This window comes from Dendropsophus ebraccatus, chromosome 12 (genome assembly GCF_027789765.1).
Source record: "Dendropsophus ebraccatus isolate aDenEbr1 chromosome 12, aDenEbr1.pat, whole genome shotgun sequence".
NCBI lineage: Eukaryota > Metazoa > Chordata > Amphibia > Anura > Hylidae > Dendropsophus > Dendropsophus ebraccatus.
Genome location: NC_091465.1, coordinates 59,946,015 through 60,207,530, shown reverse-complemented (window position 1 = coordinate 60,207,530; position 261,516 = coordinate 59,946,015). Strand labels below are relative to the sequence as shown.

At 42.1% G+C, this 261,516-nt stretch overlaps 2 protein-coding genes and 1 long non-coding RNA gene across 10 annotated transcripts; 1 reads left to right on the top strand and 2 right to left on the bottom strand.

The window, feature by feature from the left end:
* Window positions 1-38,211: 38,211 nt before the first annotated feature.
* On the bottom strand, window positions 38,212-150,308 carry ARHGEF12 (Rho guanine nucleotide exchange factor 12). Of its 2 annotated transcripts, XM_069946485.1 has the most exons (41): window positions 150,027-150,308; window positions 127,392-127,415; window positions 126,624-126,730; window positions 119,283-119,339; window positions 115,401-115,499; window positions 110,202-110,251; window positions 108,993-109,050; window positions 108,688-108,842; window positions 106,820-106,897; window positions 106,619-106,738; window positions 105,354-105,443; window positions 102,345-102,416; window positions 101,795-101,887; window positions 100,204-100,317; window positions 98,963-99,061; window positions 98,215-98,257; window positions 97,084-97,189; window positions 96,847-96,984; window positions 94,641-94,673; window positions 86,635-86,749; window positions 83,949-84,054; window positions 82,712-82,912; window positions 82,381-82,513; window positions 81,935-81,970; window positions 81,074-81,228; window positions 76,380-76,526; window positions 74,355-74,440; window positions 74,138-74,263; window positions 70,525-70,639; window positions 68,090-68,190; window positions 67,471-67,548; window positions 61,580-61,655; window positions 59,270-59,437; window positions 57,662-57,749; window positions 54,372-54,467; window positions 52,646-52,725; window positions 49,500-49,673; window positions 48,079-48,441; window positions 47,749-47,990; window positions 47,146-47,215; window positions 38,212-40,295 (listed from the first exon to the last, which is right to left on the bottom strand). In XM_069946485.1, exons 1-41 carry the CDS (start codon window positions 150,056-150,058, stop codon window positions 40,264-40,266), a joined length of 4,356 nt encoding a protein of 1,451 aa, XP_069802586.1. In that variant the 5' UTR covers window positions 150,059-150,308; the 3' UTR covers window positions 38,212-40,263. The 2 variants fall into 2 exon arrangements, with proteins under 2 accessions (XP_069802586.1, XP_069802587.1); XM_069946486.1 differs by lacking the exon at window positions 119,283-119,339.
* Window positions 150,309-150,560: 252 nt separating this feature from the next.
* LOC138769858 (uncharacterized) lies at window positions 150,561-204,734 on the top strand. Of its 4 annotated transcripts, none has more exons than XR_011359336.1 (5): window positions 150,561-150,880; window positions 165,283-165,342; window positions 167,379-167,475; window positions 189,754-189,855; window positions 204,483-204,734. It is a non-coding gene; the product is annotated as an uncharacterized lncRNA (long non-coding RNA). The 4 variants fall into 4 exon arrangements; XR_011359333.1 differs by lacking the exons at window positions 189,754-189,855; window positions 204,483-204,734 and adding exons at window positions 181,235-181,363; window positions 182,974-183,314; XR_011359334.1 differs by lacking the exon at window positions 189,754-189,855.
* POU2F3 (POU class 2 homeobox 3) lies at window positions 166,209-260,373 on the bottom strand. 4 transcript variants are annotated; one of them, XM_069948556.1, is made up of 13 exons: window positions 260,253-260,373; window positions 245,482-245,550; window positions 206,250-206,284; window positions 195,965-196,066; window positions 193,642-193,744; window positions 183,063-183,139; window positions 181,178-181,354; window positions 180,854-180,995; window positions 175,658-175,794; window positions 175,412-175,573; window positions 169,786-169,852; window positions 167,329-167,461; window positions 166,209-166,564 (listed from the first exon to the last, which is right to left on the bottom strand). In XM_069948556.1, exons 1-13 carry the CDS (start codon window positions 260,278-260,280, stop codon window positions 166,525-166,527), a joined length of 1,272 nt encoding a protein of 423 aa, XP_069804657.1. In that variant the 5' UTR covers window positions 260,281-260,373; the 3' UTR covers window positions 166,209-166,524. The 4 variants fall into 4 exon arrangements, with proteins under 4 accessions (XP_069804657.1, XP_069804659.1, XP_069804658.1 ...); XM_069948558.1 differs by lacking the exon at window positions 260,253-260,373 and adding an exon at window positions 260,050-260,070; XM_069948557.1 differs by lacking the exon at window positions 260,253-260,373 and adding an exon at window positions 245,959-245,999.
* Window positions 260,374-261,516: the final 1,143 nt, after the last annotated feature.

The following is a 261,516-nucleotide window of genomic DNA, read 5'->3' as shown; positions in this document are numbered from 1 at the left end:
GGGACATAGCCTAAATGTGTTTCATTGGCTGTACAATTTATATATTTTGAGCAAAAGTTGTAGCACAAAAGTCGTTGGAAAGGTATTCATACATTTGGTCAGTTGTTTACCTAGGCAACAGTTATCTCTCCTGGCTTCTCTATACACAAGAACATTTAGCAATACCAAACATTCACGTGTTTTCTGTAAGGAGGAGAGAGCACCCTGGTGGTGACTTATCTCTCCCAGAACAATAGGGTTAGGGGTTAAAAAGTTTCCACGCCCAACCCTGTACTCTATCAACTTTAGTCTAAGATGTATGGGCACCTTAACCGGGTCCCAGTTCTGTCACAATACTGTATGGCCCATAAAAGCTACACTGAAGTTAAAGTCCCATGAAAATTAAAAATCACCAGCAGACATAGGGTGGGGAAACAGAAAGAATGCATACTTACCCATCTCCGTACCCCTACAGCAATGCCTTACTAATCTCTAACAATGTCACATACTTTGCTGATAAATTGCCTGCTCAGCCAATCAGTGACAGGGGCGGGACACCGCTGCAGTCATTAACTGGCTGAGCAGGCAATTCATCAGCAGGGCCGTGCCATTGCAGCAGCAGGAGTCGGGTCTGTGATGTGCCAGGAAGCCTGGATAAAATGACATCCGGCATCTGTCCGAGAGGGATGAGAGCAGTGCTATGGGGGTACAAGGACGGGTAAGTAAACATTCTTTATCATGTTCCAGCACCAGCTGCCTACCGGTAATTTTTTATTTTCACAGTACTTCACCTGTAAAGGGGCTTATGCACTTGTCCTATATAGCATAGTTTGTATCTCTGGTGGACCCAAAGTTCTTGTGCTGGACATTAACATTGCAGTGTAATGAGAAGAATACCTACTAACAGAATCTAAAGCTAATAAACTATCGAGGGACATGCAGATGAGCCATCCATTTGCCAGTGTCATACATGTAGTTTTGGTGTTAAAACATCTAGACGGAGCGTATGCTCTAAGGAACCTAGTGCGTCTCCACCAGCCAATGAGTCACACTTCTACGTCTAATCTGTGTAGTTAGTGAAAGCCAGGCAATCAGAGGGGAGCTGTCATTTACAGAAAAGTGAGGTAAATAGGTCAAATAAGCAATCCAGAGAAGAGAGAATGCAGAGGGAGGAAAGATGGAAGGATACGAAGAGTTTTCTGTTACTGCTAAAAATATAACTAGCGCTGATGTTCCCAAATAATCACAGTTACCACTGTGGGGGAGGATACAGTACTCGTGTACATACGTCTGACCATGGATCTGGGATACAAGCAGACATGCCAATAGACTAATCCCAGATACAGGATTGAACACACAGAGACATTACCGCCTTAAAGCTGCAGTCTGCCTCAAACTCAGAAACAAAAATTCAATAGCAGCTCCAGTATATAGGAAACATGGAGTATGTGTAGTTCTTAGCAGCAAATAACATGGATATGTTCAAGAGAAACCCTTTAAAACGCAGTCTAGCTGCACTGTATTTATCAGATGCCACCTATGGAAAAGAGTGGGGCTGCTTCTGGAAAAGAGAAGAAAACCAGTTGACCCGGACAGCCCCTTTAAAGGTTTATTCACACAAAGCAGACAATTACTGTTTTACAGCAATTTTGCAAAAAAAAAAAAAAAAATGATCAGAGATTTTTCAGTAGTCACAGCAATAAGCTGCGACTTCACTGACTGCACTCTGGGAATGATGTTATGCTTGGCGGATCAACATTAACGCCACTATCTCCTGCTTTTTATTTTAGCCCAGATGCTGTATGCAGGTTGGGTTTTATGCTGAGGGATTGGATCCACAATAGATTTTAGTGGTATTTGGCTGTTGATGTGGCTTGTGTTTACCCAATGGTTTTTTACTCTGTGCACCTGCTGGTGATATTGGCTTTGTCCTCTCTATCCTTTTGCTTGATGTGGCCAGCATCTAGTGTGTTACCCTTGTTCTGCAGTTAGCTTTTGCTTTCCTCATATATTTGATATTGACCAGTATATGTGGTTATTGCCTCTTAGCAGTGTGCACAAATACGTTTGTGAGTACTACTACTCCTATCATTTTCATTCTTACTGAGTAAATGTCCACTCATCAAGTTCTCTACTCATGTCTACTGCAGCCACCCTCTGTGAGTGGTTGCTCAATCAACTGCAGCAGTTACTGCTCCTATATGCCATAACCATCCTGGTGAGTAGTTACTCACATACAAGCTTGTGCATATTACCTGGCCTGGTGATTACTGATGAGTCTTATCCTGCTCTATCATTAAGACCTAGGGGCATCTGAGTACAAGTAATTTTTATTACCCTGGGAAAGCAGCTGACTACTAACCTGATAGTATTGTTAAAAATAAGCCCAAAGAACCATAGCGTATGTGTCCCTAAGAATATAGTAAAAAGTAACACACCCCTTGTGAAGGGAAGGAAGAGAGAAATGTTTGCATGCATTGTCCAAATCCTGATATATTACTATTAAAAATGTGTGATACAAGATGTGAGAAAAATAACAAAAGCTAAAAATGTTAGAATGGCAATGTTTCTCCTCTGTTTATGGAGAAGACGATGATTGGACTGTGGTTATGGGTGTTCAGACGGCTGGACTATTAATATTCATACACTTTCTCGGTTGCATAGGGAGAACAGAAAGTGTGATGGAGCATGTCTCTATAAGAAGTAATTTGAGAGTCAGTATGAAGGATAATGGGATGGAGCTTAAACATTATGATGAAGTTTCTACCGCAAAAGCGATTGACAGGATAATTGAGTATGTCAGAAGACCCCCAGTAATCACCGAGAACAGAAGGCAAATGTGGGCCCTATATTGTGATGGTACACTTACTGTTTCCTCCATATTGACGTGTACAAAGTAGACGGCTTATTTAAGCTAAATGATAAATCAAAGTTCTGCAAGAGATTACCGTCTCTCCTCCAGCTCACCTTAGCACAGAATCTTACTTTGGCCAAAAGTCAAACCGCTCATTGCCCTGAACACTCAAACCCTGACCAATAAAAACTTTTCACTAAGTTTAGTCGGCTCACTCATACCTGTTACAAACACACAGTACCCATAGACCTACATTAGTAGTAGCATGGGCCATACTGAAGGACTTTATAGGTGGCACTGTCATTGGACTGCACCTTTGCCCCTTATCAGTTTGTTAAATTTCTAACCTACCATATTTTCCACCATATAAGATGACTGGGCATATAAGACAACCCCAACTTTTCCAGTTAAAATCTAGAGTTTGGCATGTACTCGCTGTATAAGACTACCCCTCTTCCAACACACACCAAATAGATTCTACAGTCTGGTTCCAAAGTTTTTCAGCACTCGCCCTATAAGAAAACACCTGGTGGGAGATTTATGAAAGGGTGTAAATATACACCTGGTGTAAACTGCCCACAGCAACCAATCACAGCTCCTCTTATATTCTACCAGAGCTGAAAGCTGAGCTGTGATTGGCTGTTGCGGGCAGTTTACACCAGGTGTATATTTACACCCTGTCATAAATCTCCCCCCTGTTGTATAAGACGACCCCTGACTAAGAAGATTTTCCTGGGTTAAAAAGTAGTCTTATATGCAGAAAAATACTGTAAATCTGCCCGCTCAGCAGCTGTTTTGTGGTTTTTGCTTTCTGTTAGTGCGACCCAGGGTACTAAGTGGCTAGATGTAAAGTCATTGATGGAGGTCTAAGGGGGCAAGCTGGCATAGGGAACCTTATAGGCCAGAACCGTGCAAAGTATCTCACCTCTAAAAGGAAGAATCCTGGTGCACTATTACAGTTTCTGGTTCTAATTTGGGTAATAACCACAGTCATGACCGAGGATTCTTTTATGGTTTGAGTACTGATTTGCACAGGGCTGCCTCTAAAACAAGAAGATCCGATTTTTTCCTTCTAAAGAAGAGCTGATTTGCATGCTCCTTCCCAGGGAGCTTTTCCAGGCCCATAAGACATCCATAGGACTTGGTGATCTGTTACCCCTTCAGTTGTAAAACCTTCATTAAACTGGTAGCCATAGTTGGGTAATGATACACAAACTTAAAGGGGTTATCCCACCATACATATTGGTTGTATTTCCACAGTATTTGCAGGACACCTTAGACACCTTATTGCTCAGGCAGGAATGAGCAGTGGATCCTATAATAGCATGACATGACAGGGAGGAAGAAGAATTTTAGCACATGTCGGCCCTTTAAGAGGCCGGGAGCCAACATATGCATGCAGAGATAGTGGACAAGACTGTGAAGACAAACAAGGGGCAGAATGTATATTTGAAGGAGAGAAGAGGTGGTGGGGAGAAGAACATGGACCATGAGGACGCATGGTAAAAACTATGCCCATCTGCCCCTATTCTATGAAATGAAAATACATAGTTAATAGAGATGAGCGAACCGGGTTTGGGTTTGAGTCGATCCGAACCCGAACGATCAGCATTTGATTAGCGGTGGCTGCTGACCTTGAATAAAGCCCTAAGGCTATGTGGAAAACACGGATATAGTCATTGGCTGTATCCATGTTTTCCAGACAACCTTAGAGCTTTATCCAAGTTCAGCAGCCCCAGCTAATCAAATGCCGAACGTTCAGGTTCGGCTGGACTCGAACCAGAACCCGGTTCCCTCATCTCTAATAGTTAACCAAACCCTACATAGACATAATGGGAGAAAGGTAGAAGGCCTTTTGTATGACAATGGGGTAGATATTTATAAATGCTTAATACCAGAAAACGTGCAATTTTTTTTCCTAGTAAAAATAAGACTTGCACAATACTTTGCTAGTTTTTTATTTTAGATTTCTGGTATAAATCATTAATAAATTCCCCCAAATTATTTTATATCATTACCTAAATTTATTCAAAAAAATTAAAATGTATTTAAGGGAAGGATTTACTAGTTATATAGCTGGTAAGGCTGACAAGTCTATCAAGTTCAACCAATAATTTTAATCAGTTTCTATCCAGATTTTAAGAAGCATGATGTCCTGAGCTGCTGAATCCCTAGACATAAGACGTTTCTCTGCTCTTCTTAAAGATTTTTATTTGATAGGGAGGGAGATTATTCTAAAACATTAGGTCGATATGTACTCGCTGAGGTTATTGTTAGAACATGGGTAATTTGTTCCTCAGATCACTTTCATTGTACTTACAGACATAGGAACGTATTGGCTAACATCTCTATACATTCCTAGGAGGATCGATGCAGTACACTAAAAAGAAAAACTTCCTACTTTAATACAGCACCAACAAAACCTGTAGCACAGGGCCCATAGGGTTATTATTAAGTAGGTATCTGGTTCCAGAATGACAATCTAAAGTTCCAGAGTATGTTAGATGTATAAATCAATATGCAAAACCCTAGTGGTGGCTCCATACATCTAAAATTATATAGCTCATCATAGAGAAACAGAGCTCCTGTGTACAGATATATAATGAAGTGAATCCATACAGAGTTATGGCTGCATTACTGGAATGGTGGACAGTATGCAGTACACATGTACATAAGTGTTAGTATATTTGGGTCTAAAAGTCCCCATACACTGTCAATAAATGATGACCAAACAATATTCCAACGGTCCTCCAAATATGCAGAAACGTTCAGCACGGCCGAGTGTTCCTGTGTTCACTGTGGGGAGTGGTAAGCCACAGAAAGAGCTCTCTAACTGCAGCTTATCTCTCCCAGAACAAAGGGGTTGGGCAATGATTTGACATACCGCCCAACATCATCTGTCTGTGGATATTCCGGAGAGCTCCATACACCTTAGACTTCTGTAAGCAGCCGGTTTGGCTGTCAAAGGTATAAGGTGTATGTGGACTATATCTATGTATTCTACCATGAGGTCCTGTGATTTCTAAACAGAAATGCTGTGTTTATTAGATTGGTATGGGGGGGGGGGAGAGAGAAACTTGTTCAAGTTTAGGATCTGGAAGGGCTTCAGACCAGACCTATAAATATCATAGCTATAATGGCACAAGTACCTGCATCCCACAGTAGACACTGCAGTTCAATTATTGCTATGTGTATAACTACTGGGAGCCAACCAGCAAAGATTACCTTTGCCTACGCCTACACCTCAGGCTGCCAAACCTTTCTACCTCCTCATCCCAGCTCCCTATGATCCCTCCCCAGTACAAGGTACAAAACTATGCCCTACCGCTACATGACACTTGAGAGTGGGGGTTTCATGTTCCCTTAAAAAGGCAGTGCTCCAATTACTGTGGAAAATTGTTTAATCAAGTAAAATATTGGTACATTTTCATTACTACTAAATTACTTACCAATCACTGAACACATTGAAAAAGTGTGTCCCAGAGGATAGTTTAACACCACCTAATATCTGAGCACCCCTTGGTACTGGGCCAACCTGGAGGAATGTAAGGAAACCAGTGGAATCACTGTGCTATCTGGGTTGGTGACACCTTGTAATATCACTACCTACAGGATCTTTGGTCACAACTCACTTAACCTGCAGGTTAATGCATATACGTTAAAGGGGAACTATCAACAGGTTAGACAACTCTAATCTACTGTCCCTCATGCACAAGAGATGCCAAGGAGAAAGGTATGTCTCTTACATTCATCCTCGGTGCCGTTTGGGTGCAGTTAGTCATGTTACCCATGGTCCGGTAAGATCATTAGGAACACTGGGAGGCCTTTAGGAGCACAGCCCGCCACCATAGCGCCGATCCAGACTGCTTGACAAATTATCATTAGAAAGGGCCGGCCGGGGGGCGGATTGGCACTATGAGGGTGGGCTCACTGATCTCACCGAACCATGCAGCAAACAACTAACTGCATCAGAACAGCGCTGAGGAGGAAAGAAAGAGACATACCTTCATCCTCAGTGTCTTCTGTGCAACAGGAACGTATCAGCTGGTTAGATTAGTCTAACCTGTTATAGATTCCCTTTAAATACTATTAATTCATTATGATTAAAAAGAAAGTAAACTTTGGAATAAGTAATGTTAAAAGGGTCTGTATCTATATGCACAACAAGAATGGCAGAAAAACTGCTCTGAGAGTTTAACATCTGAAAATTGTAAAGCCATGAAACAGCCCATACATGAAATGGTAATAGAGGCTATGAATGCCCTGGCCGTTAATGGGTTACTATCAAATATTCATCTCAAGAGATCACTTTATGTCGCCTTAAGCAATTAACTGCCTGTAATTAATCTCATGGCAAAAGAATCTCCTACCTTTTATGTGATGAAGTGCTTATGCATTATATTTGGTGGAGATTATTCACTTAAACTTTGGGCTACATTATTATTTTGGAGCATGGAGTGATCAAAGAAAATAATCACCAACAAAGGGATGAAAAATCACCTGTGTTGCGGATTTAATAAGTTACCAATGGAATCTAAAGGTGCTCAGAGTAACACCACTTAGACTTTGGCTTTATACTCACATGTCTACCTTAAACACAGGGTTTTTTCATCTAATAAGTCTAAAATTCTATTCTGATAATTTTTTAAATATCATTTTTAGTAGTCAAATCTCAACTCCAAGCCCTTACACCGATGTCAAGTTGAATGATAAACTTTTGCTTACCGACAGCCACCATTAGGGGGAGCTCACAAGCTCACTGCATACACATTGATCTAATGATATAAAATGCAGTAAACTATCTCTAGTGGCGTCTGTTAACATGCTGAAGTCTATGCATTAATTGTATATCCAGGCAGCAGCTTTGGAGCTTTGTATTAAAGAAAAATGGAGTTCTGATGAGAAATCAATCAGCATAGGATATTGGACCAGGACATAGAAGGAGATACACTAAGCCAAATGACCTAGAATTCTATATTGGCGTAAATGGAAAAGTAGAGTAGGCAGAAGGACAAGGCAGGGTAGAAACTGATTGAATTAGACCTTTTTACTGAATTGACTCTCCTTCTTGGAACAGAACCAAATCTCGGAACGTTTTTTTTTTTGTTGTTGTTCTTATTAAACTAACGCTGCTTTCTCTATTACAGTCATGTGTGTAAATATAATACTACTAACAAATATCATTGCAGTAGTGCAATACATAACACCAAACGATATAAACAACAAAAAAACTATGATTTGTAATTGAATATAATAAATCCCAGGCTAAATATAATAAATCTCAGACATTGCCCTATAAGATAGCAATCACTAGGAAAAAGGAAACAATAAAGAGAAAAAGTCACAATGTGTCGTCCTGGTTGGCTCCTGTCGTGTCTGGTGTGCACAGGAGCATACATACACTCAGCCAAAAAAAAAAAATCAGCAAGATGAGTTTAATTTAAAATGTAATCACAGCCTGTGCATCAGCCTCCCTCTCCTCCTCACTATATTGGAAGCACCAGCCGGAGCGTGTCAGGAATAGTAATCCTGCCATGGTTATAACATAACACAGCATCATAGAATATCTGTAAGGGAGCACCACCCCCACCCCATCCCCGACACTTGTGTCAATCACTAAACACCTCTCAGACTCAGTCCCCAGGGTGCGTTATGCAGCCAAGTGACTGATAGGTGCTCCACCAATCAGATCTGCCCTGAGTGACTGCTGTGAATGAGAAGCGAGTGCGTGCAGACAGGGATACCGGGGGGTGACAGATGCTCTATGGCAGTCGTCTAAAAATGTGAAGAGCATTGTTATTGCTCTATTCATATCAATGCTGACAAATTGTTACATCACAAAGCGAGTCGCAGCAAATTCAGTTAAAAGGGATTTGTTTCTGCGATCAGATTGTGATTAGACAATGGAACAGGCCGAGAAATACAACAGGAAGAATCCTAGATTACATTCAATTTATTTTCTCTGAAGCTCTCCCAAATAAGACGGCACCGAGAAGCTTCCAGTGATTGTCAATGAGCTTTTAAGGAATACATCTGCTTTATAAGTACTTAGCATGAAATATTAGGGAAATGCACAGACAGCAATTTCCTCTTGAATTATTATTAAGAGATTCGCTTATATTACTGGCGGAAGTGCAATCCTAATTACTAGCTATAGATCATTGTTTACGCCATTCACAGTCTGTGATTCCCCAGGGGTTAGGCTACTATACGGTAATTCCCCGCATGTATGGAGTTATAATTTCACATCTGCTTGAGAACCACAAGTAACCGATAACTGGTAGAGTGTTTTGTCATTAGCCCTTCACTAGACTGACAGTAGACATGTGTTAGTCTAGCAAGGTGTCTCACACTCCCTGAAGGGGGCGCCACTAATAGGCTGCCATGCAAAGATTAAGTGAGTTAGAATTGTGAATGAACTAAGACCAGTGTTTTACACCCATAAGTAAATCTCATCCAGTCTATGGCCATACTAGATTTGTCAAGAGGTGAATAAGTCTAGGCACTATTCCATAGTGTGAACGGGCCATTGGAGGAAATTTGTCTATTAACGGCTATACCAGGATAGAACACAGGAAGTGGGGGATGAGTTTAGCATGTGCTATGTGCAGAACAAGGGGAGAAGGCCTAAGCTGTGTATCTGCAAACTGAGTCTTTCTGACTGCTCCAGATAATCTAAGCTGTTCCTATAGGAAAATAAAGACTTTCACTTTACCTTTTACCACTCTTAAAGCTCAAGGCAGCAGTCCCTTGTATTAATATCAGTGAAACTACTGTACATATACAGTACCACAGTATGATCTCCCCTCTATGCAGTTCAGTGCTTAGTGTAACCCTTCTGCTGCCGTTTTTTTTTCCATTTCTGCTTACATAGCACTTTACAAAACCAGGGCATCAGCAACCCCTTCTCTCCCCTATCAGTAATGTACCCTGTAAATTATCTCCCAGCACAGTGCAACCGGTCCAGTGCATCTTCAGCAACACTACGCAATTGTATAGCTGAGTGCTGTGCTGTGGTTTGCCAAAAAAGTAAGGGAAAGGAAGTCCTGTGAGTAGTGTGTATAGTAGAGCCAAACATCCAAGCCCTGGCCTTGTCCCACCCCCAGAATTGGAGAGAATGAGAAATAGCCATGGAGGGGGCTGTTTATAATAACAGCATGCATGGCCAGCTTTATACCTATGCAAAACTTTTATCCAAACAAGAGTTTCTAAACCATATGTTACTGTAATCACGAGCCTCATCCAAATCTAAGAGGGATAGTTATGACTCAGGCCCCAATTGAGAAGCACTGATTTAGACCATGGGGAAAGGTAAAAGCGTCCATTGCTGCTGACTGCTTTACAAATGATGTTTACATTCGGGGCTTTGCAGTTTGCACCATAAACAGCGAAATGAAGGTTTATTTTTACAATTAACTCCCAAAATAATATGATTACCAATGTCTAATCAGATTGATCAACGCTGATGAAAAAGTATCCAAGTCGCCATCAATTAGCCGAGTGTTCAATCATGTAATTAAATTACTGAGATTTATTCTGGTTTATATACATAAATACACCGGGCCGGCTGCAATAGACGCATTAGCCTCCATCTATAACTTGGAATTGTCATTGAGAAATATTAATGCACTAAATAAAGGGGCTTTCTGCTTTCCAAAATCTGATATATCATGAATGTGTTCGGAACCAGCGGATTGCTTGCCGACTTTTAATACATCTATAAAGTCTGAGGTGGAAAATTTCTGTAGGCTATGTTCACGCGATTTTCGCCGTTATTTTGCTAACCAAATAATAAATGCTGAGTACAGTGCGTACTCTGTTTTCTCTGTCGCTGCACAGGAATGAATAGAGCCGCGGGTCATGTGCTGACCCGGGGCTCTACTCATAACAGAGCCAGCAGGGTCCGATACAGGAGATCGCCGGGGGTTCAGGGGTCGAACCCCCGCTGATCTCCTACTATTCCTTTATCTTGTGGATAGGGGAAAAGTAATTTTTTCCCGGAATGCCCCCTTAGGTTTAGGTTGCATGAAGAATGCATTCAACGCCTTTTTGGGTGTGGCTATTTTTGACGTTCCATTGAATTTTGTTGAAAAGACGGTGAAAGGACATCCAAAAAAAAAAGTGTGAACAACTTAAAATCACGGCCGTTGTTCACTAAATAACGTCTGCCAATAAATGTCCTAAACATTAATTAGACGGCTGCTGCGAACAAGGGCCGTTATTCTATGCATTGTGTGAACTAATGGGCGTTGTTTCCATAGACTTCAATGGAAATCATCGAAGACTGAAAATAACATCCGTTATTTTGAGTATCACGTAATGGTCAATATTTAACTAAAAAAGACAGTGTGTGAACATGGCCTCACTCTGTTTACAAGACTTGGGCCCCCTTTCCTGCCATCTTTATAGTCAGCAGTAAGTTTAGACATTGCAGGTAATTTCCTCTGTGGAACCTGCATGTCAGTCTGCTGCAAAACCTGCATGTCAGTCTGCTGCAAAACCTGTATGTGGTATATGTGGATTTTGTCAGATTCTTTTCACAGGGGTATCTAGGGGATGGTGCCGGCCATGTCATGCAGACTGTATTTCTGCCCAAGGGGCCTCTTTGGTCACTTCTCCACCTTATCTGCTGCTACAAATAAAACTCCAGCAGTAGTAAATTCAGCTTGCTAGGCAATACACGTTGGAACAGTTTTTAATTCCACTGTGGAAAGCTGACTCATGTCAGTAAATGGATACACACTGAGAATTTAAATCTTGTTGCCAATAACAGCCATAGCATACTGAGTTTACTATCATATGTAATGCCATCAGCAATTGTGTTATTCTGCATCAAGCGGATTTTGTTTTACACCTTTAAAATTCAGCCTGTGTCCAAATGAAACCTGAACTCTTCTTCTTGCTGATAGCACCAGGCACTTACTTGCTTAATTTTTATTGTGTGGAAAAAATACTGCAAAGTATTTTTTTTATTAGCAATAAATAAAATGCGAAGTGGATAAACAGAGAAATGTTTGGAATTACTGCTGTTTGTCCTTAAAAAAAAAAAAAAGGACAGACTCCATGAGGTTGAGATCAGGGCTCCATTGGCTGGATGTTTGGGGATGTTTGGGGATGACTCGAAAGCATACGGGATATGAAGCCACATAGGAAAGATAAGCAAATCCATCATACAGATAAAGCAAAACTTTACATACAAAAATCTGAAATAGCTGCTGGAAGTTAATGGAGTATTCCACTTAAATATAACTTTTAAAATGTTGTTGCCCATGGTGAGACTAACAATTTCTTTCACACTTGTTATTATCTTTTCAGTCTCCTCCCTCTAATTCTCAGCTGCTGCTTTCAGCTGAAAACACAAAAATCTGAGTGTGAGCTTTTCTCTCTGTCTCACCCTCCTTCCCCCCCCCCCCCTCCCTTCTGAGACAGCTGATGTAAACAAGTCCCTGACTGGCTTTAACTGCAACATTCTAGCGTCTTTGTAATGGTGGGAGAGTTAATATGAGGTCAAGTTGCTAATGAACTCCCAGTGATTTATTCTCCCACCATTTCAATGACGCTACAGTGTTGCAGATAAAGCCAGTCAGGGACTTGTTTACATCAGCTGTCTCAGAAGGAAAAAAAGCTCACACACAGATTTTTGAGTTTTTAGCAGAAAGCAGCAGCTGAGAACTGGGGGAAGGAGACTGAATTTATAATAACAAGTATGGAAGGAATTGGTAGTCTCACTATGGGGAGCAACATGTCAGAACTTATGTTTAAGTGGAATACCCCCTTAAATAACCTTCTATGTAGAGGAAAGGGGCTTCTTTATGTCCTGTACAATACACAGAAGAACCGAATGAAGCTGCTTACATCTGGTTTCAAAACTGGAAGCTGATCAACTGGTGCCATTTTTTTAACAATTTCTGAATTACAGAAAAAAAAAGGACAAATTTGGTCAGCTCTCCTAGAACACCATTCACACTAGGCAGGAGCACGTTGCTATGGCTGAAGTTGCAAACGCTCAAAATCACAAAAAAATGCAACAGCTCACCGCAATGGCAAGATACAGACCCACTACAGATATAAAAATAGTTAAAAGCAGCGCCCCCCCCCCAACTGCCAAAAAAAACTTCAACAAAAATATTGAGGCTCTTGGTTACCATTTGAAAATGTGTAAACTGCCCCACCACGTTACGGTGGCCTTATACACTGGGCAGTCCTACATTGTACTATGGCCTCTCAATGGCATGAAATACGCCTTGGAGAGGCCATGGAGAGGCCATAGTACAGTGAAGGACTGCCCCGTGTATGAGGCCACCGTAAAGGGGTGGGGTAGTTTACACCATTTTCAAACTGTAACCAAGAGCCTCATTATTTTTGTGGAAGTCTTTTTTGGCAGTTGGGGGGGGGCGCTGCTTTTAACTATTTTCATGTCTGTAGTGGGTCTGTATCTTGCCATTGTGGTGAGCTGTTGCATTTTTCTGTGTTTTTTGTGTGTTTGCAACTTCAGCCATAGCAACGTGCTCCTGTCTAGTGTGAATGCTGTTCTAGGAGAGCTGACCAAATTTGTCCTTTTTTTTTCTGTGTTCCAGATTGGGGAGTCAAGGGAGAGAGAAAAAAGCCAGGCAGCAGCGCCTCGTGTGATACCGTATAAACAAGTCAGTTAAAAATGCAAGGTGCTGATTATGTGCTCACCTTCAAGCCCCTTGGGCTTTATGCATATCACCCGAATGGGTACCAGGTCTTCAGAAGATGCCAGGATATGGTGCTTCGGTGGAGAGTGCAGGGCTGAAGGCCAACTAGGATAGCCCAAACGGGATGCTCCCAAGTGGGGGCCCGTGGGAATAAGGCTAGTCTAGGTACAAAAATGGTGCGTGGCTAATCCATAAATGTTAGCGCTGCCCAAAAGACTCCAAATAGAGGCTGAATAAAGTAAAAATATTTATTAAAAGTGCACAATATTTACAGTGTTTCGAGGAACAGAGGTCCTCTTCATCAGAATAGCAGTGCACTGCTATTCTGATGAAGAGGACCTCTGTTCTTCGAAACGCGTAAATATTGTGCACTTTTAATAAATATTTTTACTTTTTTCAGCCTCTATTTAGAGTCTTTTGGGCAGCGCTAACATTTATGGATTAGCCACGCACCATTTTTGTACCTAGACTAGCCAGATTGGGGAGTGGCTGCCTCTACTTGGTCGTGCACTCCCCCTACCCCACCCAGGTGGTGTAATTACTTGTGCCAGTATAAGACAGATCTTGCATGCCCAGAGCATAGGCGTATTTCATGCCATGTAGAGGCCATAGTACAGTGTAGGACTGCCCCGTGTATGAGGCCACCGTAACGTGGTGGGGTAGTTTACACCATTTTCAGATGGTAACCAAGAGCCTCATTATTTTTATGGAAGTTTTTTTTTGGCAGTTGGGGGGGGGGCTGCTTTTAACTATTTTCATCTCTGTAGTTGGTCTGTATCTTGCCATTGCGGTGAGCTGTTGCATTTTTTTGTGTTTTTGTGTGTTTGCAATTTCTGAATTACTTCCACTAATAAAACACAAGCCTTTCAGGACTTCCAGCTGCTGTATACCCTGCAGATTGTGGTGTATTCTGTCCAGTCTGACAGAAGGACTGATGGACCAAATGGTTATTTTCTGCTGACAATCTTCTGTGTTTCTATGTTCTCTGTCCTGTTCCAACCTCTGTCCAGAGCAGTAGCAAATCCCCATGGCAATCCCCTCTTGCACTTGTCCGACAGAGGTGGCAGCAGAGAGCACTGTGTCAGACTGGACAGAATACACCACTTCCTGCAGGACATACAGCAGCTTGTGTTTAGTGTTTTTTTTTATAGAACAGATTAAAAAATCTGTACAACTTTCTGACTCCAGTTAGTTTAAAAACAATTGTCTTTTTTCAGAGTGCCCCTTTAACTTGTGCCAGGATCAGTTTCCCCTTTTTACACAAGATGAAAGCAGTTCCATTCTGTTCTTCTGCGACATTGTGTCTACTGTACAGGACCCTGAACAATCTCCTACCTTCTACATATAAGGGGATTTAGAGCTTTCAGCAGCTAATTCAGATTATATTTCTGATTTTTTTTTTCCAGACTACCCCCTTAAGATCAGTATAGTAAGTGTAGTGATGCACTAAACTGTAGTTTATAGCAGATTTATATGCTAAGAATATGAAATTTGTGTAAAAACATTTGGATAACAACATTTTTTTTTAAATTAAAGGGTCACTTCTTGATTCAGAACCATGTCAGTTAGCCTGGGAGGGAATGAACCCCATTGAATGTGGCTAATTTGTATCCTATTCCAGGGCATATAATCCGCAACTCCGCTCCAGAAATCTGCTGATCTGCCTCAGATCTCTGCCATGAATCACTGACAGAAATATCCGGCATCTGAATATAGCCGTGTAGCCGTGCTGTGTGTGTCATGTCAGGTCTTGTTGGCTTGTGTCTGTATTGGATTCTATGAACCCAGCAATTATTGATCTGTCTTGCTGACTGGAGGATCTGTATTCTCCAGCCTCAGCTGCTTGTCACGCCGCACGTGCTTATGGTAATGGGTCACTTTCTATAGGTTTGTTTTTCTGCTGAAGCTAGTAGTAACTTTGGGGATATGTGGCTCCTAAGGGAATTCTTGGGAATGTCAGAGCAAAACTTTGTTTCAAGCAATGATAATGATATTCTAGTTTCGGAGAATAATTTACAGTTTACAGTCCAGGGACAGTCTATTTTAAGGGCTCACACATTTGGTTGTATTATAGCTCCATATAAATTCTGAGATGATAATATGGCACCAACATTTATGGGGCCTACTCAACCTTCATATAATGCAGATTTCAAATAGAGATTTTTTTTTTTTTGAGGCTATGTTCACACTATGTAAAAGTACGGCCGTTGTTGCCATCGGCAACAACAGCCGTACTTTTTGCAGGGTGGAACAATGCACGCTTCATTGTGTGCTATGGGAAGCTCTGATGCGGGTGCGCGCTGTTGCACCCCCATCAGCGCTCTGCAGCCGGAAAGATCACTTAAGTACCGGCCGGGATGATTCCGGGGTCACGGAACGGCCGGTTGTTCACTTTGTGTGAACATAGCCTCAAAGTGGATATCCAGAATTAGAAAATCATAGCTGCTTTCTTTCAAAAACACCCCTGACCCACAACCTAGTGTGTGCTATTGCAGCTGGACCCCATAAACATCAATGGAGCTCAGCTGCAATATCACATATCAACTGAGAACAAGAGTGGTGGTGTTTTTGACAGAAAGCAGGTATGTTTTGTTTTGTGTGTATATATATATATATATATATATATATATATATATATATATATATATATATATATTTATTTATTTATTTATTTAATCCTGATACCCCTTTAAGAACCATTTGCAAAATTATGGCTAAAAACCTTATGGTGTATACTAGAAAATTTGGTGCCCCCACCATACAGGTTAAAGGAGTTGTCCAGCACTGTGTCAGACTGGAAAGAAAACAACATTTCTTGCAGGACATACATCAAGACATACATTGAGAGAAGTAAATTACAAATCTATATAACTTTCTGACACCAGTTGATTTGAAAGAAAAAGATTTTCGCTGGACAACCCCTAAATGAGGTTATATGAGTGAATAATAATGATTAACTAACTAACTAAATGCAATACATAGAATGGTTGTATAAGATTTCTTTACTATAGGCCTATGGATATCTGACCCTATACTTCTTTCCTTTTTTCTTTTACCTTCCTATTTTCTTGCTGGTCACTACGAGGTCACTGCCTAATGTAACATGAATGGAAGTGAATCAGAAATGTGACTCTTTGTTCACAAAATGCACTTTTTCCCTCTTTATGCTTCTGATGTATGTACAAAAAAAACACAGGCTGACAGTTTGGTGTTTTAGTTGTATTTTTCACCAGTCTCTTGAAACCTTGACAAGTCCTGAAGAATTTTGCACAGATGAATAAGTAAAAATTGTGTCGTCCATATGTGCAAAGCTGATATAGAGCTGCCCCTACTGCTGAGGCTACCCGTATGAAATACTAAGTCGAAGGTGAATACTTATGTCTTGGGTAACGCATGTAAATCACTTGGTGGAGATTCCTTTCCGTATTGACGTTTTAGTGCTGATCAGTTCTAAATCTACTGGGAATCAATGCTGTTACTCTATAAATCATGGATATCGCTCAATGTACAGACACGGCATTGATATCAGCCGGTGACCCCGTCTTGCTTATTTCTAATCACAAGCATAGTCTTCTGGATACTTTTGAGGTCAAAGGCTCAGGCTTAGAGACAGTAAGGATTATGATACTGTAAGTACAGGGGATAACAATTCGGCTTTCGTATTCAATTGTGACATTGGATGGGATCACAAGGTGCAGGTAATAGATTTGAAAAAGCCAAGTTCAGCTAATACATGTAAGCCACTTCTTTAAGGTCCATCAGAATTGAACAAAATAATATAAAAGGCAAATCAAAAGGGCAAATTTATTGCATTTACACAACTGTATAGAATGACATATTGATACCACCATTTGTTATATGGTTTTGTGTATATGATCTTAAATTGCCGCTAACTTTTCAACCGAAGCCACACCCCCTTTCCTGTGTTCTGTCTTGGTGTCTCTATTGCTAGAGACAGAAATACCCTAACAACAGGCATTGGACAGCAGTTTGTCGAGAACATCTGCCCCTTGTTTCTGGGGTAAAGAGATTAAACAGCAAAGTACAAAAATTGTTTACGATCACTTGAGCTAAAAATGGAAGAATTGTTTGAAACAACAGGGACTATTTAAACTCATTTCAAATGTACAGTGCCAAGAAATCGATGGCATAATAGAGTGGGTTTTGTTCAGTAGCAGCAGAGAGGCCATTTTAATCAATGTGGAGTGGTAATATTTGGTTGCTATATAACTATTATGTAGAGGTACACTATCATAAATAGATTAGTGCTTGTGAAGAGGCGAATCATTGAAATCTTTTAAGACCCAAGCAATGCTCCCCACTCCTTTACATACGGCTCAGATCACAACGATAATGCTTTCAGAATATTGCAATAAAGAAGTTGGAAAAAATCAATGAAAATACATTTACTGGTTCATTATTTAGCGCTTCATGTGTTGGGATTAGTTTTCCGTCCTTCCTAATAATTATATCAGAAGTTTTATTTCATAAGCAGCTCATGTATACAATGTATTCTGATCATTCCTCATGGCTCAGCTTTGGTCCTAATATTCATATTACACATTCATCATGTTACTTTCTGAAGCTTTTGACACTTGTCAGGCATTGATCCAGAACATTCTCCTGGCATTGGTTGGGCGCCATGTGCCGGGCTTGCCTTGATGGCTTCATTTCCAGTTAGTTAATGAATGTTTAAACTAAGAAATGATAAAAAAAATAGTCAAAAAAGCCAAGAAGAAGATGCAGAGGACAGCCTAAAGGTGAACTCTACATAAAACAACAGTATATAATATTCCCAAGTTAGCGTCTACATAAATTGCTGTTATGAGCTATTTGCAAAAATTTCCTGACAATATATATATATATATATATATATATATATATATATATACACAGTGGTACCTTGTTTTAAGAGTAACTTGGTTTAAGAGCGTTTTGGTTTAAGAGCTCAGAGTTTTTCAAAATTGTGACTTGGTTTAAGAGCATTGCTTTGGTTTAAGAGCTCCCCGTGCTGGGTTGGAGGGCGAGTGGAGGAGGGGCATGGTCTGCATAGTGTGGTCTACAGCACTGTACTCTGACCCAGGAAGTCTCCCTTACCTTCCAAATCATAGCAGATCCACTTCAGGCTGGGGCTTACATCAGGGGACAGGACTGTGGAGGTAATTTCTTCATAGCTGCATGTATGTGCCCACATCTGTCCTGCTTATTCCTTCATGCTCCCTGCAGTCTCTGTCAGTCCTTGTGTTTCCCATCCTCTCCATTACTGTACAGTAACTTATAGTATCACAGATTTTGCTGTTTCTAAATGTTTGTTTCATCTGTCCTACATGTTATTAAGAATAATAAATCATTATTTTGGGGTGTGGAACCAATTGTCTACATATCAATGATTTCTTATGGGAAAATTTGCTTTGGTTTAAGAGTGGATTTGGATTACAAGCACAGCCCCGGAACGAATTATGCTCGTAATCCAAGGCACCACTGTATATACATATACATATATAGTGGCACAGACCCCTTCATTCACTATAGGGGATCTGTGACGCAAAGTTATGGCTCACCAGTATTTTTTTCTGGCAACCTATATCCAGAACACAAATAGATGAGTGTCTAGGGTCATGGAAACGAATGGGTCTGCCAATGTGGAAAAATTTTACTGATGTGTGAAACAGCGCTTGCAGACTGCTGCTGTATCTCTTGTGTTTTCTTTGTGCAGGTGCCGTGGCTGTAAGACACTCATCCAATTTTGTTTGAATGTACTAACGTTGGCTTTCATTGTTAGTATGTTAGCACAGAGTAACTTAAAGGGGTTATCCAGAGCTACAAAAACATGGCCACTTTTCCCCCTCTCTTGTCTCCAGATTGGGTGGGGTTTTGAAACTCAGTTCCATTGAAGTAAATAAAGCTTAATTGCAAACCGCACCTGAACTGGAGACAACAGTAGGGGGGAAAGTGGCCATGTTTTTGTAGCGCTGGATAACCCCTTTAAAGAGGACCTGTAGCCAGTCCCCTCAAAAATGAAATATTACTATTATTACATAGCTTAGTTTCCTCATCATACACCTTTTTAAAGACTCTTGTTACTTCCTCTCGTTTCAGAGATATATGGGTTTATATAGGTTTATAGTTTGTCTGACAATTTTATTAATAGTGAGATGGGTGTGAACTAAAAGGGGTATTCTGTCCAAAGTAAACTTTTAGTATGTTGCTGCCACTGGCTGTCGCCACCAGATGAGTCAGTTTCGGAAATGGAGGTGGGAACGCTCAGCTGGAAACAGAAGATGATGCAGGAGGACACCGGAGGAAGGTAGGAAGGGCCGTTTGTTATGTTTGCCCCAGGGGCAGCAACATAATAGAGGTTTACTTTGGGCGTGAACTAGAGATGAGCGAACCGGGTTCGGGTTCGAGTTCATCCGAACCCGATTGTTCGGCATTTGATTAGCGGTGGCTGCTGAACTTGGTTAAAGCTCTAAGGTTGTCTGGAAAACATGGATACAGCCAATGACTATATCCATGATTTCCACATAGCCTTAGGGCTTTATCCAACTTCAGCAGCCGCCGCTAATCAAATGCCGAAAGTTTGGATTCTGATGGACTCGAGCATGCTCCAGGTTCGCTCATCTCTAGCGTGAACCCTTTCAATTCTAATCAGCCAATGGGTGGGAGTATATGGTTGGGGGGATGTATAAGGAATACAAGCCCTCAGTGTAAAACCCTCGTACCTCCTGACTGTGTAATCACTCCCATCACCTGATAGTCACTCCGATTATTGAAATCAAGTTCACTCCTATCTGGCTCTTAACTTATCAAACTATAATCCCTCATATCTCAGGAATGGGAGGTCGTATCAAGAGACTATATAAAGGTTTGTAACCAGGCCACCCTAAGCTATTTAATGGTAGTAACAACTTATTTTTTGGGTTACGTGAGATTTCTCTGACAGTTCTAAGGGAAATTTAGCTTGGAACGTTTAGGGTAAAGAAAAAACATGACCAGGTTGCATTGCCGCTTTTAATACTGCAGTTAAAGTCTTCCATTACTTACTTTTAGAAAATGACATGATGCAACCCGATTGTGTGTTTTGACCCTTACTAACCTATTTCTGCTTGTTTAGTACAGTGCATCTCGTCCATTTATTTACTGAATCATTGCGTTTATTACATTTGGACTCGGCACAGTATACAACTTGCGGCAGTCTGCTATCCTGCAGAAAGCACCCAGGAAACAATATAGTCACCATCTAAGAATAGTTTCATCCGTCACATCCATCATGGCCGTGTTAATCGGTATCCATTCTCAGCTAAAATGCACACAGGTTCACATGTACTGTAGCAAGCACCAGCTGCCATAGGAAGCACATTGCTTTTCTGGCTTTAGCCAACAGAGGACTCCATGCTGCTATAGCACAGGGTCATCTGGCAACATTGTTAGTCTTCTAACAATGCAGATAGACACTGAATACATTATATACATACATGTCAAATCTAGTTTTACAGTATATTCTGCACGCTATGATGCAATAAAAAATTGGCAGATCCTGTAAAAAGATATACATTATAGCAGTTTTTTGTTATTAGGTAAACCACTAGTCCTAGGGCATTAATGCTCAGCCATCTGTGCAGGTCTGTGTAAGGAGGTATGTATACTAGTCGTGTATAAATGCTTCAGGATTTGCCATATGGGTGGAAAGCCAACTATTATGCACATAGCTACAAGAAGCAAACTGTTCGTACATAAAACATGAAGCTTTTGACATAATATCAAGGTGTGAAATCGCTTGTCAACTCTAGTATACATCTGTGTAGTTGCAGTATACTTCTGTGCCAGATTATAAAACACTCTGGAACACTTTACAGGTTTAGAGAAGTGTATGCATTATATATGAACCCTTAGAAGCAGTACTATAAGAACCCAATAGCCTCATGTATGTATCTCTGGTCCTCTCAGGTTTTATAAGTTTTCTGAGGGTTCTGATGACATGGTTGGGTTAAATTGGTTTCATGAGAAATTGCAATCCATCACAAAACTAAAGGAAGGATGAGGATGGACACATCTATAGAAAGACAAATCTTTATCTTCCCAATTAATATTTGCAAATTAATGATGGCATACAATTTAAGATACATACTCACATCTAAACTCTTGTAAAGGAAACAGGCTCAATGGGGCACATTTATCATTACACGTCTTGGTGTACGCCATGGAAAAGGCTTTATCTGGGAGCCACGTTCCTCTGGTACAGTATGTCATAGTGCCAGTTATGTATTGTGCTCTACTTTCTACCTCCCTGGTTATGTAGTCTGTGTCTTTTAAGTTTACAACTTTTTGCATGTCCATCTCCAATGGCATCACCTCTGGATATACTGTGTGGGCTAGATGCAATTCAAATGTTATATATATATATATATATATATATATATATATATATATATATATATATATTTTATATATACACACACTGCTCACGCTCAGTGGGTAATGTGCAATACATGGACATGGTGAAAACTTTATTGGAGTTCACTGGGGATAGGTGTATCGCTGCTTTAATATCTGAGTACTATGTTATGCATTTGCACTTTGAGAATTTATTGTATGATATTTGTAGTGACTAAGTTTACACGTGTCTGTAAAATTCTATATATCTATCCAGGAATCTTGGCTCCTTTCCTCTGTATTTGTGTGATCCACTTCCTCTTTTCTTTTTAATATTTTAGGATTAAATGAATAAAGGAATATATCTTATTGCACAATTGTTATGACAAATGTTCAGTTTTCTACTTTCTCTTTATAACTCCACATTTTGAAATTGTTTTATATAACTAAAGAAAATGTATTTAAATAAAACTATTAAAAGATGATTATATCTGGATCTGTTGATTCATCTCTTTGGGGGATATTTTTTCAGTTATAGGCAATAATTGTTCTGTTAACAGTCCTCTAGTATGCCATGAAAAAGGTACAGAGATTGGAGATTGGGTTTCATCTGACCATACAGTTCGGACCAAAGGAAACTGGATGGCCGTGCCTGCTTGAATGAGCAGTACACCAGTGGGAACAGATATCCTGCGTTACAGTCTCTAATAAAGGTATATAGGATCTATTAGGATTCACTAGTACCAATTTAAAAACAGATCCAACATAATGGCTAATAATAAATTAAATACATAATGCTACCTTAAACAAAGTCTTAAAGGGGTTATCAAGACTTAGAAAAACATGGCTGCTTTCTTCCATAAACAGCTCTGCTCCTGTCCTCAGTTGTGGGTGTGGGTTTTGCAACTCAGTTTTATTGAAGTGAATGGAGCTGAATTGTAATACCACACACAACCTGAAGACAGGGGTAGTGCTGTTCTTGTGGAAATTAAGCTGTGCTTTTTCTAATCCTGTATATCCTGTGTATCCTGTATATTTAAAAATAACTAAAGCTACGTTCATACTTACAATTGGGTCCATTTGATTCTGCCGTGGTGTCCTTTGTTTTGGTAGGTAGAATTTGGCTGACTGTGGTGCTATTCTTCCAATCACGTATGACAGAATTAACAAAGTTTCCAAAGCTGATGTGAACAGAGCTGAATTGTAATAAATCCTCTATCATTTTCAGTTTATTTTGGATACAAACCGATGACAATGAAGCTCGGTTTGCATCAGTCTTCATTAGTTTAGTTGTTCAATCAATTCCGATCAGTGGCAGAGCAAACGCATCCTGAAAACCCACAAGCCTCAGCCTGGCCTTACTCCTGCTTAGAAAAGTCACTTTTCCATGGCTGGAAATAGAAATTTAAATAACAGGCATAATGAAGCAGCAAGGTGAATTACATCAGCCTGAGTGACACAATGCTGCGAATGCGGTTTTCACTGAAGGCAATCCAAGGTGTCCAACAGCAGAGATCAACTTCACCAGTACTGCAGTTGTCCCATTCTCATTAGGATTAATTTAATATAAAATTGACACATTCATACCAAAGGTTACACAGATGTATTTTTATGGCCCTCGTGTATAGGAATAAACCAAAAATAACCTAAGTCTACATAAAACTCCCTACTAGTTCGATTTTATTTTATTTTTTTGCCAAAAAAGGGAAATAGACAGGTGAGCTACGCAGTTGCCTGGTGTCGGCAAACTGACAATCACTGGCAATCACACCCAACCAGGGGAATTAAGGAAGATGTGCATGAAGGGGAAGGTAACTTTAGAACTTTGTGTACCCCTCCTAATCTAGAGTACCACAATAAAACCTCCAAGACCCAATCTATTGAAAAGGAAAAACTGCCCACTAGATCATGACTGGTCAGATCAACACTTAAACATGAAGAATTTTTCTAATAAATCATCTAAACCTTTTTGATGCTTTTCATTGCTACTGCTGTGACCAGAGTGCTCCAAACAGTCATAGTTAAAGGGGCACTCTAGTTAAGAAAGATTAAACCCTGTTCAATCCCCACCCATAATCTAAGCTTGTTTGTAATAGGTTTCTATTACATGAATTGGCCCACAGCACATCCTGACACACACCCTGAGGCTGGGTTCACACTATGTATATTTGAGGCTGTATTTGTGAGGCTGTATAGCAACCAAAACCAGGAGTGGATTGAAAACACAGAAAGGCTCTGTTCACATAATGTTGTAATTGAGTGGATGGCCGTCATTTAATGGCATATATTTGCTGTTATTTTAAAACAACGGCTGTGGTATTGAAATAATGGCCGTTATTTACTGTTATATGGCGGCCATCCACTCAATTTCAACATTGTGTGAACAGATCCTTTCTGTGTTTTCAATCCACTCCTGGTTTTGGTTGCTATGAGGACCTGACATGAGGACCAAATACAGCCTCAAATATACATAGTGTGAACCCAGCCTGAAGCTGCAGATAATCATCACTTCCTGGTCCACTCTGTCTCCACTCCTCTGTCCTCCTGCTGCTCCTGTCACACAATGTCTGTCTCTTCTGTTGCCAGACTCTGTAACCCCACCCACCACTGACATCCCAGTGATCACCTGGCCAAGGATGGGGAAACAGCTTCTCCTTGGTAGTATAGGGGAAAGGAGAGACTGTTGTTTCCTTCTGTTTCTTTATCTATGTAGATGTAATATATATATATATATATATATATATATATATATATATATATACACACACTGTATAAGCACAGCTGAAAGAAGGAATGGGTTAACTGTTTTATGTCACATGTACTTTATCGGCTTACAGGTGCAGGTTCTCTTCCCTGACATTTCTTCCTATCTTGCCTCTTCTTCCTTATCCACACGCAGCCCGGCCAATCACACACTAGCTAAGCTACCCCTATAAAAAGTTCCTGGTGGGAGAGTGTTCTGAATGAGTCAGTGGAGGTGGAGAGAGACATTAAGAGTGATTTCTTTATGCAAGAAACTACAGCTAGCATGCAGTGCTAGAAAGCTCAGGAGGGAGACACATTCTACAAGACACAGGGCAGTAATCTGGAGCTAGGTACTGACCCCAGTAGGACAAATAGCGTTAAGAAAGCTGACATATTCTACTGCAATGTATGGCTCTTCTGGAAAGTCTGCTCAACCCAGCACAGGGTCCTGGGACCTTGTACTACCCTATTTGGACAGGATGCCGACACTGTAGGACAAAAGCCGTTCAGATTAGAAAATCTATACACAAGTTCGAGTATCTTCTCCTTCTGTTCTCCACTATGCTATCTCGGCAGAGTACATTGCTACATTAGACAGGGTCCTCAAGACGTTCCTCTACTCTACCCTGCAGTTACAACTCTTACTACTACCTCTTGCCTGCACCTGCAGTTACAAAAGTGTACTTAAAGTGTATTGTACTGAGGTTCTTAGCAGTAAACCAAGTTATCCTGGTTAAACTATTGGACTCTGGTCTATTATTTTTGAAACTGCACCTATACACCTGTTCGCACTTGGGTTATCCAAACCTCAAGCGCAGTGCCCCTTTTTCCAGGGGTTGGTTCAAACACCACTCCTGGCCACCGTGACAAGTGCCCAAGTGACCCTACACCCACGCAGCAGCCACAACACTGCATAAGTACCCCAGTGTACGGCATATTAACTTAGCAACTATTAAAAATTAGAGATGCCATCTGCACAAGGGAAAGCCAGTGAAAATGCCATACAATTATGTTACACACAACAGCAGAAAAATTACCTGAAAAGTACACTTTAAAGTGACTCTGTACCCACAATCTGACCCCCCCCCCCCCCCCTAAACTACTTGTACCTTCGGATAGCTGCTTTTAATCTAAGATCTGTCCTGGGGTAAGTTTGGCAGGTGATGCAGATATTGTTCTAAAAAACAACTTTTAAACTGGCACCCCCATACCCAGCGGGCGTGGCCTAAATTGTATATGCCTTAGGCTGGCACACCCTCTCTGTCCCTCCTCTCCTCCCCTCCCTCCTCATCATTAGGAATGCCCCAGGCAGATTGCCTCCTATTCATCACCTGTGTTAGCACGGCACATGGGCTGGATCATTAAGCACCTGTGCAATGTTCAGACAGGAGTAAATGTTCCAATGGCATTCCTAATGATGAAGAGGGTGGGGAGGAGGGATGGTGCAAAGTTAGGGCACAGATACTCCCGTTTGGCACGGGCTGCACGTTTAAAAGTTGTTTTTTCGGACAGGAAAAAACATCACCTGCCGAAAGGATCGCAGGACAGATCTTGGATTAAAAGCAGCTATCCAAAGGTACAAGTGGTTTGGGGGAGGGGGTCAGATTGTGTGTACAGAGTCGCTTTAATTCAGCTTGAACTATATCTACATTAAGTCATTGTTGTTTATTACATGATATATTACCAGCACTGGTCCAATCTGCAATGGAACCGGTAGAAAGTTGTCAGCTCACCCATATAGCCTTGCTTCACCTGATATATGGATCTCCGTGATATAGAAGCTCGCGGGTACTAATGCTGGAGACCGCAGCCCGAATCATCCATGATAAGAAAAAAATTCGTGATCTTCCGCAGCTTCATAAAATTCAGTAGCTTTATTCAACGTCACAAAACATAAAATAACAAGTGATTTAAAAGACACGCCGACGCGTTGCAGGGTGAGAACCCCTTAATCATGGCAATCATAGTAAGGTTACAACTGGTTTAAATACAGATCGGATGTGACGTTAGACTGGAAAGGAACGCCCAACAAGGCGCAACAGGTGCATTCAGCCTTGTTGGGCGTTCCTTTCCAGTCTAACGTCACATCCGATCTGTATTTAAACCAGTTGTAACCTTACTATGATTACCATGATTAAGGGGTTCTCACCCTGCAACGCGTCGGCGTGTCTTTTAAATCACTTGTTATTTTATGTTTTGTGACGTTGAATAAAGCTACTGAATTTTATGAAGCTGCGGAAGATCACGAATTTTTTTCTTACTGGTCCAATCTACATCAGTTACTGAGTCTTCTTTTGTATATATAGAACCCATTTAGTAAGCTGTGATCCCCAGTGACCAGCTGTCCATTACCATTAGCTTAGGGTCCACATGCTCTGACCTTGGTTTCTTTTTTTTTGCATTATGTATTTAAACCCTTTTGGGGGATTTATTTCGATGCCTTTGGCAGCCTGCCTTTCATTTTGTATTGGGGATTTGTTTTACTTTCTCTGGCAACCTACTTTTCATGTAGTATTTTAGCCAATTTTAATACAGTTTCACTGATTTTATTAAGTAGTTTTCTTAGGCTAAAGCCTATAACCATCTACTTTGTATTCTTGCTAATGGAAAGACATAAACCCAATACAAATATGAAAATCACAAAACGCACAACCCCCCCCCCCCCCCAACTGCTAAAGAAGCTCTCCATAAAAATAATGAGACTCTTGTCATACCATAGTGTCATAGTGTGAACCATTCCACCACGGTAAGCTGTCCTCATGTATGGGATGGAACCTACACTAACAATGGCCTCTTCTGAGCTAAGCATTATATATTTTGGCCAGCGTTAGTTGGATTCTGCGTACTCAGAATATAGGCTTATAATTAGCCCAGGTGAGGCCATAGTTAGTGTAGGTTCCATCCCATGCATGAGACAGACTGTGGTGGGATGGTACCATCTGCAAGTGGTATTTTTATGGAGATTTTCTTTAGCAGTTTTTTTCTGTATTGGGTTTGTGTCTTGCCATTAGCATTTTTTGTGTTATGTGTCTGTATTTTCAGCCATAGCAATGTGCCCCTGGCTAGTTTGAATGGTGTCGTAGGAGAGCTGGCCAAAGGTATTGTTGTTTTACATTATGTATAAACATGTGGGGTCTAATTTTAGCCAGTTACACCTGTTTGCTATAGAAATTCATTTGATATGTTAGTCACAATTAAAGTAAGCTTCAAAAATAACTTCAGAAACCTACATGGCTTTTGACTGTTATCACAGTAATTTCTGGCTCTTACTGCTGTTATTAAGCCTCTGAGAGTCTATTTCTCATTCTCTCCATATTAGCAAGTGGGACCAGAGCTGGGCTGTTTGCAGCAGTACTCACACATGGATCGCCTTTCCTTTACTTCTCTGGCTAATGACAGGACAGCACCTACTCCTCAAATCCTTTTTCCTGCCATGGGTGAATAGCTTTGGCACATGGTGTCAAGATGGTGAACACATAGTGCTGGAGAAAAGACACTGGAGTGAACAGGCTAGCACTGTGCTGGAGGAATTACAGTCACAACTATAGATGGTATATGGGGGGTAAAGGAATTTAATAAAGTACTGGGTTTGCAAGATGCTATTTGATGATAAAGGATAAAACAGAAGCAGAGAAGATGCAGAACAAAGCAGCCCTAGTCTAAGCAGTGGACATCTAATGATGATAGCAAGCTGTCAGACTAAGTGTGTGGGGGGGTTATATTCAGGAGGCAATATGCTAAACATAGAACATTAGTATTTTCTCAAGGGATAACTGATCATAATTTAATGCATGGTAAGAAATACAGAAACATAGAAAGAGAAGAAAAACATTTTATTTACCCTTCAGGCACATAGTGGATCTATTAAAGCGAGACACCTAATGACCAATACTTTACAGCTTTTTTTGTATGGGGTAACAGGTCATTTCTGGTGATTGAAGTGATTTAGAAATTACAGATCAAATTAAAAAAACTTGAAAACTTTTTTGAAATGATAGATAGATAGATAGATAGATAGATAAGATAGATAGATAGACAGACAGACATGAGCAAATTTACAGTACGTTCGGATTTACAGAGCTGCAATTGATTTGTTTCATCTGAACAAATAGGCATAGTAATGCTGCATTCAATGTATTCTGATTACACAGAACAGACCAGTATGACACTCTGAGGTCTTCTAGAACTGTATCCATTGGATACTCGGAGGTCTCCTGGGAATATATCCAGTGGAATGTCAGTGTGTCAATACCAGACTATTGTGTGCACTCAGAGCACTTCTGAATTTGCCATTACTTTTTTTTTTTAGATAAAATGAATCGATTGCAGCTCAGTGACGCTTAGATGGATCTGAACTTGCTGTAAATTCACTCATCTGTAGCTGTAATGTTCTAGTGGATGCAGTGGCAATGTCATGCCCTGGCAGATATGCTGGGCAGCAGAGAGCATAATTTCCCCTGCTGCCAGATTGCACAAGGAGATGCCAACCTCTGTATAGGCCCAGGAGAGATCGGACACTGCTCATGACTTATCCACTACTCCTCTGCCATGCAGCAAAATTCTGGATTTTCTTTACCGATGCCTTGAAAGGGGTTAGTCCTTTTACCCTTAAAGTTCAAGTTATAGCATTGTTATCCTAAGAGTTGCACAATTGATTAGATCCTCACTGATTCAAAAATGGGGGGAAAATTGCCCCCAAAATGAATGACACATGAACACCCCTCCAATCAGGGGGAAGCCAACAAGTTTAGTGCATAGTGGGGGGCAGTACAGATAACAGAGAGGAGGAAGAGAGTCAAGTTGTCAAGGCAACAAGAGCACAGGGAAGCTGAGATACGTGATGGCAGGGGCTCTAGGTGAGGAAGAAGATACACAAGCTGAAAATGGCGGTGTGTGGGAAGGCAGAGAAGGTGGCAGGTACATGCAATATATAGCGCACAATGGTTAATGCAATCTCCTGTTGCATCTACACAACCTGTAACTGTGCGAATGTTTGGCACCCTTATTAACCAATGAGGGCTTTCCTCTTTACGAAGACATGGTGGTGGTGCCTGTCACACAGTTACAGCAGTAACAAAGGAGTATTTTCTTTTACCAGGAGGGAAAGTGCTCATCAGTTCTGCACATGCCAGCTCCCACCAGGCACGCATGATCATTAGCCTGTGTGATCGGCTGTATCTGCCTCTAGGTGCAGCCCCCGCCTGCTGATCAGTGCTAGCCGCATGTGGCCTATGAACCGCTGATTGCACTGCTTTAGGCCTAGGGTACTGCCATTTGGCTGCTGTAGCCTGTAAGGAATATTTTACATTGAAGAATGTAAGTTGTTAATATATTCACTCAGAAAAAAAACTTCCTCTAATTAGGCCTAATACACAAAAGGTACACAAGGGGTGAAGTTTGGGATCCCTTTACACTCAATAAAAATGCCATCTGTCCCATCAACCGCAGTATTCCCTATCACTGTGCTGCTGTCGGCACTAAGGAAAAACAGATTTCCATTCTAAATCCCAAACTTTTTGCCAGATTCTTCCTCTAAGGCTCTTATTTGTAAAACTACTAAAACTTGCACAGTGAGATTAGACGTAGAGGTTTAATGAATAACTCCATGCCGAGTGCATGTCAGTATTATAACCGTACGCACTATATGGATTTAGGTTGCTGTCTGAGCAAATAAGCAGTTTTAATAAATTTCTGTGTGTTTTACTTGTGGCAATACAAGTGACTGCGCATCTGTGGGATTAGCTCACTGCTTGGACCACTGTTTTTTGGCTTTCTTTTCTGATATTTCTTGCCTCGGGCTTCCTGGAGCTGTCTCATGAGTTCCTCTGTAGCTAGCAGTTTAGTAATCTGCCATATATAATGTTACAGTCAGGTGCCCACCATAAATTTCTATGAAGGTCTCAGCGCCATGGACAGTAAATCAATCCATTCAAGGAAATAACACGTGCTGAATGAAGACTCGGGGAAATCCTGTAATTCTGAAAATTAAATTCACTCAATAGAAAATACGGATTATTTCACACATTAAAGAAAAATGCTAGGAAATAAAGTGGAATGATTTGCCTCAAAACTTCCATAGCACACAGTGGGGGAGATTTATTATTACAGTCTTAAATTTACACAGCATAAAATTAGACTGGGAAAGCTGAAAATGTGCAAAATTTATCACAGTGGTCAACTTGTGTGTGATAGACTTGGCGCATCATGATAGTCATGTAAGTCATTTACCAATATCCCCTACCCCCCTCAATACTTCAGTGTATATACCAGCTGGACAGTCTCTGAAGACCATATAAGAGATTATAGTGCAGTTACATCCAGTGACTATCTGGATGCATAGTTTTTTCAGCATCTTCTTTACCTTTCCGCCTTCTATAGTGCCCCCAACATTAGAAATTTCTGCAATGTAATGTGGGCTGGGAGGGGAGTGGGAAGAGGGGTAAGTAGATATCCCCCAGAGGTACGTAGGTTACTCCAGTATGTAGTTTTCCCCATTCTGTACTTTTCCCCCTACACAGGTGCCCCAGTGGGTACCTGTGTAGGGGTGCCATAGTAGGTAGCTTGCCCCTGTAGATTGCCCTCAGTACTAACAGATGTAGCCTGTGTTAACTTGATCATAATGACTTGTTAAATTGACTTAAAGGACAACTCCCACGGGACCCCCCCCCCCCCCCAAAAAAAAAAAAAAAAACACACAGACAAACAGACACCATACTCACCATCCTTCCGGTGACGATCGCCACTCGATTTGTCCGCCGTCCGCCTCTCAGTCACCGCTGGCCAGTGATGTCTCTCACTTCCGGGTCCATGGGAGAGAAAAGGCTGCCAGTGCACTTGCGCACGGCAGCCTTTTCATTGGCTGGAGCACATCACATGGCTTCCAGCAAGCTCAGCCAATCTGGTGGGCTGAGCAAGCTGGAAGCCATGTGATGCGCTCCAGCCAATGAAAAGGCTGCTGGTGCGCATGTGCACCAGCAGCCTTTTCTCTCCCATTCACTTTCCATGAAGACGCCTAGGAGGAAGAAGACCCGGACAGCCCCCGACTCGGATGTCGTCGTCACCAGATGGCGCCCAGGAGAAGAGGACCGTGACGGCCGTAATCGGTAATGTATACATTGGTTGGTCAGAAAGGGGGGGAAGGGGGCCAGACCGGTTATTTAACCACATTACAAAGTTATATAACTTTGTAATGTGTGTTAAATAAGCCAAAAAAAATGTTTCCGTGGGAGTTGTCCTCTAAGATACCTCCCTGACACAATTGTTACGTCAGGGACCATGTTAACCCTGACTACATCTGTGGGTTACACTGTTTCCAATAAACTCCCAATACTCACCCCGGCTATCCAGCAGTCATTGCGGAAAAGATGATTGGCAGGGTGCAAAGTGTCAGCAGCCCGAGGTGGATAGCTCATGGGGCTACTTTGGTCTGAAAACTCCTAAAGACTATGTTGTTTGAAATTAAGGGCAATTATTTGCCATTAAAGGGGTACTCTGGGCTGGGGGGCTTTTTCGCCTATGGCTGGGGAGGAGGTTGATGAGGATGAGGGAAACAACGTCCCCCTACCTCCCCTGGTTCCAGCGCTGAGTCCCGGATCGCGCCACTCCAGTCCCCTCAGCAAGTCAGTGCAAAGGCGGGATCCTGGAGTACCCCTTTAAATGAAGGCCATCCACTCAATTTCAACAGTGTGTGAACATAGCCTTTCTGTGTTTTCAAACCACTTCTGGTTTTGGTTGAAAAGTACCAACCAAAATACTAAACAAAAATACTGTGTGTGAACATGGCCTGATTGAAGAGGCCATTAATGGTCAGCAGATTTATTTATTTATTTTAAAGGATTGTGCCAGCCCAACTTCCATATTTGACCCCTACAATCCACAACATTTTAGGAACGGCACTGGTCAAGTCTTTGTGCCACTCTGTCCCGAAGCTTTGAGAACCCTATGCTCAAGCTCATAGGAGGCCAAGCAGTCAGACAGCTTGTGATCATATCCTGCACATGGTGATAAATGTTAATGGTGGCACAATTCCTTTATAAACCCCCCCCCCCCCCCCAAGGTATCTATTACAGGACCTAGGTAAAACAGGTTTTGTAAGGAGAGGTTGTTCCATCAATATGTTTAGATTTGTATTAATGGATTAGAGCCTGGAGGCATCACGTATCGAAGAAGGGAAAGCATTACTTACAAATGCAACATTTTGGCAAGTAGTGAAGCGGTGGCGTAGCTTAAACTCCAAGAAGAGCGCCAGGTTTAACATCTCTCTGACTAAATGAGATGAAAAGCAATGTGACCAAGCCGCTCTTTTGTGCGCATATGACCAACACATTGGGGAAGATTACTAGTAATAAAGCCAATAAAACCTGACTGAAACAGTCATACCGAACTGAAAGAAGATGGATTCTCACATCTATTGTCCTCAATCTATGCTGAATATGTGCAAATCCTGAACATGGCTAATGGATTACTGGATTTTCTATAAAACGCCAACATATTCTGAAGCTTCTTGTTCACAGTGAGACTCACAAAGTACATTCCTGTTATAATGTTTTAATATATATAATTTTTGTGATGTTTGAGTGGGAGGAAACAACAATAAAGAGAACACACCAACTCCATGTAGATGTATTATTCATGTCTACGTCAAGACCACAGTGCTTCAAAGCCGTAGTCATCTTTATAAATTACAGGGGTTCTCCGGAAAAAACTAATTATTTTCAGATCAACTGGTGTGAGAAAGTTATGCAGATTTTTAAATTACTTTAATTTAAAAATCTCAAGACTTCCAGTCTCAGCTGCTGTATGTCCTGAAGGAAGTGGTGTATTCCTTCCAATCTGACACAGTGCTTTCTGCTGCCACCTCTGTCCAAGTTGGAAACTGTCCAAAGCAGTAGTAAATCCCTGTAGAGAACCTCTCCTGCTCTGGACAGTTCCCATCACAGACAGAGGAGGCAGCAGAGAGCACCCTGTCAGACTGGAAAGAATACACCACTTCCTGTGATTTTGAAGGATTTTGTGTGGCTAGATTACAAGATAGTCAGTATTGACGTGGAGAGTCTGTACACGCGCACCCCCTCTGATGCGGCTGTCTGATGTCAACTGTGATACCATTTAAAATCAGTCTTTTGTGAACTATGCCTGTGACATGCCTAGGTTTGTTTTGGATCCTAATGTGTGCCAGTTTGCTGATAGGTGGTACCATTGGCAAGATGGAACCGCAGTGGGAAGAGTCCAGTGGCACCTACTTTCGTGAACCCATTTCTAGTGGAGTTTGAAGTACAGAGGATATTCACAGTTGACAACCCATTTGGCCAGTCTATAGCCTTATTCTTGTGTTATATGGATGACATTGTGTGGAAAGGGTGTGAGGAAGTGGTTTCTTTGTTAGTGGATATGAATGCTAATCAAGTAAATATGAAATTTACATCTAACTTTGGGAATGATCATCTGGAATTTTTAGATGTTGATATTAAAGTTCAGGATAAAGGATTGCTCATAAGTAGCTATCGTAAGCCCACAGCAACCAATGTTTTGCTGTGGTACGATAGCTGCCATCCTCAACATGTAAAACAGTCCCTTATGGATGGTTTATACGACTTAGGCGTATTGATAATAATGAAAAGGTGTTTGTGCCACAGGCAAGGGCTTTGAAGTGCATTGCTTGTGAATGGGGTTGTCCCCAAATGTTAGCAGACCAGGCTAAGGAAAAAGTGAGTGGTCTGAGACAGGAAGACCTTATCAGAAGAAGTAGGAAGGATAAGGCTTGTATTTAATTTTCAGCTCAGCCTTATAGAAAATCAAATATGAGCATTGATTATCAAAGTGGAATTTGATAGAGGAGGATGAAATACTTAGTCCTATAGCAAAGAGACGTCCATTGGTGGCCTTCCAAAGATGCTGCAGCCTCCGAGCTGAATTTGTACGGATGCAGGAAAAGGTGATAAAAAACTGGTTAAAGAAAAATATTCCACAGGATGGATTTAAGAGTGGATCTTGCAATTGGTATGGCCAATTTCTAAGTACACAATCAGTCCAATAAGGGGGCCTCCACTGGTACATGAATCCAGTTTGTTACATTTAGATCCACTGATGTGGGATATATTGTAGTATGTGGGTGCGAGTTCCTCCATATTGTTACATTTAGATCCACTGATGTGGGATATGTTGTAGAATGTGGGTGCGAGTTTCTCCACATTGTTACATTTAGATCCACTGATGTGGGATATGTTGTAGAATGTGGGTGTGAGTTCCTCCATATTGCTAAGACAATACGTCTAAAATATAAAAGAACACGTTAGGTCGATATCCAGTGGGAAAGGCTGCCCGTTAACCATATGCAGACCGTCCATAATGGTAAGACCGACAGTAACCAGCATGTAAACGGATTACAATACACTGACCTTGTAACATTTCTGTGCTGTATTCATATTCTGCTGTTTTTAAATGTCTGTAATAGTTAACACAATTAGTAAATATGTGTCTGTACATCTCTATGTAAGATACATAGTTATGCATGAGTTGGTGCATCTAGAGTAAATGTGCTATGTGTAAAAGGAAGTGAAACAGAGTGATGAAGTAAGGCCATGGACTCTGCGTCCTTAATCACGTCTGGATAAAAAAGTATGCCGTTTTGATCCATCGGTGAGTGTCGCAAGTGATCTTTTTTACAGTACTGCATTCTCTGGACTTGTTTGTGTTCACCATTGACATGCTGAGCAACACCTAGGTCATAGGTGCCAAGTAACTCTCAATGTGCCATCATCCTCCAAGGTCGGAGTAGTGGCGGCCTGTCTTCTTTCTTATGTTATTTTGTATTTTCAATTGTCGCATTGTTTTTCAACTTTTTTTAGGGTATGATGCCATTTTCTGCCATTATTCTCTGCAGATCCTCTAAAGCAGTGAGGTTGGATAAGAACTGTTGGTGGAGAGCCATTTTTAAGGTTTATCCACAGATGTTCAATTGGGTTCATTTCAGGGACCTTCACATAGTTATTTCTCTGCCATAATTTCTTCCTATATTGGCTGAACTGTTGATCCGAGATCATCTAAGCGTAAAACCATCACATTCAGGTGACATTTGTTGAGGATTTTCTTTTAAGACGTTTAAAAGGTTTTTCCTGAAAAATTATGCCATGAATGTATAATCAGCAGGGGGTGGGGGGTTGTCAACCTCCGGGCCTTGCACAGCAGGTTGCCTGTATGTGCACTTAGTGGACTGCTGTATGATAAACAATGGTGTGAAGACGCAGCAATATAGCAGTTAATGACATGCTTATCTTTGTTGGAGCACAATTCAGTTTCTTCTCTTGAATTTGAATGAGTTTGACTAAAGGGTTTACTCATTGTTAAACAACAACCACTTGAATACCTTCTTCACCTTCAACAAAGGAACCATAATCTCTCCTATTCCTTATACAAGGACTTTCACGGATGTGGGGAGGAACATCTTCTATGCTGATGGATCAACTTATCTGGGGCTATGTGTCGCACGTTTATTAAAAAATAAAAAAAAAAATATACATACACAAAGGAAACTAGTTCAGTGTTATGCTAGCCTTAAAAAATATTGCTGCACTAATACTAACAGTTGTGCAAGACAGTGCATAGCTAATGCTACGCCCCCCAGTGTTAGGGATCTGGTCAGCTGAATTAACTAGGGTCTATTTTAGGAGTATAGCTTATATTTTAAGATTATTCAAAAAGGTATGCAAAATGATTCTACGGTGGGTCTTATTTTCAGAGAAACATGGAATTTACAGTGTAAGCAGTAGGGAGCCTAAGGGCCCTATTACACCAACAGATTATCTGACAGATTTTTTTGAGCCAAAGCCAGGAATGGACTATAAACAGAGAACATGTAATAAAGGAAAGACTGAGATTTCTCCTCTTTTCAAATACATTCCTGGCTTTGGCTTAAAAAAAAAATTGTCAGATAATCTGTTGGTGTAATAGGGCCTAAGGCTCGGTTCACACACATCTTTTCGGTCAGTACTTTTAGCCAACAGTGGAAAAGGACAGAAGAGAAAGGAGGAGAGAGTCATACCTGGTCTCAGCTAAAAACACTGACCAAAATACTAAATGTGCACACAGCCTTCATTCATTGGCTTCACCCCACTAAAATCAACAGAAGGCTGAGAGCAAAAAAACTAATACATATAGGCTGTAAAATTCCTTCTCTTTTCTGCGCCAATCCTCTTGCGGTCATATCCTGTATTTTATTTGCTACATAAGTCTTCATTGTTCTTGCATGGTGTCAGATACAGATTTTCCTGCGTATGTTCTGCTGGGATAAGGTTTTTATAGAATAAATACAGATATAGTACAATCTTCAGTATACCATTGGGTAAATACTTACTTTGTACTCATCCTAAGTTACAGCCTGTTTTATGGTCCATATAACTATATTTCTTGTAAGTGGTGTTGGATACTGTTGATAGACTGCTGACAGATGCACCTCTAAAAGCTTAGCCTGACTATCATAGTTCAATCCTCTCTGCTGCGCTGCATTCTGGGAGAGTGGTTGTCGTATATCAGATGATGCATATAACGGATTAATATAGAGACCAAATTTCACATAATACAAATTGGGAGAATTAAACTCTGGGAGAACACAGCTCTGAGGGCTGCAACCCTGTGAATGCAGCCCTGGCTTAAAGGGAACCTGCACAAAACTGGGGTGGGAGTGGGGGGGTGATCTACACGTTCTGTGATTATGGTTTGTGCACGGTACTATGAAATACAGACCTTTCGGCATAATGTATCATTATGATGCCAGGAGTTCTGCAACTCTTTAAATCTTCATGGTACTGTAATGACACTCTGCGATTTCTGTCCACAGGGCATCTTCCGTGCATAGACTGTAATTACGGAACGTGTAACTGCTTCCTTAGTCCAGTCTGCAGGCAGCATTGTATAAAGGACAAGCCGAGCAGATTCCAGGTTAAGTGGGTGGTCTTACTGAGAGAGCAACAGTTCTCTATATTCTATAGAGACAGTTGTCAGGTGCTGAGCAGTACCGCCCACTTGACTACCAGACTGAGCAAATAAATTACAAGTTAAGCGTTTTTTCTTTCATCCCTTTTTGCAAAAAATGAATGCATTTGTGTGTATCCATTCTGATCAGTCTTTCCATTTGCTTCAATTATTAAAAAAAAAAAAAAAACAACAGAAAAAAAACTGATCATAACGCATCAGTTTTTAACGTACACAAAAATGTGGTCAAATATGTTTTTGTGTACGTTTAAAATAAAAAAGTGGATACTTTTTAACCTTTTTTTTTTTTTTTTTTATAATGGAAGTCAATGGAAAAATGGATCAAAACAGATGCACACAATTGCATCAGTTTTTTCATCTGGTTTATTATCGGCACAGCTCCTCCTGCTCTATAACATATGGCCTGCGGACTGAACTGCATTTTTAATATGACGGGTCCCCTTTAAATGGGCATGTTAAACAGTGCTGAAAAATAAGCAAACTTTTTTTCACTCCAATCTGGTTTTTGTAGAAATTCTTTGAGCAAACGATAATGCTGATACTAGTGAGCAATTTTTTTTTTTTTTAACACTATGATCAAAATATAGCGTATTACAAAGAAGTTCTTTTATTGCTTGTTGGGAAAAAAACCTCTAAATACATAACCAATACTTCACACTGAGACTGATGATTCCCTTGAAAGCGTCTGAACAGAGTCATTTTTTACTGATATTTCAAGTCATTTTTTACTGATATTTCAGACAACAGAAGAATGGCCAGGAAATAGCGTGGTCCTCTTTCCATAAGCTTGTTTAATAACAGAATATTACAGAACTTCCTGGTCTCCCACCCCACATTTTAATGCATTCATCTCCAAGAGACATTGCATTCCAGAATCATACAACTTTATCAGCTATAATTCATAAAATAACTATGTCACAAACATACATTTGGATAATTATATAGTTTAGACACCCATCCACAATAATTAAAAACACTGAGTATGAATGTTAATATGGCCTTGCGCAAAAATAATACTCCCACATCTTGTCTTAAGCCAATGTTAAGAGTACATTTCTCATGTACAATAGGAATATATCTGGAAGATTTTTTTTAAATACATATACATACAGAAAGGATGCAGAAAACTCCCTTTAATGGGAAACACAGCTCAATATAGCTGTGAATAACCTGTCCTAAAAGTGCAAAGGCGCGTCCCTAGACTGCTTCCTGATCTCCTAATCCAGCAATATCAGCACGGGAGAGATGGAGAAGGGGGGGGGGGGGGCAACAAACCCAGCAGAATAAGCTTACTACAAACAACTGACATGGTGATCGGCCACTTCCGCTAGTAAATAAGGGATTGGATTCATTGGCTAACAACGCAGAGCAAATGGGCTGGTGGAGATCTCAGTGCCTACATGATAATACATTGAAACTTTGTTCATTTCAGCTGGTGCTAAATCTATGTGATAAAGGAGTCCGAATACAAAAATGAAGTAGTGATTGCAGGCTCGCATATATAGATATATATATATATTGTCTGAACATGCTGCATCTTCGTGCGAGCACCAGATATGAGCGATTGTCTACATGGAATACAAGAGTCCGCGTGGTAGGAGACATGGTTAATAGACAATCTCTGCTGGGACATCTTGTGTGGAGCAGCAACAATCTGTCAGTAAATGGCAACGTAGAATACTGATTTGTGGTGATAGCACAGAGCACACTTTACTGCGGACTAAATGCGCTCTCTTCCCACTCTCCGGCACTTTGGTCATGCAGGAAGATTTAGGACAGCCTTCAGAGGAGCGATCTGGCAGTCTCGCTAAGGTGGCAGTGTAGCTGGGGAACTTGGCAGGAGCAGTTCAAAGCTGCTGAGACTGTGAAGCTCTGGTCCTTTCTTCAAGGTTCAGGATGGGAAGACGTACAGGGACAGGCAGAACGGAGAAGAGGGACAACCTCAGATATAAAGATCTTAGCACTGTCAGTGCAAATACAGAGGCAGGCACACAGGCAACCTTATTACTGGCCCTAAATATTATTTGCTTTACTGGTGCCTGCCTCCAGGGTGCTAGCTCAGTAGTGTTTTGGCAACCTGCACTAATGTTTCTGGAACTTAAGCATCTAAACACCATCTGGTGTTTGCCCATCATTTATTTATGGCGAGTATTCTTTTTCCTTTTGTCGTCTCATAGAGATGAGGAAGAACGAAAGAACCCTTTTTTTTTGGGAGAAAATTTGTCATGGCACAAAACACATCAGGCCCATAATGAACAGGGATCGCTTTCTGGCTTTTCACATCCTATGTACCCATCAGGTCGAGCGATACTGGGAAGAGACTGGGTTAAATTGCATCTCTTGCCATATTAATCAAACGGATATATCACCCTGGTTATAAAGCGACTGTAATTACCACCACTTTGCTTTACATACATCACTTTTCCTTGTCCTGCTCCCTTTCAATAGCCAAATCATTAGGTCTAGCCTACAGTGAGGTGTATCTTGTGTGCTTGATGGTCATGAGACAGGGAAGGCCGGACTGGAAGAGGTCTGCAGGGTTTGCCCAAGGTTTAGGAGAGATTGTGGGATTGTTAGTGGGCTGCAGGCAGATCCCTCCAGTGAGCTGGAATCTCCTGGACCAGAGCTCAGACAGCTTCCATCTCAACCCTTGTCAGTAGGGAGCATTGTAATATCTGCAGATGAAGGAATAAACAGACAATTATTTACAGGCGTGCATCATTACCCCCAGTATGAAGGCAAATCTAATACATATGCTACATGAAAAGTACAACAACAACAGCTGCTAGATGAACACATGATGCTACTTTCCTATGTTCGGTTATGTCATGCAGTCGCATTTCAAACAATGGGACGCAAGGAAGATTAACCTTGTCATTTTTCTGTTTTCCGAGACATGTGAGAAGTATACAGCAGATTCCTGGAGATATGACATAAATAAGGACTCACAGCCGGCAGCAATTTGCTTCGCCAGCCAGAATATGAATGAATACTGGGATTGCTAGTAGTTTCTATGCCGCGTTTATGCTGAAGAATAATTAGAGGTGAGAAAATCTAAAGTCAGGTTTGCCCCATCTGAATCTAAAGAATTGGACATCAAACTATTTAGTCCAATAAGAGTCATTCCGCTCTCCAAGTGACCAATTCCCCAGAGAAGATAAAATTAAGACAGTCCTAATTCCCGAGAGAAGTCTAGTGTGAGACTCTGAACACTTGCAAGGTGGAATCACTTTTAGGCTGTGTTCACACAAAGCATTTCAGTCAGTCTTTCAACCAAATTGAAGAGTGGACTGAAAAGAGAAGCTGTACACATCATTCCATTATAATTTTGCTCTGTCAGTTTCACTCCTTATTTTGGTTGAAAAAGACTGACGGAAATACAATATGTGAACATAGCCTTAAAATGTCACTGTCGTTTCATTTTTTTTTGCAGAAATCAATAGTACCGCCGATTTTAAGAAACGCTGTAATTGGGTTTATTAGCCGAAAAATGTATTTTTATCATGAAAAAGCAGTTTGAAGCTTTCCCCCCTGTCTTCATGATTTTCAGGGGTGGAGGGAGATGAGGCACCAAAACAGGACAACAAAGAGTTAATTTACGGCTAAATCACCGGGCTCTCTCCTCTGACAGTCAGCACTGACCTCTCTGACCTCTGAATACAAGCTTTCACCCAGGTCCTGCTGTGTAATCCTTTGTTCTCTGCTCTCTTCTGGCGACTAGTCTCCCTCCTCCTCCTCCTCCCCCCCTAGGTTACACAGGGCTCGACTGATGTAAAAGTTGAGATTTCCTGATAATGAGCAGTAAATGAGGGGGGGGGGGGGGGGGAAGAGTCTTTTTGAATGCAGATAATGGCATATTTGCCATAAAAACCCAATTACAAAAGTTTCTTAAAATTGCCAGGACTATTGATTTCTGCAAAAAAATAAAATAAATAAAATCACAGTGACACTTTGAAGAATTAACAAATAGACTATTCATTAGCTTCATGTTCGGTAAACATGAACAACTAAAAGCTATACAAATCTAAACAATTATAAATGTTACTTTGAGACTTATGCCGGTTTAATATCACAATTTAACTATTTTTTCCCCCAATTACGTAATCTTTTTCTCCCTCTTCTTTTATAGTCAACAGAAGCTTTTTCATAACAAACTGATGGTGAAATGAAAGTGGATCAGAAATACACTTAGGGAATTGCGCCCTCAATACACCACACTAAATCACAGGAGCCGGTTAGGTAACTGCTGATCACTTGTCATGGTTTTAGTGCAGAGTTGCATCTCTGAACAATCCTATCAAATAACCTTTAGTGTTGGCCAATATCCCTTACTTAACCAATTACGAACACTGAGGGCTAAGTTCTAAGGTGGGGGGGGGGGGGGGTCAGAAAACTACTGTCTTTTTTTTTTTTTTAAATAAAATGCTAGAGTAAATGCTAGAAGTAAATCCAGAAGAAAGCAGCTGTATTACCTTCCTCATATTTATTTTGTATTATGTGGAACTCCACTCCTGGCTTTTGCTTCCAGGGGGTTATCCTGGATTAGAACATAGCTGATTTCTTCTAAAGACAAAGCACCACCACTGTCTTCAGGTTGGGTGTGGTATTACAATTCAGCTCAATGGAACTAGCATGCAATACCACACCCAAACTGAGGACAAGAGTGACTCTGGAAGAATGTAGCCATGTTTTACTAATATTGGATAGCCCCTGAGCTTATCAGTAGGTTGTAGTGTACCTGTCACTTAGAAAGTAGCAGCGGATTGAAGGAATCATTCCTGCTGCTATGCTTGAATAGGGCAGAGGACAGTGATTACCAATTGACCTTAATTTTAATCCGCAGTCTTAATTTTTATTGATATATGGTAATGAGGGAATGTGGTGCACTGGGTTAGGGGGGATATGTTAACCTTTTGATGCACCGATCCACCTGCTAAGTCCTGAAGAATATTTATCTGGTGCTCTGCAGTTATGTAACTCCAGACCAATGCCTGAATATTCATGAAAAGGCAGGTGGGCGGACAGAATTGTGCAGTGAGGTCCACCCCACCCCCCAGTGCACCAAATGCTCTAATCAGCATATCACTAAAAAGTAAGATGTAACAAAAGTGGTGCAGTGGAGGAAGATAATAAAGGCAGCTTAGTATTCAGCATGCCCTGCCCTACAAGAGCACAACAGCAGGACAGATTCTACTAGGTGCTATTATTTTTTCTTTAAGAAACATTTGACAAGTCAGAAGTTTTATTTAGCTGTGGGACTAGGCGTTCAGACCCTGACCAATTGCTTCAATAAGCAGGGAGAATCACAGTTGAGCACTTCTCTCCCTGCTCTCTGTGCACCTAACCCCAGATGGCTGCCTTGTCACATGCAAATTATTGGGTTGGCGCACGCTTCTACCAACGATCAGTTAGGGTCTGACCACCCACACACTGACCAATCAAAACGTATGACAAGTACAAAGTGTTTTTTTTTTTTTTTTTTTAAAGTGGCAGTGGCCATTTGAAGTAATCTTGAGTAATTTAAGTAAGTGTCACTTAGTTAAAGCGTAACTGTCATGTTTTTTTTTTTATTGCAGAAATCAGTAGTATAAGCGATTTTAAGAAACTCTGTAATAGGTTTCATCAGCCAAAAAAGCCTCTTTCTGTACTCAAGAAGCAATCTCCCAGCCTCCCCCCCTGACTTCTTATCTGTGCATTATCAGGCAAACACGTCTTCAATACAGAGAAGCCAGTGAAGACGGGCTCTGCTCTCTCCATTGTAAGCCTATGAAGGGGGGAGGGGCTGAGGGAGATGAGGAAGCAGGAAGAGGTGACATGAAGGTCAGCTGTTTTTAGACTCTCTGGGCACCTAAAACGCTAAATTCAGGGGTCAGAAAGGTCAGTGCTTATCTATGAACTTACTGAGAGAAGATTGCAGGGTGTTGTGCTTTGCAGGACTGCTCCGTGCTCAGTCACTCCTAACAGCCCCTCCCCTCTCCATAGCCACATAATGGAGACAGAAATCCTGCTTCATTTGATGTGAGGGGGGAGGCTGGGAGATTGCTTTTTCAGTCCAGAAGGAAACTCTTTTAGTACATAAAACCTATTACAGAGTTTCTTAAAATCGCTTGTACTGTTGATATTTAATGTTTAAGAAAAATGACCCTGAAATGACAGTTACGCTTTAAGTTAGGAGTAATATTTCCCCTTAACAATAAAGAGATTGTCTGGGATTAAAATGTGGCAATTTTGTTTTGGAAACAGAATCCTGCCTGGTATTGTAGCTCAACTTCATTGATTCAGAAATACCCTATTTTTCTGAATATAGATAATCCCTTTTAACCCCTTAAGGACCGGGCTAATTTTCATTTTGGCGTTTTTGTTTTTTCCTCCTTGTGTATATAAGGCCATAGCAGTTGCATTTTTACACCTACGGACCCACATGAGCCCTTATTTTTTGCGTCACTAATTGTACTTTTGCAATGACAGGATAAATTTTTGCATAAAATATGCTGCGAAAACAGAAAAAAATTATATGCGCAGTGAAATGGGGGGGGGGGGGAACGCAATTCTTTTTCTTTGGGGGGCTTCGTTTTTACACCGTGTCCCCCATGGAAAAACTGAATATGCAAAAGAAGAGCCCATGGAGCCTCATCAAAGAGTCTCGAAACACAGGACTAGCCAGATATCCCTCCGGGAAGGACCCAGCCAAGGGGTGTCTCCTGTAAGGAAACCACCAAAACCACCATATTAAGTGGTCCTATAAGTCAATGTAATGACAAGGGAAAAACCAAGGTCAGGTAACCATCCACATACAGCTGTTTCGGGGTGTTGTCCCTCATCAGTGTGGAGCAGGATTCTGGCTAGGTGGGAGGAATGCCTAGTAGAGCCATAAGAGAAACAGATCGCTGATCTCTATGGAAAAACTGACATGTTATATATGTTCCTCAAGTTGGTACAATTAAAACGATATGTAACATGTATAACTTTTATATTAATTGATTGCTCGTAAAAAAAATAAAACCTTTTACAGAAAATAAACGTTCCTTTAAAAAGGATCTATTCCCATGCTCATAGCGCTTTTATCCTTTGGTCTATGGGGCTGTGTGAGGTGTCATATGTGACTTTTTGATCGCCTTTTATTACAATTTTTCTGGATTTGATGCGACCAAAAATGCACAATTTAGCAATTTTTTTGCGCTTACGCCGTTTACCGTGAGGTATCATGAATTAAATAAATTAATATTCCGAGCGATTATGCACACGGCGATACCAAACATGTTTGTTTATTTTTTTATTTATAAAATGGGAAAAGGGGGTTGATTTGGACTTTTATTAGGGGAGGGGGTTATTTATTAATAAAAACACTTTATTTTCACACACAGTAATTAGAAGCCCCCTGGGGGACTTCTATATACACAGCACTGATCTCCCATTGAGATCAATGCTGTGTATATAACACAGCAACGATCGATCAGATCGGTGCTCTATTATAATGGTCTGCTGCAGACCATCTACATGGATTGCCGAGCCGGGATCAGCGTCATTCCGAAGCTGAGCCCTGGCCGGCTCATTACAACGGATCTCCCCTCCGCGATCGCATAACGGGGGGAGATCCCCCACTAGACACGAGGGACAGGGCACAGTCACTATTCAAATGCTGCTGTCAGCTTTGAAAGCGGCATTTGAATAGTTAATTAGCTGTCCGCGGCGGCTAAGACCTTCGGTCCCTGGCTGCACATTGCAACCGGGGACCGCAGGCTGCAGAGAGGGCTCATGCCAGGAGCCCTCTCTGATCCCCCTTAACGGCCGCATGACGGTTATACCTGTCATGCGTCGTTAAGGCTAGATTCAGACGTACCGTGTCTGCAGCGGATTTCACACTGCGAGTTAGCATCGAAATCAGCTGCGGATACCTTCCCTGTCGTTTTCAATGTGATTACATTTTCATCCCACTGTGAGTATGTAAATGCCGGCCCCCTTAACCCCCCTACCCCCGGGAAGATACTTTACCTGGTCCGCGCTCCGGCTACATCTGAGGCTCTCGACTCCTGGAGGTCCCATCGAGCCAATCAATGACTGTGGCAGGGCTGTGCTCTGATTGGCTGAGCGGGACCTAAGGGGACCTGGAGCCTCTGATGCAGCTGGAGTGTGAATTAGGTAAAGTATGTTCCCAGTGGCGGGGGGTTAAGGGGACCAGCACTTACATATTAACAGCGGAATGACACTCAATCATATTCAAAATGACAGGGAAGGTATCCGCAGCGGATAAGGTACGTGTGAACCCACCCGGGGACCCATAATTCGTGGCGGACTTGTCACCAGCAGAATTCCTAAAATTTAATCAGAGGTTGTGAAATTTATTCTTTCCTTATAAAACACAATACAAAAATCTTGTCTCCCAGCAATGCAAGTTATCAGACGCAACCACCTTCACTTGACACGTGCCACTTATCATAACATAAATAAGGGAATTTCTCTGTCGTGCAATTGGCACATCATGTGGACTTGTTTCTGTAATACACATTGTAACACAAGTAATATTCGCAAGTATCTAAACATTCAGTACCCTAGAAGGAGAGTGAATACAGTTTTAGCTAGACGACCATGCAGCTGAAGGTAACCACCCGATTAATTCAGATTCTTACGTATGAGTCACCCGCTGCTTGAGAACAACTAAATATATGTTACACTAGGAAAATCGCCCACAGGACAGATGTGGTCAAGGCAGATCTTTTTAATGGTCTTCGTTTTTTGGTTTATGTCTACAATATCTTTTTCTATGTAGTGGTCTTCTGTTTATAGACTTAGGGGTGAGTGCTGCACGTGGGAGGTAGAAGACGAGCACACAGGTAAGGAGCCATCTGTCATGCATTTGCTTTATTGCCTACTTAGTTTGATGAATATTAACTATATCTTGATAGCACGTATTTAAAAGAAGCAGAGTCTGCAGAGAGTGTATATATATATATATATATATATATATATATATATATATATATATATATGCCCACACACACTTTAGCTCTAATATATATATATATATATATATATATATATATATATATATGCACACACACACTTTAGCTCTAGATTCACTGTAATTTACCAGACACAGGTTGTCATAAAGGAGTTAGGTCTGCACTCCAGTTAGGAAATACTGTGTAATGTGATAAAAGGTGATGATTAGAGATGAGCGAACCGGGTTCGGGTTCGAGTTCGAGTCCATCCGAACCCGATCATTCGGCATTTGATTAGCTGGGGCTGCTGAACTTGGATAAAGCTCTAAGGTTGTCTGGAAAACATGGATACAGCCAATGACTATATCCATGATTTCCACATAGCCTTAGGGCTTTATCCAAGTTCAGCAGCCACCGCTAATCAAATGCCGAAAGTTCGGGTTCGGATGGACTCGAGCATGCTCCAGGTTCGCTCATCTCTAGTGATGATGCAGCATGGAGTACATGTGAACATCCCATAAGGCTGCTTACAGCTCTGAAACCAGACTGGTAGACGACACAGATTTAAGATGCTGTCTTGTTTTACCTGGTTCTTCTTCCAGAAGGCCCGATGCAGCCAGCTTATTCCGGAGTGCACTATAACAGTTTTCAAGTCCCTGTAATATATAAAACCAGAGTGAAAATATAAATGATCTAGACAGAGTCACTACACTAGTTGATAAATATTCATCCCCATGGACAATCAATTTACCATATTTAACCTGTGTGTGCAGAGAACAGACATTATGAGAACACATTATGGTCAATAGATGATGAAAGCTGCAGATATACTACTGGATATTCACAATGGATAGTTTTATGGAAAATGGCTAGAAGGCGCCATAACTTTATGGACTGTAGCGTTTTGATCTCTGAGAGCAGTCCAAGACCCGAGAATAAAGAATCTGAGGTCCCTTTGGCTTTTCTTCAGCACAAGCCCAGCCAATGGGGCAAAGATCTTTGTTTCTGCACACCAATCACTAGTGTTGAGAAAACTGCAACTCACCACTATTCACCATACGAGGATTGTGTTGTTGTGCCCCACGCAAGGACTTGAGGTATAACAATGCAGGAAAATACAGTATAGGTGAACCCCTTCCAGACAGGAGTCGTGCTAGTGAAATGCCTTTATTTATTTCCATTAACTTACCTTGAGCTGTTGCAAGTCAGTTTCAATCTTCTCGATATAATGCAACATCTGTTTGAACATATCTGAAGGTGGCGTGGGCTCAAGGTGCCCAGTGACAGGGGGGTTCAGCCTGTCTGCTGCATATGAGGAACCTGCTTGTTGCTCCGAATATGTGCATTGGGTAGAGGATTCCGAGTAAACAAAGTCTTCATCTGTGGAACTTTCTTGCATGTTCCCATAGCCCTCCAGAATCAGATATCTCCCTGCAATAAAAAGAAGTATTCAAATAGAAGCAACCACTGTCACAAAGACATAAAAAAGGGGGGAAAAAAGCATAAATCAGATACTGACCTGATATCCTGTACTGAATTTCTTCTGAGTCTTTAGTGTGATTCTTTGACTGTTCATCACTGTGAGGTTCATGAGCATCAAAAAACTGCTCTCCGCTATCTTCTGGAGCCTCTTCGGCCAGCTGTGAGCGCACATCTCCATGTTCAGAGTATTGCTTTTCAGTCTTTTGCTGTATAGAGGTTTGTTTATTAACACAAGTTTTCTCAATTCTTTTCCTCTGGTGGTTGTGTCCCACGGGTCTGGACTGTCTATCACTCTCTGTCATCTGCTGGGCACTACGACTGCAAAAACGCTGGAAGTTTTCAGCTTCCTCTTTCTGAAGGAGCTTAACCTGCTGCATTAATAATTCTCGAAGAAGTTCCACTGCGGGAAACAAAGGTCATATAGTAACGAGAAGGCATCACAAATCAGAGAAACATGCATGATACATGGGAAGCTCAGGAAAGCATTCATGTCTATTAGAGAGGATTCTCCACTTAAATTAAGAGTCATCCAAACGTACTTGCTGGGGTCTAGTGACAAATGTCATATACCAGGACTTTTCTATAAACTGTATATAATAGGTAACGTGGTTAAAGAGGGTTTTCCCAACTTACACAGGATAGGGGATAACTACCTGATTGCAGGTGGTCAGGTGGTCTGACCACTAGGACCAACAATCTTAAGAATGTTGCTGGAGCTCTATTTGACAGTATTTGGCTGTCTCTGGAGCTCCCATAAAGAATGGATGGCGTGGTGACATGGGGGATATGACATAGATATATTTTGTTTATTGGTATTGCTTTTGGTGTTGAAAGCACTCATAACAAATATAAAAAAATATGGGGCGCTCACTCCAGCTATAAAACACTCTGTAGTACTTTAGTAAGTCACTTATAACCTTAATGACAAAAGTATGTACTAATAAAAAAAAAAAAATCCACAAATACTGCTCTTCAAGGCTCTCACCAAATCAATAAAACCTAAAGACTTCAGGGATACAGGAGCCTTTAGGAAGTTGTTAGTACATTACACATATAAAAGTACAAAATAAAAAAACAATAACATTTACCTGCATAAGAGCAGTTCCGATGGACCCAGATATGCGCAACGCGTATATCTAAGGCTGTCACAGTTACTCTCTGCCACAGACCAAGGCACATTTATCAGGAGCAGAGAGCAAATCCTGCTGCAGTATGGCATGGGGATTTATGTGTGCATAGTCTAATAGGAACCAAATCTGGTTCCTGTCGATTAAATCTGTCATAGAGCAATATACAGCATATGGTAGAATATATGTGCATGTTAGTGTGTGCGGAACCTGGCACGGGGGTGACAGGTTCCCTTTAACTGCAGCCTGGTTGCTTGTATTAGGTGCTCCTCTGCACTTTTTTTTTATTATTTTTTTTTATTTCTCCTATTGTCATTTGAATCTTACTTACAGTTTCTGAGTGCATCCTGTGCCCATGTGTGCTCTGTGTGCTCTGCAGACGTGTAATACTGCACATGGCTAGGATCTGTAGATGGTGGTGGCAGCAGATTGCTCTGTGCTGGTTGTACAATGCTGTCCCCACTGCCATGGGATAGTGCCGATCCTTCAGGGCCTGGGTTTTTGTCTGAAAGCAAAATAAATCAATCACATCACTTTTTCATCTTTTTTACTTTGTTGAAAGCAATGGTAACACAAAAGAAATAAAACATGATTCATTCACTTGTAATAACACTGCAAAATAGACAAACAGGGTAATTTAATAGAGGGAGTAAAATATAGACTGGTGCAAACTGCACACAGCAACCAATCACAGCTCAGCTTTCATTTTACCAGAGCTAAGAGCCGAGCTGTGACTGGTTGCTGTGGGCAGCTTGCACCAGTCTATATTTTACACCCTTTAATAAATATGGGCCACTTTATGTATCTATCTATATATACACACACTATCCATCATGAATCATAAGACTGAATGCGCAGACTAATATACATTATAAGCTATGCATTTAATCACCAATCCATCTGTACCGTTACAATCCTACAACTATATATACATAGACATCTCTATTATTAAGTAATTTTCAATTAAGGCATGTTTCAGATCAAATGAGAGGTGGTGAGGAGCTATATCCAATATATAAACTCACCATATCAAAAGACCTCTGAACATGACAACTTGCCTGTCAGTTTAACCCCCACAAGAGAATGTATCCCATAAATAATTTATACCAATAACAGAATCATCAGGAGACGGCCCCTGGCAAAACTTGTATTGGGGCAACATGGATTTCAACGTACTGCACAGAACACATTGGGGATTATACTTCTTTAGCTATGGTTTTGCATCTCTGAATCTAGATACAGACTCTGAATATTTCAGTTGCAAAGGGAGATGATGTTGTGTTTTCCTGCAGGATTCTGAATGGTTTATATATAGAAATAATAATGACTACACTTATTTTACAGCCATGTGGACTTCTGTATTTGTTGTACATAAGATATGTATATGTCTAGCTATACTATATCTATATTTATAGATTACCAAATATGCATGATGAATTCAAATGAAAAGAGATCTGTAGCAATGTGGCTGCAATGCTTGGTGGCAGATTAGCTGAACGGAGTCTGGTTATACAGTGGAGCCCTAACATAAAATACCCTAGATTACAAAAGCTATTTAGATCACCAGAAGTCATTTCTAGTAGCCTAGCAACAATATCTTTCAGCAGCAAAAGGATATATATTTACCAGAATCAAATTTATAAGTACCTGACTACGACTACGACTGCTGTGATGCATAGAATTCTGGAAATAGATATGGGTGGGCCAACAACATACCTCAACTAAAGACCCTATTCCATGGAACAATTATCGGGCATATTTGGCCGATAATCTTCCCGTGGAATAGAAGGCAACGATCAGCTGACATCGTTCATGTTGGCTGACCGTTGCGTCGTTTGTCTTTCAAGCATGTTGAAAACAAACGGCACTGATAGCAGCGATCTGCTGCCGTCGCCTTGTGGAGTAGGAGCGGTGGCAGCAGACGGCTGCCTGGACAATCTAGCGATCACCCAGGAAGTCCCCCCCCCCCCGCACCTCCTCCTGCACTCACTTGCTCGCCGCCGCAGCGGCAGCGAGCGGGGAAGGATGAGCAAATGAGCACTAATAGCGCTCGTTTGCTCCTCATAGTCGCCCCGTGGAATAGGGGCTTAAGCCATTTAGCCTTTAAAAAATAAATAAAATATCCTTCTCCTCACTTTGTAGCTGTAAATGGGAGAAAGGGATGAAATGTCAACATAAAGAGTCTCCTGCTGCTGCAGCCAGTATAGTAATTATTATGGAGGCCATCACAGCGATCACTTAACAGACCTGGCACCAACTGCGTCCAGATGCTTAAAACGATCCCAAAAACAGCTAAATATAAATGTGGAAGCGACCGGGACAGTAATAGATTACTTAAAAACTGGTCTACTCAATGAGGAATATCTATCTATCTATCTAAGCAAGCTTAGCTCACACTTAAAAGGGATTGTGTCATTCTCTGTTAAAACGTAAAGAGTGGAGAGGATATAGTAGGGTGGGGCACCTGCTCGGCACTCTACTCTAGAGGTCAGACATAATGAAAGCATGGTTTGTGATCTGAACCCATCAAGTCCTATTTTATCCATACTCTGGTACAGTAAGACATTTTAACAACATGAGTAAAACCAGGTGCATTCGGAGACAAGCTTTATGGTTTATCGATTGGACATATTCAATGTCTTAGCTTATTAGATGTGCCAGGAAAGAATTCCTATCACATCCAATGCACCAAATCAACTTTCTGTGATATAAATAGTATCTATTACTGGAAATGATTTCTCTACAATGCATGTATGCCGCGGTATGAAGGCAGTGAATTAGAACATCGCTTGTTTTATATGAAGTGTATTGACAAATATAATGACTTTTGGAATTAGCAGATCAATTCAGTTGCCATATGTTAACTCCTATCTGGAGCCAAGTTTACCAAGCAAAACCCTATAATAATGTGCAATTCTATACCCATCTCTCACTGACATAATATACAAAGGCACATCTGTTCCTAAATGGAATGAGCAACATGTCTGGTTCTCTATATAATATACAGGTATCAAGCACTGTACGCAGCCGTAATTGGTCGTAACATAAAACAAACACATGGCACCAAATGGAATTTGCAGAGTCACAGATGAAGCCAAGGCTAATGAAAAAGGCCTACTTGTATCCACAAATGAACACCAGGCTGTATGCTTCAGGCTCATTATTCTTCTTACAGCAAACACACTCGAGCTGGCATACACATTACATACTTTGGGGTGAGCATATGAGCAAATCTAATAGTCACACAGGCTGCCTAACCTTTGGTTTGATGAAAATAAATGAATCAAAGTGGATATTTCCTCCCTGGGTGGAGCAGTACACATGTATGGCCATAAAAATCATGGGAAAGTTTGCGACTATATTAGCATATAGAGACTTTGCATTTATATATAGTTATTGGGTTAAGCAGCAAACCATCAGAGAGGACCCCTCAGGTGTATACCAGCCCCCATCTGACAAATTACTCATTTCACCCACCTGAACTTGACCCAATAAGGGCTTCTCCTCCTTTATCTTCATGTTCCACTTTCCGTTTCTCACCATCTTCATGTTCCTCTCTGGGATTGAATAAGACAAAAACTGGTATGTTATATCATATATCATATCATATAACAAGTCCCTGTCATTAAAGGGATATTCTGGGGAGCAGAAGACTGCTCAAGCACTCACTTCCTGTGTTTTCACTTCCCAGAGGTATACAGGAGGAAGCGGAGGTACATCCTGATCATTGTACATGGGTGAAATCATGCCCGCCATGTCTAATAGCTGTATAATATCACTGATGTTGCAGTAACATTCTGCAGCTATTGGTCAACACGTGGGCATTTTTTTTTTTGCCGTCACATGTCTAAAATTTCTACCTGTCATGACATATCTGCCTTATGTATGCTATCCATTTTAATTTTGCTACCTCATCGGCCCTTTTAGTGCTTTATTGTGCTGCTCATTCTTTTGCATTTCACTCGGTGGGCGGAGCCTTTTTTATCAGTTAGTTTACTCATCTGCAGCAGTGCACGGCTGCTGGCCAATCAGCATTCATCTTCACTGGGGCAACTGACATCACTTCCTGCATTTGCCCTCCTTTTTGGGGTTATTAAAGACCAAATGACCTTAGTGTTGGAGCCACGACTGTAGTTTTTCAGTAAGTGAGACACCTAGTGGCTGAATGTATAGTATTGCATTTCATATAGAAAACAGGCAAACAAATAAATTAAGTAAAATTGCAAAGATGTAGTTTATCACCTACCCTGATGAGTTCTATAATAAAATCCTTATAGAATGTGTCCCAGGAGAGTAGGCATATCCACCCTCCTCCACACAATCTGGTGTCTGGCTGTAAGGCAAGTGGCTGCAGAAGGAACCTACGCCCCACTGCTCCGCCAACATTCGGAAGCAAATTATATTAAGTTATAACTACTCAGCACTGTATTCTGACCCACAAAGTCTCCCTCACCTTCCAAATCATAGCAGATCCACTTCTCCACTTCAGGCTGGGGCTTGTATCAGGGGACAGGACTGTGGAGGTAATCTCCTTATAGTTGTAATCCTTATGTTCCCACATATGCCCTGCTCATTCCTTCATACTCCCTGCAGTCTCTGTCAGCCCTGGTGTTTCCCATACTCTCCATTCCTGCTATAATCTGCCTGCACTCACACTCAGCTATACACACTGCTGCTATAATGTGCCTGCACTTACACTTAGCCATTTACACTGCTGTATAGAGAGGTTTCTGCCACTGTTCTCCTGCACAGCTTTGTGATTCTCACTTTCTGATTGGTCCATGCTAACTGCCTCCTTCCCCATTGCAGTCATGTGACCACACAGACCTCTGAGAGCAGCCCTACTTCTCTATTTTAGCCTGTTGTACTACGCTCCTGCATTATGGGGATCTCTAGTTCCCTCGTGAATCTACAAACTGCTGCTGTTTATTTCATTCTTATGCACTTACTGTACATTATACTCCACATGCTGACTGCTATACTGTACAGTATTGTGTAGAGTGTTTATGAGGCAGAAGGATTAAATTAGGGTTCATGCACGGCACTCATTCTGCGAGATCGTAGCAAAGGTTACCCAATCTTCTGGCCGCAGAAACAACTGCGTGCCAATTGAGGAAAAGGAACCTAATGACAAGTACCCTTTGAGAAATTGCTACCGTATGCTTGCATTTTTCAGATCTCAGATCTTGGTTCTTTTACTTACTCATTTGTGATCCCTGATGTAACCTGTAGTGGAATTGCTGGTCTGGGATCCTCTACTTTCGATGCAGCAGCCATTCTTGTAATCAAGTCATGCCAACTAAAGAAGAAAGAGACCACACTGTAACATGACATTTAGAGGAAAACCTTACTACATAGATCAAGATCACTTTGGGTAAATTATTCTTAATTTGTAATCCAATAATCTAAGAATTCTACTCAGACCTTTATTTTCCCAGAAAAGGACTGCAAGATAAAGTTGAGTTCTACAAGCAGGAAAGAGCAGACTGAGCAAGAGACAGAGACAAGCAATTACAAGATTCCTTTGATTACAATACAAAGAGATAGTCTCAGATTTTATGTCAACATTTTATAGTCTCAGGGTGCTTTTATACGTGCTGTTTTGATCAGTTTTATAAGAAAAACTAGGAATATATATATATTATGTAGCGCACGTTAAAGAAGAGGCCCAGCTATTGTAAAAAAAAAAAAAATTGTCAGCCAGCAGGGGCAAAAGGAGGGGGGCAATGGGGCGGAACATAGTAAACAATTACTACTTACCTCTCCCAGTGTCTCTGCAGCGCTGGATTGCTGCACTGGGACTCCTGGCCCTCCTGCTGCTGGAACGTCACGATCTGGTCGATGGATTGCCCGCTCAGCCAATCAGTGACTGGGGTGGGACACTGTTCTAGTCTCCAATTGGCTGAGCGGGCAATACATCAGCCGAATTTAGTATTCCCCAACAGAACGAGTGGCTGGAGTTGTTAGGTTGCCCAAAAAACATGGATACAGCCATAGGCTATTTTTCCTGGTCAGTATTTTGCAACCAAAACCAGGAGAAGATTGAAAACAAAGATTTAAATGAGGGTCATCCACTGAATTTCAACAGTGTGTGAACATAGCCCATGTTCACACACTGTTGAAATTGAGTGGATGACCCTCATTTAATTTATTTTAATGGCCGTTGTTTTGAAACAACAATAATTATTTGCCTCGGTACACTGATCCGCCTTGCCGGCCCATCGCTACTCATGAATACCTATCCAGTGTTCTGCAGTAATAAGTGCCGGAGGGACGTCACTGCAGAGCACTGGATACATATTTAGGCTGCGTTCACACCTACAGGATCCACAGCAGATCTGCAGCAGATTTCATGCTGTGTTCAGCTATTTAAATGAAATCTGCTGCGGATCCGCAGCAGAAAATACGCTGCGGATCCGGTAAGTGTGAACGTACCCTTAAGTGGCGCCAGCGGGAGGAAACCAGTATGGTACTCTGAGTGCTGTAGTTCTACATGGTACACTGAGTGCTGAATTTTTTTTTATTTTTTTTTAATTATAGATGATGTATGTAGAAAATCTATGGTAATGTGAATATCCTCTCTACCACTTCGTCAAAAACACCTCAAATTCTCAAGAGTTCTACTATCAGAACTGCTACATGTTGAAACTATATCTAATGGCAGGTTCAAGGACTTTTCTCTTATTTAACCTGGAATCGAATTATTGATCCAGCGAAACCACAAAGGTCACATTCTCACAAACAGGTTGGGAGACACTTAAAATGCATCTCAGCTTTTAATACAATTAGAAAGACAAGAAACTTGCACTTTTCCTTTTATTCTTCTTTTACTTTGATACTAATCTGAGAGCCATGGGCTGAAGCTCTGAACTTGAATTATTATTTAAAGGTGTTGTCTAGGACTATAAAAAACATGTCTGCTTTGACCTGTCCAGGATTGTGTCTGGTAATGCAGTTTAAGTCCTTTAAAGTAAATGGGGCTCAGATACAAAGCTCACACATGGGGACAGGTGTGATATTCTTTCTAGAAAGGATTTACTCGCAAAGAATATTTGCCAAAACCATATAACCACTGAAATAATCTGTTGGCGGTAATTCGGGAGAGCCCCATACACCCTAGATTGATGGCCGACTAAAGTCTAATGTGATTGTGGGTACAGGGTCGCTTTAAGCCTAGTGGCCACATTGAAAATTGCAAGATTTCAGGATTATTTTATAATAGAGTAAAATATGAAAATAAAAGAAAATCTTTAAATATATGTTTAACATAAAAGCCTAAGCTCATTTCCTGCTTTAATGGAAACCACACATCACTTTCATGCTGCCTGAACCACGAGTCTTCTGGGTAGTCTCAATTCAATCAAGGCTGGTGGGTAGGGATGAAGTCACATGGGACAACCCTGATAACTCGCGGTTAAAGAGGTAGTGCGGCGCTAAGAAATTATTCCCAAAATAACACACATTACAAAGTTATACAACTTTGTAATGTATGTTATGTATGTGAATGGCCCCCTTCCCCATGTTCCCCAACCCCCACCCGTGGACCCCGAAGTGTAGTGCATTATACATACCTGATTCGTGTCGACCCCCATCCGATGTCTTCTGACAGTAATGTAATCTTCGGGAGGCCGGACGACCCGCTCCTGCTGCCCCTCATGCCGGCCCCCCTCTGCCGCGTCATAACTGTGCTCATCGGGTGGGGGTCGACACGAATCAGGTATGCATAATGCACTACACTTCGGGGTCCACGGGCGGGGGTTGGGGAACACTGATAAGGGGGCCATTCACATACATAACATACATTACAAAGTTGTATAACTTTGTAATGTGTGTTATTTTGGGAATAATTTCTTAGCGCCGCACTACCCCTTTAAGGCAGCATGAACGTGATAGATCACCATTAGGGTGCGTTTACACAGAGAGACTTATCTGACAGATTTTTGAAGCCAAAGCCAGGAATGGATTGCAAAAGAGGAGAAATCTCAGGCATTCCTTTATGAGCTGTTCACTGGTTATAGTCTGTTCTTGGCTTCACAAATCTGTCAGATAAATCTGTCTGTGTAAACGCACCATTAAAGATGAGTGAATCGCCAGTCTAAACAGGCGATTGGCTCATCTCTATTTACCACTAATAGCACTTTCATCTATCTCCTATGATGCAATACTCTAAAACAGGAAACTAAGTTTACTGCAACTCTAGCAAAGCGTTTACAGCAATACATCTCACAGCTCAAGTCTGCAGGTAATGTAGTAAAAGTCAAGTGAAATTTGTATGGTAAAATACAGCAGGGACTAAACAATAAGGAAAAAAGGCCTGACTGCACTGCTCTGGGGTTCCTCATGTACAAACACAGGCTGCAACCTTTCCTGAGGCGAGAGAAGGTGCCCTGTATTAAAAGGACTCTCACAGCAAGCAGTTCTATAGTAACCGGCACAAATCATAACTGCAATAACCAAAGCCAATGGCTCAGTATTAAGAGCAGGAAAACTTACACATTTTTCTCCGACACTGTATTCGCGATGAGTTCATAAATTTGTGCTCCATTGTCTGACATGGATATAACAAAGAAAGCCTTGTTGTCTGTGGAGGAAAAAGGAAGACATTAAGGAGGAGAAGAACCAGGAATGAACATCAATATCAATTACATATTGAAAGCACTAAAAGGGGTTAACCTACACTACTACATATCACAAAAATATGCCATCACTGCAGGACCCTGCCAATCCCAGCTACTTCCTTGCAAAAACAGCACCAATTGACCCCAGGATGTGAGGTATTACAGTACAGCCCCATTCACTTCAACGGAACGGAGCTGCAAAACCCACACCCAAACTGAGGCTGTGAGAGATGCTGTTTCTGGTAGAAAGAAGCCATGTTTTTCTAATCCTGGTTACAACTTTAAGTAGTAACGGAGAGTGATGCTGTACAGGGAGTAGGCTGAAGGTATCTCGTTCCCTTCTTTCTCAGAACGTAGGTCCCTAAGGCTGGACTCCAGCCACTTGTGATGTTAGGGCATATCAAAGTGATCCATCCTATTATCTACACAATATGCCATGGTGGATGGTCAGGCTAGACATAATGATATCATTACCCAATTCCATTTTAAGATTCCCTTTTCTTTGGGAAGAGTGAATATGAGTACTGAACTGAGTCCGATATGTATGTGTACTATAGCACATTCTATTAGGCCCAACTAGAAAGTTTACTAGGGAAGGCATTAGAGGGGGAGTTCACCAAAAATGTTTTTCTTTCCAAATAAACTGGTGCCAGATAGTGCCAGAGATTTGTAATAGACTTCTATTAAAAAATCTTGCGTCTTCCAGTACTTTCAGCTGCTGTATGTCCTGCAAGAAGTAGTGTATTCTCTCCAGTGTGAAACAGTGCTCTCTCCCCTTAAGAACAAAATCTTACTATACAAAAAAAAACTGCAATTGCTATGAATAGAAACCAAATCCTCTGCTGCTCCTATGTAGCCTGCAACCGGCATATGATAGCCAGTAAGTAGTTTGTGAATAGGTTTTAAGGCCATCCCCCAGTATAAACACTCTCAGTTATCACATGGCTGAACGTATCACATTTATTAACTCAGATTATAATTCTAACTATGGAGAGGAGATGTATTTCACCATCAGGCTTTGTAATGCACAGAAGATGGTAGAGGAGTAACCAAAACTTAAGACGCCTACAGAATGTATGGGCACTACCATGCAGTAAGTCAGTGGCGTAAAGCAATATAATTTTTCACATTTCCACTAGAGATGAGCGAACCTCGAGCATGCTTGAGTCGATCCGTACCCGAACTTTCGGCATTTGATTAGCGGTGGCTGCTGAACTTGGATAAAGCCCTAAGGCTATGTGGAAAACATGGATATAGTCATTGGCTGTATCCATGTTTTCCAGACAACCTTAGAGCTTTATCCAAGTTCAGCAGCCCCAACTAATCAAATACCGAACGTTCGGGTTCGGGTCGACTCAAACCCGATTCGCTCATCTCTAATTCTCACATATTTTCATCTTACACATTCAAATACAAAGGAACATAAATCTGTAGCACCTTAGAGGGTGTTTAGCCATCAGACACACAGAAAGCATTGACTGACCTGTTGCTACTTGCCGGAACAGCACTGTGTTTAACTTGATGACGGGACTGAAGATGTGTTTGCTGTCTGACGTGGTGGTCAGGATCTTACTGTGGCATCTAAGTATCAATTTGTCATCCTGTCTCTGTAGCAATACCAGAATGTCTTCCAACAGCAGCGTGTACAGATCTGTGAACGAGATTTATGTGACTTTATGTCTTCATGATGTTACCGGATAGCCACAGAATGACCTTTAGCGCACCCCAGGAAACAAGATTAGACAATGTAACTGGGCATTTCTGAATGCCAAAATAACAAAATGCTAGCGATTCTGGGAAAGAGCTCAGGACTGCTCCACACATAATAAAGAACAGGAATAACATTTAAAGAAGTTATCCAGGCTTAGAAAATACATGGCTGCTTTCTTCCAGAAACAGCACCTCTCCTGTCCTCAGACTGGCTGTGGTTTTTGCAGCTCAGTTCCATTTAAGTGAATGGAGCACAGTTGTAATACCACACAGAACCCGAGGACAGGGGTGGTGCTGATTTTCAAAAAAAGTAGCTGTGGTTTTTTTAATCCTAGATAACCTCTTGAAATAACTCTAGTCCATAGACGTGGAGACCTTAAAGATCAGGTTTGGCAAGATAAAGCTGGAAAGTCTGTATCCCAACACTGCGGGATACAGGGGTGTACTGAGTGGTGCACACCATTCACTTTGGAGACAAGTCTGTCCCAATTCTTAGATGTGCCGATGAAGACCCGATCAATATTGTAAACAATCTGCTAGCTTGGTGCTCGTTTACTGAGCCTGTAAGGGTCCATTTGCACAGAAAGATTAACTGGCAAAGATTTGAAGCCAAAGCCAGAAACAGACTATAAACTGAGACCAGGTCATAAAAGAAGGCCTGAGATTTCTTCTCTTTTCAAATCCATTCCTGGCTTTGGCTTCAAATCTTTGCCAGATAATCTTTCTGTGCAAATAGACCCTTACAGGCTCAGTAAATGAGCGCCAATATAGCAGATGGTTTACAATATTGATCGGGTCTTCAATGGACCCTAAAGGCCCTGTTACACAGAACGATTATTGGCCGTATTGGACAATAATTGTCCCGTGTTATTGAAGGCAACGATCAGCCGACATGAACGCCTGATCGTTGCAGTCGTTTGTCTTTCAACATGTTGAAAGACAAACGACAATGATAGCAGCGATTTGCTGCTGTTGCTGTGTGTAATAGGAGCGGCGGCAGCAGACTGCCACTATCCTCTATGGGCTGCCCGGACAATTTAGTGATCACCCAGGCAGCCCCCCGCAGCCTCTCCTGCACTTTGCTCGCTGCCAAGATACTCCTCGTTCCTCGAGGAGCAAACGAGCGTTGACAGCGCTCATTTGCTCCTCCCTTGTAATAGCAACTTTACACAGCATGATATTTGTTTAGCAAGGGCTGCACAGACATCATTAGCGATGTCCATAGAGCCCTTGTCCAAACAGTTAATACTTTACCTGTCCACGCTCCCAGTCTTCTCCTGATTTTAGGTCTGGTCCTAAAAAAATTATCAGCCGATAATCATTTCATCAACTAATTGTTGTCTCTATTACATGGAGCGATAATCAGCTGAATCGAGCCGATTTGGCCAATTATTGCTCCATGTAATAGGGCCCATAGGTTTGGTGGGGGTCCCAGTGGTAAGACTCTGTGAGCTTTGGTATCCCCTATTCTACGGACCTTGTGACACTTTGAGCTGTGGACGAGGGGAGCGTAGCTGTAATTTTTATTGATTGTATGGAGTGATTTTCTCTTATCTTGTTTATTTGAGGGAAAAAAAACTTAAAATAAACTAAAAAGAGTAAAAAAACAAACCAAAAAAACTTTGGAGTTGCAGTCAGGGTTGTAGCTAATCCCCCATGAGACCTGTACATGTTTGTATAAAAGAATAGAAGTATCTAACCTGCTGATGAGTCCTTATAGCACACAGGGCACTGAGGAAGAAGTTTCTTACCTCCAAATCATTTTATCTTCTACACTTATTAAGCAGTAGCCCCATCCCCAGTGCACCAAACTCCCTAACTAGCATAGAAGATAAACCGCTAATATCAAGGAAATGTTGCGGACGATGACGGTAAGAAACCTTCCGTCCTCCTCAGTGCCCCGTGCACTATAGTGAGATACCAGCAGGTTAGATACTTCTCCCTTTACGTGAAGGCAATGAGTTGGATCAGCAACTTCATCTTCTCAGAGAACAAATGCACTAAAAGTAATAAATTACATATAATAAAGACTTCAATTATTATTATTATTACCACCGATCAAAGACTTATTGACTGGACTTACGAATGATCTTGTCTTTATCCACCTTCCAAGCCAAAGGCCCTTCATGGACCATCTTCCTCTTTGTTAAATCCAGATTCTGCACAAGACAAACGATAGATTTAGAAGAGATAAGTAGTATAAGGATCTTATTCATGTTCTTGTGAATCCTAAATGACAGGAGGATTTATGGGTCGATCTATACTAAAGTACAGGTGAAACATTTATGGTAGAGGCAGGCACCAGGAATATTAAACGAGTACCCGTCATTTCAGAACCCTTTTGATAAACGATAGATACATGTTTAAAGTCACACTGTCACCCCCTTTTTGCATTCTGACATCTCTACACAGGTGTAAATGGTAAATTTAGCAGTTTTCATACCTTATTTTATATCATACATCATGGTGCTTGTTACAATAAAAAGTGGTCTTTTATCAACTGCAGATTGAGCTAAGTGGGTGGGGCTTCACGGCAACAGCCCCACTAAGCCCCGTCCACAGCGCCACCATTGGCCCCGCCCCTCTCTCATTGGTGCATAGGCCTTGACCTTTAGGCCAGCCTGTTCCAATGGTCGGCGAGAGGGTGGGGCCTATGTGTCTATGACGTCATGGAGGGGCAGGGCCAATGGTGACAATGTAGGTGGGGCTAAGTGGCGCTGTTGCAGTGAAGCCCCGCCCACTTAGCACAATCTGCAGTTGATAAAAGATCACAAAGAAGCACCATGACGTATGATATAAAATAAGGTATAAAAACTGCTAAATTTACCCTTTACATCTATGAAGAGAAGTCAGAATGCAAAATGGGGGTGACAGTGTCACTTTAAGATTTTAACTGGTTGGGGTCTCAGCCCCCCATTATCAGAAACAGAAGGGAGATGCATGCCCCTGAGCGGTCCGCCTCATTTCTCTCCCTTCTGGCTCTGATGAATGGTGGGGGTCTATATCAAGCCAAAAGGTTTCTGACATAAAAGTTATACTTCCAGTATTCTGACAAGATAGATGGCCATAACAATACATGGTCTGCATGCCAACACTATCCTTATACTACACATACTGCACCTACAGTAAAAACCTCTCCAAAAAATACTAGACCAGATTTTTCTATGTTAGACTTTGATTTCACAAACATCCTATGAGGCAGATTTATCAAACATAATGTAAATTGAAACTGGCTCAGTTGCCCCTAGCAACCAATCAGATTCCACCTTTCATTCCTCACAGACTATTTGGAAAATGAAAGGTGGAATCTGATTGGTTGCTAGGGGCAACTGAGCCAGTTTCAATTTACACCATGTTTGATAAATCTCCCCCAATATGTATACGGACTGCCACCTCCATCTTTGTCCATTTGTTTCCATTGGTTTCTCTGTATATTTTCTCTAAATACCTTTGCTTGTGTTAGCTTGCATTGAACAATCGCTAGCCGCATGACCATGAAAGCGGACGGTTCCCCTTTATCACAAATGACCGTGCATAGAGTCATTATCTTGACAAATGACATCTCATGCAGAAAATAAATAGTCGCCGGCAGAATTCACCTGGTCACTCTGAATGTCACCAGGTTCCCTCCATCAATCTCTTATCAAAGTCACACAGATATATAGGGTGTATAAAGAGCTCATGCTCTAGACCCCCAGGTTTACGGTAAGTGTTCTAATATAAGGTAAACGTTCAATACGGTGGGAAACATTCAGTATATGGAAAATTTGGAACGTACAAATGTAATGTATTCCACTCTAAGTTTAGAGTCAATTGAAAGTGTATGTGTCTAGCTGCCATTACTCTGTAGAGAATGGTGCCGAAGCCGTGCAGTATGAGGTATTGCTAGAATTTTTCTGAACAATAAACATCTTGTTCATCTGTCAATTCCAATCACTTCCTGAATTTACAGGCTGGCATAACTCTTAATCCTGCGCAGTAATAGCGCACAATGTAACCACGCCGGCGCCAGCTTTATTTACCTATCCAGCAATATGAGACGTGGTAAAAACATCTTTACTATAAATTTTGCCTTTGTCAAGCTTCTGATCTGCTCTGCTGGAAATGGCAAACATGAATGTGGAAATGTAAGATTTCATTATCTGTCACAGACCTTGTGCGATAGTATACACCACGGAACCATTACACACGCATAAGTATGAATTCGCTTCCCTGCAATGAATATTAAGATTGCTAACGCACATTAATGAAGCAGATGTTTGCATATTTGTCTTAGAAAATGCAATTAATCATCTCTACATGCCGACAGAACTAACAAGCTACTTCAGGATTGCATCCGACCATTTACTGTGCATGTAGCGTGCCACAATGATTCTTCCTTACAAGCAATGCCTGGAAGATGGCATGTACAGAGGGCACCATATGGAGACTACACAGGCTACCCCAGGTCTATATACAGACTCATGGACACCATCTACACGCCTACTTACCAAACTGCTTCATTATTATATTGTACACGTAGCGTGCTATATAGTGATTCTCCCCTGGAAGCAATGCCTGGAAAACGACATGTACAGATGTGATGGCACACAGCCTTACCCCAGGTCTAAATACAGACTCATGGACACCATCTACATGCCTAACAAACTGCTTCATTACTACATTGTACATGTAGCATGCTACACAGTGATTCTTCCTTGGACGCAATGGGGGAGGGTGGGAGTGGGTGAATATGAGTGGGTGGGGGTTTGTGGGAGTGGGTGGGATTAAGTGGGTGGTAGCGGGAGGGATTGTTTTATTGTAAAATTGCAAAAATGTTCAATAAAAATTCTGATTTAAAAAAAAACCAACAAAAAACACTGCATTGTGCCATTCATTTCTCATAGAACAAAAGGATTGTTACTTCATAGTAATGCCTAGAAGATAGCATCTCGTGAGTCATCATATGTGGACACTTGAATAACTCTTGGGTCTAAACACAGACTCGTGGGCACTCTCCAAAACACTATACAAGCCAAGGCGTACCCACAGAATATGCCATAAACGTCTGATAAATGTGAATTCATCCTCTTCGACCAGCCCTTATCTTAAGGGTAGTCCCCCTTGCCCCGTCAGACTCGCTTGCAGGGTGCGATAAGCCAATGACAGCTGTGAAGAATGCCATGTCATGAGGATATGCCATAAATGTTAAAACATTAGCTAAAATATATTGGCATAATATGCCCGATATTCATTAAACAGGTCAGGCCAGGCCAGGTATTCCAGTTGTGGGACGCCTGCACTCCTTCCACTAAGCCTTATTCCCTGTACTAAAAAATAAAAAAAAATAAAAGAGAAAGTGGGGTTAAATGTTTTTGGGGTAAAAGGGGTTTGTGCGCCTTTTATACACAAACTGGTGTACATGGCTTAATGACACCCTCTCGCCAAAGGATCTGGAGCAGGAAAACAATGGGGCCATGGGCAACTCATCACATCTTATTATATTCTAATCTATGTGACTGGATGCTAGGGGCAATTTTCCCACATCCTGTCTGTATTCATTGCCAGTACAGAGTTTCACCACATTCAGGAGGTCTCCCCAATATTCAGCGCGAACGTTACCCCAAGTGACACCCCGGCTTATTGCATTAGTGGCATGAATTCTACAGATAAAAGGAAATCACCAGATTCTGAGCCGCACAGCATTATACATCTTATCAAAAAGGTATTATACAAAGTCCAAAAACCACGGCACACGCACACAGTGCTTTAAATGGGGTTGCCTGCAGTGAATATTAAGAGGTCTCATTCATTGAAGCAGATGGCTGCAAACTCGTCCTCGAAAATGCAATTAATCTTCTCTGCATTGCTGGATTTTTGAAGGCGGAAATAATCCAGGACAGGGGTTAATTAGCATATTACATTCCCAATCACTTCCCAAAGGTGCTAGGTATCGATGGATCACATAGTGGGGTTAAGCTTAATCTTTACTTTAACACTTACAGAGCTTCCTCGGCATAATCAGGTTATTCTCATTTGCACTCAAACATGTGTATAGGACGGTGTGTGTGGAGAACCGCACGGTTTATATGGCAGGCTACAGCATCACACCTCACAGTGACCTATGTATGCCTTATTATAATGCAGAAAGCCCCCAGAGAAATCTCAAGGCTGTCCTCATATATTACATCTTTGCTTACTCACACAAAACAATAACTGGAATCAATTTAAATGAAGTCTTTGTGTCTAGATTACTGTTACATAGATTTCCTAGGAACCACTTTTACTGCTCAGATCCATATTGGCTGAATAGAAATCACTCCGCCACTTGTGTCCAAGAGGATCTGAGCATGTGTGACCACCTGTACGGAGGTGGACATTTTGGAAAAGAATGAAACAAACAGTAGAGGGCACCATAATAAGTATGTAATCCCTTGTCTGGGTAAAACAATTGAATATCCTCCCAGTATACAGTAATCTCTCTCCACAACTGATATACTTTAAAATTACATTTTATTCCCCACAATAAAGCATGTAGCAAGGATTTTTTTCTATTGTTTTTAGTAGAGATTGAACTTTAAGACCTCTGATCATTCCTCTAACATTCCGCAATATATATTATATTATATCTGTCAGTGCTACACTGTCATATTGCCTAAGGCAGAGGTTATTAATATGCATATGACAGATCTGTAGGCCTTTGTTAGGCACCAAGCTGCTACGGCAACTAATAGACACCAGATTACAGAGATACAGGGGTGCCAAGGTTCCTCCAGGATCTAAGTCATCTCCAACCCCGTCACTAGAGCAGAGTGTCCGCTAAAAAAAATATATCTGGCACCTGTAAATAATGGCGTGGGCGTAGCTCATGTGTCAGCATCAAAGAGCTGTAATAGAACAGTGATCCTCACCACAATGCTCTAATACTGCATAGGCTGGCTCCATAACCGGCATTATGTCTTCAGGGCAATGGGGAAATTTATTAAAGCTACATCTAGGGCAGGCCCGGATGAAAGCAATCATTTCTTTACGGTGCTGTGCTGTACATGAGTGTGGAGACAGTGGAGGGAAGCAGCGCTCAGATGTGCACTTCTTGCTCCAGTAATCAGTGGGAGTCTCAGCACCCAGACTCCAACCAATAAAAAACTTTCACATGTCTCTATGACGGCTAGCTTTAAAGGGGTTATCCAGCAAAAATATTTTTCTTTCAAATCAACTGGTGTCAGAAAGTTATATAGATTTGTAATTTACTTCTATTAAAAAAAATCTCAAGTCTTCCAGTACTTATCAGCTGCTATATGTCCTGCAGGAAGTGTTTTATTTACAGTCTGACACAGTGCTCTCTGCTGACATTTCTGGCCGAGACAGGAACTGTCCAGAGCAGGAGAAGTATTCTATGGGGATTCATAGAAAACCGAGACTCGGCCAGAGATGTCAGCAGAGAGCACTGTGTCAGACTGAAGATAAAACAACATTTCCTGCATGACACACAGCAGCTAACAAGTAAGGGAAGACTTGAGATTGTTTTTTTTTTTAATAGAAGTAAATTACAAATCTATATAACTTTCGGACACCAGTTGATTTGAAAGAAAAACATTTTCGCTGGACAACCCCTTTAACTAACATTCTCCCCACATTCTCTAGAGTTATATCAATGGAACAGAATAAGTTGATGTATTTAAAACAAGACATAGGTTAAAAGAAGAAGTCCCATTACCACATTCTATACAATGTCCTCATGGAGCTCTACATACCAGCATCCGACAACCATGCCAAGCACTCTGTCATTCCCTAACATCTCAAAAGTCAAGTGACTGACTGATCCCAGGTATCGTGGGTGGGCAGCATTATAACTCTAATGGGGTTGTACCTGAGGTGCAGAAACGTATGAGCTGCCCAAGTAGACTCCAAGTAGTAAAGGGGATGTAGTCATTCTATAATTAGGAATTAAAGGATGTATAGTGGTCATAGGTTAAGCAATTAAGAACTACTCACCCTAAGCTCATCAATCATTGGATACTCCCCTGGTTTCAGGTAGGATAGATCAAGTCTTCTCTGGTAGTCTTCAAGTCTCTGAAATCACATACAAATACTTAGTATTAGTAATGACAAAGGAGCTAGTAAGTAAGTTACCAACCTTTTAAAAATCATTTTGCCAAGGTCTTATTAGTTCTCAGATCAATTTATATGTAGAACTTCCCCCAACCCTATTAACACCTCAAAGAGAGAGAGAGTGGTCAGCTATAGACAGTGTGAACTTCGACACTGACATCACTAATCCTTCCGCAGTAACCCCTCCAGTTGTCAGCACCGTACACTCTGTACAGAGTACAGGAGCTGCTTCCAGTGGGCTGTATTCTGCGAACTGAATGACGCTCAAATCAATGGACATCTTAGCAGGACCCAATGGATTGCAAGTCCATAGGGTCCACAGGGCACTGATGGAGTCATGCAAGGAATCTGGCACAGCCTTGTGGTTTCCAATATAAATGTTCATAGTGGATCCAGATGGAAGAAACTATTTTATGTGACTTCACAACAAAATGATTTTGGCACTTCCCTTGCCAGCTTATAACCCATAACTATTACACAGAATGTTTCCGCTAAAGCCCACCTGCTTGTTCTCAGCTTCTCTGACAGCCTGGTTGACATGATTTAGAATCCGCCGGCAATGGTCCGCAGCGTTCTTTACCTTCATTTTCTCCTCTGGTTGGTCTAGAGAGGAAGTAATGGGAACGTAAATAAAGCTGCTACAGCTAAGATTCATCAAAGCACACATGCAGCAGCGCTGTGCTTTCTACCTAACACAATGGCAACATTCCAAAGGTAGGGGAAATGATCCAAAGATGAGAAAATTGTTGAAGAGTATTCACGTGTGACGCTGATGTGACTACTTATAAATGCCAAACGAGGCAATAGTGTAAAAGAAAAAAAAGTGCAAATAATGAAGCTAAATTCAAAAATAAAAAATTGTCACAATGATATTTCCTACAAGCAACAAGACTTAGAAAATAATCAAAAGCAAGCTGAAAAGCTAGAGGTGGCTGCAGTATGGTCATTTAAAGGAGCATACCTCCATCGTAGCAATGATGTGGCCACCTGCTGTCAACACTATGATGCTAGATCCTACATTTGTCAATGTATACAAAGGGCACAGGGGACAATACATTGGAAAACCTATTTATTTATTTTTTCAGTTTTAGGAATGTTTTAGGAACAAAAAAAAATTCATTTATGAAGATCCTTTTATAAGGGTGTTTAACACAGCCCTCAATTTCTCAAAACCTTTATACCAAGGACCCTCAAAAGAAAGAAGGAAAGTGACACAGCTATCCGATTCATTACTTTATTGTAGAAACAGGCTGCATCGACAAGCAAAATGGGGAAAGAAGTGCCTATCCATACTCTGCCCTCACCTCATTCTAAGAACCAGTCGCAGTCTCCAAACAATCAAAGTTTTTAACATGTCTCTTTGAAATGTCAGGAGATTTTTAAGTGACAGGCCACTTTAACATGTAGCACTGAAGCCAATTGTTTGGGGAAAAACTACATATGCATAAAAAAGTCACTAACTTTTCAGAATAAGGTGGTAGTAAGTGTGTGCCCCCATACAAAAGGAGTAGCAAGTTTTTTGTCCATTATATAAATTTAAACATTGTGCAACTAGCTTTCCGTACTGCGAACAACATCTCTTTATTTTCTAACCATGAGCTAGTAATCACACAAAAGGAGGGGATTCTGCTCCCTATACCTCTATAGTATAACTTTTAGACGTAGTAGCAACAGCATGGGCAACAGCAACAGCAGTGTAAGCTGTTAGGTAGCTCTCGTTTAAAGGGGTTAGCCACTTTATAATAAAATTGCTCAGTGTACAGTATAATTAACTGTACTCACAGCCCTTACTGACAGCAGCTCCCTGTGTACTTCATGGAGCTAAAATCAGACTTCCCTCCTCCAGGCTGTGCTGCCCTGCTCTGTGGTGAGTCTGTTCATAAGATGGACGACATATAGGAGCATATGCCCAGGCCCCGCCCCCCAGTGTCCATCAGTGAGCCTGTATATGCCTATGGTGGACACAGGGAGCAGTGGGGGGGGGGCATGGTCACAAGCTCCTCCATTTCAGCCATCTTATGGACAGACTCACCACAGATCAGGACAGCCCAGCCAGGAGGAGGGGAGTCTGATTTTAGCTCTATGAGGTACACAGGGAGCTGCTGTCAGTATATACAGTGAGTACACTAACTAATACTGTACACTGAGCAATTTTACTATAAAGTAGCCAACCCCTTTAAAGTGACACTGTCACCTTTTTGCATTCTGACATCTCTACACAGGTGTAAAGGGTAAATTTAGCGTTTTTCAGACCTTATTTTATATCATACGTCATGGAGCTTGTTCAAGTAAAAAGTCATCTTTTATCAATTGCAGATTGGGTTAAGTGGGCGGGGCCTAGTGGCATTAGCACCAATTAGCCCCACCCACACTGGCACCTTTGGCCCCGCCCCCTCGCCGGCCATTGGAGCAGGCTGGCCAAAAGGTATAGACCCCACCCCTTTACGTCGGCCAACCATTAGGGGCGGGGCTAAGGGGCGCTAATGCCACAAGGCCACACCCACTTAATACAATCTGCAGTTGATAAAAGGCCACTTTTTACTTGGACAAACACCATGACCTATGATATGAATTAAGGTATGAAAAACGCTAAATTTACCCTTTACACCTGTGTAGAGATGTCAGAATGCACAAAGGGGGTGACAGTGTCACTTTAAGGTTACCTGTCACTATGGAACAATAGATACAGTAGAACCACTTGAAAAGACCAACACTTTGTGCAGGAAAGGAGTCGATTGTCTTTTCAGATTTGTAGTTCCCCATATATTATGCATACAGGCAATGTTCTTTGAGAGGATCACCGATCTTGGGGGGGGGGTACTTTTCAATGCAATTCGGGGTGGTCATATTATTATATGAAGGTTCACATCACTAAATAAAAATAAATCAGTCTCTTCAAAACCATGTAAAAGACTAAACTCATTGGACCCCGCTGACCTGAATACTTGGCGATGTTGTCCAGCAGAAGAGGATATTTGGTCAACCTCTGCATCTCTGTTGGAATAATGTCCTTCAGCTGCAAACGCCTGCACAGCGGATTACTCTCAGCATCCTGCAAGGATACATCCATCATGGTTAACAAGACTGATTACACGCACCAACACGCACCAGCAATTTACATCTCAAACATCAAGAACTTCACTTCATTACAAATTACACGAGGAGAACTGCTCCACGCTATGTCCGCTATATTAACCACAGTGCAAGAGGCCAAATACTCTTATTATAACCCCACAAATCTGTCAGTGCCATTCAGCTGCTCCATAGTTAATGTTCCCTCATTTATGCCTTTATTCAATTGTTACTACTTAATGAACATATATGAACATGAATTCTATTGAGGGAATGACACATCACAGCCTCGGGTGCCTTCAATGAAGACACATTTCTCTGCAGAGACCCTGCTGACCTTGACTGAAAGAAATAAAGGTATTAAAAAAAAGACAGACTATTCAACCCGAGCAACTGGCAGCTGCAATAATACACATAAATACATATATTTATATAGAAAATGATAGACACATTGGCACAGAATTATTTCTATGGTTTCCTAAATAACTATGTAGTCTTCATTAGATATTTCCTACCATTTAGCTGCTACTCAGAGAAAGTTAAGTCCATCAGAAAGATGAACTGCTCCCCAGGCTTCACACACAATATTCTGGTCAGTGTTTTTGACCAAAACCAGGAGTGGAACAGACACAGAACATAACTACAATGGAAAGATATGCACCATTTTCTGTTTTGACAAACTCCTTGACTAAAATACTTATAGTAGACAGGGTGTAAAGAATCCTTGTGGGACAGCTTACACAGGCTGTCGAAAGTGAAGATATTAGAGGCAAGGAAATTCGCAATGAAATAACATATGAGGGGAGATTTATCAAATATGGTGTAAAGTGAAACTGGCTCAGTTGCCCCTAGCAACCAATCAGATTTCACTTTTTATTTTCCAAGGAGTCTGTGAGGAATGAAAAGTGGAATCTGATTGGTTGCTAGGGACAACTGAGCCAGTTTCACTTTACACCATGTTTGATAAATCTCCCCCATGGGCTCTGCACAGAGATAATAACCTAGACAAGCAGTATAAGAGAAACTAAGCAAACATTTTTAACAAAGAAATGATTTATATCATAATGAACACGAAGAAAGAATAAAAAAGGGGTTATCCAACATCCATACAATAGGGGGTAACTAGCTGATCAATGGGGGTCTGAATGCTAGGATTCATGGAAGCATCAGAGAAAGAATGAGGGATGCACATGCAAGGTACACATCTCACCCTGGTTACTGAGCTCAGTTGGTCCCAGCAGTTGGACCCTCAACGATCAGCTAGTTATCCCCTATCCTATGGATGCAGGATAACTTTAGATTGTTTGTTAAGCACTTTAAAAGTAGCAATGGTCAGATGGCTGGAGTTTTGTTTGGTTGTTAGGGCCGTATTACACGGCCAGATATTTAGGAGCAAGCAAGCGCCAACCTGTCAGGTCTGCACTCGCTTGCTGCAGATGCCATAACATGCACCGGCAGCAAGCAGGGAGGAGTGGGGAGCTGTGGGAGGGGCCCATCTGGGTGGCCCATAGAAGACAGCAGCGGTTGGGATTTTGGTTCATGCAGAAAGGCAACAATTAGCTGACATAAGCTATTATACTAATCGATTATAAGCCAGAACAGCCAATAATCATCTAAGTACGCCCGATAATCATGTAACAGTACCCTTAGCAACCCCATAGTCCTTTTCTAATCGGCATGTTCACTGCACTCAGACCCCCTGTAAAGTCAAAATACACAGTTGAGTCCCATTATTATGACCTCTTCCTCCTCTTTATGTCTGCAGCACATAGCTATTGAAAGGAAGTCATGTGTTGTGAGCTGACTTGGTGAGTACATAAGGTGTGTGATTGGTACATGTCTCTCGATGCGGTTATAGGTAAAAAAAAAAAATTATAAGAGTTGTATAAACAGATAATAGCGGATTTCGGGCCAAGATCATCAGTGCCGTTTTAGCTTTGGAGTTCCTGCCTTGTGCCAATGCAAGACGCCAACAGAGACCCAAAGAACTGGGATAAGGCAGCTCATGACCCATGCTGAGCAACAGAGCTCGAACAACAAACCCCATCTGCCTGCACTGCCAGGGGTGCTCAGGCAGCTGTTAGATTTCCTAAAGAAACACTCAAATCCCAATATATCTTAGAAGTAAGTCGACATTGCTGCCTCTGGTGTCTTGACTACACATAATACAAATAGTTAAAACCAGAGACGTAAGAAGCTCTGTGCACACTGTATCACTGGTGGCTGGAGGATATTGAGACAGTGTGACGGTGATTGTTTTTATATCCATTGCAGCCGAGTCATTGCACTTTATTTGGGTGGTTGCCGGGGGATAGTACTGTGATGGTAACTTTTATATCAGTCTGTAATTCAGAGACACAAAACATACTAACACCTCTTCCACAATGTGGCACCCATATTGGACTATATTTAGGTAGGTTTTTACAGTCTATATTATGCAGAATATATATAGTTCTGTCATTCAACCTATGAACAGAAGTGATGACTGTTTTAGTTTGGAAAAGTAATATGTATTATGTGTACATGCACATTGCAACTGTACATAGATGGTGTCAGTCTGGTATATATGTGAATCCCCTAGCGCTCGTATGGTGTGGTTATATAAAACATTTTCTCATCGAAAATTAAATTGAATTTTATTCTAAGGCCACACAGGTAACTCTCCTCAAGGATGTCCCTGCCAGAGGCCGAACAATTTCATTACTATCATAAAGAACTTATGTGTATAGATTATAAGGAGATGCTTATGAATCACTGCGCAACTGGGAATTATAGACTGCCCTTCAGTTAATTTCAGAACATGAGAGAGCAAATATATCTATACAAGATGCCAGGTTTACAGGGGCTATGGCTGCAGAGAGTGCTTAGAAAACAATCAATACAATACATAAGGAAATTACTAGCATTCCCCAGGAAAAAGCTACTTATGGTTCCAAGAGTTATAATATAACACTGTATTTGAGGTAATAAAATAAAAATAATCAAAGTTACATTTAATAGATGCACTGTATGGTTCTACAGCAGGACACCGATAAAGCAGGATTTCAATAAAAAGGGTTTACCGGGACTGTGTGGGCAGCCATGAAACTTCCATAGGATACAGATAATTTATTTAATTTATCTTTTATTCATTTTGTGCTTTGGCTTTCCTTTTGTATTTATGGTATTCCTCCGGGAACCCAGAACACTGGTGTGGTCGGTCTTGGGTGTGTGTTTATAGGGAATAAAGATTGTGAGCCCCATTGGAAGCGGGGATGATGTCCATGATGTTTGCAGAATATTTTGGTGATATATAAGCAACAGAAAATAACTAAATCCTAGGATTCAGTAAAAGCTGTACGTTGTCTGTCAGGTTGCCTCCTGTCACAAGCGGTGAATTCATTTGTTCTGCGATGATGAAAATTAACTAGCCTGTGATTACTGATTGGTAGGAGTCATGAGGTTATATACGGAGCGAGTCAAATTAAACGTAACCTACCTGAACAAACATCAGGAACTTGGAGTCCTTCTTCTGCCGGGACTTTATCATCTCCAGGGCGAAGGGCTGATTGCTACAAAAAGTGGCTACTGCTTGCTTTAGTTTCTCTTCCTCGGGTCCACAAAACTACAGAGAGAGACATTTTTAATGAGTTTTTCCCAGGAAGCCCATAAAGATTTTCCCCGCTCATTACCGAGGTGGTGTTCAGAGAACTTACCCAGCTTAAAACATCGTCACCGATTTGTCTAATCACAGAGTTTTCATAACGTTCCTTGACTGCTTTCATCTGCTCCTTCAGCCCCACTGAAAATAATAGAAGCAAATTAGACAAGGCCTCAATTAAAATAACAAACCAACATTTCTGCAGTGCTTAATCTAATGCAAAATACTCATTTTCACAGCTCTGTACATGCACCTATTAACTACCAAGGTTTGCTAGTATATACTACAAAGTTGTAGATATAACCCCTTTCCCAGCACACATTCCCGTCCTTAGAGGGATATTCTAACTAAAAGATTTTTTTTTTTTTTTTAACTTGAAGGGGTGACACGGTCCCTCTGCTATCACCATGGGCTATGTCAGGAACGGCAGGGCAAGAACAGAACTGACAGAACAACATTGCTAGCGATACTAAGCCTGCCAAAATGTCTATTCTAAGGAATATCAGCATTAGAATACACAATTATATTAGACTTATGGGGCATTTACACAGAGATTTATCAGACATATCTTTGAAGCCAAAGCCAGGAACAGACCATAAACAGAAAACAGGTAATAAAGGAAAGACTGAGAGTTCTCCTGGCTTTGGCTTCAAAAATCTGTCAGATAAATCTCTCTGTGTAAACACACAATACGGGAGGCAGCCTGCATAACCTGTCAACTGCACAACAGCCGCACCACAGTGAGCCAGAGCAAGAGGGGGATAAATGTCAATCACTGCTCACTCTTCTCCACTGTGTCACGACTGCCAAACTAGTGAGCCGAGCTGCTTTCTTAATAGACATTAGGGGAGGCTCAGCATGCAGTGTTAGCAACATGTAACTGTGCTGTCACAAGGGATTGTGCAGCCCTGCAGTTCCCAACAAAGAAAAATGGCCCATACTGCTGCCACAGATAGATAGTTTATAGGTCTCATGGTTAGAGACACATAGAACCTTATCTAGGCTTTGAGAATGAAGCATTTTTGCTTTTATCCTTTGATGCAAAAAGTCAAGGAGGCTGTCCTAAGCTCCTGAGGTGCAGTAAGCAGGAATGCCTCCTTGCTCCCCTCCCATCTCTCTTCCTGTGTGACTGACAGTCAACTGGAAGCAGAGTCCTGTGTAAGGTCTGGTACATGAGGGGGTGAGGAGGCGTTCAAGCCCTCAGCAGTTCAGAGACAAAGCGTCCGACTACGCACTGCCGTGTCATCCAGCCCAGTCCTTCTAATGATAAGGGGACGGGCCAGATGACGTGGCATTGCTCATAACAGTGCAATGAAGCCGAATTTACCCCAACAGCGCAGGACCGGCTCAGAGGACGAAGATAATTCACATACCTAGCTCCTCGGCATCCCTGACACTATAGGGGGCTATCAGCAGGTTAGATTCGGCTAACCTGCAGATAGTTCCTTTTTAAACATTGCCAACTTCTAGAGAGCATGGCAAAAATCCAGAATTTTCTCCATTTGTAAAGCATTTCTCTCTGTACTGATGTACAGCTAGGTCTTTAGTAATGCTTTAGTAGCCATTTTCAGCTACATGCATCTCTATCACATATCGTCTGAAAGTCATTTGCATTCAGAAATTGTTCTAACTGACCAATTTTTCTTGACAAGAACAAATTTGTCTGTAACCAGGCTTTGTGTGCATTCATTTAAAGGGCTAAGTTCCTGTGACACCAGCACGTCTAATCTCATTTCCCTAATGAATAACCCTTCCACAATTAGCTCTCCAGGAAATCATTTACACAGAGGTTCACTTACTTTTGCTTCTTGCTCTGTGGTTGTTTACTCAGTGTGCTTCATAAATACATGAACATCACAACTATGGATTTAAAGTTTAGAGTGCATTTGCCTATAACTGTGAAGGTGAATACTAATATATGATCTAATAGTTAAATATGTGAAAATGCAAGAAATTCAAAGGGTCCCCCATTTAACTGTAACAAGGAATAACACAAAGAAAAAACATATTCCTGGTAGTTAGTTACTGGGTTACCACATGTTTCTATATGACTATATATCTCTATATGGTTATTACTCACCATGAAGCTGTAAGATCTCCTCCAGGTTGGAGAACACACTCCGTGTTTCAGCAGGTGTTAGGAGGTTTTCTCGGATCACTCTTTGGTGGAACACATGGTTGAGCACATTAAGAGTGCGGACATGTGCTCTCTCGGTATAGAACAGCTCTGAAAAAGAGGAGGAGAAAAACAGATCAGCAATCTTCACAAATACTAAAAAGATAAGATCTGGAAAGGAAGATGTGCCAAGTAAACGTAAGCCCCTATTACACAGGGCGACGGAGAGGAGCAAAGGAGCGCTGTCAGCGATCACTTGCTCCTCATCCCCCGCTCGCTGCAGACGCTATAAACGCTATAAAATATATCGGCAGCAAGTACGGAGGGGCCGTGGGGGGCCGCCCGGGTGACTGCTAGATTGTCCGGGCAGCCCATAGCAGATAGCAGCGGTCTGCTATATGAGTCATTTGTCTTTTAACATGTTGAAAGACAAACGACTGCAACAATCAGCCGACATAGTACATGGCTGATCCATTAGACAAGATAATTATTTGCTGAATATGGCCGATAATCGTTTCGTGTAATAGGGCCTTTAGGTATCAAGATGGGTGTATACTGGTTCTTGGGGAAGAAGGGAGGGGGCTAAGCATTTAAAAAAGAAAGTCTACACCTAATCTGTTTGAAAACCTTTTCCTCTCGCATGCTTCACCCGCACCCACTATTTTGTTATATACAGCAGCCAGTTCACAGAAATAAATGGCAGAGAACCTGACCTCTGGAAGGTAAGGGGACTGACATTAGATGGCACAATCTCTTCTTGGCTAAACATGTGCCTTTTGCCTGCCATAAGAACTCCCCAACATCCAGCACAGTTTGTTGGTTTCCACAGGTCCATACTACCCATGGCACTACACTCCTATACGCCCTACATCTGTATACACAATTTTATCCTGGTACTTTTTATATCCCCACTCCCAATTTCTTTTAATCTTTCCTTCATGTCCCTATCCTCTTCTCGAGCATCTTATGTTACAGTTTTTGACGGCTGACAGGCCACAATTCTCTATGTATACCCATGAGGGCATTTAATACTGTACATTGCATAGATAAGATACATCACCTAAGATACATAATCAACTAGTTCAGCATAATGATTTGTGGTATTGATCCTTCTTGATTTCTGTGTTATATGGCTCTAATTGGTCTTGCTAGACCTATTTGCATTATCCATGTCTGTTCCCCTTGCTCTACTTTGGCCACTATGTCTTTTTTAAACTCAGATTTAACATTGATCGTCTGTAACCATAGCTGTAGTTTGGAGGTGGAGGCATACATCCTGGGCACTATTAGGAATAAAGGGGTTGTTTGGGGAACATTTCTCACTTCCCAACACTCCACCTATGCCCTATGCTCATCATAGCGCTATAGCTTCAGAGACAAAGGGACAGGAATCGTACTGTGATCATTGCATGGTGGGGAGTGGGGAGCAGGACATCACAGAAGTCTGCATAAACCTGTGCGTGTTCAAAGTGCTCTGGGAGCCTGGAGATTTAAAAGGGTTGTTGAGGCTTAGAAAACAACAACCACTTTCTTTAAGAAACAGCATCTCTCCTGTCCTTGGTTTGGGTGCAATTTTGGACTTAGTCCCTTTGAAGTGAATAAAGCTAAACTGTAATACCAGACACAACCTGGGGACAGGGGTGGTGCTATTTTTGCAAGAAAGTTGCTCTACATCAGATGTGTCAAACTCAGGCCCTCCAGCTGTTTTAAAACTATAATTCCCATCATGCCTGGAAAGCCAAAGCTGAAGCTTTAGCAACAACTGGAGGGCCTGAGTTTGACATCCTTGCTCTACATTTTCTAATCCTTGATAATCACTCGGTACTCCAGCAAAAAAAAAAAAAAAAAAAATTCTTATCAAATTAACTGGTGTTAGAAAGTGGCAGAGATTTGTAATCTACTTTTTAAAAAAAATCTAAAGTCTTCCTGTACTTATCAGCTGCTGTATGTCCTACATATCTATGTCTATGACATACAGCAGCTGATAAGTACTGGAAGACTGAATAGAAGTAAATTACAAATCTCTGCCACTTTCTGACACCAGTTAATTAGAATAAAAAATGTAGCTGGAGTTGCCCTTTAAGACTGTCATCCTAGACTTTTACTGGCAGAAAACATTAGAAGCAGATTTAATTTACGAGACTAAAACAATCACTGGCCGAGCCTTAAAGTTCCGTGGTATTTACTGTAAACTCATTGAACACTACTCCAGACATATACCTCAGAAAAAAGCATACAAATAAGTGTGAACAGAGCCATAGTGACTTCTTTCACTGACACATACATATCAGTATCACCATCTATATGAGCTTATATCTGCAATATTTTCTCAGCTGCCTGGTTTACCCTGCATACTGTCAACATATTGATCTTCTGACCATGAAATATTCACTAGTAGATCTCTTGTGATCATCCTGTGTGGGCCTGAGGGATTTATAGACAATGAGTCACACAATTTCCCAGTTCAGCAAAACTTGAGGACAACATTGGCACACTGCGTTCTCCTGAGAGAGGGGCCATTTGTCGCTCGCTTCAGTCTCTTAGATGTGTATTTAGCTGCAGTGTGAAATTATTTCAGCTGCTTTTAAATCAAGATACTGCATATAATCTGCTCCGGGGAAGCATTATGCGGGAGGGTTTTTTCCAGCTTATTTCATTTTCTGTTCCATATCATGGCTATAACCATATAACTGTTTAATGCAGCATAAAACGACATTTACACATAAAAAAGGAAACATCACATTCTGGTCAAAGAATTTATTGAGTGTATACAGTAGTTTATTGTATGTTAACCCCTTCCTGTATTCAGATGTAAATGTTCTTCAACTTCCAGTCATGATACTTTCCTGTGTGTACAGTCATGTCCAGCGGATGGTGCTGCTGTAATATACACCCTCCCGCTGCAATGGCTGGAATTAATCATAAATCAATAGTCACCATGGCATCTAGGAGGTTAGACAGAGGGAGGAGTCTCCTTCTGTCACCCCATCTGCAAACCACAAACAGATTGCAGGGTATAGATGAGATGCAGTGGTAGCAGAATGCCAACCAAAGCTCCCAACTCCTACATGGCTGTAGACCATGCCACAGGCCCATCCTACTAGATTACATGCAGCAATGTCTTGCTATATTGTGTACACCAAAGCATTATATTAGTAACCAGATAAAAGGCCGCTCGTGTAATACACGGACAGCTTGATTATCCAGAGCAAGTGTCGCTGTGATGTGCAGATATTGCTGGTTTAGCTTCTAATTTCCTCATAATGGGTGTCTAATGTCTCCATTTTTGGCATTCATGCATGTCTGATGTATCTGTCCCGCTGCCTAAATCCTCATGTACATAAGTGGCACTTAAAGAGTAACTGTCATTTAAATGTCATTTTTCAGAAATCAAGAATCAATAGTACAAGCAATTTTAAGAAACTCTGTAATAGGTTTTATTATGCTTTCTCAAAAAGCTGGTTTCCTACCTCCCCCCTCTCACTTCAGAAGAAGCAGGATTTCTGTGTCCATTATGCTCTATGGAGAGGGCAGGGGTCGAGGGGGCTGAGTGAGCATGGAGAAAAGAAAAGGCAGCCCTGCAAAACAATACATCCTGCAATCTTCAAGCACTGACCTTTCTGACCTCTGAATACAGCGTTTTATGTGCCCAGACAGTCTCCAAACTGTAAATCTGCTTGTCTCCTCTTCCTGTTTACTCATCCCCCTCAGCCCCTCCCCTCTCCATAGGTTCTCTGTAATGAAGACATCTTTGCCTGATAATGAGCATATAGGAAGTGAGGGGGAGGGAGGCTGGGAAACAGCTTTTTGAGAACAGAAAGAGGCTTTTTGCCTAATAAAACCTATTACAGAGTTTCTTAAAAATTGCTTGTACTATTCATAAATAAAAATGGCATAATCACCGCATGGCATTTTTTGTGGCTTAAAAAAACGCAGTGGCCAGATGTTATCAGAGAGTCAACAGTGAAATATTATTTGCCATACACATGACATTTTTGTGTTTGGCAGTTTTTCACATTTCAGAGGCATTTTTAGGCTCAATGTCCGTTTTTCTAAATCCCAGCATGCTCTGGCTTTTTTTTGCTTTTCTTTCCCTAAGAAAATGTGTGCCTGAAGTAAGCCAAAAAGTGGCTTCCACTCAGCAGAAATCGACACATTTGGTGGATGTTCCAAGAGGGAAAACAACAAGCACATGTATAACATTTATACACAGAAGCATTTTTTTATACCAATTGCCTAATCTAACAGATAGGTGTAATACGTAACATAAAAGACGTTACACTCCCGCCGGAAATGGTGGCTCAGTATAGACTCTATACTGAGCAGTTGATTCCTATGGGAGTGCAATGTCATCGGATGTTCTAAAAACACAGGCAGCGGTGCAGAGAGGGTGGCCTAGGATCTAGGAGTGGCGGGTGAATGGGACAAGTGTGTATGCATTACCGATATGTCCTCCACAGCCCCGGCAGCCTGGCCAAGTATTCCTATTTCCTATTATTCAAGGGGTGACCTCTTTAAAGGGGTATTACCATGTCACAAAATCAATACTTCCCAGCCACCTCAGGCCTTCATGCACCAGACCATGGTGGTTTTGTGACATATTCCTTTAAGCATGACTACTAGGCTAACCTGGCAACATGTCCCGGAGATATCCTTACCATGTATGACCTCTTGCTGTTTGATCTCATGTGGCTTTAGTCCCTGTAAGATATCTCTACTGACCAGCTGCTGCCAGTTTGGAGGATCCATTTCCAGGTCAAGATCATGGAGCTCATCTTCACTTTGAGTGTCTCCAATGCCTAAGCTGTCCAATCTGAAATGGGACCATAGAGAAATGATTTGCTACTTATTATTATTGTGGTCTAACCTATACATTTGTGTATAGGAAAGATATTCATGGCATAGATACGCAGTGACATTGGTCTTCAAAGTTCAGATAATATTTCAAAAACAATTTTATTGAGAATACAGCTCATCTGCATAAAATAGGATAAAAAAACAAGCTTATGGTGGAATAACCAGACAGCCAAAGGTAATACTGCACATCTTCTGCAGTAGTCACATGGAGCTTCCCTCAGAGGCGAATTCTGCTCAATAAGATTAAAAGGAATAGAAATCCTGATCATTAAGAAGGGGCAACTTTTTTAAAGGAGAACTGTCATTTTAAAAACTTTTGACATGTCAGAAGTTTTAATTGGTCAGGGTTTCCAAATGACTGTTAGATAAAGCTATGGCTAAGCGCATTACTCCCAGCTGGCTGCCTTTTCCATTGCACTGCAGAAGAGGGTCTCCACTGTAAGTCCATGGAGACCGTGTCCTGGAGCACAATGGCGTTGAAACGCTCAGCTGCAAGCTTCTCCCAGCTCTAATAATTGATGTGAGACCCCAACCAATCAAAACTTCTGACATTTTTTAAAGTGACAAGTACATGTTAGTATATGCAGTGTTAGCTGTGCTAATAAAAGTCTAGAGTTGTAAAATAATCACAATCAAGTCAAAAATTAAAAAGAATGACTTACTTTCGTGAACCTTTAGGTGTGCCATGTTCACTGTATCTGGTGATGAATTAAAAGCATTTTTTAATTTTATTTTCACAAAAATAAAAAGTTACATGAGCTACTTACACACATTTATAGCTAGTGCTTAAACCATATAATAAAAAAAATGGTGTTTTATGTTAAGTGTTAATGCAATGAGCTACTGTGACATTTACAGTAGTATAGATCAGCTTTTATTTTGTGAAAATCCATTTTAAAAAAAAATCACCTTTTTCCACAGGCATGATCTTCACTGATCACAAGGACAGGATCCCCAGCCCCTTTGTTTCAATGGGTCAGCAGCAGTTGAGCTCATGCACTGCAACTCCATTGAAAGTGTATGGGACTGGGGAAGATGCCAACAGCCATATATCATAAAGAAGCTTTTTCTCCCCCACAACTAACAACATTTTTGCAACTTTAATTACCGATCAGAATCTTTCATTTCTTCCTGCAAAAGGTCTAACGGAGAAGATGGGAAGTCAAACATAGAACCCGATGTCCGTGAACTTCCATCACAAGAGTCGGTGGAATGAGACCCTTCTGTATTGAATTTCATGCCTAGTAGAAAAAAAAAATATATAAACGGAATAATAAAAACACACACACACACACATATATATATATATATATATATATATATAAATATAAATTTATAGAGAGAGAGAAAAGAAAGAAAAAAAATATATATAATCTTCCAAAAAATAGGATAAATCAGGAAATTAAAATGTTACTGCTGTTATAGAACTGTGCACTCACCTCCCTCCAATTCCCTAGTACCATCTGGGGAATTATAAGCTGAAGCACTATTAGGAGGAGGAGAAAAAGGTGTAAAGGAAGAGTCATGTCCATCCACAGAGCCACCACTAGAACGCAGTCTGCTCTCTGCCGGCTCAGGGCTGCTGGATGAGGACGTTGATAAGTGCTTCGTGTGTTTCTGAATTTGCAAAGCTCTAGAAACTAGAGTAAAAGGAAAAGATTTCAATGGCTGGTAACAATGTGTAAGTTCATCACAATTTCACAATTTCACAGTATCAGGAAATACATAGCGGCTTTCTTATTAAAATGGCATCAAATCTTTTGTCAGTTATGTGTAGTAGTAGTAGTAGTAGTAGTGACTGCACCCTGCTCCAAATGTTGGGTTCTGGGTGGAAGGCATGAGGTAAAGGGGAATAAACCTAGGGCAGTTTTTTTTTTTTTATTCTGACGTCCTTGGTGGTCTAGTGACTGGGTTTCGTCCAAACCTGAATATAGTAAAATCTTACCATATTTGTGGCATGACATTCAGAGGGGAAAAAACAACTAAATGTTAAAAGGGAATTTGTCACTTTGGACATGGCGTCTAGTCTGCTGGCAGCATGGCTTTGAGCAGAAGGAACAGATTGACATATAGGGGTACATGTATCATCGTGCGGTCCGGAGGTTTTCCGCGGAAATTGCCGATTTGCGCAATATTTTATTTGCAAATCGGCACTTTCCGCCGGGGGGCGGGGAGGGGGTGTGAAGGGGGCGGAATGGAGGGCGCGGATTCAGAGTCCGCGCGATTCACCATCCCTTCCGCTAAAAGATACGCCGAAAACCTACCGCAGTCCTCAGCTGGCGTAGGTTTTCGGCGGTGCGCACCAGATTTATGTACAGGCAGTCTGCCTCTACAAAAATCTCCGTAGCGCCGGAGATGCAGGGACATTTATAAGTCCGGCATAAAAAACGCCGGACTTAATAAATGTCCCCCATAGTCTTATGGGCAAATATGCAGTGTACATTGTATTCAGTTCCTTTCTATTGCTGCTTAGGAGCACAGTAGTGCCATTCTATGCTTGGGAGCACAGTAGTTGGTGCTACACAATGAGCAATAGCTATTTTAGTAGACAAGACTGTCAATAGTTTTCCCTACTGAACTATTTATCCTCTCAACCTGTCCCGCTCCATGATGTCAGACAGGACAACACGTACATATATAATATGACAGGTTCCTGTAAAGCAATGACACACTTACTTGCATTACTGTCCTGCCGACTTGGCCGTCGTGGAGGGCCTAAGATGCTGGACAGCCCTCGACGCTTCCACTTTTCCTCTCCTTCCTTATCCTTTTTCATGCTCTGCTGTAGAAGGTACGTTTCCATTCAGTAAGGAGAACTATTTTTTTATTACCTTAATTCATGTTATAGATAATATACTTTGTACTGTTAGATACACTATACAGCGAGTGAACGTTACTCAGCAACATTGCTAAAGGAGATAAAAGTAAAATCACATAAACCTTACAAAGGAGCACTTATTTCCATACTCCATATTTGTCTTGGCAATAAGGAGCCTGGGGAATACACCGAAAACATAAGGTAAAAAAACTGTGCGGATAGCAAGATGTGTGTAAAGAACGACTGAGAAGTGGCCTAATTGTGTTAGCAAATCTAAATCCTCTTATTCGGTTTAATAAAGCATGATAATTGTCTTCCCCTGAGTTGTAGGTGTGAAGTGCTCGGGAATCTGAAAATTTCAATTTGCTGCTCAAAAATAAACATTCAAATCGTTTTTGTAAGAAAAATGCAAATATTAGGCAGTGTTCATGTGCAGTTTTTTTAAGGTGGGTTCTGACACATGTAAACAGCTGATATCTGCTAATGGTTTTTAGTGGAAATCTGCATGAACCACAGGGACCATTTTTGTTTACCGCAGAACTGAAATACGCATTATGGAGGAAAATGAGTGACGTTGCTTCTCTGATGCAGAAACCATTGTGCGTCCCACAGCCTGGATGTGGATTAGTCCTACTAAAGAGGGCTAAATCTCCACCAAAACCACAGCTCAATCAACACAATAAAAAGTCATTGTCATTGAAAAGAAGTTTTGACATGCCTGATCACAGCAGGTCTCACTGCTCTGACCTGCTGTGATCATGATCAGGAGGTATAGCCAGGGAGAGAGCACAGTGGCAGTACTATCCACTCCCCAACTGCTCAGCTATATCTCCTGTTTGCAGGGGTTCTAAGCAGTGATAAGTACAGCAACCAATAACCTTGGATATGCCTGATGTCATGTCAAAAGTTATTTATAATGACAGTGATAAATAGGCCAGGTTCATGTGATGTATGACACAGGCCTTTCTGTGACACGGCCGTGTCACAGAACGGCCAGTGTCAGTGAAGTTCATCCCGGCCGGTAAAGCAATACCAGCAGGATGAACTTCATTTTTTTAGATTTGGGATGTGGGCACATATGGGTGTGCCAGCTTGACAATTAACCATAGCAGACAATGCAAAACGCAGCTGGAGTCGCACTTTACATTGTCTGCTCTGTTAGTCTTGTGTGGACGCTATTCAATGAATAGTGACCAGACAAAACTAAAATGTCAGTTTTGGTTGCGGCCGCGAGGAATCCCGGCCGGAGTGTATACTATGCTATGAGGGAGCACTTCCTGGGTCAGAGTACAGTGCTGTAGACCCCGCTATGCAGACCACGCCCCTTCTTCACTCCCGCTCCCACCCAGTACAGGGAGCTCTTAAACCAAAGCAATGCTCTGAAACAAAGTCACAATTTTGAAAAACTGTGAGCTCTCAAACCAAAACGCTCTTAAACCAAGTTACTCTTAAACCAAGGTACCACTGTATTCACTTTAAGATTTCACACATAAGTGTCCACCAGAAATGAAAGAAGAAAAAAAAAGGACAAAATGCACAATTATACATAAAATTTAGACTGCACGCAGAGAACCAGACACCTTACGGGTGTAGACATGTCAGCTTCCTTAAAGTGAATTGTCAAGTTACCATTACTACTCTACCTGAAGGCTACATAGCATAAAGGGGGAACTTTGAGCTCAGGGATATATAGTTTTCTATGATATGACTTGGTATTTTCACATAAAAGGTCAAGTAAAAGCTGCCAGAAAAGACAGAGAAAGCCTGTGGGTCCTGCGCTTTCCTCCCCCACACAAAGTGATTTACAGCTTTTCCTGCATGGGTCTGTATAACAGAGGAGAGAGCAGTGAAAAGACAGTCCTACAGTGAGAATGAGAAGAAAAAGCCGCATTTACCAGTAATGAAAATGCATTAAAATGAGTTCAAACAGGCAAAAGGACATGGACAGATTATTACAGAAGGATTAGACACTAGAGATGAGCAAACCGGGTTCGGGTGTGAGTCCATCCGAACCTGAACGTTCAGTATTTGATTAGCGGGGGCTGCTGAACTTGGATAAAGCTCTAAGGTTGTCTGGAAAACATGGATACAGCCAATGACTATATCCATGATTTCCACATAGCCTTAAGGCTTTATCCAAGTTAAGCAGCAACCGCTAATCAAATGCCGAAAGTTCAGGTTCGGATGGACTTGAGCATGCTCCAGGTTCGCTCATCTCTATCAGACACCTGTGGGAGAATGTTAGATGAGGATCAGAACAGCATAAAGGAGGAGTGCATGATACACGAAGGATGGCGGGGAGGCTGAACCGTATTTAGATTCTAAGAAGTATCGTAGAAGTAAAGGAGGTTACAATGCGCTCAAGAAGAGAGGTATCAGAATTGTTATTAGGTGGTCATTACAAATGTCATGCTGCAAGGCAATGATCAAGAATATAGGCAAAGCCATCATCTAGAAACACACATGGGGTAGGAACATCAGCAGACAGGAAGATCCCTCTGCAAGGGGAAAACATGGAAGCACAAAGCTTGGCACTTCTTCTACCTTGATTTTTGGTATTAATCCAATGCGTCCACGTCTCTGTTCCAGGAGTCTCGGTTCTTTTACTTTCACACCAAGGTGCTTCATGTAGATCAGGATAACATACTGTATGGTGACACTGTACAGAAAAGCAGGGAATACAATCAGTTTACACTTCTATTATATGCTTTGTTGCGGTGCTAAGGCATAGTGGCACAGGTTACTCAGAATAGAGTTTCTCTAAACAGTCATAGCTGTATACCCTCCATGTCTCCTCTTTACTTCCCCATAGGGCACAGGCCACTTTCCTCACACAGTATTCACACTGTATAGTCCCTATTAAAAAAGGTACCCATACACAGGGGTTAGCCGTTTGTTCAACACTTAGTGGGCCCACACCTATCTCTCCTCAAGGCCCATAGTCCAGATGCTGCAGAAGTAAAACATAAACCAGATCCTCCTATCCTGACCCACCATGGCTCTTTTGCTTTAATGCTGCAATTAGGCGTCACTGCAAGACTGAGGCATCACAGTAAGAAGCAGAGTGCAGTGGGCATCAGATGTCATCGGAGTGGCAATGGTGGGGGGGGGGGGGGGGTAGAGGAGTGGAGATCAGAACAGGAGAGTATGGTTAGTATTGTGGAGCATTATTATTTCTGCTGCACCCAATCTCATTTATTTATGAAATAAAATTTTACTTTTAATGTACACAAAAAAACTGTTTGTTTTTTTTAATGGAAAATGTATCCAAACTGATGCACAGAAATGCATCCATTTTCTACACTAAACAGATATGCTAAAGGGACTGCAAAAACACACTGAGGCCCTACCCGTACCTACACTGATCGGCTATGTTCCCACAACATCATCTTTTGGCTGTTTAAAGGGGAAGTCCAGCAAAAAACTTTTTCTTTCAAATCAACTAATATCAGAAAGTTATATAGATTTGTAATTTACTTCTTTAAAAAAAATCTCAAGTCTTCCCATAGTTATTAGCTGCTGTATGTCATGCAGGAAATGTTTTATTTTTAGTCTGACACAGTGCTCTCTGCTGACATCTCTGGCTGAGACAGGAACTGTCCAGAGCAGGAGAAGTTTTCTATGGGGATTCATAGAAAACCGAGACAGAGTCTCGGCCAGAGATGTCAGCAGAGAGCACTGTGTCAGACTGAAAATAAAACATTTCCTGCAGGACATATAGCAGCTAAGTAGTACTGGAAGACTTGAGATTTTTTAATAGAAGTAAATTACAAATCTATATAACTTTCTGATATCAGTTATTTTGAAAGAAATTTTTTTTCGCTGGACAACCCCTTTAAGTCCAAATAATGGCCATCACTTAACAATAATGATGGCCACTACTGAACCAATAGCAGCCGTCACTATGAAACAACGGTCGGCCATTTTTTGGACTGAAATTGCCAAAAAAAAAAAAAAAAGACATTGTGGGAACATAGCCATACACAGCAACAAGCCCTTGGCTGTGTGAGCAGGACTTGAACAGGTTGGCATTTCAAGTGCTAAACAGAATTTTATAATTTATTTATACAACATTTAACAAATAAAATGGGAGGTACATTTTAGTACCCAGTAAATAAAATAAAAAATCATCATCTTTTTGTAAAACGGTAGACACGATTATTCTAAAAGCCAAAAGCAGAAACCAGGATACAACTTCGGGGCTTTATTTCTACTCTTTTTCTTATATTTCGAGGAGTATAATTTCTCTTCTTTCACAAAAGGGAGATGTCACAAATTTCTCTGTTATAGCAGGGAAGTGGTTTTTCCCGTTCAACAGAAAAAATTACCAATTACACTCAGCAATAGCCCAGTACAAGGCAATATTTCCCTTTTCATCTAAAGGACGGGAAGTTTGAGACCGAGTGAACCTGAAAACAGATAAATAGATACGTTGACCTCTTCATTTCAGAGCGGGGAAGGAAAGACATTGAAGAGAGAAATCCTGGCAGAATCTTCTCGTAATGAATTGTATTTATCAAATATTAGATGATGACCAGAAATATAATAATACTATATACTGTAACACTCAGATACCGCTCATGTTATCCCACCAAAGAGCTGATGTTCGCTGTCACATCTCTGGTTCCAATTAATCTTGAAATGGAGTTTGCGAAATTTCTATTTCCTATGGTTAGGGTGTTCTTGCAGTAACCAGCGTGATCTGAGGAAGGTCACGTCTAAAGGTTGACTTGTGGACTTGGGGAAATCAACAAGATTGGAAACCTTCAGAGGATTCAATTACAAAACAACAGGTCCTCATTTCAAGCCAAAATATGTCATTAGTCATTATTCTTTCAATTGCATTCGGGCTAGTATATAATACTGTACGCTGACAATGTATCACTATTTCAGAACCCTAACCACCTGGAAAGTGTCTACTAGAATATCTATGTACTCTAAGGGTCCCTGTCATTAATGGCATGTTACAGCAGGGGTAGGGAGCCTTGGCTCTCCAGCTCTTGCAAAAGGAGGTTTTTTTTACTCACCGTAAAATCTCTTTCTTGTAGTCTTCATTGGGGGACACAGATACCATGGGTATAGGCTGCTGCCACTAGGAGGCGCTGACACTAAGAGAAACAAAGGAAGTGACTCCTCCTGAGAAGGATATACCCGCCCACAGGCACTGAGCTAAACCAGTTTGTACAAGAGCAGTAGGAGAAGTCAAGAACAGGTAAAGTAGGAATAACACCAAAAACGGAGAAAACTACCATACCGAGGAAAAACCAAAAGAAAATGGGTGGGTGCTGTGTCCCCCAATGAAGACTACGAGAAAGAGATTTTACGGTGAGTAAAAAATCCTCCTTTCTCGTGCGTCTTATTGGGGGACACAGATACCATGGGACGTCCAAAAGCAGTCCATGGGGTGGGAAAGATAACCGCTAGACAAGAGCGCTTGGTGAGAAGGCACAGAATAGCACCAACACAACCATCAACTGGGAAGAGAGCAAGGGTTGATGCTGAATGCATTAGAGAAAACCCCTACAGGTCCGCGGCAAAGGAAAGCGGGTCTAGTCCCTGGAGCAACGTGCCGCACTGCAGACACAGAGGGTTGTGTCCATCCTGGAAGCCAGCAACATGATGTAACATTGAGTCCAACAGAACTAGTAGGCTAGATGTGGGGAAAAAGCAGACACCCAGCCAAGTAGGCGACCACAGGCGGCAGGGACTTACTTTGAGGAAGAACAGAATAAGGAATGAAACGGGCCAAGCAGCGCCCGAAAGGGGGCGGGGCATACCAGGAGGGGGCGGAGGTAGCCCGTGTGTACTCTGGAGAGCCACAATATAGGAAAAAAAGAGCGGGATGTCGCTGCACCCGGTAAGGGGCGGGGCTTAGGGAAAAGGGCGGAGCATCCTTTAGTATGGTCTCTAGAGCCATATGAAAGGAAGAGGAGCATCTGCCTGGGGAGGGCTGCAAGTGACTGGAGAGGGAGAGCTGCCTATGTGGAGTAAAATGGCGGCCTGGGAGGGTGGGCAGGGGGAATATACTCACCATATAGGAGCCCATACTCACCATTGTCGTCTTCAGCCGGTGGGTGCCTCACCTTACGTGCCAAGCTTTGGAGGGCGAGGCTGGAAGGGGCTGTGCGGATACAGAGTCCGCAGAAAGGAGACCAGATAGTCAGACTGATCTGGGGCCATGGTGTCACGTTGCCGGCCGGTGGCGACCGAGGGGTGACAACCCATTTACATTTATGGTCTGTTCCCTGGTCGCATAGTGGGGGGGGATCAGGGTGGGTTTAGATTACCCACCGTGCCCAAGAATCCATAGGACCTAGAAGGAAAAAAGAAATCTAACTAACTAAACATAAAGGAAGAAACTGGTCTGGAGAACCCAGACCTGTGTCTGCCTCCTACTGACACTAAGCTAAACTGGTTTAGCTCAGTGCCTGTGGGCGGGTATATCCTGCTCAGGAGGAGTCACTTCCTTTGTTTCTCTTAGTGTCAGCGCCTCCTAGTGGCAGCAGCCTATACCCATGGTATCTGTGTCCCCCAATAAGAGGCACGAGAAACTCCAACTCCCATCATGCCTGGACAGTCAAATTTTAGTAGTAGTTTTACAACAGATGGAGAGCCAAGGTTCCCTACCCATGAGTTACAGAGACATGTCAAAAGTTTTGATCAGCTGGGGATTGGGTGTTCAGAACTCCATTGATCTCTAAAACAAGAGAAGCACGTGGTTATGCACTTCACTCATTTCTGTCTTGGGGTACGTGCACACTACCGAATCGCGACGGAAAACCTGTCACTGATTCCAAAGCTTGTACCCGCTTGCGGATTCCGCCGTCCGTCCAAAGAACGAACCTGTTCTACAGGTTCTACCTGCTCCACAGACTTATAATAAGGGAGCTTGTCTTATGTAGCCATCTCTACAGAGACTTAAGCGTGCGGCTGCTTACTTCTACTACCTCATTTTAAAGATCCGTGAGATACTGACTTTTGTCATGCGCCTATTCTTGCAAATAGGGTCTGGTTAAGTATATTGTATTTTTCCTAACAGCGCTTGCTGTAAAGCATATTTCTTAATGGGATACTAATAGCAGGTTGCTAAAGAGGCATTTGGTGCACTGGAGATGGGGCTAACGCCCTCAGAGCACCAATCCGCCACAGCCGGCCAGCCCCACCCAATGAATTTTGGGGCTGTGCTCTACTAATATTCTTCAGCATCCTCGTCCCCAGTGCACCAAATTGCTTAATTATCATATAAAATAATCTACAAATATCCAGAAAAAAGCGCTTAGGATCAGGGGGAGACAATTACCTTTATCCTAAGCACCCCGTGCGCTACAGCGACATATCAGCAGGTAATTTCCCTCTGTTGTAAAAAAACAGTTTAGGCAAGACATGCTTCTGGGGGACAAACTCCTGAACATGTCTAACGTCCAAATTAACTCAATTTATACTATTGGTGGCAAGTAGTACTAAAGTCACAAAAATAAGTCCCAAATGAATAAAAAATAAAAAAAAAAGTCAAAAATAAGTCCCAAAATAGCTGTAGATTACAGCTGACAACATGGTCTGTAATATCCAGCCAAAAATTCTGCCTACACATAGCTTACGCCCAATGTTGGGAATTTATCATTGTTTGTGCATTTCAAGGGATTTTTCACACAGTTTTGTCAGACAGACCTGGGCCATATATATCACAATGGCAGCCGTTCATCACAAAAATGTGCGCCCATTTTCAACCGTAGCATTTAATAAATCGGTCACCATGGCAAAAGTCAAAGCCAATTTGACTTCATCCTAGTAGTTATGATAAGATAGCAGTGCGGAAGCCAAAGAGTCACAAATCTTCTATGTAAATTGCCAGTCATGTAAGAATTTTTGACACATCTACACAAGAAAGCCATGTGAATGCAATGATAAATTCCCCCTGGTGTCTATAGGATCTGACTGCTGGACTGGAGAGACACAAGGCTGATGAAGAGATCTTCTTCCAGTGTGAACACTACATCTTGTGATGAGCCCTATCTGAAAAGCTCTATTAATCCAAATCTGTTTGTGTGTATCCCATTACAGGATAATCTCGCCGTCTTGAGGATTTGATAAATGTTTGTTTCTTGAACAGAACGCGCTGCCTGTTGGTTGACGTCTTCTAATCAATTCAGGATAATGAGGCTTTTCTCCCCAGGGATCCTTGTACACACAAGAGGAATTTTTTCTTAAAAGATGAACCCAGCAGATCTTAATTAAAGGCACACACTATGTATGGATTATACCCTTAATGGGTGTGTAGAATGCAGATTTCCTGCTCTGGAATGTTTACAGATATCTATAGCTACAGAGGGAGATGGATCACTTCAAGTGCTGGAATGACAACATACTGCGCCCTTAGATTGCACCTCATCCACCACGTAGCCTTATGTACGTTCATCATAAGCTTCTCAAACACTCGGAGATATCTCATTGACACCTATACTAAAAGGAGAATTTCTGTCTCCGAATCAGAGATCAGTTTAGTTCCCACTAATAAAATGGTAGCATTTAATTGTCAATGCGTCACTCCTGGTCCAGCATAAATGTGGTCTTCAAAGTCTGATGGACCAGTCTGGGCTTGGAGAAAGCCAGAAGAACAAGTCCCATCTAACTGCACTGTGGCAACTCTAAGGGCCCTAATACATGTGTGTGATAAGGGATTATCTGCCAACTCAGGCAGATATCGCATAGTGTAATAGAACCAGTGATAAGCAGAACGCGCAAACCCTCACTCGTCTGCTGTTCACGCACTTTAAACTTATCGAAAAAATAATCCGTTGACAGCACATCTCTCCTTGTAATAGGATTAGCATTTTGGACATTTGCATGCTTTAAATTTTGTGGGAACAGTTTTTGTTTGGCCCTTTCCTACTCAAGCATGACTGTGCACAATTACGCAAAGCAGGGGCGATATGGTGTGGAAGACCAGCATACACAGAGCCCTGACCACAACACCATCAAACACCTTAGGGATGGACTAGAATGGAGACTGTGAGCCAGGCCTTCAAGTATTTAACCTCACTTACACAAAGTCTACGAAAGCTTTGGCTGTCCAGGCATGATGGGAATTGTAGTTTTGCAACAGCTGGAGGGCCGAAGGTTCCCCATCCCCGATATAGAGTACAGATCAGGATAGAGCCAGAGAGAATTGTTTGATCCACTGATAAGCAGCAGCAGCAGCTCCCACAGTTTCCTGGACCACCATCCAGACCAAGGTGGCCACTTCATTACACATCCCTGTCCTTGCCAAGTGCTTAGGTGCAGAAAGCCTGCGCCCATTATGTGTCCTGCAATTGACCGTTGCATCGATGTTATGAATGGCAAAACTGGACTGTTACAGACTGGAACCAAATAGTCATTTAGTGACAATTTTATTCTGTTTGGGATCTCTACCAAACTTCAATACCTTATTGGCCTTCTGGTCACCAAATTTATCACCAGACAAGCATTATGGTGGGCCAGCTGCAGCAATTCATAAGAGTTTAAAGGTCCAGCTGTAACATCTGTGGGCAAATCTGCAGCAGGATACCATATAAAACCAGTATACTGCTCGACCATATCTTCTCTTCTACCAAGACTGCCTCTGGTAGTCTGCAGGCAGTTCTACCCAATAACGCTTTAATATTGTAATAATTTATTTACCATTGCATTCATACATATAGTTTTATTCAATTCCAACAACCTCGAACCGTCATTGGATCCCAAACAGAATGGATTTGTCACTATAGACTATACCGATCCAGTCAATAGCAGTCCAGTTTTCTCATTCATAACATTCCAACAACCCCCTTCTTGGTGCATTTTTTTTTTTCATTGAGTGTACATATACCTGAAAGGCCAGCCTTACTGAAAAGAAAGAAAATCAATCACAAAGACCAGGGAAACCTCAATCTGCCATTTCTGCAATCACAGCTAAGCCGTCAGGCCCTGTTTGATAGATTAATAGACCTCAATTACACTGACTTGTAATATAAAAAAATAAATAAAAAAAAAAATAAATAATGTGACCTCAGACTTCGCCTCTGGAACCACATTAAAAAATGTAATTTTTTTCCAGTATATAATAAGTACATTAAGAAAATAATAACCTTTATTTACATAAAACCTGGAAAATCCTTTCAGTCTTGCACAGTGCCTGGGGGAGGGATATCCCTCCCATCAAATAAGCACTGTGAAAGAGATTCAGAACGAAAGGTTTCCCAGGGCTCGGGGCTGTATAGGATTTACTTCAATCAGACACAACTACCAGTCCTAAAGAGCGGCAATCACCGGTCTAAATTTTTCACCCATCAGGACAGCTGATAATGAAGGCCGGAAATCAGCTTTTCCTTCCTTATTAGAGCACAACTGGAGACAATTTACAGGAGAAAAGCAGCGCAGCACCACTTACACCTAGTAATATCAGTGCCCTTGGTGGCAATACCACACAAAGTATTTCGGGAATCTCTTTTCATAAAACTGTAATTATGCCCCATGCTTTCAAATAAATGTTCCCCCCGCATATAAGTAATGAGAACCAAGGAGAAACCTACCATTTTTCATCTTCAGGGGGCTGCGATGAGAATCTGTAAAGAAAAACAAGAAAAGGCTTATAAATCTACCTTTCACCACATCACATTAAAAATGTATGGAGGACAATGTAAAGAATACAAAAGCTAGAAGCTGCCAGTATCTAAACACCTACAAACTGACAGTACAGGGAATTGCTGTGGATTTCCCTGCAGAACTTGCAGCGCGAAATCCAATGCGATACCGATACGTGTGAACCCACCCTAACGATGGACATGAAAGTCAGCCTCTCACAAAAAAGGTATCCTGCAACTCATGAGAGGTTCCTTCCAAAATGGAGGGGCACAGGAAACAAACTGTTTTAGGCAAATGTGAAAATTAATGCTGCAAAGTTTTAATGCTTTATCAAATAGAAGTGATGATATTGAAGTTGCAAAAATGCAAAGTGAATAAACCATAGAGAAAACTAAAATTAATCAATAGTTGGTGTGACCGGCTTTTGCCTTCAGAACAGCATCAATTATTTTAGGTACACTGGCACAAAGCCAGGGATTTTGCACGGTGAAAGGTCAGAGGGATAGGATTTACAGGCGCAGATTTAACCTGGAATACCAGAGAGGTGATAACAATCGAAATATTCATATATAGGTTGAGGGTATCTTCACGCATACCGGATTCGTAGCGGATTTCACGCAGCAAGTTTGCAGCGAAATCCGCAGCGGCATTTTTATTCCACTGCGGATATGTAAGCCGGCCTCTTTGGGCCGGGGGGCTATGGGCAGCAGGCTGCGGGGGCGGGGGGGGGAAGGGGAGGCGGATGGGCAGTGAAATAAAAATTTTGCTGAGGGTATGTGACCCATTCAACTTCCCACTACCAGGGTCCGCAGTGGATTTCGCTGCAAACTCACAGCGTTAAAATCCGCTGCGGATCCAGTATGTGTGAAGCTACCCTAAAACAGTCATTAACTGACACAAACAGCTGTGTAGGAAACTTTCAACTGGGTGAGGAACAGACAAACTCTGCCACAAGACCGGTGCTCATAATTAGGATTTGCTCAGCAGGTCTAATAGACACCTAACTCTTCCAGCTTTTAGAAGTCTTATGTAGTAGCAATTAAAGGGGTTAGCCAACAAAAATCTTTTTCCTTCAAATCAACTGGTTTGAGAAAGTTATATAGATTTGTAAAATCTCAAGTCTTCCCATACCTATCAGTTGCTATTTGTCCAGCAGGAAATGTTATTTTCTTTTCAGTCTGACACGATGCTCTCTGCTGCCACCTCTGTCTCAGACAGGAACTGTCCAGAGTAGCAGCAATTTCCCATAAAAAAACCTTTCCTGGTTACAGAATATGGATGGTGGGTGTATGTGGTTGTGTTCTGTGTGGATATTTCCGCTAGTCTTTGTCTGTGTGGTAAGGCCTAGGCATTGGGTCGCTACCCTTCATTTTGCTGTTCGTATTATAAGTTGATACCAGAGACAGTGATTGGATCTTGCATAAGATATCCTGATATTAATATGGACAATAACGACTAACTCTGTGCTTCCATATATATTTTGTGTATTATGTTCCATCGCCTGGCCTCCTACTGTATGACTTGTTGCCTGTGGAAGGCTTATTGTCTGTGGCGTTTTCCCTTATTTAGTTGTTCTTATTTCAAGAAATTGCATAAATAAAATCTTTAAAAAAAAAAAATGAAAACCTTTCCTGCTCTGGACAGTTCCTGTCACAGACAGAGATGTCAGACTGAAAAGAAAACACTACTTCCTGCATAGCTGATAAGTATGGGAAGACTGAAGATTTTCGCTGGATAACCCCTTTTAAAGATGGTAGCTGAAAGCCCCACTTAACAGGAGATTTCTAGAAGATCTTCTTTAGTGTTGTATATATGGAGGACCGTATGGAGCAAAGCTTCTTCAACTGTTAGATGATGCTACGCAATAAGGTACCATTAAATTAAGAGTAAGCAGGCCTTTCTATGATTGCACCAATCTCAAGAAACATTATTTATTTTTTTGCATAATTTAATGTTCTCCTGACTAAAGAAGACATTTGGCATGGATTATGTCCAATGATGATGCCCAGACAGTGCCATGTTCTTGTTAGTAGGGCCTCGGTAGAAAGTGATTCAGAAACCCTGCTTTGGAGGACACCAGATATTTTGTTATATGACAGACTACAGCACGTATTTCAGGTAGGGGTTAAAAACAAAAAACAAAAAGACACTTACAAAACCTCCTCAATTTTCTGCAAGATTGGCTCCGCACAGAGTCTCTCTTTCTCAAGGGTGTTCCGTTCTCGTGATCGTTCTGCATCCAATTTGGCTAACTCACTTTCTGCCAACGTCAAACCCATGTTGCGTTTCTGCCTGGAGGGTAGAAGTCAAGGATGGATTGTTTCTGCAAACGTTTTTTCTTTTTTTGAATTTTTTTTTTAATAGTAAATACACAGTAAAAGATGAACTTACCTAAAGTCCTCTAAAAGTTTCTGTACCTCCGGACACATCTTGTCCTGCATGGTGTGGACATACTGCCGTAGTAGTTCTTCTGGTATGAATTCTGGCCGTCTTCTTTCTGTAGTCAATGATAAAACATTAGGTTATCCACACGGCTTATAGTTAATTACTACTGAGGCTGGGTAAAGTCAATGTGGTACCAGAAATAGACTCATTATTTCATATATCCACCTCTCCAAAAGGTCAGGGTTAATATATGCAGATGTATTCCGGTAATCAAGTCAACCCCCCTGAGTGTAGACAACAGATTGCAGAAGGCGACAGGTAATTTACTCTCCTTAATCTGGCCTGTACACAGGGCACTACACTATGGTGACATTAATACGTGCCGAGCACCAAATCTACAGTCAAGTGGTTTCCCAGGTTCAATTATATTGTAATAATGGCTGTAAACTCTAAGACTAATGCAGGTCATTTGTCATATAAAGAATGGAAGGAACTGGTGGCACTACAGGTCAGTTCTGGGTGGGGTCATTTCAATGACAATTTCTTAAGCCGGTTTAACTATTTCCCTGACTTTGATATGAGAAAATGGAAACAATTACAGAAGCAAAAATACCCTTCCTGACATTTGACATATACGTATGTTCAATGTTGGGTCAGAGTGTATAGAGTGGACCGAAGACCAAGCCTGCCCCATACAAGCTGGATGCTGACAGATGCCATCCGAGGCCAAGATAACTCAGATCCCAGCTACCTAACCCAAAAGTTGTTAAGATCAGTGACCATAGTATCTAGGGTAGGGTTCAGATGCTCAAAAACATTAAATAAAAGTAAGCAAGTCAAACCTACCAAAAAATAGCATCAATAAAAAAAAATAAAAGTAAAAAAAGGTACAGATCTCTGCACATCCCTCACTCTATTAAAATAGTTAAAAAAAAAAAAAAAAAAAAAAACTGTATTAAATGTTGTCGCTAACTGTACTGACCCACAGAACAAAGTAACAGGAAAATCTAAACCTGACATAATGAGGTTATTGTCAACAAAATATAATATATGGTACAATGACGGGTGCTATTATAAGCTTCATCTTGACCCCTTTAAAAAAATAACCCTCATAAAGATCTTTCAAAAGGAGTTTACCTAGTTCAAGGGCAAGGTCTTCTGGAACAGACACTCGAAGATGCTGCAAGAAAAACAATGAGAGCCTCACTATGTGCCGTATGCATGAAGTATCACAATGTTATCAGCGTTTATGAAAAGATGGTAACACAAGATATAAAATGCAGCTACACCTTCTGTTGTCACAGGCTCTGGGAAGAGTGCATGCAAGCCTTCTGTTAAGGGTATAAATTGGGAATATTATCCTGTATACCTCCAACAGAAAGCTTTTAAGTAGCCCTTTTAATCCAGTTGTAAAAGAAACACATACGGAGCCATATATTTTTGTGCTTTGCAGTTGGCTGCGCTTTCTGATACATCAGTATAACCTTTTCTTAGCTGCCACAGGCCAAAAGAGCGACGTAATGAAATGCCTTATGTATAGATTTGATATATACACTGGGGGCTTCTCCTGGTGTAAATGAAAATTGTAGGGCTCAAACACAGTCATAGGGGGCTTGTAGGTATCTTCATGGGTCACTGAGCACAATATATGCCATCTGTCCTGTGTAGATTAATGCAACATCCTCTATTCCATAGATTCAGACAAGGACCACTTAAGAGGAAAATTCTGTTCTTGAATACTATTTTAGAGTATTACGCAGTTTAAAGCTTGAGCTGGTAAGATCTAACAATCTGCAGATATGTTACTCACAACTTCTGTATTACACAGACAATATTTTAAATCAACATAATAGTTAGTATAAGTTGTGTTTTCTCTTGCTCTTACTGCTGTCCGCTCTAGGAAGAACTGATACAATTCAAGGAATACTCTTCGTGTCTCCTTTGGGTTGGTTTGCTGATAAAGGTCTCCATACAGGTAGCAGAGCTGTGGGAATATAAGACAAGGGCTCAAAGTTTTTGCATTAAACATATATTTTTTAAAAAATTGTTGGTGTTTTTTTTTTTCTGATTTTCCATTTTACAATCTGTAATATAAAATCTTGCAGTTTTCATTCTCACCACTTGGTAAAAGCCATTGGGCTCAGGCTGGAGTTTCTCTCTCTCAGTCTACAATAGGAGACCAAAAGGTGGTAACCTCAGCCCCTCACCTGCTGGCCAGTCACAAATAGAGGAAATTAAAAGGAAACCTACAATTTTTGCTAACAAAAAAAATAAATAATAATAATTAATCTTAATTATTGAAATAAAAAAAAAAACTAAAAAATACTATAAAACATTAACTGCAATAATTCTAATAGATATTTATAGCATTTTCTACCTAATGTTTAGCAGTGGTGTATGAATAAAACAAATCTCCTGTAGCTTCCTGGAAACGGTCATAAAGCTGGATGGGATGAATACCAGATTTAAGCTGGTAGTATAATTTTAAATAAGCCATTTACACCTTCAATTCTAAACTAAACTCCATAATTCATAAATTCTGGGTCACAAGTGAGCATTCAGCTTTTGGCTAACTTATGCTCCAAATGGTAATTCATGAGCTACTTGGGAAGCAGCATAGGAAATCCTTGAAGTGATGGTAGCATCACACAATGATAACAGAGCGGCACAGTAATAAGCCTCCCAAGAGGTTATACAGCAGATATGATAACTGCCCTGACTGGTGACAAAACACACAAAGTCCCCAACAGCCAGGGAGGCATCTATGCCCCCTGCAGAGGGTCTAAAGGGTAAATGCAAAGCGGCAGGGTGTATAGTATCTTATCGTTATAACATTACAGAAAAGTGGTTTTGCAAATGGATTTACACTTTAATACCCTGTCCGTGCATTAGCTATTCATATGTAAATCAGACTCCTAGAATGCTTAGGTGTTAATGAGCCGGGTTATGCTGGGTATTCACACAAGACGTCCTTCGAATACAAATACTGCCAAAATAAGTTATTTCAACAGCAGCTGTAATGAAGATGTATTACAAAGATTCAAGATTTTACACTTGCTGACTGTAAAGTCAAGGTTAATCAAAGGTGGAACATCACTCTAAAGTTTCATGTCTTGTGTTACGTACCAAAGGTGCAGGGTCAAACTGAGAAACAACATAGAATATGAAAACTGCAAGGTGGGCAGGGTGAGACTTCAGGAGGTCCATACTTTGGAAGCAGCTACACTGGTCAATCACCTGCTGTAAGGAGAAGAGTAAGCTAGGTCAGCAACATGCACCCTAAAGCTATGTTCACACACCGTATATTTTCGTAAAACCAGGGGCGTTGTACAACGGCTGTGATTTATACGGAAATATATGTCCATTGCTGTCTAGGGATCCCGGCCGGAGCGTATACACATAGTATACGCTCCGGCCGGGATCCCTAGCGGTGCTGCAAAGAACTGACAAGTCAGTTTTCTGCGGCCACTACTATTCATTGAATAGCGGCCACAGAAAACCCTGTTCTGCATCAGAACCCTGGGCCCGAAGAATTATCCGGCTGGCACTGCAGTACCGGCCGGGATGATCTTTTCAGAGACCGGCTGTTGCACGACCCGGCCGGTCTAATACTGCATGTGAACATAGCCTAAGGACGTGTTCACAAAAATAACAGTATAATACATATGGTTAGATATTTAAAATGTCCATGCGGAAGGCTTCTACTCCATAAACAACAGACGTCCATCAGACCTTCTAGTCCACACCATGCATGTGTGTGCCCTACAGTCACTGAGGATTTATGTCACTTTGGTAGTGCAGTGTACTATATGAGTGATTAGGGGATCACTAGTGAGAGTGCCCTCATAGGGCTATGTTTCAGTTCCTATAGCAGCAGGTTATGCTCATCCCCTTTCTTGACCTAGTTAAAGTGATTCTGTACCCACAATCTGACTTCCCCCCCCCAAAGCACTTGTACCTTTGGAGAGCTGCTTTTAATCCAAGATCTGTCCTGGGGTCCATTCGGCAGGTGATGCAGTTATTGTCCTAAAAACAACTTTTAAACTTGCAGCCCTGTGCCCAACGGGCGTGGCCTAGATTGTGTATGCATTAGGCTGGCACAACCTCTCCATCCCTCCTCATCATTAGGAATGCCCCAAGCAGATTGTCTACTATTCATCACCTGTGTCAGCATGGCACATGGGCTGGATCGTTAAGGCACGTGTGCAATGTTCAGACAGGAGAAAATGTTCTAGGGGCATTCCTAATGATGAAGAGGGTGGGGAGGAGGGACAGAGGGGGTGGTGCTAGGTTAGGGCACAGATACTGTAAGCCATGCCCGTTGGGCACAGGGCTGCAAGTTTAATGTTTTTTTTAGGACAATAACTGCATTACCTGCCGAACGGACTCCAGGACAGATCTTGGATTAAAAGCAGCTATCCAAAGGTACAAGTGGTTTGGGGGGGACAGATTGTGGGTACAGAGTCGCTATAAGGCTAGGATGTAGTTTCATGGTTTATATTGTTACAATTCATCTTTTTGTATTCTAAGAATCAAACTAAAGTGAAATAATCCAACAACGTGGACATTATAGTGTTAAATTTAGGTTCACGATGAGTTGTGGTAAATGACACACATTCTGAACAGCAGCTTTGGCTGCAATTTAGCTAAAACGTCAAGCACTACACAATATAACTGTAGTGTGTGGACGCCATCTTCCACTATGTGTTATAGTTACCTGCTCTGGTTCAGCATCAAAGTCTTCATCCTCAGCACCAATAATACTATGTGCAAAGCGAGCAGAGGGACTACCCATGCTGGACTGAGAATCCTCAAGGAAAAAAAAAAAAAAAGACAAAAATAAATAAATGGGAAGATTCTCAGCTTCACATATTAGTCAGCAGCTCCTGTATAGAATGCATTTATGTATACACCATACTAATCTAAACGGAAAGCATAGTCCCCATCAGACATGTACAGACCTTTAACAGTATTACATAAGCCTTCAACAAGTGATCTAGATTCTCGCTATTGCATTCATTCTAACAATTGTCAGCATACATGTCAGCTTTGGCAGACGGCTATTGTAATTTGGCAGAGGAGAGCTGGCCTTACATTCTCAGCCTGCTCTCCCACCATCTGCGGTCAAGGGAGAGGACCCCATAGACATCAGATGGTCGACCAATCCTGCCAGAATGGTTTAGGTTGTGGCCAGGTTAGAATACTTGTGACATGTTAAGGAGCACTTAGGATGAGTTGTTGGACAAAGAAGCACTGTGTGTACGTACTGTATCCAGATACTCGCTCTTTTCAGGGCTTTCTTCCAGAAAACTTTTCTCTCTTTGTCCGCTACATGGGCTCTGTAAAGATAGATGCAGGTTAGAAAAAAAGAAATGTCTAGATAACCCACCGCCATCACTACCTTTATACAGGAACAAAGTAGGACAAGAAGAAATATCCATATTTTGTACACTCTATCAAATCTTATTGCTAAATGAAACTATTATATAAAAGAGCGTCATTGCCCTGTGTGGCTAATAATACATTATCAATATATAGGGTTATGACTGTATATTGGATTATTTAGGTGTACCTCAAATCACCCTATAGTTTACACCTGAAAAATTGTATATCATGATAGGAAATTTCGGTTTAAATAACAAGACATTTAATGCATTACAGTAATTTAAAAAACTTGACACAACAATGACTATGGGGATATTGTTGCAGAGACGGCCACTGATCTCTAGATACAACCGGGATAAGTGGATGGCGCTGAATCCGTCCATTATAGATCTATGAAGCCTCTGCAATTAGATGGATTGAGCATGGTGCTTCCCAAGGCTATACCTAGTGATCAGAGGGTGTCTCCGCACTGAGATTCAAGATTTTTTGCAAGTTTGCCTGACACGTCAAAAGCTTTTATAAATGACATTAACACTTTCCACAAAGCAAGTATTTCAGACTGGTGGTCTGAGGTAGTGGATTTTTTTACTACAATTGTTAAAGGAGAAGTCCGACGAAAATTTTTATTAAAGTATTGTATTGCCCCCCAAAAGTTATACAAATCCCCAATATACACTTATTACGGGAAATGCTTATAAAGTACTTTTTTCCCTGCACTTACTGCTGCATCAAGGCTTCACTTCCTGCATAAAATGGTGATGTCACAACCCGACTCCCAGAGCTGTGCGGGCTGTGGCTGCTGGAGAGGATGATGGCAGGAGGATGGGGGATGCTCAGTGTCCCCCTGCCATCATCCTCTCCAGGAGTCACAGCCCAAACAGCTCTGGGAGTCGGGTCGTGACATCACCATTTTATGCAGGAAGTGAAGCCTTGATGCAATAGTAAGTGCAGGGAAAAATCACTTTATATGCATTTCCTGTAATAAGTGTATATTGGTGATTTGTATAACTTTTAGGGGGCAATACAGTACCTAAATAAAAATTTTCACTGGACTTCTCCTTTAAAAGTTGTTATTCAGGGTTAGAAAAGGCACAAAAACTTTCTTGCAAAAATAGCACGACCCCTATTCTTAGGTTATTTTATTGTACCTGAGCTGCAAAACCCACACCAAACCTAAGGACTAACATGGTTTATGGACAAAAGCATTTTTTAGATACCCCCTTTGATGCATGGTCCCTGATGGCCTAGCGTAAATTTATGGGTTAATGCCATCTTTCCTGGTGGTCGAATTTACTATGTCTCAGTGACCCTCTGAAGATGATGTGCTCATGCTGTAGCTTTCTATATCTGCTCTGTACAGAGATCAATGCAGGAAAGACCAGAGAGAGTACTATGCGGCTGTGATTTACCAGATACATAATTTTCTAACTACTACTGGACATAATAATTCATGAGCGCTCTACTCGATCAATAAGAAAGCAATAAGATACCATGATTGTAAATCCTATACTCTTTTTTTTAGCATGAATTCTTACAGTATCCAGAAGGGGACAAAGTGACACAGTTATACAAATTTTAACCACACACAAAACTCATTAAATACAAGGAGCAGACGTCTACACAGGGCAGGAAGGGGGCTGCTTCGTACTTTACAACATGACTCCCTCCTGAAAATAAACATAAAATGATGCTAACATAAAGGGAAGCTATCTCCAATAGGTGGCACTAGATCTACAAAGCAAAGTGAGTCAGGAATCATTCATACTTTTACATCATGATTGTAAAACTGTGTGTGTGTGTGTGTGTGTGTGTGTGTGTGTGTGTGTGTGTGTGTGTGTATGAATGTACAAGGCAGAGGTGCCTTGCATTATGAGCATAATCTGTTCTGGGACCGTGCTAGTAATCCAAATTTACTCTTAAAGCATAGCAAATTTTCTCATAAGAAATCACTGAAATGCCAACAATTGGTTCCACACCCCAAAATAATGTTTTGTTTTTTTTATTCTGAATAACATGTAAAACAAATGAAACAAACATTTAGAAACAGCTGAATCTGTGATATTATAAGTTACTGTACAGTATAGCAATCAGCATATGGTGTATAATGTATAGTAGGTGCATAAACCTGAAGAAAAAGCAGCAGTGTGTATAGCAGAGTGTGAGTGCAGGCACATTATAGCAGCAGTGTGTACAGCTGAGTGTATAGCAGGAATGGAGATAATGGGAAACACAAGGGCTGACAGAGACTGCAGGGAGCATAAAGGAATGAGCAGGACAGATGTAGGCACAGTATAGCAGCACTCTCTGTTCGGGGAGAGAGGGGTTACAGCTATGGAGAGATTACCTCCACAGTCCTGTCCCCTAATGTAAGCCCCAGCCTGGAGTGGATCTCCAAGGTCCCAGGAAGTCTGAGGTCAGACTACAGTGCTGTAGACCACACCCTTCTCCCACTTCCTCTCCCACCCAGTACAGGGAGCTCTTAAACCAAGTCAAGATTTTGAAAAACTGTGAGCTCTACTTGCCAAACGCTCTCAAACTAAGTTACTCTTAAACCAAGTTACCACTAATATATATATATATATATATATATATATATATATATATATATATATATACACACACATATACACACACATATATACACACACACGCGGATCGCACTTTAACTCCTTACATTACACATTTCTGATAGGCACTTATTGAAGGGAATAAGGGAACTAAGGAGACACTGTCAGCCACAAAGTCTGCAGAACTGAAAACCCAGCCTGGAAGTACCCAAAGAATCAGCTAAAAGACCTGACAACTGTAAGCAAAAATAATATTCCAAGCTAGTTAGGAGATAATGGATTCATTCATAAAAAGATGTGTTCATAAGAGGGCGCATTACTCACATCTGTAACATTACTGCTTGGACGTGATCCATCGCTGATGATGTAATCCGATCGTTCTTGGTCAGAGGAATATGTATCAAGCTCATTTATCTGCAAACACAAAATGTACATCAAACTGAATGGCTGGTGACAGGGATAGATGCAGGCTGATAGACCACGGCTTTTTTTATATTGACATACTTGTGATGTATTCTGGGTAATTTTTTTTTCTTTTTTTCCTGCCCATTGTTTAACTCTACGGTACAATAATAATAATATACATACACAATAATAGTTAGAGTGTAAGAGTTTGCTAACATGGCCCTCAGTAATTAGTGTGTAATTGTGTCATGACGTAATGTCTATCTATGTACACTCGGAATTGTAAAGCGCTACGGAATTTGTTAGCGCTATATAAACATTATTATTAGAAAGCTAGGAGACCTTATGCTACCTGTACACATTAGATTAACGTCAGTAGGCCCTGGCAAAAATCTAATGCTTGCTGATCTGAGATGCCAAAGAATCCAGGCTTCATGGCCACCATTCAATTCTGTAGCTTTCATGTAATGCTACAATTCCACTGAGAGAACAAACAAACTTTCACTCTGGTGCTTGTTGGGGGCATAAAGGGGTATTCCCATCCTAGATATTTATGGCACATGCACAGAAAACACCATCTATGTCTGATGTGTGTGGATCCCTGAGGTGAGGCTGGCATCTATGTTTCATTAGTCAGGGATGACAAACTCAGGCCCCCCAGCTGTTACAAAACTACAATTCCCATCATGCCTGGACAGCCAAAGCATTAGCTTTGTCCAGGCATGATGGGAATTGTAGTTTAGTAACAGCCGGAGGGTCCGAGTTTGACACCTATGCCTTAGATGATGTGACCACAGAAGAAACAGGAGGTGGCCACCTCGATATGTGTGACTCTCTTCATTCACATTTATGGATGAAAATACCCCTTTACGGGATACCAGATTCGATATTATAGGCGCAATATTTTGGGTGCTCACAGAATAGTAATCGGCAGGGGTACTATTACGTCCTCCCATATCTTGTCCACGCTGACACAATATTTGCTGTAACAATACTATTACCACAAATGATTTTTACCGTTCTTATCCCACTTTTGTATCATTTTAGGGACATGTCCAGGAAGACTGAAATGTCAAGTATTTTGCTTGTGAATAAAGTGATACTTCTTGTACTGTAATTCTTTATCCACTGTGTACTAGGATGACACTGCGGCCCATTATGGACTTTACAAGGTTTGTACTGACCTGTGTGGGGGATTTGGTTTTACATAGTTGTTCTTGAAGCTGCTGTATGTGTTTCTTGGTGTCTTGAATTTCCTTAAAGAGCCGCGCAGATGGAGAGCTGTTGTACTCCTCCTGGGAAGACTAAAAGGAACAGTAACATTAGACACACCTGACGGAACAATTGGAGCATTCAGCGGCTCCCACACCTTCACCAATACCAACCTGTAACTGTTCTTTTTCCTTCTGCAGCATTTTCTTCAGGATGTCTAATTTCTGGTTGTGCATAATATTGTTCTCCTCCTAATACAAAAGATGCAGAGGTGACAGAAAGGAGAAGGAAAGGTAAATTCTTCCTGACATCACCAGTAACCACCCCTTTTCCCCCACTAAATTATATAGCTTATATCACGGTCAAAAATCTATGAATGACTGGGTTAATGGGTGTGTAAAGGTTTATCGGCTGATCGTAGAAGTCGTTTAGCTTTCAACATGTTGAAAGACAAACGACTTAAATAACAACGATCTGCCGTCACTCTGTGGAATAGGAGCGGCAGCAGACCACTGCTACATACTATGGGCTGCCCTGACGATCAGCGATCACACGGGCAGCCCCCTGCAGCTCCCCCCGGCCTCACTGATCTTGTATCCCTCACATCGAGCTACTTTAATTTCCAACCACAGCATTACTTCTATCTGTAGATGTTTGGACCTTTTTTCCCATTCTGTAAAGGTAGCCACACATTATCTGTAACTGGCGGATGACTATCGGTCTGCTGACAGTTATTTCTCTTGGCTTCATCATACACATAAATATCTGGCACAGCTGAATGTTCCTGTGATCCCAATAGGGAGGGATAGGGGAAGCTGTAGCCGGATGGCTCTGGCACCAGCTTATACCTCTGAGAACAAAAGGGTCAATTGTGGAAAACACATCATGCTTGACTCTTTTTTACAACAATCATCATCTGTCGGTGCAGAGTCAGGAGTCCCCCATACACCTTATAATGTCAGCCAAACCGACTGATGGTGGCAAGTTAGGCCAACCATTGTATAAAAGGTATATGGGCACCTTAAAGAGTAACTGTCATGTTTTTTTATTGCAGAAATCAGTAGTCTAAGCGATTTTAAGAAACTCTGTAATAGGTTTTATCAGCTTTAACGGAGATGTGATTAAAGGGGTTATCCAGCGAATATATTTTTCTTTCAAATCAAGCAAGATCAGAAAGGTATATAGATTAGTAATTGTCTATATAGTCTTCCCATAATTATCAGCTGCTATATGTCATTAAGGAAGTGTTGTTTTATTTTCAGTCTGACACAGTGCTCTCTGCTGTCATCTCTGGCCGAGACAGGAACTGTCCAGAGTAGTAGAGGATTTCTATGGGGATCCCTATAGAAAACCTCTCCTGCCCTGGACAGTTCCTGTCTCGGCCAGAGATGTTAACAGAGAGCACTGTGTCAGACTGAAAATAAAACAGCATTTCCTGCATGACACATAGCAGCTAATAAGTATGGAAAAACTAGAGATTTTTTAATAAAAGTAAATTACAAATCTATATAGCTTTCTGATATCAGTTGAATTAAAAGAGAAAGATTTTCGCTGGACAACCCCTTTAAGGAAATGGTAAACCTTCAACACACCTATCCAATCAGGTCACAATGACTTCTATCAGGCACACATTCACAATCATTCCCTTTGGGAACTTTGTTAAATCTAACACATCACACCCCTGAAACAAAGAGAATTCAATACAAGAGAGAGAATAGAGTTTCTCAACAGCAATATATATAGTTATGAAGCTGTGGCATAGAAGGGGGGACGCAAATTACCAGTCTATAATGCTATTTTCCCTTCAACATACAGATGTTGAACACAGGGGAATAAAAACACAGACAGACTATGACATAAGCCCCGTAGCTCTCTATACAGATGTTTAGATGTGTGAAAGCCACTCTTAGTACAAACTACAATTGTAGCCATAACCAGGTAACCAAAGTTTGCTTATAGCGCAGTATTATTTTTTTATTTTTTAAAGGAATGATAATTCAACAGACATTATAACAGATCTTTGAAAGACCAAAGTACTAACCCCCATTAATATGGGGCTGGTGATTCTTTCTAAGGGTCCATGTCCATGATTCACTGGGGATGTGTGCAATGGAGAGAAAGGATCACTCTCCGATAAAGGGATGTGTGGGGATCCAGGAGGTCGGCCTTGAACTGTAAGAGCCACGTAGGAGCCGGCTGTGGAGAGAAAAGCAAAAGGCACAAAATAACTAAAATATGAGAATACTCTAATCTATATGGTGGCAGTAACAGTGTAAATGCTTCATAAAACTATACCAGCCATAAAAATAAATGGATATTTTTTTTCCTAGTAGAAAATACACTCACACTTGATCAGCTTTACAACTTCAAGGTGATTGGAGTGTGTGACCAGGGTCCCATTAACCTGAAAGAGATAGGTAAATAAAAAATGTAAGTAAACTTAAAATAGAAAAAAACTTTAATAAAAATGCACAATGTTTAAAAGATAACATTTGGGATTCTATTCTTATCTATTAGTTTAGAAAATGACTGCCGTACAGGACATAGGGAACTGTAATAAAAAGTATTGACCACCAGACCCGACTCCTCTTTAAGTATGCCCAGAGATCTTATGGCCTGAAGATGGTCCGGGAGGTGCGAAACGTAACGTCACATTGTCATACAGGATTTATTGTCTCATAACCCTTTCCTTACACATTCTGGTTGAAACAAAGACTCTGTTTTTGCCATGCATTATGAATAATATATGTGTGCTGTGGTTCAACTACATTCTTGACGTTATATGGTTGCAGAACAAATTACCATTGGACACCCACCGTGGTGAGAGAAGTGCAGTTTAGAATACTGTTTTCTAAAGGTCGTGGGGGTCTGGCCACTAAAAACACTGACTGACCAAAAGTTTTGATGCGTTCCTGGGCGGAGACCATTTAGGATCACAGAAAAACTTGATCCGACAGCATGGCACACTATTTGTTCAAGTGATTTGCCAAGAATCTAATTTTTTCCAAAAAAATGTTAGAGCAGTTTTTTCACTTCAAATATCAACATTGGGTGTATGGCAAGTCCTAGCACTTGCAGGTTGCTGTTGAATCTTTCTGGTTTTGTCTGTATTGTAGCCACAGCAGTGTGTAATCTGCACAGTGTGAACAGTGGTAACATGCCAAAAGTTTTTATTTAATGACAGCAACACTTAACCTGTCAGACTTTTGATATATAGATCTCTAAGAATCTTGCCATGTTTGACCATGTCCATAAACAGCAAGCTGGTGGCCGTAAAAATAAAGTGAAGACGACAGAACATATGTGGCCAAACTATGTCTGCACCATTTAGCACATCTGATCCCTTTTTCACCTATGTGCCAGGTACTCTTCATGGCAAGGGACCGCTACCATTCAATATCATCAATGTTGTCTCTGGACATTTATAAAAAGTTGATAAAGGAGAAGAAAAAATGATGCTGGGAGTAGTAAAGGGTAGTGAGATGTATAGTGCACCACGTGCCAAGGGAAGTATCCACTTATTACACAGTATATCCTGATTCAACTCTATTTTACCTTAATGATACGATCTCCCGTCTGCACCCCGGCTCGCATGGCAGCTCCATCTGAGGAAAGGAACAAGGATTTAGGAATAGCTCTTTACCCCAAAATAAATACCAGCTTAGTGCTGCTACATTTTCTTTATATTATCTAGTATCTCAGGGCGACATGCTGTGTGATAACATTAGTGTCAAACGTTAAAGGGGTAATCCATCTTTATAAAACTGATGGCCTCCAAGTGGCCAATCAATATTAGATTGGTGGGGGTCCTACTCCCATGTACATGACTAGGACAGCACTGCAGTACCATACATCGCCACAGGTAACACTACAGCGATTCAGATACAAGCATTACATAATACTGAAGAGACTGCGGCATGAGTGCAAGCGTCATGGCCCCTTCAAATAGCTGACCAGCTAGGAGTCGGCCTTCAGTCAATGTCATATCAATGGCCTTTCTGGAGAATATTCGATCAACTTTATAAAGATGGATAATCCTTTTAACGGCAGCATTCTGACACTAAGAACAGTGTAGTCTGCTGCATTATTAACTTCCAGGAGAAAAAAATAATCTTTGATGGTGCGTTCACACCTACAGGATCTGCAGCTGATTTTCTGCAGCAGATTTTAGTTAAATAACTGAACACAGCATCAGATTTGATGCTGTGTTCAGTTACTTAACTGAAATCTGCTGCAGAAAATCAGCTGCAGATCCTGTAGGTGTAAACGCACCCTGAAGAACAATGTGGACTTTTATATATTTAGGACTAACTAGAATCTAGGGGGGAAAAAAAAAGACTAAACGAGGATCTTTAACACAACCGATTCTTTATGATTGTCATGGTTCTGATAATTACTGTAGCCATGATGCCGGTGTGAATACAACCTTATTAAATATTAATAAGGCACGCTTACTTTGGCTTATTATCTCAGAGAGCGGCACTAAAGCTGCAGGTTGGATACCCGTTCAGTCCATGGTATCACTTAATTATAGACAGTAACCTTATAAATCACAGCGGCTACCAGCTGTATAACCACAGCTGACACCTAGAGAATATCATGTGACAGCAGCAGTGGTCCTGGTCTGTCATCCACTATGATAGCAGGGCCCCACTATGCAACAACATTTACTAGAAATTAGAAAGCTACACCCTGGCGGTCTCTCTGATAAATCCGATAAGGAGTAGAACATTTCAGGATGCATGGTCCTAGGGCTAAGCTCACGTCTGTGTTCTGCCCCAGCAACTTTTTCCAGGTAAGACAATTGACATCAAGGAAGCCAGACAGACCCCATTAATATAAATAGGGCGATATTGAAACTCATGGGTCTGTTTTGTGACAAATCTGTCTTTTTGGTTCTATGAAAAGAACTATTGAAATGGCAAAGCAGATGTGAGCCTACCTAGCTATGGCACAATGGTGAACTAGCTGAACCTAACCCATGGGAAGTTATGGGAGGAGTGCAGAGTTATGCAGCTTTATAATAGATGGAGTATGGCGTTCGGCATTATTTCTTCTATCACTACTTGTCAACAGTTATGTCCTGGCTGGAATTTATCAGCCAAATGAATGAAACAGGGGAAGTGAGTGTGTGTGTAGGTATAATATATATATATATATATATATATTCATATCATACACACACACACACACTATGTTTATAGAACGCTACAGAACTGATTATAGAAATCATCTGACGTGACAGAGACTTGATCACTAAAGTGAGTGCTCAGACTCCCACCGCTCTCTACATACGGCTAGGAGAAGCATGTAGCTGAGCATGAGGGCCCTATTCCCCGGACGATTATCGTATTTGATCAAGTAATCTTGTGATGTATTTACATCATGTGATAGGGTGACATCAGGGAGTCATTTGATGGTCTGGGCTATGAACTATGGTGTCTGATACTGTGATGACAGCATCGCAGTCACGTGAGGTGAACCTATCACGTGACAGGACCAAGTTTCGGCTATTATACTATACTAGCTCTTACTTCCGGTTTGGGCGCCATGTTGGACGCCGGTCACGGTGATACTGATGTTCCACCTGTGAGTACTGCCATAACTGGTTGATGATTGGTACATTAATTATCTTTTGGATATAAAATAGTTTACACTGGAGTTGCAGCACAGACCCCTCATGAAATCAGCACTTTGCTGACGGGGAGTCAGTACCGGGGTCATTCTCATCTTCTAACAGCTTTTTACTTTGGTTTGTATAACAGTGTATGTATTTAGCATTATTTTGTATACATTATTTCATGTAATGTTGTGTTATTTCATTGCAGTTATCTTATGTTATACTTTTAAATCTGTACATTCGTGAGGGATGCTAGATTTTTATGCATGTTATATTTATTCATGTGGAGGATCCCGGTTTGGGGGGGTGACCTATTGTATTCTCTCCTCTTAGAGTTAGGTTTTATCGCTGTATACAGCCTTTTTTTTCTGTTTGTTCTTAACTTTTGCATAATAAAATTTTTATCCTTCTATATAATTTCTGGATGTGCAGTGCGTTCCTTTCCCTCAGACTCTTTTTTTTTTTTTTTTTTTTTCCGTTGCAGCCTACCTAGCTATGGCACAATGGTGAACTAGCTGAACCTAACCCATGGGAAGTTATGGGAGGACTGCAGAGTTAAGCAGCTTTATGATGGATGCAGTATGGCGGACGGAATTATTTCTTCTATCACTACTAGCCAACAGTTATGTCCTGGCTGGAATGTATTAGCCAAATGAATGAAACAGGGGAAGTGAGTGTGTGCGTAGGTATAATATATATTTATTTATTTTACATGTACACACACACACACACACATTATGTTTATAGAATGCTACAGAACTGATTATAGAAATCATCTGACGTGACAGAGACTTATAAAAAGAAGACTTGATCAATGTTCAGACTCCCACTGCTCTCTACATACGGCTAGGAGAAGCATGTAGCTGAGCATGAGGGCCCTATTACACGGGACGATTATCATGTGAAAAATCGTTATATCGTTTGAATTAAAATGCTAATCATTCTGTGTAAGTGCAGGCAACGATTAAAAAATTGTATGTAGCTGATTGTTGCTTCAGATCTGAACCTAAAATTATCGTTAATCCTTCGCTGTAATTCCAAATTCGTTCGCTCAAGTTCCGCATTTGTTCACTAATCGTTCAGTTTAATTGCACATTGTTCATGGTTTTGCTGGGATCAGAAGGAGTAAACGATCATAGTAACTAACGACTATTGTTCTGTGTAATATGGTGAACGATTTCAGGTTAACGATAAACAATCTAGTTCGTTTATCGTAAAAAATCACTCAGTGTAATAGGACCCTTACTCTCCTATGGCTCTCTGCAATCTCCATCTCACTGCGCAAAACAAGCTTTATACACTTATAATAAAGCTGGTATCGCCTCAAATGGACACCTTCAGTCACCTTGAAGGTAGCTATAGAGAAGGTATTATCTCTGCAAAATGCTGTAGGTATGTAATAGCCTATTATAAGTTTCTAACTTAATAAATAATTAATAATAAATAAAAAATTTCCACCCATTTTTTCTGCTGTATGCAGAGAACAAGAACTACTGGGGGGGGGGGGGGAATATATCAAGACCAGCGTACCCATATACCAGTATTAAATAAGGCCCCCACCCCCATGCATCCCGCCAGACACATCAGGAGCAGGCCACGCCTCCTCTCTGCCTTGCCACGCCTCCCTGCCCATCCATCAGACGAGCAGGGTGTAGGTCAGGGAAAAAGGCACAGATTTTTGCCTAATGTACCCATGGGCGTGAATTATAAATTTCCCCCACAGTGTTTACTTACTATGTGCTTCTCCTACTTCCTCAAGTTGTTGCCACATTTTTCACAAAAGTGATTATAAGGTTTTTGTTTAAATCTGTCTCTGAGGTTCCATTAATAGTGTACACCAAACAGACCTCATTGAGTGGATATTACAAATGAATGGGGGTTTCAAAGCTAAAATTGTTGATGTCCTAACAAAACAGGTCACCAATATGTCACCAACCGATAGGTAGGGTGCTGACACCCAGCTCTCCTGCCAATCAGCTGTTTGCCACATCTGCAGCCCCCACATACACAGTGTAACAGAGCAGGAAGAATTACTGCAGCAACCATTGAATAACCAAGCACAACCACTACACACAGAGCAGTCTGCGTATGCAGGCAATGCAGCTCTGCCAAAAAATGATCAGCTGGTCTGATATTAAAAACCTCTTTAACCAAAACCCATCTACACCATGATTGCTGTAAAATAACAACCTGACACCTGAAAACCTGAGAATACCCACCACCACATTGCTCTGGTCAGCCCTGGTGCCTGTGTGTACTCCCTTGATGATCGTCTCTCCCTGCTTTGCTGATGAAGATCTGAATCCACAGCAGCGTCATCAGGGGGAGTACACTCTGAAGCGAGGTGAGTATACTCAGGTTTGTTATGTACACAGGCAGCATGATGTAGATAGCTTTTTTGTTAAATCTAAATACCCCTACTCATTCAATGGAGGCCTTAGCGTCTAGTATAAACGGTTATGAACAACTTATGATAAAGAAAAAAAAATAAAGCTACTGATCCTGATTTAAGTGTAATGGGGCAGTACTGCCATAAAGCATATAAGCTGCTGTAACTGAAAGAATCCTCCTACAACCTGATATCATGTCTACAGAGTAGACATAGCATGTCCAGCATAGAGTTTATAATCACACTCCGTAATTACGATCATCATGAACCAGACCTAAGCAAACAATCCCCGTGGCCCCAGGAATAGCGCTCAGGGAGCAAATTGTAATTGAGTTCATATTAGAATTGATGAACACGTCCTGTGACTCCTGGAGGACCCTTCATACTATGCTTCCAGCATTACACATCAGCTCATCGCCTATTAAGCACATATTAGGATGTGGAACAGAGAGCAATAATGGCAAAGCACACAGTCGCTTTCATTAGTCACATTAAAGTCTTCCTCATCTCCGCGGAGGTCCACATCACAACACGCAACAAAGCAAGATCTTGACAAAAGGTTACTACTTTATACTGATTTATGCGATATTGAATAATAAGCCAACTGGGACATCTTAATAGACCCTACAAAGGAAAGGGCTGTGCGGCCCAGTGACGTGTCTACACAATCTTCTCCTCCACATAAAATAATGATATCCCTAGGCATATGAGGAACAATACAATAAGACTGAGCGGGGAGGCTTACCTTCCTTCACCGACTGAACAAAGACCGGGTTATCACCACTGACCGTCAGCCCAAAGCCATTCTCATCTCTCTGTATGATCACACAGCGCTGAACTAAACCTGCAAGGAGAAGAGCCACCACATTAATAAGAGAACATTTCTATGCATATATTGTGCTTCGTCTCCCTTCAGACAAAACATTACAAGGAATCTGTCTGATCTAGAGTAGGGGGAGAGCTCAAGTGTCAAGGAGGCGGTGCTGATCTGACAAATCCCACCCCTTGCCTTTACTGATTGATTTCCAGCACTGAGCCATGGATGTCAATCAACCAAGGAGGCATGAGACACACTTGGATCTCCCAGACTCATTTACGGCAGGCACATCCTAAGAAACCATATAGATGTCTATGGAGCAACTTGTGTTTTTTATGCATAATTCCCAAAAAAACAGCTGTATAATTGTAATCACATAGTATTTTAACAGATTCTGCTACAGCGCGATGTCTGGCAGCATTTCACCTGCATAGCCAATTCACAGATTACAGACAAATCAACATTTTTCAACCAGAATTTCACTGCACTGTGTGAATAGGATCTTATGACTCTACAGCTCAGATATTGTTCTGCAACCTGCTAAGTTTGTGTTATAAGTGTTCTAGGAGGGCAAGCAGCTTGCAGCACAGAGTGATCAGATGCTAGTGTGATTAGAGGGCAAGAGAAATTTTGAAGAGATTTTTTTTTTTATTTGGAAAAACAAGACAGAACAAGCACGATTATATACAGACATTAGGGAAAGACCTCTGAAGGGGTTGGCCACTTTATAGTAAAATTGTTCAGTTTACAGTATTAGTAAGTGTACTCACTACACTTACTGACAGCAGCTCCCTGTGTACCTCATACAGTTCAAATCAGACTCCCCTCTTCCAGGCTGGGCTGCCCTGCTCTGTCCATAAAATAGAAGACATGAAAAAGCATGTGACCTTGCCCCGCCCCCAGTATCCACCACTGAGTATGCCTATAGAGGACATAGGGGGGCATGGTCACATGATCTTCCATGCTCTGCCATCTTAAAGTGATTGTACCACCAGGCCCAGGCTGAAGCACCGGAGGCGGGCCGACCCACCCCCAGTGGGAAGAAACTCCAGCCCCTCCATGACGTGACTCTATTAGAATCGATGGAACCCTATCATAGAGGGGCGGGAGTTTCCTCCCACTAAGGGTGGGTCGGCCCGCCTCCGGTGCTTCAGCCTGGGCCTGGTGGTACAGTCACTTTAAGGACAGAATCCCTATAAAGCAGGACAGTACAGCCTGGAGGAAGGGAGTGCGATTTTAGCTCTATGGGATACAATTACACAGCGGCTGTCAGTAAGAGCAGTGAGTACAGTACTAATACTGTACACTGATCAATTATACTACAGTGTGGACAACCCCTTTAACTGCCCTACCAAACACCACTAGTACATATTGGATCCGTAGACATCCATTTCGGTCAAACTGTTAACCACCATTGAACTGGAGGATAAGCCACAATATGTTACACCTTCCACAAGAATTGTCACCTAGTTGTATCTGAGAATGCTTATGGTTACACAGAATATTCACTCTCTTCAGCCATACACTTGCTGCAGGGGAAATGCAGTTATATACTGGAGCCAGTTTTTTTAAACACACCTTTCTTCAGTCTATGCCTGGCCACATGCCTCAGCTCTTCCAACAATTCCCTAGGATTAATGCTTAGCATCTTTACTATCAGCCAGATCTAGTTCTAATGTTTCAAACTAACATTGTCCATTTGGGTCATATCTGTGGTTGGGCCTGGACTTGTGGACTAGCGTATTACTCTAGTGTGAAATAAATGCATGTCATACAAAGACACTTTAGCATGATGTGTATGAACACCCTCAGGATCAGGTCTGATCAACTGAACGTATTACTTGTGTAGAAACATCTCGGCAAGACTGGTAAAAATAATATAGGGTATACCAGAGATGACCCGAGATTCACTTGCTAAGGCTAGAACACATTTTTTGCAGCATAATTACAATATGAATAACCTCTCTGCAACATGTTAGCATGTATTAACATTGGCTGAAAGCAGTTTTCTGTAAATGATGTTTTTGCGGCCACTGGTAAGCAGTTCAGACACAACAGGGAACCCTTCTGGTGCGCTACGGTTTGGAAAAAAAAGGGTGTGAGTACTTTCTGACTACCCCCACTGCAGTGATCTCCATCTGATGTAACGTCCCAGCACACACCCTGACATTCACGTGCAGTGAACGACAGGTCGGAGAACACTGCAGCTCTGATATGTAGTAAGCAGTGATCACATCAGTAAATCATTGGCTCCAGGGAAGAGAATCAGGAGATTTCATTATCTGTAAGTTGTGCTAGTCACAATTTCATAATTCAGCTAAAACTGAAATTAGAATAATCTGGAATCCTTTACAAATATGCAAATCCTGTAACTGGATGGACCAAAATAAAAGTCCAATAATAAAATGCTGATCGAGCCACAAAGGGCGACTTTTCTGCATCACAAGAAGAAATGAGATTTTGAACCCATGACTGGAGATTGCTATATTTGGAGCGAGGCACATTAGCCCTCCTCTTGTCACTATGGATTTATCACGCTCAGTATTATGTTCTCGTAGTACTGCTGTTGTAGAAGTTGTATCACAGAATATATATTAATGGTGCGTTCACACCTACAGGATCTGCAGCTGATTTTCTGCAGCAGATTTCATGTAAATAACTGAACACAGCATCAAATCTGCTGCAGATCCTGTAGGTGTGAACGGAGTTTCTGAAAAGAGTTTAGCTGATGCATGCTGCATGGCTAGCCTAAAGCCCTTGGGGACAGCCACATAGTGTGACTGTATTACATGCTGGGAGCAACTCTACATTCTGTCTCATAAAGGAGATCTTGGGCAAGGGACCAAAAATGTCTTAGTCCTAAACCACATAAAGTTGCAAAAAAGCACTTTATAACGCATGCTAACCCCCAGTACTCCTGCCGTGTCACTGCTCAGCTCTATTTCATTACTGCAGCTGGGTCATGTGATCTCCAGTCTGACAACTAGATAAGTTGCTCTAGTGTGTAGACAGGTAGTTATACAACTACCCTGACACTCTCTTCTCTGAGATTTTCTAGTGTGTCATATAAGATGCAGCTTGACACTGCCCTTCTAGTAAGAGACAGGTTGATGCTGCATCTTATATGACACTCTATGTTGTGAGTTAGACAGCACATCTATGTCACTCATCTATCACTTGCTGGGGTTAGAACTAACAAGTGCATTGATGAGACTCCGCCTACTCTACAAAGGATTCCTGTTCTTAAGATCATGTGGGGACACCGCACAAAAATCCAGTCAGCAGAAGTGCAAACCTACTGGATTTCTGTGCAACCACAATCACTATTATTCGCCAAGGTCTCAGTATTGCAACACTGTGCTTATGTTGGTGGACCTTTTGTTTCAAAGGATAAAAGTTGGACCAGAAGAATAAAAGTGAAATTAGTAATGACAATAATTAAGTAATAAAACATATAGTAAGCAGGTTGTCTGGAATATTAATACCACTACTAAACACTACAAGCAACGTCAAAGATCCCATAAAACAAAACGCAGACCCCAAGTGATCCAAAGATTCAAATTGTTGATTCCTTTAGAGCCCAACGAAAGTCCCCCAGCTGCCAAGCTGTAGCAGAGAGCAGGCTGCGTAGCTGTGCTTACACCACACAAAGCAGATTACACAAGGACATGCTTTGAAGTTTCAGGCTAAAGAACAAAGGCACCTAGAGCCGACCCTATAGGTAAGGAATGCCATGCAATGAAAAGAGAATCAGAGAAACAGCAACGGATGTGCAGGTGGCAAAAGGCCACTCAGACAGCTTGGGCTTACCATAGGTCTCTTGTCTACTCTCATCCCAAGTAGACTTTGTCTTCCTGGACGAACTCTCTGCACAACAGTGGAAGAGAGAAGGAGAGATGAAGATGCAAGGAGAACACTGGTAACGTCACAGACAAATAAATCAGTTTTTTTACTCCATGCAGTATAAATTATACAGCCAGTATACGTCTATAGACAGCTTTGTTTTCATCTCACCCAAATGGTGCAGAGTGGCCAAAAACATGGCCTAGAGATAAGTGTTCAGGGAACGGGGGCTTTCTATACTAGTGATCTAGGTGCCGGAGGTGGTTGGACCCTCAATAATCTACCATATATCACATACTGTATGCAGTAGATATCGTCTGGAATACCCTTTATTTGCTATGTATACTTATACTGTACCAAAGGCCAAAAAAAATCTTCATAGTCTTCATACCCAGAACCCCTAACAAAGGGGGAAAAGAAAAAAAAAAAAAAACTCAACTACCACTGACAGAGGGTTTCAATGTCCACATAACGTGCCATAAAGGGATTTAATCACTTAAAAATGGACATATTTTTCCCTCAAACTTAACAAGTGTTTATGAAAGATCTGTTATCAGTAGTTGTTAGTATAGAGTCAAGTAGGTGTGGCCTATTTTCTGTTGTGTCCTAAGGCTTCAATGCTCTGTGCCGAAGATGCTGCCCTCCCCACTTCTTGATGAACAGGCAAGGCTCAGCTTACTGCTCTCCTGCTAACAGCAGCATACTCCTCCTGCAGTTCAGGTACAGTAAGTATACCTGCACTGTAATGCCATTCAAATGGTGTACTTGTGGGTTTCTGGCAGGGCTCTCTGTCTGTCCATCAAGCAGCAGGTAGAGGGGTATTTTCAGCACAGAGGTGTTGCAACCCTAGGGCACAGAAATGCCTGTGCCACTCCTCTTTGACTCCTCTATGACATAAAAGTGCATTCTAAAAATAAACACACAGACAATGTACACAGCTACAGCCCCCCAATATTTGCATTGCAATCTACAGCACATAGCACTGTTATTAGTTTACAGGCTGCAGCCACAATTCACTGCAAAGTTAACAGATTAATATTCATTAGTAGACATTCTGCAGAAGATGGTGGTGAAATCGTAAAAAATCCCCCCCCCCCATTTAAATATCACAAACCATATTGTACCATAACGGCGCCCTGCACAGATATAATCAAAGGTACACTCGGCCTCATTGTCTCACATCCTATTAAAATCAGGTTAGGATCGTCTACCTTCCTGTAAGATTCAATTAAAAAGAGAACTACCAGCAAATGTTAAAACTCGCAGAGGACTGGGGGAGGGGGGATATAACAATCAAGGAATACTTACCAGTCCCCTTGTTCCTGCAGTGCAGCGTTTCCACATGCGACCTCACAACCTGACTCAGAAATGCCCACTCAGCAGTCAGTGAGTGGCTGAGTGGGAAGTTCCTGCCGGGTTATGAGGACACAGTAACTGGGAGAAAAATGAGACTGAAGGTGACCAAAAGTGAGCAGTGGCACTGCAGGGGGACCAGGACAAGTACTGTAAGTATCCCTTGATTGTTATGTTCCCACCACTCCTGCCCTCTGTGATTTTTCACATTTGCCTAGAATACCCCTTTAATCTGCTCATACACCTTAGACAGCAGTTTGAAGGAACTCAGAATGTCACCCACCTCCCCAACACAGGGGAGAACTAACACACCCCTATATCAATTACATGGTTGGGTCTTTTTTGTTAGGTTCAATCGACTAGGGTTGGGGGTATACCAGGTGTAAAAAGAAGATATCGCAAATTGCTGTGCGATTGCAAGTAGCCAGGAATATTGGTATATAAAAATGGTACAAGCAAACCAAAATATTCACTTATCCTTAAAAGAAAAATAGGGGTAAGCCGCAATCAGACAGCTCTGATTGCGGCTCATCTCTACCAGAACAAAGGACCCCTATCACGACTGACAACATCTGTCAGTAGTCATTTGGGAGAACCCCATACAATAATAGCTGATGTCCGGCTGACGGCTTAATAAAGGGTGGTACTCTGACATCACTATATAGATAATAATAAAGATGTTATGCTTTTCTCGCTACGTTCCCCGGAGTCCTCCTGCCATGTCTCTGCATTCTCCACTGACTGCAGTAACACCCTGCTCAGCCAATCACTATTGAAGCCAAGGCCAGGAATGGACTAGAAAGAATGAGAAATCTCAGTCTTTCCTTTATGACCTGTTCTCTGTTTATAGTCTGTTCCTGGCTTTGGCTTCAAGGATCTGTCAGATAATCTGTCAGTGTAAATACACCATAAGACGTTACAGTGCCAACCGAAATCATTGGTTGCGTGAGGTTTGTCTGCAACGATCTGTCAGGCACGCAGAGAGACGGCAGGAAGAAATAAGAGGTAAGCATCATCTTTATTATTTTCTATACACTGATGCCAGGGTAGCTCTTTAATACAAGCCCAACTACACGATTATCAAGCCGTGTAATAGGATCTGTAAGCCACTTTTCATTTGCATCCCAAATCTTTACATTGCAAAAAAGACCCATGACCCCACCTGACCTGTCTCATTTAGTAATTTCTAGTATTCCCTATAAAACAATAATTCTACTCTCAAAGCTCTCTGTTGTGCTGTTCCTCTGTTATTCTCACTGGAAGTGTGGGAACAAACAGACAACAGGGTGTTACCAGATGTGGTGTGTCCCTTTAATTTCTGAGATTATCTAATGTAAGTCCACAGCAACAGATCGTGTAAGGACACAACCCAGGTGGTAAAACCCATTTGGCTATTTACTTATATATTTCTAGTAAGAATACCAGAGAAATTGCACAACACAGAGCGATGAGGGAAATGTTACAGAATTGTTATTTCATGGTTATACAAGGATTTACTAAAACATGAGAGATCAGCAGAGGCCACAGAGAGCATCTCCCTCTACATATATATAATCACCTTATACAGTGGAAGATGTGACCTGACCTACAGGAGAAGATGAGAGGGTAACATACAGAGGACATATGGGAACGGAAGAGCTGTCACCAGAGTAATCTGCTCCGGATAAAGGGTGATATGTTACACTCATCATAAAATGTCTCACTCTACAAGTTCTGGTAACATTGAATGTCAAAGGTCACCAGGAGAATTACGGGTAGGAGAAATGTACATCCCAGTAATGCCGCAGATGGAAAGACAATTCTTTTCCATTAATTATATTTCCCAATTATCCCAACTAGTTTTAGATGAAAGCAACAGGCAGAATCAATGTGATGTTTTGTCGAGCACTGACCTCTGCTCCACGCTGAAGCCAAGGCTGACGGCTTTCATACAGACTAGAAGAACCTTCTTCTGTTATCTGACAAACGTTTAAGACAGACGGATTCTTATTTAAAGTCAATTGAAACCTTTTCTTCCCGTTTCCGAGCTGAAAGGTTGGAGCAGAACGTGTCGGCTCTGCCAATCAATGGCAGAAGAGACGAGCAGCTGAGGACCAGAAGAAGCCGATGGGGACCAGAAAGGTAAAAAGCAAAGTGTAAAACTCATACACCTTAGCCTGGTCGACTGTACTTGCTGTTAACGATGGGTTTGGTCATTGATATAAAAGGTGTATGGGGCTCCCCCCAAACAACCACCAGCAAATGATGATGGTGGTGATAGGGGTCGGACGTGATGGCTTAAACCTCCCCTCCCCATAGAGAAAACAGGAACACTCAGCTGTGCCGAACTCCTGTGTAAGGGGAGGACGGGGATGGACAGGAGGGAGGGCGCCGATGGGAAAGATTACAAAGCCATCAATTATGGAAATTATTAGATTAGATTTAAAAAAAAAAAAAAAAAGAGAATGTTTTAGTATTGGGCTCTAATCAAAGCCTCTACATGCTCTCTAAGAATGGTGAGGTCACTAATCCAACCCTATGGTATTGCTGCATCAGGCGATCACATAACACTGCAGCTAATCTATGTCTGAAGCATCATGTGAATGATATGAAGATCACCACCTCTAGACACCCCGTAGGGAGCACTAAAGCATGGTGCCACTGGAGTTGAGGATAAGTTTTAGGGTGGTATTACACGGGCCGATAGGGGCCCGATAATACCTTTAAACGAGCAGCGATCTGCTAGATCGTTGCTCGTTTACTTGGCCTATTACACGCCCCGATAATCGTTAAACAAGGGCTGCAGGGACATCGTTACCGATGTCCTTGCAGCCTTTGTTTAAACTGTATACATACCTAATCCATGGTCCAGGGTTCCTCTTCTTCTTAAACTTCTCCCCGGGTCCGCGCACTTCAGCTTCACAGCGGCTTGGCTCTGCTGACAGGCCGCTCGGCCAATCATTGGCTGCGGCGGTTCCGGCCTGTGATTGGCCGAGGGGCCTGTCAGCTGACACAGGCCGCTGAGAAGCCGGAGCGCACGGGACCCGGTAAGAAGCTCTGAGGAAGAGGAACCCTGGACCATGGATTAGGTATATATTCTTCCTTGCTAATCGTCAGCGTCGGCCGCCCACCGCTATTACACGTAGCGGTGCACGGTCGGCGCCCGACGATTATAGGTCTGAACTTATATCAACGATCAGCCGATGACAATGATCATCGGCTGATCGTTGTCTTTAGTACACGGAGCAATAATCGGGCAAATCGGGCCGATTCGGCAGATTATCGTTCCGTGTAATAGTACCCTTAGTGTTTTTCTCAGCCATTTTTTTTTTTTTTTTTTAAATCCAGGACACCAACTTAAACTTCTAGTACGATGGTTTCCTTCACTTGACATCTGGGACAGCTTACCTTTAGGTGGTTAACTCATTGAGGCAGCAGAAATGTTACCACCAAGGGTGCAGGTGAAGCACTGTTTGGCACCAGCCCTTGACTCATATAGACATGAGATATAGATAGACATGGGGTATTCCTAGAATACTACGGTCACACGCATTGTAGTTGGATAAGGCTATGTTTAGACATCACAGAGCAAATATGTTAAAACTGGCATATCACACTCTGGTCTTACATTTTCCATCATGCCAGGACAGCCAAAGCTTTAGCTTTGGCTGTCCAGGTATGATGGCAATTGTAGTTTTGCAACAGCCAGAGAGCCAAGGTTCCCTAGCCCTGAACTAGATTATACGTCTGGACAAAGAGAAACAATCCCGACTCTCGCGTCTTGCTGCAACTTGCGATTATTCAAGGAAACAAAAAAAGCATTTGTTTGAAAAAAATCACGAAGTTGCAGCAAGACGTGAGTGTCGGGATTGTTTCTCTTTATCTGGATACTCTCTGACCTTGAGCACCGCGGTTCAAATTGAGTGGAGTGGTGGTATATACAAAAATACTAGAGTATACTTCAAGCATAAATGACGCCAATTTCTATCAAAACTTCTATCAAAACATAACTCGCCTTCACATACATATATATATTAGGGGGGCCTTCACACGTACCGTATCGTAGCGGATTTCCCGCGCAAAATCCGCATAGTACAACGTACAGCGTTCAGCACCTAATACGCTGTTGCGGAAATACTTTGCCATTGAGTTACATACTGTAGTAATCATTTTTGCAGCGGATTTCACTGCGATAAACTCGGAACGGTACGTGTGAAGGCACCCTAAATGCAAACTGTACTGCACTGAAAATCTGTACCTAATCCATCCTTGTAAGTCTATCAGAGTATTTATTGACAGAAATTAAACAAAAAAAAAAAAATGTTTTTTTACATTTAAAAGACATTTAGCTTTTCCATGATGAAAACACAATGAATGTTTTTTTTTCTCTGGGTAAAACAGACTGGTGAATGTGAGCTTAGCTGAAGATATGTATGACCACCAATACACAGTGACAAACTGCTTCCAGCCCCATTCACTGTGTAGTGTGGTGCTTAACAGCATCCTGTGGATAGTTCAGTCTATTTTTACTAGAAAATCCCTTTAATATTATCCCAAAAAAAGTTTTCTGTGTGAAAAATGCAGCCAAATTAGCTTCCTCTGCTCATCATCAGATACGGGTCAAAGAGGTGATCGCCATCTTGACATCCCTTTATAGCAGGCATGTCCAAACTTTTTTCGAAGAGTGCCAAATTTGATGAAGTGAACATGTGCGAGGGCCGACTATTTTACATGCTACATGCTATATGTAGGCAGATAATAGCAAGCTGGATACCTGGGGGGCCGTAAAAGTTTGGAACGCGGGCCGCAAATGGCCCTCCGGCCGGACTTTGGACATGCCTGCTTTATAGTAAAGCTGGCCAGTGATCAGCCGACCTCCCCCAGATCTGACATCAGTAACCCCCCCCCCCCCCACCCAACAATCAGCTACAGCTGGCCATAGTAAAATCTACTGCGATAAAGAGTACCATTAGACCAGTCCATGGCACTCCATTCTCATACCAGATTTACATTCCGCTGCGAGAATGTAGCAACATAACCTTGTAAAAAGATGTGCGGCTGCTATAGTACAGGGGGAAAAAAACCACACACACAACAAAGCAGTCATACTTATCATGCGCTCCCCAGATGCACTCTGACCCATAGCAATCAATCCTCTGTCCTACCGCAGCCAAGGATTGGCTGAACGAGCAGTCACTGAGGGAAACCAGGTACAGAGCCAGAGGACACCGGGGGATTGTGGACAGGTAAGTATGGCTGCTTTATACATTTTTACTATAAAGGTTTTACAAGGCTATGCCACTACATTATCACAGTGGGATTAAAATGTGTGCAAGAATGGAGTGCCATAGACTTTAATATTGCTCAGTATCGTAGCAGATTTCACTGAGAGACTCGCAGTGTGAAATCTGCTGCAGTATGCTATGAAGTCAACTCCTGACCTGTGTTTTAGCAAATAAATGCAATACCCACAATATTAAAATTCTGGAACATGTTTTCTTACAGCACCATGTTGAGCTGTTCCTCTGTTATTTCACTGAATACCCAACTGGGTGTTACCAACTGGAGGTGTGTTCCTACACTGTGAAAGTATCCAATTAGCGCTGACTGTGTAGAGACACACCTCCAATTGGTAACACCCAGTTGGTTATTTACTCATACATTTCTAGTCAGAATACAGAGGAATATCACATCACAGACCTATAGGAAAAGATGCTTAAGTGTTTCATGGGGAGTGTAAGTGTTTACTAAAACAAACAGGTCAGGAGTGGTGACATGTTCTCTTTAAAAGCCACTAAAATTAATGCATGCCCATGTAATAGAATGATGTGCCAGGTGTGACAGAGGGGGGCCTGAGCAAGGGACCCGCATCTGCCCTAATAAGAAGTGCGTTGTAATAAGACGCAATTCTCCTGAAGGGCAAATACCAGACCAACTCAATCAATACAAGCAAATGATTGCAGAGACATGTCCTACCTGTGGGATCAAAATCATGAGATGAGAAGTCATGGGATGAGCTGACGCTCCGCTCAACCTTCTGCTTCCTGTCAGTCGATATGTCACTGCTCAGAATGCTCCCATGCCTAGAAGAATACACAATATGTGTTAACATATGCAAGAACTTTAAACATTAATGCATTAAATTCTGAAGAAAGGATTCCAGTGCCCATTATCCTTAGTTTCTCTGTATGTTTTTTCTATGAAAAAATCTACATGTTGCATAAAATGTATTTTCTTCTACAAAGTCCCATTCACGTCTTGTTGGCGAATAGCAAGTTTAGCTTGTCAGCTAGGACGTTACAATATCATCTTCCACAGTCAGCTTTCTATTGCTCTTATGGAAAAATTCAATCATAAAAGAAGCCATGCTCCAAACTTTAATAAAGTAAAAGGGCCATGCTATATAGAGCCGTGGAACCTATGTCTTCCCTATTGCATAGATTCATCAACCTAGTAAATCAGCTTCTTCAGTAGCAGAGAGGTCAGCAGTATTACTGATCTGCAATACTGATGATATACTGAAGCAATCTTATCTCTAACATGTCTGTACTGCAGACACAGAACAGGCATTTAGTAATACGCTCGTGAAAAAAAAATACATTTTTGAGACAAAAACAGCAAAGAGAACGCCTGGAGGCAAAACAAATCAAGTAAAGGACGGATTAAGAAACAAGAGATGCCAACGCAAGGAGAAGAGCATGAAAAGTCAGGCATCATATATAAAGAAGAAATAAGACTACTCACCTGGTTGGTTTTCTTCCATGAAACCTGAAAGAAGAAGAAAGCAGAAAAGGGATTTTGAGAAATTAACTTTTTTTTTTACAATGTTTATCATCAGAAAAGCATGACATTCTGTATATTACATGCACTAATACAAGTATCCAAGCAGTGAAGAGACCAGGACTGGACCTAAGAGCTTACAGTCCACTTTATTGTCAGGCCATATGCACACATGTGCACCCTTTCTAAAAAGGTAATTTGAACCTTCAAAACACATTGCCGTTTGAGTAAAAAAATGCCTGTTTTTTACCCATATAACCACGGCCAGCACCATCTTGTGCAGGCACACCTTTCTCTAGATTCCGGGCTCCCAATTCACACACAGTATTACGAGACTCATTTTGGAATCAAAACCAAGAAAAAGAAAAAGTTGCACACCTTTCCATTATAGTCTTTCTTGGTTCTACAGCTGGTACTGATAGACATAAGTGGGCAATGCCTTCTTAATGACACAGTTACAGGTACCCTCGGAGTAGTGCCGTTATGGCCACACAACTGGCTGCTGTTTCATGCCAATTCAGCAGATCGCTCATTTCCCTGCACATAAGTAAATGCCCTGGGCCATAAGACCAACTGCAAATTATACGCTCCCAGAGGAGGGCAGACTCTATCAGGATCCTAAATGTGTGAACTCGGCCTTCACCACAGGCAGTCATTTGTTGGGGTGATCCCATGTGTATGACCAGGTCTAGTATTTAGCTGCCAAGAAAGCGATCATGAGATCCTCTCTGGCAGCACAGCGATACCTAAGTCTAGCACAATGCTCCCATCCATAGTCTATAGCAGGGAGGCACGCTTTCTGCACCAGCCACCTGTAGGCCTCAATCACAGCAGTCACTCTTCAGCTCCTCATCCTCGTGTTGTTTTGGAGATTCTTTGGCAGGATGGACAGGACAATACTGATTTCTCACCACATACCCCCCAGCATAGTAAAATTACTGCTCACAGAGCTGCGGATGCTGAGAAGCCTTGAAGTTAATCGCTGCCTTCTCCAAGAACTTCAATACAAATACTGTCATTTATAATTTCCCACTCCAGATGAATGAGACCAAGTCAGGACTTCAGTATACTACGCTGTCCTCAATATCTGGGCTCAATGCCAGATAAAGGGCAGCGTCTCCCTAGCCTGTGAAAGGGGATGACGTCTGCATTTCCTGCCTCTGCACAAGGACACTACTGCCCGAGTTGTGTACAAGACTGGTCTACCCCTATTACATAATCACAGGGACTGTGTAGAAGCCGATATTATATCACCTGGTAAACGATCGGTCCAGTCATATTGTCTCAAAATAATGTGGTTTCCATCATACACAACCTACATGGATGCACAGGGTCATAACTAATTTCACGAGGTCCATGCACTGCCTACAACGCGCATCTCTGCATTCTGTCTGTGATATCGCTGAGCGCCCGCTCCACTGGATGCTACACCACATCATGTTCCAACCACAGCCTGGTTATCCTTAAGTTAGCTCACAGGTTATTGGTTCTCCAGCTGGTTCATGGTCCTTACAGAAAAAGTCATAAATAGAGATAAGTGAACCGGGTTCGGGTTCGAGTCGATCCAAACCCGAACGTTCGGCATTTGATTAGCGGTGGCTGCTGAACTTGGATAAAGCTCTAAGGTTTTCTGGAAAACTTGGATGCAGCCAATGACTATATCCATGATTTCCACATAGCCTTAGGGCTTTATCCAACTTCAGCAGCCCCCGCTAATCAAATGCCGGAAGTTCGGGTTCGGATCGACTCGAACATGCTCAAGGTTCACTCATCTCTAGTCATAAACCTAAGGCCTAAGTTTTTCTAATGGATTTTGATACAAATTCTGAAATTACCACTGAAGTCAATAGGAAGCCACGCCAGAGATTTTATGATGTATCTTAAAGCGTTTTCCAGGGTGAAATAGAGAATAAGCCATCAACAGCTGAGCGTCAGAGCCACGGTGCCTGGATGTTCACAGTGTATGGGGGCTGCATTGATAGCTTATCGTTTAAACAGACAATTAATAATTTTATCCCAGAAACCCCCTTTAAGGGGGACTGTACATTTATTGAGCATTTGGTAGTTCCACCATTATTACCCCAGAACAATTATGAGTAGATAGACAACTTGGCGTGAACAGTTGGGGAGTCTATACAAAACTACATGAAGAGGAACCAGTGTGGTGGCCTAGATCTAACAAGCACCGTTGTCCCCCTGTATGAACAAGCCCTTATATTACATACATAGTTGAATAAAGACATAAATTGGTGTTGGTAGGCTATTGGTTTGCACATTCGAAGCGTCTAAAAAAAAAAAAATAGCCTGGAACAACCGAACGGTTTAAGTTTCTAACAAACAATCATCTGACCTCCATTACGTAGAAAGTTGGCAGATAAGTTCTACCTGAGTGTGGCAGTCTTGATAAACAGAACTACAGTCGTGTAATGTCAACAGCACAGCTTTTTTTTTTCTTCGTGTCGGAGCTAAAAAGGGTGTGTACCTGCTTTGGAAACCGGCCAAAAATATTTATCTGGAACTACAACTGCGATAATACAAGGTACTCGTCTCTGCAGCAGCCCACACTGGTAGGTATGGAGCCTTTCCACAATAGAATGTGGGATTTTCCAATACTCGGCAAAGATGAAGATTTTAAGCACGGTGGATTAGCGAGGCCATAGGTTACAATCCCAGGTAGGATGAGCGTTAATCTCCAAGTATATTAAACAAAACACAATGAGAAATAGAAGCCAACCAAGCCCATAGGTACTGAGAATATCTGCTGACATCACAAGCACAACATGACATTTTTCCCGCTCGAGAGTTCACATGGCCGTCACTGTGGGTCTACACAGTCCCTAAAAAAACCTATGAAACTATGACTGCAAATATCTGCAGGAATCAGACCAATGTAATCCACACAAAGGTGTGTACAGTGATCGCTCGTTGAGAAACCCACCCAAATTTGCAATGAGAAGTGGTCTTTTATGGGGGTGGTCTTCTGAAATAAAATAGCCGCCATTCATAATGCCACACTAAATCCCACTCTAAAAACCTAGTCTGGATGGTGTTCTGGAAGAGGTGGGGAGGTGTCACTGTATACTGCATAAGGCAGTGGCTGACCTATAAGGGAGCAGTCCAACAAGATTCCAACATGCCCGATCACTTGTTCTGGTGGCGATCCCTTTCTTGATTTACCAGTATGGAAATGCTACACATTCCCTTCTGCCCAAGGGTTTAAGAAACTAGATCTTCAGTGATCAGCTGATCGTTTTGCTAACTTCTGGTTAAGGGGATATCCTTGAGAGACACCCCCAGTTAGCCAGCACAGCCAGAGTGGAGCGACAACCAGACTTTTTCTGCTTAAAACAAATTGATTTCCATGGTGAATGTGTCCATGCCTCCGTCCCTACTTATGACATGTCCTACTTTTAAACTAAACGGATTGAAGATCAGTGAGAAAACTGAACATGTGAATAGCCCAATACAAAGCGATAGGCCATAAATTTGTCTGTACGCACAGACAGCTTCACGGAATGTGTAAATGCAGCCTTTACCTGAACAGCAGCACCCAGTCAATTGCAGCTTAGCTCCATTAAAGTGAATGGGGTCGGCTGTGGTACCTTGCAAAACTGGGGGGATGACAAGCTATGAAAAAACGTTGAAGGGGCCCTGATTTATCATAGGCATAAGCTGAGGGCATATACCTGCAATCTGTCATAACTTTAGAAGACAATAAGTAATACACCTTTAACTCAATGTCCGAGAAGCTCAGCCACAAACAAGCTATTGGCACAGATACGAGATCTGAGGTTAGCCTATTACTTGTGGCATTAGTTTCTGTCATCTCACATTTACAGAACACAAATCAGACAGGTTCCGTCCGCACAATACAAACAGAGGATAACATCAGAACATTGCATAATAGTGTGCGTCACAGAAACCAAGACATCATGTGGTGCTCCAGCAGGGAGATGAGCCTGGATGTGATCTCCGGCTGTCCCCGTAACATACAGCAGTACAGTCTTACTACAATAGCACATTGGACCTCAGGGATATCCTCAATGTGAAGAATATGTCAGAACAACTCAAGTGATGGGCTCTCAGGATAGCAGCTTCATGGGGCACACAGAAGAGGTGTATAACTTAAAGGGAACCCATCATCACTTTAATGCTGCCCCAACCACCAGCCTTGACTACTACAACTATTCCTGCTTAAGCCCCTATTCCACGGGTCGTTACCCGTTTGCTGTCGCCGCTATTCAACGCGGCTGCAGCAAGCGGGTGAGTGCGGGAGGGGGCGGCGGGGAGCTGCGGGGGGGGGGGGGGGGGGGGCTGCCCGAGTGATCGCTGATCATCCGGGCAGCCCATAGGATACAGCAGCGTCTGCTGCCGATGCTCCTATTAAACGGAGCGGCGGCAGCAGATCGCCGCTATATCAGTCGCTTGTTTTTCAACATGTTGAAAAACAAACGACTGCAACGATCAGCCGACATGAACGATGTCGGCTGATCGTTGCACTCTATTCCACGGGACGATTATCGTCCGTAGCGGCCGATATCGACTGAATACGGACGATAATCGTTCCGTGGAATAGGGCCTTTAGATATAAGGAGATAGCCATCAATGAATACTGGTAGAGCTGAAAGCAGCAGCCGCCGCCAGGGACCAGCACAATGGTTCGGGCAGCATAACAGCGATTACAGGTTCTCTTTAACCAATCCCTGATAGGACATGCTCAGCAAGCTAAAAACAAACAAACAAAAAAAAAAAAAACTACATGGGGCCTTAGTCCATATCACGCAGATCCCAGGGAATACTGCTCAACACAAGCTTCTGGTTTTCATAGAGTTCTCCTGGATTTCATGTAGATAAAGAATTGTGATATTACAGACTGCAATCCATGTCTCTTGTCTTCATAGCAGAAATAAATCTTACAGGTCCCGAGGTTGATTTGCATCCACTCATAACTAAATAATGTATAACAAGTTTTATAAGATAAGGAACAGATCTACTTTTTCCACAGACCTCCAACACTGCCGCTCAGCCCCTACAATGCCAGATACACACCATGGAGAAAATACTGCTTAAGGCTGGGTTCACACTACGTATATTTCAGTCAGTATTGTGGTCCTCATATTGCAACCAAAACTAGGAGTGGATTAAAAACACAGAAAGGATCTGTTCACACAATGTTGAAATTGAGTGGATGGCCGCCATATAACAGTAAATAACGGCCATTATTTTAATATAACAGCCGTTGTTTTAAAATAACAGCAAATATTTGCCATTATATGGCGGCCATCCACTCAATTTCACCATTGTGTGAACAGATCCTTTCTGTGTTTTTAATCCACTCCTGGTTTTGGTTGCAATATGAGGACCGCAATACTGACTGAAATATACGTAGTGTGAACCCAGCTTAAGGGTGCGTTCACACCTACAGGATCTGCAGCTGATTTTCTGCAGCAGATTTCAGTTAAATAACTGAACACAGCATCAGATTTGATGCTGTGTTCAGTTATTTAACTGAAATCTGCTGCAGAAAATCAGCTGCAGATCCTGTAGGTGTGAACGCACCCTAAAAGGGTACTCTGACGAAAATCTTTTCCTTGCAAATTAACTGGTATCAGAAAGTTATATAGATTTGTAATTTACTTCTATTTAAAAATCTCCAGTCTTCCAGTACTTATCAGCTGCTGTATGTCCCGAACTAAATATTTTCTTTTCAGTCTGACACAGTGCTCTCTGCTGCCACCTCTGTCCGAGACAGAAACTGTCCAGAACAGGAGAGGTTTTCTATGGGAATTTGCAACTGCTCATGTCTGGAAAAGAGATGTCAGCAGAGAGCACTGTGTCAGACTGAAAAGAAAATTACTACATCCTGCAGGACATATAGCAGCTGCTAAGTAGTGGACGACTGGAGATTTGTTTTAAATAGAAGTAAATTACAAATCAATATAACTTTCTGAAACCAGCTGACTTAAAAGAATATGATTGTTGCAGGAGTACCCCTATAACAATCCAATTCTGCCAGATATCAATGAGGACTTTTGTAGCCTGTAATATGAGTTTGTGTTGTTGCATCCACAGGCTTACACTCATGCTCAGGACTATGCATGTCTTCAATATATCCAAGCAAAATGGAGCAACCCCACTGACCACTACATGTAACCCTCTCTACCACATCCCCATGAGATGAGACCTGAGAAGCACACAAGGTTCCCGCTGGAGCCCCTACTCCCAGGGGGGGGGGGGGGGGGAGCGTTATCGGCAGCAATCTGCTCTCTCCCAGGCAGGCAGGCGCTTCCATCCACAGAAACACAACCAAAAATAGCTAGAAGGTCAGGTTCATACAGTGCAGATCCAATGCATTTTTGCCTTTTTAGCCAAAACCAGGAGTGGATCTTCACTGGGACAAAACTATAAAGAAAAGACCTGGGCTGGGATTTGGTTGCAGATCTATTGCATGCACACTAATGCACAGAGACTTCAAGGAGAATAGTAATACAACGGACATCTGTTATAGCTAAAAACATAAAGGTAACGTCTCAATCACAAGTGGAGGGAAACATTTCCTGTTTAAGGGGATTTCCAGGGAAAGTCCATTTTAGGCCATCAATAGGGGATTGGCAGGATGCCGACACAAGGCGACACGAGGATCAGATGTTCTGCACAGACATGTCAAATGGATATGAAAAGAATAGGGAGATGGGAACCGCACTTCATACATTGTATAGCAGTCCTTTAAAGGGGTTATCCAGTGCTACAAAAACATGGCCACTTTCTTTCAGAGACAACACAACTCTTGTCTCCAGTTCAGGTGAGGTTTGCAATTAACCTCCATTCACTTCAATAGAACTGAGCATTAAAACCCCGCCCAAGCTTGAGACAAGAGTGGGGCTGTCTCTGGAAGAAAGTGGCCATGTTTTTTTAGCACTGGATAACCCCTTTAATTCTCCAGTACTGGTGGGAGGGTGACCAATCTGTTTACCCAGGATATAAGAGAGGGTGAGAGATCTGTCACTTAAAGGGGTTATCCAGCGAAAATCTTTTTCTTTCAAATCAACTGATATTAGAAAGTTATATAGATTTGTAATTTACTTCTATTAAAAAAAAATCTCCAGTCTTCCCATACTTACTAGCTCCTATATATCACGCAGGAAGTGTTGGTTTATTTTCAGTCTGACACAGTGCCCTCTGCTGACATCTCTGGCCGAGACAGGAACTCGGCCAGAGATGTCAGCAGAGAGCACTGTGTCAGACTGAAAATAAAACAACATTTCCTGCATGACATACAGCAGCTGATAAGTATGGGAAGACTAGAGATTTTTTTTAATAGAAGTAAATTACAAATCTATATAACTTTCTGATATCAGTTGATTTGAAAGAAAAAGATTTTTGCTGGAAAACCCCTTTAAGGCCAGCAGGGCGGGAAGAAGCTGGCAAAGACCGCCCCTATGACTCAGGGCCCATCTCCAGATGCTTTTATAATGATTCAATTGCAGAGTGACCAATACTGTAATAAGGAGCCTCTCAAGCAGGGTAAAACCTCATAGGTTCCCTTTAAGCTGGTGAAAAAGCATAGACAGATTTTTGCAATCAGTAATGTACAGAGTTACTATACTACGTGAAGCGGTGCATAAAAACATCTAAAACAATAATTATACAACTATACCGATAATTACGTCCCCATATACTACCCCGTGCATTATACTCAGCAAAGAACTGAAGGCCTAAATAGCAGGATTGTGCTACTATAATGGCCTGGAATCAATTGTGCTTTCTAGAAACATAATTATACTCTATGGGTGATCCACAAGTGCGCCTGGATATGAAGAGAGAGCCGCGGGCCCAGAGCACTACTAACCATTTCATGGCCAACATCTCCACTGCTGAAATGTGGAAAGCAAAAGTTTAACATTTATATATTATAATATATATATATATATATATATATATATATATATATATATATATATATATATATACACACACACATATATACACACACACATGTACATACACATATATATACATACACACACATACGTACAAAGGATGATTCTCCCAAGATACATGTCTCAGTAAAAAACTTCAGTTTCCAATAAAGGGGTTATCCAGCGCTACAAAAACGTGGCCACTTTCCCCCCCTCTCTTGTCTCCAGATTGGATGAGGTTTCCAACTCAGTTCCATTGAAGTAAATGGAGCTTAATTGCAAACCACACCTGAACTGAAGACAAGAGAGGGGGAAAGCGCTGTAGCACTGGAAAACCCCTTTAAAGGGGTAGTATGGCGCTAAACATTTATTCACAAAATAACACACATTTCAAAGTTATACAACTTTGTAATGTGTGTTATGTAAGTGAATGGCCCCCTTCCCCGTTTTTCTTCCCTCCCTGGAAGTGTGGTGCATTATACTCACCGCATTACTGTCGATCCCCAGCACAGTTATGCTCAGCCAATTGCGGCTGAGCAGCTGATGACACGGCAGAGCGGGGACGGCTGGAGCGGTTTGCCGGCCTCCTGCAGATGTTGTCATTGTCCCCAGATAGCGGCCGGGGTTCGACAGTAATGCGGTGAGTATAATGCACCACACTTCCGGAGTGGGGGGAACACGGGGAAGGGGGCCATTCACTTACATAACACACATTACAAAGTTGTATAACTTTGTAATGTGTGTTATTTTGTGAATAATTGTTTAGCGCCGCACTACCCCTTTAAAGGAACAAATTCTTCCTGAATATTAAATAAATTGACAACTGGGCATCACCATTTCTAGAGATGAGCGAACTAACAGTAAGGGCCCTATTACACCAACAGATTATCGGACAGATTTTTAAAGCCAAAGCCAGGAATGGATTTGAAAAGAGGAGAAATCTTAGGGACCTATTACACTGAGCGATTTTTAACGATTAATGACTAACGATAAACGATCGCAAACTAAATTGTTTATCGTTAACCTGAAGTCGTTCACCATAATACACAGAACGATAATCGTTAGTTACGATCGTTACTGTGATCATTACTATGATCATTTATTCCTTCTGATCCCAGAAAAACAATGGGCAATGTGCAATTACGCTGAGAAGTTAGCAAAAAAACGCAGAACTTGAGCGAACGAACGTGGAATTACAGCGAACAAATAGCGAACGATTAACAATTATTTTTATCTGAACCTAAAATAAACGATCAACGACATACGAACGATTTTTCGATCATTGACTGCGATTACACAAAACAATTATCGTTTAAATTCGAACGATTTTTTGCACGATAATCGTCCCGTGTAATGGGGCACTTAAGGCCCTATTCCACAGAACGATTATCGCCCGTATTCGGCCAATATCAGCCACTACGGACGATAATCGCCCCGTGGAATAGAGTGCAACGATCAGCCGACATCGTTCATGTTGGCTGATCATTGCAGTCGCTTGTTTTTCAACATGTGTAAAAACAAGCGACTGATACAGCAACGATCTTCTGCCGTCGCTCCGTGGAATAGAAGTATCCTATGGGCTGCCCGGACGATCTAGCAATCACCCGGGCAGCCCCCCACCGCCCCTACCGCACTCAACCGCTCGTCAGATAGCGGCGGCAGCGAGCGGGGAACGAGGAGCAAACGAGCGCTGAGAGCACTTGCGGCTTGAGTCCTTTTTAGGGTGGTTAGAACCCAGGGTGTCAGGATAGGACAAATTCTGGGGGCCAACAAGACTCTTGGGACATTTCGGACATTACGAGAGACCTGCCCGGAGAGGACCTTATCGTGGCTGGAATATGAACAATTAAAAGCCTACCTGCGCTCCTCCTTCCCTCAGAGAATTCTTGTAACCACTCCTACTGAGCTGGAATCACTCCTCTTGGGAGTTCTCCCCACCGCTGAGGGTTCTATCCCAGGTGTACAACATTCTGTTGGCAGAAGACGCCGATCCTGAGCCCTCCTATCTGCGCGCCTGGGAGGTTGAGCTGGGTCTTGCCTTTTCGGACTCGGACAAACAAAAAATGTTTACTCTTACTTACAAGATGCCCATGGCCTGCCTTGCACAAGAGAAAAACTTCAAAATTCTGACCCGGTGGTACAGATACCCACAGCTCTTATACCAATGTTATCTGGCCATGGAAGACTTGTGTTGGCGCTGTGGAGTAGAGGTGGGCACGATGGTGCATGTGTGGTGGAGTTGCCCAGTTATGACCCCTTTCTAGGATGCGGTGTTTGCCATATACAAACAGGTAACGGACAAGTCGGTCACGCCTTCAGCTACCTTAGCCTTGCTCTCTCTGATCCCGGGTCCTTCCTCTGCTGTCAAGAAGGATCTCCTGCGTCATTTCCTTACCAGGCACGAACCGTTATACCTCGACATTGGAGGTCCACGACTCCTCCATGCATTTCTGAATGGGTGACGGAGATGGACCTCCTTTATCGCATGGAGTCTTTGACAGCTGAGAAACACTCGAGGAGTAATAAAGTGGACCGCCTGTGGCTGGCATGGACCACCTAGAAGGAAGGTCCGCTCTTAGCCCAGTGGCTGGCACGCTAGGAGACGCATCTGTAAAGTGCTTTTGCCTTCCGTGCATGTCCTCTCCTCCCCCCCCCCCCCCTCCTGATTCCCCTGATTCAGCAGCTGGATTTCTTTTGTTCCCTTCTGAGACTTTTCTCTTCTTTTAAGTTTCATTACTTGTCTTTCCTCTGTGATTTTGTGTGTTAATTATTTTGGGGTGTGTATTAGCGGAGATGGTGGACAGTAGATTATTTGCTCACGTACACGGTGTTTCACCCTTAGTCTAGGGGACCGTCCACCAATGTATAACCTCTCCCCCCCCACACTTTGGAGTGGGCCTAGTGCATTTGCATGTGTTCTTTTTGGATTGCGATGCCCCACTTCTTGGTTGTTATGAGACATGTTTTGTGGATGCTCTGTGCTTCTGTTAACTGTGATTGTATTCCTTTCCTTGTACACATTGCTTTGTGTTCTATTGTGTTGTTTCTCAGTTAAAAATAAAATCAGATTTGCCAAAAAATAAATAAATAAGCCCATTGCTAGATAGGACTAGTCCTTATTATTCTAGACATATCTATTTTATTTCGTTAGTCCTCTCCAATGTGAGACATAAGCCAATTTATAATGCAAATGAGACGTAAGTGTCCAGGAGGCATTCCCCAGCACAGCAAGGACCCATATTGGTTTAGCCCATGCCCCGCTTGTATCTACCTCCTCAGGTAGACAACCACTTGATAAAGTGGACAGGGGCCAGAGCTAAGCTTTGCGCTGTGTTGGGGGAACGCCCTCTGGGTACTTCAGCCTTATTTGCATAGTAACATAAAGGCTTACATCTCAACAATAGAGAGGAGTATTGCAATAAAAAAGGTATGTCTAGAAACCCTATCTAGCCATGGGCTTATTTACACCCACTGACTTGTTGACAGGTCTGTTTTAAGCAGGTTATCCCGCAAAAAATTGTATTCTTTCAAATAAACTGGTTTCAGAAAGTTATACAGATTTTTAATTTACTTTTTATTTAACAATCTCAAATCTTTCCATACTTATCAGCTGCTGTATGTCATGCAGGAAATGTTTTCTTTTTAGTCTGACACACTGCTCTCTACTACCTCTGTCCAAAACAGGAACGGTACAGAGCAGAACAGATTTTCTATGAGGATTTGCTGCTGCTCTGGACAGTTCCTGTGTCGGACAGAGGTGTCAGCAGAGAGCACTGTGTCAGACTGAAAATAAAACATTTCCTGCATGACATACAACAGCTAATAAGTATGGGAAGATTTAAGATTTTTAAATAGAAGAAAATTACAAATCTATATAACTTTCTCAAACCAGTTGATTGGAAAGAAAAAAAAAAGATTTTCGCTGGATAACCCCTTTAAGTGTAAATTCACACGGGTGGATCTGCCGCGAGTCTCACGCTCAAAATCCGCAGCTAATCCGCAATACACGTAAGTTTGATTGGCGGTAAATCGCATGTAGGTAGATTTAGATGTAGATTTACCCGCAATCAAACACGCACTTACGTGTATTGCGGATTAGCTGCGGATTTTGAGCGTGAGACTTACGGCAGATCCGCCCGTGTGAATTTACCCTAACAAGGACAAGCTATACAATTTGCAGACTCTATACATCTGCTCTATATTTGCTAAAAGATTGGATGTTCTTACATATCCAGGCTGTGTGGGCCACATGCATGAATAAGTCACGAGCGTACACACAGGGGGTAAGGTAGGTGGTTGTAAATGACTGTTCTTCCCTGGCTTTATGCCCTCGCTCATGGAAATGCACAGAATAAACCAGAAGTGTGCATTGTTTTGTAAAGAATTTACAATGATGCCATAGAGAGTCATAGCTACCCCACACAGGATGATGTGCCCATCGGGGCTCCTGGTAACATGCATGTCTGCCGTATGCAGCCATTGTATGCCCTACACACTAATGTCTACCACTGACTGTTACATACAGTTGTATTAAAGTGCATAGATGACTGCACAATACTTCTGAGTGAATCACAGACCCCATTTAAACAAGGCCTAAGAAGCAAGCATTTAAGAAATTACAGATTGAGGATTTTCATTGAAATAGACCTGAGTGATGAAAGTGAGGTATTATATAAGAGACTGCTTCTTACTTCATATGATAAACAGACAGTAATAGAATTGGATTAGAGGGAGCATGAATGGAAAATCCAATGTTTCTAAAGAAAACCGAAGGAACAGTACCTGAGTGTCCCCAGCACCATGGAAAAAGTGATGGGATAATAGCCTGGCTGTAGCATGCAGAGCTGTTTGTACATCGCATAGGCACAGAAGAGCCTTGTGTACGGTGGCCAGAGGGACGAATGTAAATGGATGTGTTTCTTTATAAGCCTCATGAATTACTACACACTATGGTCATACAAAACCATGTAACACACCAGAGGAGGGGGCAGGAACTGGGCATCGTATGCCACCCACACTGGGGACTCCCAGAAATTCAGTGCTCACCTCTCTAAAAAAGAAAAAAAAACAAATGTCTGACCCACATATCACATTTTATTTATAAAGTAGTCTACAATTTTGAACTGGCCAGATCTTTAGGGCACGTTTAGACGCTGTATGACACGGCCGTGTCACAGAATGGCCGCTGTCTGTGAACATCACTTTTTAATTGGAATACAGGCACATTCGTGTGTGCCCACATTCCAATTAACTATAGCAGACAATTTAAAGTATGGCCGAAGCCGCACTTTTCATTTTCTGCAGTCAATTTTGTGCGGCAGCACGGAATCCTGGCCGGAGTGTACACAGTGTGTATACACTCCGGCTGGGATTTCATAGTAATTAAAGTGATTGGCCGCTGTCATTAAACAACGGCTGTCATTGCAACAATAACCATTGTTCAAGGAAACTATACGTGACAATTCAGTGTTCAGAAAGGTGATCAATAGGAAAAAAAATGCTGTCTGGGACATTCCTAATGGTGAAGAGGGCAGGGAGGAGTGACGGAGAGGCTGCAAGTTTAAAAGTTGTTTTTTTAGGAAAGTAACTGCATTACCTGCTGAACGGACCCCAGGACAGATCTTGGATTAAAAGCAGCTATCTGAAGGTACAAGCAGCTCGGGGGGACAGATTGTGGGTACAGAGTTGCTTTAAACTGTACCTGTCACAGTGTAAAAAAAAACTTTTGATATGTCCTAGAGCAAGGGTGATAAAGGGAATCTGTCAGCAGTAATTCATGTTTCTCCTCTTTTCAAGTCAATTCCTGGCTTTGGTTTCAAAAAGCTGTCAGATAAATCTCTTTGTGTAAAGGCACCCTTAGATAGTTGTTAGGATAAGGAGACCCATGCTACCTTTCATATATCCAGCTGTGCTGCCAGTAGGTAAAAAATGGTTTTATTCTCTTGTACAAAGAGTCACAGCAGCTTTTCTAAGCTCCTGAATAGCTGCAAGCTGTAATGTCTCCTCTCTCCTCCCTCCCTGCTTGATTGACACCTGGAAGCTGAGTCCCAAATAACCCAAGCAGGGTCAGGTATTGGGTGGGGGAGGTAGAAGGTGTTACAGCTTACTTTTTAACGCTTCTTACTGTATAAAAAAAAAAAAAAAAACATCTTCCACATCTTAGAAGCACAGACTGATATATGAAAGGGACCATGTGTCTCCTTGACCTAACAGCTTTCTAACAGTGTCAGGAGTGTGGAATAGGAATTGCAGCTGAGAGATTCCTTTTAAACCTGCAGCCCTCCAGTTGTTGCAAAACTACAATTCTCATTATGCCTGGACAGCCAAAGTCCAGGCTTTAGCTGTCCAGGCATGATGTTTCAACAGCTGGATGGCCACAGTCTGCCTAGAGAGACATGTCAAAAGATTTTATTGCAGGTTTCCTGAGTGTTCAGACTAAAAGGTCATTCACATGTCTGTAGAATTCAGTCCGTACGCGAACGATGTTCTGCGGACTGGACCTGGGAGCGCCCAACATCATGATGATGATGTCAGGAGCCCCTAAACAGCTAGTGTACTGACACAGCCGCGTGTGAATGACCACTAACCAATCGCTAGGAGAAGCAGGGAGAGATGCCTGTTGGGGTATGTTCACACTGAGCAAATACGGCGGAATTCAACTCAGTGTGGTGCTGTAAGCGAATGAGAGGGTGCGCGCTCCTCCGCTGCCGCCGCTCAAAGAGGTGACATGGGATACTGACACAGGTGGAATTCTGCTCGTTTTACTCAGTATGAACATAACCTTACTGCGTGCTTCTCTCCCCGCTCTCTGTGTGCCTGAGGCGGCTCCATAGAATTACATTAGGAGTCTGTCTCAGTCACATGGCACAGAGCAGGGGAGTGAATCGCTTAGCTCACACTTCACCGGCTCGTTCTAGAGATTGGTTGAGATTTGAGACGTCTAAACCAGAGCTTGCTTGAGGTTCGCTCATCTCTAGTTGGGATGTGAACACCAAGACATCTGACATGTCCAAACCTGGTGTAGTAGTAACTACAGGAGAGATTCATGGCGCTCTGTGTTGCCCTTAGCAACCAGTCACAGCTCAGCTTTAGTTTATCACATTGCTGTGGTAAAATAAAGAGCCGACTGGTTGCCATGGGCAACACAGACAATTTCAGTATGAGACGGTGCCATAAATCTCCCCCATAGTTACTAGTAGACTAGGTATGGACATGTCAAAGGTTTTTATTGATTAGGTCTGAGCGTTTACATCAAGCTCGGGTCCGGATGTCTCTAATCCCAACCATTGGCTAGAATGAGCCGGTGAATTTTGCAGTTATTTCCTACTGACGGCAGAATAATCTCTGCTCATTAGCATAATGAATGCGAAGGCGAGCGGTGGGAATTTCTCAGCAAAGGGACCGGTGTCTAGAGCGTCAATGGGAGGAGAGAGTGGGTATCCAAAGCTTAATTACGGGGTATAAGGGTGGGTTCTGCCTCGGTCTCCTACCTGACAGGTTCCCTTTAAACCTGGCAGATACATGTTATCCGAGACTTATCAATCCGTGTAAAACAGAACTAGTGTAATTTGCCCACAGCGACCAGTGAGAGTTCAGCTTTGATTTGCCTATAGCGACCAACTTCTTAAAGAGGATGTACCACCAGGTACATCCTCTTGAATTTAACACAACGATAGATCAGCGCCGTCATGTGGAAGCCGGTGCTGTGGTCCGTTTTTCAAACCGCAGCCCAGTTCCATTGATTCTAATGGAGGCGCGTCATAGAGGGGAGGGAATTCCCTCCTACTGGCGGCAGGCCGGCCGACCTCCAGTGCTTCAGCACGGCCCGGTACCGCTGGATAAAACGGCGCCGTACACGGGAACCGGGCCACAGTTCGAAAAACGGACCGTGGCACCGGCTTCCCCATGACGGCACCGATCTATCGATGTGTTAAATTCAAGAGGTACCTGGTGGTACATCCTCTTTAAAACTGGTCCTCAGAGTTTATAGGAGTTTTGTTTGTTTTATTATGCTTTTATTATTGTTTAGGTTTGCTATTAAGGGGGTTATCCAGCGAAAATCTTTTTCTTTCAAATCAACTGATATCAGAAAGGTATATAGATTTGTAATTTACCTCTAATAAAAAATCTCAAGTCTTCCTATACTTAGCTGCTGTATGTCTTGCAGGAAATGTTGTTTTATTTTCAGTCTGACACAGCGCTCTCTGCTGACATCTCTGGCTGAGACAGGAACTCTGTCTCTGTTTTCTATGAATTCCCATAGAAAACCTCTCCTGCTCTGGACAGTTCCTGTCTCGGCCAGAGATGTCAGCAGGGAGCACTGTGTCAGGGTGGGTTCAGACTGAGGAATTTTCGCGGAAAATGTCAGCGGAATTCCGTCAGCTGTCCGCCCGCACCGGCACGCGCTTTTCCGATGGTCCCATAGACACCATTCTATGGGCCAGCGTATTCCGTGATCCGCTGAAAGAAGTGACATGACACTTCTTTCAGCGTATAGCGGAATATGCCGGCCCATAGAATGGTGTCTAAGGGGCCGCCGGAAAGGCGCCCAGATGTGTGGGCGGACAGCTGATGGAATTCCGCGGATATTTTCCGCAAGAATTCCTCAGTCTGAACCCACCCTCAGACTGAAAATAAAACACTTCCTGTAGGACATATAGTAGATAATAAGTATGCGAAGACTTGAGATTTTTTAATAGAAATAAATTACAAATCTATATAACTTTCTGACACCAGTTGATTTGAAAGAAAAAGATTTTTGCTGGACAACCCCTTCAATAATATAATAAAAGAAGATGACAGATCGCTATAAATATAGACACAAGTCTAACTGACCAATAATAGCAGGTAGAATCCCACCGACTACAAAGGCCCCAAGGTGCTAAAGAGGAGGATGAAAATAAAGTAGTGCAGTTACATGATGTATTACATGGTGCTTCTGGATCTGTCACATCCTGAAGAAGAAATAAGCACTGTGCAGGGGTATTAAGGGTTAAAGCTGGCCATAAAGATTACATATATGCCATCAATCTAAATGTTTTGGAAGGCTGGGGACAAGGACCTGTTAGAGGTGACCATATACTGCAGCTGTTAGGAGCCGACCATTCAAGGACACAGTTAATAATGATAGGATGCTCCACAGACATCAATAGAGAGCAACATTAAAATGTAAGCGGCAGAGCAAGCTGTAAGGACCAGCAGCTACTGTCCCTGGTATCCGTCCACCATAAATAAATAGCACAGGCCCTGTAGCCGCCGCCCTATGTCTACTCTCGCAGACTATACAGAACATCAGAAACCAGGGGCATCCGGATCCCAGTACTGTTATCTGTAATTGTACAAACCTGGAAAACCCCTAAAAAGTGATTCTCCAGACAAGACAAGCGACTCCCCTTACAGGGCACAAAATGGAATGGCAAAATTATACTTTCTATTGTTGAAAACTTTAGGATTCCCCTTTCACTGAAATCTGCCATTTAAAGGAGAACTCCAATAATGATGTCCGCCCCCACCAACCACCATCTATGACACATCAATCTGAGATCTGACATTTTGGTATTTAGGGTACAAACCCACTTGACGTATTTGCTGCGTGAATCAGTCTTAAAAATAAGCAGGCAAAACGCAGGTTGGCTTTATACGATTGTTCTGCGTTAAAATACGCAATTGCGTATTTTTGAAGCGTGAAGCTTGTTGTTAGCAAAGTATCAGTTGTTAACAACCTGTGCGAAAAACGCATGTAGCTTCATGCTTCAAAAATACGCAATTGCGTATTTTAACACAGAACAATTATATAAAGCCAACCTGCGTTTTGCCTGCTTATTTTTAAGACTGATTCACGCAGCAAATACGTCAAGTGGGTTTGTACCCTTAAGGGGTATTTGGAGACAGCCAAGTGGACAGATCCTGCTATTTTTTTGTACATGTTTTCTGGGGTTGCCATCTTCCTCCTCTATATGAGACATCTCATAGCACATATTTAAGATGTTTGCTATGGGAGAGCCATATATCCTTTATATACTAAAGTCAGTCTGCTCTCCTATTCTCAGGTTGTGTGTGGTATTACAATGCATTCACTTCAGTGGAAAGGAGCTGCAAAGCCACATCCAAACTGAGGACGGTGTTGTTTTGGGAGGTAAGCAGCCATGTTTTTATAATCTGGCATTGGCATAGCTACCAAGAAGGCAGACTGCACAGCTGCCACAGGGCCCAGGCAATAGGGTTCTGCCTCCATGGTATGGCTCACACCAGAACCCCATGACGGTGGATAGCCACACCAGTCACCTGCCCCTGGACTTACCAGCAACCCTGCACCCTCTGGATGGCTGCCCCAGCCCTCTGCACCCCCTAAAATCTTTTTCCACCAAAATCTACAGCATTTCTGTGAAGTACAGTCCCCTCACCTGAGGGGCGGGCAGGCCTAATTTATCATGATTTATGCCTGGCTCCAGAGCAGGTGTAGATTTCTGCACCCACTATGTGGTAGGTGCATGTTCCACCAGATTTATTAAGAGGCGTGCACCTTTTAGTAAATCTGGCGAGGCCTAGTTTAATTTAAAGAGAACCTGTCAACCCCCTTGGCCGGAGCAGAGCCTGGCCGACCCCTCGGTGGAGACCCTTATACTTACCCCGTGCATGAAGTCCCGCTCCTGGACCTGCTCCCGTTGACGAGATATCGCCCTTATCTCTGATTAGCGTGCACTGGGCTTCTGAAGGCGATATATCGGCAACGGGAGTGGGTCCAGGAGCGGGACTTCATGCACGGGCTAAGTATAAGGGTCTCCACTGAGGGGTCGGCCAGGCGACAGGTTCTCTTTAAGACTAGCATAGAAGTACGCCAGCCTTAATAAATGTCCCCCATAATACCTTGCTTGTTACCTGATAGATGTTTCCTAAGTTACGCATGTCTCTTCCTTCACTGAGCCCTGCACATCAGTGATACAGGGCAGGAGGGAGTGGCGGAGGGAGGATTGCTCAGCCAACCCATGGACACTGTGTGGCAGCAAGGACTGACATCATAATAACAGTGGAGTGAGGAGGGCAAGTGTAGTTTTTTTTTTAATAAATGGAGTGTATTAAACATATTACACCAGTTTTGGTCTACATCTCTAATACTGCTCTATGTGTCTCCATGGTTACAGACAACAAACCCTGTGGTTGTCCCGCTGTCTGTAAATTAGGAGACAGAAGAAAATTTGTAAATGCTTTCGGTTTCTGTCCATGGTGAGAAATACTATGACCTGGGCCCTGGACACTAAAACAGGGATGAAGAGTCCACTGACATCACCTTGTGAGTACCAATCACCTTTATACATTGCCAAAAAGTGTCACAAAGCCATGCAGATATATAAGACAGTGTGCTAATGTCAGGACCGCAGAAGTGGTAACATATACACCGTCACTTTAAATGTGGATATCAGACAGCTCTGTGCTCGGGCTGAAGAGGGGAGTCTCGGGCACGGGCGATGGCTGAACAAACAACTTAGGTCACTTTCACATGACAGCAATTTCAGCCAAATCCAAGAGTGGAACGGACATCAGAGAAACACTAAAATGGAAAGATTTGCACCTTTTTCTGTGTTTCAGACCCACCCCTGGTGTTGGCTTACAGACACGGCTGCTAAATACTGACCAAAACCTATGTACGAATGAGGCCCTAGGACAGGTTACATGAAACAATTAGCACCAATATAATGGTTAGAAAAAACACCAATATAATGCAAAGCAGCAATAGAATAGTCCTGTTGATAAAATTATTGATTGTGCAAGAAGGTTTCCATGAAAATCCATGCATCGACAGAAGCTTATTACCCGATGTGGCCGTACATAGGCTTCCATTAAATACAAAAAAATGCATATCACAAGGTAAAAAGTTGTTTTTACGGTGTGCCTCCATACAGAATAGCTCAGTCTGCTGCACTACTCCATACAAGACACACTTTAGGTCTCTATCAGGTAATAGAAGTCGATGGGGTCTATGTGTATCTTGTGCGGCCATTGTTTTATACAAACACATATGGAGCTGGAGCGTAGCCGTCTGAGGCTGTGCCGGGCAGGGAGGGTTTTGTTTATGCACTGACACTTCCTGCACGCTCATCCTTCCAGTTTGTCTGTATAGAGACATATCAGTCTGTATTACTGGAACGTGTGCACTGGAGAGTATACTGGGCACCAGTAGGAGAAGAGGCAACATCCCAGTCAGAGGAAGAAAGAAGAGATGAGAACATGCACCAGAAACCATTGCTGGATCTTTATATTATCTATGCAGAGTAATATTTGCTCACTTACATAATAAAATCCCTGATCCCTACAGTACTGATCACTGGGGCATCAGGGTGACAACCAATACAGCCACAACTTACATACAGGTTGGCACCAAGCTTTTTTTTTTTTTTTTTTTTAATAGTCCTGAGAGGGCTAAGCCACTTAAGTCGTGAAAAGGTATAGTAAACTTTTGTCTGGGCGACAGCCCTGTGGGGGCCATGACAGTGAACATATTGGTCAGCACGCAGCTTTATCACATAGAGATATAAAGTAACTGACAGATCAATTACAGAGGTCGTCTGGTTTTCCTTCGAGTGATTCCCTGCCCACAGCAAATTAAGAGTTTACTGACTGTCCCTAAAACGCACAAAATTAAAACTTCAGCTGTGTCATGTGACCTGTGATGTCATCGACTCTCCCTGCTTCAGGTCAGTTATATCACAGGGAACGTGAAGCTAAATATTACAAAATTTTCTGGGCAAAATGTAAATACATTTGACAAAATTTGATAATATTTAGCAGGACTAATTTCCTGTGGAAGGCCAGACAGCAATTGGGACAAAAAAAAAACTGGACAATCCCTTTAAGTTGTCTTCGTCTGTTCTTCTGTATCTTATATCCTTAGGTGACAACACTGTGGCAAGTGATGTAGTCACTGTCACAACTCTCACAATGGTTATTCAGGGGTTCAGTGAACCTCAAGCATGTAGGAGTTTGGCAAGGAGAATTGGCAAGCCTGCCAATAAATTTTTCTTTCAGATGTGCCATTAAAAATTAAAGAGAAAGAATAAAGTCAATTTCTAAAAAAAGTTTGCGTTATACTGATGCCAACACGTGATAGGTAACAAGTCAAAGACAATAGCAAAGCCATGACATCTCCAAAGCTGGCGCAGTTACACAATGTATGGCAGTGCTTCTCAGCATCATTTTTCATTGATATTTTTGGGCCTAGTCTCTGTACAGTGTAAACATGTACAGTGCTATATACAACTATGGGTAGGATGGAAGTTGGGAAACACTAATGTATGGCAATGCATGTGATTACTATGGGAATTTGGCGTCCCATAACAATCAATGACACAGTCACAGAAGGTTTTCCAACCTGTTGCAAACCTGAAGTTCCCAACATGATACCAACGACTGTAAGGGCACGCGGAGAATGGTAGTTCTGAAACAGATGGGGAACACTGCATCAGTAAGAAAGCGTCTGTTTTTATTGATTTCTATGTGGAGTCGGTCCCTGTAATAATTGTGCCCATTGCCATATGTTATACCATCATGCCACCACGTGCACTGCCATACATCATACCACTATGTGCATTGCTACACATCATATTATACCATTGCATGCAACACCATACCTCACAACATTGCGTGCATCGCCATACATTATATACTACCTTCATGTGCATTGCCATATATAACACCCTACCCATGGAATGCATCGCCATACATAACACCCTATCCATAGCGTGCATCGTCATACATAACACCCTACCCATGGCGTGCATCGCCATACATAACACCATACCCATGGCGTGCATCGCCATACATAACACCATACCATCACACCTTGGAGTTGTAGCTATACAACAGCTGGAGAGCCACAGGTTGGGGAACACTGATAATTGGCAATGTATGTAAATACTGCAAGGACTGGAACCCAAATCTATACTCTCACGCTAGCACACCGGCACAATGTATGGCCATGTTCTTCATTCCAGGATTTGTCAGTCGTTGCAGAACTACAGCTCGCACCATGATGAGCACTATGGGAATTGTAGTTCTGCTACAACTGGAAGCCCACCGGTATAAGATGTATGAAGGGGTGATGCATGCGACTAGTGCAGGAATTGGCGCTCGGTAGAGATTATAGAAGACTGACGCTGCAGTCATACCACTGCAGATTACCTCCAGCCCTAACCTCTGGGGGTTAAATAAAATAACCAATGAAACTGAATGCAAAAACACAATAAACGCTATGGAACCACAAGGAGCAATGTACAGCGGCACTCACCCATTCAAAACCACCTCCATACAAGAGCCAACAAAGAGCAGCCTGGGGACCAAAATGCTGCAGATTTGGATTTTCCTATTGAAGTTAATTGAAAATAACAAAAACAAATCTGCAGCGCTATGTGAACAGACCTGTACAGCCGGCTACAGATGTGGCACCATCCATGGGCGCCCGCTGACTCACCCGCTCCTCACTCACATCCAGAGAACTGGGAGACTTCTTTATTTAACTTTCCCAACAAGTCCAGAAAGTTGCCAGTAAGGCAGCGGCCTGGAGCCCCAGTCACACACCATGGAGGTCCCTGTGCCCCTCCAGCCAGGACTGATGCCACCCCTGGCTTGGCTTCCTGCAGGACCTGCACCCTCACCAGTCTCCCCCAGACCAGCCCGTGCCACTCACCTGTCCGAGGCCGCAGACTGTGTTCCACTCATTGGGTTCCTCTGGGATAGTCCTTACCTTAGCTAAGTTGCATGTTAGTTCAACTCTAGCTAGATCGGAGAGCTTAGGTTTACCCTTCCCGTCCCGCAGGGGGATGGAAACTCCAAGCAGTAGCTCATAAGGGACAATGGCTGAACGGAGACCGGAGAGCTAGACATGAAAAGTCACCAAAACAAGAGTTTTCTTCTGCCGGTACTCAAGGGTACTAAGTACCAGCACCTCTCCGGGACTCATCGTGCTCAGCGCGCATGCGCAAGGAAGTCTCGCGTCTCTGTTAATTGCTATCTACGCGAGATTTCTTTGCGCATGCGCGCTTACGCCGCTTGCCTGGATGAGTTACTTTTTGTGCGAATTCCTGCAGTGAAGTGCGCAGGCGCCCTAACGTCACCACCAATTACTGGCGACTCGGGACTTGGCAGGAAAACCTTACTAGCGAGAACTACGTCTGCCGGGAGCTGGGCCGCTAAGTCTCGCGGTACTTAGTCGTTGCTGTAAAAACAGTCTCAGTGCGCATGTGCTGTGGGCTTGCTAGACTTCCATTTTATGTTACTTTTTCTTTGCTTTATTGAATCTCTTTTCCAGTCAGAAAGATACACTGATTCAATGACGCTGAAGTGTGTCTCTTCCTAGAATACACTGTGGCTGTATTTGCTTCGTAGGGGCATTGTGTCCATTCTCAGTAAGCCGTCCTGTCAGGCTCGGCTGCTGTAGTTTTTGCTTCACTGAAGTTATAGACAATAAGGAAAAATGTCTCCTTCTGGTGACTACCCAACAAGTCACCTGACTACCTGGACAGCAAGGAGCCCCTGAGCAAGGTGTGTCTGGGCCGCAGCCCTCCAAGGCTCTGCTCCCCTACCTGTGGCTCTCCAGCTGTTGCAAAACTACAACTCCCATCATGCCCAGAGCCCCGGCTGGCCAGCTGTGATGGAAGTTGTAGATTGAAACAGCAGGAAAACTACACTAAATTGTAAGGCACTAAAGCTGGACAGATTTTATGTGCTGGTTATATATTACACAGCATAGACAGTAAGTACAACATATATGTCACACCCATCACTCACATATTACTTACATGCTGCACACACACCGCACATTACATACACCACTCACACATTCAATACACGCTGTACACACCACACATTACATACATGCTGCACACACTAAACATTACATACATGCTGTACACACCACACATTACATACATGCTGAACACACTACACATTACATACATGCTATACACACCACACATTACATACATGCTGCACACACCGCACATTACATACATGCACACACCACACATTACATACATGCTGCACACACCACACATTACATACATGCTGCACACACTACACATTACATACATGCTATACACACCACACATTACATACATGCTGCACACACCACACCTTACATACATGCTGCACACACCACACCTTACATACATGCTGCACACACCACACATTACATACATGCTGCACACACCACACATTACATACATGCTGCACACACTACACATTACATACATGCTATACACACCACACATTACATACATGCTGTACACCGTACATTACATACATGCACACACCACACATTACATACATGCTGCACACACACCACACATTACATACATGCTGCACACACCGCACATTACATACATGCTGTACACACCACACATTACATACATGCTGCACACACCACACATTACATACATGCTGCACACACCACACAATACATACATGCTGCACACACTACACATTACAGACATGCTGCACACACCACACATTATATACACCCTGTACACACCACACATTACATACACCCTGTACACACCACACATTACATACATGCTGCACACACCACACATTACATACACCCTGTACACACCACACATTACATACACCCTGTACACACCACACATTACATACATGCTGCACACACCACACAATACATACATGCTGCACACACCACACATTACATACATGCTGCACACACCACACATTACATACATGCTGCACACACCGCACATTACATACATGCTCCACACACACCACACATTACAGACATGCTGCACACACCACACATTACATACACGCTGTACACACCACACATTACATACATGCTGCACACACCACACATTACATACAAGCTCCACACACATCACACATTACATACATGCTGCACACACCACACATTACAGACATGCTGCACACATTGCATACATGTTGCACATACACCACACATTATGCACAACTCACACATTCAATACATGCTGCAGACACCACACATTACATACATGCTGCAGACACCACACATTACATACATGCTGCAGACACCACATATTACATACATTCTGCACATACACAACACATTACATACATGCTGCACACACCACACATTACATACATACTGCACACACACTACACATTACATCCATTGTCCACACACCACATATCACACATGCTGCACACACACCACACATTACATACATGCTTTTCACACACCACTCATATATTACATGCTGCACACATTACAGACATGCTGCACACACACACACACCGCTCATTACATACACACTGTACACACAACACAAATTACATGCATGCTGCAAACACACCACTCACATATTACATACATGCGCTAAACTCTTCCCCAGAAAAGCTACTGTAGGGCTGATGGCTGAGAAAATAATAATAGCAGCTTACTTTATATGGGACTGTACCACCGTAGGCTGTTTAAAGTGCCTGTACTGACTCATGTCTACAGTGTACGGCTGGGTTCACACTATGTATATTTGAGGCAGTATTTGGTCCTCATGTCAGGTCCTCATAGCAACCAAAACCAGGAGTGGATTGAAAACACAGAAAGGCTCTGTCCACACAATGTTGAAATTGAGTGGATGGCCGCCATATAACAGTAAATAACCGCCATTATTTCAATACAACAGCCGTTGTTTTAAAATAACAGCAAATATTTGCCATTAAATGACGGCCATCCACTCAATTTCAACATTGTGTGAACAGATCCTTTCTGTGTTTTCAATCCACTCCTGGTTTTGGTTGCTATACAGCCTCAAATATACGTAGTGTGAACCCAGCCTACATGTGTACATAAGAATTGGGTCCAGGAGTGCTCAGCTTGCCAAGTGTGGGTTTGTTGTCCCTGTGCACAGGATGTTTTCTAATATACCAAAAACAGCCTCCTAATACAGCCTAAAGGGGTTCTTCAGCGCCACAAAAACACTTTTGCACCACTCTTGTCTCCAGTTTGGGTGCAGGTTTTGAAACACTGTTCCACTGAAGTAAATGGCGCTTAATTGCAAACCACACCTAAACGGGAGACAAGAGTGGTGCAAAAGTGGCCATGTTTTTGTAGCGCTTGATAACCCCTTTAAATCTATGCCAGCTCAGAGTATGAAAGCTTTAGATGCACAGGATTTATCAAGCGGATAAGACTGTAGAGAGACATTTTTATAAGGCTGGGTTCACACTATGTATATTTGAGGCTGTATTTGTGAGGCTGTATAGCAACCAAAACCAGGAGTGGATTGAAAACACAGAAAGGCTCTGTTCACATAATGTTGTAATTGAGTGGATGGCCGTCATTTAATGGCAAATATTTGCTGTTATTTTAAAACAACGGCTGTGGTATTGAAATAATGGCCGTTATTTACTGTTATATGGCGGCCATCCACTCAATTTCAACATTGTGTGAACAGATCCTTTCTGTGTTTTCAATCCACTCCTGGTTTTGGTTGCTATGAGGACCTGACATGAGGACCAAATACTGCCTCAAATATACATAGTGTGAACCCAGCCCCCAAATGGAAGGTTGAACAGCAGCTGCAGCTAAGGCTACTATACTTAAAGGGATATTCCTATCTCAACTAACAGTAAAACTTGTAGAGCTTGTCAGGTTAAATATTACAACTATAAATAATTTATTAATTTCAGTAAACCTGCCTTCTCCTGATATGCTGCTTTTCTCTCCCATTGTTGACAACTCTAGTTTATAGACCACCCCTCTGCTCTAAAAGCAATGGTCTGGCTGGTTTATATATTGCTTTAGTCAATATAATATTCAGAACATCTCTATATATCTTCACTGTTGTAACAGGCAATTGATGTGGACCCACTGTGCTACCGAACCAGTTTGTAACACGGTCTGGGTCAGCAATCGGAGTGGCAAATTGTATAGAAGGGGTCAGGCAGGAAAGTGTAGTCCAAGGATTAGGTATAGGTCAGAATACAATGAATAGCAGACACAGGAACACACCTTCACTTAAAAATGCAAGGATGCAACAACACTCAGGCAAGGTGGAACAAATAGAGCAACTCTAAATAGGTGCGGGCAGAACAGGATTGGAGGAGGCAGAAATAGGGAAAGACACAGTAGCTCTATAAATCTCCAGCTGCACACATACCCTAATAAACAAGATTGGCAGTGCAGTGGCAGACAAAAGCAAGCAGCAGAGACCAGTGTGAGCGAGGATGATGGTGGACATCAGCAGCCTGGGACAAGCACTGGAAGTGAGTATCAGGTGCTGTCCGATGGCATTAAAAAAAAAAAAAAAAAAAAAATATATATATTATATATATATATATATATATATATATCTATATCATAAAAATGAAAGTCTGTCTGTTTGTCCGTCTGTCCCATATAGACTTCCAAACGCCTGAACCGTTTGACCCCAAATTTGGCCCACAGATACATTGGGTGCCTGGGAAGGTTAGAGTGAAGGTCCCGTCCTTGCCAGATGTACGGGAGGGGAGGGGGAGGGGGAAGAGCGCCCCATAGAGATGAATGGGAGAATCTCCACACTGCACACACAGGTGATATATTTAGCTGCAGCTCTGCCAAGTAGAAATGGCAGTTGGAGCCTTCGCAACCAATAGGATTACTACTTTCATTTTCACAGAGAGCTGTGGTTGCTAGGGCCAGCTGCCTCACAACAGATCCACAGAAATAAATACAGTAAGGGTGCTAACACACATGACCAAAGCGCAGCAGACCTGCAGCAGATTTGATGGTGCAGATTTGATGCTGTGTTCAGTTATTAACATCGTATCTGCTGCGTATCCGCAGCAGAAAATTCAGTGCGTCAAGCTACCCTTAGGGTACAAACACACTTGCCGTATCCGCAGCGAGTTTCTCGCTGCGTATTCTCAGCGATACTCGCTGCGGATCCCGGCCCTATGCTCTCAATGGCAGACAAACTCGCAGCAGGGATGTACATCCCTGCTGCAAGTTTGTACGCTGGCTGCCCTGTTAACCCCCCAGCCGCTGGAGACTATATGTCGCCTGATCCCGGCTCCGGCTTTGTCCGCTGATTTCCAACATGTCCCTGGGGGGGGGCTACCTGAAGGGGGGAGTGTATACAACATGGGGGCTACCTGAAGGGGGGAGTGTATACAGTATGGGGGCTACCTACAGGGGGTAGTGTATACAACAAGGGGGCTACCTGCAGAGGGGAGTATATACAACATGGGGGCTACCTGAAGGGAAGAGTGTATACAACATGGGGGCTACCTGAAGGGGGGAGTGTATACAGTATGGGAGCTACCTGCAGGGTGGAGTGTATACACCATGGGAGCTACCTGCAGGGGGGAGTGTTTACACCATGGGGGCTACTGAAGGGAGTGTATACAGCATGGGGGATACCTGAAGGGGGGATTGTATACAGCATAGGGGGATACCTGAAGGGGGGAGTGTATACAGCATGGGGCTACCTGCAGGGGGGAGTGTATACAGCATGGGAGCTACTTGCAGAGGGGAGTGTACACAGCATGGGGGCTACCTGCAGAGGGGAGTGAATACAGTATAGGGGCTATCTGCAAGGTTGGCAGTGTATACAGTATGGGGGATACCTGCAGGGGGGAGTGTATACAGTATGGGGGCTACCTGCTGGGGGGAAGTGTATACAGTATAGGGGCAACCTGTGGGGGTGAAGTGTATACAGTATAGGGGCTACCTGTGGTGGTGGAGTGTATATAGTATGGGGGCTACCTGCAAGGGGGGGTGGATACAGTATGGGGGTTACCTGGGGGGGTGGAGTGTATACAGTATAGGGACTACCTGCAGGGGGCGGGGGTGTATAGAGTATGAGGGCTACCCGCAGGGGTGGGAGGTGTATACAGTATGGGGGCTACCTGCGGGGGTGACTGTATACTGTATACGGTATTAGGAACTTTGAAACCTTTTCTGTGTTGTCCTCATCAAGGATGAAAGGTAGTGCTTAAGAGGGTCAGATTATGATGATGCAGGATTGTGTATGCACTTATTATAAGCTGCAGGTTTTCTTCACACACACCTTTCTTATGGTCTGCAGTCATTGGGGGGCGGGGGACCCCCAAACTATACACTACAGTTATACAGGACCCCCAAACTAAACACTACAGGTATGCAGGACCCCAGAACTGTACACCAGGTATACAGGACCTCCACCAACTCTATACTACAGGTATACAGGACCCCTAAACTATACACTACAAGTATACAGGGCCTCCACCAACTATATACTACAGGTATACAGGACCTTGACCTGTCACTGTTGCATATAACCAGGCTTAGCATAACACTACCAATGTTGTACATAACCAGGCTGTATATTACCCTGCCAATGCTGTATATAACCAGGCTCTGTATATAAAACTGCCAATGTTGTATATAACCAGGCTCTATATACAGTCTAATCACATGAAATCTCAGTTTGGCTATTAGGTATTTAGGATGTTTAAAGGGGTTGGCCACTTTATAGTAAAATAGCTCAGTGTACAGTATTAGTAAGTGTACTCACTGTATATACTGACAGCAGCTCTCTCTGTACCTCATAGAGCTGAAATCAGACTCCCCTTCACCAGGCTGTACTGCCCTGCTCTGTTTTATTTCAGTCAATAAAATGGCTGACATGGAGGAGCATGTGACCCTGCCCTGTCCACTGTGTCCTTCATAGACATATACAGGCTCAGTGGTGGACACTGGGGGGCGGGGCATGGTCACATGCTCCTCCATGTAAGCAATCTTATGGACCAAAACACCACAGAGCAGGGCAGCCCAGCCTGGAGGAGGGAAGTCTGATATTAGCTCTGAGGTACACATGGAGCTGCTGCAGTATATACAGTGAGTACACTTACTAATACTGTACACTGAGCAATTTTACTATAAAGTGGCCAACCCCTTTAAAGTTTTTAGTTTATTTCTAATGTGCATAAGCTACAATTTACATAAACAGTGCAGAACTGTCGGGGTATATAGGGCTCCTGGCGATTTCCCCTTAAAGAGTCACTGTCGTATTTTTTTTTTTTTGCAGAAATCAATAGTCCAGGCGATTTTAAGAAACTTTGTAATTGGGTTTATTAGCCAAATCTGCCATTATCTGCATGTAAAAAGCCTTTTCCCAGGTACCCCCCCTCCTTCCTCTTTTTCATCCACTCTGAAAAATCTGAAAATTGTGACTTGTTGCAGGAGACGTACCCTGTCTGTTCTAGGGAGAGGGGAGGGGGGAGGAGGAAGGAGGGAGTTAGCCGGCAGCAGAAAGCAGATAACAGAGGATTACAGGCACGGAGCTGGGTGACAGCTGTAATCCGAGCTCAGACAGGTCACTGGTGACTGTCACAGGAGATATCCCGTGAGGGATTTGTAGATTAACTCTTTGTTGTCCTGTTTTGGTCTTTTCTTTAGCTCTCTCCATAGGAGAACAATGAAGACAGAGGGGAGAGCTTCGAACTGCTTTTTCATGATAAAAATGCATTTTTCGGATAATAAACCCAATTACAAAGTTTCTTAAAATCGCCTGGACTATTGATTTCTGCAAAAAAAAATTTCACGACAGTGACACTTTAAACAAAAAAAACAAGGGCATAGATTTGCCTCCTGGGCGACCTTGGAACAAATCTAATTAACACACTAACACTTTATACCCGGGCAGCGCCGGGTACATTTTCTAGTATATTTATATTTCCAACCACTGTGTTTAGAGGTGAGTGGCGGACAGGAACCTAGACAGCAAGCTGTCACCAGTGGGAGGGAGGAGCAGCATTTCATTGAATGTATTAGCAAAAATATTAATCTTGATCAGTCCTACAGGTATAAATATGTTAGTGGAGATGGGAATATCCCTGTAACACTGACATCAGCACCTGTATCCAACACACTCCACCCTCCCCTCCTCATCTGCTACTCCCTGCCCTCCTACCGTCATTCTCGCCAGGAATCCAACATTTACCTAACTTCACCATTCTCCTGCATGGTGGATACCCACCCAGAGCTCCAATTTCTAAACAGTAGGGTTTGAGTACAGTAATGTATACTGGAACCCTTGTGGAATTGCTTTGACAGGGATCTGTTCCCCTGTCCAGGCAAAGTGCTTTCGGCACTCTCCATTGTTTCTGGTGGAAGCCTCATCCCAGAGGCCATACAGGGGTGGATTAGGAGTTAGGTCTACTGCTTTCTTTTTTTTATAACTGAATGGATTGAGAGACTACTTGCTAATAGTAGAAACCAGCAATGCTCAATCCATTATACTTTCCTCTAATGAACTTGAAAAACATTCTGAACATAATATAGACGTTGGCAACTTGGCACTTAAAGCTTTTTGGGAGAAAAAAGTTGAAACTTGCATTCAGTTTTGTCGTACCACAAGAGCTGAAGGTTACATTCACCGGAAAGACTCCACCCAAGCCTCGCTGAAATAAATCCTTTGTCTTCAGCCTACACTGTAAATCAATGGGAGGCAATGTGTAGGAATTAGCTGTTGTAGAATTACAGGTCCCAGCATGTTTTTTCAGGAATTTTACTTTCACAAAACTTCATATCCAGACGGTGTCTATCCAAAGTGAAGATAGAGCTCCCACCATTGCCTGTGTGCCTATTTGTAGGTACAATAACCTGTTCTATGCTAAAATCTATAGTGCTATACAAGCACAATAACACAGGTAACCTATTAGGAAATATAAAATAAGAAATCAAACTAGTTAATGTAGACACATAAACACAAATAGCTACCCCCCAAAAAAATCTGTACAGGGCAAATTGTTTAAGGGGTATTCCAATTCATTTACCAACCTAACTATAGTGTGCTATGTGTATATATAACAAACTAGAGCGTACTCACGCTCTGAAAACCTCACTAAGACAGCTGTGTGTTCAGAACGTCATCAGAAGAGCAATTGTAGTGTGTCATTGGGGTAGGTAAACACAGTGACTTGAGTGGACTGGAGCACTTAGCCAGGCTAAACATTTAGGGGGACAGTTATCAAGACTGGCGTACGAGTATGCCAGTCTTAAATACAGCCCTGCCCCATTTCCCCGGACAGATTTACAAAGAGGTGCACGCCTCTTGGTACAGTCGGTCGGCCCTGTGCCCAGTGCAGGCGTTGCGCAACGATTTACACACATTTAAACTTTTGTTAATCAGGTGCGGGAGGAGGCCACGCCCACCTCCCCTCGTCTGTCCTTCAGGCAAGAGGGGGGTATGGCTGACATACACAATGGAAAAGGGGGCAAATCTGCGTACATCAGGGGCACATGATGATAAATCCCCCCCATGGTGTAAGAGTTCATAAAAAGCCCATGAGACTTCCTGTCGTTCTGCACACCACATGTTTTAAATTCATTCAGCAACAAAGAGCATAGTGGTTAGGGTGAGTATTGGCTGAATAAGACAATATCAGTGTCAGGACTGGCAAGCACAGACAGGACAGAGACAGTGGGCCCTGGAGCTGAACCCACCCACTGACCCTACCTAATTGCCTCGGTCGACCCTAAACGGTCGCGGACAACCACGAAGGCGTTCCCTACGCTGCGTAAGTGAAACACAGAACAATACGGACAGACAAAACACAATATAGAATAATGGAACAAACCGAATCAAACCACACGGGCAACGCAGTACAAAGTCAGTAACACAAGAGATAGTCAAAGGTCAGGCGGAGGTCAGAACACGAGTAAGTCAGGCAGAAGGAATTAGGACGGGGTTCGCAGGAATAGGACAGGGGGAGTTGGGATCAGAATGAACTAATAGCCAACGATTACTGACTGGCGTTGACTTTACTTTATACTGGATCAGGAGCCCGGACCAGACGCTGATTGGTCCGGTCTCCTGATTCCAGCAACAATACAGCTGCGGCGTTGCAGGCCGAGCGGCAGAGCGATCCGGCCGGCTGACTATCACGTGAGACCGCGGCGTCCTCGGTTACTAGGGACGCCGTCGGGTCTCCGTGACGTCACTCGAGCCTGAAGAAGACGCCGCAGGAGCCAGGTCAGGTGAGTTCCTGACAATCAGTGTGTGTAATAGGGCCGGTGATCAGCTGATTAGGACATTTTAACACGTCAAACAATCATCGGTCATTGGTCGCACAACATTTTACTGGCTTCAAACAGGACAAGAAATATTGACTACTGTTTTTTTTCTCTCATTATTTTAATAGATTCCCCCTAACTGGGCCTATAACACAAATGTAAACCTGGCCTTACAATAAACATATATGTGTCTGGCCTTACAGATCTCAGTTGTGAACCTAGTCTTACAGAACTCAGATGTGAACCTAGCTCTACAGAACTCATAGCCTTTGTATGTTTTAAATCCAAGTCTGGTTGTATTTGCAAAATACCAAAATACTGGGTAAAAATACTGTGTGTGAACATAGCCTTAAAAATGATACAATAATGAGAAAAAAAGAAAGACCTCTATTTAATTTCCATCAGGAGATTTGAACCAATGAATGAACTGCTGGCAGGTGTGTAGACTGAGGTGATTTACCCCTAAACCACAGCTTCCACACATTTGAGCTCAGAGATTCAATTATAGCTGAGTGTTTTGCTGCGTTTACACAGGGCGATAATTGGCCCGATCGCACGATTAACGATGTCGGAGTAACGTGTTTTTTTTTTTTACATAACGATCAGCATTTAGACGGTACGATATATCGTGTGGAAAAATCATTTTGCGATCGTTTTAAGAAACGTTTTAAGAAACAGCTCCTCTTCAGCCAATCAGTGCTGCCGTGCATTGATTGGCTGAAAAGGGGAGTTGGGAATTTTAAACAGCTCCTCTTCAGCCAATCAGTGCTCCTCTTCAGCACTAATTGGCTGAAGAGGAGCTGTTTGAAATTCCCGGATCCCCTCTTCAGCCAATCAATGCACGGCAGCACTGATTGGCTGAAGAGGAGCAGTTTGAAATTCCCGACTCCCCTCTTCAGCCAATCAATGCACGGCAGCACTGATTGGCTGAAGAGGAGCTGTTTGAAATTCTCGGCTCCCCTCATCAGCCAATCAATGCACTGAAGAGCGGAGCCGGGAATTTCGAACACTCGCTACGCCGAGCAGGTAAGGTATGCTCGTGGCCGGAGCGGCGGGGGCTATCGGAGCGGCGGGGGTGGCGATTGGAGCGGCGGGGGTGGCAATTGGGGCGGCGGGGGTGGCAATTGGGGAGGCGGGGGTGGCGATCGAGCCGGCGCAGGGGGCTGTAGGATGCATGGCCGGGCTGCGGATGAGCAGGGGGCCGGGCAGCGGGCAGCCGGACGTTCGCAACGACTGTTTACACGGAACAATCTGCGATTTTTTTTTTGCAAGCGATCAACGACTATTTGAGAACATGTTGAAAGATCAAAATGAACAATTTCTCGTTCGAACGTTCGTTCGTTTCTCGTACGATTATCATTCGAATTCAACCGTTATCGCGCAAATTCGCACGATAATCGTTCCGTGTAAACGCATTTCTTTCAGACATAACCTGCCTACAGGGGACTGATCTGCAATTAAAGACACTGGTTTACAGCTGAGCGAGCAGGAGGCAGGGCAGCATTGATTATTCATGAAGAGGAGGGAGGGAAAGAAGGGGTGAGGTGTGCCAGAGTGCGGCACAAACAACTCCTCTTTGACACTTTATTACAGTAGGATTGTGCATAATCCAAAAGACAAATTACCAAAAGGTACCATGCTCACTAGGAGACTGCCAGCTACAGCACACTGTCAGCACCTCAGGTAGGGCCCAGGTGCTGACAAATTCCCTTTAATGATCCAAAAGACTTCTCTGGTTTACAGGCTCTTAAATCGGTTAGATACATCATCAGGTATAAAATCAATTGGCAAACTCTTTAAAGCTCCAGGGTTCCTATTATGGCACAACAGAAAATGTTGAGATATACCATGTTTGGTGCAGAAACTTTTCAAAGCTGTCAAGTGAAGTGCAAAAGTGTTTAAACTAGGGGGGAAGTTTATCAGGGGCTTTGAGCCTATTTTTAGGTGAATAATGGGATTTTTCACCCATTTTTGGTCTAAGTTCTACTTATGAAGTATTCGAATATTTTTTAGATGCAACTTTTTTTTCAATCTGGCAGTTTTCAGTATTCATCCAAAGATTCACATAATCTGGGATTAGTGCCCAATTTATCATTTGCAACTTTACGTCGCACAAACAGGTGCAGGCTTATGTCTGGTCAGTACCAAGTGAATATGTTTGCACAATTTTTGCAACTTTTTACTAAGATACATTCACTATAGCAGTGCTACAAAAATTAGACTCCTTAGTAAATGTCCCCCTATATGTTTAGATCTGGAGCGATCAGTAACTTTTCACAAGGCTTTTCAGAAGGCCCTCTTAGACATTAGTGAATGAGCCAAACCCCGAGGTTGGGGACCATAAGACTCCTTTGCTTTTGGGGTTAGGACTTTTGTTTTTTTTCGGGATTGTGTAGGTGTGTATACAAAAACTCACAATTTGCTTGTTTAACCCCTTAAGGACAGCGGGCGTACATTTATGCCCCCGCTGCCTGGGCCTTAAGGCAGGAGGGTGTAAATGTACACCCTACCGATGTCCCGGGCTGTGGCTATCTGCAGCCAGGCCCTTACCATCAATGGCGGCCGCCCGCCCGCCATTAACCTCTTAAAAGCCGCAACGTTTAAGTGTAAGTGACCGCAGCATCTCCGGTCACTTAGCAATCGGGACCCCCGCAGCGTCTCTGCTGGGGTCCCGATCGTATGGCCTGACTGCCAGAGGTATGCTCCTTACTTACGTGCAGTCTGATCTTCTGGTAGAGTCTGCCACAGGCCACAGGCAGGTTCTATCAGAAGATCGCCGATAACACTGATCCCTGCTATGCTATGGCATAGCAGGGATCAGTGTTACTGATCCGATGTATAAAAGTGATAGTTACTTAAGGGCACTATAAAAGTGTAAAAAAATAAATAAATGTTTAATAAAATGCCCCCCAATAAGGCTGGGTTCACACTATGTATATTTGAGGCTGTATTTGGTCCTCATGTCAGGTCCTCATAGCAACCAAAACCAGGAGTGGATTGAAAACACAGAAAGGATCTGTTCACACAATGTTGAAATTGAGTGGATGGCCGCCATATAACAGTAAATAACGGCCATTATTTCAATACCACAGCCGTTGTTTTAAAATAACAGCAAATATTTGCCATTAAATGATGGCCATCCACTCAATTACAACATTATGTGAACAGAGCCTTTCTGTGTTTTCAATCCACTCCTGGTTTTGGTTGCTATACAGCCTCACAAATACAGCCTCAAATATACATAGTGTGAACCCAGCCTAAAAGTGTAAATCACCCCCCCCTTCCCATGTTATACATAAAAGACATAAAAATAATAAAGTTAATTAGCATATAATATACCGTAACGTGCGTAATCGTCAGATCTATTTAAATAAATCAATATAATTCGTGCACAGTGAACGGCGTGAAAATTAAAGTGGTAAAAAAACGCAGAGATTGCTTTTTTTAAGTAACTTTTATGTATAAAAAAAATTTATAAAAAAGTGATCAATACGTTTGATCTAGAAAAAAATGTTACTAGTAAAAACTAGAGATCCTGGCGCAAAAAATGATGCCCCATATGACCCCGTAGGTTAAAAAATAAAAGCGCTATAAGAGTCACAATAGGGCCATTTTAAATATACCTATTTGCAAACAAAAAGTCTTACTGCTAATAAGAATATTAAAACATTAGAAAACCTAGTAAACATGCATATCGCTGTGTTCAGACTGACCTATAGAATAAAGATAAAATGCCAGTTTTACCGTAAAGTGCATTACCTAAACATGGAAGCCCACCAAAATTTGCGGAATCACAGTATTTGACCCAAATTCACCCCATAAATGATATTTTAGGGGTTCCGTCATTCATTTTATGGCAGATTGAAAGATGCCATTACAAAATACACCTGTTTCTGAAAAAAACAAGTCCTCACATGGCCCTGTAGGTGGAAAAATAAAAGAAAAAACGAAAATGCAAAAGTGACAATTGGCCCATTCCTTAAGGTTATTTCAGGCCAGGTCCTTAAGGGGTTAAACCCTGTGAAGTTTATTTACATCAGGGCTGTTTACGTTGCAAAATTACAATTCCTGCCATACCTGGACAGCCAAAGCTTTTGCTTTGGCTATCCAGAGATGTTGGGAATTTATTTTAGTTTGTAGCAGCTGAAGGACCATAGGGTTATCCTGCGCTACAAAAACATGGCCACTTTTCCCCCTCTCTTTTCTCCAGTTCAGGTGTAGTTTGCAATTAAGCTCCATTTACTTCAATGGAACTGAGTTTGAAACCCCACCCAATCTGGAGACTAGAGAGGGGGAAAGTGGCCATGTTTTTGTAGCGCTGGATAACCCCTTTAAGGGGTATAGAAAGGGCTTGGGATTTGAGTCAGTTCCATACACAGCAAAGTCTGACTGCCTTCAGCAGCTGGGGGCCGCCTCTATAGCGGTCAAAAAAGAGTAAAACACAAGCAAACATAAACATGTTTTGTATTGCCGGGGGGCAGAAATGTGCTATTAAAATATGGTGTGAATGTTAAAAAAAAATACAAAATGACAGAATTTTATTCAGAGTGTTTTTATGTCCCATGATTTCCCACAAAAAAATGAAACGAAAGGTGACCAAAAGTTCCCATCTATGCAATTGGTACCAAAAAAACATAGATTTTGGCCCAATATAGCTCCATAGAAGAAACATTTTAAAAGTAACGGGGGTCCAGAAAATGGCAGTTTAAAAAAAAAAAAAAAAGTTTTTAATTTTTTTTAAAGCAGTAAAACATAATTGAAACTATATAAACTGGGTATCACTGTCATCATACCAACCTGAGATATATAGATGTCATTTGCGGCAAAGGACAATGAGCGTGTAAAAATGACACCCCCTTAAATTTGCAAATTGCTTTTTTTATTTCACTTCACAAACAATTTTTTTCATGTTTTGCAGTAAAATTTATGGTGAAATGAAAATGAAATGTTACAAATCACATTTAAGCCTACAAAAAAGGTAAGCCCTCACTATGTCCCTGTAGATGGAAAAGTAAAAGAGTTATGGAAAAGAGGGGGAAAAATTAAATGCAAAATATTTAATTTCCAGGGTCCTTAATGGGCCAAAAAAAGGCTTCAATTTCTGTCATATATAATTTCTTTACATGCAGGGAAAACCAAGGGTTAACGGCTTGGCTCTAGGCAATGGCGATGCAATGCTATGCACTCATTGTAGTATTGCCATGCTATGTTATTAGCAGTTCTTGCTTGTGTAATTTTTTTGTTTAGTATAGCCAATAATAAATGAATGGCTTTTATCACGGATGTGCCCTAAATTCAAGATAGATAAGCCCAGTGTTAGGAAGTTCCACTATAATGCTAGAGGCTGACTACTACCACCTCGATTGATTTAACAAGCAATAGAGATGTAACATAAAATAGTAAAGGAAAAAAAAGTTAAGAACACAGATCAGGTAGTTTATTCATAGAAGCATGTGTATCATATGTACAGGATTAGGATCTTGTTGGATATATTCACTCCATCAAATGCAGCATCGGTAACAATATTATGCATCAGAACTTGGACAGATCATTCAGAAAACCCTTTCTGAATTACACAGTAAAGTAAAACTCACACATCATTTAAAAATAAGAATATTTACAAGATTAAATAATTTAGTTCCCATTAAACAGTGACAATGGTCGGATGCCATGTAGGATAAAGACACAGGCCCTGATTTATTACAGCTGTCTAATTCTTATACAGGCAGACTTCTAATGCACAAGAGTAATAGTTTAAGTGCGCCAGAACTTGGAATTTAGTGCAATTTTTGGTGCACACCTGTATTTCCAAATTCTACACCCCTTTTTTTTTTATTGTCAAAAAAGTGTCCACAAAATTGTTGAAAATACCTAGTAAATGTGTCAAAAGTCATATACTAGGGTTTATAAAGAAAATTGAAATTTTGAGTCTGCAGTGGTAAATTTGGGCCACTATAGAACATTGCTTACATTTGGTGGTGGTGAAATTAAGGTTAGCTTTAGATGGGGACTGGGTCTACATGTCCATCAGTCTAATACAGAGTCTTTAGAATTTTCATCAGTAGCTTGAAGTCCATGTGGTCTATAGAGTCTACTTGTGGCAGTGATTTTGCATTCGGTGTCTGATTGAAGTATCCACCACATTTATACTCGGGATGAATCAGTGGAGATATGTTGGATGATTCCATCTATACCATGGTCTGCATCCAGAAAGCCAGCAAGAAAAAACATGAAAGAAGAAAGAAATAAGTTATTGTCACAAAAGATATCTCCTTTCCTATTATATAAAAATCTTCAACAAAAAGTTTCAGTTGAAAGGGAAATTATTAACAGGTTAGAAACTGATATGTCCCTATTGTGCACAGAGATGCTGAGGATGAAGGAAGGTTTCTTATCTTTATCCTTGGTGCTTTTTCTGTGATATTAGGTGTTTATCTCCTATGCCTATGAGGCGTTTTGGTGCACTGGGGGGAGAGCTACAACCCCCAGTGCACCAATCCCCCCAGGCTTGCCCATCCTAATAAATGCTGGCTGGCCGGCTAGGGGTGGACTACCACCCCCAGTGCACCAAAATGCCTATTTAGCATATGGAGATAAACCGATATCCCTTTAAAGTAAAGTAAAATGTGTATTTCATGTGGTCTTCAAGAAGATTTTCATAGGTCAAAATCCACATGTAATCCACATCGAAGAACCTTAGTCTCTGTTCACATTTGTGTTCTTTAATGCCACATATTTGTTACTGTTTGAAATTCAGAATATAGAAACATACTGTGCCATTCTATACAATAAAAAACAGTATCTGTAATTGATCTGTTAAATGGAAGCTATGATGCCAGTGTGAACAGAGCCATATAATTGTTATAGCACTGTGTATAATTCTGTTACAAGCTAATTTTTTCATATCAAACATGGATGATCAAAGCTTAGTCACTTATATGCTACGAAAACAAAATAACCTCACCCAGAAGAGCTGTAGCTGGAGGTATTGATGTTGGGCTTGGAATTATTTAGAGAAATTCCTGGACTGCTGGAGTGGAGGCCTGAGCTTGGCGAGGAAGGTCTACTGGAGTTCCCAGGGGAACAAGATGATGTTACTATAAAAGAAGAGGTAAGAAGTTCAGATTCCCTATACCATGCTCAATATACCATAATTTAGCAATGTGCACCAAAATCCAGCTACTGCACAGCAAAAAGAATCAATACTACATGTATATGTATGGGCAGATCAACACCTGGATCTTTCCTTATATAGTTATTACTAGAGATGAACAAATCAATTTGGCACAAAAATTTGGATTCATTACAACCTGAACTTTTTAAAATTTATCACAGTTCCTTAACTGCACATGACATACATGTACATCACAGTTCTGCTGTCTATGTAGCGACCATAGGAGCTGAGCTTTCTTTGTAAATAGCAGCCAATACTCTCAGTCAAAGATGGACATCAGAAATCATGCTTACCCCTAAGTGTTGCGATCAGTAGAAATCAATGTTAGGCGAGCATGCTCTATAGAGCATAGTGCTTGACTGTAGTGCAAGATGCATAGTAAAAGACACATTAGAACTCCATCCGTATGCCGTCAATTAATGGCATACCACAGGGAGTTCTATTGTGTCTTGCAGTAATGTATTGCATTTTTTCATTCAAATTTTTGTACATTTTGTCCCTTGAAGGGATGTGTAAACTAAATGTATTGATTCTAATGGAGCTGCGTCACAGAGGGGAGGAGATATTGTCACTCTAGGGGTGGCGGTCCTCTCCCAGTGCTCTGAGCCAGGTGGGTGCGTGGGAAAAAAACTGCACTGAGCATGAAAACTGGGTAGTGTTTCAAAAACGGGACCGACAGGATCCCCACGCTGACACCGATCAGCTAATGTAACTTTAAGAAGTTGAAGCTCATGCAGATGTCCTTACAGATACATATCAGTAATCTTATGGAAACTTTTTTATGACCATTGATAGTTTTAATGTGAATCTGTCGGCTGCAATTCACATTCCAAACTGCTGACATCCTTAGAAATCTGTTAGGTCAAGGAGACACATGTTATCTTTCATACATTCAGCCGAGCTTCCAGAATGTAGAAAAATCTTTCCCGAACTCCAGAAGGAGAGGAAGCATTCCAGCTTGAACATTTTCAGGAGCTTGGAATAGCCTCTTTAACTCTAAAAAGCCTTTTTCTGGAAGCACAGCTAGATATTTTAAAGGTACCATGTGTCTCCTTGATCTACTGTGTTTCCCCGAAAATAAGACAGTGCCTTATATTAATTTTTTTTATCCAAAACAGGCATTTACTAAGAAGTCTAATGTGTGTGACTAGTCTAATGAGGATTGGTGTGTATTTTGTTCCAATATCTTGTTACTGATTCATTAAAATGTAGCACTGCCATAGTGAATGCATCTAAGTAAAAAGTTGCACAAAAAGTCGCAAAATTGCAAAAGTTGCGCATGCATATTCACCTGGTACTGAGCAGACATAGGCCTGCACCTGACTGTGCGACTTTTTGTTTGACAAGTTGCAAATGATAAATTGGGCGTTATTCCCGGATTATGTGAACTTTTGGGTGAATACTCAAAACAGGCAGATTAAAAAAAGGTGCATCTAAAAAATATTCGCCAGTCGAATACTGGTTCATAAATAGAACTTAGACAAAAAATGGATGAAAAGTCAATTTATTCAACAAAAAATAGGCACAGAGCCCTTGATAAATTCCCCCCTATGTCTTATTTTTGGGGTATGTCTTATTTCTCTCCTCCCCACCATATTAACATCATTGCCGGAAGGGTGCAGAGGCGGGTCGATGCGGCAGTAGCGTTTAGCGTCAGGACGTGCAACGGCATTGTGCGTCAGGACGTGCATGCAGCGTTGTGCGTCGGGATGCGCAGCGGACGTTGGGGGCCATGGACCAAGCTGCCTGTGGCATTGGCAGTGAAGCTCCACGAGGGGCTTAGGTGAGTCGTGGGTGGCGGGCGGCTTTTCTTTCAGGGGCCATCTTACTTTCAGGGGGTGGGCTTACTTTACACTATAGGGTAGATTAGTAGGGGTGTCTTATTTTCTGATGGTGTCTTATTTTTGGGGAAACACTGAATCAGCTAACAGCTATCTAAGAGTGTCAGCAGCTTGGAACATAAATTACATCTGACATATTATATAAAGCATGGTGTAACTGGCCAATTTTCACAAGATCAGCCAATAATCCAGTGTTTATGAGAATGGCCTCCCAACCCTCTACACAAGGAAGATGTCAGTGGAATGAAGGAACATACATGATTTCATTATTCTTGATACAATGTTTACTAAGGAGTCTGGAGAAATCTGTTGTCCTACAGTTATGGATATGGCCACCTTCAGCTTTATCAATATGAAATAACATACATTTTTGTAAATTACATTAGGTCATGGTATTATGAGTTACCTGTGCTGGATATTGTGCTGTGCACTGGAGTGATACCCATAGACCCCAAGGAACTAGACGTAGATACCTGGTATAGAGTGGAGAAAAAAAAAGAGTGAATATCTTCCAGAACAGACTGTCTTTTCCTATTATGTCTGCACATGTAAAGCAAGTTCAGCATTAATAGAGTTGTAACAGCAATGCAGTTAATTTCCTATTGAGATTTATTGCTGAGATTTAAATTTTTTTTTTTTTGCTTCGATAGAAACAATTGTTATAATGGTTATGTTACATGTGTAGCAGGGATTCATCATCACATCAATTTCCATGGCATGAGTTCTACCTAGTCTATAGCTAGTCCATAGAAGATAGAGGCGCTCTCCTGGTACCATTCCTATTGCACAGAGCAACGGCCAGCAGGCTGTCACTGGTGGGATTATTATCAACATGAACCTATTACACCAAGCGATTGTCGGCTGTATCGGTTTATAATCGGGCAAATGTGGCCAATAATTGTTTGGTGTAATAGGGCCTTAACTTGTAATTACTGCAGAGAGTGCAGAGAAGAAGAAAGAATTTTGAGGACCTTGCCAGGTTATCGTCTAAGCGGGCTGTCATCCCTGGCCGCGGCTGTTCAGCATCCTCCTCCTCTGCTGACTCCGCCCACTCTCTCCGGCGGGCGCGTCTCTGACGCTGCTTCAATTTAACCCTTTGAGGACCAGGCCCAAAATGACCCAGTGGACCGCGCAAATTTTGATCTTAGTGCTTTCGTTTTTCCCTCCTCCCCTTCTAAGAGCTCTAACACTCTCAGTTTTCTATCTACAAGCCATGTAAGAGCTTGTTTTTTACAGGAATAGTTGTACTTTGTAATGGCGTCATTCATTTTACCATAACATGTATGATGGAATTCCAAATATATTATTTATGAAGATATAAATAGGTGAAATCGTAAGAAAGAATGCAATATGGTAACGTTTGGGGGGTTCCTGTGTCTACGTAATGCACTATATGGTAACAGCGACATGACACTATTATTCTATAGGTCAGCCCGAACACAACCATATGCAGGTTACACAGATTCTCTAATGTTATATATATTTTTTTTTATGAAATCCTTTTTTTTGGCAATTAAATATTAATAAAATGGGCCTATTGTGACGCTTATAACGGTTTTATTTTTTCACCTACGGGGCTGTATGGGGTGTCATTTTTTCTGCCATGATCTCTAGTTTTTATTAATACCATATTTGTGAAGATCGGACGTTTTGATCACTTTTTATAGATTTTTTTAAATATATAATGTAACATAAAATCGGTAATCTGCGCACTTTTTCCCCTCTTTTCGTGTACGCCGTTTACCGGTCGCAATGACGCTTGTTATATTTGAATAGATCGGACAATTACGCACACTACGGTATATTATATGTTTATCTATTTATTCATTTTTATATGTTTTATTTATATAATGGGAAAGGGGGGTGATTTAGACTTTTATTGGGGGAGGGGTTTTGGGGTAGTGTGTTAGTGTTTTGAACTTTTTTTTTTTTACACTTTTGAAGTCCCTTTGGGGGACTTCTACATACATTTGTTTGATTTCTTCACTGATCATTGCTATGCCATAGGCATAGCATTGATCAGTGTTATCGGCGATCTGCTCATTGAGCCTGCCTGTGCAGGCTCAGTGTAGCAGATCGCCGATCGGACCGCACGGAGGCAGGTAAGAGACCTCCGTCAGTCCGTTTCAACGATCGGGACCCCCGCAGTCACACTACGGGGGTCCCGATCGGTAAGTGACAGGGGACTCCCCCTGTCACTTACACTTAAACGCCGCGGTCGCGCCGCGATCGCGGCGTTTAAGGGGTTGATGACACGCGGCTGCGTGATCGCTGCAGCGTGTCATTACCGGTGAGGTCCCGGCTGCTGATTGCAGCCGGCCCCCACCTGCTATGAAGCGCGCTCCGCTCCGGAGCGCGCTTCATAGCGGGAAAAACACCCAGGACGTAAGGTTACGTCATGGGTCGTCTGGGGACAGACTTCCATGACGTAACCCTACGTCCAGGGTCGTCTAGGGGTTAAAGGGACAGTACGTCCCTAATTGGTAGTTGCGCCTTCCCTATAAATGGACACCTGCCCTTACCTTCCCTGTTGGAGCCTCTGCTAGTGTGTGGTCCCAGCTCTCTGTGTTTCCTGCTCATGTTTCCTGCCCTCTGAGGATCCTGCTTTCTGCAGTTGCTGTCTGTGACTGCTATCTTGGTCCCTACCATGAGTAGAGATGAGCGAACCTGCCGGATTTCTGGTTCATACGAAGGAACGCCTAGAAAACTGGGATACAGTCTATGGCATAGGCTGTATCCCAGTTTTCTAGGCGTTCCTTACGCCGTATCCACCCGCTGCACGGAGCTGGCAGACAGCAGGAGTCAGATGCTGAGATTTCTGGTTCGTATTAACCAGAAATCCGGCAGGTTCTCTCATCTCTAACCATGAGTCCTGCTGTGTTTCTGCCTGCCTACCTGGTTCCTGTTACAACTTGTCCGCCGCTACTAGCGAGCCAAGCCAGGAGTAGCGACTTGGGGGTTACCTGCTGCAGCAAGTCCATCCCGCCTTGCAGCGGGCACTGGTAAGGACCAGAGGTCCCTTAGACTCCACTCCCTGGTGCGGCTTACGCCATCGCTAGTGGTGGTCCAGTGGATCCACGACTCCAGTTGTTACAGTTGTGCCACAAAGTCATTGCATTAGTAGAAGCTTCTCCACCATGGAGCCATTATATAGGTCCATAGGTGCAGGGAGAGAGGATTCTGGCCTGTTAATGTCTCTGTTCACTACATTGCAGGTATGGTGAGCAGATTTCACATGACAGTAGATCTCACATGAGAGGAAAAAGCAACGTTTCACTTTCTCTTACATGAAAGGAACGCCTGGATAAAAAACATAACAAAACACATTCAAAAAGTGCATGAAAAAACGAAAAAAGAGGAAACATGAAAAAACTGCCATGCTATGAGTAAGGACATTGGAAAGCGGTTGATTTTTCCTACACTTTTTTGTTCTTTTCCAATAAATAGATGGTTTTTATTAGAGACGAGCAAAGCAAATCTGGCGAATCAAGATTCGCTGCTAATCTCGATGTCAATTGGCTTAGTTTGTTTTACAAAAAAAATAGCGGCCACACATGCTTTCTGGAGCATTACTGGATGGAAGAAAGGGATTAACCCATATCCTTTGTGCCCGTCCAATCAGCTGCAGGCCCCTCTGTGATGTCAGCACCTCCCTTTCTATATAAGTATGTTCGTTAATGGGGAGACTAATGTGTGTGGAGGAGAGAGCAGGATGGCAGCAGGCAGTTACAGCAGAGCAGGGAGAGACTAACAGAGTGATATAGGGACAGTGAGAAGAAGAATGGCGGGAATTGGATGATTGACAGGCTGATTGACATTTTTTCAAAATTGTGATTTTCCTATTTTTAACACTTTTACAAAACATGCTTTAAAGTGGTTATCCAGTGAAAATCTTTTTCTTTCAAATCAACTGGTGTCATAAAGTTATATAGATTTGTAATTTACTTCTATTTGAAAATCTCTAGTCTTCCTGTACTTATTAGCTGCTATATGTCATGCAGAAAATGTTGTTTTATTTTCATTCAGACACAGTGCTCTCTGCTGATACCTCTGGCCGAGACAGGAACGCTGTCTCGGTTTTCTATAAATCCCCATAGAAAACCTCTCCTGCTCTGGACAGTTCCTTTCTCGGACAGAGATGTCAGCAGTAGCACTGTGTCTGAATGAAAATAAAACAACATTTCCTGTAGGACATACAGCAGCTAATAAGTATGGGAAGACTTGAGATTTTTAAATAGAAGTAAATTACAAATCTATATAACTTTCTGATATCAGTTGATTTGTAAGAAAAAGATTTTCGCTGGACAACCCCTTTAACAAATCCATGTTGGATGTTTTAATGATGAAATTCATTAAGATTTGATTCACAAATTTTAACAAGTTTGACCGAAAATTTGCAAAGCTCGCGAAACGAATTTCCAGCTGCTACAGATCACAGTGTCCGACCTTCTATTCATACCTGTATGAACGCTCCTGCCCTACCCCTACCACTGACAAATGGGGTAAGCAGAATCATGGTTTGGTAGCGCTGACACTATGATGTAATGGACTTCTTCAGCAGAAATAGGTTTCCCAGCAGGATCACTTTATTTACAATGAGAAAAACACATTTTCAAAGTGAACAAGAAGTTTCCTCAGATTCATGCAGCTACAAACAAAATGATGAACAGGGTTTTGTACATAACTGCATGAGTATGCAGACGTTTCTTTTTCAGTTGAAAAATGCAGTAGTTCATTGACAATAAAGTAATGCTGCTCGAAAACCTATTGCTGCTTCAGAAGTCCATTACATCATACTGTCATCGCTACCGAGTACCTCATTTTCTGTGGCAATGGAATGTAACTCCTTTCTCTCTGCACCTATGCATCTAGGCCAGGTTTTGAACTTAAAGGGGTATTCAGGTGAAAATCTTTTTCTTTCAAATCAACTAGTTTCAGAAAGTTATATAGATTTGTAATTTATTTCTATTTAAAAAAAATCTCAAGTCTTCCTGTACTTATCAGCTTCTGTATGCCCTGCTGGAACTGGTGTATTCTTCTCAGTCTGACACAGTAATCTATGCTGACATCTCTGGTCGAGACAGGAACTGTCCAAAGCAGTAATAAATCCCCATAGAAAACATCTCCTGCTATGGATAGTTCCTGTCTCGGACAGAGGTGGCAGCAGAGAGCAGTGTGTCAGACTGAAAAGGAAACACCATCTCCTGCTGGACATACAGCAGCTAATAATTACTGGAAGGCGTCAGATTTTTAAATAGAAATAAATTACAAATCTATATAACTTTCTGAAACCAGTTGATTTGAAAGAAAAAAATTTTCACCAGAGTACCACTTTAGGCTATGTTCACACTGCGTATATGTCCTGCCGCATATTTTCGCGGCCGGACATATACGCGGTAAACTCCGGCCGGAGATTTACGCTACTTGCGGCCGGCTACGTACGGACCGCAAACTTACGCCCGTAGTCTACTTATGCTTCCCGAGAGCCCTACGTAGCGATCTGACAGCGGTCTTTTACTTGGAAAGCTTTGCCTAGCCCCGGACACCCCACAGAACCTTTTGGATTGGCACAAAAAGCTGCAAAAATGAAGAAATCACCACTACGTACGGGACCGCATGTTACGCTACGGGCGTAAGTTACCGCATTTTCGTCCGCAAACAATGGTCTGGTTCATTTTTTACGGCGCCGCGTACGATCCGGGCGTAAGTTTATATGTAGTGTGAACTGTGCAGCCGTGCATCGTATACTTTTCCATTGTACGCAAACTACGTAAGTCTCCGGCCGCTTATTCACGGAACGCGCTACGGCCGGAAACTTACGTAGTGTGAACATAGCCTTAAGTTGGTTTCCTCTGTCAGAGAGTTCCATAGTCTCACTGCTCTTACAGTAAAGAATCCCTTTTATGTTGGTGAAGAAACCTTCTACATATACAGGGTATTGAGTTGTAGACACAAGGATACTCTGTACATATGAATCTCTGTAAAGATGAACACATAATGAAGCCAAGAACACCCATTGCCGCCAGCCTCACCATTCTTGAGTTATAGATTGGAGACTTCAATGGCATATTGATTGGACAGTTAATTCTCTTCTCCTTTTGCCGTCTATTACAAAACCAAACCCGCACAACCTCTTTCTCCATAGCGAGCTGCTCGGCAATCATGCTGATCTCCTCGGAGCTTGGCTTTGGGTTCTGGAAGAGAAATATAAAAACCAAACTAGTCACCCAGTAATGATGTAAGTAAGAAGTACAGTGTAAGTCCAACATTAATCTTACATCCTGAAAGCGTTTCTCCAGAGTCAGACGTATATTTGTTTCAATGCTTGTTCTTTTCTTCCTTTTACGCCCAAACATTTCACTTAACTGTGGATAAGTAGTATTGGGGGTTATGGCGGAATCTGATGGAGCAGACTCTGGAAGAAGGAAGAGACAATCAGATAATCAGAGCTACTTATTCCAAAAAATCTGCTTTTAGTTGTTCCCTATTGGGCTAAAGAAACCAAAGGGGGATTTTTTTCCTTAAGGAGACTCTGTCAGTAGGTTGATGCTGCCCTATATAAGAAAAACATAAGCTAGTGCCTGAGAAGCTGAACAGAATCATGTATCACTTACATTGTTCTGTGCAGCTGATTTACAGATATCCTCCTGAATAAAGAGGACTCTGAGCACAGCACACTAGTCCTCTCCATTATATGTGTGCTCAGTAGTACTCAATATTCATGAGCACCAGCTCCCTCTGCTGATTGGTAGTTGTCTATCCATACTGTGTATATGTATACTGTGTATAGGCAGACAGCTGTCAATCAGGTAGGGAGTGGCACATTAGGAAGCGCATTCAAAAGGCCATATTACACAGCACGATTTTGAGGAGGAATCGAGCACCGACCTGTCATTACATGCACACACAGTGAGCGAGAAGAGTGGGAGGGGCTGCGGGGAGCAGCAGGAGGGGCTGCCCGGATAATGAGATATTTTGGGCTGTCTTGCTCATACAGCAGACCATTGCTATCGTTATAGTGAATTTTCAACATGTTGAATGACCACAATCAGCTGACATCATGCATGTCGATTGATCGTGGTCTTTTAACATGAGCTATTACACTAAATTGTACACAGAATTGTTTGGTGTAGTAGGGCCCTTATATTAGGAGAACGGCTGAACAGAATGATGTAAGCAGTGCACAGTTCTGTCTAGCATTTCTATCACTAGTTTATGCTGTCCTCATTTAACCCATAGCTGTACCAGGACGTTACTGAACGAACGTCCTGGTGTTGCAAGGGGCGTTCAGACGGGGGTTGCACGGCGCGATCCTGGGTGCTATATGCAGCGATCTCCCTCATACCTGGTGGTCTAGTGGGAGAATCGCCCCCCCCCCCCCCACCGTGACATGACAGGGTCTCTCATCTGCATAGATCTCAATGAGAGATCAGAGCAGTCATACTAGAAGTCCCCCAGTGGGACTTCTAGTAAGTGTGTAAAGTAAATAAAAAATGTTTTCCCCCATCAGTTTATCAGAAGGTGTGATGTAGAGGGCCAGTTAGTTATTCCTAGGTCAAACTTATATTTCTCTCCTCCCCTCCCAATATGCCTAACGGCCACTCTCCATACAAAGAGGAGAGGATCAGGAGACCTTTCATAAGGACAATTATATCTCATATGCTATTATATGCTTTTGTTCATCCAACACGATTGCCTGCACAAGGATGGAGAGACTTGATCCAAAACCTGCAGTTACCTTCCACTGTCACCTCGCACACCCCCCTCCCTCTTTTCTTTTTTTCTCCCCTATTGTTTATCTCTATTTAATTATCTCTCTCTCACCCCCTCCCATTTCCCCCCTCTGTTATAATATTGTAGTGAAAATTTTAATTGCAAATATGAATAAAAACAAGTTTAAAAAAAAAATGTTTTTTTATTAATACAAAATCCCCCTAAACAAATATTTTGGGTATCGCCGCGTGCACCTGAACTATTAAACTATCACATTCCCGATCTCGCTCGGTAAACGACATAAGCGTAAAAAATTTTTGGTCGCATCAAATCTCGAAAAATAGTAATAAAAAGCGTTCAAAAAGTTGCATATGCACAATCAAGGTACCGATAGAAAGAACCAGGGCCGGATTAAAGGGAGGGCACAAGGGGCATGTGCCCAGGGGCCTCCACCACTAGGGGGCCCCCACCAGCCCAAACCCAGAAGTGGTGTCTGGGAGCCAGTCCCACGCGCAAAAAGCATGTGGAAACCCTACCTGGACACAGCACTGGCCACACTGCATGCTGTCCAGGGAGGGAGGGAGGTGTAGGGTTAATCCTGTGTAAGCATCTCCCTCCCTGCAGGCTCAGACTCCCCCCTGATGGGTCTTTGAATGGATTCTTCCTGTCAAGCTTCTGGGTGCCTGTCTCATGCAGAGGTCCTCACTCCCCCTTGCCCCTCCCCCTCACTGCCCCCTCACTGAGGAGAGGACTGCATGGGACCTTAGCAAGGAAACCTGATCTCTCCAGCAGGGATGTGACATCATAGAGCATGTTGGAGCATCTGTCACAGTGGCTGACAGGCTGAAGGAACAGAGAAGAGCCAGAAGAGAGAAGACCTGTCATCTGCCTAGATCAGGTGAGTATGAGGTTTTGTTTTGTATTGGCACAACAGAGCAGGGGTATATACTATAGAGGCATATATCAGAGCAGGGATATATACTATAGGGGCATATATCAGAGCAGGGGTATATACTATAGGGGCATATATCAGAGCAGGGGTATATACTATAGGGGCCGATATCAGAGCAGGGGGCATATACTATGGGGGCATATATTAGAGCTGAGGGCATATACTATGGGGGCATATATCAGAGCAGGGGTATATACTATAGGGGCATATATCAGAGCAGAGGTATATATATATATATATTTTATATATATATATATATATATATATATATATATATATATATGTAATATATATATATATATATATATATATATATAGCCTGTGTGAAGCATATGACATGTAGCCTGTGTGCAGTGTATGATATATAGCCAGTGTGCAGTGTATGGATACATAGCCTGTGTGCAGTGTATGGTATATAGCCTGTGTGCAGCCTATGATATATAGCCTGTGTGCAGCAAATGACATATAGCCTGTGTGCAGTGTATGGTATATAGCCTGTGTGCAGCCTATGATATATTGCCTGTGTGCAGTGTATGGTATATAGCCTGTGTGCAGCCTATAATATATAGCCTGTGTGCAGTGTATGGTATATAGCCTGTGTGCAGCCTATGATATATAGCCTGTGTGCAGTGTATGGTATATAGCCTGTGTGCAGTGTATGGTATATAGCCTGTGTGCAGCATATGACATGTAACCTGTGTGCAGGGTATGATATATAGCCTGTGTGCAGCATATGACATATAGCCTGTGTGCAGTGTATGATATATAGCCTGTGTGCAGTGTATGATATATAGCCTGTGTGCAGTGTATGATATATAGCCTGTGTGCATATGGTGTATATATAGCCTGTGTGCAGCATAAGGTGTATATATAGCCTGTGTGCAGAATATGATATATAGCCTGTGTGCAGCATATGACATGTAGCCTGTGTGCAGATATATATGCCATGATCCTTAGGGTATATTCACATGTACCATATCCGCTATAGATTATACACAGCCTTTAAGTACTTTCTGCTCTTTACTGCTTCAGGTAGTTTATATGGTTGGGAACTGAAGATGGGACTTGCAAGTCCAGGTTCTGCCTGCGATTCACAACTGCATATGCTGCTGTGGTGGCTGACACAGTGGGCAAGAGAGCACAGAAAGTACTGAAGTGCTCTGTTCTCGCATTGAATTAAGTGGGAACACACCACGATGCTCACCCCTCCCCATACTGTCTCTAGGGCCTTGCATCTTGCTCTGGACTGCAGCCTCTAGGGACCATCATATGCAGAACAGAGGAGGATGCTGAGCCACACAGCCAGGAGTGAGGAGGGGAAGGTGCTAAGTCCCCTACAGTAATCAGCCACCTGTATAGATTGTTGTATGGTTTATTTGTGGGGGAAGAAAGTGGGGGGGCCCCAACAAAATTGTTGCCCAGGGCCTCCACCAACCTTAATCCGGCCCTGGAAAGAACACATCATGACGCAAAAAATTACACCTCACACAGCCCCATAGACCAAAAGATAAAAGCGTTATAAGCATGTTAATAGAGCAATTTTAAGGAACATATATTTTTTTTTAAAAGGTTTTCATTTCATCAGATAAAATAAAAGTTATACATGTTACATATCTTTGTAATCATAACAACTTGAGGAACATATATAACAAGTCAGTTTTACTAGGGCGAACGGCGTAAAAACATAATCCCCCAAATAAAAAATTTGTTTTTCTTTTTCAATTTTACTACACATATAATTTTTTTACTGGTTTCACAGCATATTTTAGGCAAAAATTACGTCTGCCATTGCACAGTACAATTAGTGGTGCAAAAAATAAAGGCTCCTCTGGGTCTCTAGGTTGAAAAATGCACGCGCTATGGCCTTATATACACAAGGAGGAAAAAATGAAAGTGCAAAAATAAAAACTGGCTGCGTCCCCTAATGGGCCAAGGTGTTAGAAACCTAGTGACAGATTCCCTTTAAGGAGAGGATCAGAAAGACACAACGAATGATCGTTTGGCTGTCAGCTATTGAACATGTATGGTCATCTTTACCTGAAGAGGTGCTCGGTTGAGCATTGGTCTTGATTAGAGATGAGTGAACTGGGTTTGAGTCGATCCGAACCTGAACGTTCGGTATTTGATTAGCTGGGGCTGCTGAACTTGGATAAAGCTCTAAGGTTGTCTAGAAAACATGGATACAGCCAATGACTATATCCATGTTTTCCACAAAGCCTTAGGGCTTTATCCAACTTCAGCAGCCACCGCTAATCAAATGCCGAAAGTTCGGGTTCGGATCGACTTGAGCATGCTCAAGGTTCGCTGATCTCTAGTCTCGATCAAGCACCCTGATGCTCGATTGAACACTATGCTTGACTGAGCATTGAGCTGAACACTAACTGCCACGCATACAGCTGCAGTGACAGAGAGCCTCCCCAGTTTACTGCATATCCCATTGCCCAGCTAAGATGCTTTAGAATTACAATGGGAATTGTAATTTTGCAACAGCTGGAGAGCCACAGGTTGGGGTAGCAGAGCTCTATCCAGCAGGGAGTTTGGATTTCCCCTTCTTGAGATCACAGGGTGCCCCAGTAGTCAGTGGCAGTAGTTTATGAGTCAGTAGTCAGTGGCTGTAGTTTATGAGCAGTGATATGCTGTATACATCTAGGTATAGGACTAGCCCTAGGTGTATCATTGTGTTACCATTATCTGCACAGTACAATGCTATTTTTTCATCACTGAGCTGCTGTATTAATCCCAGTCATTGAGGAGCCATAACTGATGTTGTGTAGGTTTCTGTGAGCAGAACCAACAGTGTATGCCTCACCTGCATCACTCAGCCACTTCTCCAGTAGGGGTTTTAGCTTGCACATGTTTTTGAAGCTCAGATTAAGTGCTTCAAATCGCGATATTGTGGTCTGGCTGAAATCATTCCCATAGTGTTTACCCATGGCCAATCCAACGTCACCCTGCAATAGAAATTGTATCAGCAGTTGTGTATATTTACTCCATTCAGTTTGTTTGCACTGAGACAACACACTTCTTAATAACATGTTTTCAGAAACAGTTTAAACCAGTTTATGCATTGTAATGAGTAGTAAAGTACTGTACAAAGTTTAGTTATGTGTATACAGCACTGTACTTATCTCACCTGCGTAAATCCAAGCTTTATTCTTCTTTGCTTGAAAGTTTTGGCAAACTTTTCCAGTTCTTCCAAGTCGCTGGGTTCATCTGGAGCCACGGTTAAGTGTTTTGGGGCATGTAGGTGTGGTGCTATTTCCAAATGAGGCTCCATAGAAGAACCTGGGAGACCCGGGCGCCCCACTGCCTGTTAGAAGTTAGTAATAATGATAAGTTCTTAGTTCACAGAGTTTACAGCTTAAGATACTGGGGAGCTAAATAAAAAGCAGCTGGGGTAAGGGTCCTATTCTAAGAGCCAATGGGGGCCCGATCAATAGCTAAATGCTAGATCGGCGCTAGTTTACTGGGCCTATTACATGGCCCGATAATCATTCAGCAAGAGCTGCAGGGACATCGTTACCGATGTCCTTGCAGCCCTTGTTAAAACACCATACTTTACCTAAGCATGTTGCAGGTCTTCTCCTGGTCCTTCTTCCTCCCTGTCCCATACGCAGCAGGAGCTTTGGTGCCGTGGTGGTCCTGGCCAGTGATTGGCTAAGCGGTCTGTCAGCTAAGACAGGCCACACCAAAGCTGCTGCTGCGCACAGGACCGGGAGGAAGAAGGAGCGCAGGAGAAGACCTGCAACATACTTAGGTAAAATATGGTGCTTGCGAAATCGCCGGTTGCCCGCCATGCATCACTATTCCATGCAGCAATGCACGGTTGGTGCCTGATGATTTCAGGTTTGAATTGAAATAAAGGATCGTTGTCTCTATCCCACGGAGCGATAATCGTCCGAATCAGGCCGATTTGGCCGATTATCTCTCCGTGTAATAGGACCCTAAGTCCTGACGCATGCGCTAAACCATACTCCCCATTTACCCGATGGAAGGCAAAAGTGTGTTATTTTGACCTCAATTTGGGGCATATGTATTTTCTGGATGGAATAGCATAGACTATAAGCCATTCCATTTAGCTGGATCATGTAAAAAAATATGTACTGCTTAGTGTATGGTATATCTTTTAATGACAGATATATCTGATGGGCACAGCTTGACGCAGTCTGAACCCTGCCTAATTCTAAGATAGCCTAAGCTTAGACTAGACAGTCTCTTAATGCACATGATTTATAACTGTGGCTCGGGCTGTTTGGAAATCTGTTATTCCATATGTGTTATTCCATGTGGCTCGGGCTGTTTGGAAATCTGTTATATTATTATACTGCCTAGTCTGTTTTTGCTCCATCTATTAGCAAAATTATCTATTTCTTCCCCCAATGTTTTCTATTAATGAGAGGCCGGTGTATGCCAGTACACTTATGCCAGTCAGCAACGTCTGTCAACCAGGCCTTCAGCAGAAGAAAAGCCTTGTCTGTTAGCAGAAGAAAAGTTTTGTTTGTCAGCAGCTCCTAGTCAATCAAATAAGCTATGATGAATTTGTAGAGGTTCTTGTTTTCCCGTAAACCAGACCCATTTTCTGCTCAGATTGAGATAGATTTATATATGTTTTACACATAAGAACACTGTGTTAGCTTGAGACAAGTGACTGAAAGCCCTTCCCATTCACAGTCTATACACAGATAGCTGTCAATGACAGAGGAAGGCTGGGCTGGACTTGGCACTTGCTGCAGACTGATAAGCACACTGTGAGCAAATGATAACCCAGTGTCACATTGTTATTGTATATGTTGAGAGAAGCAACTTTTCAACTTTTCCAACCAAACTAATTGTTGCTCCAAGCTTTACTTTTGCTCTGTTTTGTTTTTTTATTTAAAAATCTATATTATTATTTAAATTTTTATAATATTTTTCTCATCTATGTTTCAGTTCTATAGGGACAATACTCCATTACTTCAAACATACATACAGAAATATGTCAGCCCTGAGGCTCTGACACGTAATATTATAGATGGTACCTGAGAAGCCAATCCCATTCCAGCTTGAGATCCGGCCTGCTGATGTGGCAGAGCAATGAGATTCGGTTGTAGAAGACCTATAGATGTAAGAATTATGGTTAATAACTACAGGAGAGCCTATATTCTTCCTGAGGACGTTGTGGTTCACAACAAAACCTGTTAAAGGGGCCTTTATATTTTACTTATCGATTCCAGCGTCTTTGTCAGTGTTAGACCACAGACTTCACTGACCAGTTCATAGAGAGAAAAATCCCTCTGGGTACACAGGAATATTTGTATTCTTTAACTAATTTTTTGTCAGTTTATTAAAAATTAGAATAAAAGTTATATTTTAATCGGTTAAGGTCACAGCTAAGAGGGTTTTTGTACTCCAGACCCTCGGGTCTGAGGGTATCTGTGTATTCTAATATATTTTGTCACCCCTGACCTACCCAAGAGAGCAAAGAGGTTCTGTATTAAAAAGAACAAGGAAACCATGTTTAATTAATATATATGACTATGTCTAGAAGGTCTAAAGAAGATTGTATGTCATGTCATTCACATAGGATAGCCCTTGTGTGTGCACATATGTCTGGATTTAGCCTCCATATATGTATTTACAATCAGAAAGGCAGACACAGGACTCAACAACTTCTGCTGCTGTTGCATTTTCAGGCTGCACTTTGCTAATGCTTACTACTCACTGATAGGTAGTAACCTTATTATTCAACATGGTACTGAGAAGGTGGTATATTGCTCCAGGACCTCTTATTCTGCATTTATTACCCCAGGTGACTGCATCCATTGGTGTAGAGCCCAGTGTCTGGATTTCATTTTTTTGGAGACCCCAAAAATAGTTTCCAATGATTATGGCTAGAAATAGTCAAATCTGATCATTCAGAATTTGAATACCAGTGGATGCAGTCCTAGGGAGGGAAACTATGGATCTATGTATCATTTTCTTCAGCCACCGGTATTCAGATGCTGAATGATTGGACCAGAGCATGTTAGAGTTGCGCTCATCTCTAGTTATGACCACAGATTCTGGCAAACATAGGGTTCATACCTGGCTGCTACTAACTTTTGATCCACCTATTTATGTGTACTGTTAGGGAATGGCAATAAATGTTAATAAATCCATGTTTATTAGATCTTAGATTAGGTTAACAAGTTATCTGGAGCCCCACTCAGGGAGCTCTGTTGCAGATTCCATTTATTTAGCCAGATCGTACTGGAAAAAAAAACAATGCAAGCAGTCTATTCTTTTCCAGCTCAATCCTGCTAAATAAACGATCACCAGACGCAAACTGAGTAGACCCCATTAAAGACAATGGAATCTGTTGGGATCAGGTTACATGCCAAAATATTGCCCAAATACATCCAAATTAAAATAGCCACTTTTTGGACTACAGTTTTGGCTATAATCTAAAAAAAGGCTACAAAATGATCCTAAAAAAGCCAAAAACTAAAAACAAAATAAAATCTGAAAATAAAGTCTGTAACTTCTTATGTTTGTGCCTGAAAATTGACTTTTTTGAAGGATACATATAGGGAAAGGGAAAGGATAAGTGTATTATTATTAAGAATAATTATGAGATGTTAAATACTTTTTGTATAAAAAGAAAACAAAAAGTATTACTATCATTTTAGTAGTGAAATAATGGCTAAATAGTGCAGGGTGTATGGTCCTGTAAGTTGTTAGTGTTGGTGAATTGTGGGAGGAAGGTTTGTGTAATAGTCACACTTCTACTAGCAATAAAAATTCCTACCCGTACGAATCCAGCAACTAGATAGACCACAATGCTCCAGTAGATGTCACTATGCTGCCTTAGTGTAAAATATCTGTTAGGCCATGTACATACATGAATCTACCAGGAAAATCTGATGTCTCTGCTTCACAAAACCCTGACCGCTCACCAGCCTGTTCTCACATTAGCAAACTACGGATGCAGATGGGCATATGTACTAAGGCCACATGTCCCAGCCTGACTGTGGGTCTGATGAGCCACACTATGACATAGCTGGGATTTGCGATTGGAATATAAACACAACAAATTGTTAATATGACGCTATTATGAAAAGGCATATGTTTTAGTACTGTACTGTCAAAGCCAGCCTTCGGTGCATGTAGCCTGTGCAATGGTGCTTCACCCTAATAGACAAAAAGGGGGGCCTATTGGCAGAACGAAGAGCCATTGGCTTCCCGGTCTGCCAATTACTCTTTAGCCACAGGCAGCATTATGCCTGACGTCACACAAGGCAGCTCTGTTGCCCAGAGCCCTGGTACTCATGTGACATCACTTGTGCACTGCAGAATGAGAAGGTTAGGTGAAAATACTGTATAAGGACACATAAGGGGCCTAACTACTATATGGATGCGAAGAAGGGACCTTTCAACTATATTTGGGGCATAGAGGGGACATAACTACTCTATGGGGGAACAGAGGAAACCCGCCTACTATATGATGGCACAGAATTTACCTAACTAATATGTGGACGCACAGAAGGAATGCCTGAAGAATATTCTGCACAGGGTGCCATCTACCCTAAGGCTGGCCCTGTCTACTGAAGACCTATACGTGTGGAGCTTAGATCCTTGTGAGATTATTATTATGCACTAAGCAGTCCAGCACAAAACAATCTAAATCATTGGGGCATGAAATGTGTTAGATTTTGGGGTATGCAGTATGTTAGAATCTACAGATTCTAACCTTTTTAAAACTAAAAAGAGGGACTTACTCTTTGTTAGAAGGGATGTCTTATGATAAGCCTATCACAGTGCAGTTAGGATCAATGGCAGTCAGATGTACAGGACTGTGGTCTTACATATCATATATTCATATATTCACATAATATGAATCCTAGCATACAAAAATCCCACCATCTATAGGATACAACTGCCTGATGTTAATAATACTTAAAAATAATAATCCTATAATTTCAATTGCGTGCATGGATGCTCACAAGCAGACACATATCAACCATTTAAGAAAAAGGAGAAATCGATCCAGCGTATTTCAGTAAAACTTCTGCTTTATTTAGAATTCATTAAAAACAGGACAATTCACACCATTGTGCAACACACCTCTTAGTCTCTGATGACGCGTTTCGGACGCATGTGCCCTTTCTCACAGACATAAGCCAATACTCCCTACCCGGTTTAAATGCACATAATACAGGTGTATTCACTAATTACAGAAATGCATTACCCTACAGAGCAAACCTTACATGTGTAATACAAATACAGTGGTGCCTTGGATTATGAGCATAATTTGTTCCGGGATCGCGCTTGTAATCCAAATCCACTCTTAAACCCAAGCAAATTTTCCCATAAGAAATCATTGAAATGCAGACAATTGGTTCCACACCCCAAAAATAATGATTTATTATTCTGAATAACATGTAAAACAGATGAAACAAACATTCAGAAACAGCAGAATATGTGATACTATAAGTTACTGTACAGTAATGGAGAGGATGGGAAACACAAGGGCTGACAGAGACTGCAGGGAGCATGAGGGAATGAGCAGGGCAGATGTGGGCACATACATGCAGCACTCTCTGTCCGGGAGAGAGAGGTTACAGCTATGAAGAGATTACCTCCACAGTCCTGAAGTGGATCTGCAATGATTTGGAAGGTGAGGGAGATATCCTGGGTCAGAGTACAGTGCTGTAGACCCCGCTATGCAGACCCTGTCCCTCCCCCACTCCCCCTTCCACCCAGTACAGGGAGCTCTTAAACCAAAGCAATGCTCTTAAACCAAGTCACAATTTTGAAAAACAGAGCTCTTAAACCAAAATGCTCTTAAACCAAGTTACTCTTAAACCAAGGTACCACTGTATACCAATACTGAATACAATACATATAAAATGGCTAAAAATATTATACAACTGTTGAAATTTATGTAGAACGATCTGATGTTATAAAATACCAAAAACGCACTGCATTACCAGTCTCGATGTGAATAGGTGTTAACAATAGTATGAATAATTTTCGTTCACTTACATACGTTTAAGGGCCCGATTACACAGGACGATTATCGTGCAAAAAATCTTTAAATCGTTCATATTTAAACGATAATCATTCTGTGTAATTGCAGGCAACGATCGAAAAATCGTTCGTATGTCGTTGATCGTTGATTTAGATCTGAACCTAAAATTATCGTTAATCGTTCGCTAATCGTTCGCTCAAGTTCCGCATTTTTTCACTAATCGTTCAGTGTAATTGCACATTGCCCAATGTTTTGCTGGGATCAGAAGGAGTAAATGATCACAGTAACGATCGCAATAATTATTGTTCTGTGTAATATGGTGAACGATTTCAGGCTAACAATAAACAATCTCTTTTGCAATTGTTTATCGTTAGTTGTTAAAAATCGTTCCATGTAATAGGACCCTAAAAGTACTATCAACCTCTCAGGAATACATATAATAATATAATATTGCCAAAACGCAATATTCCGAAACGTGTCATCAGAGACTAAGAGGTGTGTTGCACAATGGTGTGAATTGTCTTGTTTTTAATAAACTCTAAATAAAGCAAAGCAGAAGTTTTACTGAAATACTCTGGATCGATTCTCCTTTTTCTTGGATGTTCAAGCACTTTACCGAATTTGGATCCATGCATACAAGTAAAACAGTGGGTGAGCTGACACTTTTGAACTTTGTTAGTTACATATGAACCATTGCCTGATGTAGAGAGTGGAAGTAGATTTTGGGGGCATCAATGACAATAAAGTATTTATGCACAGAAATAAGACTGTAATATATTTATTTACGTTGGAAAATTATATATTTTTATAGATACTTTGATTTTATATAATATAATATTTTTGTGTAATACAGACTAGGGACAGGTACAGTATTGCTTTGTGATAACACACCGGCAAGAATTGGGCAGTCTATACCACTTTAAAGCAAATGTACCACTAGGTACATCACTTTGTGTTTTTTACATGAAGAGATCGGCGCCGCCTGTCTCCATTGATTCTAATGGAGCCACGTCACAGAGAAGAGGGAAGATCGCCACTGGGGCCCGTCCCCAGTGCTTCGTGCCGGTCGGTTCTTGGGAATAGACTGGCGCTGTGCCCGGCAATCGGGTGGCGGTTCCAAAAAAAGGACCATGGCGCCGGCATCCCTGCACCGCCGCCGGTCTGTGTATGTACAGAACACAGAGCGATATACCTTTAGGAACATTCGCTCTAACATTAATGAGGAGCAAGTAAGGGTAGAGCACAGGGTTTGTATATCAGCACAGAGCAAACACAATGTGTATGGGCAACCTTAAAGTCAGCTTTACTCGAAGATAAATTGGACAGAAAAGATGCTTATTATATTTTGCTCTTGTTCACAGTTACACTTTTTAACTACCTATCTAAAGCTGTACCTGTCTACCTACTGGGGGCACCTATCTAACTATAAGTGGCCTACCTACTTCATGGGGGATAATACATTCCTACTATGGGGGAACAATCTTTGGCCCTATTAAATATGGCAATGTCAGCCTATTCGGCTGATAAACATCCCATGTAATAGGACCCTAAGATTTTTGTCCAACAGGTTCTATAAAAATAAGTCATGGTTGTATGAAATCATCAGTGCTATCTTGGCTGGATAGAGAGTAAAAAAGGAGAATGACATTAATCTGAGGAGTCTCCTTTGAGTCACTGGATGTAACTGCACTGTGATCACACAGTCTGCAGAGCCTATGTAGAGCCGATATCTAGCACTGTGGACTAATGTAAAAACCAACATTTGCTTAGTTCTGTGGCACATTGGTGCACATTGGTGCAAGTAGTCAGACAGAAATACACATAAAAAACAGCAGTCAGATCCTTGATAGAATTCTGCATACAGCCCTGCTAACCACAGGTCACATTCAGTTCAGTTCATTTTCATTTACAGGGGTGTGTAGCACTAAGTTGGAGGTTTTACCACATAATTATTCACAAGATGTTCTGTATATCTAATTAGAATTAGATAATTGTTCCATCAATCTGGATATAGGCATAGGGAAGGCTAAAGTGATATAGGTTTATACCGTATGTGACACTGTACATCAGTCATATTAATGCATCTATAGGCTCTTTTCCTTTAAGAGGACAGCTACTTTGCATACTTGTCATTGGGAGCATTCCGTGGCCTTTAAGACTATCTACACCAGTGTGACGGCCTTCTTATGGAGAACTGGGAGCTACTGGGGGGGGGGGGAGGGGAAGAGATGTGGACGGAGGAGTCAGAACAGTTAATAAGGATACTTAATTACATACATATCAAAGCAGTCTGATCAATAAAGTTGATAAAATCAATAAAACTAGACTTAATAATGCCAGAGACAAAATGTGACATAGCAGGAGACATGGCTGGATGATAGCTATAGCTGGGCTCAAATATATCAGTTCCTTCAGGATCAGTTTTTTTGTGTAAGCTGATGCAAAAATGGCATTAGGTTTCTCACCATTTTTTTTTTACTAAAATGTACGCAATCTGTACAAATGAATGCAAATGAAATGCATATGCAACTGCAGCGTTTCTGTGTAGTTGAGACAACAATAGATAGGAATAGTTGTTCCTAGAACTTATTTTATGCAGTTTCACTTCATTTCTTTTTCCCCCATTTAAGTCGATGTATGGAAAACACAAGGCTGTTATGGATTCTTAATTTACAGCATTGCACCTTAATATCATCTCTTCTTTTTATTTTCTTTTGCAGCATGTGAATGGGGTTTTGAAAAATCTTATCACGTGAATATAGTGAAGACATTTGCATGTAAATAGGCACCAGTTCTTTCATGTCTGAGCTTGGTCTAACCAGGTAATATGTCAGCTCCAATAATAGAGGGAAAAAGTCCCTGTCATTACCAGCCTCAGCCCTATTATCAATAAGCTATGCCAATTATGTGCCATGATAAATCACCATTCCGGGAGGCTTTACAGTACTGAATTTTCTATGAGATTATTGAATTAAATGTACCAGCGTTACATCACTTTTATGTTTTTACCATTAATAGACTGTCGAAGGCACTGGGATGCCGCGGTCCTTTTTTTGAACCACGGCGCAGGTCTGTTTCTGGCCATCAGCCCGACATTAAGCACTGCAGGCGGGCCGGCCCACCACCCAGTGGGAGGAAACCAAATCCCCTCTATGACTCAGCTACTTTAGAATCAATGCACAAGGGACAAGATATTCTAAGGGTCCATTTACACAGAAAGATTATCTGACAGATTATCTGCCAAAGATTTGAAGCCAAAGCCAGAAACAGACTATAAACAGAGATCAGGTCATAACGGAAATCCTGAGATTTCTCCTCTTTACAAATCCATTCCTGGCTTTGGCTTCAAATCTTTGGCAGATAATCTGTCAGATAATCTTTTTGTGTAAATGGACCCTTATGCTGGGTTTACACGGAGCGATTATCGGGCGAATTTTCGCGATAATGATCGAATTCGAACGATAATCGTACATGTAAACGCAGCGAACAATCGAAAAATCGTTCATTTTGATCTTTTAACGTGTTAATTAATCGCCGTTCGCAAAAAAAATCGCCGATCGCTCCGTGTAAACAGTCGTTGCGCGATAGTCCGGCCGCCCGCAGCCCCGCCCGCAGCCTGGCCCCCCGCTCATCCGCAACCCCCCTGCGCCGGCTTGATCGCCTCCCCCGCTGCCGCTCCGATCGCCACCCCTGCCGCTCCGATCGCCTCCCCCCCGCCGCTCCGATTGCCTCCCCCGCCCCCGCTCCGATCGCCACCCCCGCCGCTCCGATCGCCACCCCCGCCGCTCCGATCGCCACCCCTGCCGCCCCGATCGCCACCATCGCCGCCACTCCGATCGCCACCCCTGCCGCTCTGATCGCCACCCCCACCCACCGCCGCTCCGATCGCCCCCACCGCCATGGCCAAGAGCATACGTTACCTGCTCCGCGCAGCAGGTCTTCGGACATCCCCAGCTCCCCTCTTCAGCGCACTGATTGACTGAAGAGATGAGCCGGGAATTTCAAACGGCTCCTCTTCAGCCAATCAGTGCTCCTCTTCAGCACTGATTGGCTGAAGCGGAGCCGTTAGAAATTCCCGGGTCATCTCTTCAGCCAATCAATGCGCTGAAGATGGGAGCCGGGGATGTCGGAAGACCTGCTGCGCGGAGCAGGTAACGTATGCTCGTGGCCGCGGCGGTTGGGGCGATGGGAGCGGCGGAGGCGATCGGAGCGGGGGGCGATCGGAGCGGCGGCGGGGGGGCGATCGGAGTGGCGGCGGGGGTGCGATCGGAGCGACGGCGGGGGTGGCGGCGGAATTGGCGATCGGAGCTGCGGGGGTGGCGATCGGGGTGGCACAGGGGGCTGCGGTTGAGCGGGGGCGCGGGCTGCGGGCGGGCCGGGCTGCGGGCGCACGATCGCAAAATGATTTTTCCGTACGATATATCGTACCGTCTAAACGCTGATCGCTATACAAAAAATATCAGTAGTTCGAAATCGTTAATCGTACGATCGGGCCAATAATCGCCTCGTGTAAACTTAGCATTAGTCAAGTTGATCATCTGTTGAGCAGGGCCACGGCTCTTTTATACACAATGAATAGCTGGAAACAGTTGGCTGCAATTATTGTGTAGTGGCGGCGCTGGGTTACTGCGGTGCAGCTGCCATTAACTTCAGTGGAGGGTGCGCTGCTGTAACCTGCTGCATTTATTGTGTATGTGCTGGGGCTTCGGCTTTGCTGAACAGCTGATCAGTGGAGGTTTTGGGTGTCAGCACCTCCCTGATCAAATGTTTGGTGCAACCTTAGACTGTCTGACTTTAAGGCCCTTACACATGATGATAAGACACCTTGTAATGAATGCTTGTAGCTGTCCACCTTAAAATACTCTTAGGGGGAGATTTATCAAAGGGTGTGAAATATACAGTGGTGTAAACTGCCCACAGCAACCAATCACAGCTCAGCTCTCAGCTCTGGTAAAATAAAAAAGACGCTGTGATTGGTTGCTGTGGGCAGTTTACACCAGTGTATATTTTGCACCCTTTAGCCTTAGTTTAGACCACCTTGCATTATGCAAAAAATGTGTGACAAAAGTGTAGTCCAGTACAGTGGTCCCTCAACTTACAATGGCCTTAAGTTATAATATGTTCAACATACAATGGTCCTTTCTGGACCATCATAATTTGAAACCAGACTCAACATACAATGCTACAGACAGTCAGGATCTGCAGCACATATAAAAAACTTGATGATCGACCAAAGAACATAGTCTTTTTATGGAAAAAATCCCAGTATTACTAAAGTGCATGCTGTCTAGTAGTGTTTCTCTACAGTACAGTGTGATACTACATGTCCTGTATTGCTCTCTACCTGCACCAGGATGAGTTGCTCCTTTGGGCACCAGGTGAGGACGGCTTCATGTTATTTTTCTGGGTACCTATGTGATCTGTACAAAATTTCCATAGAATTTCGGTCTCAACATACAATGGTTTCAACATACAATGGTTGTCCTGGAACCAATGAATATCATATGTTGAGGGACCACTGTATTTGGTGCACAATGTTGCATATTTCTATAGTAAATCTTTCCATTTGTCTATGTTAAGGGAATTTGTCAGCTGAAATTCAGGTTCCAAACTGCTGACACTGTCATAGCAGACACAATGAGACACATGATACTTTTTTATATATCCATCTGTGCTTCCAAAATGGTACAAAGAGTCAAAAAGGCTTTTCCAAGTTCTTGAAAAGCTGCAAATAGGAATATTTCCTTTCTCCTCCCCCCCGTCTCTCCCTGCTTGATTGACACATTGAAGCAGGGTCAGGGATAGGGCGGGGGGTATTACAGCTTTCTGCTATTTAGGAGCTCGGGAAAGCCTGTTTGACTCTTTGTACTATAGTATAAAAGCATTTTTCCACATCCTGGAAGCACAGGCAGATATATGAAAGGTACCATGTGTCTCCTTGACCTAAGAGCTAACATGTCTCAGCACAGACGTGTTGTTACAAAGTAGATAATGAGAACTTTCCGAACCTTTGGATCTATCTGATTTCTTCTAATCTAAACCGCGTGGCATTTTCTTGATGAATTTATTTTTTGTCTGCTAGAAAAAATATTTGTGTAGTTTAAATAAATATTGATTGAGTCTGTGTGCACTGGCTGAGCAACCATAGGAGCCAACGCAGCACGTATTCATGTCTGCATATTACCCAGTGTTCATCTTTAATAAAACAATTATGACAGCTATCACTGTCCAATGTATGGCAAATACTAAGCCCTATGACAGACAGTATTACTTTTAATTACTTTGTGTGTCAGACATTAAATAATGTTGTCTTAGTTTTCTTTTTATAATCTATCTTTTCATCTAGTTCTCTAGAAGTAAAGATCCACCTTTCAGCTTCAGGCCATATTAGTCACTCTATGGGGTATATACCTCATTCAGTTCCACAAAGGCGGACATTTTTTTATTACACTATCATTATAAGTGCATATGATCAGTAACTGTCATTCACACATATACATAGAAATATCTGCAGAAATCTATACTTGGCCTCTCCCCGGTCTAAAATAGGCAATTAAAAAAACAAACAGCAAATGCATGAAAAGTTATAAAGTCATTATTATTATTACCTTGCTGGACAGGCTGTGACTGTGTGAGCAAAAACTGGGAAGCTGGCTGTAAGTGACTGGGGACCAATACTAGTTGTTGGAGGGAATGTAAAGATGTCATATCCTGCAAGACATAATAAAAAGTTATTCTTAATGCTTTTAATAGTGCTTTTATTTGTATAGCAACAACTGATTCCACGGCACGAAAATTAGAACAAAAAAATGTAGCTGGAATTGCCGGCATACTGCTGGAGTTCTAATGTGTATTACAGATACCTATTGCATTTTTTCATTCTAATTTTTGTATATTTCGTTTAAACATCCCTTGAAGGGACAAAATATAGAAAAAACGGATGAAAAAGTTAAATAGTTTACTGTGGTGGGTGGAAGATATAACTGACGTCCGAACAATTGTTTGCCCATCAGTTATTGAAGGTGTATGGCTACCTTGTGGTGCTCGGTTGAGCATCAAGCTTGATCGAGCACCACAATGCTCGACTGTACATTATGCTTGCCGTAGCATGCTCGCTTAACACTAGTCCTAATGTACTAAATCATAGCCAATATGCTACTGAGTTTTAACCCCTAGCCGCACCATGCAGTTATAATACGTCATGGTAGAAGGTTAGTTTCAGCACGATGACGTATTATAACTGCGCAGCTTCAGATGCTTGCTGTTAACACAAACAGTGACCGGGAGCCGCAACTAAACTGTCAGCTGACAGTCTAGTGTAACTGCCACTGGACCCCCAAAAGAGTTCCAGCATCGGCAATTGCCGGCATTGGTGGATCGGCAACGGTAATTGGTGTGGTAAAAAATACATAGGATTACATTGGAATCTCTGCAAAGAAAATGCAAATTTTAACTTTTCACTCTTACTTTGCAGCTATTCCTGTGAAATGCCCAAAGGGTTAAAAAAAACTGTGACTGTAGATTTGAATACTTGAAAGGGTGAAGATTTCAAAATGGGGTAAACTATGGGGGTTTCTAGTATACAGGCCTCCAAAATATATTCCAAAACTGAACTGGTGCCTAAAGAATTTCTCAGTTTGAAATTTTCATGAAAAATTAGAAAATTGCTACTAAACATTAACGGCCTCTATCATCCTAAACAAGTAAAAGCATGTTCACCAAATGGTATTACTATTTTCCTTATTGGCAGAGACTTTCAAATGTAGAGAAATGCTATTTTTTTAAATTTTTCACAACATTTTGGAGTTTTTTCACAAAAAAGTTCTAAAGTTATAAACCCAAATTTACCACTAAGGTCTCGTTCACACAGAGCAAAAGCAGCTGAATTTCTGCACTGAATCAGCACTGAAATTTCAGCCGTTAAAATAGGTGCAGAGCTTATTTCCATTGTGTTGAATGGAAATTCTGCTCTGCAGTTCACACGGTGGAATTTCCGCACTGAACTAATCCGCTTTCCGCAAGAAGAATGAACATGTTCATTCTTCCACTAGCGGAAGCCTATACAAACAAATGGGGCTCTGTTTTTCTGTTTCAGCGCGGAATACGCGCGTATTCAGCGCGGAATACGCGCGTATTCAGCGCGGAATACAAGCGTAATACAAGCGGAAATTACTCGCTGAATCAGCGCGGAAATGGGGAAAAAAGGGGGGGAGGAGGATTCTAGTATATATTCTGGTATAGTCTAGTTTATTCGCCAAATACTCGCTGAATTTCAGCGCTGAATGCATGCGGATTCAGTGCGGATTCCTCGAGTATTCCGCGCTGAATTTGTCAAGAGCTGATTACGAGCTGAACACTTTCCTAGCGGAATACGCAGGGATTCTGCTTACATTCTGCTTATATTCTGCTCGGAATTTAGCGTCAGTTGATTTCAGGCGGAAAAATTTCCTCGCGTAATCCGCCCCTTTTGCTCTGTGTGAACGTAGCCTAACATAAAGTAAAAATATATATCACGAAAAAAACAATCTTGGAATTACAAGGATTGGTTAAAGCATTCCAAAGTTATTGATGCTTAAAGTGACACATGTCATATTTGAAAAATTTGGCCGTGTCATAAACACCAAAATTGGCTGTGTCCCCTAGGGGTTAAGGCACACAAATACAAGAGTCCTCCTGTACAATGTCCCCCAGCATCCAGCTCTTCTTTCAAATACTGTACTTCTTTTTAAAGGAGTCTCTTTACCAGGTATCAGATATTACATATCAATCTTTACACTGTTATAGGGGTATAATGCTTTTCAAGAAGCCTAGAAGGCGAACATGCACAAAGAGGAAATGCAGAGGAAAAAGTCAGAGGAACAAAAAAGAGGGGAATTGAAGGAGGGTATTAAAAAGAAGAAAGGGCAGAACGGAAGGCGAACACTGACTTACTCCAGGCATTTGCCCACCACCCATTATGGACCCTTGAGTAAGATGGCATGGTCGATGGGGTATTCCAGACTGTAATGTCTCACTGAAGTCTTCAGTTTTAATCTAGAACATAAAGAAATATAACTATAAACAGGGTTTGTATATGAAAATACTATCTGCTTAGAGGCCTTTGTTGCACCATGTTTGCCAGTATTTCAAGTAGGAAATCATGAAAGTTAGCAAGACCATGGCCCAGGTCTATCACGTTGACTAAAACTCCCGGCGTCTGTTTTTCCCACATTAACCAGTCAACCAGAGCTGTAATTGGTTGTTGCGGGAAAATCAAGACAGTGTGAGTTTCAGGCAGCTTGAGAAATCCTTTCATTTGAAGTTGCCCCGAGAACAACAATGGAGGATGTAAAAGGCAGCAGCTTTTTTTTTTTTAAGTAAGTTATATAGGTAGAAAATGATCTAAAAACACATATGAGAAAGAGAAACGCATTTGGATATTGTCATTAATAATAAAGGCCCATCTTATTTTTTATTCATGAACTGGCTCCAATAAACTAACAATTGCAAGTTATTATGCATTAAAACCTTCCTATTGCTATTAGGCTTTTATTTTTGTATTAAAAAAAAAAAAAAAGTTCTTATTACTAAATAACACCTGAGGAAGACATCTGATCGCCATTGAAATGCGCTGTCCATTACTTAGCAATTTTTATTTTTTTTTAATATACAACCATCCATCTGTGTGTGCGTCCTGCGCCTCTTCAATGGAAAGTCTGGTTTGTACCATATTGCAGCATTTCCAGCTGATCTTTCATTGTGATGAGTGTTGATTTAGCTTTCCCTGGGCACCAAATGTTCCTGTACTGTATCACATAGAATTGCCTAAATGCAGTGTTGTACCTCTCTTAAAGCACAAGGTCATGTGGTTCAGCTATCCAATGAGGGTAGACGCCGTTTTTGCACTGCGTGCGTACTTCCAAGGTCTCTCACGGCCTCCCTGCATGGTCATTGGATTAAAAAAAAGCGCCAACTGCGATGGGAGGGCTTTCAAATGTTTCCCGCGTAATCGCCTCACAACTCGATTGAATTTGAATCTTTCGAATACCGCAATATTCGATTGAATACCTACTCGATCGAATTGTATTCTCTCATCTCTAATGCTCAGAATTATCTATTATTATCACTAGTGATGTGCGAATCTACAGTATTAGTGAAGTGCAAAGTGCAAAGTGCTTTGCTTCACTAATACTGTAGATTGGCTTATCTTTATCACCACAGTGAAGTCTATCACTATCTATAATCTATCACTAGTCTATCATCTCTTTGTCAGTAATTAGATTTTTAGCTTTTGTTCAACATATATGTACAATATGGGGCCTTGTATTTTGTGTGACTTGTACTTGTGGGAAGTTTATTGGTTTCCCCTTAAGAATAGTGTTGAATGGACTTGTGCATGGCATGCAACTCCCGGGATCTGGAGAAGTTGGATGCTATCCTAGGGAGTCCTGGGAAAAATGGATACAGCCATAGGCACAGTTCTGCAAGTCTGCTCAACACTACTTAAAGGGGCGTTCCACTCAAATTAAATTTTCAATATGCTGCTGCCCTTGGGGAGAACATAGCAAACTCCCCTTGGTGTCGTCCTCTTTGGATCCTAACTGACCAATGCCTTCTCCATTTCTGAGATGGACTTGTCTTGGGGGTGACAGCCTGCTCACCAATCAGTGACTCAGATGGGACTGTGCCCGGCCAGTGATTGAGTGAGTGAGCTGTCACCCCCTAAGATTTATGGGGCGGGATCTAGAGATGACATAGGAGGACTCAGAGGGAGCATAGAAAGGTAAGTATAGGCTGTTTGTTATGCTATCCTCAAGGGCCACAGCATACAAAAAGTTTAATTTGAGCTGAATTCCTCTTTAAGGCTATGTTCACACTATGTATCTAGGCGGCTGTATTGCGGGCTGTAAATCATCGGCCGTATTTTTCCGGTTCATGCGTACGCTGGAAAGTATACGATATATGGCTGCACAGTGCACACTATGCATGAGCCTACGGCCCGATCGTAAACGGACCCTTAAAAAATGAAAAAGACCATTGTTTGCGGCTGGAACTGTGCAAATTCACGGCCGTGGAATGACAGGCGGTCCATACGGAGTACTTCAAAAATAGCCAGCAATAATGCCGAATGCCAATGCCTCTAATAGTTAATATATTAAATTAATAAAACACATTTTCTTTGTAATAAAGTCCCTTTCGTTGTTCAATAATTTAATTCTAACGAATCCATCATTGTGCAATTAAATATACTGTTAAAATAAATATATATAAATAAATGTATATTTATATATATATTTATTTTTTGACAGTATATTTAATTGCACAATGATGGATTTGTTAGAATTAAATTATTGAACAACGAAACTGATTTTATTACAACAAAAATGTGTTTTATTAATTAAATATTAATTAGTACAGGAAGCTCCATTAAGCCGTTAATTCATATTCCCGGTAATAGAGCATTCTGTACTAATCAACAATTTACTTTAATTAAAACATCAAATGTTTCTTCTAATTATGTTATCACAATAGCATTATTAGAAGAAACATTTTGAATTATATGTGCGCTCAGCTGATTGGCTGATCGGCTGAGCGCACATATAAAGAGTCGGTCCGCAGTACAGTGACTTCATTGTGCTGCGGACCAGCGAAGAGGACACATCGGGGTGAGTATAGAGCTCTCCCCACCCCCTCCCCAGCACTGCACCCATCCCAGTAAGGAAGGGGGGTCACTTAACCCCTTCCTTGCTGGGATGGGTGCAGTCTGACATCAGTCTGGCCCCCAAGGGGTTAAGGGGGATGCAATGCATCCTCCCTTAACCCCTTGGGGGCCAGACTGTAAGCAGCGATCTGTAAAGATGCTGCATACTGTAAGGTGCACAACACGGCTCACAATGATGGGTGTTGTGCTCCTGTTTGTGTGTTTTTTGTGTGTTTCTCCCTTTTTGTTTTTCAGATTTCGGTATCCTGTGGATTACGTCGGATTCGGTGGACTACGTCGATGACCAGCGGTTGTTTGGTGTTTTTTTTTTTATAAAATGGTCAATGAAGGATGTGGGGGTGTTTTTATTTGAATAAAAAAAAATTTTCCACTTGTGTCTTTATTTCTTTTCTTTATAGACTTAGTAGTGGAAGCCGTCTAATAGACGGAATCCATTACTAAGTCGGGGCCTAGTGTTAGCCGGTATAAAATGGCTAACACTAACCCCCCATTATAACCCCAGTACCCAATGCCACCAGGGTTACTGGGAAGATCCGGGTGCCAGTGGTCCCGGAGCGTCAAAATTGGCGCTCCTGGACTGGGGCGGCAGCAGGCTGGTAAGATTTAGGCTGGGGAGGGCCTAAACCAATGGCTGCTGTCGCTTGGTTTACCAGGCTGCTGTCGCTTGGTTTTTAACCCGGCTGGTTATAAAAATAGGGGGGACCCTATGCGTTTTGTTTTAATTATTTATTTATTTAAAAAAAAACCTGCATAGGGTCCCTATTTTTATAACCAGCCGGGTTAAAAACCAAGCGACAGCAGCCTGGTAACACCAGGGTGGGAAGAGCCATTGGTTTAGGCCCTCCCCAGCCTAAATCTTACCAGCCTGCTGCCGCCCCAGTCCAGGAGCGCCAATTTTGATGTTCCGGGACCACTGGCACCCGGCTTTTCCCAGTACCCCTGGTGGCATTGGGTACTAGGGTAATAATGGGGGGTTAGTGTTAGCCGGTATAAAATAGGCCCCGACTTAGTAATGGATTCCATCTATTAGACGGCTTCCACTACTAAGTCTATAAAGTAAAGAAATAAAGACAAGACACAAGTGGAAAAAAATGTTTTATTCAAATAAAAACACCCCCACACCACTCATTGACCATTTTATATAAAAAAAAACACACCAAACAACCGCTGGTCATCGACGTAGTCCACCGAATCCGACGTAATCCACAGGATACCAATATCTGAAAAACAAAAAGGGAGAAACACACAAAAAACACACAAACAGGAGCAAAACACCCATCATTGTGAGCGGTGTTGTGCACCTTACAGTATTCAGCATCTTTACAGATCGCTGCTTACAGTCTGGCCCCCAAGGGGTTAAGGGAGGATGCATTGCATCCCCCTTAACCCCTTGGGGGCCAGACTGATGTCAGACTGCACCCATCCCAGCAAGGAAGGAGTTAAGTGACCCCCCTTCCTTACTGGGATGGGTGCAGTGCTGGAGAGGGGGTGGGGAGAGCTTTATACTCACCCCGATGTGTCCTCTTCGCTGGTCCGCAGCACAATGAAGTCACTGTACTGCGGACCGGCTCTTTATATGTGCGCTCAGCCGATCAGCCAATCAGCTGAGCGCACATATAATTCAAAATGTTTCTTCTAATAATGCTATTGTGATAACATAATTAGAAGAAACATTTGATGTTTTAATTAAAGTAAATTGTTGATTAGTACAGAATGCTCTATTTACCGGGAATATGAATTAACGGCTTATGGAGCTTCCTGTACTAATTAATCTTTAATTAATAAAACACATTTTTGTTGTAATAAAGTTTCGTTGTTCAATAATTTAATTTAAACGAATCCATCATTGTGCAATTAAATATACTGTCAAAAAATAAATATATATATATAAATATACATTTATTTATATATATATTTATTTTAACAGTATATTTAATTGCAAAATGATGGATTCGTTTAAATTAAATTATTGAACAACGAAAGGGACTTTATTACAACGAAAATGTGTTTAATTAATTAAATATATTAACTATGAGAGGCATCGGCATACTGCAGAGGATCGCAAACCCCGGTAATGGCGATTCCTGTAAACTGTTTCCCTGCTTTCCCAGATGCATCCAGAGGTGTTTGCATCACTTTCTAAAGATTTTATTTGTTATTTTTAGTTGAACCAGATTTGCAAGTAAATGACCGTATGTTTTCAGCCGCATGTCTATTTTTTCCCACGGCCGTAGTTTCAGCTGCACATTTCCAGCCGCGTAAAAAATACAACCGCACAGATACATAGTGTGAACATAGCCTTAGAGTGTTTTCAGAATGTGTTGATAGAATAAATGGCTTTGTTTTCCTCACAAATGTGGGATAATATGATGATAACTAGAGGTCACATTAGTTTGTATTTAAAATTGAATGCAGTAGAGCAGTGCTTCTATATTCCAGTCCTCATGGCCACCAACAGGTCATGTTTTGCGGATCTCCTTGTATTTCACAGGTGATATAATTATACTCATCAGGTATCATCACATATGCTCTTTGTATAGGATATCCTCAAAACATGACCTGTTGGTGGACCATGAGGACTGGAATTGAGAAGCACTGCTTAGGACTTTTCTTGGCCAGCTCACTAGCTTTCTCTCCTTGACAACACTTAGCCCCTACTTTGCTGTGTCTGGCACTATTGCGTCTTTGTTGGGTCCCACTGACTGTCCAATCGGCATATAACCTGTCATACCTCAGGTCACTCTATCCATTTACACTTATTTGTCATGCCGCGAGGGACAAATATTGCTCTGTCTATTACGCCTTTTACTCAGTAATAGCATGGTGGTATTATTCAGTAACTATGTGGAGGTAACATCATGGTGTGGTGGTATTACTTGTCCCTTGTAGTATTGTTAATAATGGGCTTGATATATCTGCTCCTTGTATACTGATATTAGGTGACAATCCATATAGTTTCATACCAAATTAACGCTTGAGTAAGGGGGTGGGGGGCCACAATTTGACACTGGCCTCTAGTTACTCTATGTGGTATATTATTCATGACATGATGTCCATGTATATACGGACATGTAGAAAAGTGTCTCGTGATTCTCATATGCTGTTACTATAGTATAGTATAGTGACATCTTCCTTTAGAATGCACAGAAGAGGTTAAGTGTCTGTTCTAAATCTGTTTACTAACAAGCCAGACTATGCCAAGTCCTCCCCACCCATTTCCCCAAGGAAATAGGACAGGGCTCAGCTTGGTGAACTGAATTCTCTCCTAATTCTCTATATTTCCTTGTAATGTAGAGGATTCAGGAAAGACATAGAGCCAAAATAAGCAAATAATGAAGATATTTTGTAGAGAGAGGTTGTGCGAATTGTCCTCTAAAGTATAAATGATTCCACAGCATCTTATTGCATCTATTCACTTGAAAGGAATCTATTAGGTATCTACTTTTTAGTGAGAAGAATATACTACACTGGAATAGGCAAGAAAAACTGGACTGACTAGAACCATATTAGTTTAAAAAAAAAGACTACCAGGGTGCCAGTCACAGTTTCAGTCTGCGTTCACACTACGTATATTTCAGTCAGTATATTTCAGTCAGTATTGCAACCAAAACCAGGAGTGGATTAAAAACACAGAAAGGCTATGTTCACACAATGGTGAAATTGAGTGGATGGCCGCCATATAACAGTAAATAACTGCCATTATTTCAATATAACAGCCGTTGTTCTAAAATAACAGCAAATATTTGCCATTAAATGGCGGCCATCCACTCAATTTCACCATTGTGTGAACAGATCCTTTCTGTGTTTTTAATCCACTCCTGGTTTTGGTTGCAATACTGACTGAAATATACTGACTGAAATATACTGACTGAAATATACATATACTGACTGATATATAGGTAGTGTGAACGCAGCCAAAAGCTTATGGAGTAGAAGGAGTGAAATATTGAGACAAAGAAACAGAAGAAACACCAGAGCCATACGGAAAAGCTATGCATAGCAGTGAGAGACGAAACCAGCACATACACATTATATAGCTGTTGGCAGAATGCCTCACCCCTATACACATGTATGCTTAGTTGCCAGTTATATTATGGAGGTGGGTTTTGGGGTAGTATACGAGCCAGGGGATCGCAATTCTCATTATGTTCACAGTTTATTTCTGACATCTACAGTAGTTCCAGAGCATAAATTAAGTCATGACCAAGGCCACTACTTAAGATAGGCTTGGGATGGAAGGGAGTTTCCATTTTTAACTTTCCTGGTTGTAGTAAGGAATTGGGCAAACATTCAATGTAGATGAGACTAATAAAACAATGCACGATATTGTTATATTTGGGGAGGGGAGTATTCTTCTGTCCACCAGTTCTGATAAGAGGTCAAACAACTTAAGAAATTACTTGCCCCTCTGTCTTCTTATTTACCTAAAGGTAGTAAAAGAGGGAGTGTGGTGTCCCACCAGGGGTGTTTGTGTCTCTCCTTTGCACCTCTCAAAAAGCTTCTCCCTGCAGGTTAAGTAGTAATGAAGGTCTTTCTATAGTTTCACCACTAGATGTCAGTATCTTTTATATGTATGTGTATTTCTATGAGTTGCACAGCTGAAGGTCCTTATGGGTTAATGTTTTTATGTACCATATGTTCAGTGCTAGCCTATAGGAGGTGCTCATTCTCAGCCTATTATCTATCTTCTTTCTTCTGCACACACTCCTTCCCAGCTCTCACAGGGTAGATTACTTAGCACCTGTAGGAAGTAAGTCCAGATTCTCATGGGAGAAAGACACACAGAGCAAGTGCCCTGCTGTAGCCTAGCCAGGGCCCGGCTTATGCCAGGACCCTTGTCCGGGACAAAAGTTCAGTCTGGTCTAGTCTAGTTGGTGACATGTGTGTACAGATGCATATAGAGTCAACCAGTTCTTCCAGTCTATACACAGGTACAAGTAACTTCTCACCCTACAAGTATTGTCTCAAGTTCCAGCAGAGTACATTGCTACACTGGGTTAGGACTCCCTCAACAAACTCTTCTACTCTACTTTCAACTCTTCCAAGCACCGCTGCAACTACCTCTCTACTCCACTCTACTTCTTCAAGCACTTCCTCAAGCACAACCAAGTAAAGCACTAAAGTTTATGTGAAGATTTATCTATTTTAGCAAAGTGTATTGTACTAGTAAAGGACTGCACAGTAAGGCTGTTCTATTTTTTATATTACTGGGACTCCATCAAAATTTATCCGCACCAGCACCCATAGACACTAGCCGCACACGTTGGATTATTTTACCATCTGGGTAGGTCAATTGCCACTCAGGACTACCGTGACAAGAGTCCAAGGGACCCATCGCAACCTGGCAGGTCACCGACTATTTTGGGGAGTACAGCCACAACATAAAGCAGGTACTACCACCATACCTGTGTGCTGGACTAGCACTGGCATCACGACACTACCATCTTTGGCTGAGCTGTACAGCAGAACCAGCAACATACACATTATCATCTGCCCCACCACAGGGGTAGGGAAGGAAAAGTAACACATGACATAAGAACCTGACTAAGCACAGGATTTATTTGTAACTATGGAAACACATAGGCTTACATAAGGGCTGTATAAACTGCTATTTTTTTTACATGTAATAAAATAGTTTGCAGTATAAAAATCATTTTAGCACAAAGAAGGGTCCGACAATATGATTTGATGGCAACTGGAAACTGGTAACATTACATTTCATCTCTTGTGTCCATTTATCATCCATAGTTTTAATGTGAAAACAAGCGGAGTTCAGTCCAATAACCATGTGTCAGCTCCAGATCTCAACATGTTCAAGCTTGTATATGCTGCCAGCTAAAACGTGAAGCTACCTGTGATCTTCTATGCAAATTTCAACCCAAAAAGATGTAAATAGGGTGTGTTCACCATTGAAGATGATATACAGCACTATGCTGAAGAAGAACAGAGAGCAAAAGCTACTTAAATCAGATTGAGCACAATGAGGTCAGCCAAAATAATAATTACCTGTTGTCATATGAGGTTTTGTTTTTCCACTTTTAGTGGAATATTTTGTATTACTTTTCCTTCTAGAATAAGAAGTGGATCCCCTACTAGATGCTAATACCTAAAGTGTCACTGTCATTTGCAAAAACTTTTGACAGGTTATAGAAACATGTCAAAAGCTTTGATCAGTCAGGGGGTCTGGGTGTTCAGACCCCCTGCAATCATTAGGTGGACAGCTGTATTGCTGTGCTTTACCCCAGCTTGCTGTGATCTCTGTCTCACCTGGAGCCCATAGGTGTGTGAACACCCAGATCCCAAATGTTAAAAACTTTTAAAGGGGAACTATCAGCAGGTTAGACAAATCTAACTTGCTAATAGGCCCCTATAGCTTAGGGGTATGTCTCTTACCTTGATCCTCCGCACCATTCCTGTGCACTTAGTCGTTTACTCCTTGGTCTGGTAAGACCGTTGGGAGCACCTCCATAGCAAAATTATCATTAGAAGGGGTCGGCGGGCAGTGCTCCTAACGGTGTCCAAGTGCTCCAAATGGTCTTACTGGACCATGGAGTAAACAACTAAGTGCACAGGAGTGGCGCCAGGGATGAAGGTAAGACACATACCTTCCTCCTCGGAGTCTCCTGTGCAATAAAGAGCTATCAGCAGGTTACATTTTTCCAACCTCCTGATAGTTCCCCTTTAACATGTTTCTGAAACATATCAAACGTTTTTGCAAATAAGATACACTTTAAGCTTTCCTACTTCTGTGTGCTCCATTTTAAAATGAGCTTTTAGTGTAGGGATTGGGACTCTTCGTCCTTCCAGCAGTTGCAAAAGTACAATTCCCATCATGCCTGGACAGCCAGCGCCAAATCTTTGGCTGTTCGGGCATGATGGGAATAATAGTTTTGCAACAGCTGGAGAGCCAAAGGTTCCTCATCCCTGTTCTATTAGTGGTGGCTAAAAATAAAAGAAACGCAAGGGCGCACCATAGGGTGATACTGTACAGGGCAAAGTATAGGGGAGGGGGTGAGCTTAGTTAGACTCACCTATAGATGTTGTACTATGTGTTAGTGTTTGTTTCATTCGTGTACCTATATAACATGACAAAACTTTTAGAAATGACAGTAACGGTTTCTGTTAATGTTATTCTTCTTACTTTTCTAGAAGTCTGCTCGCAGGTGTAAATCATGATACAAATCAACACCTGCTGAAAGCTTGCATCGGGCACAGGGCTGGACGGGCTTACTAAGAGGCATGTGCTGGGAAAGAGGGGACGGGGGTTTATTTGATGCCCCCCCCCCCCATTGTTTTCCAATTTCTTATAGCTTATTCAGTCTCGTAAAATACTGTCTCTCATACACTGACCTGTATTGGCATCTAGAACCTTATAACTGGCATGCTCTATTTCAGCTACATTGATGACTTGCCAGCCCCATCCATAATCATACTGTGGAACACTTGGCTTTACCACTTTAAACATCTGCCCATAAAATAAGTTCATGACAAATAAATAGGCAATAGGTCACTCACCTGTCTGCTGAAATCTAGAGATTCCCTCTCACCACCTAAAATACAAAACATGGACAGCAAAAGTAAGTATGTAAGAACTAGTAGTCTCACTGAATGTCATTTATACAACTATTATTGATATATTATTGCTTGAAGTTCCGGATCTATCACATATCTGACCTAGCTGAGGTTAAGTATTAAAGACTAAATTACTTTCTTTTTTTTATCTATTATTGTTTTATAGGTTAGAATCGATGATGGTATTTGGGTGACACACTAGTTACATACAGTACCATCTAAGCAATGATCTGTATGTACATGAGCTGGATTACCGTTTAATTGTACCGAATGAAATTTTTACAGGGGTCCAAATATTATGAGTTTAATCCATATGCTAATAAGCCATTGGGGGTGGGACTACTAAACCCAGTGCACTGATCTGCCCAGGTCGGTCCACTCCTTGTAATGAATATATGCAGAGTGGGACAGCCAGGGCAACAAACTATTTATTAATAATAATGTCACTTCTATCATGGAAAGGGTGCAGAGGATGAAGAAAAGAAACGTACCTTCATCCTCAGCTCCCTGTGCGCTATAGGGACATGTCAGCAGGTTAGCTACTTCTAACCTGCTGATAGTTTCCCTCTATCATGGTTGTCTAAAAACAAATTTTATGCTGAGTAGGCATTTCCTGTGTAAAGAGACATGGCCAGGTAGATTTGATCAGTGGGAACCAGGTTCTGTTGGAAAAGCTGCTCAGATAAATCAGGCAGGTGGGTGTGGATAAGCAGAAGGCTCCTTCTTGCACATGTTCTCATTGTGCCCAGTCCTCATAGCATTCTGAGCTCACGCCATCACAGCAAGATCTCAACTAAAAAGTACAGGAGCTCCTTGCTCCGTTTTCCTGTAATGGTGGCACAGGCATATATACAGTCCCACCTCCAGTCTCTCTGTTGGTCACCAAAAAAATGACCTCATGAGAATGGAAGACTGTTTCACAAAAACTTGATATGCTTGGACTGAGTTCCACGACCCTTCCTTTTTGGTACCTACTAACCTGTACTGCCTCTCCCATCTTCCTACCCTGCCCTATATCTCCTTTCGCCCCCTCTTCCATTACCCCCTTTTTTAACCTCTTCTCCTCTACAGCTTCCTCTCCTTTCAGCTTCCTCTCTTCTCTCTTGCCTCTTCTCTCTCCTTATGCTTTACTTTTCCTCTTCTAGGGATGTTCTTCATCCATCTATTCTCTGTATTCTCTGTTTTGGAGTGTTCTTGCACCCCCAGCTGTGCTCGTCCCCCTGTTCTTTGTGGTTTGATGGGAAAGATAGCGAGGACCAGCGGTGCTATGGCCCCTCTAAATCCTCTCATAGAACTACTGTATTAGCTACACATATGAAGTATGAGGTCAGTCACTGCTTTATTCTTGCCCTTTCTTTTTTTTTTTCAGTCCTATGTGATTGTACCGTTACTTATGTAAGTTTAAAGAAAACACCTATAACTCACACCACAAAATAAATGCAAATTTTAAATTATATTAAATATCCTTTATTCATTATTTATAGCTCCCACCCTGTATTTATTGCATGAAATTGGTTTCCTTTTGGAATTTTTAGGTGTCATAATACTTATGTAAGTTTGTTTGGGAAGTGCCTGCCCCCTATGTTAGGTCTTCTCTTTCCAAAAATTTGTTTATAAAGATTTTTTTTAAAAATCAGGAAGGTGAGTATGGCATGTTGTACCAGGAAGAAGCGAGCAAAACAATTCCGCTTTTTTCTTTTTTAATAAATTTGGCTGTGCTAGGTCCAGTAGGGTTTTACTTACAAGAAAACAAATCAGGAGATAAAAGCAATAGCGGACAAGCCTAAAATCTAAACCACACTTAGGAAAAGTCCACCTGGACCATTCATTATCTTCTTTAGTGTTTCCCCACCACAAACAGCAAAAACCAATGTAAAAGATAAATGGCTGCTTGTTACAAAGGACCAAGCTTCAAACAGCTACATTTAGAAATGAATGAAACTGGTCAGATTGTTCATTTATACAGTCAGACTCATTCTGAACTGCTAGTATTCTGCAACCAATACAGTTGCTATCCATCAGTTCTTTTATTTTTCTTATTATTGTTATTATAAAGTGATGAGTGAGTACTAAAATGCTCGGGTGCTCGTTACTCGAGACAAATATTTCCCGATACTCAGGTGCTCGTTTCGAGTAACGAACCCCATTGAAGTCAATGGGAAACTCGAGCATTTTTTCAGGGGACCCAAGCTCGGCACAGGGAAGGTTGTGTGAAAACCTGTCAACCTCAGAAAATGATGGAAACACCATGGAAATGGACAGGAAACAGCAGGGGCAGCATGTATGGATGCCTCTGAGGCTGCCTAATCGCACCATTATGCCAAATTCTGGGCAACAGCATGGCAGTGAGAACACAGTGAACCATTAAAACAAAGGCAGTATATGAACCACCCCAAAATTTATCCTGACACAGCATGGCAGTGAGAACACAGGGAACCATTAAAACAGAGGTAGCATATGAACCACCCCAAAATTTAGCCTTACACAGCATGTCAGTGAGAACACAAGGAACCATTAAAACAGAGGTAGCATATGAATGATTCCAAAATTTAGCCTGACACAGCATGGCAGTGAGAACACAGGGAACCATTAAAACAAAGGTAGCATATGAACAATTCCAAAATGTAGCCTGACACAGCGTTGCGGTGAGAACACAGGGAACTATTAAAACAGAGGTAGCATGTGAACCACTAAAAAACTTAGCCTGACACAGCATGGCAGTGAGAACACAGGGAACTATTAAAACAGAGGTAGCATATGATGAACCACCCAAAAAATTAGTTTGACACCACGGAAATGGACAGGAAACAGCAGGGGCAGCATGCATGGATACCTCTGAGGCTGCTTAATCGCACCATATACCAGTGGTGGTATATGGTTTACGGCACCTCTTACACAGGACAATGAGCAGTGAGGTTCTATGCAGCTGTACTACAAATCACAGCAATGCAATGTACAACAGCAGCAGCACCAGCCACAGAAAATATAATAGTACTGAGGACTTCTTTGGGGTCTGTATGCCACACCTGCTGCCCCCTTTCTGCCAGCAGCCGATCACCACAGTGTGCTGCTAAAATCGTAGTAGCTGCACTGCAAGTCCCAGCCAGCAGTCTGGAGTATTACAAAAAAAATTAACATTTTAAGCACTTACAAGGGCTGTTGGGTTCTTTCTCTAGTATCCCTGCCTACAGGAATGCTATTTCCCTCCATTACGCTGTCCCTGACAATCAGCAGCTCTCTTCCTAATCTCTTCCAGCCTGAGTCTGACGCGAGCACCGCCGGCCCAGATACTTATATGCTGTTATCGACATGTAGGGTTCCCACGGGATGCTACGAGCTCTCAAAGAGTCTCCTGCATGATGATTGGCTGAGAAAAAGCCCCCAAACATGCAGGAAGCAGAAGATGCCATTGTCTCAAGTATCGTGAAATGCTCATCCGAGTAACGAGTTCCATCGAGTACCTTAATACTGGAATGAGAACCAAGCCCGGACAGGCATGCTCGCTCATCTCTATTATTATAAAGACCTTTATTTCCCTATATTGTAAAATTCCTTACATTACAGAATTAGGCCTAAACGGTAACATGGGATGCTGTTTAATTTTGTGAAGAGTTTGCAGCTTTTATAAAAAGCTGTTCATTATGATTTTTTAACACACTGACAATATTAACCCCTTAACGACACAGGTCATATATTTACACCCTGTGGTCGCCTCAGGGAATTCACAGGGGGGTTGCTCGGCGACCCCCACTCTAAACCGCCCAGTCCTAAGTGCGTCATGTAGCCCGGGACCGCGGCTATTAGCAGGCACGGTCCGATCGCAGTGCCCGCTAATCCGCATTTTAAATGCAGCTGTCAGAAGTTGACAGCTGCATTTAAAATGCGGGCTGTCCACGTCCCTGGTGTCTAGTGGGGTGGATCGCCCCCCCGGGACGTTGTCCCAGAGGAGCGATGAACACATCCGTTACCTCTGGAGGTCTGCGCCGTAATGGCGCTGATCCCGGCTCGGCACTTCATTGCTTCCGGCTGCAGCAGCCGGAAGCAATCGAGTGCCTATCTCATTGATCTATGCTGTATAATTTTTAAAAAGTGTCATTAATAATAAAAGCCCCCTCCCCTAATAAAAGTCAGAATCACCCCCCTTTTCCCATGTTATAAATAAAATAAACATGTTTGTTATCGCCCTGTTGTCGTTAGGGGCATTCAGAACGGGTTCCCTGGTGTCTAGTGGCGGAGATCGCTCCCCCGGGACGTTGTCCCGGAGGATTGATCTTCGTGATTGAAGCCGGCCGTGGTCTACGCCAAGATGGCGCTGACCCCGGCTTGGCACTCGTTTGTTTTCGGCTGCTGCAGCCGAAAGCAAACGAGTGCCGATCTCATTGATCTTTGCTGTATAACTATACAGCAAAGATCTCAATGAGAGATCAAAGTGTATATACTAGAAGTCCCCCAGGGGGGCTTCTAGTATAAGTGTAAAAAAAAAAACAAAAAAAAAAGTGTTCTTGTCAATAAAAAGCCCCCTCCCCTAAAAAAAAGTCTGAATTACCCCCCTTTTCCCAGGTTATAAATAAAACTAAATAAATTAATAAACATGTTTGCTATCCCATGTGCGTAATCACCCGAACTATTAATTTATCATATTCCTGATCTCGCACGGTAAACGGTGTAAGCGCCAAAATATCCCAAAGTGCCAAATTGTGTATTTTTGGTTGCATCAAATCCAGAAAAATTGTAATAAAAAGCGATCAAAAAGTCGCATATGCGCACTCAAGGTATCCATAGAAAGAACACATCATGGCGCAAAAAATGACACCTGACACAGCCCCATAGACCAAAGGATAAAAGCGCTATAAGGCTCGATTCACACGTTGTAAGAGTGCGGCTGTATTTGCGGCTGTAATTGTGCGGCGGTATTTTTGGTGGTTCGTGTGTATGCTTGGAAGTATAGGATATGCGGCTGCACAGTGCACACTATGTATGAATCTACGGCCCTATCGTAAACGGACCCGTAAAAAATGAACAAGACCATTGTTTGCAGCTGAATATGCGGCCGTGGATTGACAGGCGGTCCGTACGGAGTACTTCAAAAATAGCCGGCAATGATGCCGAATGCCGATGCCTCTAATAGTTAATATATTAAATTAATCAAACACATTTTCTTTGTAATCAAGACACTTTCGTTGATCAATAATTTATTTCTAACGAATCCATCATTTTGCAATTAAATATACTGTTAAAAAAAATAGATATATAAATAAATGTATATTTATCTATATATTTATTTTTTGACAGTATATTGAATTGCACAATGATGGATTCGTTAGAAATAAATTATTGACCAACGAAACTGTATTTATTTCAACGAAAATGTGTTTTTTTAATTAAATATTAATTAGTACAGGAAGCTCTATAAGCCGTTAATTCATATGCCGGCAATAGAGCATTCTGTACTAATCATCACTTTACTTTAATGAAAACATCAAATGTTTCTTCTAATTATGTTATGACAATAGCATTATTAGAAGAAACATTTAGAATTATATGTGCTCTCAGCTGATTGGCTGATCGGCTGAGCGCACATATAAAGAGTCGGTCCGCAGTACAGTGACTTCATTGTGCTGCGGACCAGCGAAGAGGACACATCGGGGTGAGTATAGAGCTCTCCCCACCCCCTCCCCAGCACTGCACCCATCCCAGTAAGGAAGGGGGGTCACTTAACCCCTTCCTTGCTGGGATGGGTGCAGTCTGACATCAGTCTGGCCCCCAAGGGGTTAAGGGAGGATGTATTGCATCCCCCTTAACCCCTTGGGGGCCAGACTGTAAGCAGCGATCTGTAAAGATGCTGCATACTGTAAGGTGCACAACACCGCTCACAATGATGGGTGTTGTGCTCCTGTTTGTGTGTTTTTGTGTGTTTCTCCCTTTTTGTTTTTCAGATATCGGTATCCTGGGGATTACGTCGGATTCCATGGACTACGTCGATGACCAGCGTTTTTTTAATGTTTTTTTTAATAAAATGGTCAATGAGGGGTGTGGGGGTGTTTTTATTTGAATAAAAAAATTTGTAAACTTGTGTCTTGTCTTTATTTCTTTACTTTATAGACTTAGTAGTGGAAGCCGTCTAATAGACGGAATCCATTACTAAGTCGGGGCCTAGTGTTAGCCGGTATAAAATGGCTAACACTAACCCCCTATTATTACCCCAGTACCCAATGCCACCAGGGGTACTGGGAAGAGCCGGGTGCCAGTGGTCCTGGAGCGTCAAAATTGGCGCTCCTGGACCGGGCGGCAGCAGGCTGGTAAGATTTAGGCTGGGGAGGGCCTAAACCAATGGCTCTTCCCACCCTGGTGTTACCAGGCTGCTGTCGTTTGGTTTTTAACCCGGCTGGTTATAAAAATGGGGGGGACCCTATGCGTTTTTTTTTAATTATTTATTTATTTAAAAAAAAAAAACGCATAGGGTCCCCCCTATTTTTATAACCAGCCGGGTTAAAATCCAAACGACAGCAGCCTGGTAACACCAGGGTGGGAAGAGCCATTGGTTTAGGCCCTCCCCAGCCTAAATCTTACCAGCCTGCTGCCGCCCGGTCCAGGAGCGCCAATTTTGACGCTCCAGGACCACTGGCACCCGGCTCTTCCCAGTACTCCTGGTGGCATTGGGTACTGGGGTAATAATAGGGGGTTAGTGTTAGCCATTTTATACCGGCTAACACTAGGCCCCGACTTAGTAATGGATTCCGTCTATTAGACGGCTTCCACTACTAAGTCTATAAAGTAAAGAAATAAAGACAAGACACAAGTTTACAAATTTTTTTATTCAAATAAAAACACCCCCACACCCCTCATTGACCATTTTATTAAAAAAAACATTAAAAAAACGCTGGTCATCGACGTAGTCCATGGAATCCGACGTAATCCCCAGGATACCGATATCTGAAAAACAAAAAGGGAGAAACACACAAAAACACACAAACAGGAGCACAACACCCATCATTGTGAGCGGTGTTGTGCACCTTACAGTATGCAGCATCTTTACAGATCGCTGCTTACAGTCTGGCTCCCAAGGGGTTAAGGGAGGATGTATTGCATCCCCCTTAACCCCCTGGGGGCCAGACTGATGTCAGACTGCACCCATCCCAGCAAGGAAGGGGTTAAGTGACCCCCCTTCCTTGCTGGGAGGGGTGCAGTGCTGGGGAGGGGGTGGGGAGAGCTCTATACTCACCCCGATGTGTCCTCTTCGCTGGTCCGCAGCACAATGAAGTGACTGTACTGCGGACCGGCTTATTATATGTGCGCTCAGCCGATCAGCCAATCAGCTGAGCGCACATATAATTCTAAATGTTTCTTCTAATAATGCTATTGTGATAACATAATTAGAAGAAACATTTGATGTTTTCATTAAAGTAAAGTGATGATTAGTACAGAATGCTCTATTGCCGGCATATGAATTACCGGCTTATGGAGTTTCCTGTACTAATTAATATTTAATTAAGAAAACACATTTTCGTTTAAATAAATTCAGTTTCGTTGGTCAATAATTTAATTCTAACAAATCCATCATTGTGCAATTAAATATACTGTCAAAAAATAAATATATATATAAATATACATTTATTTATATATATATTTATTTTAACAGTATATTTAATTGCAAAATGGTGGAATCGTTTACATTTAATTATTGAACAATAAAAGGGACTTTATTACAACGAAAATGTGTTTTATTAATTCAATATATTAACCATGAGAGACATCGGCTATAGTGCAGAGGATCGCAAACCCCGGTAATAGCGATTCATGTAAACTGTGTTCCCTGCTTTCCCAGATGCATCCAGAGGTGTTTCCATCACTTTCTTAACATTTTATTTGTTATTTTTAGTTGAACCAGATTTCCAAGTAAATGACCGTATGTTTTGAGCCGCATGTCTATTTTTTCCCACGGCCGGAGTTTCACCCGCACATTTACAGCCGCATAAAAAATACAGCCGCACAGTTACAGCGTGTGAATCCAGCCTAAGCCTGGGAATGGAGCGATTTTAAGGAACATATATTTGTTATCAATGGTTTGAATTTTTTACAAATCATCAGATAAAATAAAAGTTATACGTGTTACATATAGTTGTAATCGTAATGACTTCAGCAACATATGTAACAAGTCAGTTTTACCCCCGGGGCGAACGGCATAAAAACAAATACCCCCCAAATAAACAGAATGCATTTTCTTTTTACAATTTCACCACACTTTGATTTTCTTTTTGGTTTTGCAGTGTACTTTATGAAAAAACTCAGCCTGTCATTGCAAAGTACAATTAGTGGCGCAAAAAATAAGGGCTCATGTGGGTTTCTAGGTGAAAAAATGCAAGTGCTATGGCCTTTGGGGCATAGTGCCAGGCCACCTTACATGTGTCCATAGAAACAGGCAGGAACACACCCACCGAACTTATGTATATAAACTCCAGCAATAGGGAAGCTAGGAGGTCTTCACATCTTCATCCACCATCACACCATCCTCACCTGGACAGAGGGAGAAAGACTACTACTACCACCATCAGATCCAGACAGCATCCGGCTAAGTATCACTCAGCTGTGCCTCTCCCTTCTTCATATGGATTGTATATTATATTAATAACTCCCTTACAAGGTGTAAGGTCGGGATCCACCTCTAGTAAAGGGTAGCTCCAACTGTACACCTTCCCTTTCTTATTCCCTAGTATAGTTTCCTTCTGTTCCCCTGAAGACCTATAATTAGAGATGAGCGAACCGGGTTCGGGTTCAAGTCGATCCGAACCTGAACGTTCGGCATTTGATTAGCGGCGGCTGCTGAAGTTGGATAAAGCCCTAAGGCTATGTGGAAAACATGGATATAGTCATTGGTTGTATCCATGTTTTCCAGACAACCGTAGGGCTTTATCCAACTTCAGCAGCCACCACTAATCAAATGCCGAAAGCTCGGGTTCGGATGGACTCCAGCATGCTCGAGGTTCGCTCATCTCTACCTATAATATACACGGCAATTGATGACACTTATATTGCTAGTAAAATATGTTTATTAGCGAACACATTAATAATATAAGTAAAAACAGATAAATCACCACAGTAAATGAACCTTACCCACCCGAATATTAGATCTCTAAACTCATACACACCTCTACATGCATACACCGCCTCCCCTTGCCCAGCTAATCTGTCCCTATAACACAGGGTAAACTGTGCAGTTCAGAATAGGGGGGGGGGTTAGTGGGTTGCACAGTAGTGAGGGGGTTAAGGTGTAGCTGTTTGTGGGAGTAGAGAGGGGTGAAGAGTGTGAGAGAGAGTGTGAGAGTGAGATAGAGAGAGAGAGAGAGAGATATTGTGTTATGGGGGGAGAGAGTATAGGAGCAGAGGGAGAGGCACAGCTGAGTGATACTTAGCCGGATGCTTTCTGGATCTGATGGTAGTAGTAGTAGTCTTTCTCCCTCTGTCCCAGGTGAGGATGGTGTGATGGTGGATGAAGATACCCCCTCCTGATAGTGTGTAAGCTCATGCATGCGAGCAGGGACTCATGTATGGATAATTATATGTAGATCTCTGTAATGTCTATTTTTGTCTATGTATGTACCCCCAGAATTGTTAAGTGCTGCAGAATCTGTTGGCGCTATATAAATAAAAATTATTATTAAATTATTATTATTTTAAGCACAAGGAGGGAAAAAACGAAAGTGCAAAAATTCAAATTGGCTCTGTCCTAAAGGGGTTAAAAGGGTTATCCACTTAAAGTGTCCCTGTCATTATAACTTTCCAAATCTAAATCAACAGTAGATGTGAAATAAGGCAAGTCTCCAATATACATTCATTATTTATTTTTTGTTATCGTGGGAAACACGGGGCTTCCTGCGTTTAGACTCTTAAAAAAAAAAAAAAAAAAAAAAAAAGAGGCTAAACACTTATGGTCCTGGTCATCTGCATTCACAGAGAAGGCAGTCATGTGATTGATGGACACATTAAGCTGCGATAGGCTATATTCACACTATGTTGAACAGCATCCATTGCATAGCAATATATGCTGTTAAACTGCCAGGTCGCCGGGCTGCATTCAGGATGTTCCTGCAGCCAATACCTCTGTATCAGCTGCAGGAACATTCTTTTTGCAGTCACCGTCGGGTGTGCCCACAAATCATTTAGCCATTCACTTCAATGTAATGTGCGTCCGTCGCCGCACATTACATTGTATGAACAGCTATTATTTCCAGACACTGTTCACTGAGCAGCGTCCAGAAATAATAGGCATGCACATTAATTTAATGCCCGTTCTAAAGAACTGACTTCAATGCCCCCATGCAGTAAAGAACGGACGCTGATTCCATTGTGATCAGTGTCCGTTTTTTACAAAAAATTACATTGTGGGAACATAGCCACACTCTGTACAGGTCAGACTTTATGTATTTAGGGTAGCTGCACACGTACCAGATCCGCAAACTCGCAGCGTGAAATCCACTGCAGATCCTGATAATGTGAAGGTCTATGGGGTTAAATGTATGTAACCCGGCCCCTTTAACCCCCGCCCATAGCCTCGTCCCGGAGCATACATCACCTGCTCCAGGCTCCTGCTTGCTTTGGGGCCTCCCAGCGGTCATACAATCAGTGCACTGAATCAGAAATCTGCTGATGATTCTATCCTAAGGCTATATTCCTACAATGTCTTTGTAGGTAAAATAATGGCCATTATCGTAAATAATCATAAATAATGATCATACTAATAAATATACTTTGGCGGCTGTCATTGCAGTGACGGACGCTGGTACATTTCTCAACTTTAGATTCGCCAGTGCTATCTTTTCACACCCTTTTGGGTGTGGCTAATTTGAAGTCCCATTGAATATACTGGAAATTACGGTGAAAGGACGGTGAGAAAAAAAAAAGTAAACAATGTTACTAACAGCCACTGTTTGCTCAATAAAGGATGCAAATTAATGACACCAACATTAATTTGATGTCCGCCAAGAACAGTTGTTATTTTTTTATATTGTATGAGCCAACAGACGTTGTTTCCATAGACTTCAATAGAAATCAATGAAGAAGGAAAACTATGGGCGTTATTTTAAATTAAAATGGCGGACGTTATTTTGCAGCCTGTGGACATAGCTTTAGGCTATGTTCACACTACGTAAAACTACGGCCGTAGTTCTCACTGCAGAACTACAGCCGTAGTTTTGAGGGGTGGAACATAGCCTTATGTTCAATGGGATCCCGGATGGAGCGTACACACATCGTACACGCTCCGGCCAGGAGCCCATGCGACACCGGAAAAACTGACATGTCAGTTTTCTGCAGCCGGAATTCAGTGAATTCCGGATGCAGAAAGACCTGTCAGTTCACACAGTGACTGAACGGCCGGGTGTTCACGTTGTGTGAACATAGCCTTAATCTGCAAGGGATTTAAACACAGCTGTGTGAAAAGCAAAGAGAAAAGATAGGAGAAGTGTATTGTAAGATCAATTACATTAGCAGCGGGACAGCCAGCTGTGCAAAGAAGTTACACTGACTTTACATTGCCAAAAGTGTAAGAAGTGGAAATTGTTTGAACACTTGCTCAGTTTTGTATTAAGGAAGCAAGTGACTAATAAAAAAATAGACTCTAAGACAATTTTGTTATATGAGAAATGGACTCTATACACTGATCACAGGGTGTAACACTGAACCACACAATGGAACCTGCAAGCATTCTGCTGCACTGTTCCATTCAACAAAAATGGCAACCCCAAATATGCTGGCTGAATGGAAGTAAAAAGAGCATAGTTTTTGATTCCATCCACTGAATATGGGCCTATAGATCTGTTTAAAGTGAGGAGATTTCTTAAGCATATGAGTCTCTAAATGCAGCAAGAAACAAGCCCAAGTATTCTCCAGTATTCCTTATATATTCTATAAGGAAAAGAAAACATTGACTAGGAACTTAGAACCCTTAATAGTAATTTAATGCAATATATTGACCATAATACATACAGTATATTATACAGGAAGGTCTGCCCAGTGCACCCTTAATACTATGTACAAGCATGTGCCCTTTCTATATCATTGTCTGCCCACTCATTCTTTAGCAACTGTGCAAACAAGAGCAAAGTCACTGCACCTGAGGTCAGTATTCTCTTTGTACCCATCTCTCTTCCGTTCACATTGTTTCATGATAGAACTTTTTTTCAGACAGTGCCATTGTCTGTAAAAGAGAGATACAGCCCTGCATCTTTAGCTATGTCTGCTGCAGTGATGCTCAGGTTTTGTCTACCTTAGAAGCAGGGGTGATTCTAGCCTCTCTGCTGCCCGAGGCGAACTATAGAATGACGCCCCCCCCCCCCCCCCCCGGTCAATCCGCCCACATTATAATCCACTACTGCCCCCCCCACTGCTGTCCCCAATAAACATAATGTTTGGTCCCTTGCTGCACAGAGGATGTCAGGAGAGGAGGGGGCTGACTTTATAGGAGAGGTCCCAGCAGCACAGAGGATGTCAGGAGAGGAGGGGGCTAATCCTATAGGAGAGGTCCCAGCAGCACAGAGGATGTCAGGAGATGAGGGTGCTAATCCTATAGGAGAGGTCCCAGCAGCACAGAGGATGTCAGGAGAGGAGGGTGCTAATCCTATAGGAGAAGTCCCAGCAGCACAGAGGATGTCAGGAGAGGAGGGTGCTGATCTTTTAGGAGATGGTCCCCCTCTTCCCCCCTTATAGATGGTCCCCCTCCCCCCCTTATACATGGTCCCCCTCTCCCCCCTCCCTTATAGATGGTCCCCCTCTTCCCTCTCCCCCTCCCTTATAGATGGTCACCCTCCCCCCCTTATACATGGTCCCCCTCTTCCCCCCCCTTATAGACGGTCCCCCTCCCTTATAGATGGTCCCCCCCTTATAGATGGTCCCCCTCTTTCCCCCCTCCCTTATAGATGGCCCCCCCTTATAGATGGTCCCCCTCTTTCCCCCCTCCCTTATAGATGGTCCCCCTCTTTCCCCCCTCCCTTATAGATGGTCCCCTTCCCCCCCCCCTATAGATGGTCCCCCTCTTCCCTCTCCCCCTCCCTTATAGATGGTCCCCCCCCCTTATAGATCGTCCCCCTCCCTTATAGATGGTCCCCCTCTTTCCCCCCTCCCTTATAGATGGTCCCCTTCCCCCCCCTATAGATAGTCCCCCTCTTCCCTCTCCCCCTCCCTTATAGATGGCCCCCCCCTTATAGATGGCCCCCCCTTATAGATGCCCCCCCCCCTTATAGATGGTCCCCCTCTTTCCCCCCTCCCTTATAGATGGTCCCCTTCCCCCCCCCTATAGATGGTCCCCCTCTTCCCTCTCCCTTATAGATGGTCCCCCCCCTTATAGATCGTCCCCCTCCCTTATAGATGGTCCCCCTCTTTCCCCCCTCCCTTATAGATGGTCCCCCTCTTCCCTCTCCCTTATAGATGGTCCCCCCCCCTTATAGATCGTCCCCCTCCCTTATAGATGGTCCCCCTCTTTCCCCCCTCCCTTATAGATGGTCCCCTTCCCCCCCCTATAGATAGTCCCCCTCTTCCCTCTCCCCCTCCCTTATAGATCGTCCCCCCCCCTTATAGATGGTCCCCTTCTCCCCCCTATAGATAGTCCCCCTCTTCCCTCTCCCCCTCCCTTATAGATGGTTTCCCCTTATAGATCGTCCCCCTCTTTCCCCCCTCCCTTATAGATGGTCCCCCTCTTTCCCCCCTCCCTTATAGATGGTCCCCCTCTTTCCCCCCTCCCTTATAGATCGTCCCCCTCTTTCCCCCCTCCCTTATAGATGGTCCCCTTCTCCCCCCTATAGATAGTCCCCCTCTTCCCTCTCCCCCTCCCTTATAGATGGTTTCCCCTTATAGATCGTCCCCCTCTTTCCCCCCTCCCTTATAGATGGTCCCCCTCTTTCCCCCCTCCCTTATAGATGGTCCCCCTCTTTCCCCCCTCCCTTATAGATCAGCCCCCTCTTTCCCCCCTCCCTTATAGATGGTCCCCCTCTCCCCCCCCCCCCCCCTGCACAGCAGATAAAACAAAAAACAGCACACAACTCACCTGCCCTCCGTTCCCCCGTCGAGCCTCTCTGGTCTTGTCCCGGGTGATGCGCGGCTGCCCGGGGTGTCCCGTCCTGTCCCCGGCAGCGCGCGCATCAGAGAGCTCCCCGTGCGCCTGTGGCTGTGACTTCCGGCGCACGGGGAGCTCTCTGATGCGCGCGCTGCCGGGGACAGGATGGGACACCTCCGGCAGCCGCGCATCACCCGGGGGACTAAAGGCTGCATTCCCACGTTCCGTGATCCTGACGGATCACGGACGTGGAATGCATGTACTGGAGCCCCCCCGCCCCCGGGCAGTATCTGTAATGAGATGCTGTGAGCGGGGGGGACTGTATTCATAAGCGCCGCACTGTAGTATCAGCACGGCGCGGCTGATTGATTACAGCGCGGCGCTTATGAATACAGTCCCCCCCGCTCACAGCATCTCATTACAGATACTGCCCGGGGGCGGGGGGGCTCCAGTACATGGTATAGTCAGTGGCGGATTATAATGTGGGCGGCCGCCGAACCGCTCATATTATAATCTGCCACTGAATGCCGCCCCCATGGTGACAGCTAGTGGCGCCGCCTGAGGCAGACGATTCAGGTCGCCTCATGATTGCGGCGCCCCTGCTTAGAAGCCTTAAAGAGTCACTGTCGTTTTTTTTTTTTTTTTTTTGCAGAAATCAATAGTCCAGGCGATTTTAAGAAACTTTGTAATTGGGTTTATTAGCCAAATCTGCCATTATCTGCATGTAAAAAGCCTTTTCCCAGCCCCCCCCCCCTCCTTCCTCTTTTTCCTCCACTCCAAAAAATCTGAAAATTGTGACTTGTTGCAGGAGTCGTACCCTGTCTGCTCTAGGGAGAGGGGAGGGGGGAGGAGGAAGGAGGGAGTTAGCCGGCAGCAGAAAGCAGATAACAGAGGATTACAGGCACGGAGCTGGGTGACAGCTGTAATCTGAGCTCATACAGGTCAGTGGTGATGGTCAGAAGAGATAACGGGTGAGGGATTTGTAGATTAACGGTGCGTTCACACCTACAGGATCCGCAGCTGATTTTCTGCTGCGGATCCGCAGCAGATCTGCTGCGGATCCTGTAGGTGTGAACGCACCCTAACTCTTTGTTGTCCTGTTTTGGTCTTTTCTTTAGCTCTCTCCATAGGAGAACAATGAAGACAGGGGGGAGAGCTTCAAACTGCTTTTTCATGATAAAAATGCATTTTTCAGATAATAAACCCAATTACAAAGTTTCTTAAAATCGCCTGGACTATTGATTCCTGCAAAAAAAAATTTCACGACAGTGACACTTTAAGGACAAAAAATAATGACTGCCGAGACCCAAAAACAACGTATTCCAATACACATCCCAACTGTTGGATAATAGCAACAGCTACAGCTAATGATGGAAGGTCTATGTAAAAAAAAAAATAGTAGATGAACTCTTCATGTGTACATATGCATCTATGTAATGTCTGGTTTTGTCTATATATATACACTCAGAATTGCAAAGTGTAACGGAATATGTTGGCGCTTTATAAAACATTATAAGGCTATGTTCCCACACAGTATTTTTGCTCAGTATTTTGGTCAGCATTTTGTAACCAAAACCAGGAGTGGATTGAAAACACAGAAAGGCTATCTTCACACAATGTTGAAATTGAGTGGATGACCGTAATTTAATGGCAAATAATGTCTGTTATTTCAAAACAACTGCAATTATTTGGCAATGACGGCTGTCCACTCAATTTCAACAGTGTGTGAACACTCTTACAAGGAAGAGAGGGCAATCGGCAAATAACACCACCAGGACCCAAATGACTGGTTGAAGAGGGGGATCACCAAAGACGTTCACACAACGTCAAAAATAAAGAAAAGGCTGCCGATTTTAATATTTAAAAAAAGTCAGTTTTTGCCACGATTTAACTGTCTGCAATGCACTGCATTAAAGTCAATGGGAAGACAGACGTCCAGTGCACACAATGCATTGAATGACGGACGTTTTTACCGTGGTCGTCAAAATAATGAACATGATCATTATTTTCGGACGTCTTCTGCAAACAGCAGACATAGCCAGGGAGGCCAGGCTGCTAAATGACTTCCGTTATTTTAGACTCAAAATTTTTATTTTTTTATTTATTATTTTAAATGGAGCTGAAAAAATGCTGTGTGAACATAGCCTAATGGTGATGGGCTGAGTAGCTCCTCCTTAATCCAAGCATGTACTAATAAAACTGGAGGGGGGAAAGGTGGATTTAGAAGAAATACGTACTCAGAGCATCAAGTAGTTATGGTAAACATATATTTTTTTTTAAGTTTTGGCATTGTTTTTTATTTTACTATCTATATTATAAAATAATCCTAATCCTAATATCTTGCAGTTTTTATTCTGACCACTAAGCCTAAAAGTAAGATGTGAGTTCCTCTTCTGTACAGATTACTTTCCTGCAGTGCCCTCCTTATCTTCACACACAGGAGACAGTGACAGGTGACTCCAGTGCATACATAAGACATAAAACGGCTCAATGGGTCATTGTGGGGCGGGAGTTTCAGCCCAGGCTGGTGCTCGGTAATAGGCCAGCGCAGTGCGCGGGAACCGGCTTCACCGCTTTGAAAAAAGGAATTCTACAATTTTTACGCATTTACAATAATCTAGATTTCTGTAATCTTATACAACTATTCTAGCCAACCATGGTATCCATGGCCCTGGAGATTATGAGATACTCATATTCGGTGGAGGAATGGTGATATTATAGGGTCATGTATGAAGTTGCTGAAGAACATATAAACAAACCTTAATGGTGCGTTCACACCTACAGGATCTGCAGCTGATTTTCTGCAGCAGATTTCATTTAAATAACTGAACACAGCATCAAATCTGCTGCAGATCTGCTGCAGATCCTGTAGGTGTGAACGCACCCTAAAGGGGTTGTCCGGCGATAAAAAATTATTCACAGAATAACACACATTACAAAGTTATACAACTTTGTAATGTATGTTATGTCTGTGAATGGCCCCCTTCCCCGTGTTTCCCCCCACCCACGCTAGACCCGGAAGTGTGGTGCATTATACTCACCGCATCTCGTGTCGTCCACGGTCTCCGATCGTCAGCAGTGACGTCTTCTTCGGGAGGCCGGCGGATCTTCCCGAGTGCCGGACGCCCTCTGCAGCGTCATCCGAAGCTCAGCCGCGATTGGCTGAGCATAACTGTGCTCAGCCAATCGCGGCTGAGCGGCTGATGACGCGGCCACGTCATCAGCTGCTCAGCCGCGATTGGCTGAGCACAGTTATGCTCAGCCAATCGCGGCTGAGCTTCGGATGACGCTGCAGAGGGCGGCCGGCACTCGGGAAGATCCGCTGGCCTCCCGAAGAAGACGTCACTGCTGAGGATCGGAGACCGTGGTCGGCACGTGACAGGTAATGTATAGCGCACCACACTTCCGGGTACACGGGTGGGGGTGGTGGGACACGGGGAAGGGGGCCATTCACAGACATAACATACATTACAAAGTTGTATAACTTTGTAATGTGTGTTATTCTGTGAATAATTTTTTATCGCCGGACAACCCCTTTAACCCCTTCATGACCAAAGGTCATTGATGCACAGATGTCCAGGTAACATTAAAGCAATGTTCCTCTCCGCCTTCTAAGAGCCATAGCACTTTTATTTTTTTACCTACAGGGCTGGTTGCTCCATGATCTCTAGTTTTTATTAGTATCATATTGGTGTAAAAGATTATTTTTTTATTGCATATATATATATATATAATTTTAAAAAGTCAGCAATCTTGGTGTTTTTTCCCTCTCCCTATTTTCCTTTACGCTGTTTGGGAACTGTGCAAGAGCAATATTTTTAAACTTAAATAGATCAGACTATTTTGCTTGCTACGATGTATATTATGTTTACTTTTTTAATATTATTTTATGTATTTTTATTTGTTTTAAAATTTTTTTTATTCCTTTCTTAGATTGCATATGCTGATTAATGCTATGCCATTGTTTAGCACTGATCAGTATTATCGTCGATCTGCACATATATTACTATATGCATATATATATATGTATTGGGAACATGTGCAATATACTACTCTGTGATTGATTTCCCTTGTCCCCTCACCACATCATGTGTTGGATACTATTTCTTTGTCTCTTTTTTAATGTGTTTTTTTAAATCATGATTTAATAAAGAATTATTGTGTTATATTATTTAGTGTCCAGCAATTCTTTTTGAGATCTCTTGGCTAGATTCCTTTTTTTGTTGATTTGCATATTCTTGCGTATAGGACAATTTATTTAGGGCGCATTTTTGGTTGTTTTTTACATTGGCAAACTCTATAGTAAGATCACCGATCAGACAGGACGGAGGTAGCTATTATACCCCCGCCTGGTAGGGAATGTGATTGGGACATGTGCAGTCATGCTGCAGGGGTTCTGATCTCAGTCAGTGGCAGGTTTTGCTCTGCTCTGCTATTCATGTTGTAGTAGTGGCCAGTATTCACTCCCTGACAGATCAGCATAGGTGTAGTAAGTTCACTAATCAATGACTGAAAGCTGACTCACTAGTCAGCTGTCAGTATCTGGGCAGGACCTGGAGCCTCAGCCCCAATCACGCCTTGGGGGCTGGGACTACAGGTTCCATAAGTATAATCCCCTGTCTCAGTATCTTGGCTGCGATAGAGCCTAGTACGTTTTCCCTGACTTAGATACTCCTGTGTACCTGACCTTTTGGCTTCTATTTTGACTATCCCTTGGACACGTTTTTGTACCTCGCCGCTAGACTGTTGCTGACCCGGAATTCTCACCTCGCTCTTGTTGTGTGTGTCTGTCTTGTTTTGTTTCGTGTTGCACCCTAGCAGTACAGGGACTGCCGTCCAGTTGTCCGTTTGCCACCTAGGGCATCTGGGGCAAGCAGGTAGGGCCAGTGGGGCGGGTGCCAGCTTCAGGGGTCACCTGTCCTTGTGTCTCCCTGTCCCTATCCTGACAGCTAAATGTTTCAAAATTGCTAGTATTAGTAAGGCTTTGCTCCTACAGCATTTTTTTATGGCTGTCATTTTGGCGCCAAAACAAGGCTGCTTTAGAGGCATAATTTCCATAAAATGAACTCTTTTTGTCGCCAAAATGACAGAAGTAAAAAGAAACAGCCGCTAAATGGCCAAAAGGAGACATTATGGGAACATAGCCTATGTAAGTATGCAAATATTAATGTAAAGAGCAAGTCAGAACAGACATTATCAAATGTGTAAAAATTGTTAAAGGAGAATTCAGGCAAAATTTGTTATTAAAGTATTGTACTGCCCCCCCCAAATGTTATACAAATCACCATTATGCACTTACGAGAAATGCGCATAATTGTTTTTCTCCCTGCACTTACTAAAGCATCAAGGCTTCATTTCCTGGATAAAATGGTGATGTCACTTCCTGGATAAAATGGTGATGTCACGACCCTACTCCCAGAGCTGTGGCTGCTGGAGAGGATGATGGCAGGGGGACACTGAGTAACAAAGGACACTGGAGAGACACTGAGCATTCCTCTACCATCATCCTCTCCAGCAGCCACAGCCCGCACAGCTCTGGGAGTCAGGTCGTGACATCACCATGTTATCCAGAAAGTGAAGCCTTGATGCAGTAATAAGTGCAGGGAAAAAAGCACTTTAAGTGCATTTCCCATAATAAGTGTATATTGTTGATTTGTATAAGTTTTGGGGGCAATACAATACAGGGGGCAATTTTTTTTTTTGCTAGACTTCTCCTTTAATGCTCCAGTTGGACAGTCGTAATAGTGTATATCACAACACTACCATCAGTGAGTATATAAATGTTACATACAGGTCAGAACTATATTTTCTGTATTTTCTGTCAGAAATCCCATTGAACGCTAGAGTCTGAAACAACTGATAACAAGAAACAAGAGATTGCATTAAAATAGACAGCGAGTGGAGATAAGGCTGTAAAGTACACAGGTGAGCACTTTACAGCCCAGTGACAAGTGTTGCCAAATGAAAGTAAAGTATAAAATACTGCAAGAAAGGCTTCCAATACATCTCTTATAATTAAGTGGCTGTGATGTCAAGGTCTCAACTGTACAGATGAGAAAACCTCAAACATTCTCGGATTTATTCTAACCCAATTACCGGTGTTTAAAGAAGTTGGATGAAGCCCATAGGCTGCCTGGAAACCATGAATACTGCCATATGCTGTATCCATGTTTTCCAAGACTCCATTGGGCTGCATCCAACTTTTTTAGCCACCAGCAATCAAATGCTGTAAGCTCAGGTTCAGGCAAACCTGATTGTGCTCGACTCATCTCTATTTCACTCTATGGTGGGCATTTATGATTATTTTTATTTAAGATAAATAAAGCTTTGCACACTTTTTCACAGCCAGATTTAGTAAGAGGCGTATGCTTCTTAGTAAACCCAGTCAGGCTCGCACCAGCAAGGTAGATCTGTATCATGACTTACGCTTGCGAGCAGGTGAAAATCATTATGCTGCAATCCCACCCCCATCTAGCGAGCGAGGGATATGGGAGGCATAGACCAGGAAGAAGGGGTTACGTCCCGGCCACAGCCTTCCTAAATCTCCCTTTATGTCTACTGCAACAAAGTCCTGGGTATTCCATACAGTAAATGCTTCAGCACTGAACTGTAAAGGAAGGATTTTGCCTGCTTTCTGGGCTTCTATGTTAAAGCGACTCTGAACCCAAAATCTGCTGCTTTTAATTCAAGATCTGTCCTGCGGTCCGTTCGGCAGGGGATGCAGTTATTGTCCTAAAAACAACCTTTAATCCTGCAGTGCTGTGTCTAATGGCCTGGGCTTACATTTGTATATGCATTAGGCTGGCACCACCTCTCCGTCCTTCCTCCCCACCCTCCTCATCATTAGCTTTGCACAGGTGTATTAACGATCCAGCCCATGTTCATTATAAACACAGGTGGGGAATAGGAAGCAATCTGCCTGGAATATTCCTAATGCTGAAGAGGGTGGGGAGGAAGGACAGAGAGGGTGTGCCAGCCTAATGCATATACAAATGTAAGCCCCGGCCGTTAGACACAGCGCTGCAGGATTAAAAGTTGTTTTTATGACATTAATTGCATCCCCTGCCGAACGGACCCCAGGACAGATCTTGGATTAAAAGCAGCTATCCGAAGGTACAAGTGGTTTGGGGGAATAAGATTGTGGGTACAGAGTCACTTTAAGCTGACCAAACTTAAGATGGCACTAGAGGCTTTTCATATATAAGCTCTCCTGACTCATGTTTTATGCTACAAATATCGGTATGTATGCAAGTATGCCAGCTTTTGTTACAAACTATTGTGTAAGTGGGAAATATCGAGTGAAATAAAGTGTGAGCTCCTCTGGGGACAGAAACTGATAGTAAATAGTGACCATCTTTGTATGGCAATGCAGAATACAGATATCTCCAGCCTTTCATTTATCTTAGATACATGCAAGTTAAAGCGAATGTACTTTAACCCCTTAAGGACTGGGGCAATTTTGATTTTTGCGTTTTCGTTTTTTCCTCCTTGTGCATAAAAGGCCATAGCAGTTGCATTTTTTCACCTAGAAACCCACATGAGCCCTTATTTTTTGCGCCACTAATTGTACTTTGCAATGACAGGCTGAATTTTGCATAAAGTACACTGCAAAAGCAGGAAAAAATTTAATGTGTGGTGAAATTGAAAAAAAAACCACATTTTGTGTTTTTAGTGGATATGTGTTTTTACGCCGTTCACCCTGGGGTAAAACTGACTTGTTATATATGTTCCACAAGTCGTTACGATTAAAACGATATATAACATGTATAACTTTTCTTGTATCTGATGGCCTGTAAAAACTTAAAACCATTGTTTACAAATATACGTTCCTTAAAATCGCTCCATTCCCAGGCTTATAGCGCTTTTATCCTTTGGTCTATGGGGCTGTGTCAGGTGTAATTTTTTGCGCCATGATATGTTCTTTCTATCAGTACCTTGATTGCGCATATACGACTTTTTGATTGCTTTTTATTAACATTTTTCTGCGCTTACGCCGTTTACCGTACGAGATCAGGAATGTGATTGATTAATAGTTCTGGCGATTACGCATGTGGCGATACCAAACATGTTTGTTTATTTACTTTTATTTATAGCCTGGGAAAAGGGGGGTGATTCTGACTTTTATTAGGGGAGGGGGCTTTTTATTAATAACAATACTTTTTTTTTACTTTTACACTTATACTAGAAGCCCCCCTGGGGGACTTCTAGTATAAGTGCTTTGATCTCTCATAGAGATCTCTGCAGCATAGATCTTGGAGCAGCGCCATCTTGGAGCAGTCCCCGGCCAGCTTCAGAAATGGAGATCGCTCCTCTGGGACAACGTCCCGGAGGAGCGATCTCCCCACTAGACACCAGGGATGACGCTGCAAACGGTAATCGGATGCAGCGGTCAACTTTGACAGCTGCATCCGATTACTATATTAGCGGGCACGGCGATCGGACCGTGCCCGCTAATACCTGCGGTCCTGGGCTACAAGCAGCATCCGGGCAGAAAGTAGTTATTAGTGGTCCCATCGGTGCAGTAGTGACTACTTTCTGCCGTTCAGCGGCAGAAAGTCCCAGATCTTTGGCATAGCTGTGCCTCAAGCTTGCTACTTTGTTAAGAAATGAAAGTTAAAGTAGACAGAGCCCTTTGATGCACAAAAGTCTGGGTCAGATTAATGCAGTTTTCCTCCCCGCCTTCTAAGAGCCATAGCGCTTTTATTTTTCTACCTACAGGACTGATTGGGGTGTCAGTTTTTGCGCCATGATCTCTAGTTTTTATTAATATCATATTGGTATAGCAGAAAAATTTTGCTTGCTCTTTATGAATTTTTTTGTGATATATAATTTAATAAAATCACCAATCCTGGTGCGCTTTTTTTTTGTTTCCGTTCACATCGTTCACCGTGCAGGATCAAGAATGTTATATATTAACAGATCGGACAATTCCGCACGCTACGATATGTAATATGTTTATTTATTTATATTTATATTTTTATAATGGACAAGGGGGTATTTTAAACTTTTATTAGGAGATTAGGAGGGGGTTTATAAGGTTTTTTTTAATACTTTTAAAACTTTTTTATTACACTTTTTTTAACACTTTTAACACAGTAAAACATGCAATCATTAGATTGCATATACTGATCTATGCTATGCCATAGCAGAGCATAGATCAGTGTTATTGGCGATCTATGTATAGAGCCTGTCTGAGAGAAGGCTCTACACATAGATCAACGATCCAACAGGACGGAGGTAAGGAGCTTACCCCAGCCTGTCAACACATGCGATCGGGACCCCCGCAGCATGGCTGCGGTAGTCCCGATCACTCATTGACAGATGCTTTATCTGTCACTGAGCACCTTAAACGCTGCAATCGCTGTAGATAGCAGCATTTAAGGGGTTAATGTGAGTCGGCTGCGGGATCACAGCTGACTCTCATTACCTGCGGCCCTGGAAATTGATGTGAGTGGGATCACTTTCTCTGCAGCGCTCCCGCTCACATCAATAACCCTGTCAGTGTCAGGATAGTATATATACATTCCCACTGCACGGGGTATGTGCAGTAGGAACGTATATATACATGTTACTGACGCGAAGGGGTTAAGTCGTGTAACAACAACAAATTACTACAATCAGAGACTGTAATACATTCAGAACAAAATAACAAAATATTTAAAATAATGGAGTGTGAATTGAAGGGTTCACACTGCTGAGACACAAGGGGGGAGATTTATCAAACATGGTGTAAAGTGAAACTGGCTCAGTTGCCCCTAGCAACCAATCAGATTCCACCTTTCATTTTCCAAAAAATAAGTGAGGAATGAAAGGTGGAATCTGATTGGTTGCTAGGGGCAACTGAGCCAGTTTCACTTTACACCATGTTTGATAAATCTCCCTTAGGGTGCGTTCACACCTACAGGATCTGCAGCAGATTTGATGCTGTGTTCAGTTATTTAAATGAAATCTGCTGCAGAAAATCAGCTGCAGATCCTGTAGGTGTGAACGCACCATTAAAATTTATGATTATTACTTCTAGTAAGACCTGTCAGTGTGTGAGGTGTGTTGAAATCAGGTTTATGCCCAAAAAAAAATAGAAGGGCTCTTATAAATGTAACAAATATCACTCTGACTTTTGTTCATGAATCCTCCTCTGTGTAAGAAAACTAATGCATGTAACCTGTACGCCATGCCAATCCTAGTTCTACTTCTGCCTTCTGAGAAATAACTTAGGGCCCTATTCTACAGGCCGATTATCGTTCAGATTATCGTTAAATCGTTCGAATCTAAACGATAATCGTTCGTTTGAATAGCAGTTAACGATTAACAACCGAACGAGAAATCGTTGATCGTTTAATAAGACCTGGACCTATTTTTATCGTTGCTCGTTCGCAAATCTTTCGCATTGAATAATACGTTGTTCGGTCGTACGAAGTAGTGACGAATGCAATAGCGACGACAAGACGACCGCAAGAACGATCATAAGTAATGATTATCGTTTCATGTAAATGGGTGAACGATTTCAGGTCTTTCGCAATAGCGGTCGTTCGGATCGTTTATCGTTAACGATTATGCGAACGATAATCGTCCCACGGAATAGGGCCCTTAGGCTAAGTTAGTTATCTTGAATTTGATGCACTTTAGGAGTCACTACGAAACATAACCCCGGAGATGCAAATACCAAATAGATGTTTCTTTCAGCAGTATATAGCAGCATGTCGTAACAAGCCCGGAGGTGTAACGTAGCCACCATTGTAGAGTATGAAAATGAGGTAAATAAAGCATCTCCGCCTGTGCACTGTATCACAGAACGTGTTTTATTGTTGTCCTCTATTTCCCAGATACACAATGACACATGGGAAGCCTGCTGTGTGTGGAGCTTCATATATCAGACTTAAAGGAATGAGAAGTTTTCAGAAATAGAAAAAAAAGGATGGTTTGGGCATCACTTCCACACTAGCCATCCTTATCACATTCTTATTCTAGTTCATATTGCATAAAGACAATGTAACGTGTCAGACTGGATCCTATTCTTCTAAAATTATAGGCATTTTATAGGTTTTTCGTTTCCTGTCATGATGACTTTTTATATGTTTTTATTTTAAAGTCATTGAATGAATGATGGATTCATCTGGACGGTTGTAATAAATATTCACCGACCGTAACAGTCCACTAAATTTCGGGAAACTCATGCAACACAACTGAATCTATCCATTGTGTATGTTCCCGCACGTCCACATCCGAGTCGGCGCTGTGGTTTTTCTTTGCGTGCGCCATCTTTCACTGTGAGAACTGTGTTGACAGTATTTGCATAACCTGCTCATTTCCATAGGGCTGCTTGGTCTGAAGGACATATTTCCATACATGAGGCTCAAAGTTTTTATGACCGAGCATACAAGTGTTTGAAATTCAAATAAGAACCACTTTGTCCACATTGAAAGAGTTAATAGAAAGGAGTCTCTTTAACCCCTTAACATCGCAGCCAGTGTTGGCCTTCATGGTACACCTATATATTTTTTCCTTTCGACCTTCATAGAGGCACAACTTTTTTTTCATGTTTCTGTTGATGTGCCTGTATTTGCCGGCATTAATGTTAATTAACGGCAATAATTAATGTTTATAGGTTTTTATCATATTGCACAGGCAGGCTAGATGTTAACATTGGTAGGAGTTCAGTAATGAGATGGTAATGATGGAGGTTGGGGGAGGGGGAATGAAGGGAATTCTGCAACCTTGGTGGTGGTGGGGTGTTTCTTTAGTTTCATTTTTGTCCAACATATATATATTTTTTCACTTAGTTTTGATGATAGACACAAGGAATATTCTGTTATTATGACAGTGGGTACCTTAGATCATTGACTCAAGGCTACGTTTCTTATTTTATTGAATATGTTTATGTTGAATATGAATAACCTTTCAGATAAATCTTTCCGTGTAAAAGGACCTTGAGGGCCTATAACACAGAAAGGTTATCATGTAAAAAATTGTTATTTCATCCGAATTTCAGTGTGTATGCAAGCGACAATCAATCAACTAATGTTCGTATGTGGTTGATCGCATCTTTCAAAATCATCACTAACCGTTCGCCAATTGTTTGCTAATCTTTCGGTGAATGTACACATCATTCATTTGTTCATATAGTATAGAGCAGAGGCGTCAAACTCAAATGTCCATCATGCCTAGGCAGCCACAGTTAAAGCTTTGGCTGTCCAGGTATGATGGTAATTAAAGTCTTGTAACAGCTGGAGGGCCTGGAGTTTGACACCTATGGTAGAGAGTGTACAAACAATTTTAACCCTTAGGGGACACAGCCAGTTTTCATTTTTGCGCTTTCGTTTTTCCCTCCTCGTGTACATAAGGCCATACTAGACCACTAGACCACCAGGTATTGAGATGAGCAAGTATTTAGAAGCAGCTGTCAACTTTGACAGCTGCTTCTAAGTACTTAATTAGTGGGCACGGCAATCGGACCGTGCCCGCTAATAGCCGCGATCCCGGGCTACATGCGGCACCCGGGATAGTGGCAGTTCAGAGGGGGTCGCCGAGTGACCCCCCTCTGAACTCCCATAGCGGCACGAGGACGTTCACTAACGTCCTGGTGCAGCTATGGGTTAATAATGATTGTAATTGCACTCGTAATTGTTTATCATTAAAAGGAGAAAACAAATATTGCGTTGTCTAGTAGAATCCTTAGGCTATGATCCCACTACCGGATTTTATCAAAAAGATGTGTCCGTCTATAAATAAGGACGTCTGCAAATGATGAACATGATCATTATTTGCTGCCATCATATTCAATAGACGCCTGCCTTTTCACGATAAATGCTGGGCCATTCCCATTGTAGGAACATTAAAAAAGAAGAAGAAAGCCATGCCATACACAAATGGGGGGCACATCCACAATGAATGAACTGTATCCTCAGATGAAAACAATTAAATCTTTATTGGTGTATGAAACTACAAGTGCGAAACGTACAAAATAAAATCATTTAAAAACACAAAAGACAAAGGACCATGTATTGTAAACGCTGTACCAGGATATACCGACATGTACAAATAAACTGACCCCTTCTACAACTTATTGCAATGGCCCAAACTAAGTAAGACAGGACCAAAAATGCATAGACAAATATGAATATATAAATATATGTAAATCTATAACCTAATGGACACAAAGCAAAGATGGTAGGAAATAAGGTAAGCCAAATGAAAACCAAGATGAATCAGTGGACACCATAGGAAGGGGTCCATGTCGGGGTCTAATGAACCCACGCGTTCCGTCTCTAACACAAGACTTTCTCAATTTCTATATTTAGGCCATGTTCATACATAATAAAAGACCGCCCGGACCGGCTGGTCTCTGAAAAGGTCACTGCAGTACCGGCCGGATGATCTTTCGAGACGCAGAGTTCTGAGGCAGGCGCATCCGTGCGTGCCCGCATCAGAACTCCCCACAGCACACAATAGAGCGTACAGCCGCTCGCTCCACAGTGTGCACTGGCAGGGTTTTCTGTGGCCGCAATTCAATGAATAGCGGCTGCAGAAAACTGACATGTCACTTGTTTGTGGCGCCGCTAGGGATCCCGGCCGGAGCGTGTACCATATACGAAAAAATATGTAGTGTAAACATAGCCTTACATTGTAGGAACATGGTTTTGTTAGACTAAGCTTTCAGAGTGGTGACAAGGTGATTTTTGGCTCTCACCAAGTCCCTAATAGTCCTCTATGTGGTGCACAGCTATTTCATTCTCTCCACTTTCAGGACCAGAGCTGGGTTGTTTGCCAGCAGTACTCACACAGGAACTTTCTTTCACTTACTTGTCTGGTCAATCACAGCACCTACTCTTCTCTGCCATACCATGACATAATGCTGGAGAGAACTGCACTGGACAGAACTAACCAGCTCCTTAATTTTATGGACAGATTGCAGGTAAAGAACAGGTACAGAGCCCAGCATTTATCAGTATCTTTCCCCTTCTCCTGAACTTAGCACTAGCTATGCCCCTATGCATCTTATTTAAACCAGACATAAGCCCTTAAAGGGGTTATCCAGCGCTACAAAAACATGGCCACTTTCCCCCTACTGTTGTCTCCAGTTTGGGTGGGGTTTTGAAACTCGGTTCCATTGAAGTAAATGGAACTTAATTGCGAACCACACCGAAACTGGAGACAACAGTAGGGGGAAAAGTGGCCATGTTTTTGTAGCGCTGGATAACCCCTTTAAAGTTAAGGTGTACTCCGGCACAGGAAAATGGGTTTCAAATCAACTGTTTTCAGTCCCCGAGACATATTATAAGTTTTAATTGGACAGAGATTCCAGTTTGTTTCTAGATGGAGTAATATTTGTATTAGATTTAACCAAACTACTTAGGCCACCTATTTTATTAAGGTATTCTACCAAAATTGTGGTAGTTATACTTTACAGTTATGGGTATCTTTGAGGTGGGGGGGTTGTGGTAAAGGCTGAGACCCCAATCATTTCATTTATTAATATAAATTTTAGAGGGACAATGGTCATCCCCTTTCTTCTCATGGCCTATATATTTATTGAAATATCTGCTTAAAAGGATTTTGAGATCTGTAGATGGTCTGGGGTCTTTTATTTTTGGAACTAATGCAGTTTATGTCATGTGTCAATATGACCTATCAGAATATGTCTGAAAATAATCTCAGGTGAAATTCCTACTAATACTAGTACACACAATCTTATTGACTAGCAGAGTGGGAACTACTTCCCTGAGTATTCTAGTGAAATGAATTTATCACAGTGAATTATGGGAATACAACAAGATAATACTGTACTGTGCTATTGTTCTGTCTTTCCTGTGGACAGTTATGTGCGGAGTAAACATGGGGTTATTGAATCTTGGCTATATAAAGTGGTTCGCAAACTTCCTGTGTTCACAAAACTTCTAAATATGTATACAATTGATTCATTGTTATCATTCTTAGAATTTCTTATTTCTTATTATTCTTATTCCACATAGTAACTCCACCTATGATGTTCCAGTGTGGCAGGCCATCAAACTTACTGTGGTCACTGGTAGTGAACCACTGACCTGCACAAGAAGGTACTATAAAACGCATCTATAAAGCTGAAAATCCTGGACATCCTATGTCCATCTATGGATGATAACCAGCGAGAAATGTATATAAAATATAAATTCTAGCACCTCAATGTGTTTGCAGCGTATGGCATTTTTTTCAGGCATTTGCATTTATTTTTTTATGTTTTTTTGTTCTGGTATTTTTAAATTTATTTGTGTATTGTGGTTGGTGTAACTTTCAGGTTTTTTGGGTCAGAGTTTGGACTTCTTTGATGAAGCCAATGTTCGGGTCCAAACGCAGACCCGAATGCACCCACTCCAGAAAGGAAGTGATCCCTTCCTTGCTGTGGTGGGTGCTAGGTTTCTCAATGAAACCTTTTTCAAGCAACACGTGCTTGGAATTCAGCAGGAGTCTGAGTCTAACTCCTACAGGGCTGTGCACCCACCGGAGCTATTGCCGCACAGTGCCGTCTACACTCTCCATTTTTTTGTTTTATATAAATCTATATATAAATATATCAATATATATATATATATCTATATATATATATGCTGTATATCAGAGAAACCCATCTATACAGCCCCCTGAGTTTTTCAAAGATTTTTACAAATTTCCTGGATGGATGTAAAAGTTGCTGAGTATCAAACAATTTAACAAACATTAAGGAAATAATAGCATATGATTTAGGAGGATAAGGGGAACAGTTATGTGTTATTAATTGTTACTCTTGCACAGTTCGGCTAGTAAGAATCAATACTCTGCAAGTGGCTTCTTATCACCAGTGCTGCACACTGGATCTAATATACATCAGTAGATGGAATAAAATGGACACCAAGTAGCAGTAATTTCGAGATACAGAAACATTTACTTTAACTATTTCCAGTTTTAAAAAAAGTGTTCCATTTTGTTTTATCTAAAAGATAAATAAATTATTTAATTAGTGATCAATCCCTTTAATGAAATATACTATAGATAACTGCCCACTATAAACAGCCCTCTGCTCCAACTGGATACTGGGTATAAAGAAAGAGCCCTGGTATGATACCATCATGAGTCCTTGTGTACTTAGTCTGGCAATAAAACATGATAATAATATATATGAAGCATCAATTGTAAATAGAGTTATTTTATTGTTTCCCTAGGATTGGAGGGGCACATCAGAATTCAAGGAAATAACAACATGTGACAAAATGTTTGAAATGTACTGTATGGGTATGTGCACATAGGATATTTTTCTGAAAAATGCTGAAAAAATTCCAAGAATATTTTGGATTTACCGCCATGTATATGCGTGCGCATTCTGCTGTGGTTTCGGACACCGATTAGCCTATTCAGTGGGACTACTTATTGTCCTGCATTTTTGACAAGGCAGAACGTGTGTGTAGTTGAAATCACACATATCAGCATATTGGAAGATAACCAACACAGGTCTCGGTGTAAACAGTATTTCTTTTGAAAAAAAATTGGTTGTGCATTGGTTGCATTTCCTGGCACATATTATAGCGTGCAAGGCTAGCCAAAATGCCCATAGAAAAAACTGTTATGTAATGTTTAACTGGAGAACTTACAAAAACTTCACTTGATCACTGATATTTTCATTTTTAATGGGATTTTCCAATGAAGAGGTTGTTGCTCCTATTCTACAGCACTTAGATTCCATGGTAGCCCATTGGTTTGGATAGGCATGTGGGCACATGTAATACTACCTTCGTCTTCCAATGGCCCACTACAGGAGAATTGTGCAAATTTCTGTAGCTTCCCTTGGCAATATCTGGTGATCATCAGCCATGGCTTTCACCAATCATCAATACAACCATTACTATTACTTTAATGTAATATATTGCATAATGTAGGCTGTATTATAATATCTTGTTGCTTGCACAGTCGCTCCTGCAGCTGACACAGTGTATTGCAGAAATTCACTGTCGTAAAATTTGTTGTTGAAACTTTTAATAAAGGTTGCATTCTGGTGTGAAATATATGATTACACAACTACGCCGTAAGTGCAGACGAACAAGTTTCTGTTTTCTTCTTCTAATACCTGTCACCATTAATGAAGTTGGATATTGTATAACATATAAACAAAGGACATGTAGTGGCATGACTACTGAGTCACGTCAAAATGAAATGTTCTCATAGTGGTACGTAGAATGCCCTATGTAATTTATGGCAATGAGCTAACATAAAAATGCCAATAAATCAGATAAAGAGGATTCAGGAGGTCTGCCCAGGATTGCATTAGATATATTGTACAAGTAGCTACGTAATGCTATGGGGGAATTTCTCCAGCATTTTCTGCCTGTTTTGTGGTGTAAAACAGCTGGAAGTTATAGTGTATAAAAGTTTATTTTCTAGCCAGTTTTTTTAAAAGGTGTTTTCTGATTTAATATAACTTGTCCTAGGGGACAAGTATGAGATTGTGGGGAGCCCGCCAGATCCTATGGAACCACTGGAGGGAGCCAAGTACAGCACTCAGCTCTCTCCAGCAGCTCTAAAGAGGATGAATTGAGCAAAGGATCATGTGCTGACCCACAACTCCATTTAAAACAAGGCAGGGAGCTGATCTAGAGATCCCCTGGAGGCCCAGAGGTCAGACCCCCTGGGATTCTGTGGATAAGGGTCAAGTAATAATAAATAGGAAAATCCCTTTAAGGTAGGCAAGGTTTAGTAAGAATGGGCTTGATCTTCATCGTCTGATAAAGTTAAAGGAAACCTGTCAGCCCTAACAGCAGGCCAGAACCCACCCTACCTCTGCATACAGCATGGGATAGTTACCCTCTTCTCACAATCTCACTCCAGATGTCCCGTCACATAGAAATTGCCGCCATGCTCATTATGCCAATGCCAAGTCCAGTGCCCATAGGAAATCACACTGCAGCAATGATTTTCTATGGGCATCAGACTCTTCTCCGCTCATTTGCATAATGAGCATAGCGGCAATTTCTATGCAATATGACTGGCATCTGGAGCAGGACTGCGAGGAGAGGGTAACTATCCCACGCTGTATCCAAGGGTCGGGTGGGTTCTGCTCTGCTGTCAGGGCTGACAGGTTCCCTTTAAGAAAATGGCACAAATCTTTACCTGCTCATACATGCTATATTAAATTTTGTGACTTTAAAGAGGCCTCTTCGATTTAAATGCCCAAGAACAGGCAATGGCACTCCACCATTTAACTATTGACAGCCTCACTATTTTTTTTCCTGAAAAATCACATTGAAAGCTATGGACAAGTTTAAAAGCATATTTTTTCATTCATGTTTTGAACTTGTTACGGTACACATTTTTTTGTATTAAAGTCCGTATAAAAGTTTTGTTTCTCTTCTAATTTGGTCACAAATCAGCTTAGAAGATTGTTCAGGATAGATGAGATAAGATCTGGAGACTGGGTCTCACAAGTTGTTTTGATGTATACATGGCTGGGATGATCGTTGAGGCAGAGTCTTTCAGTATATTTATGTCCATGTAATTTATGCACCTGTAATTATTTTATTTGACTTATTATAATATTATTAACTAATATTATAAGCTTGTTAGCAGAGATGAGCAAATGGAATATTGCAAACTTCATTTGCTAATGCGCTGAAAAAAAATGTTTCCGTTTTGCTTTTGTAAATGAAAAATAGTAAAATTGGAACGAAAATATGGTGTATTAAGTTAATGTAAACTAAAATGACTAGCGGCTAATGCATTAGACGGGATATCCTTACATTAAAGCCGCCAGACATTTTAGCTTACATTTACTTAATATTGCATATTTTCGTTCCAATTTTGCTATTTTTCATTTACAAAAGCAGAACTGATATGAAAATATGCTGCAAATATAAAAAATATATCATATCATTGAGAAAATTACTGTCAATTGGGAATTACCAGCAAAGGGCTATTCCTGGTAAATTTATCTGTGATTACAGTCTGTAACTTTTCTGGCAATGTTAAGCATGACTGCAGACTCTATATCTCTCCCCACATCGGTCCCCCACAACTCACTGTAGTTTGTATACAACATCATACACACAGCACTTAGAGTGGGGGGAACTTTTCCCCATAAGAATAAATGGGAAAACCAACTCCATAGGAGCTATGTGAATGGGAAATGAACACAGGACTGTAAGTAGTACCGAACAGTGGTCTTTTGGGACATAAATACGAAAACGTTAGGTTTTAAGGCTAGGTTTTCATGTTTTAGAACATCCAGCTCCGTGAAATTTATCTATCTGGTGTCTATGTCTTTCTATCTATCTGCTGTCTGTTTAACTAGACCAGGGGTTGGGAACCTTCGGCCCACCAGCTGTTGCAAAACTACAATTCCTATCATGCCTGGACAGCCAACGTTTAGCTTTAGCTTTGGCTGTCCAGGCATGATGGGAATTGTAGTTTTGCAACAGCTGGAGGGCCCAAGGTTCCCAATCCCTAAACTCGACCAACAGACTTTGCCAGGCTAAAGAAATTACCCTAAGAAATTTCAATGACTGATGCAGATGTAATGACAACCAAAATATCAAAAAGTAATGAGAATGATGTGATGCAGTTACAAAACGCAACACAACTGCACCCTTATTGGTTTTCGCATGCTGGAAAATGTCATTACATAAAATGGGTCAACAAAGATATTGTGTCAAATGGTGATGATGGTGCTAAATGAGCGATTGCAATGAAGTGTAATAAAATCAAGTAGAACAAGCAAGTAATGTTAACAATGTTAGCAGTGCTGAAGATCCGGGCTACGGTATCAAAGTCAGACAGAGTGGGGGATACATCAAAACATGAAGTATAATGTTATTATATGATAATATATACCAGGATAGTGTAGTATTATAAGACCCTGTAAGATAAATGTCAATTCTGTACAGCCTAGTAATAGCTAATATATAGGCACCATTAGAGAAAGAGATAAACATGTATTTCAAGATTAATAGCATTGAGAATCATAATTGTGTTATTTTACCCAAGGACACATATTACAATTGCTATGTGGAGTGTGTGCCTCTGTAATACAGTAACCCTGCAGGTTCATTTTGCTTCTATGTGAGGAGCAGCATCTATTATATTTCACTAGTACTAGACATTCCGTAATGTTTATTATTTCTCCCATCATTATTCAGGGTACAACCTTAATGGCATCTCATTATTACTGCCAAAACTGCACACTGATACTCTTCGCTTCGCTCATTCTCCTTGACCTATCTTCTGCCCTTGACCCAGTCGACCATTTCCTCCACCTCCAGTCACAGGCTTCTCCCTCTCCTGGATCTCATCATACCGCTATAATTACATATTCAGTGTCTCTTACTCACACACCACCTCCTCACCTCACCCCCCTGTCTGTTGGTGCTCCTCAAGGCTTTATCCTAAGACCTCTACTGTCCTCCATCTATACGTTTGGCCTGGGGCAGATCATAGAATTTCATGTGTTCACGTAACACTTCTATGCTGATGACACTCAAATCTATCTCTCCAGATGTCACCTCTCTCCAGGATATAGAGTGTCTATCAGTCATATCTTCCTTCTACTCCTATTTTCTAAAACTCAACAAACAAAATTATCTTTCCTGCTCTCATCCCCCCCCCCCCATTTAATTTTCCAATTACAGTCAATGGCAGCACTCTCTCCCCGTCCCACAAGTCCAATACCTTGGGGGTCACCTTTGATTCTGCCCTGTTATTTAAACCGCTCATTCAGGCCCTACCACCTTGTGCTGCCTCCACCTTAAAATTTATATAATATTTATTTTGCTTCAACAAAAGTGCTGTTACATGTTACATGCCCTCATAGTCTCTGGCTTGGATTACTGCAACATCCTCCTCTCTGGCCTTCCATCTAACCTTGCTCCTCTCTACTCAAATCTACTGCCCGTCTTATCCATCTCTCCTCTTATTCCTCCTATGCTTGTCCCTTTTGCCAACCCCTTCACTGGCTCCCCGTTACCCAACAAAGTTAAATTGTTTACTATGACATAGAAGGCCGTGAACAACCTTCTCCATACATCTTTAACTTGATCTCCCAATACCACCCTTCATGCAACCTCCAATCCTGACAAGACCTTTATCCGTACTCTTCTCTTGTCTGCTTCTCACACAAGCACCTCTAAGGGGCCTATTCCACGGAGCGCTAACCGATTTGTCCGATTATCACTCCGTGGAATAGAGACAACGATCAGCCGATGATCGTGTCATCGGCTGATCGTTTATTTAGGTGCAAACCGCCGTGGCCAGTGATTGCCTGAGCAGTCTGTCAGCTCAGACCGGCCGCTCCGAACCTATTGCTGCTGCACGAGGGACCGGGAGAAGAAGCCCAGGAGAAGCCCTGCAGCATGGTTAGGTAAAGTATGCTGTTTAAACAAGGACTTCAAGGACATCAATAACGATGTCCCTGCAGCCCTCACTAAACGATTATCGGGCTGTGGAATAGGCCCAGTAAACGAGCGCCAATCTAGCAGATCAGCGCTCGTTTACGTTATTGATCGGGCCCCATCAGCCCGTGGAATAGGACTCTAAAAATTCTCCTCAGCTTCCCCCATACTCTGGAACTCCTACACATCCACATTATGACCATACAGGATCAAATAAGGATAAGCACATATAACAATACGGACCAATATAACCAATGATATCACATACAGTAGCCATATAATAGTCACACCCTAGCACTACACTGGTGCTCTGCAAGGTAGGGTAATCACACTGTGGACCTGATATTACTGTCTATTACAGTACAGCTGCCTCAAGAATCTAACAGGTGACATCTTTTCTGATTGTAGTTATCATTTACCCTAATAAAAAGGCATAACAACATCCATGTGGGCAAGTAAGTTATTCTCAGAATATTCTATTCATAAATTTATGAAATGTTTGTTAAAGTAGTCTATGTGGAAGGGTAAAAAACTGACGATTACTCTGTAAAAAATTACTAGATTTAGACTCAATAGTAAATGTCCTATAAAATAACATGCCGGCTCCCTGCAGTCACCACTAGAGGGATCTTGGTATATTACTAGTATAGCACAGCAGATTTACATATACTTATACTGTCTGATACATAGACAGTCTAAACTTAGACTAGACAATCTAAAAATGAGGCAACATTTAGATAAGTGCAGGTGAAAAGAATAATACATGAAGGGGTTGTCTGGGATAAAATTATATTTAGCTATGCTGCCGGAGCTGCAAGTGATATGTCAGTGATGTCAGTGACCTGTCCCATTCTGCCACAGCTGCCGCTCACTCTTCACCATAACATCCGGTGATACCGCTCCCACCGGAAATGTGAAGCTCAGCATAAACTCTATATTGTCTATACAGAGCTTCCATTTCCGGAGCAAACCGCACATCATGGGATATTTTTAAATTACTTACAGTGGCGAAGACTGGGTGGCCCGGAACCCACAGTGGGGTGGGACAGGTAAGTATATATCACTGACTTGTCCCCTCTAGCCCCGGCAGCATAGCTAAATCATTTTATCCCGCCCCCCCCCCTTTTATTTTTATTATTTTAAGTACAAACATTAGTCATAAACACCATCCAATATGCCATATAAAAAAAAATTTCAAGCATAAAACTCCAAGGCTGGGTGTGATCATACACATAATTTAACCAGTCTCAGCGAGCACTCAACACTATCTCTTATACCCCTACGATCCTTACTCCCCCTCCTCCCTCTATCTAGTAAGGCCAATAGGACAAAGACTATGAGGAGCCCGCTAAGACCTCAAAACCCCCAACATCATCCACAGTGACACAGCCGATTATAGTTATTATCCTTTAGTCCATAAAATCCTTACAAATCTCTACTTTTATCTGTTTTATTTATTCTACTCTATTTCTCTCTTTGCTTTTCCTATTTTCTTTTATTTATTTATTTATATTTTCTCATATTTCCCATGCCAGACAACCCCTTTAAGGCTATTTTCACAGACTGTCAAAATGATGGTCGTTTTTAATGGATGGCCGTCATTTAATGTCAAACAGCATCCATTATTTTACAACAGCGTCTGTTGTCATTTTGACGTGTGTAAATATAGCCTAAAAATGGCTATAATAATACACACTGGAGGGGAATTTATCAGGAGCTGGGTTTCATATGCCCCTCTAATCTGAAATCCCCCATGTCCACTCTCGTTTTTATTGAGAGCCGCACATCTATTAATAAATTCTTTGCGCCTAAGGCAGCTCTGGGCTGGCTTAGATTTGAGTCACAACTTACATCTGAGTGCAGGCTTAAATAATAAAAAATCTTGGGCATGGGGAGGAGGGCGTCTACTTCTACGAAATGCTGTGCCCCTTCCACCCCACTTAGTGAGCAGGGTGCAGATGGGTGAAAAGTCACACAATTTCTGCACAAGTCAGGGTTTTGCATGAATATGTATGAGTTTTCACACACACACACACACACACGTACGTACGTACGCACGCACGCACACACACACACACAGACACTCACACACAAACATTTCACTATCTCTATAGGATGGGCAGTTTTTGGTGGCATCTTTTAAGCCTGTAAAACAGCAAAGAAACATGTGTCTTTGTTGGTAGAAACTGCACCAGACCTTTGTCACCTTTAATGCAAAAAAATTACCAAAAGTATCTAAAACAAATGATAAATGTGGCACAAGCTATGTAAACCAAACCTTTGGCACAAACTGAAGTAGTTAATCTGACCCACCATTTTCTTTTTCAGTGTAAACCTTTGTATACCAGAACATACAATATACAACAAAAAAATATTCTGTGAAATATTACATCAGTGAGATAAACAAGTCAACAAGCAGTCATCAGCTACAGGTAACATCCATGTAATCTAATAGATGCCTTTGCTGGGGATTTGGAGCTCTGTATCATAAAACATCATAGCTATGACCAATATAAAGAGATAAAAGGAGATTAAAGAGATTAAGAGACAAATAAGTTCTAAATAATGTATATATATATATATATATATATATAGACGTTTTGGGGGTGATACTTTGAGCCAAAACTTCCTATTCTCAAATCAATAATTCTAATTCTTTCAAAGTAACTAAATGGATGAGAAGCAGGTGATAAAATGCCCTATAGCCAAAATACACAAGAGAGACATGTGGCTTCCAATATTCCAATATTCCAATATTGCCTGAAAATGCAACACAGATTATGCTCCACAAACCAAGAATGACATAGTCCCACATTTTAAACATTGATGAAACTAAACAGTATATTTGTAATAGTATAATAGTAATCCTCTTTACCTAATCCTCAGTACACATGTCACTTACTTTGGGAACCTGAGATTTTCTACATTATGTATTGACTTTTTATTTACTTTTAAGTACTGTATCTTGTTTTGTCAGAATCTAGTTTGCTATCCCCAGATATAATCAAAATGTTGTCCAGCTGATATTCAGACATGTCCCTGCATCCTTAACAGCATTAACTACACTGTCATTCCACTGACCCCGGAGACCTCTCCATCCATATACTGGAAGGGAATGATGTAGCTGTATGAGAAATGACATGGCAGTTACTCTAAATGTATGTTTTATGACTGGTACACTTGAATGTCATTGACAGATTATTATGTTTCTATGTTTTTTTTTTAGTATCTCCTTATCTGTATACCTTATTATCTGTATATAGCTGGACTGTGCCAAGTGTTATTTGCCATTTAGCTTATGATGATGGGTAAACATTCTTTGTAATAATAGTACTTCATCTGTATATGTATATATCTTACACAACCTCGTAGTATTCCATGGATTGTTTTTGTTGTATTTCTTAACAAAGCCTATACGATACGTTTGAAATAAAAGAGCCACGTACTGTACTGTACTTGTAGCATAGCCAATAGTTACCATCAGAGAATAGCTGTAGTGTTATGTGCCTTGTTTTGCCTTTTTCTCTATTCCGTATTTGCTAATATGCAGATAGAATTGTAGAACGATACAGACTATACCAAGAAAAGCATCAATGCAATAAGAACTATAGAGCCCGCCAATGATGTAAATGAAGGACATGCACTCCCTAACCTAAGTACTAGGTAAATGATAATGAAATTTACCACTAAACCTTTATCAATAACATAGGTTTTACGCATCCCTCTGTCATCTCTAGACATGGGCTCTTACCATTTTGCAGATGTCCGCCAGCGTTTTGCTGCTCCTCGGTGGAATCTGGTTCACGACTCATATTAATACCTGAGGGAAGTCCAGTAAAAAAGAAGCCAATTTTAATAAATGTTTATGGTATCTTTCTAAACAAATCACTGGATTACAATAAAATTCATTGGACTGGCAAATTCTAGTGTACACATAGTATTATCATATTCATCAGGCGGGGAGTGGCGGAATCTTATCTTATTTCTTTACATTTGTCCTGGTTGGTCAGCTATCTGTGGAATCCATTGCTGGGGCAGCTGAATCAATGACAATATACACACCATTGTAAGGTAATATACAAAAACGTCATTATAAAATCTAATGCCCAAAATGTGGGTCTTAACCAGGGGTAGGGAACCTTGGCTCTCCAGCTGTTGAAAAACTACAACTCCCATCATGCCTGCACAGCCAAAGCTAAAGCCCTGGTACAAGCGCAGTTCTCCTCACCTGATTTTAGCCTTTATAATCTCTCAGATTTACTCTAAATTGGCCGCTGCAGATGAGATCTATTGCTGCTCCGGCAGACAGGTACTACGTCTCTCCTCCTCCAGGTGATACACAAGTCAGTTGGAGAAGAGGAATATTTTATACAAATTACACTGAACCCCCCTCCCCACGAGGCCTTTAACCCTTAGTACACAGGTAAACCAAACAGATAAAGAAGATGATTTGCATACGCCCCAGGCAGCCAGTCACTTTACAGCTGTCAAGGAGAATTTGCATAAGATAACAATGTGCTGGTTTAAGGGCATTTAAACTTTTCTGAAGTAAAAAAAAAAACTGAGGAAAAGAAATCTATACAAATAAAATAATAAGTGACTAATACTACACATAAATATACAACAACTATATGTACAGTAAGTGATATTTCCGCTATAGTATCATGATGCAGTATGTAAACCATGCATGGAAAAGTCCAGCATTTTTTAATTTTAAAATCTGGCAGGGGGGGAACATCATAAGAACAACTACTTACATCTCCCCATGCCCACCAATCGTCATGCCATAAGATGCGGCACCCCCACCGGAAGGCATTTTCCCCCTATAACTGATGCGGCTGATGGAAAATGCCCAACCCGGCTGATGGACAGCCCAATCAGCCAATCAGTGACTGGAGCGATATCCTGCCCCAGTCATGACGTCGGCTGAGAAGATCATCCTGGAGGTTTCAGGGGTCCTAGACCGGCAATCCGGCGCTGGACAGGCACGAGGATGGGTGAGTAGTTGTGCTTAATAATAATGCTTTTATTTGTATAGCGCACACAGATTCCACAGTTTTGGCAATCATTGCTCCCTGTCCCCAATAGGGCTCACAATCTAAGTTCACCTATCTGTATGTTTTGGGAGGAAACCTACGCATATATGTAGAGAACATACAAACTCTTTGCAGATGTTGCCATTGGTGGGATTGGAACCCAGGACCCCAGCGCTGCAAGGCTACAGTGCTAACCACTGAGCCACCGTGCTTATTATATTCCGCCCTGCCTTCTCCCAAAATATTTGCAGCCTTGGACTTCTCCTTTAAGTTAACCTATGAAGAATCCACAATAACTAAATATACAGTACAGCCATTTTCATCAATACTTGTCACTAAACTGATGCCGTAAAAAACTAGCAATGATGTGCAGAATAGACACACAAGCCTTATGCACAGGAATTGTGGTTGTGTACTAGTTCAGAGTTGTATTGAGCCCTGATATAACACCGGTAGAGGTTTATGGGGCCATACAGTATGTTTGTATGTCTACCATACCATAAAGTGTTTGCACACTTTAATTGCTTTTTGTTAAATTGCTGTAAGTGTATCCATCCTTCCTTTGCACAACACAACTGATGGCCTCAAACAAATTATAGAGGCAAGAACGTCCACAGAATAACTTTTTTTTTTTATTCTTTATTTTGAGATCCAGAACAGATCCTTTCTGTGTTTTTAATCCACTCCTGGTTTTGGTTGCAATACTGACTGAAATATACTGACTGAAATATACGTAGTGTGAACGCAGCCCCCCATAGTGAAATGCACAAACCAAAAGAAAATCCAAAGGGAATGAACAGAACATAAAACTAAAGTGCAGCAGACTTTAAAGTGACCCCTGTCACCCATAGTTTTATAAATGAAAAAGAAAGGTTCCGGAGAACCTTGGTGGGTCTGAAAGAAGACCAAATAGAGAGATAGAAAGAAGAGGAGAGAGCCCATAAAGGAGAAAACAAGAGAGCCTAGAAAGAGAAGAAGCGAAGACGGGAAAAAGATGGAACAGAGAGAAGGGGGAGAGGGAGGGGGGGGGGGTAAAAACAAACAAAAACCATAGAATGAGTAGGGCTTTTTAAATCTATATACATATCATAGAATTCCATGTATTAAATCTGCCATGTGATGCAGGAGACAGGTTGTGATGTCATAGTTATTGATACTTATCAATAGCAGAAAGAAGGGACAGAGCCACGGTTCACATATAAACTCCTTTTTCAAGTTATTTTTGCAGAGAAGATAGTACTGGCATTTAGAAGACAGGATGGCTGCTCAATTGTACTGACATGAAGAGGAGATTATTGTGTGTGCAGGAAGCATGTCATTTTATAAATCACTTACACTCATGGTGAGCTTTTTACTTAACCACCTACTGATTTAATTTATAAAAAAAATATATGTAACTATAATAGGGATACATGATAAATATTACATAGTAGCATCAGTCTGTTTGCTGGGATCTCAACTACAACTTTTAGATGGTCTATTTCATTTTCAAAAGAACTGAAAAGGGGAATCTTTTACATTTTCCCTTATCATTGCCCTATTCCCCTTTCCCTTACATACCCCACTTTCTGATAGTGCATGTGACTGTTATAGCTATAAAAGTCTTACCAAAAAGTTAACCAAAACACAACAAGAAGAATACCGGGTGGAACCTAGGGTGGTTTCTCTTGAGCTTCTCTTTGGATTTATATACCCCAAACGCTTTTTGTCTATAGTCAATGCACATCTCAAAGTCATCAACAAACCCCAGGATGATTTACAAGTCACTGGGAAAACTTAGAGACGTTTGGCTGCTGGGAGAGCTTCGGGAGAACGGCAGATGTGTCGGAAGTTCCCGAAGTCTCTGTCATTCTCCCAAAGCTCTCCCTGCAACCGAACATCTCCAAGCTTCTCCGATGAGACGCTCGGCTGCCCGGGAGAGCTTCGGGGACCTCGTGGGAACGGGGTTGGAGATGTGCGGCTGCCGGGAACGGGTCACAGGTGAGTAGAATCGGTTTTTTTTAATAGTGGTCGCCCCATACGGTGGGGATGCGGCCATTTTTGAGCTCCCCCACCATATGGGGTGACTATACCCAGCGTATAAGACGACCCCCGACTTCTAAGAAGATTTTGCAGGGTTAAAAAGTCATCTTATACGCCGGAAAATACGCTATATTAATGCAAACAAAAAAAACAGGTGAGAGCATGTAAGTGCCCTAAATAATGGTGACGGGGAGTTAATTACTGGGGATCAAGAAAAAGCTGAGTTACTTGATGGATTCTTTAACTCTGTATATATGAAAGGAGAGGATGAGGCTGGCACAGCTGGAAGCTGGAATGGCATAGAAGTGGTTATGTTCTTTTTAAAGAAAGATAGGTTGGAACATTCCTATCAGCCCCACATTTTTAGCATATTAGTCCTTACATCCAGCAAGCAATTGGGTAGCTGATTGCTGGGGACCCTGAAGAAACTGTTTTAGAAAATTATTTCAACTGGCCAAATGCCCTGGGGTCCTGGTAGTAGGAGGCAGTTGCTAAATCTAATTAGACCAAGCTCAGTCCTTACAGGGACAATAGTCATTGTAGAGGGGCTGTAATCCAACTTATAATAGAAACTTTAAAGCGAAACAGGTTAGAAGCATCTTCTGTGCCGTTTTTGCGAACATAGTATTTTATTAGCTATGTAAATGAGGCGGTTTGGAGCACTGATGGCAAGGCTCCAAACTGCTTCATTTACATATCTAATAAACTGCAAAGTTCCTGAAAATAGTGCAGAGGATCAAGGTAAGAAAGTTACCTTCATCCTCAGGGCCCTGTGTGCTATAGGGACATAACAGCAGGTTAGATGCTTTTAACCTGCTGATAGTTTCCCTTTAAAAATAATTATAATGATATACACTGCACTGATATTTTCTGACCTTTAAGGGGTAATAAAAAACAAACACAAACAAAGGGTAACACTATATGATATACAGTACTAGAGATGAGCGAACCGGGTTTGGGTTTGAGTCCATCTGAACGATTGGCATTTGATTAGCGGTGGCTGCTGAACTTGGATAAAACTCTAAGGTTGTCTGGAAAACATGGATACAGCCAATGACTAGGGATGGTCCGAACTGAGTTCGGTTCGGGTTCGTACGAACCCGAATCCTCGGTAATGATTCACGCTGTCTGTCCGCTCCGTGGAGCGGGCGGATCCAGCGGGAGGACCGCCTGGAAAACTGGGATACAGCCATAGCCATAGGCTGTATTCCAGTTTTCCAGGCGTTGCTTCCGCTGGATCCGCCTGCTCCACGGAGCGGGCAGACAGCAAGAATCTGCTGCCGAGCGTTCGGGTTCATACGAACCCGAACCTCAGCAGGTTCGGACCATCCCTACCAATGACTATATCCATGTTTTCCACAAAGCCTTAGGGCTTTATCCAAGTTCAGCAGCCACCGCTAATCAAATGCCGAACGTTCGGATCGACTCGAGCATGCTCAAGGTTCGCTCTTCTCTATACAGTATATATTAACATATTAACCACAATGTAAAAAAGCATGTAAACTTCTGAAAAAGAGATAATTATGTATATATACTTAGCAAAAATGAGCCAAAATAGAAAAGCAATTTGTGATCAACCGAGTACACCCCAGTACAAACCAGCTTGTAGAACCAAGTGGAAGCAGTAACTGGAAGTAATGGTTGTTCAGCCTTTTTCTAATATTGCTCTCATGACTTTAAACATTTAACATGCTAACTGAAGCCTCTGAAGAATGAAGAGTCGGAGATGAAGCTCTAGTCTAGAGTTTTCTACAGTTTTCTGCACATTGTGTGGTCTGACCATTGGTCCATCCACTCCTGGGAAGATTGTCAACGGTCTTGAACGTTACTCACTTTTTTTTTACTGTAAAATTATAGGCTTTAAATTCTTTAGAAATTCTGTCAAAGTCTTTCCTAGTAATGTACATTTATTTGGCTTTCCACAAAGAGGCCGGTATTACATAAAGTCCCACCCCATGCCACATTCCAGATTTACTAAGTGGCGCATGCCTTATAACAATAATAATAATAATAATAATAATAATTTTTATTTATATAGCGCCAACAGATTCCGCAGCACTTTACAATTCTGGGGGTACACACAGACATAAATCAGACATTACAGAGATCTACATATAATTATCCATACGAGACAAAATGGCAGAGGGGCAAAGTCCTTCCTTTTTAGCATGGTCGGGCCATTTTCATAAATAAGGCAGTGCAGGTAAAGGTGGGTAAACCAGTCACCAACCAATGCCTGCATGCACAGGTCTAAGTGCTTAAATGCCTGGCGTATGTATTGGGGGGGGATCAATTTAGGGAACCTGGTAAGCCTGTTTGAACAGATGTGTTTTGAGGGCACATTTGAAGCTTTGTGAATTGGAGGTGAGTCTGACAGTCTTGGGTAATGTATTCCATAGAACTGGTGCAGCTCGGGTGAAGTCCTGGAGATGGAAGTGAGAGGTGCAGATCAAGGTGGTTGTAAGTCTTAAGTTGTTAGAGGAGCGTAAGGATGGTAGACAGAGATGAGGGACGAGATGTAGGGAGGTGCAGCACTGTGGAGAGCCTTGTGGGTGAGCAGAAGTCGTTTATATTGTATCTGTGTTTAATAGGGAGCCAATGTAGTGACTGGCATAGGGGAGAGGCATCGGTATAGCGGCTGGACAGGGAGATGAGTCTGGCCACTGCATTGAGAATGGCCTGTAGAGAAGAGAGTTCAGAGGAAGGAAGGCCGATTAGTAAGGAATTGCAGTAGTCTAGACAGGAATGAATCAGAGCGACAATGAGAGTTTTAGAAGATTCGACAGTAAGGAAGGGACGGATTTTAGAGATGTTTTTAAGATGCAGATTACAGGAGCGTGAAAGGGATTGAATATGAGGAGTAAAGGACAGATCAGAGTCTCACATAACCCCAAGGCAGCGGGCTTGTTGTCTAGGGGGTATAGAGCTGGGTATCATCAGCATAGAGATGGTACTGAAAACCAAACTTGCTGATGATTTGTTCGATCGGTAAAGTGTAAAGTGAGAAAAGGAGAGGACCCAGGACTGATCCCTGAGGAACCCCAACTGTAAGGGGAAGAGAAGATGAGGTGGAACCAGCAAATGATATGCTAAAGGAGCGGTCAGAAAGATAGGAGGAAAACCAGGAAAGAGCAGAGTCCTTGAGGCCGATAGAGGGGAGCATGGTGAGGAGGAGCTGGAGGTCTACAGTTTCAAAAGCTGCAGATAGATCCAGGAGATTGAGCATAGAATGGTCACCTTTAGACTTGGCGGAGAGGAGATCATTAGAGACTTTAGTAAGGGCAGTTTCTGTAGAATGGAGAGGACGGAAACCAGATTGAAGGGGGTCAAGGAGAGAGTTGTCAGAGAGGTAGCGGGTTAGGCGGGAATAGACCAGGCGTTCTAAGAGTTTAGAAATAAAAGGAAGATTAGAGACAGGTCAATAATTGGCTGTACAGGAGGGGTCTTGGGAGGGTTTTTTCAGTAAGGGAGTGATGACGGAGTGTTTGAAAGACGGGAAAATGCCAGAGGAGAGGGAGAGGTTGAAGATTTTAGTTAGTTAAGTAGTGAGAGAAGGAGAGAGAGACTGGACAAGGTGTGAGGAAATAGGGTCACTAGGGCAGGTGGTGGGACGAGAGGAGGAGAGGAGTCTAGAGAGTCCTATGCCTTAGAAAATTTGATGGATGTGAGACCAAGTGGTTTGCGCAAAAAAGTGCGCTTTTCCCCCAATGTACGCCAGGCACATCTTTAATAAATCCCCCTATATGACAGATTTTCAGGGTTCAGGGGACGTCTGCAGGGGATAAAAATGTTTAAACCTGACTGTGAATACCAGGGCCGTAGCTGGGGGGGGCAAGGGGGGCAGCTGCCCCGGGTACCGAGACCAGAGGGGGTGCCATCACAGGGAGCAGAGAGAGGATGACAGTGGATGAGGCAGGCTGGAAGCCTCCTGCCCTCTGTCAGTGTGGGGAGACGGGGCAATTTTTAACGTGATTTTGCGCAAATTAGGGCTAAACAGCAGCCTGGAGACAGTACAGCAAAGTTACAGGACCTTGACATGTGACTATGATGTCACCGCAGGTCCTGTATGTACACTGCACTATGGAGGAGGAGGAAGAAGATACAGGTGTGTGGGAATGGGAGGACAATCAGTGGTGGAGAGGGGGGGACAGGGGGGGACAGGGTGACACTTGTTTGGGATGGAGGGGGGGGGGGAAGACACACAAGAGAGATGGGGTCCAATGTCTATTTAGGTATCTCTTCTGGTTGTACATTATTCTATACTTAACAGCTTAATAACTGCCCTAACCAAATATATATATATATATATATATATATATATATATATATATATATATATATCACATTTATATAAACCTTACCTATTATCTGCAGAGGTAGGGAACCTTGACTCTCCAGCTGTTGCAGAACTACAACTCCCATCATGTCTGGACAGCCAAAGTTTTAGCTTTGACTGTCCATGTATGATGGGGAGTTGTAGTTTTGCAACAGCTGGAGAGCCAAGGTTCCCTACACCAATCTATAAAGCACCTGTATCTGTATATACAGTGACCATGATACAAGAGTTATTTTTTTAAATTATTTCTGTATTGAATTTGGTGATGGGATACCTTTCTGGAGGTGTTACTGCTGTTGTCTCCGCTGCTGAGTAGAGTTGATGAAACCTCAGGAAATCCTAGGTTCTATAGAACTCGAACATTCACAGACCTGCCGCATTAGATTGCTGATGCCTTCCCGGTCCATGGGGAAGGAGGAGAGTGCCTGGGTACCGACTGGAATTCCTATTACCTAGGCTGAATTTCAGAATTCCAGTACCCGGGCACTCTTCTCCTTCTGGGAAGGCATTAAGAATCTAATGCAGCAGGTTCGTGAGTGTTCGAGTTCAATCGAACCAAGGATTTCCCGAAGTTTGATCAACTCTACTGCTGAGCGTACCTGTGCATTAGGAGAGGGCACCATAGGATCACATTACACTGGGTGTCACACTGGAGATAGATCAGGAAGCTTCGCCTCATAATTCACAGGTACAGACAGCAGGGAGCGGAGACAACGGCGCCTCCACAGGTACAGACAGCAGGGAGCGGAGACAACGGCGCCTCCACAGGTACAGACAGCAGGGAGCGGAGACAACGGCGCCTCTACAGGTACAGACAGCAGGGAGCGGAGACAACGGCGCCTCCACAGGTAAAGACAGCAGGTGCCTCCGTTTAGGTACTTAGGAACCAAATTTTAAATGGGAACATTCCAGGTACACAGACATTATGTATCCCATATTGTGAACACCACACTAGTGCTGCCATGAGAGATGACCGAATCGCTCATCTAAACTTCATTAAGGCTAAACACACACCTGGTGTATCCGCAGCGAGACTCGCTGTAAATCCCGGCCCTATACTTTCAATGGCAGACAAACACGCAGCAGGGATGTACAGTAATGTATAGTCTCCAGCGGCCGGCGGGTTAACAGGGCGGGCTGCGCACATACTCGCAGCAGGGATGTACATCCCTGCTGCGAGTTTGTCTGCCATTGAGTAAACAGGGACGGGATCCGCAGCGAGTTTCTCGCTGCGAATACGCCAAGTGTGTTTGTACCCTAAAAAAAAATATATATAGATACATTGGTCCCCTTGTGCTTACTGAGCATACAGGGGGGGGGGGGGGGGGGGGGGCAAAAATTTAATCTTTTCCCTGGGTGCAGGAGAGCCTAGCTACACCTCTGGTGAATACTACACAGTTGACTTATGACAACTATTATACAAAGTTATATTTATCTTGTACAGCTGAGTTCACCATTACTGGGAATGTATGCATGTCACATAGCCTAACACTAACAACTGTCAGATGACTCGTGCTCAGCACCTAACAAACCAACAACACTGCCTTCACCTTAAATGACTGCAGCGCTGTGGGAATAGAGAACACAGAAAGACATTGCTAGGGTTTCCATACCTCAAAACTTAGCAAATTATCATAATCATTATTTTTTAAATAATCTCATAATATACAAGGAGAAGCCATGATGTATTATTCTATTCTTTATAATGTACATTTAATTGGTGCTTTTTAAAGTAAACTGATTTAGAAAATGTACAAATATAAAACATGGTAAGTGTCTTTTAAAATTGGCTGAGCTGCTGCATCACATCCCCGAAGCTGGAAAGCAAAGTAATAGTGGCAGTGTGGGAGTCAGGGAGGTAAGTACATGTAATTTTTTTTAAATTACCCCTCTTTAGGTATACACCTTAGACTATGTTCACATTACGTTTTCAGCTCCACGTTGCGCTAAATGTCAGGAATCAATGAAAAAAGGATGCTGACATGCAGTCTGGCATACGGCCGACGCTCCATTGACTTGAATGGGCAGGACGGTGTCAATTTGTAACTACCTTCTGTTGATCTGCCGGATGGATACTTTTTTTTGTGCAGGACTCAAACGTGGTCTTCCACACTTTTAAGTCCTGCACAAAAGAAGTAAACAGACATTATAAATGTAATGGCATATTGCAGTGTGAAGCAATATAAATAATATAGATACCCATACAGACAGGAAGAACCGCTGTGGTTCTTAATGACCAGACACTTTGGAGCAAACTTTTTTATGATTTTAGGAGTACAGGAAAGTTAAAAAATAGTACGAGATCTACTGCAACTGGCTTTAACCGAGGTTAACCCCCTACCCTTATACCAGAGGGAAAAGAAGTATATAGGAAAAGCAAAGTATGTGGTGAGGTCCTCAGGTGTTTACCAGTTTACCAGTAGTTGGAGCAAACTTTTTTATAATCTTGGCGACTTTGTCAGGAACATGGCGGCTTCTAACAGCTGTGTTCCTGCTGCTCATCTCATAGGTAGGTGGAAATATCCATGAGATTATTATGGGATATATCGGATACAGTACAGTAAGCAGCACATGCTATAATGTAATTCTATCACAGGCCATTAAAGTCATACTGTCACCCCCTTAATCTCGCCTAATTTCATCCATGACTAGTGTCACCTAGGCGGGACTTCATGGCAGTTAGGTTCCATCTGCCGACTTGGGGGGGAGGGCCCAGCTGCTGTGAAGTCCCGCCTAGGTGACACTGTCCACCAATGAAATTGAATGATTTTACAGCAGAGACACAGACAAGTTATATACAGATATATATCAAGTGCACCATCTAAACTTGTGAATAATGTGGAGAATCACACATAGAGTGGGGGGTGACAGTATCACTTTAAGGGGTTAATTTCCTCTCTTCCATTACACACCTGAACATAAAGAATACAGGTTTTTCTATACCTGACTGGAGTTGGCATGTCATACGGAGCGGTGCTGGCATTAATCGCATAGATCTGTGTGATATGTCTGTATTTAAAGTGACAGCAGCACTGTAAAGTGAGGCTTCATCTTAGAACTGCTTTGAAGAGTATCCAAGAGCACTGCGTGTGTAGGAAATCCCTAGTACTATATGTTACTATTGGGAATGTGCAAAGTGCCATATGTAACTGGCAGAGAGATCTGCAAATCTAGTGTAGGCTGTATATCAGTCATCAGTGCCCATCCATCACTATCTGTCCCGTGTATCTTTAGCCCTATAGCAATAATCCTCATTCAGTTATTCTCTCTTCGCTCTGAGTTCTTTGTGTACACCCGACACAGTGTCAGACATACAGTATACAGTACATACAGTATAAGCCATGTGAGCACAGCATTACCAGTCAGATATAAGGGCACTCTCCTGGCACTCATCTTTTCTATTGTTGGCTATGGATACACCAAACCTATATGCTCAGATAATTTACCTTCCTAGATACCAAATGTAGGCACTGGCATGACGTGAGCATAGCCTTAAGCTGTTTAAATTACACATAAAGTGAAAATATTATAAACTGTTTCCTTTTGGAGCAATTTCCTTCCGTTTACCCGACCTTGACTTGGAAGGATGCCCCAGCTAATAAATCATTTCCATAAAGGACAAAATGTTATATGACAGTATTATGTACTTGTCTGGTACATGGAGGAGACATTCATAGTAGTAGGTGGCAGAAATGTGCAATCCCCCGACTATGTGCTGTACACATCTGGCAGCAGAGGGAATCCTCGCCAATGAGACCATAAGACAGCGCCCGCCCTATAATCCAAGCCTGACCCCCGATCACTCCCATCCCTCCCATCACAGTACTACACTGACTTTTAGTTTCCAGGTAACAGGCACTATAAATGCAGTACTGGGTGGCTATGTAGTCTGTTGGATGAGGGATTAGAAAGTCAAGAACAAACCTGCCAATGGATGTATCCAGAGCCACCATTTTTAGGCCCAGATTTACTACCGCTCTTGTGCCAGAAATTCTTCCACACTGGGAGGCAAAGCACTGGCTTATGTCATTGGCACCACATGTAACAAGACTACATCTGTATAAGGCTGGGTTCACACTGTGTTTTTAGCACACGTTTAACGGATCCGTTTTTTTAACGGACAAAAAATAGTGTCAGCAACGTTTTTGTGTCCGTCAAAAAAAACGGATCCGTTTTGATCTGTTTTTTGTTTTTTTTTTTTTTTTTGCAAAAAACGGGTGAAAAAAACGGATTGCAAAAACGCAGTGTGAACCCAGCCTAACTTCTCCTTTTTTCCAGACATACAGAAACTTAAAGTCCCCTAGAGGAGGAAGAGGAGGACAACAATCTGAAAATACCTTTTCGACTAATTATTTTCCATAGATACTAATATCTTTTCAGCATCCAGCATGTTACAAAACTGTGTACACGGTAGATATAAATGTCTGCTACCACAGCTTTGCTACCACACTACCTACCGGGGGAACATACCATCCCACTAGAGAAGCTACCTACCTACTTTTCTCCCTTTCCTTGATTAAGTTTGATGGACATGTGTCTTTTTCAACCATACTAACCATGTAACTTACTGGGAGACTAATAGAGGAATGACCCACCAACCTAATGGTGGTACCTATTGACTTTAACAGGTAGGCCAGAGAAAATAATCAGGTGCCAGTATTTGTAAAACTAGTTCACTTTAAAAATCTTAAATCTTCCAGTACTTATCAGCTGCTATATGTCCTGTAGGAAATTGTGTTTTCTTTCCAGTCTGACACAGTGCTCCCTGCTGCCACCTCTGTCTGAGACAGGAACTGGCCAGCGCAGGAGGGGATTTTTATGGGGATTTGCTACTGCTCCGGACAGTTCCTGGCACAAACAGAGGAGGCAGCAGAGAGCACTGTGTCAGACTGGAAATAATACACCACTTCCTGCATGACATACAGCAGCTGATAAGTACAGGAAGACTGGATCATTTTAAATAGAAGTCATTTTCAAATCTGTATAACGTTCTAACACCAGGTGATTTAAAAACTTTTTTTTTTTTTACCAGAGTACCCCTTTAATGGGGCCCCAACCTACTGAACCTAATGGTAGACCTACCTACCCAATGGGGACTAATCTAATGGAGGGACCTACCTTCTTATTGGGGACCAACCTATATACCTAATGGTGTGGACCTATTTATATGCCTAATAGGGAGACTTGTCTAAATGCCTTCTTAATGGGCTGGACCTACCTATCAACTTAATGTTGGGGACCAACCTATTTAAAGGGGGCACCAACCTACTTACCTAATAGGGGACCTTTCTACTTACTCCTACTGTGCAAGGCATTAAGGGGGATAGTATTACCATTTGGTCTACTATGGATGGTGGGTGTGTGTAGATGGGGAAAGGTGAGGGGACATTGGAAAATCGAGGAGCCTGAGATTTTTGTGCCGTTCAACTTCAGTCAGAGAAGACATCACCTGTGTGTCACTTGATATAACTGCACTGTAATAGACTAGATAATGGTAACGTGGTGGGGAAGTTTTGGGGCAGTTGGGGGGGCGCTGCTTTTAACTTTTTTCATGTCTGTAATGGGTCTGTATCTTGCCATTGCGGTAAGCTGTTGCATTTTTCTGTGTTTTTGTGTGTTTGCGACTTCAGCCATAGCAACGTGCTCCTGTCTAGTGTGAATGGTGTTCTAGGAGAGCTGACCAAATTTGTCTTTTTTACTGTAATAGACTATATGGTTAGCAGAGTCTGTGCAGAGATGGTTTCTACCTCTGTATGGGTCACAATATATAGGTGTAATATTGGTCTCTGTTTAGTGGTTTTCTTTGTAACAGGTGGTATTCAGTCACTATATGGTGGTAATGAGGAGGAAAAAAATTTGAAAATACCTTTTCGGCTAGGTCCTATATGGTGGTTACTTCCAGGTAAATTTTTGTTTGAATACCGAGGTATTACTGTACTTCAAGATCGGGGGCCCAAAAAGTGTTTGAGAACCAAGCAAGAGTTTAAGAACCAAAGCAAACTCTCCTTGAAAATACAGTTTGAGTTCAGAGCAGTTTGAGAACCGAGGTACCACTGTGTGTATATATATATATATATATATATATATATGCACAGCCAACTCAACTTTTCTATACAATAAAAAAAATACATATAGATGCTGTCTCATAACTGTGCATAAGCCATATGGACACTATTTGGGCATATACTGAATGCATGTGGCTCTATAGGTACATGACAGCTTACTCTTTGTGAATATGCCAAACGTGTTCAGAATTAAAAATGGAAACAACATCCAAGTTCACTACTCCCCCCATAGAGGTGCATGCTTGGATTGAGACAGTGAGATAGTGAGACATCTGACAGTGCTTGACTGTAGAGACACCATGGAGCAGACATGTAAGATAAATGTAAGAGGCGACAGACTGTGAGCAAGCAATTAAACGTTTCTAATGGCTAGGCTATTAGACTTTATAGATCTGAGTGGGTGCCTATGTATACAGCACTATCTACCCACGTTTCTACAACATAGAATAGTAACAACTGTAGTATCAGGCTATGTTCACACATGGTATTTCCATGTCTTTTGGTCAGCATTTCTGTCAGTCTTTTTTCAACCAAAACCAGGAGTGGAACTGACAGGGCAAAATTATAATGGAAAGATTTGAAGACATTCTGTGTTTTCATCCCACTCCTGGTTTTGGTTGAAGAATCCTGACCAAAATACTGTGTGTGAACATAGCCTTATAATAATGATAACTAATATTAATAAGTTATCATGCATATGTCATCTTATAATCTAGTATAAAGTGTATAATTGTAATAAATACTACTACTAACAATAATCATATAATACTGTCATCACTGTCATATTACAATGTTACTACTATTATTGTGCAGAACAGAGAAATGCCATGGACATAACCCATCTGTACCCATCCTCTCACCTATACATGGCAGGATGGGGGCATCTCTGTATTACACAGGACATATAGATAGAAGCGGTCATGTCTTCTTGTTTTACTAAAGTTTATAGTGTCAGACAACAAGTTGCAGTGAGTGCATTGCATATCAAGCAGACTGTGCCCACAGAGGGCACTGTGCCAGTGGTTATCAGTCAGTGTGCAGGCATGATAAGCGGTGCGCGTACCTGGGTGACTGTACTCCACATTAACCATGCTGCTGGATTGCAGGACTGTTGTTGTTTCGGCTGCCTGCTGAGGATGGCATGGAGGTGGCAGATGCTGGCACTATGAGGGCAGACAGAATTCCAGTTTAAAGAAGCCACCACACCTCTCCCATGCAAGCCAACATCCTGCGCTTCTGGCTGGAGGCCAATGCAAAGCACCTATTTGCATAGCATGACTGAGCTAGGAGAGGAGGAAGCAGGGATGGGAGCAGCTGGCAGCTGGGCACCTTTACAGCCCATCTGTAAGATCGACACCTGTCTCTGCTCGCTCTGTACCTGCCACCTGGGCTGCCTGATGCCTGCCAGCACTGCCACCTAGAGGACAGAATGGAGAATTTATACAAAGTGCTGTGACAAATACTACTGCTAATGGTAATGACATAAGGGGGTTACACACCATGTCTGCGCTGTCTGTCACTAAGATAGACTGGAAATATGTGAACATGGGAGGACTATGTTAAGGTCATTTTCCATACCGGAATACAACTTAAGGCTGGGTTCACACTATGTATATTTGAGGCTGTATTTGGTCCTCATAGCAACCAAAACCAGGAGTGGATTGAAAACACAGAAAGGATCTGTTCACATAATGTTGTAATTGAGTGGATGGCCGCCATATAACGGTTAATTATTTCAATATAACAGCCGTTGTTTTAAAATAACAGCACATATTTGCCATTAAATGACGGCCATCCACTCAATTACAACATTATGTGAACATAGCCTTTCTGTGTTTTCAATCCACTCCTTGTTTTGGTTGCTATACAGCCTCAAACATACAGCCTCAAATATACGTACTGTAGTGTGAACATAGCCTAAAAGTGTGGTGTGCATTTAAGTCCAATTCATATACACGCAGAGAATGACGCACACATACTGACTAGCTGACATTTAGGCCATTAGGGAACTATCTGTAGGTCAGACAAATCTAACCTAATAGCCCCCTATTGTGCACAGGGCGCTGAGGAAGAAAGTCTTTTACCTTCATTCTCGGCGCTGTTTCTGTGCAGCTTTAACCACGCCAATTTTCTAAGAGCTATAACTATTTTATTTTTCCATCTACAGGGCCATGTGAGGTCTTGTTTTTTTCTTCAGGAACAGGTGTACTTTGTGATGGCGCCTTTCAATCTAACATAAAATAAATGGCGAAACCCCCAAAATATGATTAATGGGGTGAATTTGGAATACAAAATGCAATTCCGCATATTTTGAGGGGTTTATACAT

Bases quoted from the DNA above. Each gene is read 5' to 3' on its own strand.
- POU2F3 (XM_069948556.1), bottom strand. From the start codon at position 260,280: ATGGTTAATGTGGAGTACAGTCACCCAG. The intron at 193,745-195,964 runs GTAAGTCAGTGT...TATGTCTTGCAG, and splicing joins GTGGTGGGCAAATGCCTGGA to GATATGACATCTTTACATTC. The intron at 167,462-169,785 runs GTAACTCATAAT...CTTCTTTTATAG, and splicing joins CAGCACAATATCCAGCACAG to TAACATCATCTTGTTCCCCT.
- ARHGEF12 (XM_069946485.1), bottom strand. From the start codon at position 150,058: ATGAGTGGAACACAGTCTGCGGCCTCGGACAG. The intron at 109,051-110,201 runs GTAAAATAGAGT...TATCTCTTTCAG, and splicing joins CGGGAGATCGTATCATTAAG to GTTAATGGGACCCTGGTCAC. The intron at 67,549-68,089 runs GTGGGCTTTAGC...ATGTGATTTCAG, and splicing joins GAGAAGCTGAGAACAAGCAG to AGACTTGAAGACTACCAGAG.